Source organism: Halichoerus grypus, chromosome 9 (genome assembly GCF_964656455.1).
Source record: "Halichoerus grypus chromosome 9, mHalGry1.hap1.1, whole genome shotgun sequence".
NCBI classification, from domain to species: Eukaryota; Metazoa; Chordata; class Mammalia; order Carnivora; family Phocidae; genus Halichoerus; species Halichoerus grypus.
The window spans coordinates 160,897-447,294 of record NC_135720.1 but is presented as its reverse complement, the minus strand read 5'-3'; the positions used below and the strand labels follow the sequence as shown (position 1 = coordinate 447,294).

The window sequence follows — 286,398 nt, the reverse complement described above, 5'->3', positions numbered from 1 at the left end:
TAAACCCTTTATGTGTGTTGTTAGATTTACAACTAAACAGTTCATGCTTTGGTGCTCTTACAAGTGGTATTCTTATTTTAATTTCATTTCCATTACTGACTGCATTATAGATTAGGATTGATTTTTGTATATTGATCTTGTATTTTACAAACTTGCTAAGCTCACAGTTAGTTCTAGGAGATTACTGTGGGTGTGTCCTTCGGGGCTCGTACGCGGACAATCTTGCTGTCTGTGCACACTTTAGTTCTTCTGCCAACCTGTACACCTGTGGCTGTGCGTGCTTCCAGCGTGAGGCTGACAAGGAGAAAGGAGAGTAGAGCCCTCCCCTTCTTCCCCGGCTTGGGCTGGAAACATCGGTCTTTGACCATGAAGCATGAAGTCAGCCGGAGGGTTTCCTGTAGCTGCCTGTTAGGAAGATGAGGAAGTCCCTACTGGTCCCGGTTCACTGGGAGTTTTTATCATGAGTGGACGTTAAATGCCAGAATCTTTTCCTGCATCAGCTGACGTGATGCAGACTGAATATGATGGGTTCTGCGGGTCCACCACCCCCGCACCCCAGCAGTAAGCTCCGCTTGGTGGTGCACACACCACAAGTCTCATTCACCATCCCGCTGCTATTCCTGAGCCTGTGTTCATGAGGACACTGATCTCTGGTTTCTAACGCTGCCTTGTTTGGGCTTCCTGTCCAGGTAATGGTGGCCTTACAAAAGGTGAGTGATTTCCCTTCCTCTTCTGTTTTCTGGAAGATATTTTGTAGAATCGGTGTTATGATTCCTATAATGGTTTGGTAGAATTTGCCAATGAAATCATCTGGGTCTGGAGTTGGTGGAGCTCCGCTCATTATCCCTCTCGTGTCTTCAGTTCCGTTTCGACATCCCTCGTTTGTCCCTGATATTGGAGATGTTTTCTCTCTTTGTCTTTGCTTCTGTTCTTCTGTCAACATTGCAAGAGCTTCGATCAATTAATCATTTCAAAGGACCAGCTTTCAGGGTCATTGGTTTTTCTAAATTATCTTTATGTTTTCAGTCTCATTTCTGTTCCTATGTTAATTCCTTGGGTTTATTTTGCTCTTTTTTCTGATTTGTTAGATTTAAGGCTTAGATTATTGTTTTGAGTCCTTTTTTTCTTTTATGACGTGAGCATTTATGTATACTTTCTCCTCTGAGCATTGGCTGCAACTCATAAAGTTTGAGATAATATAGGTTCATTTTCTTACAGTTTTCTAAGTATTTTATAATTTCTAATATTTTCTAATTTCTCTTGAGACTTCCTCTTTGAGCCAAGGATTATTTAGAAGTGTTCTGTTTGATTTTGAAGTATTTAGGGATTGTCACGTTCTCTCTTTGTTTTGACTTCTAGTTTAATACTCTTAAGTTCAGAGAACACGTGTCATTTCAACTCTGTTCAATGTCTTACAGGGTTTTTTTGAAGATTTATTTATTTATTTGAGAGAGAGTGTATGTGTGTGGGGGGGAAGGGCAGAGGGAGAGAGAGAATCTCAGTCAGACTCCACGCTCGGCACAGAACCCTACGTGGCGCTCCATCTCACGCCCCTGAGGTCACAACCTGAGCCGAAACCAAGAATTGGACGCTTAACTGACAGCACGGGCCAGGCGCCCCCTGGGTTTGTTTTGACCCGGGATATGGCCTCTCTTGGTTGATGTCCTGCCAGCACTCAGATATAGCGTGAATTCTGTTGCTCAGTGGTGCTCGGTCAACGCCGATTAGATCCGGTTGGCGGGCGTTGCTGCTCTGTTCTCAGATTTTCTGTCCACTATCAATTTTTGGGCCGAGAGTGCTGAGGTCTGACTGCAAATGCAGATTTGTGTGCGTCTCTTTTCAGTTCTGTCAGTTTTCACTTCACGTGTTTTGAGCCTGTATTTGGAAACACACTCAGGATCGTCGTGTCTTCCTAGTGAATTGGGTTTTTTGTTATTATGTGATTTTCCTCTTTGTCTCTGGAAATTGTCTTTGCTCGGAAGCCTGTGCTGTCTGATGGTAGCGCGGCCACACCAGCGTTCTCTAACCACCCACCGTCCTCCCTGAAGGGAGCTTCCTCTTCCTAAAGGTCATTTAACTGATGTGTTTAGATTACTAACGTTTAATAGGATTATTGATACGTTTGGATTCAGACCTACCAGTTTGTCATTGTTTTCTGTTTCTTTTCTCTGTTTCCCGTCCTCTGCTGCCACTTTGCTGCCTTCCTGAACTCTAGTTTGATCGGCTGTGTTGTTTTCGCTCTGGCTGTTTGACTGGTGTTAGCGGTTGCTCTAGGAATTACAACGTACACACCTAGCTTTCCACCGTCCACTCAGGATGAATATTTTGCCGTTGCCGGTGGTGCGTGGCGATCCTGCCGCCACACGTCTCCCTCACTCGTGCCGAGTGCCAAGTGCACCTACACACCGTGAGGACCCCAGGGGCTTGTCAATGTTTGCTTTCACAAAACATATTTCAAAGAACTCCGGAGGAGGAGAGGAATGTAGTAGGTGCCCAGGCGCTCCGCATTTCTTCAGGGCTAGGGTCCCGACTTCCTTCTGGAACATCTCCCTTCTGTCCAAAGTAACTCCCTGAGCAAACGCACCTGAGTTTTCCTTCATGGGGATAGACTCTCTTTCCCCTTCGTTCCTGTAGGACCAGAGCTCTGTGTGGGGGTCCTCTCCTTTCAGCGCTCGGAAGATGCTCATCTGCTTCCCCTTCCGTCTCGGGCTTCCTGCTGAGAGACCACAGTGTCGACAGCTCGTCCCTGATGCTTTTCTCTGGCTAACTTCTGGGGCTCTTGTCTGCAGTTTGCAGAAAACTAAATTATGACGTGTCTTCGCGTGGATTTCTTTGAGTTTACCTTCTTTGGAGTTCACTCATCCTCTTGAATGTGTAGATTTGTGTCTCTTGCCAGATTTGGGGAGTTTTCGGTCAGTACAGCCGGCAGGATCCTAACATGACCAGTTCCTGCGTCCTGATACACACCCAGTTCCCACAGTGCAGTCAAACATTAATCTGGGTGCAGCTGGGCAGCGATTTTGAGATGGAATTAAGGCCCAAATCAACTCACTTTAAGAAAGGAAGATTATCCTGGATGAGCTTGACCTAGTCAAGTGAGCCCTTAGGGAGGAAGTGGGCTCTTCCTGGAGGCAGGACAGGCTTTGATGCAAGGCTGCTGCCCATGGCTGACTCCGAACACGGGCGGGGCCGGACTACGGCCGCCTCCCCCCACGGACACAGACCCAGCAGGCGCCTCGAGGGGAGGGGGACCGTGGAGTGCGGCTGCCTGCCACCACCACTCAAGAGCCTCAGCTGTTATCAGTCCCATGCAGGGAAGAGTTCCATCTTGTTTTGTTCAAGCTGATGTGCTTTTCGTTCTCAAGTGTCCACAAGGTTCTTCTGTGCATCTTCTGTCTCTTTCCCGAGAGACATTTATTCATAAGGGTTCATCCTCACTTGGAGAATTTCCCTAACAGCTACTCGGGAGTCTTTCTCAGATAATCTCAACATCTCTGTTGGAGCTTTGGGGTCCGTTGACTGTCCTTCCCCATGAGTAGTTGTGATTTTCCTGTTGTTCATGTGCCGAGTACTTTTTGAATATTCTGCCATTAGACTCAAGCCTTTCTTTCAGTCCTGCAGCAGGAGATCCAACCAGCTGGATTCCAGCTGCAAGTTCCAACCAGACTTCTGTGGTTTGTCGCTCCAGGGTCAGCTCGGTGCTGACCAGACCTGCCCCATGTGCACCCCACACTGGCCAGGTGGAGGTCACGTGCCCTCCTGAGACCTCAGCCCTCCAGCCAGAGAGGAGAGTCTCATCCCCAAGCACTGGGCCCTTTGGGCTCTCCCTGCTGCTGCAGCCTCATGGGGCAGCTCGGGGCCAAGGCACAGAACACAGAAAAACAAGGAAAAAGAGAAAAATGGGGCTCCCCCACTCCAAGTGGGCACTGGGGCCCCTTCTCCTAGAGCTCCTCCTGTGTTTACTCCATCTGCTCCATACCCACTAGGCTTGAGGCTACCTTCAGTGAAGCCAGGGACATTGGAGGGCAAGAAGGCAAACTCACTACCAGCTAAGTGACACTTTGGGCTCTGGTCTCCCCCGGGCTGTCTGCCATGACTCACTGTTCGGAGCCCCGGGGATGCTCCATGCCCCTGTCAAGGTGTCAGGGTGAGATGCAATCCCTCCACCTTCCCACGTGCAGGTTTGAAAACTGGATTTGGGTGGAATTGTATTATTTTCTCATTGAGTGCCTTTATTTCCAGTTCTGGTCAGCCTGTAAGTGGAGAGACTCCAAAGGTTTCAGCTTAGTTTCTCTGTCTCTTGGGCAGTAAATAAACATTCACGTGTGTTGAAGAACAATTCTTTCTTTAACAAAACCCTGATAAATCCTTTTTAAGAAAAAATCCATTTAATGTGAATAATCCCAGCCTAATCTATTTTACACATTTAGACATCTAAGTAAAAGAAGGCTGAGATGATCATCTTCCTCTGCAGTGAAGTAGGTCTTTCTGGCAGAGACAAAGTCGATTTCATGCACAGTTTTAGCTTGTGCATGGACATCCTATTAGGCAAAGGGGTACCCCAACAGTCTATAACAGAGGTCAGAAAACTATAGCGTCTGACCAAATTGGCCAGCAGCCTGTTTTTGTAAATAAAATATGATCAGAACTCACATTCTGGACAATGGCTGTTCTCAGCTACAACGGCAGAGTTGAGTAGTTACAACAGAGTTGGATGGCTTGCAAAACCTAAAATATTTCGTCTCTACCCCGTTACAGATAAAAATTTGCCAACTCCTGGCCTACAGAGTATAAAAAAGGTAAACAGAATTCTCCTATCCAGGATATAAATATCTGATAAGCGTAGCACCTGCTCTTATTACCACACCCAAGGCAGACATTGCTAATCCATCTCTGCTCTCTTTCCTGGGGAGCAATATCCTCCCTCAGAATCCTGAATTCAGCACTCCAGGTAGTTCCAGTATGTGGTTTAAAATTAACACATGAGATGAAAACCAGTTGCCATGTCTCTTCTAGGCTGTGGTTGAAAGGGGCCCCATGCGGGACTCAGAGGCCTCCCCTCAAGTCAGTGCTGGAAATGCATTGAGGCACCTTCCTTGTCGGACGCCCACACCTGGCTTCGTGGGGATTTTCTCCTACCAGGCCCCGTGAAGCCAGCCCTCAGGCCCACCACATGCACCGGTGCAGACAGGCCCCAGAGCACAGGCCCGCTGCACCATCACCTGGCCGCTGGTGAAACCTGCTCAAGGCCAAGGACTTGGGAGAGCTGGCGCCAAGCCTGTGACCCCGAGGTCGCTCTGCGGCTTCACTCCACACCCACCCGCCGCCTGAGCAAGAAGTGGACACTGGCTTCCCACCCAAACCAGAAGCGGCAGGCACGGTAGCTGCTCCCCTCTCCTCACCTCTGTGCTATGAGGACACCAGCCCAACAAGGCCCACATGCAGATTAAGTACTTCTGTCAAAATTGTGATAAAGTCTGCGTATCGGACCCTTTGTTTTCCTGTTTTTCTAGATCAGGGGTCTGCAGACTTTCTCTGTGGAAAGCTGGACAGTGAACGTGTCAGGCCATGCGGCCCCCAGCGCAGCATAGGCAGCCGTCGAAAGTAGGCAAATGAGGGGTTTGGCGGGGTTCCGGTCAGACTTGCAGAAAGAGGCCCTAAGCGGAACTAGGGCCCGGGGCTACCGGGTGCGGAGCCCTGACACAGAGATGGCTTCTGTCCCCGAATCTCATGCCGTGCTTCCCTCCTGACACAACGCTGAGGCCGTCCCTTCTGGCCTGACCAGGTGGGGTCTGCGGCGCCCCGACGTGCACGTTGGACAGAAGGGCACCTGCCTGAGGCCTGGATGGGAATGTGGCCTGTTACCTCCACACCCGGACCGGGAACCCGGGCCCCTGAGTTCAGAGTGGTATCGAGGACAGCGTCAGCAAATAAAAGCACCTGAGGAAATTCAGATCGATGAGAACTGCATTTCTGGTCCTGCAGGACCTGTCAGAACACAAAACTGAGCCTCTTCTCTTCCCTGGGGCATCATCGCATCCGGTCTCTGCCCAAACCCTGCAGCACCAGCGGTGAGCTGCCCCTCTTCTCTCTCGTTATTGCTGTGCGGGGCAGCGTGGGCCCCTGACACGCTTGCACGGCTCTTGGCAGGCCACCGAGAAAGCCTGGCATCTTCTAACTCACCGCCTCAAGTTCAGGTCCTCCCTCTTCTGGGGGATCTGGCTGGCTCAGTCCGTAGAGCACGTGACTCCTGATCTCGGAGTCATGAGCTCAAGTCCCACATTGGGCACAGAGCTTACTCTAAAACAAACAATAATAAAAGTCAGGGTCTCCCTCCTCAATACAGCCTTCCCCGTAGGAGCCCAGCCCCCTCGGTCTGTGGGCTTGTGCACTGTGCGTGCTCTGCCCCTTGAGGCAGGATGCTCCGGCCCTTATCGGCCTACTCCCTCAGCAAGGGCGAGGACCTCGTCTGTCACTCCTGGTTTTATCCCCAATGCATGCAGAACACCAGACACAAAGGGGGCACGCAGCACACTCACGGACTTAACTGATTCATCCATTACCTGGTTCCCCTTGTCGGACTGTGCTCGCCACATGGAAGGACCGCTGTCTTGCACAGTTTGAGCATTGTTGACCATCCAGCTGCCACAAAGGTGCTCCATCCACCACCTGGCCCCTCCAGTACAGCATGGACACAGACCCCTGGGCCCTCCCTACCTCATTCTAACAAGATCCCCAGGTGACCCACGTGCTCCTTCTAGTCTGAGAAACACTGTCTGCAGGGAGCTTCCCCGGCAAACGTGGGGCTGATGTTGACTTACTCTCCATACGGGCAGTAGCACTGAGCACAAGCAAGGAGCACGGTGAGTATCCATCACGTTGGCAATGACTTTCCACACTGCTTGATGCTTGGCCATCAGCGGCTCCCAGTGCAGGACCAGGTCCAGGCACCCCCGGGTTCCCAGCAGGAAAGACCACAGTCCTTGCTGAAACTGGGATTCCACGTTGCTTAACCCTTGAGAAAGTGCACAACCTCTTGAGGTCAGGGTGTCGGACCTCCAACCTCTATGCCCCTCGAGCTCTGGGTGGGTGTGTCCCAAGGAGGAAGGCCTGGCATCCTTGGCCGGTGCTCTTGGACACTCCTTCCCAATGGTCACTTTGTACCCGAAATTCCTCCCAGATCTGCTGACCTGGATGATGCTGAGCTAACAATGAGCCCCCAGCCAACAGATACACTTAACTGCTACTCTCGCTTGCATCTTATTTTGGAACAAGCTCCCTTTTTAAAAGTTCTCCTGAAATTTATTGGACTGTTTTCTAGCTTAGCCGAATGATATTGTTAACCAAGACTGTGGTTGAGAAATCATATGATGAAACCAGGGTAATTAATCTTCAACCAGGCGAGGGAGCCTCAGGAAGAAAAATGACATCCCATCGGGCATCCTCACCCCTGGGACATTTTATTCTAGGTGATTATTCTTGCGCCCCCTGACCTGACCTAAGACCTGTTGTTGAGGAGCAATAGGAAACCAGTGGGCCATAAAAAATGCACAAGTCCAGTCCTGAGCCCCTTCCTGCATCCTAAAAATACAGCCAATTCCTGCAGCAGCTATTTTGGAATGAGACAACAAACTGCTTCCTCAAGATGAAAAGTCCCCGATGCACCATAAACAGGATCTCAGACCCATCCTCTGGTCAGACTGGAGGTCAAGGCCCGCAGGGACCCTGACCAACCATGAGAGGACAAGTGGAGGCAGGGGGAGAAGTGGCGTTTCTGGTTTAAGTAGTTTATTTTGTTTTTAAATTCAAACTAACTCAGAAAATGTGGGGATGAAGAAATACATACAGATGGGAAAGGAGAACTCGAGATTGATGTCCTGGCAGGACCCCATCTGGAAGCCCACAAGCCCCTTCCTCACTGCCTCTCCCCTGTGAACAAAGACCTCACTCTCAGTGCCTGGTCCTGGCTTATTCTGACCCAGAAAGCCCGTTTGCTAGGAAACAGAGGCGGGGCACGGAGAATGCCAGCCTCAGACGTGTGCTCCTCACAAGAGATCTCCTGAGGGCTGAGGCCAGGGCTCCCAAGCCCTGCCTTCCTATGTTTCCACCAGACATGGCCACTGAGCCACAGATGAATCTCTCCTCTGATAACATTCCGGGGCCCCTGGGGTACGGCTCTACCTCTACTGGCCTCTGCAAGAGGGAGAGAGAGAACCGCCCAGCCCAGGTCTCTCTGCCTTGGTTCTTCCAACCACAAGCATGTGCATCTGCGGGGACAGTAGACTGAGCCCCATGGGTCATAGCCACACTTTCCGTCGCCCCCATGGGTCCCACCGCAAAGTTGGTTCACTTTTCCATGTTCCTGTCCTGCTAGCAAAAGAGGCAAAATGGTGATCTTGGCCCCCAGATTCCCTGTGCACACAGAGAGCTCCTATTGGCCCCCAGGCCACCAGCTAGCGGGAGGACTTCCTGCATCCTTACTGTGGATTCTGGGCCGTCCTCCAACCCCAAACAAGTCAGGCCTCCCTTCTGGCTTCTCTCCTCTGAACCCAGTGTATTTCAAGAAATTCCTTGGTCCCCTTGTTCATTGCTACCCCCTGACCAGCCCTCTCTCCAACCCCAGGATTGGGGCATGTGAATATCATCATCCAGATTGGATGAAGGCACAACCTTCCACTCTGGGTGTGATTTGTCTAAGACAGGGATCCTTCTAGGAAAAAGGCTATGTACATAGATGTTCACTGCAGCGCTATAATAGTAATGATTTTTTAAAAAGAAAAACATCTTAAATGTTACACAGGAGGTTGGCAATGCACTTATCATTGTGAAAATTCAGAATAGTAGGAATCAAAGTTGAATTTTCCAGAGAAGATAAAAAGTGGCTCTGTCCCATCTGAAAGAATGGGACAGATAGCGTTGGTCCTACACTCCAGTCAGGCCAAGCAAGGCCGCATCGCCGTGTAACTCATGTTCACGGGATATGATACAAAGGGCACTTCCTGGTGGTCCTCCCTCCAGTTCTTGACCCCAGTCCAACTGTGAGAAACACATCAAACACAAATTTAGGAACATTCTACAAAATCCCTGACCAGTACTCCTCAAAATTGTGAAGGTCATAAAAAACAAAACCAAGGAGAGATTGACAAATTGCCACAGCCAAGAGGGGCCTAAGGGGACACGGCAACAGTGCCACGTGGCCAGTCCCTGGACGAGATCCAGGAGCAGAACAAGGACATTAGGGAAAAACACGTGGAATCCCAACAAAGTTACTGTGTTAACAGTAACACACCAAGGGGAGAGTCTTGATTTTGACAAATGGGCTGTGGAAATGTACGAATATCAAGAGCAGGGGAAGCTGGGTGAGAGTTCAGGGAAACTTACCACCTTTGCAACATTTCTATAAATCTAAACTGACTCAAAATTAAGTTTATTTTTTTCAATGGCATTAGCCTTATCAATAGCAATACTAGATGTATAAATTTTATATCAAGCAAACTACCAATGACATATGAGGCTGAAATGAAGACATTTTTAGCATGCAAGGAATCAAATATTGATCTTCCTGTGCACTCTTTCTTGGTGCACAAGTGAAGGACAGAGATATGGAGGAACAAATCCAGAAGGAGACAAGCATGGACCCAGGAATTGGAATGCTCACTCAGGCTGAAGAAAGCCCCAGCTCAGGGTTCTGCACCAGCAGCAGGCACAAGTCGACAGATGTGTGTTTGCTTTGTGGAAGAATTATCGCCAGGCCTCTGACAGATTTGCAGGAGTACTTGGAGAAACCATAATGCTCAGTACAGAGAGATCTAAGGAAATAGAATTGTGCCTTAATCATTAATCCCAAGAAAGCTAAAGAACTAAAAGATTACAAGCAATGTGGTAATAGTACACTACTTGGCTCTGCAGTAAAAAAAAAAAAAAAAAAAATCAATTAAGCTGGTTACTTACTGGTTACTGTTTTGATGGTTGGTGCCTTGTTCTGATGGTTGGTACCTGTTCTGATGGATGGTACTTGTTCTGATGGTTGGTACCTGATCTGATGGTTGGTACTTGTTCTGATGGTTGGTACCTGTTCTGATGGATGGTACTTGTTCTGATGGTTGGTACCTGATCTGATGGTTGGTACTTGTTCTGATGGTTGGTACCTGTTCTGATGGATGGTACTTGTTCTGATGGTTGGTACCTGTTCTGATGGATGGTACTTGTTCTGATGGTTGGTACCTGATCTGATGGTTGGTACTTGTTCTGATGGTTGGTACCTGTTCTGATGGATGGTACCTGTTCTGATGGTTGGTGTCCTGTTCTGATGGATGGTACCTGTTCTGATGGTTGGTGTCCTGTTCTGATGGATGGTACTTGTTCTGATGGTTGGTACCTGATCTGATGGTTGGTACCTGATCTGATGGATGGTACTTGTTCTGATGGTTGGTACCTGATCTGATGGTTGGTATCTGATCTGATGGTTGGTACCTGATCTGATGGTTGGTATCTGATCTGATGTTTGGCATCTGATCTGATGGTTGGTGCCTATTCTGATGTTTTTTTAACCTGGTCAGTCAGGCAATAGCAGTGGAAACTGCATTTTATATGGTGGGAAAAATTGCACAACTCCCTCACAGTGAACTCAGAGGCTTAAGTTCCCTAACTTTTCCTGTCCTCTGCCTTCTTCTGTTACCTGCCTCACCACCAGTTCCCTGCCTCACCTTCTGTTCCCTAACTGCTGCGGTTTCTTCACTCTCCATCTGTTCCCTCCTGTCTCCTGCTATGCCTCAGCTTGTTCTGCTACCACTGCCTTCCCCTCCAGTCCCCTAGCTTCACCTCCTGGGCCCTACCTTCTCCTCCTGTCTCCCCAACTTCTCCTTCAGTTCCCCCACCTTCTGTGGCTCCTTAAGTTCTCCTGCTGTCCCTACCATTTCCTCCCACTCCTACCTTCTCCACCTGTCTCCCTCCCTTCTCCTCCTGTCCCTCCTTCTCCTCCTGTTCTCTACCTTCTCCACCTGTCTTTACCTTCTCCTCCAGGTCCCTACCTTCTCCTCCAGGTCCCTAACTTCTCCTCCTTGTCCCTACCTTCTCCTCCAGGTCCCTACCTTCTCCTCCTTGTCCCTACCTTCTCCTCCTTGTCCCTACCTTCTCCTCCAGGTCCCTAACTTCTCCTCCTTGTCCCTACCTTCTCCTCCAGGTCCCTAACTTCTCCTCCTTGTCCCTACCTTCTCCTCCTTGTCCCTACCTTCTCCTCCAGGTCCCTAACTTCTCCTCCTTGTCCCTACCTTCTCCTCCAGGTCCCTACCTTCTCTTCCTGTTAACTACTTTCTCTTTTATAAAACCACCAACTCCTCCTACCTTTCCCCTTAGCTGATGGCTATTTCCCCTGTGCTGAGGAATAATGCCTGGCATAGAGCATCCTGCAAGTGTCCAGCTGGCCCTTATTGGACAGAACAACAGGTATGAAGGGGGGAGGGAACAGGGAGGAAAATTAGAACTCTCTTTTTGTCCTGTTCTTCTTTAACTTCTGGTCGTCAGGAAACAAAGACGTCCACCAGTATCCTCATTCTTGCTACCATAGGTCTCTTTTTGTCCATTTAATTCTGTTTTTCTTAGCACTCGCCTTTCCTGCATTCCTGACATGGGCACTTGCAGTCCATTTTTTATCCATGTTTTCAGTTATCACACTCTGGTAACACTGGTGAGTATGCATGAGTCCCCTGAGGAAAGTGGGAGGGGTACTGTCTTTTTACGGAAGCCCCATCTTTTCTCCCCTTGTATCTCAGTCATCTGGTCAGCCCGCCCACACTGATCTGAGGCCCGCACAGGATTAGGGAAGCCCACCTTCTTTCCTGTTCAGAGACTGAAGTCACCTGCAGCCCCAGGAAGGAGGCACATGTACTAGCGAGCCTCTTGCCTGCACAATTGCAGAAACCTCCAGGTGGGCTTCTACTTCTATCCTGAATTCCCACTGCAGGGGGAGGAGGGCACATGGAGAGCAGAGGTGCCTTCCAGATGTGTGAGGCATGTGCCCCACTGAGTGGACTAGAACAATGGGGTGGCTTGCTCTATTTTAAAAATGTACCAATGGCAAACAGGGCCCATCAGCAGCTCCCAGAAACCAGATGCTCTGCTTAGGAAGCAATGAAAAGGAAGGAAACTACGTGGAAGTGCCAGTCAGAGGACCATGAGCCTCCCCGAGGGATAGGATGGATTTAAGCTGTCACCGCCCACCTGCACAGTGAGGTCGCCTCTGCCCTGTGCAGGCTGTGAGGGTCCCTGCCTGTCCTCTTTACAGGGAGGCCCCAAAGTTAATGGCGACGCCTCCTGAGAGGGGAGGTTCCCACTGGCCTATGAAGCCCGGCCACCGCCAGCATGGGTGGCCTGATATTGAGTGAGTCCTGCCAGCCAGCAGTGTAGACCAGATAAAACCATGGCGATGTTCACCGTCCACGGGCAATACTGAAGACAGCCAGGCACCCTTCCGTGCCTCTGGATGCAGCAAAGGGGAAAACAGCACACTGTTAAGAAAAAGGCGGTCTGTCCTTTCAGACTCTGGCTGGGATGTCACACAGGTCTTACTTCTCCCAGGAGAGGACAGCCTTGGAGCACGAGGCGGCCGTGGTCCTGCCACCTCCTCTTCAAGCGTCTGCAGGAGCACATCCACCCTGAGCCAGGGGCTTTCAGCATGGAGGGCTCCCTCTCCTGCCGGGCCTTCTGGGCCCAAGCATGGGGAGAAGCTGGCGGGGAGGGGCTGGTATGCAGCTGTTGGATGAGAAGGAAAAGGCAACACCACAGAACTCCAGAATGTTCTGTGACATCACCCACATAATCTCCCCTGACTCCGCAGTGACGGGCCTTCCGGTGGGGCGGTGACCAAGTGCTGTCCCCTGCTGGGAGGGGAAGCTCAGGTGACTCACCACCCACCTCCCGGAGCCGCCCATGCAGAGACAGCTCACAGTGACGGAGGTGTGGGGGTCGGCCTAGCGGACAGGGGCGCCACGGCAGAGAAGGAAGTGTCCCTCACGGTATTCGACGGCCCGTGGACGCCGCTTGGACACTTCGTAAAGGGGAGCGCGTGCAGAGGAGGCAAGGCAGAAGGATGCCGACTTCCTGGCGGCGAAGGGGTGCGCCACGGGGCTCCATCCAGGGCGAGCAGCCCTCGCCTCCTCCCACGCCTCAGCCTCGCCTCACCCCAAGCGGCCAGGGATGAATGACTTTCAAGAAAATGGACTTCTGGCCAGGCCAAAATTGTGAAATGAGAAGAACCCTGGAAGTTTATTTTTTTAAAGAGGAAATGTTTGTACACTTTTCTAAAAAAAAAAAAAAAATGTGTGCAATGAATTCCCCTAAGGCAGCGCCACTTCCTGCGGGAGCCGCCGTGAGGGGCGGGAAACTGGCAGCCTCGCCCTGGGGAATGAATTGCCCAACTGCCTCCTGCAAGGTTAAAACAGGCAGGATTCGTGGGGAGCCTGGAGAAGACTACTGCTGAGCAGGCCGGGGACGGCTTTCCAGACTCCAAGCTGTTTCCAGAGCTTGAGGCTGCGTGCCCAGAGGAGGGATGCGCGGTGCCCAGAGGAGGGATGCGCGGTGCCCAGAGGAGGGATGCGCGGCGTCCAGCGGCACGGACCCCGGCTGCAGCTGCGTGTTTAGCAATCCCGGCGGAGAGCATGGGACAGCATGCAGAAGAAGAATTTTGGGGGCTTGTATATTTTTGTTTCTTATCCCTGGGGCAGAGAAACGAGGGTGAGGGAAGGCACTTTCCCCCCTGAAGCAGCCTCGGGGCCGTCATGAGCCTCCAGCCGGGAGCCAGCAGACACAGGCTCTGCCCGGGCCCTGCCCTGGGCCTGGGCTCTGCTTGCAGCTGAGCCAGACAAAGTCAGCTCTTCTCCCTGCTCGCCCTGGTGGCCTGGGGGCTCTTCATTCTCAGCTGAGAAGTAGGCGCTTTGTTCATGCAATGGAACTGTTTTGATAAAAACTTTTTAAAAAGCTAAATTGCCCCTCAAGTTGCAGTGTGCACCCTACCTAGACACCCGCCACCAATGCTGTGAGGGCAAGCATCTGGGGTGGTTGGATTGGGACGATGAGAGTTGGCGCCCATTCACAGCAGGGATGCCTGCATGGCTGTCGGGCTGCAGCGACCCCCGAGTGTCCCCATGCGCAGCCTGGCTCAGTGACAGGGGAGGGCTGTTGACCTGAGGGTATTCCCGTCATGCACCTGACACCAGGGCTCAGCCCCTGCAGCTGACCTCACTCTCCCTCAGTCCCACAGCCTCCTTCGGTCCCTACTTCCTAGTACCTCTTTGCCTGTGGGGCACAAGTGGTGGACATTCGGGTCAGTGCCAGTCTGCAGATTCCTGACCAGCATCTCTGCCTCCCCAGTCACATGCCACAGGCCCCGCGTGTCCACTCCGGGCGTTTGCCACGAGCCCCCAGCCAGCTCAGGACGGATGGCAGGGGTGGTTGAGGGGCCAACTGTCACCTCTCCCTGGGCCTTCAACCTGTTTTATTTTTACATTTTTAATCGAGATATAATTTACAGACAGTGAGCCGTGGGAAGCACAAAGGTATAACATGAGGGCTTGTGGGCCGGCCAAAGCGGGGGGACTGGAGGGCGGGCAGGTGGGGAAGGCCCAGCAAACGAGACTTCCCTTAGAAGCTACTTCAGATGGATTAAACGCCAGTCACCACCAGTGCTTTGGAGCCAAGAGTGTCCACTCCCTGCCCGTCATCTGCTTGCTACGATGGGCTTAGGTTCTGTCTCTGGCCTATTTCTGGAGGCCAAACCTCAGGCAACTTGGGGAGAGACCTTGGGGAAGCAACAGAACGTGGGGCAGGGGTGACCATAGCAGGAACCGTCAGGCCTGGCAGGCTGATCGCGTGGCGAAGCAGAGCGAGCCCCGGGCTCCCCAGAAGCAGGAGGTCCAACCGTCAGGCCAGGGCTCTGTGGTGTCAGCATTTCCTGCTGCCTGCTCTTTATAAATTAGCTTTCCCTTCCCAAGCCAGGCAGACCGTCTGGAGCTGGGAAGAGCCTGTCCATTCAGCCGGTGCCCACAGTGGTCAGAGGGCTCTTGGAGCCGGTGTCTGTGGCCCCAGTAGGAGCACCATATGGTCCTTCTTCCTGGGACACAGTCCTCCTTCCCGGGACACAGTCCTCCTTCCCCGGGCCAGCCCAGCACCGTCCCTCTGGACGTCAGCCCAGCCAACAATGCACAGGGAGCCTCAGCCAGCCAGGTGTTCACAGGCTCCTGGTTTAAAGGATCAGAAGTTGGGGATGGGGCTGGCAAGGGTGCGACCAATTACCTGCCATTACCCATCAGCTAAAACAGCAAACAAGCCAGGCCAGGTGCTCAGGCTAAGCCATATTGAGAGACGTCACTTCTGCAGGATGAAACTCAGTGTTGTTCTTCAGCCTCCAAACTGTCCCCTGGCCCCTGTGTTGTGCCTGGGTGTGGGGAGTGAGCCCCTCCCTGGCCCTCCCAGCCCTACCCGGGCTCCCTCCTGCTTCAGAGGACTAGGCCCCACTAGCCTGGCAGGAGTCGGGCACTGTGACTCGATCCTGTTGTGTTTTGTCTGTGAACGGCTTCACCATTAAGAAAGTAAAGGGCCTCAGTCCAGTGGCACGGATTCCTGACACATTCAGTGTTCTAATTATCCAGGATGAATCAGCAGCTCTGCTCGGCGGGCACCTGAAGGGCCTGGCCGCCAGCCCACAGCCACAGAACTGCAGAAGGAAGGAGCCCCACGTGACCCTGCCCCAAAGATGCCCCTCTGTCCCCCTTATTTGTATCCTTGGGGGCTGCAGGGGTGAGGGTAGCTAGCCATGAGATTTTCATTTGAAGCTCAGGTTCTGGAAAGAAATATAATTCCCAGAAAATCAGGCCTCTGAGGCAATTTTCACCGTGACCATGAATCACCTAGGACGGCTCGCCTACAGGAACGGAACAGGAAGGTCATTATAGGGTACCTCTGCAAAAAAGGGGCCCCGGGTAACCCCCATGATCTCCTCCATCTTTGCTGTTCCTCCCTTTCCCGCCTCTTGTCTCCAGTTTACTCACTAATCCACAAGCAAACCCAGAGAGAAGGAAGCTGGGGTCTCTGTTGCAGGAGCGAGGCCAGGGATGCCGGGCACGCTGCTGGGGTCCGGTCTTCCTCATCCTCCGCCGAGGCACCTGCGTGCATGCTCATCAGCTGTGACTGTGATCACGGGCACGCCATGTGTCCCCGCTGCCTGCCTGGCACCTCTTACACCCCACTCTCCCATGTCCCGGGGGGTCACGGTGGGAAGCCCCCACCCCTACTCACTCGGAGCCCCGTTGGTTTTCTCTTTTTATTCCACAGGCCTACATGCCAGCCCCTCTGGGGGTGTCAGCTGAGAGGGACACGCCATGGCCCCACTACGTCCTACCATCTCTCACGTCATCCTTGTCTGTGCTCTGCGGTCCACATTTCTCTGTGTGTGCTCCAAGGGCCTTTCCGCCTCCCCCCGTCAAAACCCTGCTGAACCACCATTCTCCACAGCGCTGCTTCCAACTCCACCGTCCCCCTCCTGTGGCCTCACAGCCTCTGGCCCGTGCTCTACTCTGTGTGCGTTAGGAATCACACACCCGGGTCAGCACCCCTCCAGGGCTGAGACACCCACACTTCCTTTGCATGCAAGCCAGGCTTTTAAGGAGGGTGGCGATCGTTTCCAGCCTTCTTAGGGCTGGTGCCTGACTCCCTGTGGCATGCGGAATGCTCACACCCTGAGCATGCGGAGTGTCCCTGGATGGGGGTCTGCTCATGAGGGTCTCGCCCATCCTTCCTCAGGCCCCTGGTTGCAGATCCTTCTGGGGCCATGTGAAGTTTCTTGCCAAACCAGGACCTCACAAGGGGAAGCAAGACCTTCTTAGCTTTCATTGTCCTGAAAATGGGGGCGGGGGAGGACCTGTTCTGACCACTGCTGGGACTTCCTGAAAGCCCCTATCTCAGCTCCAGCTGGGCCATGGGCCCCTAGGCAGGAGCCTTCAACTTTCCCATCCTGGCGCTGAGCAGAAAGCCTGGAGCACACTGAGGGCTCGAGCCCCTGTGAGCATGGGAACAACAGAGGTCCCAGTCCCATCAACTGTATGTATGGCTTTGGGAAGTCACTGAGACTCTTTGGGTCAATGTCCTCTCTGCAAATTAAAGAGGTAGACTAATTAGTCATTTTCCTAACTTTCTTTGGTCATAGAGATCTTTATTTATTCATTAAAGATCATACCCAACTGGAACCACTAATGAATCATTGAACATTATATCAAAAAGTAATGATGTACTATATATTAGTTAATTGAATTTAAATTTAAAAAAATTTTTTAAAAAGTGTTGTTAGTCTCACAGGGTGCAGGGTTTCTTTTATATATATATAATTTTATATTTTTTATAAATATATATATATATATTAGATTTTACTCAAATTCAAGCTAGTTAACATATAGTGTATTATCAGTTTCAGGGTAGAATTTAGTGATCCATCAGCTGCATATGACACCCAGTGCTCATTCCATCACGTGCCCTCCTTCCTGCCATCACCCAGTTACCCCATCCCCCCACCCCCTCCCCTCCAGCAGCCCTCAGTTTGTTCCCTAGAGTTAATAGTCTCTTAAGGTTTGTCTTGCTCTCTGATTTTGTCTTATTTTATTTTTCCTTCCCTTCCCTCAAGTTCATCAGTGCACAAGCTGTGCTGAGCTCACTTTCCTTCCTAAAAGCAGGTCTGACTGGGGCCTGCTGATCGCTGGGGGTTGCAGTGGAAGCAGGAATTGCCTCCTGTCTGCTCTTCAAGTGGTCGTACCCCGAGGCTTCAGAGGTGCTTGCTGCTTCCGTTTGCCCTCCTCCTGGTGGCCAGCACATTTCATTCCTCTGAATTTCCCATGTGAATGGTCCGGAGATATCATGGGGCCCAGGACTGTGCTTCTGAGTCCACGGAGGAAGCTTCTGGATGAGCCAGAAAGAGCGAGACAAAGACAGTGGTTCAGCTCTGCAGCTTTATATGGGTCCTGTGGTGACCGAAACTGCTGTGGAGAGGTGGGCAGCCATTTTGGGAATGGAAGGGCTTATGACCACAACTTCCGGATTCAGATGGCTAATTCAGAGGGTGGGGGGCTGACTGACAAACCCACTGAAGTATGAGATCCAGTCCTAATAAGATAAAGGATCAGGGACACAGTGTCTGGCCATTTAGGATATTGAAATAAAAGCCTCTTACAGGGAAGTAATTATGTGCTTAGGACAGACTCTTAAACCCAGAGAATGAGAAACCAAATTGCAGCCGCCATAAAGCAAGCGCTAACTTGGCTCCAACTTTTAAGAACTTAGGTATTCGTTTTAGAAGAAGAATCTTCCACCGATGTTCCTATAGGAAGTCCAGGCATCCCTGTGGGATGGCTGACAGGCTGTTGTTCTCAACTAGGGTGAGACATGATGGCAGAGGTCATGTCCTGAAAAGTTCACAGACGGAACTCCCCCAGTGTCCCTAGCCATGTGGACCTTCCCTGAAGGAGGCAGGCCCAGGAGGGTGTTTGGTCAGATGAACCCAGACGCCCACCATTGGGCTGAACCTCTAATGCTTTGTCTCCTCCGCTATACTCAAGGACAGGACGTGAGGAAGAATTTCCCGAGGGGCTTCTCTGCTCTGCGCCTCACCTGCCGGCAGTCTTCCTGCCCCGCACAACCAAACCCGGACGGACGCTACCGGTGTCCTCAGGAGAAGCTGGGAGATCGTCCCTCTTTCAGAGCCTGTGCAGAACCCATCGGTGGTGCAGTCCGAAAAGGACTGAGTGATACAGAGCAGGATCTAACACGCAGTGTGATAGCAAAGGGGCCTCTCTGAACTCTGAGGGTCCCCAAAACAAGGGTGTCACATTTGGGGCCAAGGAGGGGGGCATTCTTCTGCAACGAGAAGCAGGATCCAAGATATGGAAGAGAAGACAAAAGCTGGGAGACAGACACGTCGGAGGTAAAGGGGCACTGCTGAGTTCTGCCCCACGACCTACTTTATGCCACGTTGGCCCTTCAGAGACAGGGTTGAGTCATTTTTGTCTGAATCAGGTGGTCATTTCTGATTAAAATCAAATTCTGTTGTATGCGATCCGTCAGTTCATACATGAAAAGGATCAAGGAGGTCAGTAATTTGACTTAATTTTTCAAATTAAAAATGAGTTAGGGCCTTTATAATCTCTCTTCTGAGCCATTTCAAACATCCTAATTGTCCCCCCGCACCCCTCCAGTGCCCACCGTTGCCAGCACGGGGCCCCTGCCCCCTGATCCTCACAGTTCCCCACGGCCACAGCGGACTTTGTCCAACTTCTGGTTGATAAAGCAGCTGCTCTCGGACTTTGGTGTGAATCAGAATCAGCCAGAGAATGTGTAAAAACCGCAGATGTGAGATCCCACCTCCCCAGCGACCACATGTCATGTAAGTGTAAGTGTATTAATTCCTATTGCTGCTGTAATAAATTATCACACTGAGGTGGCTTAACACAACACCAGCTGTTCATCCTACAGCTCCACAGGCCACCAGTCTGAAAGGGTCTCACTGGCCAGCAAGTAAGGTGCTGGCAAGACTGGTTCCTTGTGGAGGCTCCAGGGAGAATCCACACCTTCCCCAGCCTCCTTGGCCTGTGGCCCCTTCCCTCATCTTCAAAGAGCATCACTCCGACAGCCACTCCTCCTTTTTCTTAGACTGCCCCCTCTCTCTTCCACTTATGAAGACCCTCATGACTGCATTAAGGACCACCTGGAAGATCTAAGATAAGCTCCCCATCGCAGGATCCTTGATTTGACTACAACCGAAAAGTCCCTTGTGCTATGTAAGGTGACATTCACAGGCCCAGGGACTGGTGCATGGAAATCTTTGGAGGCCTCCAACAGGCTCCCAAAGCTTGAAAGCTGCTAGATTGTGAGATCCACCCAAACTTACTCCCAGGATGGGGAAGTTTCCCCATCCCAGCCCCAGCACCCAGCCCACAGCTCTCATGCTCCTGCACGGGCTGAGCCCTTCCCAGCCTCAGGCCTTAGGAATGCATCCCCCAGTGTCTACCTGAAGAACTCCTATTTAACCTGCAAGGCTCCACTCAAAGTGGCCCTTTCTCAGTGACATCTTCCAGTTTTCTTTGGAATTGCTACCATGTTATTAAAAAATGAAACAATTCTGTACCAATTATTAAGTTGCCCCTTCCCTGAGCCCGTACTGGTACCCACATCAGTCTCCCCACTGGACCCTAGGGCCCCCAAGGATCCAAAAACCACAGAATTAACCCCTGCAGCAGAGCCCACCCCAGGGTCGTATCCAAAGTCTGCTCTGATGGGAAGTTGTTAAACACAGAGCCTCCCCATCTTCTCCTGCCACACTGCGGGACTGTGACCCTGGACCACCTTGCTGGCTCATCTGGCTGTCCCTGGGGCAGGCCTCCCAGACGTTCCACATCCTGGCACACACGGAGAGCCTGGACACTGGTAGAGTCCCTCTAGGTGAGTGCGTAACACTAATTACAGTTGAAGTACAGACGGTCCAGGAAACCAGGCCCTACACAGCCTGCTGAGGACTGCAGGGGGCTAACTCAAGTCCTCCTCTGAGGCTGGCAGATTAACACCCCTAGGCATCCACGTCCCAATCCCCAGAACCTGGCAAGGGCAATTCAGGTTGCTAGTCTCCTGGCCCTGAGATGAAAGAGTGAGCTGGATTATCCAGGTGGGCCCAATGTGATAAGGTCCTTAAAGGTGGAAGAGGGGGCAGGAGAGGAAGCCAGGGTGGTGTATGTAAAAAGGACCCAATCTGCTGTTGCCAGCTGTAGGGATGGAGGACGGCACCACGAGCCAAGGACTGTGCATGCCTCTTGAAGCTGAAAAGGCCGCGACAATGAACATGAACACGGGTTCTCCCGGGGGGCCTCCAAATACCCCAGGGGCAGCAGCATAAGGCCCCCCAGAGAGGAAGGAGATGCTTTAGGAAAAAATTAAAAGGTTTCACACTAACTAAATTTAAGAGAGAAATAGCTCAGAGCCTATAAAAGTGGGTTTTTTCTTAGAAAATTAGAAGTTTATTTATTTATATTGTATCAAATGTAAAAAAGACTAATTATCAATAATAATAATAATAATAATAATAATCCACATTTGGGTCCAGATTTAGAGTTTGCAAAGCACCTTGACATATACCATATTATATGGGCCTCAAAACAATCCTCTCAAAAGTGGGTGTTACATGGGTGTGCGGCCAAGCGCAGTCAGGCACCCGCTGGAGCCGCCCAGCTACAAGCACAGCTCACAGGCAGTGCATCTCTGACTTTGTGCCATGACTACATCTTGGAGCTTGTAGACAAATATTAGAAGAATCATCTTTAATCTTGAAAGACAGAGATTACTTTCAAAATTAAACTCAGTTCATTCTTTAAAACTCAGGAACAACAGCAGTAAGAATGTAAGTAATGCCCCAAAACTGTATTTTTTTAAAAGATTTTATTTATTTATTTATTTGAGAGATAGAGCACAAGCTGGGGGGGCGGGGAGCGGGGAAGGGCAGAGGAAGAAGCAGGCTCCCTCCTCAGCAGGGAGCCTGTGGGACTCGATCCCAGGACCCCGGGATCATGACCTGAGCCGAAGGTCAACCAACTGAGCCACCCAGGCATCCCTCCCCAAAACTGTTTTATATTGCTTTACCTGAGTGGACACGCAGAAAAGCCTATAAGCAGAATAACTGGGAGAAAACACATGGGGAATGGTCTCTAAACAATGGGGACGGGGGAACGACTAGAAGGTCACCTGACAGCAGCCCTTCCTCTAACCCTGCTCCAACCAAGTTCATTAAATCAGCAAAAACCATGGTCTGGACATTCTCTCCCTCAGAGCAACACAAAGATCTCGGCAGCAGTGGGATAATGTGTCCCGTTGCACCTGCCCTGCATCACCTGCTCTTTAATTGGGAAGCCCCAGCGTCCAAGGCCTGTGGTAGTGCCCCCACCGCCCAGCCCCCTTTCATTAGTGTGCACTCTTAATTGATTAAATGGATGATTGATTATCAGGCTTGAGCCATTTGTTTTCCAGATCCTCGTTTGCTTGGAATGGAAAGTGATGCTTAACCTTCGTTAGGAGCGCAGCAGGCATCCATCACTGCCCACTGCCCATGCAGACGTGAAGGGAGGGGCCGCTGCAGGTGCAGGCGCCAACACCATTTGTCACCAGCCTCCCCTCCAGCAGGTGCGTGCCCTCCATCCATTTTTCTGTTTTGATGTGGGCGTCCCCAGCAGGCTGCTGCCAGATGCTGCTTCCACGGGACACACTGCTCCCAACATTCAACAAAAAGCCACTCAGATCCCCATCTTCTGGCACCTCGCTGAGTTCCCCTCCCAAACACACCAATGGTCCAGGGCCATGGCCTAAGCTGAGCTACAGCCCCCTTAGGGAAGAGGCCACAGTGACAGGATGAGGGGACATCACCTTCAGGACACAGGGAAGGATGTCCATCTCCCCCATCCTTCCCGACTTTCCCTTTCCCTTTCTCTAAAGGATAAAATCAAGTAAGCCAGCATTGGGGCTGGTCCTCCAGCAAGAGGCTCAGGAGCTGCAGCCTGAGGGCCCAGAGGGGCCCTGCACAGCGGGTGAGGTCTGCACATGCGGCTTACCCAATTTTCCCTGACCTGGAATTCAGGTGTCACCTACATACTGTCTACATTGACTTGAGTGTCAGGTACGATGTCTGCTGACTCTATACAAATCTTCAGTGAAGGAGAAAGTCTTTTTTTTTTTATTTAAATTCAATTAGCCAACATATAGTAAATCATTAGTTTCAAATGTAGAGTTCAGTAATTCATCAGTTGCACATAACGCCCAGTGCTCATTACATCAAGTGCCCTCCTTAGTGCCCGTCATAGAGTTACCCCATCCCCCCACCCACCTTCCCTCCAGCAACCCTCCGTGTATTTCCTAGAGTTAAGAGTCTTTTGTGGTTTGTCTCCCTCTCTGATTTCTTCCCATTCAGTTTTCCCTCCCTTCCCCTATGATCTTCTGTGCCGTTTCTTATATTCCACATATGAGTGAAACCATATAATTGTCTTTCTCTGCTTGACTTATTTCGCTCAGCATAATACCCTCCAGTTCCATCCAGATTGATGTAAATGGTAGGTATTCATTCCTTCTGATGGCTGAGTAATATCCCACTGTGTATATGTATATGTATATATATATGATGGGAATGCTGTAACATGATGGGAACACTGTCCATGGTGGGAACACTGTCCATGGTGGGAACACTGTCCATGGTGGGAACACTGTATCATGATGGGAAAGCTGTAACATGATGGAAACACTGTAACATGATGGGAACACTGTCCATGGTGGGAACACTGTATCATGATGGGAAAGCTGTAACATGATGGAAACACTGTAACATGATGGGAACACTGTCCATGGTGGGAACACTGTCCCATGATGGGAACACTGTATCATGATGGAAACACTACATCATGATGGAAACACTGCATCATGATGGGAACACTGTCCCATGGTGGGAACACTGTATCATGAGGGAAATACTGTAACATGAAGGGACCCCTTCCCATGGTGGGAACACTGTAACATGATGGGAAAACTGTCCCATGGTGGGAACACATGACAGTAACATGGTATCATGAGGGGAACACTGTAACATGGTGGGAACCCTGTACTCTAACGATTAAACTGCCCCATCATGAGGCCTGGTAACAGCTGCACCAAAGAGCAGGAAAGTGAGGAACACAGCTGACACAGATCGATCTCAACCTGGATATGAAAAAGCATGTGGAGAAATGAGAATGAACTTGGCCAACCCAGCTGCATGGAGGCCCTTCATGTAGTCCAGCTGGGCCTGGGAGTTGGGCATAAAATCAGTGAAGCAGGGAGTCCTATGTGACTGTCACATGCGTGCCTTAGCCACAGAGCCAAAACTTCACTCACCCATCCCTGAAGTTGACAGGGGCTTCTCGTAGGTGTGGGTCTACAGGGGAGGGTTTCTGGCATCTTTCTTACTTCATCCACAAATTTCCAGTTTGTCTTTCTTTAAAGTTAAGCAAGGATTGGAAGTCAAATGTGAAGCATGTATATTTTTATCATTTTTCCCTCAATCTTTTAACAGGTGTCTTACCCATGGCAAATTTAGAAGCAATGTTTTTAGCAACTTTATCAAATCTTTCCACAACATTTAACTCAATCTTCAAAAAGACATCAGTTCTTTCTTTTTTTCAGACTTCACTGATTTGCATGCCACTTAAATAAATTACATAATTACAATAACAGTCATAAACAGATTTAGGACCGAACACACTAGCTTTGGTCACAGTAAATGGGGCCAGCAGTGGTCACGGAGCCAGGCCTTGCAGAAGGTGTGTCATAGGCCAGGAAATATCACAACTAACTAAATCACCAATTCAGGCTGAGAAGTACATGTTTACCTTTGCTATATGATGATTAATGATCAAACTAGAGTTTGGGGACTTTAGGGTTTTCCTAAAAGTGAAAAATAAACCAGAAGCCTCCAGCTTTCTAAAACCCTTCAAGAGAATTCACATGTTTTTACTTTATTTGGGTGGATTTTTTCAACTGAAAACCTTTCTCAATTTATATACATGTGTGTATGTATAATGCATGTGTGACATGTTCTTATGTGTAACTGACATGTGGGGGAGTAAGCCCGGCCACAGTCAACTTGCTCACTGGACACAGTACTTGTTAGCATCTCGGGGTGCCTGCAGCTTCACTGACATGCCCGTGGCCTATGGATTGTGCTCAGAAGATGCTCCATGGCAGCAGAAGCTGGCTGCCTCCCACCCCCACCTTCGCCCACCCAGCCCACAGTGCCCACTGGCAGAGCAACTCTCAGAAACCTAGCAGCCTTTCAAAAGAGTTTCCCAGTCTACAACGCATGCCCATCTAGATGCTGAGTTGAGGATCCGTCAACATCCAAAGAAGAAGCACCTACAGGAAGCAAAATATCTCCAGTCTAAGCAAATACGACTCTCGCTAGTGCCAGCCACACACTGTTACTGGTCCTCCCAGAAACAGCACGATTTTCCAAATCCCCTCCAGGTCCTGCTCTCAGGCTCCTGGGCCAGTGCTCCAGATTGGAAGCCATGCTGAGGGCACGGGCGATGGGTTCGTTCAGCACCAGCCCTGCAACTAGGGGCCCTCAGACCCACACTCCTGAGGGTCTGCATCCTGCCACACTCACTGTGATCTTCCTGGGGCCTCGATGAAAAGAGTCCAGCTTGCATGCCACTCCTCCAGGAATGGTTTTGTATCTGGATTTTTGTATTACCAGAATTTTCCAGGACAAACTGATCAGGAGAACCATTGTGTTGGTGGCCCTCCCAGCATGGCAGCTCAGGTGGGGGAGACAAGATACACTGGGAAATCCTGGGATGTTCCCTGCTCCCAAAGTTGGACACATAGATTCCCCAGTCCCCCTTGCAGTGAGAGGACAGACTTGCCGAAGAACAGGCAGCCCTCAGCCTGGTCAGGAAGGGGCAGGGAGTCTGCCCCGGTGTGGGTCCTCATTAGCCCCCTGTGGAGAGCCAACCAAGCAGCAGGTCAGCCTCCTACTGCCTGACCCCTGCCTCCGCTCATTCTTCCACAGATTAATTCCCCAAGCTGACAAATTACAGTGCCCGGTGTGCCCAGGGTCACTCAGTCACACTGGGTTCTGGTCAGTGTCAACCAGGGCTTTACCCAAGGGTTGGGGGAAAGTGATGGAGGAGAAGGCATCCAAACACACATGTGTGAGCTCAACCCAGAGAGGGGGGCTGCTCAGGCAGAGCATTCTCAAGAACCTGCCAACAGCAGAATAGGGCCAGGCGGGGTTGGAGTGATGCGAAAGCCACTTTGCACCAGACTTTTTAGGATGTTTGAATATGCAGGAGGTCCTCCACGAAGAAACATATAGGCTATGGAAGCTCTGTTTCAGGACGAGGGTGCTGTCACCCAGAATAATGTCTTGCATTTGTATAATATTTTGCAAAAACATCTTTTACATACACCCATCACTTACCCTCTCAAACTGCAGGATAGTAGGAGAGCAGAAATTACTATCCCTGTTTCTCAAATGGAAAAGCTGAGGCATGGCGTTCAGAGTCACCTCCAGCTCCAGGCTGAGGGCAAATTTCATCCTGTTGGGCAGCCCTGGCCTGCCTGTCAGATGTTGCAGTTCCTAAGACTCACTGTGTGCCAGGGTATTTGTGACTAAAAGAAGGATGTACCAATTAGGTAAGAACAGCAAATCAACTGAAGTGTTTTTACCGAGACTTTCTACCTGCAAAGAATGGTCTAAGTAGCGAGTGACAGGTGGAGAGTGTGAAGTGGGCCACCTCCCAGAGCCCTCTCTAGCCAGGAGGTAAGAAGCAGGCCCTGAGAAATATGCACGGCCCCTGTGGGGGAGGGTCCAGGAACCAGCAGACTGCCACTCCGGGAAGGACTCTGAACACCAACTCTGGAGCAAGGTGACTGCCGTCCTGGGCCGAGGCCACAGCACCAGGCCCCTTCCATGGCCTCATTCCACTTCCCCGCATCTCAGCCTGCAGCCCCTGCTCCTGCCAGAGGAACAAAACCATGGAAAAATGAGGAAAGGCTCATCTCCACGTGGGGCAGGCCCTCACAGGAGGAGGGCAGCCCCTGGGCCCCTCGTCCCCATCCATTCATCTATCTCATCCATTCTCTATCCCTGGCCTTGGTGCACAGTGACAGAGTACCACTGGGCCCCAAGGGTTGGGGTGCAGGTCATCTGGGGCGTAGTCCTGGGCATCAAGGTTTCAAACCTTCCCCATGATTGTAAGGGGCCGCCCAGCAGAGACACCAACCCAGACAGGCCGTGGGACCCGCCCACCAGTGACCGCAGACACTCCCAGGGATAACGTTAGATCCCTACATGTCAACGGACCACACACCACACTCGGTACTTTAAATGCACAGAAGGGGTTCATATAATCCTCATGACAACCCTGTGAAGGCACTATTAATAGCCCAATCACAGATAAAAACACTGAGGCCCAGGAGGGTAGGGGCTTGCTTGAGGCCGTTCAGCAGTGAACAGTGCAGACAAGTTGAACTTTGGCTCTCTTTCACCCTGAGCCGGGCTCCTCCCTTTGGGCTACATATTCTCCCCAAGTAACTGGTGAGACCGACCCCGTCGTCGCAAACCTCTCTCCAATCACTTCGTTCTGTACTCATTCTTTCTAACAGGGAAATTGTGGCTTTGCAAATTCTGACCTCAATGTCTACTTCTCATGACTGTAACAATTATAGCTATAGTCCATGAGTATTACACACGTGTGTAAACACATACGTACACATACAGACGTACATCTAGGTCTATGTATACTTCTGCTATCGTAAGTCGTAAAACGTGCCTCTCCAGGCAACAAAAAGATCAGGTCAGCACAGACATGTCTCAGTGGTGCTTTTAAGACCATGAATTGATTCTGCTGCCCGGATACCCAGTCGCGAGGCATTCCCGAGTCTCAGAACACGAACGCACAAACGCCCAGCTGTCTGAAGCCTAAATCTGCTCTCCCCCGAAAGGGTGGCATTAGACATCTTCTCGTTTTACATACTTTCATTTTTGTAACAACATCCCTTCTGTCAAAGCTGCTGTAGGTGGGTGTTGACATGGCAAAGGATGAGAGCACACATGAGGATCAGCCAAAACTGCCTCGCTCTGGTCTCCCATCTTCCACATTTTCAAGGGGTGATCATCTCACACCCTGTCCCGAGTCCACCCACACCAGGGTGAGGCCAGGCCCTCACCACTGACCTGCCTCGATGGGCCCCTCCTCTTTCCAAGGGCAGGACGTGGCCTCAGGCTTTTGTTCTCCGCCTGCGATGACGCACACCTTTGTTTTCCGGGTTAGAGGGAAAAGCTGCCCGGCTGGGGCTGCAGGTGTCCTGTCGAGGTCACGGAGCAACCGCGGCGGCTACGGGGTCTCCAGGGAGAAAATGGGAAACGCTGACTCTCCAGTGTTGCCTGGGTGCTGCATGTCCTTCGCGTCCAGCGAAAACCCTCACGGCAGGTTGGCTCTCTTGCTGCACCCAGGGACATGACGGCCGAGGTCCAGCATCCACTTAGAAGCACCCCCGTTATTCAGAAAGCGTCCCCTCATGTCATCTCCTAATCCAGGACAGGGAAACTCAACTTCCAAGCACCACATTCCTGGGGCTTTTAAAAACAAAGTCGGCTGGGAAGCCGAGGGCCGGGCCGAGGGAAGGCCCACAGTCGGGGATGCGCAGCAGGGGTGCGGGGCGGCTGGGCCTCCTGGTGCAGTCAGGACGATCCTCCATGGGCCCTGAACGCTGGCGCGCACATCCTCCGCCCAGACTGGGGCCGTGGGTGCCCCGGGCCCTGGGAGCCGCCGAGCTGAGTGTGAATGTCTCATCAGGCAGGAGGAGGGGAGAAATGTGCTTCCAAAGAGAAGCAACGGCGGGTCGGGGGCCAACAGCAATGCCGGGGAGCAGCTTCCAGCAGTTACGTAAGCACAGAAGACAGCAGCGGGGTGGCTTAGTCAATGCCCAAGGAGGAACGATTGGGTAAAATCTGAGATAACATTTAGAGATGCTTTATCTTTACTCTCAAAGGGCCTTCAATTTTAGATATTTCTTTCCAACAGTGTAGGAAGGCAATTTCCTGCTCTTTTAGGAGAAAGAGAAACCGAAAATAAACAGAAATGAGTTTCCAACCACAGCGGTGCTGGGCTCTTTTACTTCAGGGAAGACATTTAAACCACAGACTCGTATTCCTTTGTTCAGAGTGAGTGGGGAAGCTTCCTGATGCCCGTGAGCCCAACAGGGAGGCACAGAGCTCCTTCAGAGCCTGGGGCCCCAGGGTTCCGGCCCCTGGTGGGTACTGCCCTGCTCGGAGGCAGGTTGGTGGCCCGCCAAGGGAGGGGTCGACCTCAGGCTTCTTCCTACAGGGGTCCACAGGGTGAGCGCTCAGAAGCCCAGGCTGGAGTGGGGCAGGACCCATCCACCTGCTCCCCAGCCCTCTCCTTCGGCCCCAAAGTCCTCACTCCTCTTTAGTTATCACAGGGAACTCAGCTGCTGATAAGCTAAGAGAGCAAATAAAGGCATTTAGAAAATCCTCTAAGAGGCATTTCTGACATGACATTCTGTCTGTGCCGCTCGTCCTCGGAGCAGACTCTGCTCGTGCCCCCACCCCAGACATGGAAGCAGGAGCAGAGCCTTGAGTCTAAAAGTGAAAGATGAAGAAAGTTTAAAAATACCTTTCTTTACGCATCTAAAGTGCTCAGAACAACCAGTGTTCAATATTTCTACTTATTTCTTCTAAAAAAAAATAAAGGCTGTGTGTTTCTGTGGCCAGCTTCTCTCCCTGTGGGTCTCCTCAACGTGGGTGCCCTGCAGGTGGGGCGAGCAATATTTCCTAAGCACACCCCCACACACCTGAATACCCTTGCCAGAACTGGGGTTCCACAAAACTCTCTTTGGGAAATGGGCCCAATTCCTGTGAGGAATTCTGCCACCTGGCCCTGCTGCTCAAGGAGAAACCAGGACACTTTTCAGATGGCAACCCCAGTGAGAGCTCCTTCCTTCCTAATCTGCCCTGAGGTCAGGGATGTTTGGGGGAAAGTGCTAGCAGATTTTTATTGAAGCTTTTAATTGACCGAATGGGCAGATCTCCCTTCACTAGACTGTCGGCCAAAATCCACACTGAAGAACAGGACCCTCCTGCTCCCATGCCACCCGCTTCACCAAGGCCAGAGCCCGACAAGGGTCTGCTCCAGGGCGGACAGCTCCATCACAAGCCAGCCAGACGAGGAGGGAGCGTCCCCCGCGGGGACTTTGGGGTGTGGATCTCCAAGGATGTGGCAGCTTTGTGGCCACTCTGACTCAGCATCCCCTGGTGCGAGGGCAGCTTTCATTCTGAGGCTCCCACAGCCGCTCAGGAGCCGTCCAGCCGGAGGAGACAGGCCAGGGCCCTCCTCACAGCACCTCCTGGCTTTAGCCACAGTGTAAACAGTGCACAAGTCCAGGTTGTGGCCTTCTGTAGCCAAGAGAAATCACAGCAATATTTTCCTTGTTTAGATATTATAAAGAGTGGCCCATACAGGAATAACACCTAGATAAATAGGAGATTAAATATGAGTACATAACCATGTTATTTTTCCAAATTCTAGAGTATTTTTTACCCTGTGAACTCTCCTTCTCCAACCTCTTCACTTTCCATAAGAAATTGTTAAATGAACTAAAACTTTTAGGAAGTAGATTCACTCACAGGGTCTCTGGGTCCTCACACTAGGGTGTGGATGCAGGTGTAGATGCTCGCAGTGTCCCTGGGTCCTCACACTAGGGTGTGGATGCAGGTGTAGACGCTCACAGTGTCCCTGGGTCCTCACACTAGGGTGTGGATGCAGGTGTAGACGCTCACAGTGTCCCTGGGTCCTCACACTAGGGTGTGGATGCAGGTGTAGACGCTCACAGTGTCCCTGGGTCCTCACACTAGGGTGTGGATGCAGGTGTAGACGCTCACAGTGTCTCTGGGTCCTCACACTAGGGTGTGGATGCAGGTGTAGACGCTCACAGTGTCCCTGGGTCCTCACACTAGGGTGTGGATGCAGGTGTAGACGCTCACAGTGTCTCTGGGTCCTCACACTAGGGTGTGGATGCAGGTGTAGACGCTCACAGGGTCCCTGGGTCCTCACACTAGGGTGTGGATGCAGGTGTAGACGCTCACAGTGTCCCTGGGTCCTTACACTCGGGTGTGGATGCAGGTGTAGACGCTCACAGTGTCTCTGGGTCCTTACACTCGGGTGTGGATGCAGGTGTAGACGCTCACAGGGTCTCTGGGTCCTCACACTAGGGTGTGGATGCAGGTGTAGACGCTCACAGTGTCCCTGGGTCCTCACACTAGGGTGTGGATGCAGGTGTAGACGCTCACAGGGTCCCTGGGTCCTCACACTAGGGTGTGGATGCAGGTGTAGACGCTCACAGGGTCTCTGGGTCCTCACACTAGGGTGTGGATGCAGGTGTAGACGCTCACAGTGTCCCTGGGTCCTCACACTAGGGTGTGGATGCAGGTGTAGACGCTCGCAGGGTCTCTGGGTCCTCACACTAGGGTGTGGATGCAGGTGTAGACGCTCGCAGTGTCCCTGGGTCCTCACACTAGGGTGTGGATGCAGGTGTAGACGCTCACAGTGTCCCTGGGTCCTCACACTAGGGTGTGGATGCAGGTGTAGACGCTCACAGTGTCCCTGGGTCCTCACACTAGGGTGTGGATGCAGGTGTAGACGCTCACAGGGTCTCTGGGTCCTCACACTAGGGTGTGGATGCAGGTGTAGACGCTCACAGGGTCTCTGGGTCCTCACACTAGGGTGTGGATGCAGGTGTAGACGCTCACAGTGTCTCTGGGTCCTCACACTCGGGTGTGGATGCAGGTGTAGACGCTCACAGTGTCTCTGGGTCCTTACACTCGGGTGTGGATGCAGGTGTAGACGCTCACAGTGTCTCTGGGTCCTCACACTAGGGTGTGGATGCAGGTGTAGACGCTCACAGGGTCTCTGGGTCCTTACACCCAGGTGTGGATGCAGGTGTAGATGCTCCCAGGGTCTCTGGGTCCTTACACTAGGGTGTGGATGCAGGTGTAGACGCTCACAGGGTCTCTGGGTCCTCACACTAGGGTGTGGATGCAGGTGTAGACGCTCGCAGTGTCCCTGGGTCCTCACACTAGGGTGTGGATGCAGGTGTAGACGCTCACAGGGTCTCTGGGTCCTCACACTAGGGTGTGGATGCAGGTGTAGACGCTCACAGGGTCTCTGGGTCCTCACACTAGGGTGTGGATGCAGGTGTAGACGCTCACAGGGTCTCTGGGTCCTCACACTAGGGTGTGGATGCAGGTGTAGACGCTCACAGGGTCTCTGGGTCCTTACACCCAGGTGTGGATGCAGGTGTAGATGCTCCCAGGGTCTCTGGGCCCTCCCACCCAGGTGTGGATGCGGGTGTAGAAACAGTGTTGCCTGCACTCACAGGTATGGTGGAGCCCTGTGTTGGACCCCAGTGAGCATCAGGACACACAGCTTGGGGTCTCTGTGTCCTCCTGGCGTGGCCCTTGTTTCGGCTGCACAGTTTCGGTTCGGCTGGGAGTGGAGCCTGCTGACAGCCCACATTTTGCAAGAAAGGAAGGGATCTGGTTTCTCTTGTGCTGCAGCCAGGCTTGCAGGAGCCCTGGGGGTACCTGCAGGTAATCACCAGCCCTCAGGACCGGGGGGGGGGGAAGCGGCGGGAACAGAGGCTGGGCTGGCTCCTGCTCATCCCTCTCCTCTCCCTTCAGGGACCACTCACATCGTCGATGCAAGTTTAGTGGGTGACAAGGGTATCGGAGCCCTGGGCTCTCCCACTGGACACGTGAACCCCGGTCCTGCTCCGTGTGGAGCCCTGGGAAGAAGGAAGCACCTGGTGCAAGGTCGTAGCCTGCGTTGTGCCCCCCGCCCGAGGGGCCCGTGATGTACTGACCCTGTGTCCTGTCCTGTCCGGCACTCCCCCAAGGATGGGACCACTCTTCTGTCTGCCTTGGTTTGAAGGACAGCAGTTGACCCTTAAAATGAAACCATCCTTTCTTCCTGATGACGCAAAGCTCCTGCGTGTTTCTTTGGCGAGTTCTGCTCTCTCATGAAATATTCATCGCCACGAAGCATCCCTCCCTGGAACGTGGCCCCGTCTCCACCACCGCAGAGATGAGACATCAGGAAGGGGATGGAGTAGAGGCTGTTGCATTATTCGTGTAAATGGGGGCCAGGGTCCTCATGTCCCTTCGTGCACAGGCGGCCAGATGAGTCATGGTTGCCATGAATACCTTAAGGAGGTCTTCTAGGTGTTGGGGGATGGACTGCGGCTGTAACACAGTCCACACCGTCACCATGATGGTTCCCTGGGTACCAGGGAGGGAGGGCCGCTTGGGGGCCAGGGCCAGAGGAAGAGGAGGGCCTGGCCTTGGGCACAGCACCAATGCGGGTCCAGCTCCAGGTCCAGGAGCAGAACCCGGGTGTGGGGTCATTGTCTTGGTGAGACAGGCAAATAGCCAAGCCTCTGGTTTCGTCATGCTGGTGTCTCCCAGCTGGCCCCGGAAAGCCAACTGTAAATGCTTTAACAACCAGTGCTTAGAGCAGAGAGGGAAAGGCTAGGGGCACCACCATTAAAGCCAGCCCCGCCCTGAAGTCCAGAAGCCTGGTAGAAGAAGTCCCCATCCACCCCCTGCTTCCCACCTCACTCTTTCAGGCTCTTCTCGTTTTCTGTTTCAGCTGGAGGGAAAACACTACCCCCACACCAGCTGTGGGCAGGCAGGCCCATCACTTCCCGCTCGGGCTGCAGAAGCCTTGGCCCGAAGGCCCTGTGATGGCTTCTCCCGACCTCAGAGCTGTCCTGGACCAGGGCCTTCCACCTACCCTTCACCTTAAGTTCAACCCAAACTCCGGTGCGGGCGAGAGGTGAGCCAGGTGGAAGCCCAGGCAGGTCCGAGCTAGCCGCCTGTGAAGAGACGGCACCATCCGGTGCGGAGCCGGAGGTCACAGCGCACCTGAGAACACTGTCTTGCATGGGTTTCATTAACATTTCTTAAACGTGGGGAATTGGTGAGCCTTTGAAGCATGATAATTAAATCACGGGGGCCTCGTCTGCACACACGTGTCTGGGAACGTGGCCCACCCTTTGTTAGTGTCCACATCCCCAGGAGCCAACACCGACCGGGTGCCCGGCACCCCCCACCGCCCGCGCTGGGGGCCAGAGCCCGGACCACAGTGTCCAGAGCAGGACCGGTCCCAGGCCTTCTCCTTGGGTGTCTTCACATTGTCCTCCTCTCAGCCCAGAACCCCCCTTCCCATAAGGACAAGAGTCACTGCACTCAGGCCCACCCTGCTCCCTGCTCTCATCTTAACGAACGACATCTGCAGGGACCGTGTTTCAAATAAGGTCACGTGCTGGAGTACTGGGGGTTAGGAACTTTGGGGAGACACACCTCAGCCCATGGCAGACCCCCTGTTCATTCACCAGCTGCTGGATGACCCACACTCTGCAAGTGGAGGAGCAGGGCTTGGATCATTTCCACACACTAGCAACCCCGACACCCCAGCCCCAGGAGTGCCCACACACCCCCAAATGGAATGAGCGGCCACCCCAAATGTCTCCCTCATTAGGGCTGTGGGAGTTGGCTCTTCCTCTGGCCTCAGACCGCTGGAGGGTCCGGCTTCTGTCAGCCGTGGGCTGCACGGCGAGGAGCTGGCAAAACATGTCCACATGTGTCCCCAGGAGCCCTCGGGGACACCACGTGGGGAGCATGTGGGCAACACTCAGTCTTTGTCCTGGGTCCCCCAGGTGCCTGCCGCCCACCCCTGCCTTGCTCAGGCCACCATTACTGTCCAGCCCCAGCTGGGACATCACCTCCGTTTGACTCCTGCGTTCACTTCTCAGTTTGTTTGCCATTCCTTGGGGCTGAGTGCCGTTTCCTCAAAGAACCACAGGACGGGGACCAGGAGACATGCTGGGGAAGGCAGCGTGCATCTCAGGATGCAGGCAGCCAGTCCCTGCAGAGGGGCCCCGCACCCACTCCCTTGGGGAGCACCAACCAGGCGTCCTGCCAGGTGCTGGGGACCAGCCCTGCTTTGCTGGGCTCACTGTCTTCCCTGGAAGAGAAGCCAATAAACAGATGCACAGTCAGGTGACGGATGATCAGTGCCGTAGAGAAAAATAAGGTGGGAAAGTTGGTTGGGGTGAGGCTTTTCCATGTGGGAGACACCGGAGGGGGGTGTGAATGAAGTGAGGGCCGGCGGTCAAGTGTAGGGGAAACAGGAGAGGAGCAGGGATTCTGAGGTCCTGCAGGGAGAGCAGGTAAGAGCCCCCGGTCAGGCAGGAGATAGGCCTAGAGCTCTCGGGCGCCGCCCACGAGTGTTGGGACCCACATTTCAGGTGAACCCCTCCAGCTGCCACATGAGAGGACCACGGGACATGTGGTGTCTGGTCAGCTGATCCTCCAGGGGCCCAGAAGAAATCGGATGCATTTGTACCTGTGGGCGGGCTAGAGGCTTGTGCCCGAGACAAACGCACTGACGTGGCCTGAGGCTTTCTGTGTGAGCGGCTCCGACTACCAGCCTGAGGAAGATTATAGGAGAAGCAGTGTGAATTGGACGAGCTCAGTGTGGGCAGGCGGTCCCTCAGACGCCCAAGTGAGATACTGGGGGCTGGGGGTGGGCTTCCTGGGCTGGAGCTGTGCATTTGATGAGTTTGGTGGTCATCAGGCCTTGGGGGCCATGCTGACGGAGACCCCTGTGGGGATGACCCCGAATAAGGAGGCGGAGACGTCTGAGGACCAGCCGGTGGGTGAGATGGGTCCTCCGGGTGGGGCGGCGAGCCAGGGCCACTGACGGGCAGAGTGCTGGCGGCGGGGGGGGCAGTGGCCAAGAGCGGGAGAGCCACGGCGTCTCATTTTAGGGGGGAGGGCCGTCACATGCCCCCCACCATGAAAGGCCGGCAAGTTCTCTCTCTGGGGAGGTGTCCTGTTCTCTGTGCTTCGTCTGCAAGCATAGACATATTACTGCCTTTGTACTTAGAAAACAGCAGTTGCTAAAACAGGCCTACATGACTTGCTCACTCACCCACCCACGCTCCCAGCAGGCCGAGCCCCACCGGCTCCCTGGTTCCTACCCCCCGACTGTGCCCTCACCTCTTCGGATATAAGGGGTCTCCCCGGCCAGGACCCAACGTGGTGGTTTGGAGGTTTGGGCGGGAAGTTTGATCTCGACAAAGACTGGGATCTCTGCCTTTGGGAGGCCAGGTCACAGAGGGAGACAGGGCAGACCTTTTGTTCCCAGACAAACCCAGTGAGTGGTTGGATATTGCTCAGATGCCTGAGCAACTCCTCACAAACCCCAGGAATTCCTGGGCACCTTTGATTTCAGTGGGTTCCCTGAGCAGAGGCAGGTGTCCTGCTGGGTGCCGTACAAACCCCACGCACGTCAGGACCAGGCCGAGTCGTGCCCTCAGGCTCCTCAGGGGCACACTGGTCAAAGGAGCTGTCCTCGTGGTCCAGATGCCACCAAAGGTCCATTCGAGGATCTCTGGAGGCCACAGGATACCACATGGCCACTCAGCTGGGGAACAGTGCACCTCCCTCTCGGCCTCCTGCCTGTCGGTTGCATTACCAAGAAGGGGAAAGAGCCGTAGATGAACACTTCTTCATTATGTGAATGTTTCTTTTGGCCGAAGAGGGGAAAGCGGCAGCACCCTTTTTGGGCCGCTGCCCTCACCTCTGGACGCGACAACCCCACCACCACCCTCAACACGGAAGTGGAGACCAGATGTGCGTTTCATCGGCCCCTTCTTCCTTTAGCTTGACCAGAGTTCTGAATTTAAAATCCCTGGCTATTTGCAAATGACACTACAGATAAAGGGCTGGTATCCAAGATCTATAAAGAACTTCTCAAACTCAACACCCAAAATACAAATAATCAAGTCAAAAGTGGGCAGAAGATATGAAAAGACACTTCTCTGAAGAAGACATACAAATGGCTAACAGACACATGAAAAAATGTTCATCGTCATTAGCCATCAGGGAAATCCAAATCAAAACCACATTGAGATAACACCTTACACCAGTTAGAATGGCAAAAATGGACAGGGAAAGAAACAACAAATGTTGGAGAGGTTGTGGAGAAAGGGGAACCCTCTTACACTGTTGGTGGGAATGCACGTTGGTACAGCCACTTTGGAAAACAGTGTGGAGGTTCCTCAAAAATTTAAAAATAGAGCTACCCTATGACCCAGCAATTGCATTGCTGGGTATTTACCCCAAAGACACAGATGTAGTGAAAAGAAGGGCCGTATGCACCCCAATGTTCATAGCAGCAATGCCCGCAATAACCAAACTGTGGAAAGAGCCGAGATGCCCTTCAACAGATGAATGGATAAAGAAGATGTGGTCCATATATACAATGGAATATTACTCAGCCATCAAAAAGGATGAATACCCAACTTTTACATCAACATGGATGGGACTGGAGGAGACTATGCTAAGTGAAATAAATGAAAGCAGAGAAAGTCAATTATCATATGGTTTCACTTATTTGTGGAACATAAGGAATAGCATGGAGGACATTAGGAGAAGGAAGGGAAAAATGGGCGGGGGGAATCGGAGGAAGAGATGAACCACGAGAGACTATGGACTCTGAGAAACAAATAGGGTTTTAGAGGGGAGGGGGGATTGGTTAGCCTGGTGATGGGTATTAAGGAGGGCACGTACTGCATGGAGCACTGGGTGTTATACGAAAATAATGGATCGTGGATCACCACATCAAAAACCAATGATATATTGTATGGTGACTAACATAACATAATAAAATTAAAAAAATAAATAGAATAAAATAAAAATAAAATAAAATCCCTAGCTAATGGTAACAATGCAGAGCAAACCAAGTATTTAGCTGGCTTGATTGTTTTAAATTCTGTGCAGACAATGGCCCCAGGCTGCCCCAAGGGGTCCCCACGCATCCCAAGATGGGCAGACTCCAGGGTGGAAGGGCCTCTGGTCCAGCAAGAACATTTCTCACAAAGCCCAAAGCTTTGGACAGGCCACCAACTCTCACTCTAACACATTCCTCTGAGCAGTCTGCTCTTGCAGATGCTGGGGTCCCCTGTTGGGACCACGGCACAGCCCAGTCCTTCCTCTGGCCAAACTCATGTGGTCCCTGGGCAGGTCCAGAGCCCCGCGGCTGGTCGGTGCAGGGGAGAGGCCCAGACCCTGCTGTGGGTCTGAACAGGCTGCAGGGCCTCGCCAGCTCCGAGCCCCAGGGAGTAATGGCAGAGGCTCCCCCCCATCTGGACACCACCCAGTGAACCTCCTGCCCAAACCTCCACCTGTTTCCCTAGCAACCCACCCTGAGACGTCATTCAATTTGCAAAACATCAGGTCAAAACAGAAGTTTTAGAATTTGTTATAAAAATAAAAAATAAAAATCTTGACTTATCAGAACATTCAAAGAATCCTGAGAGCATACCGCTGCGTGGGCAGAGATGTTCGGCCACCCTTCCCGGGGAGGGGTCTAGGCCACAGCAGAGTCTCAGGCTGGGACACAGCGGGTGCCCATGGCCCCACAGCCTCCCTGACAGGGCAGCCTGTGGGCCCCACAGTCAAGCCGAGGGCCATCCGGCACCTGCTGCCAGGCGGCACCAGTGAGTTCCAGGACACTCCCTTTGGCCTGGGGGACAGAGGACACATGAGTCGGAGGCCAGGACCCCATGTCGGCAGCACATGCATCATAGCTCCTTTGTGTCCGGGCTCACGTGGCACAGCAGCTGGCGGTCCGACCCAAAGCCCGGTGGGCTGACCAGCAGGGCGGGATTCTGCCAGGGTCACAGCGGGCCAGACCCCTGGGTGAAGCTGAGCCTGTGAGGGCCTCAGACCTGCTTTTGCTCTGCCAATCGGGAGAGCAGGAGCGAGAAGAGATGCTCATCTCTTACACGCCTGCCAGACGAGGACTAGAGTCATCCCACCACTGGGCTCCAGGCATGAGGAGCAGGTGTCTGTGGGCAGGGACAGCTGCCCCCGGGCTGGCAGGATGCCCAGCCAGGGCCAGAGTTCAGCTGCCCCCCAAGCTGGAAGGCTGAGGGACACGGGCCATGGGGCAAGAGGGCTCTGAGTCAGCCCGTAGCCCCCAGGGCAGTGGACAGCAGGGCGAGCCTGAGGGAATTCCACGCAAGTGGGCAGGGATCCCCCAGCCTCTGGGCAGCTCCAGCCCCCCTGCCGGCGCCCAGCCTCCACTCAGAGGGGCTTAGGACACGCGAGAGCCATTCTCGCCGCGGGATGCTCCTGCCACCTCCTGAGGCTCCTGCAGGTGGCCACAGGTGCCCGGGGGTGACAAGGACTTGGGACACTGAGCCCTCTCCTCACCACTGATGCCGGTGCCACCGGAAGCATATCCGATTTGCTGAAGAGAACCAGCCTATAGCTCGGGGAGGACAGAACCCCCAGGCCAATGGTAGACGGTGGTGTTTCCAGGAGGCCTCAGGATCCTGTCTGGCCCTCCCAGAGGAGAACTGCCATTGAAACCATGACGGTTCCAATGAAATCATTTTTCCTCGTCCTGCCACACTGCAGGTGCAGCCTTCAGGGCTGGGGGGGGCATGCTTTGCAGACAGCCATTACACTCATCAAAGGGGCTGCACAGACCTAATTACAGAGCTTGACAATGAAGGCTGTGAATGCGTTTGCCTATGATGGGGATGGACATGACGTTGAGATCCCAATCCATCCCCACAACGCAGGGCAGTTTCCAAGGTCACCTCCTGGTCTCCTTCCCCTCCTCGCCTCAGCAGTGGGGCAGGACCACACAGTGCACAGTCTAAACTCAGATGGCCACATGGTCCCTGCGTACAACACCCACTTCATATGAAAGGGGTGAAGTTTTCAGGTTCAAGAGAGAGAAAATAAGCCCTGATACTTCCCTGATAGAGACCCTACCATCTGGAACACAGTGAAAAATCTGGGAGCTCATAGAGTCAAGGCAAATAGCTAAGCTGACAGAAATCCCACTTCTCCAAATGGCACAAAAGTCACCCCTGAGAGCCTTGTAGCCCCTCTCTAAAGGAGCACCCGGAAGCTGAGGGACAAAACAGCCTCACACTGAACCTGGTGGAGGCCATGAGGGTACCACCCAGGCCTCCTGCTACAGAGACGGAGTGGACAGGACCCAGGGGGCCTGCCGTAAAGACAGAATGGATGGGACCCAAGCCCCTGATGCAGAGATGGAGTGGACAGGGCCCAGGCCTCCTGCTGCAGAGACAGAGTGGATGGGGCCCAGGCCTCCTGCTGCAGAGATGGAGTGGACAGGACCCAGGCCTCCTGCTGCAGAGACAGAATGGTTGGGACCCAGGCCTCCTGCTGCAGAGATGGAGTAGATGGGGCCCAGGCCTCCCGCTGCAGAGACAGAATGGTTGGGACCCAGGCCTCCTGCTGCAGAGATGGAGTGGACAGGGCCCAGGGGTCCTGTTGTAAAGATGGAATGGACGGGACCCAAGCCCCTGCTGCAGAGACAGAATGGACGGGACCCAGGCCTCCTGCTGCAGAGACAGAATGGACGGGACCCAGGCCTCCTGCTGCAGAGACAGAATGGTTGGGACCCAGGCCTCCTGCTGCAGAGATGGAGTAGATGGGGCCCAGGCCTCCCGCTGCAGAGACAGAATGGTTGGGACCCAGGCCTCCTGCTGCAGAGATGGAGTGGACAGGGCCCAGCGGTCCTGTTGTAAAGATGGAATGGACGGGACCCAAGCCCCTGCTGCAGAGACAGAATGGACGGGACCCAGGCCTCCTGCTGCAGAGACAGAATGGACGGGACCCAGGCCTCCTGCTGCAGAGACAGAATGGACGGGACCCAAGCCCCTGCTGCAGAGACGGAGTAGATGGGGCCCAGGCCTCCTGCTGCAGAGACAGAATGGACAGGACCCAGGCCTCCTGCTGCAGAGACAGAGTGGACGGGACCCAGGCCTCCTGCTGCAGAGACAGAATGGACAGGACCCAGGCCTCCTGCTGCAGAGACAGAATGGACGGGACCCAGGCCTCCTGCTGCAGAGACAGAACGGACGGGACCCAGGCCTCCTGCTGCAGAGACAGAACGGACGGGACCCAGGCCTCCTGCTGCAGAGACAGAACGGACGGGACCCAGGCCTCCTGCTGCAGAGACAGAATGGACGGGACCCAGGCCTCCTGCTGCAGAGACAGAACGGACGGGACCCAAGCCCCTGCTGCAGAGACGGAGTGCCTCAGTGCGTCCTTCCTCTCTCCTTTGCCCGGGTGCATCCACACTGTACAGACTGCCCAGGACTGCGTTGGTGCACTCAGAACTGGAGCCTGTGTCCTGGGAGGACCTGGCATCAGGCTAGGAAGGTCAGAGCAGCTACTGGCATCGAGTTCCAGAGACTTGAATCGTCACAAAGGACGAAGCTGTACCATCCAAGGTTCTCTGAAGAAGCAACACTGGCATAGTGCATGTGTGTACATACAGAGAGGTTTATTTTAAAGATTTGGCTGACGCCGTTGTTGGGGCTGACAAGTCTGAATTTTGCAGAACGGGCCAGCAGGCTGGAAGCCCAGGCAGGATTTCTATGTTGCAGTCTGGAAGTAGAATTGCTTCTTTCCCAGGAAAATTCTGTCTTTTTCTTCTCAGACCTTCAACTGCTTGGATGCGGCTCACCCACTTTATGCAGGGTCATCTACTTTACTCAAAGTGGACTGATTCAGATGTGAATCTCATCCAAATAATACCTTCATAGCGACCCCTAGACTGGGGTTTGAGTGAACACTGGGGACTCTGGCCCAGCCTGGTGGACACTGTAATCTGACCACTCTTGGAACCATAAGTCACCTAGTCAGGTGGGGCAGCTGACATTGCCAGAGGCCGTTCTGGAAGTCTGTTCCTTCTATACATCCCATTGGGAAGCAGTGAAGATACTGGACCGTGGTCCCATGAAGAGTCAGGTGTCACAGGGACAGACTTCGTGTGTCCCTTCCAGGCTTGCAGCTCCCGCAAAGGTTTTTCAGACGTCCACAGTGGAGGCCTTGGTCATGGTGCCCTTGTGGAAGGAATGGGGTCAGAACTTACCTGCAGCACAGCACAAAGAAAGGTCAAGATGTCAGGGTAAGCTGGAGATGCCCAGGGGAAGCAGCACCAGGGGAGGCTCCCATCATCTTTCGGTCCCCCAGCCACCACGTTCTGGGAACTTCTAGCCCCAAGTCCCCACGGCTCCCTGGGTATTACTGCAGCTGAGAAATACTCTTGGCCCCAGAAGGGTTGGGACATCAGTCCCTTGCAGGTCACCAGCTCTGATATCCAGGACAAGTGCCGATGCCACATGACTCCTCTGGAGAGGAGCATTTCTAGCACAAGCCTTCCAAACCTGCACCTGATCATGTCCCTCCCTGGTGGGTCTCCTCTGGGGCTTCCTGGTAATTACTCTTGGAATGAAATCCATGACTGTAAACCTGAGTGAGATGGAAACCCTCTGTTGCCTTCCTCCAAGACGTCTGAGCCCCCGCTCCTGGCCCACTCGGCTCCAGGCAGCCACGCAGTCTCTCCATCCTGCAGACCCCAGGGCCTTCCCCACCAGGCCCCTCGCCCCCTCCCCCGACCCTGGAGGGCTGGATCCTCTCTTCCTCCCAGCCTCACCAAGCAGGCTGCCTCCTCAGGTGTCCCTGACCACTGGCCAGACAACCCCACCTGTTTGTTTCTTATTAGAATTATCCTTCTTAGATGTGGGGCCCTCTGTGTTGTTGCTTCCTCAGCAAGACACCCCAGGGCCCAGGCTGGATCTGTAGATGCTCAGAGAACAGTGAGCACCGAGCTCAAGGCTCCTGGGGTGCCCCGGGGACCCGTACCCAAGCAGCCTTCCACATCACACCCCTCCCTGGCTTCTCTCTCATGCTGACCCAGGCCTACGAGCCCTCCCACAGCCAGCACACACCCAGGAGCTCACGTCTTCCCAGCAGGCAGTGGGAAGAACGCCAGGCGGGCATGAGGACAGCGGGCATGAGGACAGCAGGCCCTGGACCCGTCAGCAGGTCACCGGGCTGCTCTGGGCCTGCTGTTCTGTCCCGTTTCTTCTCTCCTGAGGGTAGTGAGATTGCACGGAGGGACCGATCTTCAAAGCCCCTCCAGTTCAGGATTGTAGGTCCTTAGGCTTTGTTAGCCACGGTCTTTGAAGGAATGCAAACCCTTTCGATGACTGCACAGCCGAAGTCTGGAAACAGGCAAGCATGGCACCTTCTTCTATGACCCGTTTAGGCTGTCTCAGGCAACAGGATGGCTTCCTACAAAGTGCCCTCATTCAAGAGTGACTGGTGTAGCTAGGAAGCCACCACCATGGTGGGCCTGAGCACTTGTCATGTTTCAGCCTGGCAGAGAAACTGCTGGTGTCCGCGCCCAGCGCAGCCCTATGGGATTGCTGTGGTCAGGAATGAGCGCGGGCACAGTGCTGTCTGAGCAGGTGGGAGGCAGGCTGCTAAGGAACACACGGCCCATGTCCTCATAGTGTTTGTAAAGTTAGCACTTCTTGCAAGAAACCTTCGCTCTCCAGCAGCCCCCCGAGAGTCCCGCGGCCCCGTCAGCACCCAGTGTGGAACTCTGGGCCCGGCTGTCCTCCTCGGGGCAGGCCGAGAGTCTGCCTTGCTCTTCACGGTGACCCTGACCACCGGTACACCAGCACACTAAGGCATGGGACGGACTCAATAAGCGTTTGTTTAGTGAGTGAATAGAGGCAAATATTAGCCTCTTAAATACTAATCTTCCAACTTAGATTTAACAGCTGAGTGAAAGGTAGTGCCTGAGATGACATGTTATGAGTAAGTCCAAGCCTCTCCCAGGTGTGTCTTGCTCATTTACTAAACAAATATTTGTGCTTGGCACTGGTTAAAATGTTGGCATGCTATTCCACTGAATCATGCATTATCATTTTTAAACTATTTTTATTAAGTCCATTAAGCAAACGAGACTGCCAGAATTATTAAATTAAAATGTGTAATACACAGTTAAGTAAAATATTAAGAAACATAAAACCTAGGCAGGATCCCTCACAAATATTCACCTATCATCAGTCATTCTTCAGTGGATCTTTATTTTCTTCCAAAGGAAGACCGTCATTCAAGAAGAGAATTTTACAGACAATTTATATAACATAAATATATAAATTTACATCCTGAAGACATACATAAATTAGCAAATAATTAGTCTCTTTATCAATGCTTCTAAGAACCACTTCCTTCGGAATAGACAGAATTAGCCCTATAGGAAAGCCATTTTAAAAGAAGACGTGCCCCTATTTATAGACTATAACTTATTAATTCTGTTTCAAAGAATAGAAATGCTTCCAATTTTAAGTTTGTAAGCCAAGTATACACCGAAGCCCTTCCTCATCTGTACATGGGACCCAGAAATGACAGGAAAAGACACAGCAGACGTGAGGCTTGGCTCCCCCGGAGGTGAGGGGCAGGAGGAAACCCAGGAGCTCGAACTAAAGACTCAGCTGCTGCCCCACAGCGGTCAGGGGACAGCCACACAGAAGTGGGGAGCGTGGGGCAGGGGTGCCTGAGGGAACCCCGCAGGAGGACCCGCCTGCCCGGCTCCTGCAGAGAGCTGCTCTCGCCCAGGCATACAGGACAGTGACTGGGCCAGAGAAAGGTAGGGGCTCACACCTGGAAACCAGCAGCCCAGCCACCTCACCCGCCAGACTCACCTGGAACTCGAGTCCTGGAAGAGGCCTTCCCCACCGTCCCTGAGCAGACTTTGCACAGAATCGTTGTCTGGAAGGGAACATTTGCACAGATGAGCTCCCTTGGAGAGCGTTCAGACACTCCGTGAGGAGGACCACAGGGGGCATTTGCTGCCTGCAAGCACGGAGCTCCGCGACAGGCGGCAGGGCGCTGGCCGTCAGCACCGGGCGACATCCCCGAGCCCTGGCCGGCGCACACGGCACGTGCGAATCACGAGGGAGAGCGATGAAAAAGAACCCGGTGGAAATATTGGAAATTAAGAATAGAAGTGTTGAGATTTAAAGACTCGTTTACATTTTGAATTTTAGATTGGACATAATGGAAGTGAATAAATGAGCTGTAAAAATAGAGTGAGGGACAGTGTAAACATTAAAACACATGAAAGGGAGATGAGACACATGTTCACTCAGGCCTTTGAAGAAGAAAATGGGGAAATTACAGAGAAGTTGGTATGTGAAGAAGTAATTCCTCAGAATTTCCCAACAATTACGAAACATTAGTCCGCAGCTCCTATCATGTGCCGAGCAGCGTACCTTGGCAGCTCACCCCGCAGACACATCGTAGAGAGACAGAAGAACATCAAAGGAAGAGAAATTCTCAAAACTACAGAAAAAAAACACCAACAGTTTTTATCAGCATCCCTGGATGCATGAAGAAAAGTGGAGTAATACTTTCAAAGTGCTGAAGGAAGAGAGTGTTGAACCTAGAATGCTGTGTCCGGCCAAGCGACCATCCAGGGAAGGTGAAGAAAAAGGAACTTTCGGGAAAACTGGCAGTCAGGGAGGCTCTTCTCTCCTGAACCACCAGACGACACACACAAACAAGAGGGAAAACAAGTCCACGAGAAGCAGTGAAATACGAAAAGTAGGGTTAACAAATAAATTAATAAAACGTATCATTGCCTAAATGTGTATTGTCCTTAAGGACTTTTAAAATAAGTTTAAAATAAACTAAGATGATTTTTAAAACTTTTAAAACAGTCATCTGAAACAAGCCTCCAGGCAGTGAGACAGGGAAGGACCAGACAGACAGGCACAGAGGGAATGAAGATTACATTAATGCTCTGTTTTCTCTTGCAGAATTTAGATACTTACCTGTTTAGACAGTCTTAGAAAGAAAGAAATTTATGTATTTGTCTTAATAATATAAAGATAAAAACTAAAAAAAAAATAGAAATACACCGTGTGACTTTAAAACCCATAGAAGAAAACCACTAAAAAGAAAACTGGATCAATTTACAAAATAAAGGGGGAGGAGCACCAGTAGAAGAAAACAGTACATAAAACACATTGTGGGTAGAAGATATATAGTAAGAGGGCAGAATTAAGTTCCTGAAATCACAAAACTGCACACTGGATCAACCAATGAAGAGACATTCCTCATTATAAAGAAGAAAAATCGATCCAGATACAAGGGACCCTTGAACAACGTGGGGTTGGGGGCACCTGCATGTCACTTCTGACCCCCAAGACTGAGCCAGTCCAAGCCTCCTGCCCACTGGGAGCCGCACCCCTACCAGAAGCAGTCGGCTGACATGTATGTTGTGTGTCACGTGTCCTAAAGGCTGTATTCTCACGACAAAGTCAGCTGGAGAGAAGAAAATGGTGTTAAGAAACTCATAAGGAAGAGATAATACATTTACAGCACTCTGCCGTATTTACTCAAAAAGCCTGCTTGCAAACAGACCCGTAAGGTTCAAACCCATGTTGGTCAAGGATCACCCCATATGCTTTTTATAAGAAACAAACTTCAAACAAAAGAGAAAAATTGAAAATAAAGAAATGGGAAAATACACTGAGTGAGAATATTACCAAAATGGAATCAGGGCAGCAGTACTGATATTAGGCAAAATAGATTCTAAGGTGAAAACATTAAAAAGTACAAAAAGGAATACTTCTCAAAGACTGAAGGAAGATACACCAAGAAGATATCAATTACAAGCCTGTCGGAACATAGTATTACAATGCATAAAGCAGAACCTCATTAGTCGCTAGGAGCACCCTGACACATTCCCACTCACGGGCAGGACGTTGTGGGGGGGGGGGTGGGGGGTCCATAGACTTCCCTCAGAAACCGGAAAAGCAAACAGAGAAGTTTTAAGTAACAATGTGGTAGCTTTGAATAACTTGACTGATTAGCTAATCAATAATAAATAGATGCATACATAGAGAGATACAGAGCATGATGCTCCCAGAAAACAGACAATAAAGATCCTCTTGAGTACACATAAAACACTTACAATATTTAGCACACTTGGGTCACAGGAGCTCTGTGACAAATTTCAAACAATCCATATCGTAAATACCATGTTCTCTGGCCTCTGTGCATTAACACTGACAACAACAAAGAAGACACCTATAAAGGCTGTTCATCTGGAAATGCAGGACCATGGATCAGAGCAGACTCCACAGTAAAATCGTAAGTATTTGTAAGTATGCCAGGAGATCCCCACAGGCCCAGGTCCCGTCCTCAGTGTCCTGCAGGCTGGGCTCCCCAGATGCTGACCCCAAGCCAGGTTTGGAGCGTAAGGTATTTACTTGGGATCAGTATGTGTGGAGGGGAGGACATCGGTGGCAGTGCAGGGTGAGCTAAGCCCAGCCAGGCCCACAGCCACTCAGCAGCCGTGGCCTACATGGGCTGCCACCGGCCCAACCACGCTGTCAGGGCCGTCATGCTCGTGGGCTGCCACGAAGGCAAAGCCTGAAATGACGGACAGCCAGACCCTGCTTGCTGGGCCAGGTCACCAGCCCTTCCCTGAGGGTTCTGCAAGCCCAGCAGAGGGTGAGGCGGCGTGCATGAACCCTGCGACCAGAGCCTGGGGGGCCAGGAAGGTGCCTGAGCAGGGGGCACAGGCCCTCTGGCCCTGCCATCGCACTGACTCCTCTCTCAGCCAGGTCGGTGGCCTCCCGGGGAGTTCTTCCTCATCACAGACAGAGACAAAGATTCAGGCCTGGGGCTTACAGACGATTCGGCACGAGATGCCGACACCCCTGAGAGGAGATAGCCACATGCCCTCACCACACAGAGGGCTCTGGAGGAAACCTTCCCAGGGCTTGAACTTTGGGTCAGTCATGTCAGGCTGCGAGAGCAGACAAAGAGGAACGTGCATGGGCTAGGTCAGAAGCAGAGATGAGCAGGAGGAGAGGTCCCCCTGGTTCTTCCTCTTGGGGTCCAGCTCTCCTCACAACTGCTGAGTCCAGGCCCAGCACCAGATGTTTGGTTGTGAACCACAGAGACAGTGTCACACAGAATCAGCCTCCCTGGGACCTCCCCAGGTCGCACTGCTCCCCCAGCACTGGGCAGGCTTGGTTTCTCAGGCTGATGGCAGTGACCCCGATCTCCACCTTCCCTTCTAGATGCCATTCTTCAGCAACTGTGTAGGGGCTACAATATGTGCCTCATCCAATAATACCAGTTAGCGAGGCAGCTCCTCTCACTGGACCTGACGGAGACACCGAGAAATACGTATTGCTTTTCTAGATTGGAAAGCACCGTCCAGGTCCTCAGTACTCAAAACAGAGCCAGGTGACATGTCTGTGCTGAAGAGGGTGTCGTTTATTACGTTCACGGCCCCAAGAACCTGCCACTGTATCCTTATAAAACCTCCTTTGGATGTTCTGGTAACTGTCCACAAGTTACTGTCGTCGTATCTTTAAAAGTTACTCAGGTGCCAAGTGTTGCCGAGGATGTAGAGAAACTGAAGCTGCCATCCAGCTCTGGGGGAGTGTACATTGGTAGCACATCTTGGAACTCCGGGATGGTGCCCCCAAGAACTGAACAGTGGTAGGCAGCTCCCTGATGATCTAGCAATGCCACCTTGAGATGCACACGCACCATTTGTTCACAAAGCAGCATGCACAGGAACGTCCCTAGGAAGGCTAAGTCCGTAGCCCCAAACTGGAAACCACACAGAAGCTCATCATCATTAGTAGGGGGATAATTTGGGGTATATCTTTAGCAATAAGGATATATAATAGCATGTGCCAACAAGCATAAATCTTACAAATGTAATGATGAGGAAAAGAAATCAAACATACAACATAAATACTGTCTGATTTTAATCATATATTTCATAATCATAATTTTTCAAAATCAGGAAATCTAATCTAAAGGTAAGAAGGTAGAGGGAAGGACTGGAGAAGGAACAGCCTCCTGAAAACTGGGTGCTGGTGACCCTGGTATGCTTGTTTGGTAGAACTGCACAGCGTCATGCACTTAAGATTTGTATACTTCACTCTTAAAAACAAAAGTTTTTTTTTCTTAAAGTTGCTCCACTTTCTCTATCCTTATTTCATTTCTATATTTCTCTTCATGCCCTAAAAATGTGGCTACATGTGCCTCTCACCCATCTTAGTGTTCAGTCACAGCAGGTAAGCACCTCTGCACAGTTCTCTTTGTATTTTTCAGGCCAGAGGACATTGTGCTCTCAGGATCCTCATAGAGATCTTTTGATATGATAAAAGCAATGATGGTGATGGTGATGATGGTGATGATGATGGTGATGATGATGATGGTGATGATGGTGATGGTGATGATGATGGTGATAATGATGGTGATGATAATGGTGATGATAATGGTGATGATGATGATAACGGTGATGATGGTGATGATGATGGTAATGATGGTGACAATCATGACGGTGATGATGATGGTGACGATGATGTTGGTGATGGAGGTGATGATGGTGATGATGGTGGTGGTGATGGTGATGGAGGTGATGATGGTGATGATAGTGATGATGATGGTGGTGATGATGATGGTGGCGGAGGTGATGATGATGATGGAGGTGATGATGGTGATGATGATGGGGATGATGATGGTGATGATGGTGGTGATGGTGATGATGATGATGGTGGTGATGGTGATGATGATGGTGGTGATGACATTTATCTCAGAGCATGTAACAAAAAAAAATGAATGATATTAATGTTTCAATTATTAGATGAAAGATATAATTAAAATCCAAAATATTGGCATTTTATGTCATGTTCCCGGTCCCAGCTAGATTTCTGAATTATAATTCATATAAGTGATGCACAATAAACTATGGCACCCTTTTGGAAACCACAGCACACTCTTCCTACCACCAACTACTTCCGTTCATAGCAGCTACCAAAGATTGGAAAGGATTTTAGATGGTGGAACACCTCCTATTGCCTTCTTTTTATAAATACACGAGAACCTTTCCCTGGGGATGTCTCTGTCCAACACAGACAAACATACACCCACTTCAACAGCCGAGGAACGCCACCCTCATTTCCATTTCCCATTTGGTTTCCAGAGGACGGGGAAAGAAAGGAGAGGACAAGACCAGAGTGACAGCCCCAAAGGCCACACTCCTGCCAGCACTTCCTGAGCCAGAGCAACAGGCTGCCTTGTGCGACTGGGCTCATTTACATGGGGAAGTGAGGCAGGTTTTGTCTGCAGTAAACACAGAGGAGAAAAACCAGAGCCAGACAGCAATGCCACGGCTACAGGGACCCCCTGCTGGAGCCCCGTGAAGGGTCGCGGATTCCAGGACGAGGGACAGGATCTGCCTCCCCCTCCCTGAGAGACTGGGGGTTTTCATGACTCTGGGTGAACTTTCGCATTTAGTGTTTTTTTGTCTTCGTCTGTGGCAGAGGTGTAACCAAAAGCTCGAGCATGTGGCAAACAGGAAGAGACTTATTCTCATTTCCAGAACTTATTGCAGCTGGGACAATGGGCAAGTTACTCGCCTTTTTTAGGTCTTTGTCTTCACATATTAATCAATAAAAGTTAGATAATTAACTTTTTTTTCAATACTCATGAAGTAACTAAGGGATGTTTATGATGTATCTGTGAATTTTCGGAAGTTTAGGAAATATAATTATTATTACTCAGGAGAATACATGTATCACACTTTTAAAAGAGACATCAGGTGGTATCTCAGTGTGGTTTTGATTTGGATTTCCCTGATGGCTAATGATGATGAACATTTTTTCATGTGTCTGTTAGCCATTTGTATGTCTTCTTCAGAGAAGTGTCTGTTCATCTCTTCTGCCCACTTTTTGACTTGATTATTTGTTTTTTGGGTGTTGAGTTTGAGAAGTTCTTTATAGATCTTGGATACCAGTCCTTTATCTGTAGTGTCCTTTGCAAATATCTTCTCCCATTCTGTGGGTTGCCTCTTTGTTTTGTTGACTGTTTCCTTTGCTGTGCAGAAGCTTTTTATCTTGATGAAGTCCCAAAAGTTCATTTTTGCTTTTGTTTCACTAGCTTTTGGAGATGTATCTTGAAAGAAGTTGCTGTGGCCGATGTCAAAGAGGTTACTGCCTATGTTCTCTAGGATTTTGATGGATTCCTGTCTCACATTGAGGTCTTTCATCCACTTGGAGTTTATCTTTGTGAATGGTGTTAGAGAATGGTTGAGTTTCATTCTTCTGCATGTGGCTGTCCAATTTTCCCAGCACCATTTATTGAAGAGACTGTCTTTTTTCCATTGCATGTTTTTTCCTGCTTTGTCAAAGATTATTTGACCATAGAGTTGAAGGTCCATATCTGGGTTCTCTATTCTGTTCCATTGGTCTGTATGTCTGTTTTTGTGCCAGTACCATGCTGTCTTGGCGATCACTGCTTTGTAATATAGCTTGAAATCGGGCAACGTGATGCCCCCAGCTTTGTTTTACTTTTTCAACATCTCCTTGGCGATTCGGGGAAACCACACTGAGATACCACCTTACACCAGTTAGAATGGCAAAAATGGACAGGGAAAGAAACAACAAATGTTGGAGAGGTTGTGGAGAAAGGGGAACCCTCTTACACTATTGGTGGGAATGCAAGTTGGTACAGCCACTTTGGAAAACAGTGTGGAGGTGCCTCAAAAATTTAAAAATAGAGCTACCCTATGACCCAGCAATTGCACTGCTGGGTATTTACCCCAAAGACACAGATGTAGTGAAAAGAAGGGCCATATGCTCCCCAATGTTCATAGCAGCAATGTCCGCAATAGCCAAACTGTGGAAAGAGCCGAGATGCCCTTCAACAGATGAATGGATAAAGAAGATGTGGTCCATATATACAATGGAATATTACTCAGCCATCAGAAAAGATGAATACCCAACTTTTACATCAACATGGATGGGACTGGAGGAGATTATGCTAAGTGAAATAAGTCAAGCAGAGAAAGTTAATTATCATATGGTTTCACTTATTTGTGGAACATAAGGAATAACATGGAGGACATTAGGAGAAGGAAAAATGGGCGGGGGGAATTGGAAGGAGAGATGAACCATGAGAGACTATGGACCTGAGAAACAAACAGGGTTTTGGGGGGGGGGGGAAGGGGGATTGGTTAGCCCGGTGATGGGTATTAAGGAGGGCATGTACTGCATGGAGCACTGGGTGTTATATGAAAACAATAGATCGTGGATCACTACATCAAAAACTAATGATGTATTGTATGGTGACTAACATAACATAATAAAATTAAAAACTACCAAAAAATAAAAAATAAAAAAAAATAAAAGAGACATCAGTCAGTCATCTGAACACTTCCTCTAGGAAGCCTTTGCTGATTTGCACTCCTCCCTCCCTGCAGGCTGAGTTCACACCTCCTCCCCATCCTCGGTGGGACACCATGCTGAAATGGCACTTAATCACACATGCTTCTGTCCATGTAGTCACCATCCAAGCGTGCCCAGCTCAGTATCTCCAGCATTTCACATTGCGCTACAACACAACAGGTGCTTAGTAAATGTTGGCAGAATTGAGGATTTTCTAGAAAATGTTGCATTTCTAACAGCCCTCTCTGAGCTCTCTTTTGCATAAAACAAATTACACCGTAATTTTGTGCCCCCAGAAATACCAATCCACCTGTGTAGAATTCAGATCAGATGATGTCTCAATAAAGTCTAAAGAATCTTGTTAAACATCTCCTTAGTCACCAGCAGGCAGGACTTAGCCACTAAGATCAGTGGGACCTATTGTTCTTCTCCCAGGCTGGATGACTTCACTTGCCATGTAGGCACTTCTCCTGTTTTGTTCCTCTTACTATCACACTAATGCACTGATTCCAAGAAGCTTGGGACCACTGACTAACCCTCATCCACCCAGACCTCTATGTGCCATTACCCTTTCCTCGGGAAAATGGCAGCAACAAACCAAAGCTTCTGGAGAGACAAGAAGAACTTGGGGAAGCACTGAACCAGGAGTCCAAGATCTGACTGCCATCACTCACATTGGTGTCAGACCACACGTGTGGTCTTCTGAGCAGAGTGGCTTCTCCAGGACTCAGTGAGGAGTATGAGGAGTAGCACTTGCCATGGAGATGGGCCACACCATGCACTAAAGACACTTTCAAGGTTGCATTTACTCTTCACAAGGACAACAGCATGCCATGACACATCTGGACCATTGGAGTGGACTTTCCAATGCATTTGGAACATAAACTGACCTGCTCAGAACTCCAAGGCCAGGAGACCAAACTAACCCTACTCAGTTTGGGGAGTAGGGACGAGGTGATACATGTGAAGGGGTAGAACATCATTCTGAGTTTCCACACTGAAAGGGTTTGCCACTTGCCCTTTATAACAAATCATGGCAATGGGGTTATGTTGCTCCAAAATATCTAACAGAAGATAGTCAACCAGTGTCACCTCTCTCCTATGGGATGTGGTGGATACAGGTTTCGTCATGGGAACAAGAGGAGGGTAAGAGGGTGGGGGCTTTACTTGACTCCTCCCTTCCTAGTGGAATATTTGAAGACAGCTCCTTGGCATCTGCCTCTAGTATCTGGGTCTCTAATATGACCCCCACAAAGAAGGGCCTCCCCCTGACAATCATGTTCCCAGGAGGGCAAATGTCCACTTCATCTACGAGCCTCCCCTGATCTTGATAGTAAGGAAACACGCATCCCCCAAATCTCATCCTGTTCTCTGGACCCTTCTCCCCACACTCTTTGTTGTTCTGTGTCTTATCTCCTCGGCTGTGAGCAACCTGAGCTCAAGGATTGGATATGATTTATCTTTACATTCCCTCCACTCAGCCCTTGCACACAGTAGGTGTTTAATGAGTAAGTACAGAGTAGAGTGGATGGATAGAGACCCCATATGTGACTTTTATATTAGGACCAACACCTAATGACCCTAATTTAGAATCCCTTCATGGTGAAGGTCCTCATGTGGGCATGGCCCACCAGGATCCCTGACAGCATTTCACACCCCCACACAGTAAATGGCACACCATCTTGGTTCACATGGATGGTATTGTCTCTGGCCCGTGCAGCAAGTACAGATTGGTTGGTCTTCCTGGGAGATGTGCTGAACAGGCGATACCCATTCTCTGGGTATCAGTAGTGAAACCCAGCTTTAAGGTGACAGGTGGAGATTAGGGGAACACAGGCAGCAGCCATGCAGCCTTGCAACCCCAGCCCTGTAGCCCCAGTGATGCACTGACCAGCTGCACCCACCCCATGATTGTACCTTACTGCTCCCTACACAGGTTCTCACCGACCTCAATCCTCTATGTCTCCATGGCCGTCCCACAGGATTGGGTTCTGCCACATTTCCCTTGCCCACCATGCGTTCCACCCACCTCTGCCCCCTTTTCATAGATACCCATCCTCTCTCCCTGTTTTCCCTGTCCCACATTCATAAGAGCCCCTCCCTGCTATCCTAAATACGTCCTTCTTTCAAAGCCCAAAACAGCTGGGTTTGGCTCTGAACGTGGTATCAAGTGGAGACATTTGGGGTCTGGTGATGAGGCCTTGTGCTGGCCCTGGCCATAGTCACAGGGCTGTGGGAGGCCCCTGCAACCAGCAGTTGCCTTCCATGGCATCAGGAGCCTGCATCACCCCAGAGGAGCTTGGGGCATAGTCCCTGCTAACCCATCACCCCAGAGGAGCTTGGGGCATAGTCCCTGCTAACCCTCCTCCCCTACCGTGCAGTGATGCAGGGGATGGCTCCCCTTGCAGAAATCCTCACCAGTAGCTTGGCTGTGGCTGATCAGACGTGCAGACCCAGCTCCCATTAGGAGAGGCCACTGCCACTGCAGCTGGGGACAGTGGGGCCCTGTGCATGGCAGAAACCCCACAGCAGTCTGGCTCCTGCCCTGTCAGCCTCTGCCCAGTCACACCCCTGGGGCAGGTTGTTTTTGAGCTACACCTGGAGCCCCAGGCAGTCAGGCATGGTGTCTGGGCAGAGACCTCACCACTCCTACCCTCCCCCACGCAAACACGCGTGTGTCTACATGAACCACTCCGCCCTGCACAGCCAGGAGCGGGGGATATCCTGAGTCCTAGCCAGCTCAGGACACCCTCCTACACCATGGGCCGGGAGCCCTGGTTATGGACTCCTCGGCTGCGGCCCCCAGCCAGTGGAGAGGGGAGCCGAGCTCACATACCGCAAAGCTGCAGGGCAGCCAGCGCAGGGCAAGGATTTCCTGGGGAGGAGGACTTTCCAGATTGAGGATGAGCCACAAAAGGCTGGGCCTGCCAGGACTACAGCCTGCAATGCAATTCCCTCGGGACCTCGAGCTGAACCCCAACCACATGCCCAAATATGAAAGGCCAGGCATTATCCGTTAAGCTGCCCGGCCTACTGGAAAATCTCTCCTGCGTTAATGCTGAGGAAAAACAAACCCAGCTTGCTCTGGGAGCCCGGCCAGCCCTGCACATACCGCGTGCTCCGTAGCGGGCAGGGCGGCAGCCACCCCGGCAGGCAATTTCAGGCTGGCAGCTGCCTTTACAAAGGATGCTGGGGGTGTGGGCTGCAGGTGATCTGAGCTCCTCCCAACCTGCAAAGACCCATGTACATACCCACACAGGTGACAGTGAGACCCGCGCCCTAGAGAAATGCCCTGACTCCTCCCCAGCCTGGCTGCCTCACACACAGCCCAGCCCTGAGACCAAAAGCCAGGAACCCTGGCTGCATCCCCGGCCTCTGTGAGCAAAAGCTCACGTCCATTTTCCACTCAATTCTGGCATGTTTGCGTGTACGCCATGTCCCAGCAGGTACCAGGTGCTGACTGTGATAGGAGTAGGTGTGGCCTTCGGGACTCTGGTTTGGAGGCAAAGAGCACGCAGGTAAGCAGGAAGCACTCTGGGGACCCAGAAGCAGGAGCAGGCTCCCTGCTGGGGAGGAGATGCATCCCTCTCTGCATGCCCCAGCGGAGGGGCAGCAGAAAATAGGGCAATAGTCACCTTTTTGGCCACCTTCAAGGTATGACTCTGACCTGCTCCTAGAGCTCACTCAAATGACCAGTCCTGGAACAAGGCAGGCTCATCCGATGCCTCGGTGAAAGTTTGCATCCAGAGTTCCCCAAGTTCATGATGGTTTATTTTAGATGAATTGGCAGGTGCTAGCCTGGAAGACAACAGGGAAACATAGCTCCATCGTTTCTGCTTAAGAAAAAATCCGGTGCACGCCAGATTCCCACACAAACTTCGGCCCAGGCCACTTGGGCCCCTCCCCATGCCCCAGTGGGGTGCAGGCTTTCCCCGTCCCTCCCCAGGGCTGTGTCCTAGTGTCTCAGAGGGTCCCCAGGCCTTGCTTTCTACCTGCTTGTCCACAGCCATCTTGGCCTCCGTAGCATGCTGCCCAGCGGCACCTCTCCCTGCCCCTTTATATGGGCATGCTGCTCACCTGCCTTTGCGGTCTGCCAAGTCCCTGCACACGGACTTTGGAGACTGGGGGCTCCACCTCAGACATGGTCCTCCCACAGTTGCACCAGGCCCCAGTTCTGCACGGCGTGGGGGTTGAAATGCTTTAGCCTTCGCCATGGTTTGCTGAGTTCCTAATAGATGCCAGACAAATGTATCACCTCTTTAATACAGATGTTACTGACGGCCTATTTTATCAACAAAGAATCTGAGACTTGAAGAGATTAGGTTACTTGTCCAGGGTTCCATGGCCGGAAAATGGTGGGGGATGAGCTTTTACCCAGGATGGTCTGAAAGCCAGGTGCCTACAATGAACCTCACCTCTAAGCAATGGTCCTGAAGAGACATGGGCCAGAGGCACCAACCTCAGTGCTGTGCTGGCCCCGGGGACGTTGGTCCTCTGTGTGCGCAGTGAGAATAAATCAGCTCATTCTCCAGAGTCAAGCAAGGATATATCAATTATTCTTTGGCCTTGGTCTGCAGCTGCAAATAAGAACGCCACAGAACTGCTCAAATCCCATGCCAGTGGGTCAGTGACAACTTCCCCTCAGAGGCTGCACTTCTGAAAGTCTGCCCATCTCCTCCACCCCCGCCCCCAGCCCAGGGCCCAGGTCCTGCTGACCCTTGACCCCAGGCTTCCTGGCACTCTGGGTCAGATCACACATTTGCTCTGCTCAGAGACCATGCTCCCCTTAGCTGCTCAAGGAATCGATTCAGCCTTGTTTCAGATGATGGTTGGTTTCCCTCTTGAGTAGTGGCAGGGGTGACACAGGTCCAGGCTCGGATGGGCCAACCACTATCTCTGGGGGGCCAGACCCAGCTAACAGGCTAAGGCAGTGCCGTCCCCCAGACCGCTGTGTCCAGGCAGAGCAGGACCCTGGCCGTGCTTGGGAGACGGGGATGTGTTTGAACCCCAGGGAGCAGGGCGGACCACACAAGGGGCTTCTCTGCCAGCAGGATTTCCACTCTGGTGGGGACCCTGAGGACGAAGCAGACCCAAGGCCAAGGCCAACCTGCAGGTACAGTGGAGTGCCCCAGCTGCCGTGGAATGGCTCACTGGGCTCAGGCTAGAGGAAGAGCTTCCACTGCTGCCTGTCTTGGGAGCGGAGCCCAGCACACCTCGAAGGCACCAGGAGGCCACATGGAAAGGCTAGTCTGCCCGAGCCTGCACCCGGCGGGCTGGTAGTTCCTTTATACCAACACTCACCCGATGCCACAGGACCCAGCTGATGATACCAAGCAGGTCAGCACAGATTGTTATGCCAGGTTTTAAAAAAAGTGTTTTGGAATTAGTTGTAATGGAACCCTCCCATGGACAAAGAAAACCTCCAGGTAAAGTGCCAGATAATTACAATTTTTGGAGAGGATCTCAACCATACTGAGTGAGAACAGCACCGTGCTGGACACCACGGTGCGGAACTGATGTTCAGTGAAAGCTCAGGGATCATCGATGCCATGTCAGACATCTGCCACCCGCGTGGAATCCATCCCCACTGTGCACAGTCCTGTGGCCGCATTCCTACTACACATGGGCCTCAGCCCCGGGTCTTCCTTCAACTCAGCCCCTGTTCGCTTGGAAGCCGACCCCAAGTGTCTGCATGGGTCTTCCTCCAGCCCCACAGCCCTGCCCACATTTCCACCCTAGGAGTCTAGCACCTTAGGCAACTTGGGGTGCAAAGGTGTGCATGGCTTTCTCTCTTTTCTGCCCAGGTCTCGGCCTCTACTTAGTGCCGGTCCAAGGGAGCAGGGACACTGCTGAGAGAGAAGACAGACCACAGAGAGTGTGTGTCCTGAAGGCGAACCATCGAAGTCAACTCGGAGTTGAGAATAAAGATTATGGGAAGCATAACTGGAACCTGCTAAGATGTAAAAAGATTCATTTTACTCCATTCTTTCCCATTTTAACTTGAAAATTACAGATGCAGTTCTGCAGAATTCAGTCCTCACTTGGACTCAGAGTCAAGGCTGAGTCCTCTTCTGTGCAGGGCACCCACGGCCTGGGTGTGTCCTGTGTCTTCACAAACGGACTGCATCTCCTGGAGGCAGACGCAATCATACAGACCCTCCAGCACACAGCTTTCCTGAGCACACCGTTAACACAGATCAGCTGTTTGTTGCTTTTCATTTTTAAAGAGAGAGAAAAATATAAAATCAACCAACAAGAATGTTTCACAAACCCTATGAGATTTCAATGAAATATCATGCAAAATGCTCCAATCGGGGGCCTTTTGCTAAATGCTACTTAGCAAGAAGGAAAATCATTTGTCATTTGTTCATTCTCAATCATTTCACATTCTATTTATTCCTACTCTTCCTCCTCATCCCCTACCCCAAACATTGCAAACCTATCTTTTTATTGTAGGCAAAGAGAAAAAAAAAAATACTACTTCATGACTTTTTTAAAAGTCCTTCTTGCATGGAAAACATCTTCTCAACCATGTTGCAAGCCTACGTGAAGTCATCCTGCTTATGCAGATCAACCTCCCCGTGCCTCACTGTGTCCCCACCCGAGACAGCCAGCTTCCCCAGTGATGTCCCCACTTGTTCCAAACACACGAGCCCATGACTCAAAAAGGGGCCTGTAGGGAGCACCCAAGGGCATGGATTAATTAAAGAGCAAGCCCCTGTGTGGTTTAACCCTAGGGGCACAGGGGAGGGTACCCACCAAACTATAAGAGTATGAATAAAGGTGGAGCCTTTCCAATGACACCAACTTCAGACATTTTCTAATCAAAAACCCCAGAAGCTGTTTCTGAGCAGCTGTACACTAGTGGGCACATGGCAGATTTGTGGGTCAGAGTGTGGAGCAGAGCAGCTGAGCTGTAGAACCAGGGTTCCAGGGGAGTGTGTGCCTTCATTTGGACTCAGCAATTATGGACACTGCAGTCTCCAGGATGTTAATATCAGTTTTGATGTAAGTGGCCATTAGGGACTGTGAACAGGTATATGGGGAAGAGCATCACCATCACAGAGCCCAGTGACCCGGGCGAGTCCAGGCCAGACATTTGCCCTGGACACTGAGGCCCTGGTGAGATGGGGTTGGGGTTAACACAGAGCCATACATGGAATCTGTTCCTTACATGCATTTGATGTATATGTACCTATGCTTAAGTTACTGAATGACCTATACATGACTTATCAATAGAATGATTTAGTCGTGGGGTGCTGGGGTGGCTCAATCAGTTAAGTGTCCAACTCTTGGTGTCAGCTCAGGTCTTGATCTCAGGGTCATGAGTTCAAGCCCTGCATTGGGCTTGAAAAAAAATGATTTAGTCATTTAGTCATATCAAAAATGATATTTGTCATTGTAGTCACAGAAGCTCTTCAAATGAAAATACTCCAAGTACCTCTGTTAGAGGCTTGGACCCATTCCAGTCTGGTATTGTGACTTACAGAAGGCAGTAGTCAGGTCTGAGCACATCCTCACAGAAAGACACTTTGGTAAGAATGCAGGGCATTCTCTGCTGTCTCATGCCTCTCAGAGAGAACAAATCATGAATGAAGAGGGAATGTCCTGACAGTCTAGAATCCTGGAAAAAGAGGAGAAAGAGGATGGAGAGGAAAAAGAGCTCAAAAAATAATAGTTGAAAACTTCTCAAATTTGGCAAGAGACATAAACCTATAGATTCTGAAGCTGAGCAAACTCAAGCAGGATAAATCCAAAGATCCTAAATCAAGGCAGACCATAACTAAAATTCTGAAAACTAAAGACAGAGAATAAAATCCTAAAAACAGCCAGAGAAAAAATGACATTCTGCCTTTAAGGGAAAAACAATACATGGAATAATGATGTAAAAATACATGGAATAACCATGTATTTCTCATCTGAAATCATGAAGGCCAGAAGAAAGTGACATGATATTTTACAAATGCTGAAATAACTGTCAGTTCAGAATCTTATATCCAGTGAAAATGCCCTTTAAGAATGAAGAAGAAATCAAGACATTCTCAGACAAAGGAAAACTGAGAGAATTCAGTAGACCTATCATAAAATAATGGCCGATGGATGTTCCCTAAACAGAATGGAAATAATAAAAGAAGGAATTTTTTAAGTAAAAATATAGCAAAGTTAATACAATAGACCTTTCATCTATTCTTTAGTTTTCTAAATTGTGTTTAACAGTTGAAGCAAAAATTATACCACTCTTTGATGTTGTTCTAAATGTAAATAAAGAAAATATTTTAAAATATTATATTTAAAAATAAATAAAATATTATAAACAAGGAAGAGTAAAAGGATATAAAATGGGAAAGATTTCTATACTTCACTTGCACTGGTAAGATGACAACACCAGTAGACTGTGATAAGTTACATGTATATAATGTAATACCAAAAGCAACCACTTAAAAAGTTATACAAAGAGATGCACTAATGAACACTAAACAGAATTCAAAACGGAATTTTAAAAATGTCCAAGTTAACCAAAGGAAGATCAAAAAATAGACAAATGAAAAGCAAAGAGAATAAAGAAGCAAAAAATAAGATTACAGACTTCAGCCCTAACATGTCAATAATTACATTAAACGTAAATGATCTAAATACACCAATTAAAAGACAGAGGTAGGCAGAGTGAATTAAAAACCATGACCCAAATATTTGCTGTCTACAAGAATCACTCATCAAATATAACATAAAAAGGTTGAAAACAAAAGGATGGAAAAATATATATCATACAAACATCAATCAAAGGAAAGCAGGAGTGGTTACATTAATATAAAGCAGATTTCAGAGCAAAGAAAATTACCAGACACAGAGAAAGACATAATATAATGATAAAAGTTCAATCTACCAAAAAGTTATAGCAATCCTAAATAGGTATGGACCAAATTATAAAACTGTAAAATATGTGAAGCAAAAACTGATACCCAGAAGAAGAATAGACAAATCTATAATTATACTTGGAGACTTTAACATCCCATTATCAACAATAGATAGAACAACCAAGCATAAAATTATCAAAAATAGAGAATAACTTAACAATACAATCAACCAACAGAATCTAACAGACATTTAGAGAGCACTCTACCCAACATTAACAGAATACACATTCTTTTCAAGTGCTTATGAATGTACACCAAGATTGACTACATCCTGAGCTATAAAACAAATTCAACAAAATAGAAATAAATGAAATTATTAAAAGGGTGTTTTCAACTACAATAGAATCAAACTAGAAATCAATAATAGAAAGATAATAATATTGCCAAACACTTGGAAACTAAACACTATACTTCTGGGTTTTTTGTTTTGTTTTGTTTTGTTTTGTTCTTTAGTCAAAGAGGAATTCTTGTAAAAATTTAAAAAATACATTGAACTGAAAGGAAAATACAGTATGTCAAATCTGTGGGGCACAGCTAAAGCAATGTTGAGAGGGAAATTTATAGCACAAAATGTATAGGTTAAAAAATAGAAAAGGTCACAAATAAATAATCTAAGCTCCCAGCTCAAGAAACTAGAAAAAGAAAACAAAATAAGCCCAAAGTAAGCTGAAAGAAGGAAATAAGCATAAGTCAATAAAATTGAAAACAAAAAATAAAGAAAAGAAATGAAAAACTGTTTTTTTGAAAAGGTCAATGAAATTGACAGACCTCTACCAAGATAGAAGACACAAATTGTCAATATCGTTAAAAAAACAGGGGATATCACTACAAACCCTGCAGACATCAAAAGGATAAGGAATACTATGAACAACTCTACACACATAAATTTGCCAACTTAGACAAAATGGACCAGTTCCTCCAAAAATGCAACCTACTACAATTTGCCCAATATAAAATAGATAATTTGAATAACACTTTAACTCTTAAGGATATTAAGTTTGTAATTTTAAAACTCCCCAAAGAAGAGTTTCCAGGCCAAATGGTTTCACTGAGGAATTCCACCAAATGTTTAAAGAAGAATTAACACCAATTCTACACAATCTCTTCTAGGAAATAGAAAAGAACACTTCCCAGTTGATTTAATGAAACCAGTGTTACCCTGATACCAAAACCAGTCAAAGAGAATATCAAAAAAGAAATGACAAACCAATATCATGATAATAAATGCAAAAATCCTTAACAAACATTAGCTTATAGATTTCCACAACATATAAAAAAAAAAGATAGCCAAGTGTGTTTTATTCACACCTGAATTGCAAAGCCAGTTCAATATTTAAAAATTAATCATGTAATCCACAACATGCGCAGACTAAACCCACATGACGATATAAGTTGATGCAGAAAATGCATTTGACAAAATTTAACACTCACTCATGATTTTTTTAATTTTATAAAAATAGGAGTAGAGTGGAATTTCCTGAACTAGATAAAGAATATTTATAAAATCCTACAGCTAACATCATGCTTAATATTAAAAACTGATGCTTTCCCCTAAGATTGGGAACAAGGCAAGAATGTCCGGTCTCACCACTCTTATTCAACATAGGGCTGGAAGTCTAACCAGTGCAATAAAGTAAGAAAAAGAAATAAAAGGCATACAGATATGAAAGGAAGAAATAAAATTGTTCCTATTTGCAGATGACATGATTGCCTATGCAGAAAATTCCAAGGAATCTACAAAAATAGACAAGCTTCTAGAATTATAAGTGAGTTCAACAAGGTTTAGGATACAAAATAAACATATCAAACTCAATCTTATTTCTTTTTTGATAGTAATGAACATATGGATACTAAATTTTAAACATAACATGTAAAATTGCTCAAAAACATGAAATTGGTATAAATCTAACAAAACACACATAGGATTTGTATGTGGAACTACAAAATACTGATGAAAGAAATCAGAGATGATCTAAAGAAATGGGGGGATACACTGTGTTCACAGTATAATTGTATTACTAATAATAAGATAATAAATGTAATAAAATAATAAAATAATAAAAATGTCAGTTCTTCCCAGATTGATAGTTTTAACACAATTCCTACCAAATCCTAAGACTTTTTAAATAAAGACAAGATTATTCAAAAACTTATAGAGAGACAAAGGAACTCACATAGCTAAAACAATTTTGAAAAAGAAGAAAATGAGAAGAATTCAGCTGCCTGATTCCAAAACTTACTATATCACTACAGTAATCAAGAATGTGTAATATTGGTACAGGGATAGACACATAGGTCAATGGAATAAAACAAACAAACAAACAAAAACATAAATAAACCCACATAAATATGTCCAACCAACTTTTGACAAAAGTGCAAAAACAATTCAATGCAGGAAAGATCACTCAACTAACGGTTCTAGAGAAATTGGATAGCCACAGGCAAAAACAAAAAACAAAAAACAAAAACCCTGACTTTAGTTTCACATCTCACACAAAATTTCATTCAAAATGGAGCACAGATTTAAATGTAAAACATAAAACTATAAAACTTAAAGAAAAAAATTGTAGAAAAAATCTCCAGATTCTAGACCAAAACTAAGAGTTCTTAGACTTGGCACCAAAAACATAATCCATAAAAGGAAAAATCAATATATTGGAATTCATTAAAATTAAACATTTTTTCTGTGAAAGACTTATTTAGAGGAAGAAAAGATAAGCCGCGAACTGAGAGAATATATTTATAAATTATATAGCCTACAAAGGACTAGTATCTAGAATATATAAAGAATTCTCAAACTCAACAGAAGAAAAATTAATGCAATTAGAAAATGGGCAAAGACATTAAGAGACATTTTACCAAAAAAACAAAAGAAAACAAACCATACAGATGGCAAAGGAATACATGAAAATATATTCAACATCACTAGCCACTAGGGAAATGCAAACTAAAACCACAATAAGATAACACTGCATATCTATCAGATGGCTAAAATAAAAAACTAGTGATAACACCAAATGCCAACAAGAATATGGAGAAACAAATGTAAAATGGTACAGTCACTCTGGAAAACAGTTCGGCAGATTCTTAAAAAGCAAAACATGCAGCTATCACACGACCCAGAAGTAATATTCTAGGGCACTTATCCCAGAGAAACGAAGACATATGCTCATGCAAAACTTGTACATGAATGTTTACAGCAGCTTTTTTCACACTAGCCCCAAACTGGAAACAAAGTAAATGTCCTTCAACTGGTGAAAGTTTCATCACACCGTAGCACATCTATACTGTGAAATATTCCTCAGATAGAAAAAGGAGCAAACTATAGATACAGGCAACAACTTGGACTAATCGCCAGAGAATTATGTTGACTGAAGAAATCCAGTCCCAAAAGGTTACATACTGCATCATTTCGTGTATATAACCCTCTTTAAATGACAACATTATGGAAATGGAGAACATATTAGTAGTTTCCAGGGGTTAAAGATGGAGTGGGAGCAGAAGGGAACAAGGCGAGGCTGTAAGGCTGCGTGAGGAACACTAATATGGGTGGAAATGCTCTGTATCTTGACTGCATCCAAGTAGAATCTTGGTTGTGTGACTGTTCTTCAAAATGTTACCATTGGGGAAAACTGGACAAAGGGCACACAGGTTTTCTCTCTGCATTAGTTCTTACAATTGCACTGTTGTCTCAATTACCTCCAAATTAAAAGTTTAATCTAAAAATAGTAATAACGCACAAATAAGAAAACTAACAAACATTTTAAAGGCCTTTGTAACTTAATTATCTAAGGGATTATCTAGGTTGGAAGTACTTCAAAAGATAAATGTCTCTCTCCATGCTCTCTCTTTATCACTTAAATAAGAAAGAAGTCCTGGTCAATAGAAGTGGTCAAGTGAAACTGAATCAAATTTTGAACAGCTACATGGAAAGGAAAAGAAGTCTCTGTCTGAATCCTCAATGCCACCCACATCCCACAGGTAGGAAGGGAAGATGATGAAAACATGAGTCAATAGTTAAGAATTCTCACCAGTCTGCACGTTCGAAGTGGACTGAGGAATAAAGTCAGCCCACAAAAAGGTCAAAGAAGTCTCTGAAAATAGAAGCTTTACCTATCCTTACAGCATCTGTGCAAGAGAACTCACCAGGGTGTGCCCCTCCCAGGGCCCACAGTGGATGGAGGGACCTCAGAGAGCCCAAGGCTTCCCCTGAGGCAATCAGATGTCAGGTAATGTGTAAAAGGTGCCGAGAAGAATCAGTGCACTTTCTGTCATACAGGCAGGATTTGTGTTAGCAAAGCCACTCTGGTTACCAGTAACAGAACCTTTACCCAGACTGTCCTTTGAAAACAAAGTAAATGGGTGGCTTTTGTGGCTAAAACTTCCAGGAAAGATACCGGGACAGAGCCTGCATAAATCCCTGAATCTAACAGGTAAAGAAAGGGACAGGTTCAGGCACATTGGTAGAAAAAACAAGCTGCTAACAAGGGGGAGATAGCAGCCTGGGTAAAGCACGTCAATTCCAGAGAAAAAGGGGCTGTAAGAACCATAAACTTCTGATGACAGGTGTGGCTCGAGACAAGTACGCCCAGCCACACTCTCCAGCGAGGCACGAGGCAGTGAAAACATTAAAGCAATATCACCCCCATTAGCCCTTCCAATAGGGATAAAAGGCACTAATAACAAAAAAATAACAAAACTCCAAAAAGGGAAAAAGGAAAAAACTGGGTCAGCTGTTTGAGTGTAGTGCCTGGAGTAAAGTCAAACTGGATCTAACCAAGGTTAGGTTACCAGTTGACTCTGACGGAGGAGAGGCAGGGGATCACAGGATGTGCGAGGAGCAATGGGTGTGCTGGGTGTGAATCCAGCTGAGGGCATAATGCATAGTGGGAAAGCATCTGAGCACAGGCCTCTGAGGCAGCCTGCCAAGGCTACTGCCCCAGGCACCGGGCGCTAAAAGATGGGAGGGAGATCAGAGAGGAGCTCTCTCTATAGAATGGGCCAGCAAAGATGGGCTGAGTAGGGACAGAAGGGCAGAGTCTGGGACAGAGGGAATGCAGTGGAAGGAAGCATGGGCACTTGGAAGAGTCAAACAAAGTTTGGTGTGACTAAAGTGCAGTGAATTTGGCTGTACTAATACTTTCAAGAACGAATAAAGAAAAAAAGGGGGCACACCGGAAAAATGGGTAAAAGTTATGAGTAAGATTTCACAGAAAAAGAAACACAGATGGCTAATAAACACATGAAGAATGTTTTAAACCTCATTAGTAACCAGGGAAATATAAATTAAAACACAATTATATATGAGTACACCCTAAATTGGCAAAAAAATAAATAAAAATCAGATAGAAACCAAGTCTTGTTGTGGATATGAATAGATGAGAACTCACACCCTGCTGGGAATTGAAAATTGATGCAAGAACGTTGGGAAACATTGATCATTCGTGGCGAAGCTGCAACATGCACAGCAATTTCACTTCTAGGTATAGAACTAAGGAATCTCTTTCTCTTAGCCTAGTCAAGCTGCTATGACAGAATCCATAGACTGGGGGCTTATAAACAGAAACTCATTCCTCCCAGCTCTGGACGCTGGAAGTCTAAGATGAAGGGGCCAGCAGATCCAGTGTCCTTACATAGTAGAGGGGCGAGAGAGCTCTCTGGAGTCCCAGTGTAAGGGCACTGATCCCATACATGGGGGTCCACCCTCATGACCTAATCACATCCCAAAGGCCCCTCCTCCTAATGCCCTTGCATTAGGGGTGAGTGGTTTGACGCATGAATTTGGAGGGACACAGACAGTCTATGGCACTCATGCCATGTGTACCAGAAGACCTGGGTGAAAATGTTCAGAGCAACATCGACGACATAGCAGAAGAACTGAAGTAGCCAATGTCTACCACCAGTGGGATGGGCACATGAGTTGTGGTATATTCGTGTCATCCATAGTCGTGCACCTCAGAAACTCCATGTCAGGTAAAAGAAACAAGTCACGAAAGAAACCACAGTGCAAGTCCACTTGTATGAAGCCCAAACACTTGCTGTAGGAAATATCATATTGTTCAGAGATGTAGAGCTACATACGTAGGTGGTAAAACTGTAAGAAAATCAAGGCAAACTTTATAACAATTCAGGGTAAGGATCACCTCCAGATGGAAGGGAGTGAAGTGTGTGTGGCCAGTTGGGAGCACATGGACATTTCAAACAGGTGAACAAGGTTCTTCTTCCAAAATTGAGTGGAGGGTACCTAGGTGTTCCTTTTATTAATGTTCTTTAAAATCTACTTCTATATTTCCTATACTTTTGTATATTTTTTTGTTTTTCTATCACTCTTGGAAGCATTTTTTACTCGTGTGACTTTACATAGTGTATCTCATGCAACACTCTATATCAAAAACAGCCTTTTCTTCACGATAGATGTTTTTGTGTGTGTGGTGAAGTACACATAACATTTACCATCTTAGCCATTTTTAAAAGTAGACTTTGGTTATATTACATACATTCTCATTGTCATGCAACCATGACCGTCATACATCCCCATTACTCTAAAAGAGTTTTACCTCTGAAAAAAGAATTTTTCATCTCGTAAAACTGGAAGTCTATACCCAGCCCCCAGAAACCACCAGTCTATTTTTTGTCTCTATGAATTTGATTACTCTGGGTGCTTCATATAAGCGCAATCATACAGTGCTTATCCTTTTGTGACTGGCTTATTTCATTTAGAATAATGACCTTAAAGCTCATCCATATTGTGGCATACTGCAGAATTTCCTTCCTTTTTAAGGCTAAGTAATATTTCATTGTATGTTTATACTATATTTTGCAATGCATTCATCCATCAACAGATAATTTGTTGCTTCCATGCTCTTGTGAATAATCCTGCTATGAACACAGGTGTACAAATATCTCTTTAAAATCCTTCTTTCAATTCTTTTGGGTAAATACCAAAAAGTGAAATTGCTGGATTGCATGGAAATTCTATTTTTAATTTTTTGAGGAACCTCCATACTGTTTTCCAGAGCAGCTGCACCATTTTACATCCCCACCAACAGTGCACAAGGGTTCCAATGTCTCCACATCCTCACCAACTCTTGCTATTTTCTGGTTTTTTATAATAGCCATTCTAAGGGATATGAGGTGGTATCTTGTGGTCTTGATTTGCATTTCCCTAATGATCAGCAATGTTGAGCATCTTTTCATGAGCTTGTTAGCCATCTGTGTGTCTTCTTTGGAGAAACATCTGTTCAGTCTTTTTTCCATTTTTGAATTGGTTTTGTTGTTGTTGAGTTGTAGGAATTCTTTCTCTATTCTGGTTATTAATCCCTAATCAGTTTTAGGACTTACAAATATTTTCTCCCATTTTATGAGTTACCTTTTTATATATAATTTGATAATGATGTATCTTGGTGGGTCTCTTTGAGTTCATCTTACTTAAACTTTGTTGAGCTTCTTAGATGTTTATATTCATGTATTCCATCAAATTTAGGAGGCTTTCATCCATTGTTTCTTCTAATATTTTCTCTGCCCCTTTCTCTTTTTTCTCCTTCTGGGACTCCCAGGTGCATATACTGGTCCACTTGATGATGCTCCACAGCTCCCTTAGAGCTGTTGGCTTTTCTTCAATCTTTTTTCTTTCTTCAGACTCCAGAATTTCCATTGTCTATCTTCAAGTGTGCTAATTCTTTCTTCTGCCTGCTCAAATCTGCCTTTGATCCCTTTAGTGAATTTTCCATTTCAGTTACTGTACTTTTTGGCTCCAGAATTTCTTTTTGGTTTCTTCTTAGGCATTCAACCCCTTTATTGACATTCCCATTTTATTCACACACCATTTTCTTGACTTTCTCCACATCTTCCTTTAGTTCTTTGACGATATTTAAAAGTTCTTTTAAAGTCTTTGTCTAAAACAAAAACTAAAAGTGTTCATAACCACTAAACCAGCCCTGTAAGAAATATTAAAGGGACCTCTTTGAGTGGAAAGGAGAGACCAAAAGTGACAGTGTGAAGGTAGGAAACACAAAAGCAGTAAAAATGAATATTTCTGTAAAAAATCAGTCAAGGAACTCACAAAATAAAAGGATGCAACATATACCTAAAATATGGAGAGGAGAGGAGTAAAGAATGGGTTCAAACTTAAACAGCCATCAACTTAATATAAACTGCTATTTACAGAAGAGGTTTGGTACAAACCTAATGGTAACCACAAATCAAAAACCACTAATAAATATGCAAATAATAAAGAGAAAGAAATCCAAATACATCACTAAAGAAAATCAGCAAACCATGAAAGAAAGACAAGAAAGAATCAGAGAAACCCTTTAGAAACAACCCCAACAAATAATAAAATGACAATAAATACATATATATCAATAATTACTTTGAATGTAAATGGACTAAAAGCTCCAGTCAAAAGATAGGGTGACAGAATGGATTTAAAAAACAAAACCCATCTATATGCTGCCTACAAGAGACTCATTTTAGACCTAAAATTGATTGAAAGTGAGGGGATGGAGAAACATCTGTCATGCAAATGGATGTCAAAAGAAATTTGGAGTAGGAATACTTATATCAGACAAAGTAGACTTCAAAACAAAGACTGGAACAAGGACAAAGAAGGACACTACATAATAACAAAGGGGACAATCAAACAAGAAGATATAACAATTGTAAATATTTATGCACCCAACATGGAAGAACCCAAATACATAAAACAATTAACAACAAACATACAGGAAATTAATTGATATGTTACAATCATAGTAGGGGACTTTAACACCCTCACTTACATCAATGGACAAATCATCTAAACAGAAAATCAACAAGGAAACAATGGCTTTGAATGACACATTGGACCAGATGGATTTAACTGATATATTCAGAGCATTCCATTCTAAAGCAGCAGAATGCACATTCTTTTTAAGTGCACAGGGAACATTCTCCAGAATAGACCACATATTAGGCCATAAAACAGGCCTCAACAAATTCAAGAAGACCAAAGTCATACCATGCACATTTTCTGACCACAACCCTATGAAACTTGAAGTCAACCACAAGAAAAAATCTGAAAAGACCGCAAATACATGGAGTTTAAATAACATGCTACTAAATAATGAATGGGCCAACCAGGAGATCAAAGAAGAAATTTAAAAAGCACATGGAAACAAGTGAAAATGAAAGCACAATGGTCCAAAATCTTTGAGATGCAACAAACGCAGTTCTAAGAAGGAAGTTTCTAGCAATTCAGGCCTACCTCAAGAGGCAAGAAAAGTCTCAAATAAACAACCTGACCTTGCACCTAAAGAATCTATAAAAAGAACAAGAAAGAAAACCTAAAACCATCAAAAAGAAGAAAATAATAAAGATTAGAGCAGAAATAAAAGATATAGAAACTAAAAAACAAAAAACAAGGGGTGCCTGGGTGGCTCAGTTGGTTAAGCATCTGCCTATGGCTCAGGTCATGATCCCAGGGCCCTGGGATCGTGCCCCACGTCAGGCTCCCTTCTCAGCCAGGGATCTGCTTCTCCCTCTCCCTCTGCGCCTCCCCCTGCTCCTGTTCACGCTCCCTCTCTCTCCTTCTCCTCTCTCTCTCTCAAATAAATAAGTAAATAAATAACAAAACAAACAAACCAAAAAGGAATAGAACAGATTAATGAAATCAGGAGCTGGTTCTTTGAAAAAAATCAGTAAAATTGACAAACCTTTAACCAGACTTATCAAGAAAAAAAGAGAAAGGACTAAAATAAATAAAATCACAAATGAGAGAGGAGAAAGAACAACCAACACCACAGAAATACAAACAATTATAAGAGAATATTATAAAAACTACATGCCAACAAATTGGACAACATAGAAGAAATGGATAAATTCCTAGAAACATATAAATTGAAAGAAGAGAAAATAGAAAATTTGAACAGACCGATAACTAGCAAAGAAATTGAATCAATAATCAAAAAACACCCAACAAACAAAAGTCCAGGACCAGACGGCTTCATAGATGAATTCTACCAAACATTTAAAGAAGAGTAAATACCCATTCTTCTCAAACTATTCCAAAAAATAGAAAAGGAAGGAAAACTTCCAAATTCATTCTATGAGGCCAGCAGTACCCTGATACAAAAGGCAGATGAAGACCCCACTAAAAAAGAGTTAGAGGCCAATATCCCTGATGAACATGGATTCAAAAATCCTTAACAAAATACTAGCAAACTAAATCGAATCCAATACATTAAAAAAATCATTCACCATGTTCAAGTGGGATTTATTCCTGGGTTGCAATGGTGGTTCAATATTCACAAACAAACCAATGTGATACATCAATCAATAAGACAAAGGATAAGAACCATATGATCATTTCAATAGGTACAGAAAAAGCATTTGACAAAGTACAATATCCATTTGTGATAAAAACTCTCAACAAAGTAGGTTTAGAGGGAACATACCTCAACATAATAAAGGCCATCTATGAAAAACCCACCACTAACATTATCCTTAATTGGGAAAAACTGAAAGCTTTTTCTCTAAAGTCAGGAACAAGACAAGGATGTCCACTCTCACCACTTATTCAACATAGTACTGGAAGTCCTACCCATAGCAATCAGACAACAAAAAGAAATAAAAGGCATCCAAACTGATAATGAAGAAGTAAAACTTTCACTACTTGCAGTTGACATGATTATATAGAAAAGCTGAAAGATTCTACCAAAATACTCCTAGAACTGATAAACAAATTCAGTAAAGTCTCAGGATACAAAGCCAATGTACAGAAATCCGTTACATTTTTATACACTAATAATGAAGCAGCAGAAAGAGAAGTTAAGAAGACAATCCCATTTACAATTGCACCAAAAACAATAACATACCTAGGAATAAACCTAACCAAAGGGGTGAAAACTGTGAAAAACTGTACTCTGAAAACTATAAAACACTGATGAAAGAAAGTGAAGAAGATACAAAGAAATGGAAAGACATTCCATGTTCACGGATTGGAAGAACAAAGATTGTTAAAATGTCTATACTATGCAGAGCAATCTACACATTAAATGCAATCACTATCAAAATACCACCAGCATTTTCACAGAATTAGAACAAATAATCCTAAATTTGTATGGAAACACAAAAGACCCCAAATAGTCAAAGCTATCTTGAAGAAGAAAAGCAAAGCTGGAGGCATCACAATTTCAGATTTCAAGCTGTATTACAAAGCTGTAGTAGTCGGAACAGTATGGTACTGGCACAAAAATAGACACATAGATCAATGGAACTGAATAGAAAACCCAGAAATAAACCTACAACCATAAACCTACAACTCATCTTCGACAAAGCAGGAAAGAATACCCAATGGGAAAAAGACTGCCTCTTTAACAAATGGTGTTGGGAAAAGTGGACAGTCACATGTAAAAGAAAGAAACTGGACTATTTTCTTTCACCATGCACAAGAATAAATTAAAAATGGGTTAAATGGGTGATGGCTAGAAGGGCACTTGCAATGAGCACTGGGTGGTCTATGCAAGTGATGAATCACTAAATTCTACTCCTGAAACTAACATTACACTCTATATTAACTAACTGGAATTTAAATAAAAACTTGGGAAAAATTAATTAATTTTAAAAATAAAAAATAATAATAAATTCAAAAAGGATTAACGACCCAAATGTGAGACCTGAAATCATACAAATCCTTGGAGAGAACACAGGCAGTAACCTCTCTGACATCAACCGTAGCAACTTCTTCCTAGAAACGTCTCCTGAGGTGAGGGAGACAGAGAGCAAAAATAAACTACTGGGACTTCATCAGAATAAAAAGCCTTTGCACAATGAAGGAAACAATCAACAAAACTAAAAGGCAACCTACAGAATGGGAGAAGGTGTTTGCAACAAAGGGTTAGTACCCAAAATATATAAAGAACCTATACAACTTCACACCCAAAAACCAAAAAAAATCTAGTTAAAATATGATAGAAGACATGAACAGACATTTCTCTAAAGAAGACATATGGATGGCCAACAGACACATGAAAAGATGCTCATCATTACTCATTATCAGGGGAATGCAAATCAAAACTACAAGGAGATAATGGCTTCACACCTGTTAGAATGGCTAAAATCAACAACACAAGAAACAAGAGGTATTGGTGAGCATGCAGAGAAAGGGGAACCCTCGTGCACTGTTGGTGGGAATGCAAACTGGGGCAGCCACTCTGGAAAACAGTATGGACATCCCTCAAAAAGTTAAATATAGAACTGCCCTATGATCCAGCAATTGCACTACTAGGTATTTATCCAAAGAATACAAAAACACTAATTCAAAGGTATACATGCACCTGAATATTTATAGCAGCAGTATCTACAATAGCCAAAATATGGAAACAGCCCAAGTGTGCCCATTTACTGATGAATGGATAAAGAGGAGACGGTAATGGAATATTACTCAGCCATAAAAAAGAATGAAATCTTGTCATTTGCAACAACATGGACGGAGCTAAAGACTATGATGCTAATTGAAATAAGTCAGTCAGAGAAAGACAAATACCATATGACTTCACTCATATGTGGAATTTAAGAAACAAAGTAAATGATCATAGGCGAAAAAAGAGAGAGAGAGGCAAACCAAGAAAGAGACTCTCAGCTATAGAGAACACACTGATGGTCACCAGAGGGGTGGTGGGCAGGGGCTGGGGGACACAGGTGATGGGGACGAAGGAGTGCACCTGTGATGGGCACAGGGTGTTGTACAGAAGTGTTGAATCACTGTATTGTACACCTGAAACTAATAAAACACTGCATGCTAAATAAATTAAGTCTTTGTCTAGTATATCTGTCATTAGAACTTTCTTCAGACAGTTTTCATTGATTTTTTTCCTCTGAATGAGCCATGCTTTCCTGTTTCTTTGTATACTTTTTGATTTTTTTTTAACATAGGACATTTGAATTTAATAATGTGCTAACTCTGGAAATCAGATTCTCCCCCTTCCCCAGAATTTGCTCTTTGTTTTTGTTTGTTTATTTTTATTTTGTTTTCTTGTAGGCTGTCTCTGTGCTGAGGATCAGCCTGAGGCATTAACTTAATGTCTTCCTATGGCATTATGACTGGTCTTCCCTGAGCCTTTCCACGGGCACGCATGGGTACTTTCTATTTTTCCCCCATATATGCAGTTGTTTTTTTAACGTCTTAGTCTTTGATGCCCAGCTTCCAAAAGAGGGAAAAGCAAAAAATCAAGGGGGAAATTGGGAGCTGGAGCTTCAAATCCCATTGTCACTTCAGCCAAAGGGAGATGGGTTTACAACAATGGGGGATGTGCCCCAACGTGGCTGCCCACCTTGGTGTCTGCCCCTGGGAACAGAGCACAGAGCTCCAACATTCGGAGGCCTGGGTCCTGCTGCCACCCAGGCCCCCACAGTCTGTGTGCACAGCCGTCTGCCAGGAGGCTGAGGGTGAGGGATGGGTAGCTGCCACTCTGCTAGGAGCTGACCGTGACCAAATTAACCACGATTCACTGCCCACGCCTCCACTTCCAGCCTTCCAGAGATTCCCGAGTCCCCAGACTGTCGCATCAGACAGACTCTGCTGGTGCACGTGTCGCGCAGGTGGGGAGATAGGTTCCTGGTGCCCCATTGCACCACCCTCCCAGAACCCTCTGGAAACACAGCCTTTTCATAAAATGATACTCACCCATATTTACAACTAGGATTCTTAGAGACCTCTTTTATATCTGTTCTTTCACAGAGAATATTAAATGCAGCACAGGTGATGAACACATTCTTTCACTGAAACAACACCGTTCGGAGGCAACAACATTCTATCCCTCTTAGAAAATGTTTTTATTGTTGCCACTCAATAGGTATATGTATTTTAAATTACAAGAGAAAACTATGAATAGCTGTGTATTGATAAATTTTAAGACCTCAATAAAATTGACGGTATTTTTATCAACATAGATTTTTGGAATCAAACCAAGATGGAATAGAAAGCTAAATGAAGCCGTAATCCTTAAAACAAGAGAGAAATTCAAACAAAAGTCCACCTTCATCAGAAGTTTCCACAGCTTTTATCATTCCCCTGTTTTCAACTAGAAAATTAGGTGCACAAATGGAAGCTGAGGAGGGCGACATCATCTTCCTGTGGGCTCTCCTGTCACACGGCGTGTGTGAGGGGAGCCTTCTGACCGGCGCTCTCCTGACCCTGGCCTCAGCCAGACCGTCCTGGGTAGGCCAACCCTGACTCAAGACGTGAGTGTGGGAGTCATTCTGTTCACAACCTAATGTTGTCCTGGGACACCTTTCACACCAAGGTGGCCACTGTGCTGATCACCTGGCCGAATTTCTGCAAACTGTGAGAAAGCCCCAGTCTGACTTTGGGGCCACAGTAGGAATGGCTCTGCGCTCCTGGCATCTGGACCCCGGAAGGCAAAGCACAGAACAGACTTCAGCTCCCAGGGAAGGGGCTTGTCCTGCCGACACGGACCACCCGAGGGCAGGATCTGAGTGACCAGACTCCAGCTCAGAGAGTCCCCTGCAGGGCTCCCACAGGCCCTTTGCGGAGTCACAGCTGGCAGGACCCACCCAGTGCTGAGCACAGGCCTGGCAGCGATGGGAACCTTCCTCCGAGATGCTGAAGTTTCTCCCCAGTGCACGAGACTCGGGTCACACACGCAGCGTGACTGTTAACAGTGGGCCTGGCTAAAGTGCAGAACAACCCAAGGTCCAGTTCCCTCAGAGCGACACTGACCCCACGACCCAGTCAGGCCGAGCTGCCAGTGCAGAGCTCGCCAACCCAGCCGCAACTTGCAGCCGTCCTGCAGCCCTGGGGTCTCCCGCAGCCCTGGGGGCTCCCGCAGCCGCTGGGGGCTCCCGCAGCCCTGGGGGCTCCTGCAGCCGCTGGGGGCTCCCGCAGCCGCTGGGGTCTCCCGCAGCCCTGGGGGCTCCTGCAGCCCTGGGGGCTCCCGCAGCCGCTGGGCTCTCCCGCAGCCCTGGGGGCTCCCGCAGCCGCTGGGGGCTCCCACAGCTCTGGGGGTTCCCGCAGCCCTGAGGGCTCCTGCAGCCGCTGGGGGCGGGTGCCCCACTGGATTTGTGCTGAGCCCTCGGAGCAGGGGGAGTCCGGACCAGCATCCCCTCGGCACCTGTCACGGCACAGCACAGGCCACCCTCTGCCACGCGACAGATGACTGGGGCAGCTGGTGTGGAGGGTGGAGCCCCTTCCCTCCCGCAGGTGCCTTCCCCCCACCCCCGCCTCTCACTGCCCCCTGTGAGTCCTCCCCGGCACGCCCCAACTGCCTTTGACGCGTGCAAGGCTTCCTCGAACACCTTCAACACACAGGACTCTGGAATGGGCCAAAAGGTTGCCCAGTCACCTGCAGTGCCCAGAAGCGTGGGGGGGTCCTCCGTCTGTGCCCGGCGGAAGTCTGTGGGCCTGAACTCAGAAAAGCCCTGCGTCCTACCGTGGAGAAAGGCAAAGAGCCTACAGGTGGGCATCCCCTGGCAGACAAGGCCAAACCAGCTCCCAAACTGTCTTCCGGTGGAAAACGAAATTGGGAGGAATGGTTTAAACTGTTTCTTTGCGCCCGTGCCCAGAGGCCGCCACTGGCCACACAGGACTATGCACGCACCCCTGGCACAGCCTGAGCCCCGTCCCAGCTTAGAGACCCTCCTGCAGGTCAGCATCTGCCCACAACACGGGCATCCCGTAACCCGGTAGAGCCCAGACAAGCTTCCCCCACCGCCCCTCCTCACGGGCAAGGGGCGCCCTCTAGGTTTGGGGCTGAGGGTGGGGTGCCAGGGACTGGCACGGGAAGCGACAGGCGTCTCCAGGACCGCAGCGCTGGGCGTGGTCCGGAGCAGACCCTGCGACGTCAATGGCAGCAACTTTCCCTTCAAGTCCCGAGGCCTGCGGAAAAGCCCAGCGTCGCCGGCATCCGTGGACTTGGTCGCATTCTTGGGTATAATCTCTTGCAGCTACAACATGCCAGTAGAGTTTTAACAATTACCTTCTTCTTATTGACCAAACTCTCCTGAGAACTGAGAAGGGACTGTTTCTCTTCCACTCTGATTTTTAAAAATTTGCTGTTGGCACGATGGTTAGGTTTCACGGCCCATAAAACCCAACGCCCAGAACCTGTCTAGCGTCCCTCAGATCACAAGGGGAAGCTGCGGAGGAACGAGCCCCAGACTCAGGCACGGGCTCGCGTGTGAGTGCATGTGAGCAGGTGTGCAAGCGTGCATGCCCGTGAGCACACGCGTGTGAGCACATGCACGTGCTCCGTCTACTTGGAAACCAAGTTGTGCCCTATTCTTCCTCCCCCTCAGCTGGCTGCGGCGAACGGACCCCCACCCACCCCCACTCCCCCCCACTCCCCTCCACCCCCACTCCCCACCACCACCCCCCACTGTCCCCCCCCCACCGCGGTCTGGGCTCTGCATCTGCCCCTCCCGCGTCGCCCCTGCGGGCGGCTGTAAAGTGGGCCGAGCCAGGAGGAAGACGCGCTGCTCGCGCGGCCCTGCACAGCGGGCGGAAGGTGCTTATCGTGGATTTTTGAACTTTAGAGATAAGCTGATGGGACTGGAGCCCGTGTGACAGCCTCCCTCCCAGCAGGGCTTCCCGTTCCTGGGTCGGAAGGAAAAGCCTCCTCCTGTGGGCCTGGGGCCGCTGCCCTGAGACCCTGCCCCACTCTGCAGGCAGGAGGCAGGCCGGGGGCCGGCGGCCTGCAGGGGCTCAGAGGTCCAGGTTTGGGCCCACGGAGCACAGTGTGCAGGGAAGAGGGAGGCTGCAGGAGCACGCAGGAGCACGGCCTGCTGAGCGCACGCCACGGCTCAGAAGGTGCGTCCCCCCCACCGCCCGGCGGCCCGGCTCTGGCACGCTGAGGGCAGGAGCCTGGCTTTCTGAGAGGAGAGTGAAGCGCAGGGACAAGGAGCCCCTCAAGCGGTGAGCACCCACCAGCAGAGTCAGAACGAGCGGCCCCGCGCTCTGAGACAGACATCCAGGATTAACAAGAGTCCAGCCAAAAACAAGTCACCGCCTATTTATCTGGCATCTGTGTGGGCCAGCTCTCTGCTAATAGGACAAGTTGGCGAGGAAGCCCCACTTCCGGGGACGAGGGCTCTTCCCGGAGAGTCTGGGAGTTGGGAGACGGACCCCAGATAACCTCTAGTGCATCTGGTGTCCCCTCTGAGGGTCAGGAGACGGTGCTCCCACCACGGATTTTCAGGTGGCCCCACAGACTTCGGACTCTACAAAGGTAGTGCCGGGTTTCCTTCCCGGACCCCTGTTCTCCGGTTTCACCCAGCAGGCCCCTTCTTGTGTCGGGTAGGAGAGCAGGTGCTGCTTTCTCCTGGGCACTCCATCCCCAAGTAGCTCCTAATCCGCCCGCCGGTCCCTGGTGACGGATCCAGTTCACCACTTCTGTAACAGGAGCTCAGTTGTTGCTGCCACTGGAATCAAACAGATCACTTTTTCCAGAGAAGACTGGGCCACACTGAAAACAAAGTAGAATAAACCCACAAAGCCGCCCCCACCCAGGGTGACATATCCTCCATTTGGGCTTCCTTTGGCTTTTGTTCATGGTAGGAATGTGGAAACATTGAAATTCAGTCTCTCCCCCGGAGACATGGGGTTTTGTTAATGTTTGGGAAAAATCGAGGCTGAGCATGGGGCAGCCCCAGCGATATGACACCCAAGACGTCCAATCTCCAACAGTCAGGAGGGGCCTCAGCGCCATCCCCCGTGTGGTGAGCACAGACCCCGGGTGTCCATCCGTGGCCATGGCGCCGGGTCACTGGCCCCTGCCCACGCCTCACGGGGCTGTGGGAATGGACGCAGTGCCCAGACCTGCAGGAGGGTCCTCTCCAGCCTGGCTGCAGTAACATCAGATGTATCTGTGCTGGAGGGCACAGGCTGGACGTCACCACGAGTGTGGTCATTATTCAAGGATGTGCAGTGTCACTCCCTTGGAGTGTAATCTCTGTACATGTCTGTGTTGTGTTTAAGGGCAGATTTGCACACTTTGAAGATCAACCCTGGGGAAGATGGGATAAGAGCTGCTTGTGAAAAATGAGAAGCATGACCAGGAAATGTGCCAAGTACGTGACCAGAGCCTCTCCAGGATGGAGAGGTCCTGGGTGCTCTGCAGGAGAGCAGAGATGATGCTGAGCAGGGTTTGCTAGCATGCCAAGGCAGGCAGTCTGTAGGATCATGGAGCACAGCATATGAGACCAGCCCAGCCCAGGCACCTGCCCCACCATCACTTTCCTCCAGGCTTATCATCTTAATTCTACCCAGAGGTTCTGTGCTAGAAAGCAATTTTAACTAAAATTTCGTTGCTCCCACCAAATCTTGAAGCCTATAATCGTAGGCAAAGAGCCCATAGTAATTCAGGGTTTGGATCTGGGTCCACAAGGAGCATCATGGTGGGTGGTGGTTCAGGGTTTGGATTATAGAGCCAGGCCATCTGGATGCAAATCCCAGATCCGCCACACACATCAGCTGGGTGACCTGAGAGAATTGATTTAAACTCCTCGGGCCTTGGCTATTCTTCAAAATGGATATATTAACAGTGTCTCCCTTGCAAAGTTGTCGTGAAGACCAAACGAGCCAAAATTTGCAACATGCCTGGAGGAGTGTCTGGGACCTTCAAGCACCTAGGAAGCAAACAGGACAAGGACTGGGTCCCTTGGATCTCCACTCATGAATACATGATAGTATGAGAGAGTCCTCACCTGGGAATGCATGATGGTGTGAGGAATCCTCACCTGGGAATGCATGCTGGTGTGAGAGAGTCCTCACCCAGGGGAATGCATGCTGGTGTGAGAGAGTCCTCACCCGGGAATGCATGATGGTGTGAGGAATCCTCACCTGGGAATGCATGCTGGTATGAGAGAGTCCTCACCTGGGAAAGTATGATGGTGTGGGAGAGTCCTCACCCGGGAATGCATGCTGGTGTGAGAGAGTCCTCACCCAGGAATGCATGCTGGTGTGAGGAATCCTCACCTGGGAATGCATGATGGTGTGAGGAATCCTCACCTGGGAATGCATGCTGGTGTGAGAGAGTCCTCACCCAGGAAAGCAGATGGTGGGAAATGCATGTGTACACGCAGAAGTCCCCCCGTGTGGGGAAGCCTCTGAGCGGACCTTTGCAGAGTGGTCTGAGGTGAGCTTCCAGAGTCCTAACACATTCCACAGGCTCAAGCAGCAATTTGAAGATTGCTTTGTGAGAAGCAGAAGTCGGTCATGCTGTTTCAGCTCAGACACAGGAGGTTCAGAGCTTTGTGACGGCATTACGCTGGGCGCACAGCGTGGCGAGCCCAGGAACAAGGATCAGATGCCCATCACAGGACCCAGCCCCCCTCACGGGCTCAGCGACGGCGCTGCTAGCGCAACATGGGCTGTGCCCTCCATTCAGAAGGAGCGAGTTCACCCCTTTGAGATGAGGAAGAATGAGGGGAGAGGTCCGGAAAAGATGTCCTGAGGATACGCTCATCCCCTCCTTGAGCTGTGGCCCCCGGGACCTCCAATGACAGTGTCCTTCACCATCGTCAGGGTAAGAACAGGGCCGAGGACATCACGGCGTCTGGGGCCCGTGTGCCTTCTCTCTTTCACTCAGTCACAGCAAAGCGTGCGGCTCCTACGCATCATGACACGAGTCACTATCAAACACTAGGAGTACATGGGCATCTTGTTCAAATCAGCTGGACACCACTGAATACCTACTACTTCCAGAGCGAGGTTCTGTGCTCCATGGAGGGTCATAAACACACACACACAGCATGACCTCTGCCCCGAGGTGCTCACACCCCAGTTAAGGAGGGAGAAGCATAGACAACCTTCCAGGCTCCGTGTAACCCAGGCAATAAGGGGGCAACTCAGGTCGAGGATGTCTGAGCTGGTCCTGAGGCTCAGGGCATTTCCAGCCGAGGAAAACCACAGAGTCATCTGACGCTGGTGGAGAAGACCGACGGACCCGGCCAGCGCAGGTGTGGACGTGCCTCCACAGGCTGGGATGGAAGAACCATCCAAAAAAGAGGGGGCCCAGACCAGAGGCTGGCTCAGAGCAGCTGTGACAGTGTCGGCCGGGCGTGCAGGGGGAGGCCCCGAGCTCAGGTGATTGCACGTGGAAGACAAGGAGCACAGGTGCAAAATGGGTCCAAAGTTTCTAATGCTATCGTCTCAGCACTATTCCCACGAGCTGGAATCCTCCTGAACTTCTGCTCTTTGTGGCTGCGACTTGGAATTAGCACCAGCTGTCAGGTGACGGTGCAGGGCTGTTCTTCCTACTTCAACATGAACCGACGTCGTCAGAAAGAGCGACTGACCCTCAGACTGAAAGCAGGCAGGGCGGGGATCCTGAGTCTGGTCCGCCCTGTGTCCGCCGCAGTCCCTCCCTGTCCTCACCTCGCCTCTCCCGACTACACCCCCAACGCACAGGATTTCAGAGGTGATCCTTCAGCGGGACGTATTTTCCCTCCTTGTCCGTGCCGCAGGAACGCGTGGGAGCACGCTCCCTCCTCCGTGAGCAGCACACGGAGACCCAGAGACCGCAAACTCCGTCCTCGAGCGCGTGCAAGCAGTGTGCAGAGCCCACACACGACCCAGCCAGGAGCAGGACAGTCAGCCACACTGGTGTCCTGCTGTGTGGACAGAAGTTCAAAAGGAAGGTCAAGCCCGCTGGGGAAGCTGATCTCACGAGGCTTGTCTGAGGACGCCCTCCGGGATTCGTCCGAGAAGGGGTGGAGGAGCAGACTCGCAGGTTTGCGCGGATGCGCGTGGCAGGACTGAGGGCACAGACTCCCAGGGGTGGGGGCGGGCCGCGGTCTTGCAGGTTGAGAAATTGTATCTGTGGGTTTTGACGCGCTAGCATCTAGGCAGGTCTTCTGTAGGACCTCAGGGTGGAGGGGAACAGGACGGTCCTAGAAACAGGGCCACGCCTGGAGAGACACCCAGAAGGCAGGAACCCAGGCACCAAAAAGACTCTGCACCTCGGGCGTTTCCTGTGTCAGCACGTGTGATTCACGTCACTCGGCACGAACGCTCCTCCCAGCGCCTTGCAAGACACAAAAAATACCTAAAAAGTAGTACACAGTATCTGTCCTTGGTGAGGCAGTCTATCCCCCAGCTCAGGGGCCTCTGATGAGGCTAAAATTTTAAGGTCAGTGTTAAATGTACGGTGCAGAGCTAAAGTAATACACCACCCAAATCTCTCTTGGCCAGTAGCGCCCACTACTCCTCAGGCAGAGGGCGAGCCCCGAGCACTGTCTCCCGAGCTCGTGTGAGCTGTTCCCTGTGCTCACAGCAGATCACCAGGGATGCCCCCGGCCCTGAGCCCGGCCGCTCCTCTCCTGCGTGCCCAAAGTCTTAAGGCCAATAATCAGAGCAGGTGGGATTCTGAGACTAGCTCTGTTCACCCGACCACACAGCTCTGTGCCGGAAGGGAGCCTGGCCCAGGGCATTGTGACCGAAGGAAGGATGAGCTCCATGAATAACAGCAAACGCAAAAGAAGGAGGGCCCGAAGCCCCAGCCCCAGGCAGCCGCCCTGAGGCACAGCCCCACGCCAGTCACTGCCGTTTCTGCCGGCTTGCCGGACTGTTGACCCTCAGTGAGGCGACAGGACCCCCGCCTCTTCCCTTCACCCTCCCTTGGAATGGAGATGCTCATGATGGCATGCCGGCCCCACCTTCTCCTCCAGCTCTCCCTCACGCGGCTCCTGAGCCCTCCGCACCCCCCTCCTGCCACCCCCAGCCCCCACCCAAGGCCCCGAACAGCCTGGGCCCCTTTCCTTGCCAGCCAGAGCTCCTGCTCCTCCCGCAGCATGAGCCTCGCACGCACCTCGGGAAGACGCCTCTGGCCTTCTGAGGGTCGAAGCAGCATGGGCATCTCTCGGAGCGTTTTCCAGTTTACTTTGCGTATTCTTAAGTGACCACTGGATTAGTCCCCCTCTCCCGGAAGACTATGAACTCCATTCAGTAGCGACTCTCCGGGTTCCCTGCACACAGGTAAGTATTTCATACACATCTGTGGGATGAGCAACGATCTGCAGCCGGGCCTGGACACTGGGAAGATGGCAGTTCCAGGAGGCAGGACGGTGGTCTTGACCTGACTAGTCAAGTCTGGGGTCACGGTCACCTTGGAGGCTGTGCAGGAACCCGTGAGCAGCCACAGACCAGACTTAGGGACGACAGGCTGAGGGGTCCCAGACCCCGCCCCATGAAGGCTTGGTGCCGGGAAGACAGAGGGTGTGTCCTGGGGCAGGAAGCAGCGGTGGCTCGGTGTGCAGAAGCCCAAGGTCAGCGAGACCAGGAGCCACCAAGAGATTCTGCCTCCATCATGTGGGGGCTCGATGCCAGGATTTCCATTTTGTTTCAAAAACAGATTTGTCGGGACCCCTGGCTAGCTCAGTCGGTAGAGCACACGACTCTGGATCTCAGGGTCGTGAGTTCCAGCCCCACGATGGGCAGAGACATTACTTTAAGCGAAATAGACTCGTCAATGGAAGCAAAGCTGGTGGAGTGCAGCTCTAGTCATAGATTTGTGTGTAGAGAAGTCCTTGCCCAGCTTGGAAAAGCACAGCCCTCGGATTCGTGGGGGCCGAGGGCGGGCCGCCGGGCAGGGCTGGCGCTCTAGACCATGCAGCCCGGAGAGATGCTGTGAGAACAAGAGGCCCCTTAACTCAGTGTTTCTCCCGGGTGCAGACTGAGAAGAAAGTCAAGATAGAGTTGGGATAGTGGAGAAGATTCTGGAACAAAGAGAAACAATGAACTCTGAGAGTCCTGCTCAAGTGTGACAGAAAACTCGCAGAAACTGGGCTTGTCCTTCGGATGTGAGGGCAGGCGAGGCCCGGCCAGACCCACCACCACCACTGCTCCTGTATTCCAGGAGTCGTCGTGTCGGACCTTTTACCTCAGGAACAGACAGGGGTCCGGTCGGTTGGCAGCTCCTGGGTGAGGACGGCGGCGGACAGCCACGTCTGGGGATGCACCAGCCTGACCTCCGGGGCGTCGTGCTCACAGGGCATGGCGGTACCTGGAACACACCGAGAACGGCGCCTCTTTAGAGCACGTGTGTGGGCTTGCTGGCGGCCGTCCACCCCGCGTCCCCAGGGGAGACCCGACCCCCAGCATCTTCATGTGACCCCACACAGGGCCCCCAGGGCGCCTACCCCCTGACATGCTCACACTGTCTCCCCAAGGCCAAGGCAGAGCTTGGGGACCAAAGTGAGGGGTGAAAATGAACTTTCAGGTAAGACGGAACCAGATTCTGTGTCTTACTAACCTGCTCATCTTTTCACGGTGCGGCCGATGGTCGGGCACCATCTCTAACATTTCTGATGGGGCAGGGCCCACGGGGTCTGTGCCAGGGAAAGGGGCCGGCTCCGGGGCAGCACAGCTCCTGGCAGGGTGGGGTGAGGGGGCCGGCACGTGGACGGGCAGGCCGCCGCTTGTCTCTCGGGTCACTGGGAGTTCTGCCGCCCGCGCTGACCGCCCCTGCCCTCCAGGCCCTGGGCGCAGGGTCGGCGCAGGTCCACGCACGCTTCTGGGTAGGCGTGCAGCCCCCTCCGATCGTCCCTCCTTCCCTCTGCCCTGCATTCCTGGCCCTTGCCCGCAGCCCCAAATTCCTGCCGTGCTGGAGGCAGGATGTTCTGTCAGCGAAGGTACACAGCTCAGGAATTCACTCTCACCTGGCCTGTCCCGGCCTGAGCCCGGGCCTGCGGGGCCTCGCACAAGACCCAGCTGCTCACCAGGCAGACGGCTTGGAGGCCGTGACTCAGGAGAGGGAAGCCCCTGGGTTACAGACTGTCAACCCCCAAACCCAGGGGGCCAGCTGGCCCCCCCTTCCTCTGAACATCAAATAAGGGAAATGGGCTCACTGCACTCCCCGCTTCTGAAGAGGAGTCAGCGCGCAGGTGCCGGAGGCCGCGATCTCCCGCAGGTTGAGCTCCGGGCTGGGTCTCCTCACCTCCAGGTGTGTGCGCCCGGAGCCGTGACCCTCCCACTGCCGCAGGGGCCTGAGGAATGCTGTCAGCCCACAGGAATGTTATCTGCTGGGAAGGGCCCAAGATTACACGAAGCAATCTCTAGCTGTGCAAAAACACTACCTCCAAAATCAACACCTTCACAAGGAACTGCAGCAAAGAGAGAGAAGTTGCCAAACGGCTTCTTAGAGCACAGGCCACCCCCTCCCCGGAGGCGCGGGGCCCTGCACCCTGACCTGCAGCCCAGCCCGAGAGCTTCCTGCCACGGCCAGCACTGGCATTTCCGGGGCTGGCCTGCACCAGGAGGGGACGGGCAGGCCGCCGGCCACGGGACCCGCGGGGCCTGTCCCCCTGTGTGCCTCCACCACTTGCAGCTGGGCAGGGGCCTCTGCTCTGCCTCGCTCACCCCACTGGGAACCTCGCTGAAGTTACACGGGTCGCAGATGCGGGTTTTTGTCTCCTTAAATGAATGGACTCAAGAAACATAGTTTTTTTTCTAAATTTAAGTCTTTTATCATGTTTTTACAAATGGGGGTGGGTCTCCTAGAACCCATTTCTCCCAATCAGCCACCATTTACCAGAAAATCGGGCACGCGATCACAAGATTTCAGCTTCAGTGGGTGCTCTTGTCAAACCACCCTTGGAGCTGCGCTTTCCAGAGGCGGGAGACGCCCACACAGCCGTCTGAGCCCACACCCTCATGTCACACAGGGGACGGCAGGAAGTGCTTTGTGACCTGCCCGGGTCACCAGGCTGCCGCTGGAGAGCCGGGACCGCGCCCGATGCCCCCGCTCCACTGGCCGCTGGGGACCCTTGGGCGGTGCTGCCTCTGTGTCCAGGACCCCCAGTGAGGGCTAACAGGGGGGATGAGCCATGGCCATGAAAATCGGATTCCAGTCCACCTCCCAAGCCTTCTCTCCGACTCCTAACGAGCTACGCTTGCCGCTGGAGCCTGCCGTCAGGGGTCCCCGCTCCCGGCACCCACACAGGGCAGCTGTGTGCCCTCGAGGGGCTGCGTGACTGCCAGACACGCCACGCGGGTCTCACGCCTCTGTGGACACGCCGAGCAGAGGGACGCAGGCGAGCGGCTCTTTCCCAAGGTGCCCTGTGGTTCCCACGACGCTTGTCAAGACCTGAAGTGGAGTCGGCAGTCTTCAGGCAGCACAGGTACGAATACAGATAAGGTTAAGATGTGTTTGGCAAACTCCTGAAAGATGAACTCAGCATGTTCAGTACGGGGTCCCTGGGGCTCTGTGGGACCACCTGCCCCCCGTCCGGCAGCGTGCCCCTGGCACCAGCACGCCCAGTAGTGGGCGCTCCGCAGCTTCAAGCCAAGGGCGCACAGCTCACGTTTCCCAAGCAGATCCCCGAGGAGGCTTCATTTTCTTTCAACTTGTAAGACCCTGTGTCCAAGTGGTCCTCACACGGGAGCTAGCACCCACGTGCCCTCTGCTCCATTCTCTCCTATCTGTGTATGAAGCAGAACAAAACTGCAGCCCAGTCGAGGGCCACCTGCCCTCTGGATGTGCCCAGGACCATCCTGATCTCAGCGCCCAAAGTCCCGCATGCTGGGGCGCTGCCTCACTCCCCACAAACAGGATGCTGGGCACCCTCTGACTGTCTAAAAGTAAGCAGCCCCTAGTCTTCCATCAAGCAGATTCTTACAAAACAAAGCATTTTTTTAAAATTCAAGTGAAGATTTTGGTGACAGGGGCGCCTGGTGGCTCAGTCCGTTAAGTGACCGACCCTTGGTTTCAGCTCAGGTCATGATCTCAGGGTCGTGGGATCGAGGCCCACATCGGGCTCCCTGCTCAGCACGGAGTCTGCTTGAGATTCTCTCTCTCTCTCTCCCGCTCTCTCTCTTTCTCTCAAATAAACAAATAAATCTTTAAAAAAAGAAAAGAAAATTTGGTGACAGAGGACAATGGTGAGAAACGTGTTCTGGATCTGTGATGGGGGGAGACAGGAAGCAGGGCCTAGAACCTTCTCTACAAGAGCTCTGGAGGTGTTGTCGTTTTTATTTACATACAATGTAGCACCGTATTTGCCAGGAGAGACAGTAGACGGTCCAGCAGGTCTCCCTGTCTCCCATCTCACAAGGACGTAACCTGGAAGGCGGAGGTGCGGCCGGTTCTGGGCCGGGCCGCCTGCTCTGCACAGTCCACGCCCCTCCTCGTGTCTTCGCTGCCCCACGGCCCTCCTCCCCAGAGCTCCAGCACAGGATTGAACCCCAGGACCGGAGGCACGGCCATCGGCCCGGGGCTGCTTCACACCCCACGTCGATGGGCCAGGAGAGGACCCGGCATCAGGCTGGAGTGTGCGTAGCCCACAGCACACAGGACAGGCCAGAATTCCCAGGGTTGCTGTGTGTTTCCAGACGGTGCTGGGCCAGCATGCTCTCGAGGAGGTGAGAGGAGATGCCTGCAGTCAGTTTTTAGGACAGGAGGATCTCAGCAAGGCCAGGTTCTCCTTACGGGAGCAGGGCCTTCTGGCCATGGGGCCAACGGCAGCCGGCACAGCCCTTTTCCCATCCCATTGCAGAAGCACTGGACCTGGCAGAGTCCCGGGAGGGGCTGGCCTGTACTCATTTCCACATCTGCTCCGATCTTAAGGAATGGAAAGGAGCGTGGGGAAATGTGCAAGCATGTGCATGCATGTGCAGCAAATATGTTTATGTACACACACACACACGCAAGGGCAACATGTGTCCAGGGCAGTGGAAGAATTCAAAAGAAGGCATGCAGATGGTCACAGCAAGTCAGGGTAAGAGGAAGGACGCATCATGGAAGAAAGAAGGACAAGCAGGGCTATGAAGGGGAGGACCAGAAAGTGTTCACAGGAAAGAGAGGAGAGAGCATGGCCAGGAACATGGTCACACAGGAGTGACCGGGAAAATTGGGGCGGAGGGAGCTGGGTCCCAGGGTGGGGGCAGAGGGGTGGGAACTCCTGCCCTGAACCGGCACGAGCGCTGAAAGATGAACTCAGCATGTTCAATACGGGGGCCCTGGGACTCCGTGGGCCCGCCATCCCCTCTGATGTGGCCAGCACGAGCGCCAGCGGACGTGGCCGAGTGGGGCCGCTGCCAACCGCCTCCAAGCACAGTCCCAGCACACGCAGGCGCGCACCCCAGACACACCCACTTCTCTTTTATTTCCAACACGTCGACTTCAAGCATTTACCAACACTCAGTGTCCAAGAAGCCACGCACTTAACAACTGGGAAGAATTAAAACATTCAGGGAGTTTGCTTTTCCAAAGTAGGTGAAACACTGGGGCTTGGCGAGCTGTTCCTTGTGCACAATTCACCCATCACCATGGTATAGAAATGGGCCTCAGTGTGCCAGCAACACTGCATAAAACCCCCAGTTGTACAGAAAAAACATAGTGGAGCAAACCTCCCATTTAGAAAATGCTTTCACGCCAGAGAAAGCAATAACGCACTAACAAATACCCATGGCCACACTTGTTCACAGAAGGAAAAAAGTCAGTAAAACTCGAATCAAGGATCATTGAGAGCAGAAGTAGATCAAGAAATGGAACAACACCAATCCAACTGGTAACTTAATCTTTCCACTCTGTCCTCACCACTCAGAGACCATTCCTGGTCAGTATCCACATCAGAGCAAGGGGATCTCTGTGTCCACACCAGGCTGAAGTAGTCTGTCTCTGGGTCTACACCACAGTGAGCTGGTCTCATTCTGGGTCTACACCACAGTAAGCTAGTTTCTCATCTGGGTCTACACCACAATGAGCTGGTCTCTCTCTAGGTCTACACCACAGTGAGCTGGTCTCATTCTGGGTCTACACCACAATAAGGTGGTCTCTCTCTGGGTCTACACTGCAGTGAGCTGGTCTCTCTCTGGGTCCACACCACAGTAAGCTAGTCTCTCATCTGGGTCTATGCCACAGTGAGCTGGTCTCTTTCTGAGTCTACACCACAGTGAGCTGGTCTCTCTCTGGGTCTATACCACAGTGAGATGTTCTCTCTCTGGGTCTACACCACAGTGAGATGGTCTCATTCTGGGTCTACACCACAGTGAGGTGGTCTCTCGCTGGGGCTACACCACAGTGAGCTGGTCTCTTTCTGGGTCTACACCACAGTAAGCTGGTCTCTCTCTGGGTCTACGCCACAGTGAGCTGGTCTCTCTCTGGGTCTACGCCACAGTGAGCTGGTCTCTCTCTGGGTCTACGCCACAGTGAGCTGAGCTCTTATCTGGGTCCACACCACAGTGAGCTGGTCTCTCTCTGGGGCTACACCACAGTGAGGTGGTCTCTCTCTGGGTCCACACCACAGTGAGCTGGTCGGTGAGGCAGGTGATCTTTCCAGAGAGGTGGCATCTGATGGAAAGCCATTGTCAGATGAGGCCTGAACTCGAGTTCTGCATTGGTGGTCCTGTCTGGCCACGAGAGCAGAGCAGTGACCTGGGGTGGTTCTGGGGCCCCTGGCTTTGTGCTGGCCAGCTCGAGTATGTGCGCACACGGCTCTGCTGACCCTAACATGGAGGGTGCTCCGGATGCCAAGATGTAAGTTCAGCTCCAGACGGGACCCTACCCCTACTTGTTAGGCTGCGTGGCTTTGCGGGCCACGGGGGCCGACGGGGGCTTTGCACGCAGCTGGAGCACATGGGGAAAGACCAGTCTCCGGGGCTATTCCTAGCTCCCACACCAATCGCACAGCTAGCCTGGGGCAGGCCCTCCTGCGGACGCAGCATCCGGGCCGACTCAGGGCTGCCCAGGGACCACAGCGCCTCTCAGCCTGCCAGTCGGCTGAGAAGCCCAAACCAACCAGTGCGTGTCTGCAGTCAATTACTTACATGCGGGTTACATTTACATACCTGGTATGTTCACAGAGACGGTCTGGAGCTCTGGGTCATGTAGGAGTGTTTCTGAGGGACAGAGACCAGCCATGTAGGGCACGTGCTCGGGAGGGAATAATCCCCAAACTCTGGGATGATGGCAAAGAGCTGCATTTGGATGTTACGTGAGTGTGTGTGTGTCTTCTTAGTGCAAGGTGGAGATCCCCCCTGAGGCTTGGCTCATAGCAGCGTCCTAACCTCACGGAAGGACTTCAGAGTCCCATGCCGGCTCCAAGCCGTCTGTGGCAGGGCCATCTGAGTCCCCAGCATGCCCTCTCCATCAAGTCCAGCCCAGGCATGTCTGCGAGCAGAAGCTTCCCACAAAGGGCGAAGTGGACACTTAGACTTGTTGTTTAAGTCCTTGTTATTTTTGTTTTTTTCCTGCACTTACGAGCTTCCCCGAGTAACTCTGACACAGGTCTTCTGAGGGACAGTTCAGAGAAGGGGCCCCGGTCCAGCTGGGGGAGGCAGAGCTGGGCTAGGAAGCCTGTGCTCCCCATCTCCCCTGGGAAGCTCTTTAAACACAGAATTCACGTTCGTCGGCCTGTCCCGGGGGTGTTGGAGGTGGCCCTGCCCCGTCCTCCCCAAGCCCACGGCTCAGTGAGTCAGGCAGCTCCCCGACCCAAACTCACATGCTCGCTGTCACGTGTGAAGAGCTACCTCAGTCAGAGAGTTAAAATAAGTCCTTGGGGGCGGGTGGAGACCATCACCCCCTAACCGTGAAGACATGGGCAATGGGGATACTACGTCAGTGCAAATACACAAATCATCTCAAGAAAATGTGGCAAGGGCCCCTAAAATCAAATCCCACGCACGAGAGTGAAATGTCGAGGCTGTCATGGTGAAAGTGACATGCGTCCGTGTGCGGTCACTGCGTCAGAGCCTCGTCCACTCAGCAAGTGCAGAGGCTGGACGCAGTCTGCCCCTCGATGCCAGCACTGCCAGCTGGTGGGCATTTCCACAGCCAGAGACAGAGAGCAGTTCAGAGAAAGAACCTCCCTGGGGCTGGCCTGTGGCTTCAGGAGCTCCGGGCGCAGCTCAAGGGCTCCAACACTGGGACTTGGCCACAGTGGGAACATCTCAAGTCAGACGCTGGGGAAAGACCGAGACCTTGTTGCACCGACCAGCCGGGTGCCGGCATGCCCCACAAATGACTGGTCCCTGCAATGCTGCAGGCACAGGGTCATTTCTGTCACCTGAACCCAGACATCTGCCCACCCAGAGCTACAACCTTCAGGAGCAGAGCCTCGGGGGCCCCAGCCCGGTGAGCTGCAGTGGAAACAGGTGAGCCCCGCGCACCTCACAGGGCAGAGCTCAGAAAAGCTGGCTCCTGAGGCAGGGAGAGGGTTATGCCACAAGGGGTGATGTGATGTCTCGGTGGACACGGGCTTGTTGGCAATGACCCTTCGGCCCAGCAACTCCTGTGCATTAACCCTTTCTGCACTTGACTTTGCTCCTTGATTGAAGCCCAGTGTCCGGCCATGAAGTTCTGTCCCACGTGTGTCCAGACTGTGTTCGGGCCGAGAGAAGAGCAATCGAGTTCCTCTTGGCCCCTCGGCTCCTTGCTGGCCCCTCTGGCGAGTGGAAGGTGCTTGGGAATCAAGAACTAAGAACAACTATGAGCTTGTCAGGTGCTCTACTCATCCGTGAGACAGGTGTCTGAACCTCAGCGACCCCTCCAGACCCAACATCCCATGACTCTCCCATGAGGTTTGGAGATTTTGCGGTGATTTTTATTACTGCGTGCTCCTTGCCTGTCTCTCCCCTGAAATAACCAGAATCCCACAGGGTCAGAAACGGCCAGAGTTCTGTCTCCCTCATCACAGCCTACGCATGAACAGACATCCCGAGCGGCTTCGATGAAAGTATCAGTCACTTCCCAGTGATTTTTCTACTTGGAATCACTTTCCTACAGAGGCGTCTTAAGTTCTAGATGGTCAAGCACCCAGATGTGCCACAGGGTTTGGAAAGCGTGCAGACAGGGGAGGCCCCGGGTCACCTGACACTAGCCCAGCAGGACGGTGAGTGCCACCCTTCCCACCAAGTTTGCTCATTCGCCACAGAAACTGGTGTCCTCCCGAGACGTGGGGACTCGTTCAGTTGTGTGGATGCTAAAATCACCTGGCCATGAACCAAGTCACAGGCCTCTGACGGGAGTGCTGGTGTAGGCGTCCCCGGACAGGAAGTCCTTCCTGCAGCCCGGGGAGAGCGTCAGAGCCCGAGGGTCTGTGTCGGGGCCACGCGGTTAGTCTGTGCGCCTTCCACCTGCCACGAGTAACAGGCTGGTTAATGGGAGAGGACCCTTGTGTGGAGAAAGCGCTGAGAACCATTATTACCCTGCTGTCACAGGAAGCAGTCTGAGGAACAAGTCCCTCAGACCTAGGAGGGCAGGGTCTCGGCCCCCACGCAGTGCATGTTGGTGTCACTATTTCTGTCACAATATCTGTCCGACAAAGTCATTGTGGGACTGCCCAGCCCGCTGACTCAGGACCTCCTTAGAGTTGTGACCCGAATGCACACACCTGAATCCCAAGGGCAGGAATCTGCCCTGGTGTCTGCCAGCTTTCAGCATTTCCTCCGTCCAAGCGCCCTGACTTTCTTTCAGCCCTGGGACGGTCTGGTTCCTCTGGGTCACCTCCTGTGCGGACACGGGCTCTCGCTCGGCTGCTGCCTCTTCCCGCCCGTCGGGGAGTAGCCAGGCATGGGATGTAGGTTTACACAGAGCACGAAAACCCTGGTGACTTTCAAAACACCACCTGTGGGGTCATGTCGAGACCCAGTCCACGGAGGGCCTATTTTGGCCAGGGAAGAGCAGGAGCATCAGGAAGCCTGCCAGAAGGACTGCGGGGTCCGCCCTGGTCGTGCAGTCAGACGTGGGGGGCGCGCGTGTCCCGGGGGGGCAGCACTGGGACGGAGTTGGTCGTTTTCGGTGGGGCACCAGGCTAAGGAACAGGCCAGCCTTGGGGAGGGCCGCCAGGAAACACAGCAGCCTCGCTGCGGGAAACGCAGTCTATCTCGTCAGCCACTGTGCATTTTCTGTGCTTTTCTCTTGTCGATGGGAGAACGCTTGGCCTTTGTGTTTACTCTGTCGTGCTGAAATAAATAGCAGCTTCACAGAAAAACCCACTCTCACAGCAATGTGGGCTATGGCACTAGAATGGGAGACAGGAACGTGTCGCTGCGGGTCAGTTCACCCTGGGTAGTGCTGAACGACAAGCCGACCTTAAAAATACTCCCCTTCCCACCAACAACAGAAGTATAACACGGGAACTTCAAACCTAGGGGCAGCCACATACACAGGACAGAAGAATTTACCAAGCTTTCCAGGGCTTGTTAGATTACTCATAAATCAAGCTGGCTTTCTGGTCTTTTAAAAAAGGACCAAATCATGAATGCACAGAAATACCTACATTTTAACCTCAGACTGTGCTCTGTCCTGCCCTGGTCCCCTCCACCCTGAGGTCTGTGTGGCTCAGCGCAGCCTCACAGACTGCCAGTCTTCCAGAACCTTCTGCCAGACCCCGGCCGCTCCAGGCCCCCCACTTTGCCTGCAGGGCTGCATGTCCGTGTGCACTGTGTGCCCATCTGTGGGCTCTCACTGTGTGCGTGACTGACGAAAACCCTTCCCACCAAACATAAAAATCCCACTGAAGTAATTGAGCTAAGTTTCCAGCAAAACTAGTCAAACCCTTCACTAAATCCCACTCATCCAGACTAGATTCTGTGATTAAATCTGGACTTTCAAAAGAGTCTCAGAGGAGATTTGAAATCTGTAAACTCATGGGATTTTATTTGAAGTGATGACAACTCCATTAAAATATTTAATCAATTAATAAAACATTCAACCAAAAATTGTGGCAATAAAAAAGCGTATTTGGGAGAAATAAGTAAGATTCCACCAAACACAGCAGCTTCAGAACGTGTGCAGAGTTTTGTTGCCTCTGTTTGCCGTATTTATCTTTTCTTTCCTCTTCCTTTTAAACACTGCCTGTTAGATGGATTTAAAACGCAACCAAGGCATTTTTTTTTTTTTTTTTTTTTGAATGAAAGGGGACCATTTTAGTTTGAAGAGCAGCGGCTTTAAAGCAGAAATTCCTCCCTGCTGGGCTCTGATCAGCTATTGATTAGGGGTTAGGGGAGGGTGGTTAACCTAAGTCACCAAGGCCAGATAATAGGCCTTCAGCCTAAAGGGCTGGACGGAGCACGTTTGTTATAGGAAGAGGGAAGCCGACCTTTTGTGGAAAACCAAAGGCTCTGGTCTCTCTTGAGGAAAAGAAATGTTAATTGAAAAATTCCTCAAATAGGTAAAGGCTCTGAAGTTGCTTTACATAAAAGGTGTGAAATCACAGAGGGCAGGACAGAGAAGACCCTGCCGTTGGTTCTCTCTCCAATGGTGCTGATTAGCTTCCCATTCACAGACGCCAGGGGCTGACAGGACGAGCCCTTTCAGCAAAAGGGACCAATGGTGGCTGGGCCTGCGTGCCTGGGGAAGTCTGGATTAACTGGCCCCTTGACAGGGAGAATTAAACCAAAGACGCTTCCCATTAGATGCAGAGAAATGAAACCTGATGATTCACGTACATAACCAGTGCATGGTCAGTCATCTTCTATCTCGTACGTCAACAACTTCAGAAAACTCACCCTGTTGCTTTCAGTGAAGTTTCTCAGACATTCCTTAACATCCCCGGACAGTGACTTCATCTCAGAACGTCTCTGCAATGCTGCCCCAGATAAGAGGTGCGCACCGAGTGTAGACAGAACTGAGAACCCACCTGCCGGGGCTGAGCTGGGGGCCCAGGGAGGCATGGGGGAGCCATCCCGGGGCAAAGCGGTGGTCCCGTCCTGGGGCCCTGCCCCTTCCTGCCATCCCCAAGGCATGGGGCACAGATGCTGCTGCCCCCAGAGCACCTCCTGGGCTCCCTTCCCTCCCTCCCTCTCTGACCGCTACACCATCCAGCCCTTGGCATTGGCCACGATACCAACCGACAAAGAGGCTGAAGCCTCCTGGAGGCCATGGGCATCGGTGCTGGCTGTCGGGACAGTCCAGGCATCCAGACCTAGGGGAATGACATGGGCACAGCCTGGCACAGGGTCAGGGAGCACGTCCAGAGCACGAAGGAGACGGGTTTCCCTGAAGATGGGGGACTTAACACCACATGTGGGAAACATCAGGGCCAACGTAAGAATGAGATGTCACGAGAGTTAGATTCTGGCTCTCAGCTATCAGTTATTATTAGAGACGTATGTATTGATCACTAACAGCATCTACAGCGCAGCTGCTGTGTCCTCTCCTCACCAGACAGCAGACGTTTTCTTAACATATAATGTCTACCCTGCTAAAACTGAATGAAATGCACATTTGTGAACTCTAATTTAAAACTCTTGCTTCTGACTAAGGAAGGAGAATCTCATTGAAACCAAGGTGTCTTCTGCTCCCTCCTTCCCACCTCCGGACTCTGGTAAGTGAAGCAGACGTAGATTAAAGGTGCCTGGTGGCCTCATTATCCCGGGGAGACAGACAGGAAGAGGTAAATAATATATCGGCTCAATCAGGGTGGAGGAAGCACCTTAGTGCCGAGCCCACCTCAGGTGGAAAACACCCCAGTTTTCACCAGAAGGAGGGCCTGTCATCTGGGATGGAAAAGGTCTGAGGGGGAAAGAATTGGCCTTGTCCAGCCCAAGGGGCTTGGTCTTACATCACGATGGCGCCCTAGATGTTCTTAGAACAGAGCAGAACCAAGTCCAGGCTGAGCCAGATTTGTCGGGGCTGGAGTTCCATCAGCCAAGGGTTAGCTTGTGGAGAGAGGAGCGGGGTTGCCCACTGAGACCCCCCGGACCTCACTCCTGACGGCTCGCAGAGCGTGTCCAGAGGCAGGACAACAGGCACCACGAGGAATCCACGCCGTGTCCTGGGAGACGGCTGAAGGGTGATGAGGTGCCCTAGCGGGCACTTGGCATTCCTGCTGCAGAATGGGAGCTGGCCTGCTGAGGGTGGCTTGGACCTGGGTGGGGAGCTGCCGGAAAGCCTTTCATTGCTGATAACTCATCGCCAGTGCCTCAGGGAGGTCTCACTCCGGGCTGCCCCTGTTGGCTCCCATCCACTCTCCAGGCCACAGTTGAGATGGCACCTTCTTCTTCAGTGGCACGTGCTCCGTGCCCACTGCTGTCCCCAAATGAGGTTTGGTGCTTTATGTAGCTCCTTATGGCCACTGACCCTGGCTTTCCTAGCCCAAGGACAGCCATAATTCTGCTCGATGAGGGAAGGCCGTGTCCACCTGGACCCGCGTCTCCAGGACCCACACGGCGCCTGCTCCACAGGAGCCTCCTGACCAATGACAGTGGGAGCATGAGGTCCCAAGTTGGGAGGGGCTCCAGACGGAGTTCCCCTCATGCACGCAGACATCCCAGCAGAAGCCACACCCCTTGATGGGATAACAAAGGAAACTGAGGCACCAGGACTGGTGTGCTGAGTCAGTCGTAGTGACATATAAACAATCAAGACAACCGAGAAGAACGTTCTTTGTAAACTCTGTGGTGCTGTGCATCCTTGTAAAGACGTCCTCCAGAAAGAGAAGGGGTGAAGCCCTTGCAGAAGAACATGCTTGTCTTCTGAGCTGAAGTATGTTTCTGGAGCGCCTGAGCACGTCTGTGGTTTCGTCTGCATGGACCCCTGCAGCAGCCCTGAGGACGGGGGAGGAGGCGCTGCATGCGGAGGCGTCCACGGGGCCCCTGAGGCGCAGAGAAATGGAACCCTGCTCCGGTCACAAAGCCGCATGGGAGGCTTCAGAAGGAATGACCCACAGAAGAAAGGCTACAAATTCCAAATATCAGAAACTCAGCCATAAAAACACCTATTTGTAATGGCAGAATATGTGTAAAACCATTAAAAAACCATGTTTAGAAGAAATTCTAACCCACACAAGCGGGACGTCTGGTGTCTGGGACCCACACACCTGGTATCCAACCAACTTTATCTCGAAATGGCTCTAACTTCCTGGGACGGTTTTTCCCTTTCAGCCAAAGAGCTTAATGCTTTGAAGACATGACCCCTTTGCCACGCTGATGAAAGGGACCAGCAGCTCTCCAGAAGCGGGCACTGGTGTTTGCCCAGATTGAAGAGTCTCATGCAAGCAAGAGAGCCCACGCTGGCCATCCCAGGGGCTGCATCAGCCAGCTCCCCTCCCACAGGCCGTGAAGGCGGGCCCCGTGGACCTGGAGGGGTGCTCACCATGTGGTCCTCAGCCCCAGAAGAGCCAGGAAGAGAGAAGAGAGCTCGGGAGAGCCCGAGGCCCTTCCTGAGAATCCTCTGCTGGGTTCTCATAACAGGCGAAGAGAAAACATCACTGGACCCCCACTCCGTCGAGGAGGAAGGGGCCCTGCATCAGGGAGGGTCACCGCACACACCTCCAGGACAAAGCGCCAGACGACGTGGCGCTCAGACCAGACAGTTGTGCACAGGCTGGCTGACCTGGAGACACGCTCCCGGCAGCCTGCGCTCCCCCGTCAGACGAGCGGGGCCTCGCAGACCGAGGGTCTCCAGCGTGCTCTGGAACCTTTCCAAAGTATCCACAATGAGTGTGTGTCGCCTTTATGAGCAGAAAGAAAAGGGGACTCTTTTTTTCATGTTCCTACATGTATCCCATTTTCTACCCCTGGAAAATTAGCCTAAGGAAATAAATTGAGCTCTAGCAAAGAAAATATTTTCAAAACAAGTTCATGCCAGCTTTATCCAGAAGAGTAAAGAGTTTTACCATTTCGAACATTCAAATAAACATTAAAAAGACAAAAATGTTTAAAAAGCAAACTGAGTAAAAGGAATGTTATGTAGAAATGATAATACTTCAAGGGTAGAGAAATGCTTCTGTCATAATATAAAGCAAAAAACATGAGATGAAATTATGTGTATAATCCATAAATCCCTAAAAACAGACAATAAATGTTGTGTGTGGAGAAAAGCCTGGAAGGACACACTAAGACATGACCTGTGGATGGTGAGCACAGATGATTTTGTTTTCTACTTGTGTCTCTTTCTAGATTTCCTGGAAGGATCAGCTATTGCTTTTGAATTTGAACATTTTATTTTCAAGTATGAAAATCACACCTGGATTTTTTTTCCTCAGGGAGAGAAACTTATTCTTTAAGGTCATAGACATCCGATTCCTGCTCTGCCTCGGCTGACCGGTGGGCGCCCAGCCAGACGCGGCCCTGAGAGCCGGCCCCAGACAGACGGGCCCGCCGCAGAGCACCGCTCACCACCGCACACCCGCCTCCACGGGGCTCCCGCGCCGGGTCGGAAACCAGCTCTGTGCCTGGGAAAGGAGCAGATGTGGCTTAAAATATCCCAACGCGGACGTTATGAAGGATGCTCCGAGCTGTGTGGGCCGCGTGCGTCGTGACCCTCGCAGGGTCTCTCAACTCCTTTCTGAAAGCACGTGAGACCCAGGGGTCATTGTTCCTACGGCACTTTGGTGAGTGGCCGCGTGGACTCCGACGACACGTCCGCTGGGACCCCGCGCACGGAGGTCGCCCGCAGCAGGCTGCGCGCCCTCCACAGGGGCCAGAAGGCGAAAGGTGGTGCGACATCCCAGCTCGCGCCGAAAAGGGAGCGAACATGCGCCTTGTAATGAAAACAACCCCCTCCGCACAATAGGATGATGGATAATGTATCAGACCAAACATAGGAGGCTTTTAAAATTTCACGTTTGGAATTGGCCAACATCAATTATTTAAGCACAAATTGAATTAACCAAATATTCAACATATGTTCTCTTTAAACTCTGCTAAATCTGACGCAACATCTGAAGGCGGACGGAGGGTCAGCCTGCTGACAGGGAGGCCCCAGGTGGGCAGCACGGCCCGCGCAGAGGCCTGAGCTCGCAGTTCCCCGAAGGAACGTATGATTGATGCCGCCTCGAAATGTATGCCTCTACCGGAGCCCGATCTCATCAGATCCTGCCGCCACCATCTGCTGTTTCTAATTCCTCTGCAATATCTGTATTTGCCGCCTCCCTCCAACAAAGGCGGGGGCGGGGAGGAAATGCTCCTGCTTGGGCGGCCGGCGGGAGCTGGTTGGCTGGCGGAGCCGCGGCCAGAAGGCATCTGTTGCTGGTAGGCCCGCAGCATCTGCTACTATTTCTCACTTTCCCCGCATGCTGTGGGGTACGGTTTCTCCCAAAGGTGGGCCGTCCGCACTCGCTGTCAATCCGTCATTGTCCGCCCCCCGTTCCCACGGCGCCGGCCTCGTTACCATGCTGCTGGCCTTTGCTGGCTGGTGTCTGTAATCCAAGATATTGTGTCATTGGGCAATGCCATTAACCCTTTTCCTACGCATCAGGACATTCAATTAAGCCCGGCAGGAGAAGCAGATTGAGAGGGAGGGCCGTCTGGTGGGGAGGGACCATCGCTAGGAAGCCAGAAAGTTTACCAGGACGACAATGACAGCAACCATCAGCACTGTCAGAATAGCCCTTGCTTTCAGAGAGGCAGAGATGCTCTTGGACAGGGGAGCGTTCCCTCTCTCACGGGTTTTTAACATAAAATGCTATCAAAGGATGCGTTGTTTTTCCCCGGTCCTTGATAGGGCTATTAAGCACTGTAATAAAATGTGTGCGTGAGGCTATTATTTATGTGTCTGATCTGTAAGCAGCTCTGCTAATGGGGTGCAGCCTGGCGGCCGGTTCTCAGAGCGCCCCAAGCTGTCATCTTCCCGTGTCCTTCTGTCAGACCCCGAGCAGGCGGCTCTTCTGCTGGGGCGACACACAGAGCCGTCCTTCCTCCCAGGAGCTGTTTCTGACTCAGTGCCGGGTCCCAGGGGAGCAGGCAGCAGGGAGGAAGGGGTGTGTGTGCCCACCGACCATGGAGCGCCTTCGCAGAGTCAGGAGGCCTCAGGAATCTTGCCTCGAGGCTCACAGCTGCGCCTCCCCCTGCCTCCACTCCTTGCGCCCTGGGGTGGGTGGGCCTGAGCTCACAGAGCTCAGTGCCCCAAACTCCCTACAGGGCACCCAGCAGCAGAGGGAGTCTCCGGCTCCAGCCTCCAAGGAGGTTTTGTTTTTAGACCAAGGGCCCCAAGGCCACATGCTCACTTTGCACATGACGTCCAGAGCACAGCCAAATTTGAAAAAGTAAGTACTGAGCAGGAAAAGATTTTCTTAAATGAAAACATTCTTGATGTCCCTAAGTATACCATATTGAGTATCCTCTCAGTAATCCTGGGCATTCCAAATTTGTAAATCTTCGGCAATTTGTAAAAAGAGGGGGACATTTATCGAATGCCTACTGTGTACTAATAGTAAATGAACAATGCATTTGTTTTCTGCTCCCGCCAAATCCAGAGATAACATGGCCACCCCACTTTACAGATGACAGATGCCTCCAGAGGCCCTTCCGACTGGCCTGGTGTGGGCTCCAGGGACAGCTGGGAGGGGTCCGAATCGCATCTGGCCTGGCTTATTCCCCAAAGCCCTCGATATCACAAAATATAAATTCACAAAATGCAGGGGGCTTGCAGCTTGGTTGATGGCAGGCAAAGCGTAGGACCCTGCCTGTTCCCGGACAAAGCGACGCAGGTGTTTTCGTGGTCTCAGGGTCAGACTCCGCAGGGCAGGAGCAAAGCCTGAGGGCTGGGGACCCGCCCCGGGGCCCGCTGCACAGCCCTGTCTGTGGGGGCCCATTCTGCAGGAGTGGTTTCTCCCTGGGGTCCGGGCCCGTGGGAGCCCAGCAAGGGTGAAAGGAGCTGTCCGCGTGGTGGGTGCGTCTATGCCCTCCTCAGCGGGAGCGTGGGAAACTAAATTTTACAAGTTTGGTTGTTTGCCTCCCAAACCAGCGTATGTGATCATCCACTATCTTGCTATTAATTAGAATGTGTCCAATCCCAATTAGTATTTCATGGCCACATAAAACACAAGATCAGTGCCCAGGCTCTCAGACAATTATGTTGCCACCTGCCCAGAAGGTTCTGGTCTCTGGGAAGGAGAATCCCCAGCTGCCTGCCGGTGCTCAGACGCTGTGCTTTCTGCACGCCATCTCTGTCCTTTCTTAGATGAAACCATGTGTCTGATGGACAGAAAAGAATGCAAAAGGAATGGCTTTCAGAGCAGAAAAGACCCCGTTTCGGGTGATGGCTTCTCTCTAGCTGGTGGAGCATGCACACGAGGCCTACCCACTCGGCACCTCAGGGCCCTTGCAGGGACTGCAGGGGAAAAAAACCAGAGCGATGACGTCGGGCTGCTGCCTCCCCAGTCCCGTGAACTGGCTACCTGAGTGATTCATGGGAATGGTGTCGTGACCACGTCAGGGGCTCACCTCCCGCCATATCAGGTAGCCTTCCGGTCAGCTGCCACCTTCATGAGCTGCAGAAAGAGGTAGGGGCTAAGGACAAGGGCTGCTGGGTCGTGGACACCGCCCACCCTCCCCACCGCCCACTGGAACTGCCGCCTGTAGGCCCGGGAGACACCCACAGTTACTCCACCTGCCGTCAGAACCCAGCCCCTCCCCTGTGTCCCCAAGCACCTGGGGGTGGCCCCAGACCAACCCTGGGCCCTCTCCCCGTCCTGTGAGACCCTATCTGCTCTGCTCAGCTCTCGGGGCTGCCGGCACTGTCCGTTGTAAGCGGTAAAAGGGCAGTAATCCCAGAGCTGCAGGTTCATCCTGGGGCCCTGCAGTATGGCTGCTGCTGACGGCGAGCTGCACCCACATTTACGGAGGGAGGGCGGGAATGTAGCCCACACCCTGCATTACAGAGAGGACACCACGATGATGCGAAGTGAAGGGACTAACCCAGGTGTGCCAAGGATAGGCCCATGTCGGCGGGCTCCAGGCCTCCCCAGGCCGCCCGCAGGTTCACCCCACGGAGGGAGCTTGGGAGTTTTAAGACACACACTAATGAGGGTAGGCGCCTGGCTCCCCCGGAGAGGAGCGAGGCAGCGGGAGGAGGGCAGCGCGGGGGAGGAGGGCAGACCCACTCGGCCGTGGCACAGGCTGTGAATCTGCACAGAGGGGGCCACGCACGGCTGCCTGATGCCATCTCCCCCCACCCCCGGAAGCAGCCTGCCTGTCTGCTGCGAGCTGTCACCTGCACCCCACCGTGGGTGGGACACCCCCGGGGCAGAAACTACGGCCCTCCAAATCAGGCCCCCAGCCTCTTGGAGAAGCACTCCCGGTGGCCACCTCCTAGGCCCCCAGAGCGCTGGGCAGGGAGGGGAGGAGGGCAGCGCAGGGAGGAGGGCAGCAAGGGGAAGAGGGCAGATGGGGAGGAGGGCAGCGAGGGGAGGAGGGCAGCGCAGGGAGGAGGGCAGTGAGGGGAGGAGGGCAGCGCAGGGAGGAGGGCAGTGAGGGGAGGAGGGCAGCGCAGGGAGGAGGGCAGCAAGGGGAAGAGGGCAGAGCAGGGAGGAGGTCAGCAGGGGGAGGAGGGCAGCAAGGGGAGGAGGGTAGCGCGGGGAGGAGGGCAGAGCAGGGAGGAGGTCAGCAGGGGGAGGAGGGCAGCGCAGGGAGGAGGGCAGCGCGGGGAGGAGGGCAGCAGGGGGAGGAGGGCAGAGCGGGGAGGAGGTCAGCAGGGGGAGGAGGGCAGCGAGGGGAGGAGGGTAGCGCGGGGAGGAGGGCAGAGCGGGGAGGAGGGCAGCGCGGGGAGGAGGGCAGCGCGGGGAGGAGGGCAGCGCGGGGAGGAGGGCAGCGCGGGGAGGAGGGTAGCGCGGGGAGGATGGCAGCGCAAGGAAGAGGGCAGGGCAGGGAGGAGAGCAGAGCAGGGAGGAGGGCCTGCAGGCCTGGGTCTAGATCTGCAGGAATATGTGAAGCAGGTGCCATCCTGTGGCTTTTGGATCTTTGGTCGGGTGACCTTGGGGAGGTGGTGCCTGCTGGGGTCATTCCTCCTCTGGCGCCAGGCCAGGCTCTGCAGGAACAGACATCCAGAGACCTGGGGAAAGATGCAGAGTCGCAGAAGGTGGTGGGGGAAGCGCAGCTGCTGGTCCTTTTGTGATCACATCCACTTAAACCCAAATAGAAGGGCGGGCTGAAGTCTTGTTCTCCTGTGAACACCGGCTGAACGCTCGGGTGGCACAGCTGCCCCGGGCGGGGGTGGGGGAGGGACAAGATCTCACCCCCAGTCGTGCAGAGGTGGGGGGCAGCAAATAGGGTAACCAAACACATGAAGAGCTAGCCAGGAGGGAGATTCACCTGCAGCCAGAGGGGAGGTCTCACCTGGAGCTGGGAGTCTCACCTGCAGTCAGAGGGGAGGTCTCACCTGGAGCTGAGAGTCTCACCTGCAGTCAGAGGGGAGGTCTCACCTGGAGCCAGAGGGGAGGTCTCACCTGGAGGCAGAGGGGAGGTCTCACCTGGAGCTGGGAGTCTCACCTGCAGTCAGAGGGGAGGTCTCACCTAGGGCTGGGGAAGGCGGTCTCAGCCACTCTGGGGGTTCCAATTCTCTGGCAGCTCTCTCAGCTCCTAAGACCCCTCCCATCAACCCCCTCCTACCCCCAGACCTACACACACACACTCTCCTCTTGTGCTTAGGTGGGAGTTTGGCATACGTCCTCCTCAAACCTGGACCCAGGTCCTCCCCTTGCAGAGCCTCCCACCCCATGCCTCCTCCTCGTCCCCACATTGTCACTCCTTCTTATCTTTAATTGCACAGATGTTCTTCTCCCTTCTCCAGGCCCCCCCGGAGGGGAAGGAGAGGAGATGAGGGTAAGGGGACGGGGTCGGAAGTGCAGGCAGGGAAGGGTCTATAATTTGCTGCTGGTCCTGACCCCACCACCCTGCCCTGCTCCGGCCACCAGCAGTCCTCAAAGTCAGGCCCGCACAGGTGACCATGGTGGGGAGACAGGGTCAGGTGCCCCAGCCCCTCAGGTGACGCTGCTCCCCTGGCCGTCCATCCCTGTGGGACACGCGTGTGGCTGGGGCCAGCAGCCTCTAAGGGGAGGTGAGGAGATGCCCAGAGCAGACAGGATAGACTTAAAATGCCTATTTACTACTGTTAGCCTAGCCACTCCCTGTCCTGCTAACAGATCAGAGTGAACCCATACCATACCCCCCTAGGCCCTGGGATGCAGTCCCTCCCCTCCTCCTGCTTCCTACCAGGTGCTAAACATGCGCAGTGGGACCCAGGGTGGGAAGTCCAGCACCCCCAGCACCCCTCTAATGCTGGAGCCTAGGGAAATACAAACCAAACCCCAAAACCCAGAACAAGACCGGTGCCTCTGACTTGAGCTCCATTTCTCACCTGAAAGACAGAATCTGACATTAAAATTGGGAGTGATTTAATCCTGGATGTTATCAGGAGGCTCTTGAAGAGGCAACTGGGTGGGGAAACCAAGGCAGAGGCCACGATGTTGACAGCCTCCCTGGGGAGCGCGACGCTCAGAGCCCCACCCGTGAACCTGGACAGAGTTAGTGAATATGGGCACGGCTCTCTTCTGAGATGCCTCTTTTATGGTGGAAGGGTGCTGCTGGTCCTCGCTCTTGGTGTTGGAACTGGTCTTCCCCTTTGCTTTTTGCTTTTTTCCTTGGAGGAGTCGCCTATAACGGATTTTTTAAGGAGGAATCCGTTCATCTTTGTTTTTCCAAGACCCTCTCAGTGATGGAGTGGCTTCTGCCCTCCGTGGGCTACACATGGAGCACATCCGAGCCGTCCAGGGAGGAGCACATCCCGCTGCTCGGGAAACTCCGGCAGCAACGGCAGTGAGCACCGCTCAGGTAGATGCGGGCCCCGCCCGACCTGAAAAACCAGTCACTCCACGGCCTGGCCAGTGGCACCAAGGAGCTGTTTCATTTTCCTTAAGGGTTGTTATAATTCATCTAAAGAAAAAATAATTTTTATTTACTTAACTTTTTGAAGTTCCTGTTGGACACACTTTACACACTTTTCATTCCAAAGGCTCAGAGATGGGCGGCAGGACACCAGGGCCCACGCGGTGGGGGCGGGTGGGGTGCGTCAGCGGCCCGACCTTCGGCCGTCCTGGGTCCTGTTTGTAGGGACAGCCTCGTTCATCCTCGGTGCACTCCAAGGGCTGTGACAGGAAATGAGGTTATGAAACAAATGTTGAAATGGAGAAACTGAGGCACGGAGATGGAATTTCTCAAGGCTGTGTGGAAATCATTTCACTGTTTGGAAGAAAGCCTTTAGCTCCCATGAGACCCCAGCGTTTTTATTTCTGTGTATGATTTTTTTTTTTAATTAAAAAAACCTCCTGGCGCCTCCATGACAACGGGGCCTGTGCTCTGACTCTGAGGAGAAGAGAACGTGTCTTCCCAACCAAGAGCTGTCCAGACTGTCCATGAACGGATTCAAGAGGCGGAAAGTCTACGGTAAAAAAGGAAAAGAAAAGAAGACCCTGGGTGCTCGGCACAGACATCCATCGTTAGCAAACGCAGACTCCGGGCAGACATTCAGGTGTGTGGTCCTCGTCTGCAAAGAGTTGGTGTTTGTCGAACTGCCCTCAATGATCGCTCTTGGGTTTCAAATACGGTGAAAGTACGTGGCACCTCGCACACTTCGAGCCCTCATTGTGGCGGTGCTAGTGCGTTCCCCCAGAGGAACCGGGGGTCTCAGCTGCAGGCCCTGGTGTTCATCTTCCCTTGGCCTCCAGATGCACAGGAAGTGGCCTTCTGTCACGTGGGTCATGGGGTGACAATGTGATGGAAGTGAGCGTGGGTAGAACGTGAAGAATGTGGCCTCTGATCTGCAGCCCTTTCCAGGTCCAAGCCCCAGTGGCCTTGTGTGCCAGACACACATCTGGGGGAAGAATGTCTGTTGTCCAACAGCTCTGGGGACAGGCTCTCCATTTTGGCCACATCCAAGAAAACCCCAAAAGTCCTGTGGTTCTTGTTCCTGCTAAGAGCACATGCCAAGTGATCCTTTTGAGCAAAAGGGGGAGTAAGTGAAAATCTCAAAGAGACTCAGGCTTCTGGAAGCTGGGGCAGTCTGCAGGCCCAGGAGAACCCGGACAGGCCCCCTGTCACTCTCTTCCCTGGAGAGGCACTAAGATGTTTCTGAGATGCTGTTTGGGAAGCCTTGGATGAAGTGCGGGATCCTCCATTAGTCCTATGGGTCTGAGCCATGTGTAAACTGTAAGGCCCTCCACAAGCTCATGGTACGACGCGTTACTAGTCAAGCCTCCTGGTGGCTGACGCGGGCAGGCCCACAGCTCCGCGGCCATGACAGATGTCCGTGCTTTGGTGGCCCTTTCTGGAGGAAACAGGTGTCTCCAGGGATAGGCCGTGTAAATGGTGGTCAGAGGCTCCTGTGTGAGAAAGGCCCCCACCTGCGGTGGCAGGAGAGCCAGGCCTCACAGCGTGGCCTCTGCCAACCAGCGCCGACTCCCGCAATTGTCTGACGGGACGGCATTTCCTCCAGGTCACCTTTGCACTTGGGAAGCTCCTGTTGAACAACCACTGGGCTTTCAGAGCTGACCTTGAGACCCTAGGAAAGCAAAAGTGAGCACCCACAGCTGAATCCCACCGATGTGGGGGATGTGTTCATTGTGGGAAAGCCAGGAGCAAGGCAGCTTCCTCACCCTCTTCCCTGAGCACCTTTATCTGCTTTGTCCTCGCGGTTCTTCCTTGGGAGGTATTTTCAGTAAGGGAAGGGGCAAGTGCACACCGCCGTCAGAAGCAGAGCCACGCTGGAATCCACTCGGGGTAGGCAGAGCTACCGCCCAGCCCTTCAGGTGATAAAAGCAGTTTGACAAACACACACACATTTTTAAGATGGCTTTTCTCCAGTCTTTGTCGACCACGGCAACTTCGACATCTTAATCATTAATCAGCTGCATCGATCAGGTTCAGCGTGTGCATCAGAATTTACACAGAGATTACCCCTTGACCCTAAACTGACTCATTTGCAGCCTGATTCTGCAGACCCAGGTGCATGGCTAGTGACAAGCTTAAGCTGTAACAAAAGACATTTTGGATAAACAGAAAGAAGGGAAACAAGTCAGCCGGGAAGTCCAGAGTTATCCATTTGCACACTCTTTTCAAAGACTTCTCTTGGACTAGAAAACGGGGTTTGCAAAGTCAGACCAGCTGGGGTTTGACGGGGACGGCCCAGGCCTCCCTCGCCCTGTTTTCCTGTGGTTCTGTGGTTACTAGGCGTATTCAACGGATGTGCAGGTCTTCTTGGTGTTAAGATTAGGGCAACACTGAAACCCTATTCCAAGCCTAGAGGAAATGACCTTCGTGGTGACTCTCAGCACAGCCTCCAAGCTCCGGAGTGGGCAGAGCGGCGCTCGGCCGTGGTTCCCATCCAGGTGTGGTATACACCCAGCTGGAGCTCAATGCACGTCCTCTCAGGCCAGGGGTCTGTGAAACCTGCAGCTCAGCACAGAGCCTACCAGCCTTTCCCCTGGACACAGGGTCCACAGCAGCTGCTCCAACCTGGGGAATGCGGTGGAAACAGGAGGCCAGTTTGCAAGTGAGCCCAGAACCCTGACACAGTGACAGAAAATCAGTCAAACCCTAAAATCCATCAAGATGTAAACATTTTTTCTTAAAGTTGACAAAGCAATTCACCAAGATAGTATTATGTACTCCTACGTCTTATTCTCATTGAAGGTTATGAAGATGCGGGGGAAATGTCAAGGTCAAATCTACATGCATGGTGGCCTTGTGAGTACAGTTAGGAACCAGGGACTCAGGTTCTCTGTGTGACACTAAGAAATGTCACTCTGCCCTCTAAAACCTCAGCCCAAAGACAGGATTTAAATTCTTCTTGGTTGAAATTTCCAAGAGAAAGTATAATCTCACCTGCCTGCTGCATCTGAATTCTTATGTAAGGAAACCACATAGCCATGAAACTGTCGGCTGTCGACCTGGGTTTCCAGCCATGAGCACGCGTGCGGGAGGGTGAGTTGGCGGCTCTGTAATTATCCCTGAGAAGCCATGAGAATCCGCCTGTCATTTGAAATAGAAGACAGGTACCACTGCGAGCCAGGTGGATCCAACGTCCGGCCAGGAGCCAGGATGATGCTTCTTGGGAAAGAAGTGTAGGTGTGAAGTGGCTTGCAGACACCTGCCCTTGTAGGCAGGGAGTGGGGCTGGGGGCAGGGGTAATGGGGCAAGTCTACAAAGCCACTCGCTGTTTTATTGAACATGACAACAGTCGTGGATTTTGGAAATCTGATGCAGGAAAAATGGGAGCGCTCAGAACCCAGAACACTGTCGGCAAACACCGCTGGAGGAGGGCCCAGTGGCCAGCAAGAGCAGGTCCTCGAAGCCCAGAGCAGGTGAATGTGCTCTATCCTGTGCCCATGGGCCCGGAGCAGGAGATGACCACGCAGCGTGCAAGGCTGAGTCTTTCCTGCACATTTCCCAAGGAAAAGCAGGGGGTTCACGTAGCTGTCCCAAGGCAGACCAGACCGCGTGTGCCAAGCTGCCCACGTGTACCGTGGCGAGTCTGCTAAATAGACCCATTGTGTTGGTGAGAGCACACACTCTTGAAACCACATTGATTTTCCTAAAACTTTCTCCAACTTGGTTCTTCTATACCTAAAATAGCAAAATGAATTTCTTTGAAAATACTTTGTGTCAAGCTTTTTAGCTTTTTACAAATTTACCACAGCCTTCCCCCAACCAAATTTCAGAAATACTAAGATTTGGCTTACACTTGTCCTTTAAGAGGAACCACTCGTGTACATGTGGGAGGACACAGACGGGGCAGGATGCCCCTCCACACCCCCCCCCCCACCCCAGAGAAGCTCAGCAGCCTGCAGGGCAGCTCTGGAAAACCCACGGCCCCCTCAGGTCCCTCTCCCCTTCCCAGGTGCCTGGACCCAGCCCTCTTTCTGGTCTGAAGACCAGCCTTCCCCGAACACTGACAGCCAGGAAGGAGTTTTGGGGAGACCACCTCTTCCCACAAAAGCAAGAACTATCCCTGCAACTCTATCCCTGCAACCCCATCAGAATAAATAATCTCTCAATGCACGATGATAGAAGGAGCAGTTACCTAGTAAGATTACACATTTGCATGGACTCGCCCAAAGGCGTTACCACTGAGCTTTCCCCAGACAGGTCTGTCAGTCCGTCAACAGTTAGGAAGCACCCACTATCTGCCACGCTGCAGTGAACCCTGGAGACTGAACCTAAAACTCAAGTAAAACAAGCCCCCCGCCCACCATGGCCAAGGAACCATCGCAGAGGGAGGCAGCCCCAGTGCTGGCCGTCCTGACCTTCCCTACAGCCTGCAGGGCAGGAACAAGACGGGGCCGTTTGGTGGCTGTGAACCAGCCTGCCACCGAGGACCGCACGGACCAGGGAAGGCGTCAAGCTTCTGGGGGTTTTGAAACTGGGCTTCTCATGCTTCTCAGTGTTTCCCCGCAGACCGCCCGCCTCAAAACCCCTTGGGGACGTGTGTAGGAGAAGGCACCGGGAAGGAGGCCAGCCCTGTAGCCTAGGCCCCCAAGAAGTGTTTGGGGTGCGGAGGCTTGGGCTCCAAGAGTGAGAGAAGCTGGGAGGGTCTCCCTGAGACCGGAAGTGAGGGTAGCCCTTCCAGGAAGGAACGGCCGGAGACGGGCTGCCCAGACCTCCAGGAAGCTCTTCACCTGCTCAGAATGTGGCTGGGCATGGCTGTCTGAAAGCTGGTGCCTGCCACCAAAGGCTGGGGCCGAGCATTCGGACGCCGCTCTGACCCCACAGCTCCAGGTCCCCACCAGGAGCAGAAGACCACACTCACTGAGGAGCAAGAACTGTATTTCAAGGGCTCTGGGCCTTGCTTTGCTACTCATCTTTGGGTTCCTTCTCTGTGTCTGTCTTTCTCTGTGCATCTCCCTGTCTCCGTCTCTGTCCTTGTGTCTCTCTCCTCGTATTCTACAACAGGGAAGACTTTGCCAGACCCTGGATTGGAGCACTGTCACCACTGATCAGCCATGTGTCTTGGGGTCATTTCTTATCCTCTATTCCCAGTTTTAGCTGTAAATTCCTACCTTCCTTGTAAGTTGGCTGTGAGGAGTGAGTCATTAGCATATTTAAAGAGTTTTGTTCAATAAATGTGACATTCGTGCTGATAATTACCACTTAGTGTATCTCCTTTATAGAGTAAGGTAAGAACTGAAGTTTCCCCATATTGCAGGAGCAATGCTCTTGGCATTCTGATGTTGGGAGACAGACAGAAGGGGCCTGGCGGGGTAGTTCCACGGAGCCCCTGAGATGCTGGCTTTAATTGTGAAGTTGATCAGGCCTTCCCCACACAGCTGACACCACTCTTCCAGAGCCTTCGGCTCTCTGCCAGAAATGAGCCCCGACTGCAGCTTGCACTGAGTCTGCAGAATGTCCCCTAAAAGTAAGACACAGACTCATGATATGGGAAAGTCGCTCCCTAGAAATAGATCAGCTGCTTCAGAGAGAAGCTTCTGATGCTCAAGTTAAGCCTGGGTCAGTGGCAGATGCCGAAAATATCTCCCCTTGTGTTGCTGTGAATCAGGCTGCTCCCTCCAAGAGCCCTGTCGCCACTCCCGTGTGTGTCCCCCCACACCCACCCTGACCCTCCCCTGGCTGGGGGCCCAGGCCCTGCGTCCAGGGCTGCCTCGGCATGCTCTGCAGCTTTGTGGAAGGCCCTCAGAATAGTGGCCAGAGTTAGGGGAAAGATAAAATGCAAGACAGCCAATTATAGTTGGATTTAAGATAAGCGATGAAATGTTTAGCCTAAGTTTGTCCCAAGAAGTATTTGGGACATACTTATAGCACAAAATTATTTGTAACTTACCCGAAATTCAAGTTTAACTGAGATCCTGTTCTTTCTGGCAATCATGTCTTAGAGGCCTTTATAAATAGATTCTCATCTACCGGGGGGTTCCACCTGGAGGGGGGTGGGTGTGATGATCTCACGGCCCTCGGGTCCGTAGGATACTGTGATCATTTACCTTTAGCAAACATTAACACTGCACAGTTGACAGAGAAAGGCAAAGCTCATGCCAAAAGAGTTCATTGTCTAAAGTGGAAAGACACAGACCAAAGCAAAACTCCAGGAAGCGGACAGTGCTGAGGACTGAATGAAACGTAGCCCATTAAACAGGCCCCACACCTGTGACCGTTAGGGGACGCACCTAAGGGGCCAGCTTGCTTCGGTGACACCCACTGTCCAGACGCCACGTGTATGGCACTTTCCAAATAAGAGAATTTGTCCACAGGCCTTGACGTGGCCACCTCCAGGAGTGGACAGGCCAGCACGTGGCCTTCCTGTCTCCTGAGCCCTCAGGGCACACAGGCCCTGCCTCCCGGCCAAGGCCGTCAGAGCACTACCCAGGCCGGCAAGTGTCCGCTGGAATCTGTCCCTCTTCTGTGGGGCTGGGCCGAGAGCGGGTGGGGGCCGTGTGCCCAGCGTGGGGCCGTAGGTCAGACCTCCCGCTCCCAGAGCCACGTGGAACGTGCCCGTGTCGGGTCAGTGCACCTGGGCGCTCTCCCACTGGACACAGGACACTGGGTCTCTGGAGCCCCCGTCCAAGGAGCAGGGAAGACCTTATTGCTCCATGTGATCCCACATGACAAGAAGGTGCTTCTGCGGGTGACGTTCCTGCGGCAGAACCAAGAGGACAGGCTCCCTTCGCGATCGGCGCCTCCCAGCACTCCCAGGCTCTGCGCACACGCTGTCTTGTTGAAGCTTGTGAGGCCAGAGACCGTCCGTCAGCAAGCGGGGCCCTGGGGGCTTGGGGACTTCTGAAAGTGACGATGAGCCAAACGTGGACTCTGCCTTCATTACCGATATCGATACGGAATTGTTTGTGGGAACGGTGATATCGGGAAGCCGCCTGGGTTCCGGTCCACGCCTTCCACCGTTCCTAGGGTGTCTCCTCCGGGATAATTAGTGGAGGAGGACAATTTAAGCAGAATGGTCATCATTTCCTGAGCAACGTTGCTCGGTTCAGAAACTACCCGTCACTGGCTTCCACACACACACCCCCTGAGTTTGCCGGCTGGCATTCCGTAGCATTCATTCCTGCGTGGCTTCTTCTCGTGGCTTCTGCTGCACTGAGCATGTGTGTTGTCCATGTGGGTGCTGTCTGAGAGCCGAGGCGCCCGCGGGGGGACTGTCTCACCCGCGGAGCAGGCACGGCGGGAGGGCAGGAGCGAAGGTTGTGAAGAGGTATTACAGCAACCCCAGGACAGCAAAAGGGTTTCTCACCAGCCAAGCCACTGGGAGAAGATAAGCTCGCCCCAAACAGAGAACGCGAATCCCAAGTGGGAGCCTCTCTGTGGTACCGAATGGAATTAACCGGAAGTCGGTGACCTGACACGTTGCTCCCAGGCCTCCTGAGAGAGGCAAGGCCTGGGTCTAGCTGGTCAGATGAGGACCACTAGCCGGGACCCCCGGGACCCCGGCACCCAGCCGGGCTTCCTACTGGAACACAGCCTCAGACTCAGCTCCCGGGGGACGCACCCCTGCTCCCTGGCAAGTAAATTGGAGAGAGTAACACCACCGATTACCCATAGGTCCCCTGACTGTGCACAGATGATATGATACAGCCCTCTGTGCGTTTAAACTTTCCGGAAGAAAGACAAAGTGCAAGCACAATCGGGAAATCTATTATGTTCTAGAATTGCTAGTCCCATTCACCAAAATTGTGCCACCCAAGGGGACACTGCTTTCAAAGAAGAGAAAGATTAGAAGCAGGAGTGACCCCTCCTGTCCTACTTCTCATAACCCTCCCTCCTCCCTCCTCCCCTTGCTTCCTCCTCCCCTTCCTCCTCTCCCTCCTTCCTCCCTCCTCCCCTCCTCCCCTCTCTCCCTCCTCCCCTCTCTCCTCCCCCTCCCCTTCCTTCCTCCTCCCCCTCCTCCCCTCCATCCTCCCTCTTCTCCCTTTACCCCTTCCTTCTCTTACATTTCTCTTCAGGTAGAAATGCGTGTGAGGTGTCACCACAGCGTCCACCCAGGTCCCTCACTGGTGTCACAGTCTTCTCTTTAAGGTCACCTTTAAACATCATGTTAGCTACAAGCAACTGACTATGATGTGCTTATTTGTGGTGACTTCATCCCACTGGAAACAAAAGTCTGGACTCTGTGCCGTCAGCTGCTCCCATCTGTCTGCATGTCCAGGGCACAGTTGGGCTTGGGGCCCCAGTGAGCATAAACCAGTAGATCTGGTTTACCACAATGTGGCAAAAATAAAACCTCGTGCCAATAAGTGACCAAATCAAAATAGCATTTCTTTTTTTGGTTCATTGCTGCCACACAAAGACCTATCTTCAGAATCAGCTGAGACATGTGCTTGGGAGAACTCCTGATGCGGGCCTCATCCAGCCCCCGAGGACCTACAGGGACAGGAGACAGCCCAGCACAGGCCATGCGGCATCAGCCAGTGCGTGGCCGTCCACCTTCCCAAAGACACCTGCTCTGAAAATGCCACACGGTCACTCCTGGCTCCCATGGATGAACCAATGCGCAGGTGTCTGAGTGAGGGTGGGCCCCAGTGCCAAGTCCTACAGAATACTCCAAGATGGGAGAGCTGATCCTCCAGTCAGGCACACGCATAAAAATGCACATGGCGGCCCAAGAGCAGACGGAATCACTGACAACGGACTGTGCCATATGGACTGGAACCCCAAGAGGCTCCCATTCGAGGGGAGAGGGCTTCTGCCTGGGATGTCAGCAAGCTTTCCTGCACGTTGGCTTACCGCTTGAGCCTTGAAAGAGATGAAATTTGACTCCATAGAAAGCTCTTCTCAATGGATAAAGTCCATTGTCATTACTGAGAATATGAAGACTGCTTCTACTTAGCACCTTTACATAACTTTACTTCACGGAACCTTCACAGCAACGCTATAAAGAAAGACCTATTATCCCCTTCCCCAGATGGGGAAACTAAGGCTCGGAGAATTTAAATAACCCAATCCAGGTGACCCAGCGAATGAGGTCTGCCTAGTTCCAGAGGCTCCCTCTCCGCCAGCCCAGTCTCCAGTCTGGCCACTGCGCTGCTGTCATTCAAAGTCTGCGTGCTTGTGGGTTCAAGCCCAAGACCTAAGAGAAATAAACACTAACTGCCGAGAGCCAGCCCTGCGTGAATATCACAAAACCAAAGCGGTTTCACGCTCCCGAGGCACCAGGCCCTGCTGTGGAAAACGGGCTGCCACCCAAGGAAATGCTCCATAGTTCCGTCCCAGCTCATCGTTCGTGGCCTGCGGCTGGGTTACCCACTTGCAAGGAAAATCTTAGGGAAAACACAAAACCATTTCTTCCGCTCTAAGCCCTGCATCGATTACTCCCTTTAAAAGCTAAACACCTGTTTCATGTTTATTTACTGTATTTTCTAATACACAGTTATTGTTGAAAATCTTTTAATTACAAAGCACAAAAATGAAATTAAATCCCTAGGCAATTTGTCTGAACCATGCGAAGTCCATACTTGGCCAAGAGCATTGGACCAATCATCAGATCTGAAGTTTCAGGAAAAAGATAATGAAATCCCAGAGTGGTGTGTGGGTGCAGTTTCCATCCTCCACAGGACCAATAAATAGTCAGTGAAAAGAGCATAAAGTACAAACCAGCCATGTCACCTTGGAAAAGACACTTACCTCGAGCAGTCTCAGGTTCCTGGAGCCTGGAATGAAAATACCCATCTCTTAGAACCCGATGAGCACAGAGCCGGAGATCTTATTATGCATATCATTATAAGCATACACACATAGATCTGCATTATGCATGTTCTTATGTGCAGGGCCTGGCACGCAGCTGGTTCTCGTAACCAGCAATGATTTCCATCAATCCAGCTTCGTCAGCGCTCTGGGGGCAGAAAGACTATTTGGGGAATTTCCATGAGTCCTTGGGTGACTTTGGGTAAGTTCCGGGTGCCTGAGGCTCACCTTCCTCACCTTTCTGAGGCTCCCCGGAGGGGGGGGCAGAAGAAAGAACAGAGGTCTCCTTCTCCTTGCCTCCCCCCACCCCAGGAGAGCGACACACCGCCAGTGCTTTGTAACCGCACCCTGAGCGACTCAGGAAGAGGGTGGCACAGGATCTGGGCTGCCTGAGTTGGTCATTGGAGAAGTGGGGAGTTGTCATGGGGACCCCAAGGTCTCACCCGGCCTACACAGATCAGCTGAACAAGGGTCCTTACTTTGGGCTGGATCGTATCAAATGAGATCGGTGCACTGGCCATCCAACACTCAACAGCTGCTCTCTTCGACACTTGAATATGCCTTTGATCAAAAAACAGTAAAACCTATCAAAGTAAAAGTAACACGCGCTCTTTGGGGAAAATAGAAGGGGTCTTTGGTGATGAAAAGATGGCGCATCACTGTTCTTGAGGGGTTCTGAGAGCCCTAGAGAGGCCAAAGGACCATAGCAACGTTAAAGCGGTTGCTTATTATGTAACAAGATCAAACACTTGCTAGGAAAACAACGAATATTCTACTAGATAAAGGTGGGAGAAAAGTCATAAGTCCTAATGAGAAAGTAGCCAAATTTGCTCAGAGTCAAATAGCATAATTAAAATAATTTCTTACCTATTACGTCATAGAACATCAGTCAGTTGTACTAAAACAGACCTTCTCCTCTGTCAGTGGGACTGAAATTGGTTCAGTTTTGGGGGGGAAGAGATTTGGCGTTTGGCAGTGTGTGTCAAGAACAAAATCGTGCTCACGCTCCTGGACTCAGTAACTAGTGTGGGTGGGAGGGCGAGGGTTTTGGCCACAATGTCCTTATGGTAGTGAGATTTTCCCAAATAAATGAAACGCTTCACGGAGTATTAAGCAGTGATGGTTTTGAAGACTATGGAGCAACACAGAAATTGCTAATTAATTTAATGTGGGTAAAAATAACAGATGTAGATTTATTTTTATAGGCTATGATTATAACTCTACAGGAAGTACGTGTAGGGAAAAGAGATGCAGGAAAGGACAGCAAATGCCATGAGTCCTCGGATTAAGAAGTTTTGTTTTTCCAAACTTTCTATAACATGGCTTAATTTAGAATTTAAAACTAAGACTACTTTTTACAACAAAGAAGAGTTTGGGTTTTTTCCCCTCTTGGTGGTGTTGAGAGATGACCCCACACCCAAACCACACAGGCTCCCGGGAGTGTCACAGGCCAGAGCCTCACACCCACCCGAGCACCAGGTAAGAACTCCAGGTGGATCCCCAGGTGGGGCTGCCCACAGGTGCACGGGGGAGCTCTCTCCACACACAGCTTCAGAGACACCAGAGACTCTCCCCTTTAGAATACCTCCTTTGGTCAAGGGCTGAAAATAATCAAGACTTTAAAGAACAAGGATAGAAAATAAAGGTTGCATGACACCAACATAATACGTAGCTAAAGCTGTAATAAAATTGATTCATTCTGACCCATTTTAAATGTAAAGGTTTATAATCTGGACTTACCTTGTTGGACCATTGTTCACACCCCCACTCTACCAAGTTTAATGTGTAAGTCAAAGCTGTATTTATCTGCTTACACATAACCGTTTTTCAAATTTATGTCATTCCATGAAACAACTCTTTTCAAAGTGACAACTACAAGCTTAAAATATGCAGTAACTCTTTCTGTACCTTCTTCTAAATATTCATTAACTCAAATCTTGAAAATAGGTCCTGGAAAATATTTTTCCCATGCTTACATCTCCCTCTACCTCCCCTATATGGACTTGAAGTCACTGATGTTACTGAGATTGAGATAAAACCTGCATACGTGACTTGTAGAAGGAAAAACGAGTCGAAATTGTAGCTGTTGCTGTCATCATGTGGGGCTTTGTCACCGTTGCTGGAGAGCCAACTCTACAGAACCATCCTGAGTGAGCCCAGGGAAGGAGTCCGCATGGAGTCAACGGGTACAAACGTGATACTCAGCTTGGGAAGGTGCACAGAGTTGGTGCATCCACCTTTCTCAAATTCTCAGGAATTGCGGTGAGGAAGGAATGGTGGCTGGCTTGTGTGAGGAGGAAGGCGGGCACGGCTCCAACTCTGCAGTTTTCCTCATCAAACTGTGTGAGTTGCAGCACGCCTCTCTCACAGGCAAGCATTTAGCGAACTTGAGGTGTTCATCAATGGAGTTCAAGGCCCTTGGGATCAAATTACGCAGTACGTTGCGACAAGAGCTGTTGCTGAGAAGCTCCAACTGAGCATCTTTCTCTGGTGGGTGCTGCACACCACACATGAAGAATCCGAGACCCAATGAGGGACAACAATGTGGCTGGGGGAGAACCCAGAACCTTCTCTGTGCACCAGCTCCCACACATGCACCTGTCCCCACAGATGGGGGTGCAGAGACGGGAGGCCAGGCCTAAAGCTCCCTTTCCTAAAAGAAGAAATCACTCCCTGTCTCCACAGTGTGGCCCTGCCTGATTGCTGTGAGCACTCAGGGCAGCAGAGCGTCATAACTTCAAAGAAGCTTCTATTTATTTTTTTAAAAATTGATTTATTTACTTCAGAGAGAGAGCGTGCACATGAGAGGGGGCGCCTGGAGGCAGAGGGAGACAAGTAGTCTCCCCGCCGAGCAGGGAGCACGATGCGGGGCTCGATCCAGGACCCTGGGATCATAACCTGAGCCGAAGGCAGCCGCTTAACCAACTGAGCCACCCAGGCGCCCCAGAAGCTTTTAATCAATAGTACATCACAATTTTGAAAGCTGTAACCCTTCCACATGTGCTGTGAGGACCAAATGACTTAAATGCCAAGTGCTCACCTGGCACCGTGAGCCCCAGTGGCCACCGGGATGGAATTCTGCCAAATGAGAGCAGGACATCGGCCACCCAATACACAACAGCATGAGAGCCTTCAGTCACATTAGTTTATCATCTGTAACCATAAATATCCCGTTGACATCTATTAAAAACACGGGAAAGGGGCGCCTGGGTGGCTCAGTCAGTTAAGTGTCCACCTCTCGATTTCGGCTCACGATCTCAGGGGCCTGCGATCAAGCCCCGCATCGGGCTCCCTGCGAAGCCCACTGTGGATTATCTCTCTTTCTCTCCCTCTGCCCCTCCGCCTGCTCACATGCCTTCTCTCTAAAATAAATACATAAATCTTTAAACACACACACAGGGGGCGCCTGGGTGGCTCAGTCGTTAAGCGTCTGCCTTCAGCTCAGGTCATGATCTCAGGGTCCTGGGATCGAGCCCCGCATTGGGCTCCCTGCTCCGCGGGAAGCCTGCTTCTCCCTCTCCCACTCCCCCTGCTTGTGTTCCCTCTCTCGCTGTGTCTCTCTCTGTCAAATAAATAAATTAAATCTTTAAAACACACACACACACACACACACACACAAGAAAAACACATACAGTGGACAGTTATAAAAGCTGAGTTTGAGCTCAAGAAAGCCCCCACCAGCTCTGTGACCTGAGCCCAGTCACTTAACCTCTCTGGGCCTCTGTTCTTCACATCTTGAGGGTTCCTTCCTGCTCTGACACTCCATTTTCTATTCTAGTCTCTATACTTAAATTATGAGGAAGAACTGGGATTTTTTTTTTCAGTCATCTGAAATAAATCATGCAACACATTCTCTCGCACATCCATGGAGCAACCTTTACTCCTTGGAACCTCATCGGGACATTTTCAGGGGACCTGCCCGCTGTCGAAGGAGAAACAGTGTGCTCACACCCACGGAGAGAGGTGGAGGCCGCTCACGTGGGCATCCCAAGGTCGGGGTGCCAGAGGCAATGTGGAGGGTCACTGGCTCACCCAGGCCCTTAAAGGAGGCGCGCAATGAGGAAGTCAGCCAGCGCTCCGCTGACGGCCAAAACCAGAGCAACATGGCTGTTTTCGTTTTCTGAGCAATGCCCAGTTTCCAAAGGTCGAAAGTATGGGGTTGGTGGCTTTGAACCACGCCCTCCCTGGAAATCAGGACTTTGAAACCTGGTCTGTGCAGAGATTTGTGTTTCTCTGAACTCTGTTTATCAAAGTGAATGCCGACTCTCTTCCTGTCCTGTGTTGACCCCAGGAAAGAGATTTTTTTTCACACATTTCCATGCCAAGACTTGTATTATCTACCCAGTTGGCTGTGTGTGCTTCGGTGGAGGGAGCCCCACGAGGAGCGGCCCACTGCCACAATCCCGAGAGGAGGAGTAACGGGCATATCGACCCTGCAGGGCCCAGAATCAGGAGGCCCGGTGAAATGGGCTGAGCATGGCAGGAACCCCGCGGACAGCAGGACTGGGCCTCAGCTCCCCCCATCTGTGGACGAGATGCTCTGCCCAGGGACTCCCCAGTCCCATGTGCTGGGGCGCACTGCGCTCTGAACACCAGCGGGCGAGGCCGCCCCTTACGACAGGTCTCCCAAGCTCGCGCACCATGACCGTGAGGCCTGGAGCGCCCGCGGCCAACCGACCCTGCTGGGAAAGGCTTCTCAGGGGAGACGGGGAGATACTCCAGTGGCCCCAGCTCTCAGAGGAGGGATCTCACCAGCCTGGAAACAAAGCATGCTCTGAAACTTCCCTTCTGAAACCAGCCCGTTCATTAGTATTCTTGGGAAAATGAGGCAAAGACTTGACAATTTCAGAGAACAAATTCACAATGCTAATTAATGCTTTTACTTGACATTATTTACTTCTTAAAAAATTAAAGCCCAAATCCCCAGAATACAGGTGGTTAGGAGGGAAGCAGAGGAGGAAGAAGGGGAGACCGGCTGCCGTCGGGAGTGGGGGTGACACTGCAGCCCAGGTGCAGGGACAAAGTTAGGTGGAGAGGCCCGAGTGTGACAGCCAGTTAGGTGGAGACAGCCCGCCATTGTCCTACCCGGGCCACCACACTGTGGCCGCGTCCATTCCTGCCGCAGAAGTTTGGGTTACAGGGCGCCTGGGTGGCTCAGTTGTTTAAGCGACTGCCTTCGGCTCAGGTCATGATCCTGGAGTCCCTGGATCGAGTCCCGCATCGGGCTCCCTGCTCAGCAAGGAGCCTGCTTCTCCCTCTGACCCTCCCCCCTCTCATGTGCTCTCTTCTCTCTCTCATTCTCTCTCAAATAAATAAATAAAATCTTTAAAAAAAAAAAAAAGAAGAAGTTTGGGTTACAGTCGCTTTGGTCAATACGATCACTTTCTTTTTGTTTTTCAAGGAGGTCAAAGGTTGGGAGCTGGGGGCTAAAGGGGCAGTGGAGTGGAGAGATGGGGCTCTGAGATGTGGTTTCTTGGAAAACACCCCCAGGAAAAAATACTTCTGTCACAAAATGTCAATGCTGACCAGATGTCACTGGATTTTCTTTTTTTTTTGCATGTGTCCCTTAACAGCTGACAAGAACATCAGCTCAAATTATTCACCACAAACACACACTTTCTGTTTGTCTCCAGATAAAGGGATTTAAAATCCTATTTGCCAGTAAGGGATGGTGAAACTGTTGGATGGACTTTTCTAGACCAAAGGAAAAGTAACTTTCTCTCCTCCCTGGTCCTGAGGGAGGGGCTCAGAGGCTCCATACCAGCTCCGAGCTCCCGCCTGGTGGTGTAGACAGACCCCTGGGCTAGCGCACTTGTGGGCAGGCCCTTCAGCAGACCACCCCGGGTAACAGGGATCACTGCTGCTGTCCATTCAGTCCTTTTTACTGATATAATTCTAATTTCCTTACAATTAAGAAGCCTCCCACAATTCCTACAGCTTCCATTAACACTTGGTGTGCAGTCAAGAACATTCTCTCACACGTCCACTCACATAGACAGTCCTGGAGTGTTCACTGGGTTCCACGCACAGCTCCCACAGCTCGTCTGTACAGAAATGCTGTTTCTACTTCACTTATACTCCCTGAGCACTTTAAACAAATGGGTTTTCAGAAAATACTCAAGAAAAATGCATAACAGATACGCTTTTTAAACAGTTACCTCATCGATGGTAATGAAAGCATCTATGGTAGCTGAATGGTGTCTTGCAAACCCAGAACCCAGGAGTGTGCCTTATTTGGAAATACGATCTTTGCAGATAATTAAGAATGGAGATGCGCTCATATGGAGTAGGGTGGGCCCTGAATCCAATGACTGGTGTCCTTGTAATCAGAGAGACCATGGGAGAAGAGGAGGCAGAGATGATGGTGGTGCAACCAGCAGCCCAGGGGTACCCAGGATTGTCACCACTATGGGGAGCTGGGACAGGCTGCCCTCAGAGCCCCCAGGAGGAACCCACCCTGCCCACAACCTTGGTCTTGGACATCTGGCCTCCAGAGCTGTGAGAGAACACGTTTCTGTTGCTTAAACCCACTCAGTTTGAGAGAATTTGTTTTGGCAGCTCTAGGAAACTCAGGCAATACCCAAGAAGCCTAGACACTTCCAGTTACTTCTAAGGGACGTGGCCACACCCAACATAAGAGCCTGCAAAACCCCTCGTCTTCTACGGTCCCATCCTGGATGCCCTCTGGCCGCCCCCCCCACCCCCATGGTGACCAGAGGGCCTGTTCTGAGCTCTGAGGACGCCCTCACCGCCTGCCTGAGTGGACAGCAGCAGGAGCCACAGCCCCACCCCAGAAAGGCTTGCCCTGGGGAGACGCCCTGGGGGGTGGACCTGGGCACTGGACAGGCCACGGAGCGAGAGGCCGCGTGACCACCCAGCGCCCTAAAATCACGTGTCCTCAGTAGCAGCCTAGGAGCTTGTGGCTCCAACCGATTGGAGAGCTTCCCATTTCACCCTGAGCTGAGAAACAGCAGAAACAGGCAAAGGACCAGACACAGGATCCTTCCACACAAGGAGGCCTGAGATTTTGTCCCAAGCTGAGGATTTGGCTGGTAGTTATTGTCTATGCATCATGGAGACCAATTTGTGCTGCTTTCGCTGGTGGAAAAACCCTCAGCAGAAAACAACCACCGAAAACCCCACCGGCTGTGATGAACGGGACTAGAGGGGTGCTCCTAGTGCTTGAAGGAGGGATTCTGGGGGAGGTGCTCCTAGGGCTTGAAGGAGGGATTCTGGGGGAGGGTGCTTCTAGTGCTTGAAGGAGAGATTCTGGGGGAAGGTTCTCCTAGTGCTTGAAGGAGGGATTATGGAGGGGGGTGCTCCTAGTGCTTGAATGAGAGGTTCTGGGGGAGGGTGCTCCTAGTGCTTGAAGGAGGGATTCTGGGGGGTGCTCCTAGTGCTTGAAGGAGAGATTCTGGGGAGGGTGCTCCTAGTGCTTGAAGGAGGTATACTGCCAGGGGAGTGCTCTAGTGCTTCAAGGACGGATTCTGGGGGGAGTGCTCCTAGTCCTTGAAGAGAGATTCTGGGGGAGGTGCTCCTAGGGCTTGAAGGAGAGATTCTGGGGTAGGTGCTCCTAGTGCTCGAAGGAGAGATTCTGGGGGAGGTGCTCCTAGTGCTTGAAGGAGAGATCTGGGGAAGGGTGCTCCTAGTGCTTGAAGGAGAGATTCTAGGGGGTGCTCCTAGTACTTGAAGGAGGGATTCTGGGGGGGTGCTCCTAGTGCTTGAAAGAGAGATTCTGGGGGGGTGTGCTCCTAGTGCTTGAAGGAGGGATTCTGGGGGGTGCTCCTAGTGCTTGAAGGAGGGATTCTGGGGGGTGCTCCTAGTGCTTGAAGGAGAGATTCTGGGGAGGGTGCTCCTAGTGCTTGAAGGAGGGATACTGCCAGGGGAGTGCTCTAGTGCTTCAAGGATGGATTCTGGGGGGAGTGCTCCTAGTGCTTGAAGGAGAGATTCTGGGGGAGTAATCCTAGTGCTTGAAAGAGGGATTCTAGGGGGGTGCTCCTAGTGCTTGAAGGAGAGATTCTGGGGAGGGTACTCCTAGTGCTTGAAGGAGGGATACTGCCAGGGGAGTGCTCTAGTGCTTCAAGGAGGGATTCTGGGGGGAGTACTCCTAGTGCTTGAAGGAGAGCTTCTGGGGGAGTGCTCCTAGTGCTTGAAAGAGGGATTCTACGGGGGGTTCTCCTAGTGCTTGAAGGAGAGATTCTGGGGGGGTGTGCTCCTAGTGATTGAAGGAGGGTTTCTGGGGCGGTGCTCCTAGTGCTTGAAGGAGAGATTCTGGGTGGAGTGCTCCTAGTGCTTGAAGGAGGGATTCTGAGGGGTGGTGCTCCTAGTGCTTGAAGGAGAGATTCAGGGGGGTGCTGCTCCTAGTGCTTGAAGGAGAGGCTCTGCGGGGGTGCTCCTAGTGCTTGAAGGAGAGATTCTGCGGGAGTGCTCCTAGTGTTTGAGGGAGGGATTCTGGGGGGTTGCTCCTAGTGCTTGAAGGGGAGATTCTGGGGGTGTGTGTTCCTAGTGATTGAAGGAGGGTTTCTGGGGGAGTGCTCCTAGTGCTCGAAGGAGAGGTTCTGGGGGAGGGTGCTTCTAGTGCTTGAAGGAGAGATTCTGCAGGAGTGCTCCTAGTGTTTGAGGGAGGGATTCTGAGGGGCTGCTCCTAGTGCTTGAAGGGGAGATTCTGGGGGGTTGCTCCTAGTGCTTGAAGGAGAGATTCTGGGGGCGGGTGCTCCTAGTGCTGAAGGAGAGATTCTGGGGTGGGTGCTCCTAGTGCTTGAAGGAGAGATTCTGGGGTAGGTGCTCCTAGTACTTGAAGGAGAGATTCTGGGGGCGGGTGCTCCTAGTGCTTGAAGCAGAGATTCTGGGGGCGGGTGCTCCTAGTGCTTGAAGCAGAGATTCTGGGGGTGCTCCTAGTGCTTGAAGGAGAGATTCTAGGGGCGGGTGCTCCTAGTGTTTGAAGGAGAGATTCTGGGGGGTGCTCATAGTGCTTGAAGGAGGGATTCTGGAGGTGGTACTCCTAGTGCTTGAAGGAGGGATTATGGAGGGGGGTGTTCCTAGTGCTTGAAGGAGGGATTCTGGGGGGGGGGTGCTCCGAGTGCTTGAAGGAGGGATTCTCGGCTCTTAACCTTAAACCCGTCTGTGACCACCCGTGCACCTTATGGCACTAAATGTGTTTTCTTCACACAGGTCCTGCCCCTGGAGACAGCGTGTGGGGGCATGGGGCATGGAGGAAAGGGGAGAGTCTGCAGTCATCAAACTGAAGAAATAGCTTCATTGATTTAAGTCACACATTTTTTTAGGTGCAAAAAACGGATGAAAATCAAGTGCAAATGCCTCACATTTTGTCAGTCCCAAGTCTGAGCGTCTGGCGCCCTCAGAGTCCTCTGATAACAAAGATCCCAGCTTGGTAAACACTGGAACCTTATTTTATATCTTGTGCAAGGAACAGGGGACACTTCACATCTGCCCTGGAGCCATAAATGTGCAACCAGGGCACCAGCATCGCGTTTGCTCTGCTGGTCCAGCACAAAGGAGCCCCTTCAGTGTGTGAGCTGGAGAACCCACCATCTGCCTGGGAAGCTTCAGGATACCGCCACTAGTCCCAGAGACAGACGCCCCACCGGTCACGCCAGGCACAGTGGGAAGCCAGTCAGGTGCCAAACTGCCCTGGGCAGGGCCACCCCCAGCACCTCCGTGGGTCCCCTGCCCAGCCATGTCGTCTGTGTGGCTGTCCCAACCTAGGTTTGTAGAAAAGTCCAGGATTCTTCTCAGAGAGATGCCAGTAGAGAACCAAATGCTATTTCAAAGCAACTGTGGAGGGTCAATAACTTCGATGTTTTTCCCTGACTTTTTACTTCCCCACTTCTGCTGCAGGCCTCATGATTCAGCTTAAAAATACTAAAACTGTGGCCGTAATAACAAAAAGCAAGAAACATTCCTTGAATATTTCAGAGCAAAATGCTTCTGAAAGCCCTTGGTTCCCCCACAGAAAACATTTAAAAGAAGAAGATTCATGAATCAGTAGCAGCTGCTCTCAGCACCTGTTATTTATTCCCATCATTAAAGTTCTCATGGCATTTTGGAAAGAACTGAACATTTTTCCTAGAGAAATACTCTGGGTTCTGGAGTACACAGTTGACTGCACCCAACTGTTGCTGGACACAAAGGGCCTATGAGGTGTTGAGTGGGGCCAGCCCCCCAAACCGCCAGAGACAGGCCACCTCCCATTAACCAGCCCCCCAAATCTCCGCATTACCCTGAAATGATCTCTTTGACCAGAGAAGTTTGTCATCCATGCCAATGACACCCTTCACCCAACCATTAACTTGGATGATGGTCCTTCAGAGGACTCTGGGATATGGAAAGAATGGCCATTTTTCTGCCAGTAACTTGCTCAGCAAGTATTGATAAGCACCCACCACATGAAGACCCTGGGCTCAGGGTGACCAGCGACATGAAGAGGCCACACACCATCTGGCAGCCCCATCACGGGCCAGGGAAGAAGGACAGGGCCCTGAGCAGCCATCAGAAAGAGACCTCTTGCCATACACAGACTCAAAGAACGTAACTTTCCCCTCAAACCTGTCCTTGGTCCAGAAGCCAACCTGGAGGAGTCGAGGCTTCCAGCTGGTCCTGCTTCCTGCCGGGTGGGCCCGTTGTGCGGGAAAATGCATAGCTGGCACAAATCATGTGTCTCTCGTGCTAATATGGAAGCTTCACCTCTGCAGTAGACCAAAGTAAGAAAGCAAAAGTGTAGGAGGTCACACATTTCCAGGGTCGTTGGATCCCGGGGACAAGCCAGGTTGTCGGTGCAGCAGAGAGGAGCCTGCTTTGAGCCTCAGCTGCTGGCGGGAAGTCCTGGAGTCACATACCTGAGCATCCTCATGGGTCACAGTGGTTCTGAGTGGGGCCTGGACCACCTGCGTCTCACAGCTACCTCATCCCTTTTGAACTCAGAGCCCTTGGTCTTTCCATCTGTCAAGTTCTTCACCCTCTTTGGCCTTATTAGTGAGCTCTGGGGAAGGGCTGTCAGTGTCATAGGTAAAGTCTGTGTCATTTCCAGGCAACCCAGTCCCAGGACCCAAGGTGCTCTGATGCTGGAAGGAAGACCTGGCTGAGGAGATTCACCTGAAATTGTTTGGAACCCATGGCACTGAGCTAGGCACACCTAACTGGGGATGGGCCGAGGGCCAGCAGCAGCCCCTCCCTTCTGATAATGCAACAAAAAAGCTCAGCATCACAATAAGAGAAACAAAGTTCCGAGCACCAAGAAATCCCCTCCTGAACCCACATCTTTGGCCTTATTTTCCATGCTTCTCCTTCCCCTCTTCCATGGTGTCAGAACCTACCAGATGCCAGACTTCAAGCTCTATTACAAAGCTGTCATCATCAAGACAGTATGGTACTGGCACAAAAACAGACACACAGATCAATGGAACAGAATAGAGAGCCCAGAAATGGACCCTCAACTCTATGGTCAACTAATCTTTGACAAAGCAGGAAAGAATGTCCAATGGAAAAAAGCAGTCTCTTCAATAAATGGTGTTGGGAAAACTGGACAGCCACATGCAGAAGAATGAAACTGGACCACTCTCTTACACCATACACAAAAATAGACCCAAAAATGGATGAAAGACATAAATGTGAGACAGGAATCCATCCAAATCCTAGAGGAGAACACAGGCAGCAACCTCTGTAATCTCGGCCACAGCAACTTCTTGCTGGACACGTCTCCAAAGGGAAACAAAAGCAAAAATGAACTTTTGGGACTTCATCAAGATAAAAATCTTCTGCACAGCAAAGGAAACAGTTGATAAAACTAAAAGACAACTGACAGAATGGGAGAAGATAATTGCAAATGGCATTACAGATAAAGGGCTGGTATCCACGATCTGTAAAGAACTTCTCGAACTCAACACAAAAAACAAATAATCCAGTCAACAAATGGGCAGAAGACATGAACAGACACTTCTCCAAAGAAGACATCCAAATGGCTAACAGACACATGAAAAAATGATCATCATCATTAGCTATCAGGGAAATTCAAATCAAAACCACAATGAGATACTACCTTACACCAGTTAGAATGGCAAAAATTAACAAGGCAGGAAACAACAAATGTTGGAGAGGTTGTGGAGAAAGGGGAACCCTCTTACACTGTTGGTGGGAATGCAAGCTGGTGCAGCCACTCTGGAAAACAGTATGGAGGTTCCTCAAAAAGTGGAAAATAGAGCTACCATACGATCCAGCAATTGCACTACTGGGTATTTACCCCAAAGATACAGATGTAGTGAAAGAAGGGGCACCTGCACCCCAATGTTCATAGCAACAATAGCCAAACTGTGGAAAGAGCCCAGATGTCCATCAACAGATGAATGGATAAAGAAGATGTGGTCCATATATACAATGGAATATTACTCAGCCATCTGAAAGGATGAATACCCACCATTTGCATCGACCTGGATGGTACTGGAGGGTATTATGCTAAGTGAAATAAGTCAATCAGAGAAAGACAATTATCATATGGTTTTATTCATATGTGGAACATAAGAAACAGTACAGAGGATCATAGGGGAAGAGAGGGAAAACTGGGACAAAATCGGAGAGGGAGACAAACCATATGAGACTCTTGACTCTGGGAAACAAACTAAGGGTTGCTGGAGGGGAGGGGGTGGGGGGATGGGGTAACTGGGTGACGGGCATTAAGGAGGGCATGTGATGTGATGAGCACCGGGTGTTACACTCAACTAATGAATCACTGGACACTATATCTGAAACTAATGATGTACTATATGTTGGCTAACTGAATTTAAATTTAAAAGAAAAAAGAAGCTACCAGATGACAGGCAGCAGATAGATAGCTCACCTGCAGAGAGCTCATGACCTAGGGGGAGCACCAGCTCTATGACATTGTGAAGGACATGGCCTCAGACCCCTGGTTGCACCTGAGCGGTTCAGGGCGGACTCCCAGAAGGGGTGAGTTAGCAGATGAAGGGGAGCCTCCTGGATGGCAGAGGGAGAGTCCTCATGGATAGGGCACAGGTGGGCACAGGACATGTGACAAGCACGCAGACCCAGTACAGGTCCCAGCCTCAGTTTCCCTGTTGACAAAATGGAAATCACGTCTCCCACTTAGAATCCAAGATTAGCACAGTACAGAGGCTCTGTGAAGTGAATCTCTGGTAACATGTTAGAAATAGTCTTGAAAAGATGTTTAAACAGGATTGCTGGTCACCAGGAAGCCACGTGGTATGGGGGAAAGTTCAGGAATGTCAACTGGAACTGGGTGAGATGCATCTCACGGGAGCTGCCTGCAGGGCAGCGCCCCCAGAACCCCTGGGAGCCTGCTCCCGGGGGGGCGTGGGAGGCTCTGCAGGAGAAGAGCAGGCCGGGCCCGGTGGGGCCACCTCGGGGACCGCCGCTGTGCAGAGTCTGCCCTGCAGAGGCCGCAGTGACAGGAGGAGTCTCCACACAGCCGCGCCCAGACACGGCCATGGACACCGGCCCGCTCACGGCTGGAGCACCTGCTCTTGAATCTTCTCTGTCTGGCGTAATACTGCTTTTACCTCCATGGAAGGTCTATAGCACGACATCAAAAGGTCATTTGTAGTAACAGGTTAATTGAATCATTGGAATCTGATAATTTGAGCCCTAAGGCCTGAAACCATATCATAAGGTTGAGTTTAGGCTCTGATTTAATTTTTATTTATTTATTTGAGAGAAAGAGCATGAGAGAGCGTGAGGCAGCAGCAGCACAGTGGGGTGGGGTGGGGGAGGGCAGGGGAGGGGCAGGGCGAGAGGCAGAGGGAGAAGCAGGCTCTCGGCTGAGCAGGGAGCCGGCTGTGGGGCTCGGTCCCAGGACCCCGGGATCATGACCTGAGCCGAAGGCAGACGCTTCACCGACGGAGCCCCCGGGTGCCCCAGGCTCTGATTGATTTTAAAGCCTTTTCAAATTAGTTGGACAATCGTTCAAACTTCACCTCAGTGTCAGGTGGAAGTAGCTTGAGCGCAGGTGTTTAGTTTGGGGTGAAGGGCCTCGAACGTGGGCTGTGACACTGCCGCATGGACTCAAGCGGCCTCCCGCGAGTCCTCAGGTCCCCACGTCTGTACACTCTGGTCTCACGTGCCGGCCCGCTTGCCCTGACCCCGCAGGTCCCCCTGGGCTGTGGGCAGCATCAGGGTCCCCTCGCTGTCTCCCTCCCGCCCCTGCATGACCAGGACTGTGGCTCACCTCTCCCTTCAGGAGGACGTGGCGAATGGACAGGCCTTGTCCCAGCTCCACTGGAAGCAAGTCTTGTAGTCCCCCCCCCGTCTATGTGGTGACAAGTGCCAGGGCTGTCCCCATCAGCACAGTCGGGGTCCACCGCTGCCGCCAGCCTCAGGGGGACAGCACGCGGGGAAACCGCATGTGTTTCTCTCCTCAGCCATGTTCCCTAAGTTCTCCTGTCGCTGCCTTGCCCCTGCCCCTCAGCTGAGGAGACCCCGCGCCCCCACCGGTGGAAGAGAGGGGCTTGAAGCCATGCAGGAGGGCTGCCACGAGCTCGTCCCACCGAGGCCGGCTGTCCACGGGGCCCTCTGCCGCATCTGCAGACCCAGAGCAGTACAGCGCCAAGGTGAGGGTGTGGCCTCTCAGCACCCTGGCCAGAACACGAGGAGCCCCAGGACTCGGGGTGAGCGGCCACAGCGCCATGCCCCCTGCTGACGCTGGTGCCCGAGGCCAGGTGTTCAGAGTTTGCACAGCTGCCGCAAGCCGCCGATCCGCGAGCACCGGTGCTCGGATTTAAATTGGGTTAAAGTGAACGTGAATCCAGGGAGAACATTTTCTCTCCGCCAGACAGTCTCTCCAAGCAGGTGTGTCTACACCTCAAACACAGGGGGGCACGGGGAGCAAGGACAGGGCTGGTGAGGGCCAGGCAGCATCGTGAGGAGAGATAATAGAATTGCTGCCTAGAAGTACTTCTGGTTTGTACGGAAGTAAATAACTTTGTATTTTTGCTCCAAGCCCGTCTTTCTCTCCCAACAACCAGGAAGGTGGTGGGTGGGAACAGGTACAAGGAACACAGTCCTTTGTGATCCTCATGGTGGACAGTCATAAAATGTCCCTCATTCCACACAAGCTGCCCCTGACCTCCCCAGCCCCGTCCTCCCTCCCCAGACTGATCCCAGCCCATCCCCACCCCCCTACACCCTGTTCTAGGTGTGGCTTCCCCAGACACCGGAAGGAGCAGGGGCGTCAGGGCCGTTCCCTGGATCCCTCTGGCAGAGGCCACCCCCTCACTGCTCCAACCTGTGCTCCGCACGGCGCCAGCACCCACCGGTGCCAGCCCCAGAGAGGAAGCAGCTGGCGCCGTCTGCATCTGTGGGGGCAGGATTCTCGGAGGCAAGACTGACAAAGCCTGAGAGACCCACGGAACACCAGGTACAGAGACCAGTGTCTGTGGGGACAGGGTCCGCGGGATGCCCCGTGCCACCCCACAGAGCAGAGCAAGAGAGAAGGACCGGTTCATGCAAGAGCAGAGGCAAAGCTCAGAGCACAGTGGAAAAGATCCCTTTGCTGTGAGCTTCTAGAACCTGTCACTACTGAAGTCAGCTAACTGGGGTGGGGACTCTCCCTGCGAAGGGCCCTTCTGGGGGTGATGGGCACGTTCTCTGTCTTCACTGTGGGGTGGGTCTCACGAGTGTACAAGTTTCTCAATACTTGTCCAACTGTAAGCTTCATAGGCGTGCATCTTACCATGTGTAAGTCATACCTCAAAGTTGTTTAAAAAAACAAAGATGCTTCAATTAAATAAATACATAATAATAAAGATGAAAGAACACCCGACATAGGGAAGTGTTGGCTATAAATACGCTCAAGGGATCTGTGGAAGGGACATTCCCACAGGAACAGCAGTCCTTCCAGAAGAAAGGGTCATCTGTCCACACTGGCCTGGCTGGGCCCCCATGGTGCCCGTGGCCTCTCTGCTCCTCCACAAAAGGAAATGATTGGACTCGCTCAGGCATGTCATGAACTCTAAATTAATGTCTGACACACAGTAGGTCCTCACTAATTGGCAGTGGGTAACTGGTGCAACGGAAAGAAGGCGAATCAACAGATAGAAAGGGCTTCAGCCACTGTTTAACAAACTAAAACAGAAATAACTTGGATACACTATTCATCAAATTGGTCAATAAATTTTAAAACCCTAATGCATATTGTTAGTGAAGAACAGCTGGTAGGGTTATAAATTTTTCTAGTGGGAATTTGTAAATAGATAACAAGGGTCTTTACAATGTTTATTCCCTTTGACAATATAATTCCCCTTCTAGAAATTTATCATAAAGAAAAAAATGAGACACGATCAATGATTTATGTAATGATGTTCAATAATATATTACTTAGACTGCCAAAATTTAGAAACAATCCAAATGTCTAAAAATAGGGGAAAGATCAAATTTATTAGGGTACAGCTGGGGAATAGAATTCAGTGGTCCTTCTCCAACTAAGATTTCTGCCAGCTACATTATAAATATTGGGGAGTTTGGTTTATTGGTTGGTTGGTTTGAATGACAAATGTTTAAAGGGAAGTTCCTTGGGCAAGGCTCCATTCAGTCCCTCAGACAGAAGACCCAGGGGTGTCAGGTGTCAAGAGACGAGATGTGGGAGAGCCTCACCCCAGCATAAACCTTCCGCCTGAGCGACCTGACTCCCACTCACACCTGTTGACCACAACTAATCATCTGGACATTCTACCCAAGCTTTGGGAAGCGGGACCCTCTGTGTACTCGTATGAGGGGAACAGAATGCTGGCAGGCACTCGCCATGTCCACCATCTTTCCTGGTGAGCTCCTAGGAATGACCTGGCGTCTTACTCAGCATTTATCCCCATTATCAGAACAGGGCACAACACAGAGCAGGTCTCGGTGAGTATGGGCTAAGGGAATCAGTGAATGGCAGACAAGGTTTCCAGGTAAAGGCAGAACAAGCAAAGGGGGCAGCCAGACATTTGACAAGCACGTTTCACTTTACCTTAGGATTTCAAGGTCAAATTACCCCAGTTATCAGGAAGCATTTTGTTACCCAGACTCATACTTTTCAAAAAGAAGGAGAAGGAAAGAAATTTGGGAAAAAACAAATAGTCCAAGAACGTACTTCTGACCCCATCTGCTCTCCAGGTGCATCACACACACACACACACACACACACACACCCCAGATGTCCTAAGGTACTTACCCAGTCTGCTTGTAACATCACAGAGGGAGAGGACGTGTGCTAATCCAAGTGCTTCCTCTGGCAAGCTGGTCAGGGCCACTCAGCTGAGCCCCGTCTGGAGGCCAAGGCCCGGCTCCCTTGGTCAGCAGCTTCAGAGGCCGGCCCCCCCCCCCCCCCCCCCGCAGCTCCTGTCCCCACACGCCGGAAGAGTCGGAGGCTACAGGAATTGCGGGCTGCAGGTCAGGAGAGGTGGCTCTCCAACAGCGGCACCCAGGCAGGGAGGGGCCTGCGGACCCAGCACGTCCCAGGCTGCCTGCTCCATGTTGGAGGGTCCCCACCTGCAGGAACCCCTCCTGGCTGTTGAAATGGAGCTGCTGGGAAGATCACCCAAAATAGCAGATGTAATAGAAACAGACCCTCGGCTCTTGGAATGAACCCTGTGACAGGAATGGAGGATGATGACCGTCCACACTCCACACCCATCAGTTTGCTAAAGGCAGCTTTTTCTCCCCAGGGACACATCAGTGCAGACATCTAGGAAACCTCAAGCTATCACGACTAACTCACGAAACAGTCCCCACCTTGCCACACGTGGGCATCAGAGAGTGAGTCCTGCTTTCTGCAGGGTCCTTGGCAGCACTTGGAACAGGGGGCGAGTTTATGCCCTTGGAACTGGGTGTGAGTCAAGAGAGAGGTCTGAAAATCTCAGCCCAAGACAAGTAGCTCCTCTGGGAAGACAGAATCGCTGAGACTGGAATGCTTTCCTGCCCTGAGAACATCGGACTGCCACCTCCACTTTCCATTCTGTGATGCTGATTGGACCCACCTTAAACACATTATCTCTCTCCGTTCCTCACAGTTCTGCCCCTGCCCAGCACCCCGCAAACCTGCCAGGTCAGGGCTGTGTAAACCAGGAGCTTCCTCCTCGGTTGGCATGGGCAATAGCCTCCCTTTCCTCCTGACTTTGAGGAACACAAAGCTGGCAGAAATTGTGGAGTCTTCTGGGAAGGCGAGGAGGGCACGCGCGTGGTAGCCGTCCACACATCCGTCCTCACATATACCCATATAGGTATGGAGGGGGACCATGAAACAGCACCAGGTAGGCCCAACGGCACATGTGAAGCCTCGGGACACCCCCACTGGTGCTTCTGTATGTGACCCAGTCTATCCTGACCCCTCGGGCCACCTGGGCTGTTACTTTGGAATAACCCCTGACAGGCAAGGTCTCCACTGGAGGGATTTCTCCATGGAAGGAAGTCAGTGGCAGGGCCAGATTCAGGCCTCTGAACCCCCTCCATCCTCAATGTCCCCCCCACTCCCAGCCAGCTTACTCTACGGGGTTAGCAGCGTATTCTGGAATCACAGAAGGAGCCGCCCAGTGTGAACATGAAGGAGCATGTGCCCTTAGGTAGAAATGCAGAAGGGACCATGGAGTTGGCAACCATTGAAGTCATGAGAATTCTTACTATTCTTACAACATTTCTGGAAGTCTAAAATTATGTCCCGATGAAAAGTTAGAGGGAAGAATTCTCAGGAAAAGCACATACACCTCACTTCCCTTGTTGGTCTCACTGAAGCCCCAGGGAGGCCGGAGGGCTGGCAGGGAGACCCTGGGCTGGGGTTGTGCGAGCCCTTCTTCCTGGGCAGTCACCACCCCACACCAGGGTTCTTCCCAGGACCAGGAAGCTGCTCTCCTAGCTGTAAGTGCATGGTTGTTCCTTCCTTCCTTGTTCCTGGCAGGGTGCTTGCAGACACGGCTGGGAGCCATGGGCCCATCAATGTCCATGTGTTTATACGGCTATTTGTGATCTATGTACCTGACTTCCTGCTGCAGAGCACATAAACCCTGAAGGCTGAGGGGCCATCTGTAAATGTCAAATTAGAGTGTTTGCTAAAGATTTTATTCATTTATTTGTGAGAGAGAGAGAGCGAGCACGAGCACACGGAGCAGCAGAGGCAGAGGGAGAAGCAGACTCCCTGCAGAGCAAGGAGCCTAATGCAGGGCTCCATCCCAGGACCCCAGAACCATGACCTGAGCCGAAGGCAGACGTTCACTGACTGAGTCACCCAGGAGCCCTGTAAATGTCAAATTAAAACATCAGTCTCAGAAGGGACTCAGGGAGCCTCATCAAGCAGAGCCTGGGAGCTCCAAAGCTTCTAGTCTTAAGATTTGCTCCTTAGGCGGGGCGCCTGGGTGGCTCAGTTGTTAAGCGTCTGCCTTCGGCTCAGGTCATGGTCTCAGGGTCCTGGGATCGAGCCCCACATTGGGCTCCCCGCTCAGCGGGAAGCCTGCTTCTCTCTCCCACTCCCCATGATTGTGTTCCCTCTCTCGCTGTGTCTCTATCAAATAAATAAATAAAATCTTTAAAAAAAAAAAAAAAAAAAAGATTTGCTCCTTAGGCATTTTACCTGCCCCAGAGGAAAGATGAAGGTATTCCCTGATTTTACAAGAAGGGTGGGGAGGGGATGGTGAGGTTATCTTTAGGTATTTTGAGATTCTTTTATGGAATGGGCTTCACAAGAATTCCAGCATATTCCATATTCTTGAAAGTAGATGAGCTCTTCAATTATCCACATCAGGTCACTTCTGAGAGTAGAAGGGAGGACTAACCATGACTCCAGGCCAGCAAATGTCAACGGGCACAAGGTCTCTGCTCTCGAACCACATCCTGACTCTGGACAGCAACGTTGGTGGCTCTTTCTGTGATTCCAGAATATGCTGCTAACCCCGTTGAGTAAGCTGGCTGGGAGTGGGGGGGACGTTGAGGATGGAGGGGGTTCAGAGGCCTGAATCTGGCCCTGCCACTGACTTCCTTCCATGGAGAAATCCCTCCAGTGGAGACCTTGCCTGTCAGGGGTTATTCCAAAGTAACAGCCCAGGTGGCCCGAGGGGTCAGGATAGACTGGGTCACATACAGAAGCACCAGTGGGGGTGTCCCGAGGCTTCACATGTGCCGTGGGGCCTACCTGGTGCTGTTTCGTGGTCCCCCTCATGGGTATATGTAAGGACGGATGTGTGGACGGCTACCACGCACGTGCCTGCCTCGCCTTCCCAGAAGACTCCACAATTTCCAACTCTACAGTAAGCACCAGCGACAGAAGCTTATCATCGTCACTGGACAGAGGCCAAGAGCAGGTCACTAACGTCCTCCCTTCAGGTAATTAGGCCAGGAAGTTCTGTTCCTCTGCCGGCTCCGCTCCAACCCCAGAAATAAGCCACCTGTCCCAACGTGGACTTGTCATCTTAGAGAGCTGACCCTGGGCACTGACCCTTTGGCACCACCAAAGCACCAGTGAGGGGGTCTATTAAATCTCTGACAATAAATAATGAATGAGCGAGGGTCTGGAGCCAGACTGCCCAGATATGAACATTGATCCTGCCACGTACAAACCTGAGCAAGTAACTTACCTCCACAACCCTCAGCTTCCTCAACTGTAAGAGGGAGTAACACCACCATCTCTGGAGAACAGCCCCAGGAGGAGGGGTTACCCTGGGGCTGGTAGTCAGCACTCAATAAAAAGCGGTTCTATCTTACTGCTATCTGTCCCCCCACCTCTGTTGAGTTAGAAGGCAACCAACTCTTCTGAATTGACTGGAAGTAACCCATAAACAAATGGATGAATAAGTATTATTCTGAGACAAAGAGCCTTTTCCATGGCAATACACAAGTGTCTCAGGGGTATTTGATCCCAAATGAGGCTTTGTTCCAGTCCTTTAAAGACAGAAGGCTCCGAAAGAAGGTGGCCAGCTCTGAGGCTCCTTGGCAGCCATCAAACGCGTGCCCGTGATATTCCCAGCGAGTTCAGGGGCCACACTCGGCCTCCCCCCGGCTGCCCTGACGATGGGCATGGATGGTTCTCAGAGGAGGGCAGAGGAGTGAGCAAAGCCGCTTTCCATCAACCCAGTGAAGCCAGGCAAAGATGTTAAAAATAGACGATAGGAAGCCATTTCTGTCCTCAGGGAGTGAGCCCAGGTCTGCTCCACGGAGCGCTGAGTAAATACACCTCTCGTTGTCATTCATAATATTTATTTTGGAAAAATATTTTAAAAAGGATTTTCTTCATTAACAAAACAGTAAAAAACTCAAATAACATTTGCACAATATTCCATAAATACATTTATATACAAAAAAATATAGTCACATAGACCCGAAGTGCCTTTGTACATATTTACCAAAAATTTAAATTATAAAAAATGAACATCACAAAATACTCAAGCTTTACAGATATCATGAAAAATATTTTTACAAGTCCAAAAAAATAACACACATTTTTTCCACCTAGAAAAAACACATTTTAGTATCAAAAAGGACGATAAAGGCAGTGTTTGTGATTCTAATTCAAGAAAAGACTGGCTCATCAGAATCCAAGATATACACTTCAGGCAGTGCATGCTTCTTATGCAGTAATTATGTCCATTCATTTAAATATATATTTTTTAAAAAGCAACTGTCCATAGTGCAATGGAAACATCCTAAAAGGCAGTGCAACAGGCCCCCTTGGACGCTGCCGAGCTGCAGCCCGCGCCGCGTCCCCGGCCGACCTCCGGGAGGGAACCGGCTCCATCCGAATCGGTTCTCAGCAGCAGTCCGTGGGTCTCCCTTTCCTCTTTCAAGCAGCATCCATTGGGGCATATATCCTTGGAATTTTATTTATTTTTAAGAGAAACGGGAATTTTGCCATATCACTTCCATTTTACACCTGGAGGGGCCCACGAGACAGAACGGGAAGTTAGTTCCCGGGAGAGGTCAGCATCCTCTGACTTCTCCACCCGCCTCCGTCCCGACCAGCCCCAGAGAGCCACAGTCCCTCGCACTGCACACTGACCTCAGTCGCTATGACACACTCATCCTTCTCCTCGGAGATGACATACACCGACTGGTACTTTGTGTCTTTTGAAGTAGAATACACAGAGTCCGGCCTCTTTCTTTCAGATGCTTCTCCACTAGAAGGAAAAGAAAAGAGAACCATGACAAGCTGTGAAAACAGTTCTGAAAATGACCAGCACCGGGTGAAAGGACGCCCGCGGGCCCTCCTGCCCAGCCCGCAGCACCCCGAGCGTCAGGCACCCTCCCAGGCGGGCCTTCCCACGCAGCCCCTCCCGGCCCACCGCACGCACCCCCTGAGCGTTGGGGCACTCTTCTCCTCCCCTGCAGAGCCCTGGGCCTGGCACTTGGTGTCCCGCTTGCTGTGAGGGTCCCTGACGGCGGCAGCAGCGTCACCCTTGAGGTCCTGCACCAGGTTATAATCCACAGCAGGGTAGCGGGCCTTGAGACCATTCTTATCAGCCCCGTGGTCCCCGTGGAAGTCGACTTTCTTGTTGGTGTTCTTGATCTGCGTGGTGCCAAGGACGCTAACGGAGATGTCCTTCTCACGTTGGCAGTTGGCCAGGTTGTTCATGGTCTCTGTCTCCCCACGGCAGGGCTCCGCAGGGGGCCGGTCCTTCTGCAGCCTGAGCCGCACACAGACCACCACGGCGGCGCAGCCCAGCAGCAGCATGAGGACCAGCACCACGCCGGCACAGACGGCCACCCAGGGGAAGGGCCCGGCCTGGCCCTCCACGTACTTCTCGGTGAGATCCACCACCACCGGGCCTGGGGGGGGCTCCGGCAGCAGGAACTGGCAGTTGGGGCCCCCGTAGCCCCGGGCACACTCACACAGGTAGCGCCGGTCCCTCTCGTGGCAGGTGGCCCCATTGTGGCAGGGCGCGTGCTCACACCTGCTGACGGGGGCACTGCAGTTCCTGCCTATGTAGCCCGGGGGACAGCTGCAGGAGTACTCATTCACACCGTCCCGGCAGGTGCCCCCATTGGCACACGGGGAGGAGGCACAATCGTCCACGTTGTCTTCACAGTGCCTCCCGGAGAAGCCAGCCTGGCAGCGGCACAGGTAAGCATCGCCAAGGTCCACACACTGTGCACCTGGAACACAGGACACATCTGTGTCTGCCCCTGCGTCACACCCCAGAGATGCAAGACAAGCCAGCCCGCCTGTGGCCTGAACGGGGTGGTCGCTACTTCAAACACAAGCCCGGGGGAGGCGTCTGGTCTAGCTCAAGAAACGGTGACTGGGACAGCTAGCATCTCTTGAGCAGTTACGTTTCGCCAGCACTGCGCACGATGTTTTGGCTGAATTACCGCACTCACCTTCACAACATCCCACAAAAGGCCCCATATGCCGATGAGGAAACGGAGCCTGAGTGAGGCTGATGTGCTTGCCCATGGCTCCACAGTTAGTGAGAAGAGCAGGGTTGAAAACAGAAAGAAAAAGGAAGAAAGGAGGGAGTGGGAGAGACCTCTGTCTTTCCAAAGCCAAGTCTGCTAAACCTCCACTACTCTGCCTCTAAAAATAAAGTGTCCGGTGTTTCTGTTGGTTCCATGGATAGAAACAAACGGGAGGCAAAGCTAGACCGCGCAGGACTGCCACGCCTTCCGTACGGCACGTGGAAAGCAAAGCTACAGTGATTCTCCTCCATCAATTTTCGTGGCCCAGCCTGTCTGGGGCCCAGCTTCGCTCCTCTACCCACTCACACAGTCGCAGGGGGCCCGTCAACAGACCACACTTCCGCACACACAGACACACCAGACGGCGATGTTTGGGTAACAGAGCCGAGCCGGGCTTCCCTCCAAAAACAGAGAGGCTGGGTTGCCATTGGAGCACGATGTACTGAGTTATGGCCCAGACTCGGGCACCTGAAGTGCTGTATGACCTTGACGAGTCATCTCACCTCTCGGCCTCAGGCTTTCCCCGCAGAATGTGAGAATCCACACTCCTGCCTGCCTTTCTTGCTCCCTGAGCATCTCCAGACTCAAGGGTAAAATTTCTGTGAAGAGTTTCTGACTGTTTAGTTGAAAGCCTCCATAAACTCAGGGTAGCTTGCAAAATGAAGCGCTTGGTTTGAAAGCAAACGCATGTGCTTTCTAATGCGTTCTTATCAGTGCTGACCACCTGACAAAGTCTCAGAGCGGACGGGGCTGCCCTCCTACCATTAGAACAGGGTGAAGAGCTGCAGGGATCCACCTTCTTCTCACAGTTGAAGCCAGAGAAGCCCACCGGGCAGCGACAGGTGTAGCCTCCCTCGGGGTTGTCTGAGCACCGCCCCCCGTTGAAGCAAGGGCCGTCGGCACACGCCATGGCGCTGAGCTCACAGATTCTGCCGTAGAAGCCAGGCGGGCAGGTGCAAGAGTAGCTATTCTCAAGATCCTGTGTCGTGGAGAAGAGAAAGAGCTCTCAAACATTGCTCCGAGAGGCCCACATCGTCCATATCAAACCCAGGCCCCCGTTCAGCAGGAGGGCCCACTGTGGCTGGACTCACCGTGCAGCTGCCTCCGTTCCTGCAGGGGCTGGTGCCACACTCATCGATCTCTGTCTCACAGTTGGCCCCTGAGTACCCAGGCCGGCAAGAGCAAGTGTAGCTGCCCTGGCCCGTGTTAGTGCAGGTGGCTCCGTTCCTGCAGGGCTTGTGATGTGTGCAGTAGTTCAGGTCTGCACAGGGCAGAGACAGGAGGGGAGGGCAAGTCCAGGGTTAAACTCAGAGTCCTCGATAAAGCCAGGGAAGCCCAGGGCTGCCAGATGGGGAGAGGGGCTCACCCTGGTTGCAGAAGAGGCCGCCCCAGCCCTCCTGGCAGTTACACTGCCAAGGCTGCTGACAGGTGCCGTGGAGACAGCCTGGGTACCGGATGCACTGGTCACAGTACCGGCTCTGCCAGCCCACTCTGCACCTAGGAAGACAGCAGGACAGTCAGGCGGACACTGGCATCCCCGGGCGCACAGTGACACACCACGGACTCACAAGACACTGTCTTCCAGCAGCAGCAGTGCTGCTGGCTCCCAAACGAGACAGAACGCTGGAGTCTCCCCGGGGGCTTTCCAACACACCAAAGCCTCAGAGGGTCTGACTTCTGGGTATGAGGGCCCTGGGACAGCCTTTTCAGGGGCTCCCCAGGTGGTCCTTATATGCCCAAACATTTGAGAGTCCCTGAAGTGGACTCATCTTCTAGGTCAGTTCCTCGCAAACTGCTATCCGTAAGTTCCCAAATCCCCTGAGGAGCTTAGGTGGCTGACACCCCACGACCCTACATGTTTCGATCCATATACTAAGGAGAAACCCCAGAATAACAGCTCCAACCCAGCCAGTCAGCTAGTCTGAGCAGCGCTATGCTACAAGTATTCTGGGTGTAAAAGGGAAAAAGCACTTTTGCACACTTACTTGCATTCCCCTGGCTTGTCACAAAACCCATGCTGCTCATCACATCCTGGCAAGCAGATTGCTGCAAGCAAAGAGAGCACAAAGGGTCAAGCCCCACCCCAAGTGGCTCCCCAACATCGCAGGGGTGGCTGCCACACGTGGGTGAGACAAACTTGTGCAGCTCAACTGGCAAACCCAGCCGAGTTCATCTCCATCTGCGGAGTACTGAAGGTGCTGCCCCGAAACTGTGGACTCAGCCCCGGGATGAGCATTCTTCTTAACACGGTGGCTCCAGGACAAAAGAGCACGGAAGCCCCCACCCCCACCCATCCCCTTTTCTTCTGAGAGGGTCAGAAGTCCTTCCCCTCCTCCTCCCCCACTTCCCAATTCTATGCACAAAGCTCCACCTCTTAATACCCAGAAAGTGTGTGTGTAGATAAGGGTGGACAGCTGGTATGCAGAGTACCAGGGCAAGACAGCTGCTCCATTGTCTCCGCTCCCCCGGCAGCTGCCCCAGTGCAACAATACCGCCTCCCCCGCCCCCTCGCGCCCCCACACCCCCGGCGTGTACACACGCGCGCGCGCGCACGCACACACACGCGCGCGCGCGCGCACACACACAGACACACACGCACACACAGACACACACACATACGCGCGCACACACACACACAAACGCGCGCGCGCGCGCCCCCGCGCGCCCTTTCCACCAATGGGAGCTGGCGTGCGTTCTGGCCGCCTATCCCCAGAGAGATCTAATCGATGGCACGCGCTAGCTGGGGGCGGGGAGAGACTCCAGTGTTTGAATAAGAAGGAAAAAGTTTAAGTTTATGGCTACCCCGCAGCGAAGAAGAGGAGGGAGGGGAGCACGGATGCAAGGCAGCAGGCAGGCCAGAGGTCCCCGCGGGGGTGGGGGCTGAGGTTGAGCTGGCTTCCTTCACTGGGTTGTGAAACTCATCAACAAGCTGCTCCGCAAGTTTGTAAGACCACAGAGCCCGCTCAGGCCCAGGCGGAGCTGAAAACAATGACGCTGAATGTGAAGACCTACCCTCACCCCAGACGCGGATCAAAACTGAGAAACTGCACCTCCCAGGCAAGTCCCTACCAAGAGGGACTGGAGGCTCACCTGCTACAGGGCAGGACAAGGAAAATTCCTAAGGGTTTCTGGGGAGTCCCAGGACCCACTCCACCCCTGACTAGAAGGAAACCTGATACCTAGGTGTGTGAAGCTTCAGCAGGCTGGAGAGAGGCCTACAAACCTGAACCGGGTCCAGGAGCCAGCAGAAACCTCGCAAGCCTCCTCCACTCTAGGGCCTGGCTTCCTGCAGCCTGGGCAGCCACCCTGCCTGCCTGGAGAATACCAAATAATGGGGCAGGCAGGGCCTATTTCATTTTTGTGAAGGTATTTCTCTGCCAGGCAGGGTGCTGTGTGAGCACCCACCCAAGCAGATGGGCACAGTGCCCAACACTGGCGGGTGGGCCCCTCCGCATGCAGCCCTGGCAGACCCAGGCCTCAACACACATTCTCTCCTGTCCACAGACCCCACGAGTGAAAATGTCAGTAACGGTGTGTGCATCACACAGAATATTTGCAAATATTAGAAGAGGCCAAGCACACCAACTCTGGAGAGAAAATGAAGCACTTTTCCAACAAGACACTGTCACAGCAAAGAGAACTCGTTTTTTAAAGCATGCCCCTACACACACAAACTCTCCTCTCTGTTCCTCCCTTCCTTCCTCCCCTCCCTCTCCCTCAGGCTTACTTCCTGACCCCTGGCCCTGTCTCCAAAATCCTCCCTGATTAAGAAAGGCAGCTTCCCATAGCGGAAGTTAAAATGTCTGAGTTGACCCCAGCCCTGCCACTGGCTAGCTGTGAGGTCTTAGCAAGTTTCTCCAGCTCTCTGGCCTCGGTTTCCCCACCAGAGCTGTACTGCAGCGCTGAAGTCCCAGGATCCCAGCAGCTCACAGAACACTCCCCCACTGCCCGGGAACTCCTGCCTGGAAGTGGGTCAGGGCAGGGAAGCAGGAACTCACGTTCAGTGCAATACTGGCCTTTCCAGCCAGGGTTGCAGACTTTCTCCCCTCTCTCCCCGCAGGTGAAGTGGCCAAAGGCATCATCTCGGGGCCGGCAGAAGACAGAGCAGCCCTCCCCGTAGTAATGCTCATCACACACAAAGCGGTAGGAGTACTTGAGGTCTGTTCGGCCACTGCTGTGCAGGTCCTGAGACCACTCCTCACCCACAGTCAGATGCCTCTGCGTGGCCAGGCGGCTGATGAGTCTTTCTGGGTTTTCTGTAGGAAGAGGATGCTCCCATTGGTTCCTACTAAGAACCCAGAGGCTGGGGACACTGGGGGAGCAGAACTGATGTGTAATGCAAGGGCAGGAGGCCAAAGATCCTCCATCCTGAACCTCATGCAGGACTTTGCAGAATGAAAGGTACGGGAGCTTGTTTCTGGTGGAGATAGGAAATCAAATACATACTAACTGGGGAGCAGTTAGTAGTTTGGGGGTTTTTGGTTTGTTTTTACCTGTTGTGAGGTCATCAGGAGAATCTGTGTGGAGAGCCTCAATGATCAGGGAAAAGGTGCCCTGGAAGAAAGGTTGGGGGAGACATAAGATAAAGCAGAAATGTTAAAAAACAAAACCCAAACTGAGGCAACTGGGGACAACCCAGTCATTAAGGGCCTCCTTGCAGATCTGGGTGTGCAGTGTGTCCAGAGGAAGGTCTCTGTACAACTCTTGCCTGTTTTCACTTTCCTTAAGGAAATGGAAGAACTTTTTACAGAGTGGTTTCCTGACGTGTTTTTTCAGCCTGTTAGTACAGGATATCACGTTTAAAAAAAAAAAAAGAAAGAAAGAAAGAAAAGAAAAGAAAAAAGGCTGCGCAGGAGCAAAGGGCCGGAGGGGGCTGTCGTCAGTCTTGGGGAGTGGGGGACTACACAGAGAGGGCTAGGGGTTGTCGGGCTAGCAGGCGAGCTCGACACCCAGCCCGTCTAGGGACAGGGAAACGAGCACTCGCCCACGTGAAGGGGCTCATCCGACTTGGGGGCTAGCTACCGAGGCCGGATCCCGGAACGTCCCAGGTCCTCAGCCTCACTGCGCACCGGATGTCACTCTTCTGCCGCCTGAGGGGCATTCCGGGCGTGGAGGCGAGGCTCCAGGCCTGGCCCCTTCTGCCGCCGCCCTGCAGACCACGGCGCCCACCTGCCCCGGCCGACCCCTCTGCAGACGCCTCCGGCGCCCCCGGACGGTGCGCGCCACCACCAGGCCTGCGCGGGGCCGAGCCACCGGCCGCTCCTCCCTCTCCTGCCCGCACCGCCCCCAGGTGCAGCGCTCACCGGCCAGGTGAAGCCGAAGGGGAAACGGATGGGGTTGCTGAAGGCGGGGTCGGCGCCGGCTCCGTCGGGCAGGCTGAAGGAGTCGACGCCCAGCACCGGCGTGACAGCGCTGCCGTAGGTGCAGGGCGGCTCGGGGGACACGCTGGCCTGGTAGTGCTTGAGGCACACGCGGAAGAAGGTCCTGCAGGCGCACGGCGGCGGCCCCGCGCCCCCGCGGCAGCAGTTGCGGTTTCCCAGCAGCCCCTTCTTGTTGACGAACTCCTGCAGCTTCAGCTCGAACACCCCGGAGCTCCAGACCTGGGGGGGGGGGGACGGGGACGTGAGGGCGCGCGGAGCCCGCGCTCCGGGGATCGCTTTCGGGTTGACAGCTTGCGTCGCGGGCCCTGCTCTCCACCGCTCTGCCCGCGCGCGGCCGGCGCCCCGGGTCCCCTCCGGGGTACCCCCACTGACAACCTACCTGACGGCAGGGCCCTGGAGACCCTACCTCACAACTTACCTGGCACAGCAGGGCTGACACAACGGCGAGGGCTACGGCGCACCGACGGCCCATGGTGCACCGCTGGACTCGCCCAATCTTCTGTGCCCCCCCTTTCTCGTCTTAAAACAGCAGGGAGTGCAAGGGGGTGGCCGTGCCCCAAGAAGCGTGGGCAGAAAAGCGCCGCCGCTTGGCCCCAGGCTGGGATAATCAGGACTTCTTTCTTCAAGACCTCGTCTCTCCTTCGGAGGCTGCGGTTCTGTAGATCCGCCCTTCGGTGGTGACGGTAACTCTGGGGATGCACGAGAAAAAAGGCTCCCTCGCAGAGATGACTAGTGGAGCGCAACTTTCGGTTTTCCTCCTCTTTCTTCCAATCCACGAGTAGGTAAGGGTCCCCTGCTTCCTGGTTTTGTCTCAAGCTTCTTGGAAGGAAAAAAAAAAGGGGGGGAGAGAGAAAGCGTCCAGATATTCAGCTTAATTCCCAAAGAGCTGCCGAGGCTTCCTCCGAGTCCGATTAGAAAGCCGCGGTCTGGAAATCCCACCGGCGAGGCGATAATCCCGGGGCCCCAGCGGAGCGCGCGCAGGGACGCCCGGCGGCGGCGGGTGTGCGCGGCGCGCCCTGCGGCTCGGGCCCTTGTCACTCGGCGGCGGCGGCGGCGGTCGTTCCGGGAGCGTCCTGAACTCGTGTCCCCTGCGCCCCCGCGGAGACACGCGTCTTTCCGAAGAACCCAGCCGGTGCCATCCACGTAAACAGCACGGGGTCCGAGCGCAGGGTGGCGGGTGGCGGGCGGAGGCGCTGCGCCACGGCTACGCGTCCTCTGCGCGCTCGGCCCGGCCGCTCTCCGCGGGTGCGCGCCGAGGTCTGCGCTCGCCGGCGCCGGCTGCCCTTATATCCAGCCGGCCGCCCGCATGGCTAATGAGATGCAAATGAGCAGCCCCCCAATCTGGCGAGAGCTGTCACAAAGGAGCCACTTTTCCAAACCCTCCTCTCAATGGATCGCCAAATGGTCAGTGAGCTGTAAAATGTGCAACCTCCTCCCCGCCCCCACACCTCCCCGCCCCCGGCCCTCCTCTGCCCCCGCCCCCAGCCCCCCGCCTTCCTCCGCACCACACAAAACGCGCTCATTTACATTCCTGCAAAATGTTCGCCGCAAGAATCCTCTCCGCTCGCTAGGCGGGGGCCACCGCCCCGGCCCCTTGGCTCTCCCGCCGGCCACAGGCTCGCAGAGGCCCGCGGGGACACGCGGGGACGCGCGGGGACGCGCGGGGGCGGCGCTGCGCCTCCAGCCCCGCCGAGTGCAGCCCGCCTGGAGCTGCCGGACGCGGCCTGGGAAACTCTCCGGGCTGCCGCGGCGTCCGCCCGCCGTCTCCCCGCGCGGGCCGTGTCCCGGGGTTTGGGGCGCCGGGGCAGCCCCTTCTCCAAGGCAGCCTCTTCCTCCGGAGGAGCCTCGGGGGGCGGGGGCCGGGGGCACGGTAGGAAAGGGGCGGGCGCGAGCAGAGGGCAGAGGGTGGCGAGCGCAGCGGCAGTTTTGGGAAGTTTGGGAAGGTGTGACACCGACAAACCCTCACCGGCCGAGGACCGCGACTCTGCGTGCGCGAGCGCAGAGCCCGCGTGCAGGGCAGGGCTGGGGGCGAGCGCGGCGCCCCCGGGCACCCCGGAGTCCCCGCGCCCACGGTGTCCCTGCATCGGTCCGAGGCCGCTGGTGGGGGCGGGGTCTGGGAAGCGATTCCCCCACCCCCACCCCCAGCAGGGAGATCCCGACGCCTCAGACTAGTCCCCCCCCCCACCCTACCCCGCATACACACACACACGTCCTTCCCGGAGTGATTCTCGGCCACCACCACCTTTCCTGGGTGTCCAGCCCCTCTCTCCTGGGTATTCCCCCCTCGGCCTCCCTCCGCTTGGTAAAAAGTGAGTTTGGTGTGTGTCGTTCGCGTGGCTGTCATTAAGGCACTCTGTTATTGTGCGAGGCTGAATCAGTGGCTCTTTGTGCGCTCAGCTGTATGGTAATGCAGACCGCACCTGCTCCCCGCACAATGCCGAGAGAAAGAGCTCCCCTCCGCGCGCGCCGCGGCCTCTACAACAATGTCCGGCACATGTTCTAAAGACCCTCCAGCCCGGCCCCCCCAACCCGAAATCTTTACACAACCATCACCTTATTAGGTTTTTACACGTCCATCAGACACTAGAACTTTTGTTTTCATTTTTTTAAAGGGAAATGAGTTTATTGGGAGGGCTGAGAACACACGTATCACACAATGAATTATCTAAATTGCTCTCATGCTTTTGGGCTCAATGCAGAATTAAGGTGGGGCATAGACTCCTACTCTGCCATCCAGCTTTATGCTGGGCACACTTCGAGGTCTCTTTCCCAACCCTGTCTGCTCTTCCTCAACCTCCCCCAACACCTATGGCAGCTTCATTAGGATGGAAGGTGTGACTGTTGGAGTAGATGTCACTCTGTGGCACAGCCCCAGGGTGCCTGGCCACAATGGCCTCGCTACAGGTGTGCTAAAGCCACCTTATTGGTGGGAGCTGGCACTGTCCTGGCAAAATGTGATTTTCATTGCAGCAGGTGTGGAGATCACACAGTATCATGTCATGCACAGGAAGAGGGAAAATGCCAAATAAAACCACTGTAAACAGCAACCTAAAAATCACTTGGTGAAGTCAACCATGGCCATCCCTCTGGCTGTTAGGCAACAAGAACCTTGAATCTTTGGCTCACATATACCTGTAGAGTTCCTGGATTGACAGATCTGTACACTTTAGGTTTTCCACTGCTGCCTCATAGAGAAGCAACGAGTTAGTCGAAAGTAATGTGCAGGGTGACGTGAGAAAGGCAGGCTTGGACTCCACCAGAACCCCCTACTGTTTGGTTCAGAGCAAATGGAGACTTCAAAGGTACTGCACCCCCAGGATGGTGGCAATCCCAGTGTGGCCACCCTTTGCGGACTTTGTAAGGATGTGCTACATCCCCACAGGGCTGGGTCAGCATGAATCCTAATTTAATCTTGCCACCTAGTGTCAGCATCCTTTTTTCACTACGTCCATGTTTCCTCTGAAAGCTAATTTCTGAGAACTTTGCTCTGTACAGCATAGAAGCTGGTGTGTGTGTGTGTGTGTGTGTGTGAGAGAGAGAGAGAGAGAGAGGGAGAGAGACGGAGAGAGAGGGAGAGAGATGGGGGGAGGTGAGAGGGTTCCAGGAGCAGAGGAGCCACAAAAGAAGAAAGGAATGTGAGCTCTAAATCCTCTGTGCCTCTGAGACCAAGAGTAGATTTCAGTAAGAAATGAAATTTCAGGAACCTTTTAATTAGAAAATGGAAGTGGGAAACAGTCTCATTTGAATGCCTGTTTAGAAAACTGGAAATAAAAAGTTCCACGCGTAAGGGCTTAAACCTTGGGGGGAAAAGACTTGCCCCAAATCTTTAACAAACCCCCCTCAGTATCAAGTATTTGTTAAATTGACGTGGCACAGATTTCTCGATTACAGCGGCAAAGCGGAACTGAAAGGCATCGTAAAATCCATCAGAATCCTGCCCAAAGCGTTCATTCTTTTCCAACTTAATTTATGCCACGCGATTCTGTATTGGGGAAATCAAGCAGAAAGCCCTTTTCTTCTCCTTCCTCCTCCTCCTGTTCTTTCCTCTTCTTTCTTCCTCCCCTCTTCTCTTCTCTCCTCCTCCTCCTCCTCCTCCTTCTCCTTCTCCTCTCCTTCTCCTCCTCCTCCTTCTCTCTCTCCCTCCCTCCCTCCCTCCCTCTCCCTCTCCCTCTGCCCCCACCTCATGCTGGTCCCTCTCCCCCTCTCCCTTTCAAAGCTGAGCTGACGGAGACTGTTTAACTTCTGCGTTTCTGTGGGGGCCTGTTGTAGTTTAACTCCTGCACACCAGTAGCTGAGATGAACAAAGGAGAGACTCGAGGTCCAACTATTCATCCTTTCTTTGCACTTTAATTTTCATTGATTGGGAAGACAAGGGGAGCCCTTAGGGATTCAGGCTGAAGGGGGATGACACGCCTTTAGACGCCATCAGCCCCCTAGCCAGCCATCTGCTCCGAACCAAATGGCGTTTTTTCACTCCCTAACTGCATGTCTCTATACTCCCGCAACGAAGCACTCTGAACCCCCTAAATGCAGGAGGGAGCTTAAGCTAGAGTATGTTAAAAGGCTTGCCTCCACGTTGGCCCTAGCAGCCAGATTCCCTCCTCCCTGCACACCATAAATCCTCACCTTGCTCATTAGGAAAAAGCAGGAAACTTTCTTTTAAATACTTTTTGATTTCTCAGCAAATTTACTGTACAAAGTGAGGCTCATTAGGGCTTAGAAGGCACCCAATCCATCAGACACAGGAGAGGACAGAGAGATTTGCCGCCTGGTGGTGGTGTTTTATTTTTGCCAGGCTTGCATAGCTCATAGCCTAAATAACCCCAGTGGCTAGGGTGGACTCAGGTTGTACGATCAGAACCATAGCCACAATAGGTACAGATCAGCTCTGTTTACTGGAGACCCTGATCGTTTTCCCCACTTTTATTAAGCCACTTGGGAATAAAAGCTCACAGCCTTCATTTCATAAATTTTATAAATTTAAATATGCACATCCTCAGTAGTGGTGTGACCAAATACTGGGGTCACCCAAACCTGATTCAATCCCCTTTGCCCAAAGAAAGGTTCTATTCTCAAGGTATGTGTGGGGTGGGGGTTGTGGGTAGAGGGAGGAGGGTCAGGGCAGATTGCAAAAAACAATGCCCAGAAGAGGCTGAAGACTCTAAGCTAGCCACAGGTTCAGTTTTCTGTGTAAACAAGTCTGGAGACTGGAGCGGTGTTTTTGTTTTCTTAGACCAACTGAATACTGTATACCCAACAGAGAGGTTCTCTAATTCCTAAGAAGAATTAAGGTCCTTGTTCTGAACAACAAAATAAAAAACTTCCAAGCAGCAAATCTGGTGTTGATCAAACATGCCAGGTTACCTGAAGAAGAAGGGGGGGGGGGGAGGAGGCCTAAAACATGTTTATTAATCAGTATCACATCCTCCGCCAATACATCCTAGCTACCACCCCTTCTCCATCAGTCACAGTTTGGGAATCTTTTTTTTTTTTTTTTTAATCATACAGTGCTATTACAGTACCATTGACTATATTCCCTGTCCTGTACCTCTCATCCCTCTGACTTACTCCACAACCTCCCACAACAGTTTGGGAATCCCAAAGTGGTTAAAATTGCAGGGGAATTGACCAGCTTGCTGTGAGTATAGGAAGCTCTTCCAGAGATCTACAGTAAACCTCTATCTGTATGGTGTAGCTATTATGGATATTTACTTCTTACTTCTTAAGCTATCTTGAGGACTGCATCCCAGAGATTCGTGAACATTTACAAGACACACACTGACCCCAATGTCTGCACAGATTTGTTTAGACTTGATGGAGTTATGTGTGGATCTCTCTAGTTGAAGATACATGCTGAGCTAAGCCACCATTCAGCAGGGAAAAAGAAGGGGGCGTGGGCGCAGAGCTGGCTTACATTTAGACACCGGAGGCTTCCCTGTTGCTGGGGAATAAACACCACACCTCAAACCCGGTGAGGCCCCATCCCATAGCCTCTTCTGACCTCCTTGGCGGCAGCCCCCTCAAAGCAGAGCTGGCCCCACAGACAGCCAGGACAGCAACTACGGGCCCCAGGTTCATGTGGGGCGGGGTGGGGGGAGTGGCGGGAGGACAGAGCCCAGCGGGAGAAGCAATGGCCCTGACAGTTTCTCCGAAAGCTTTCGCTTCTAAGCGCAGGCTGGGCCGCTGGAGACCCCAGGAGTGGGACGGTGGCCCGGTTTTCCCTGTGGGGCAGGGTCATGGCGTGTCATATAACCTTTCTTTTCTAATGGGGCCGGCGGCCGTGGCGCGGAAAGGAAGGAATGTCCCAACCCCACGTGGTTGGTTTGTTTCCTTTGGTTGTCGGGGTCCCGCGCACGGGGGACACCCCACCTCCGCGGGCGCGGGGGCGGCGGGTGGAGGCCGCAGGTCCGCAGCAAGTTGCAAAGGCATGTGCTGATTTGCATGAGAAAGGGCGAGTCGCGTGCTCAGCTGGCGGCCCCGGCGCAGATGACGGGTCCCCACCCCCCGCGCCGCTCCCCTCCCCCGCCCTGGGCCGCGGCCGCCGCTTCCCGAACCCGCGGATCATCTGCTCGGGCTGTCCCGCGCTCATCTCCATGACAAAGCGCGTGTTTACCTGGCCCAGCACCGGCGGGCACGCCTTTGTCCCGGATCGGATGACCGCGCAGCTGCTCCCGCCGCCGCGCGCCCGCCCCGAGTGGCCCCTCAGAACTTTGCAGCGATTGAGCGCGCCAGGACCGGGCGGGGGGCGTGGGGCCCGGGAGGGGCTGTGCCGGACGTTGGCGCAGTGCCGGAGGGCTTCCCAGAGGTGGTGGCGACGCCGGGCCTGGCGCTTGTTCCAAGCAGTGTCTGTGCGGGGTCGCAAGCGCCAGGCGGGCATGGACGTCACCCCCACCCCCACCCCGAGCCACTGGCAGGTGCGGCGCGAGGGGGCGCAGGGCCACCCCGCGGACCCAGGTCGACTTTGGGACGGTTCCACGCCAGCCGCGTCCCTGCAGCCGGGGAGGGGCCCTTGCGGCCACCCGAGGGTTGGCGGGGACCACGGGGTCTGCAGCGGGGCCTTGGCGCGCCCTTTGTGCACTCGCGGAGGGGTGCGGCCCTGGGATCCCAGACGCGGACGCCGGGAAGCGGGGCCAGGCCGGGAAGGCAGGCAGCTCCCTGTCACCTGCATTAATGCTCGGTCCCGGGCCCAGGCGTCCCACCTGGAAACTGCAGCCTAGGACTTTGCAGACAATGAGGAGGGGAAGAAAAGGCGTCGAGGGGCGCCTTTCGGCAGGGCCTTTCCCCAGGCCTTACTCTCCCAGGACGCGCCCCCGCCCGGGGAGGTCTCAGGCACCTGTCGCCTGGTCCCTGGGGCGGCCCGTCAATCACCCGGCCGGCGGGGGCAGGCTCTAAAACGGAGCCGCCCGGAAACGTGGCGCGGCCCTGGCCCTCGGCACCGAGCGTCGCCGCCGGACCCGCGCAGCCCGGGGCCGCGGCCGAGGAGCCCTGGGCGAGGCGCAGCTTTCGAGCACGCTGTCCTTCCCCGGCCTCCCCACCTCCCCTTTTCTGTGAGCATCTGCCCGGGGAAGAACAGATGTGGGCACCTGCGGTGACAGGCCGCATATGTTCCATCCTATTCACAGGCATTCAGACGTGGCCACAATGAGCAGCCTTTGTGCGCACAGTCACTAAATATATTAATCTGCACTCCCCAGAGCACCGGGCTGTTTAATTTTTCACTAGCAATAACATCTGATCTAATCCTTAAATCGGCTCCCAAAAGCCTGCCCTCCCGCCCTCCTTTTTTTTTTTTTCCTCTTTTTCCCCACCCCCTCTCCCGAAAAACGTGTGAAGCTATTCAACCTTCCACCTGTTGCCTGCTGAACTGGGCGTGGGTTCTCGCAACATCTGATGTTGGTTCGGGCAGGGGGTGGGGGGTGGGTGAGAGCGACTGTGTGGGGGACGCTGTTGGGCCACATGGGCATAGCTTGGGTATGTTTATCAGAAGGAAAATAAACACAAAGTGTGGAGTGTGGCTCCCCAAATGTTGTGCAAACAAAGAACGATAATTATTAAACAGCTTCCAACCCAACCCAGCATACCCACCCTTTCTGTGGAAGCGCCCTTAAAAATGTACATGAAGTCCCCATTTATCTTTTTGTTTATTAAACTCTAGTGGTTATTATAAACACCGGTCAATAGGCCACACAGCCAAAAGGTAACATAAATCTCAGATGTAAGACTTAGATTTTTTAAGCAATTTTGTTGCATGACTCTTTTATCTTAGCATCCCTTATTCTGTTTTGATTTGTTTTCTGCCACAATGAGTCCTTTAGTGCTATTGTGGGTGTCACAATGCAGACGGACATCAGGCTGTGAATGAAGACAGAGGCAGTTTAAACAGACCAGGCTCTTTCTTTCCTTCCCGTCCATTGTAATACGAATGGGCCTTCTGCACTCGGCTGCTAGGAGACCGGCTTTGCAAAGCCCTACTCCAGCAAATGGGCTGGAGAGAAAGGGACCCCAATAAACAGCCTAAGTATCGGAGAAAAAAAAGAGGGGACAAATTTAGGCAAATGTCTTTTCACCTTCATATCAGCACATTTCTTAATCTCAAAATGTAAGGCATGCTTTCTTGAGCTGCATTCCTTGCTTTTCAACAGTTTCCTCCCTGCGCACCATTAAATTATTAGTCCCTCCCCTGTGCCACCTCCCAGGAAACAGAATGGGGACAGCACTGGCGCTCCATCAAGGTTTGCTTTCAAAATACTATTTTCTTTTAGGAAAATAGGAACAGGGCGGTGGCTGTTTATCAATCATTATCACTAATAACTAATGAGTGCAAAGTGCTTTCAAAATGTATGCTGTTTGTTGCTGGTAGGTATGGAGGGGCATGATTGGTGAGTCTGGATTTTTTTAGGAATAGTAACAAACTTTTGCTTTCTCTTAATGGTTGTTGGAACTGTTCCTATTTACATTAGTAGGTTTATCGAGGCAAGAAATACAGCTGTTTTCAGGTTGTTAAGGGCCCAGTGTGTGTTAGGAATGACCCACCACCACCTTCATTTCTCAGTGGCTAGAACTAAGTCAAAGGCCACCACTGAACCAACCACAGTCAAGGCAAATGGGAAAACCGAGACTGGCTTATGGAAATCACTGTTCAGGGCTGGGGCCATAGTCAGACCCACTTGCCCAAAGCACATGGCCTTTACTCATTTATTCATTCATGCACTCACCTGTCTTAGGGGCTAGAGGTCCAAAGTCACATTAGACCTGCTTTCTGCCACTGTATGCGTTACACAGTGAACAGAGAAGTCTTTTATTTTCAGAAAGAGTTTGTATAGGATTAATATGTCTTCCCTAAATGTTTGATAGAATTCACCAGTGAGGCTGCATGGGTCAGGAGTTTTCTTTGTTGGAAGGTTTTTACCTGGAAATTCAATTTAACAAATAAATATATGGTTTAATAAATAATAGGGTTACTCAGATTTTCTCTTTTTTTTTAAGATTTTATTTATTTGACAGAGAGAGAGCACAGCAGGGGGAGCAGGGGAGGGAGAAGCAGGCTCCCCGCTGAACAAGAAGCCTGATGTGGGACTCAATCCCAGGACCCCGGGATCATGACCCCAGCCGAAGGCAGTCGCTTAACCCACTGAGCCACCCAGGCGTCCCTCAGATTTTCTATTTCTTCTTTGGTCAGCCTCAGTAATTTGTTTGGTTCAAGGAAGTTGTCCATCTTATCTAAAGTTGTTCCAATAGTCTCCTTTTAACCCTTCAGTGTAAGTAAAATCTGTGGTCCCATCTTCCATCGTTAGTATGGGTGATCTCCGTCTTCTCCTTTGTTGTGGTCAACATGGCTATCAGTTCACCCGTTTCATTGACCTCATCAAAGAACCAGGCTTTTGTCTCACTGATTTTCTTTGCTGATCTAGGCAGAAAATCAGGGCAGTCACCGGGCTTGTTTTCCTTCCTTCAGGAATCTCCATCCTCCACTTCCTGTTTCTACTGTCTGAAAATAGTAATTTCATATATTTTGTCTAGTTTTCTAGTTGTTTAAAGTGGAAGGACAAGTTCTGTAGGAATTACCCCTCCATGGGCAAGCTGAAACAGGATACTTCCAGCAGCAAGCAACAGGAAATCCTAATTCAACACTCCTACCTATAAGGAAAGGAAAGGGTATCTTCAAATAGAAGTAAGGGGAGTAGTCTCAGTGTTAGTTCATTTTTGGCTCAACCACACTGTCCGGGCACAAGGAGCCCTCCATCTTTCTGCTCCACTGTTTTCAGGTTGTTGGCCTAAATGCTGGTTAGCTCCCTTCCACAACTGCAGGAAAGCCGCTGGGGCCCAGAATTCACAAGTGAACATAACGATGACCAGCAGAGGAAGAGGCACATTTTCTTTCTGTATGCCATTTTTACCAGCAATAAAACACTTTGGTAATATTTGAGATGGATCAACCATGTAGAAGTCAGTATGCTGTTATGGTTGTGGCTTTTTTCTTTCCCAATTTTTGGATGGTGAATTATTATTCAAATAAAACCACATCAACCCGGGGCACCTGAGTGGCTCGGTCAGCTGGGCGTCTGTCTTCAGCTCGAGTCATGATCCCAGGGTCCTGGATCAAGCCCCGTATCAGGCTTCCTGCTCAGAGGGGAACCTGCTTCTCCCTCTCCCTCTGCTCCCCACTCGTGCTTGCTTTCTCTCTCTAGTGCTCTCTTTCTCTCTCTCTCTCAAATAAATAAAATCTTAAAAAAAAAAAACCCACATCAACCCATGTGGTTGTGGCATTCAAAGAAATTCAGTTCCGCATTCAAGTAAAATTAAAACTAACTCCAAATAAATTTTGAAGGCTATTTGTTACCAAGAGAAACCTGCCCTAGTCCCGTCCTTCCCAAACTCATTTCATGCTCCATGTTTCTTCTCTTTCTCACAGTTGATGTGAAGTCTTTCTCTTCAACATATTTACTCTCCCTTAATTCCCTTCTCCCTACTTTCAACCTATGGTTTCTTTTTTCTTCTTTCCTTTCCTATTTTTCTCTTTTACATAAATCTGCCATCCCATTTTTAGATTCTCCCCCAAACTGATGTCTGTTCTCTCTCCCTTTCTTTCTTTCCTTCCTTCCTTCTTTCTTTCTTTGAGAGAGGGGCAGAAGGGGCAGAGGGAGAGAGAGAATCCCAAGCAGGGAGCCTGACGCGGGGTTCCATCTCACATGACCCCGAGATAATGACCTGAGCCAAAACCAAGAGTCGGACGCATAAGTGAGCCACCCAGGTGCCCCTCAAGCTGATGTCTGATGTGTACAATAGGGCATGGGAAGCATTTATGTGTGGTGTCAAGCGGGAGGTGGGGAAAGGACGTGAATAATCACACACAACTTTTTTGCTTCTGTTACACTGATACCCATGTTCAACTTTTCTTCTAGTGCCTTGGGAAAGGGACCTGCAAAAGAATCTTTGGCTTCTCCTTTCTTTCACTGTTGTGCACTGTGGTTGTAAAAAAATTTTAAAAGCCTATAGAATTTAGACAGATTTGAGTTTGAGTAATAATTGTGCCACTTACTACCACTTGTACTAGTTACTTAACAAATTTTTAAAACTTGAAGTTAAAATTTTTTCCTTTTATCAAAGTAGTACAGATTTTTAAAATTCAAATGTTATTTCTAGATTTATTTTTTTAGATTTATTTTAAAAAATAGCAATTGCCCACACCAAGCATTCCCATTTTCAGTTCCTTCCTCTAACTTAACTCTTCACTATTTTTTTAAAAATGTACTCTCATATTTCTTTTTTTAAAAGATTTTATTTATTTATTTGACAGAGAGAGCGGTAGCAGGAGAGAGCACCAGCAGGGCTAGGGAAAGAGGGAGAAGCAGGCTTCCCACTGAGCGGGGAGCCTGTGGGACTTGATCCCAGGACCCCAGGATCATGACCTGAGCTGAAGGTGGATGCTTAACCAACTGAGTCACCCAGGCATCCCTACTCTTATATTTCTTAAAAAAGAGTCTCTAATGCTATGTCTGTCTTTTTCACTTGCATATATTGTCCATGGACTGCCCAGCTCTAGCGGATGAAGATTTAGCTCTTCCACCGGATTTCCTACACACACACTTTTATGAACATTTACCTCCCATTTTTTCAAAAAGTAATTAGAGTATCCATTTATATTAAATTACCATTCTGTATTTACCTTATTAAAACTATATAATTATTCATAGCTGAGGCATATGCTGTGATTACATTTTCTTTTTTGTACAGTTTTTTGTCTTTACTGGATTCAACAATTGCCTAATTTATTTGCTTGTTGACTTTTCTATGTACCTATTGCTTACCATCACCAAACTCCAAAGATCTTCTTTTAAAATATTCAGACAGGGGTGCCTGGGTGGCTCAGTCGTTAAGCGTTTGCCTTCGGCTCAGGTCATGATCCCAGGGTCCTGGGTTCGAGCCCCGCATTGGGCTCCCTGCTCTGCGGGAAGCCTGCTTCTCCCTCTCCCACTCCCCCTGCTTGTGTTCCCTCTCTCACTGTCTCTCTCTGTCAAATAAATAAATAAAATCTTAAAAAAATATATTAAAAAAAATAAAATAAAATATTCAGACACATCAGATATTCCATGGGGCTCATCTTCCAGGAATTATGTCTCTGGGAGGCCTCCTGCTCCAATTTAAATGGTCTCTAGCTAGGACTCCTCTCCTCTCTCCTCACTTGGATTCTCTGCTACCCAAGTCCTAAATATTCTTCTTTCTTGACTTCTTGGTTTTAGAGAGTATCCTTCAGCAGGTTTCTGAATAAAGTATTTGGTAGATAATATTTTTGAGCTGCATACCTCAATCTCTTTATTCTACCCTCATACTTAACTAATATTTTGATTGAGAGAATTCCACTTTAGAATTATTTTCTTCAGAATTTTGAAGTTAAATCTCCATTGAATTTCAGCTTCCTGGGATTCTGTTGAGAAGTCCCATGCCCTTCTGAATTCCAAAACTTTAAATGTGACCTTTTTATTTTTCCCTATGGAAATGTTTAAGATCTTTTCTTTAATCCTGGTGTCCTGAAATCTCATGATGTGCCTTCGTGTGGATCATTTTAGGTTCATTGTGCTGGGCATTTGGCAACACTTTTCTTTTTTTATTTCTTATTTTATTATTTATTTATTTATTTATTTATTTATTTATTATGTTCAATTAGCCAGCATATAGTACATCATTAGTTTTTGATATAGTGTTCAATGATTCATTAGTTGTGTAGAACACTCAGTGCTCATCACATGTGCCCTTCTTAATACCCATCACCCGGTTACCCCCTCCCACCACCCCACTCTCCTCTGAAACCCTCAGTTTGGTTCCCGGAGTCCACTGGCGCTCATCCCCACATGTGCCCTCCTTACTGCCCATCACCCAGTTACCCATCCCTGCACCCCCTCCCTTCTGTGACCCTCAATTTGATTCCCGGAGTCCACTGGCAAACTTTTCAATCTGAGAACATGTCTCTTAGGTCTGGGAAGTTTTCTTTAATTACTTCTTGAGTAATTTCTTCTTCATTTTCTCTGTTCTCTTTCTTGTGATTCCTATTTTTCACATGTCAAACTTTAATCTTCTAATTTTCTTATGTTTCATCTTTCTCGATGTCTTATTCTTTTTATTCTAATATCTGAGAGGTACCATCAGATTTATATTTTAACTTTAAACACTTTTTAAGTTTATCATTTCTTGTATAATTTTCAAGAGCTCTTATTTTTGGAATGTTCTTTTATATACCCCTCTCTGTTTCTCTGATGAATATATTATCTTCAGAGACTGCAGATCATGTTTTTAATATTTTTTTTTCCTAGTTTGTTTTCTCCTTTTTTTCTGTCTTCCTTAAATGTCTGTTGATCCTTAGTCATGTGTATCTATTTAGGAGGGAGGCAGAGATGCTTATCGAAAGCTCTATGAGGTAGATAAGACTGCCAAGTGGTGGGACTCAGCCAAGCAGTCAGGGAGGGCTTTTGTTTGGCCTGTTGCCCTCTGCCTCCTCAGTCTGGCTCGGCACAGCCTGTAAGTGGTGTCCCTGCCTGCCCCTTGCACCACCTCAGTTCCAACCTCCGTTTGTTTCCTAGGTGCTCCTTCTGCCTGCAAGACCTTCCTCTTCTAATTGTCTGAGATCCCACTTCCTTCCAGGCTCAGTTCATACGCTAGCTCCTTGCTGCCTTCTTCGTCCAATGCTATAGACTTTACACGACGTTTCACTTGTTTCCTAATATTTAATGTATGTTCATCTTTCTTCCCTACCGCCATGTGTGCTCCTTAAGATTAGAGACCACTTCACACCCTTCTTGGTGTGGTACCCAACCAGTAGTAGGTGCTGAGCACTGTTGACTTTACTCAAAAAAAAAAAAAAAAAAAAAAAAAAAGTCAACAGGAAAGGAGAGCCTTGTGTGCTGAGCAGAAAGACTCCTTCCCAAAACTATATATGTGCTGTCACTTCAATTTGGTAATGCTTTGGTTAAGTCTCTTTGGAAGAGACTCTGAAGAGAACACTATTTGGTCATTTTACTTCAACTGAAGCCTCTCGCTCCCTGGTGCTTACAGCAACTCTACTGAGATATGTTGTGTGTACAGACAGGTTTTGAGATGCAGCTTAAATAAACTGGTATTATTAGTAATTTTACTTTGTCAGTAATTTACTTAAAAATAGATCGGTTTAAAGGCTATTCTTCTGCCATCACACTTGGCTACCAGTGAGGGCAAAGGGTGTCGCGGCAGCTAGAGGACCAGGCGGTGGGTATAATCTGGACTGCCTGATATCTGAGCCTAAGGGTGCATGTCCTGAACGTGAACTTTACCGATCTAAAAGCAGTTTCAGAAATAAAGTCGATATGGTGGCTTACAAGCAGAGTCCAAGCTCGTTAACATGAGACGGAGACACTGCATGACCAGGTGCTCCCGCTCACCACCCAGTTTTATCTGCCACCACTTCCTCATGACTACATTACAGTCACCGAAATTTCTCCAAAGCCTCATGCTTTTGCACCTGTCCTTGCTCATCCCCACAACTCTCGCACACTCCATTCAGACTGTAAAACCTGCCCAGTAAAAAAACGTGGACTGGAGGGTAATTATGATCATCATCACAGCAGCAATACCAACAAATGGCCAAAATGTACGAAGTGCTTACTACGGGCCAAGCGCTCTGCTATAGCCTTTCTAAGCACTGCCTGGGAAGTCCCATTATTGTCCCAACTTCCCAGGTGAGGAAGCGGAGGGTACAGACCTTAAGAAACTTGCCCAGGGTCACACATCCCATTCCGTATTCCCACCACCTCTCCCCATGCCTCACATGGAAATGGGCACATTCAGAGATGGTAACGTTTGCTACCCCACTTCCATTTTAGGAAAGCTAACCCCAAGAAATCCGAAGAGGATTTTCGTCTACATGAAAAAAGCCATGACCGCACGAAGGCAGGTCTTCGCTTTGCACCGGTCCGACTTCGGGAAGGTTCCGCAGAGCGCTCTGCTTTCGGACAGCGCGGGAACCGCCCACGGCCTTCCGGGACAGCCGCGCTTCAGGCGAGCCTGACCCTCTCCCGAGCCGGCCGCGGCGCTCCCCTGGGCCTCCGAAAAACTGGCGCCAGGGGCTCCGGGTCACCGTCGGTCCCCACACGCCCGCAGGCGAACACGCCCGGGCCAGCCGACCTCAAGCCACCCTCCCGCCGCCAGCGCAGCACCACCGGGAAGGAGGGGAAAGAAGCTGCGCCCTGCCGACGCCCACGAGCGGCCGGGGGACCACGCGACCCCGACCTCGGAAGCACCGCGCGGTTTCCGAGGCAACGGGCGTGGCGCCTGCGCAGCTCGCTTCCCCGGCGCCTCGGGGCCCGGCCGCGCAGGCCCCGCCCCCCGCGCGGGGCGGTCCCGCGAGCGGAAGCGCTCGGAGCGGAAGCGGAAGTGCGCAGACGGCTGCGGCTGGGCCGAGGGTGGTGCGGGCGCGTCTCTGGCTGAGCTGGCGCATCTCTAGGTAGGGCCGGGCCTGGGGGACCAGCGCCGTCTGGGGCCGCTCTCGGCTTGCCGGGCTCGGCTCGGCTCGGCTCGCTGCGCTCGCGGGTCTGCGCCGTCGCGGCAGCCCCGGCCGTGAGCCCCGTCGCGGGTCCCTGGGCCCGGGTCCGAGCCCTCCGCGGCCCTGCCCGCTCGCAGCCCCGCCGCCCCGCTCCGGGTACCTGGGACACTCGCCGCCCACCGCCTTTCCCCTCCTGGCCCTCTCCGTCCCTGTCACCTCACTCCCTGGCCGCCGGACCCCTACAGCTCTGCGCCTTGCTTCCTCCTCTTTGGCGTCATCCTGACCCTCCGCTCCCCTCCAGAGATGTGTGCCGATTCTGGGGCCACTCTTCTCGGCTGCCCGGCCACACAGCTGGTGTGATCGTCCCCAGGGAGGCGTCCTCTGACCTCAGCACTCGCGGCTCAAAACTTGTGTGCCTTTCCCCCCAGCCATCTCTGGGCTGTCCTGAACTGGGGCTCCAGGGTCCTTGCAGAAAGGAGAAGACGGGGTTCGCTGGCGGCAAGGAACTTAGACCAGTGTAGGGGGAGCGGAGAGGTCAGGGAGGGTCCGGGAAGTTTCTGGGCAGGGGGGGGATTTGAGCAGAATTTTAGAGAAGCAGGAATTGGGAGGTGAAGGAAGGGCAAGAGGCTGTTCATTCCTGCAGAGGAAACCATGTTTGAGACCGTCTGAGGAAGTGGAGAAGAGACATATTGCTTAGAGATGGGAAATGGCAGGAAGCTATAGAGAATTTGGGGCAAGGAGGTGATCGGATCTTACCGTGAAGAGTGTCTGGCAGGTGTAGGATGATGGTGGGTCAGTCTGTCTGTAGGTCATGAGAAGAGGGCTTTTGCAATCCTGCAGGAAAGAAGTTTTAGAACTGGAAACCCGAATATGGTAGTGGAGAGAACTGAGAGGTGAGTTTGATGGGAAAGACAGGAGATGTTGGTATTTCTGATGACTTACAGATTTTTGGCTTGAGCATTTGAGGAAATGATTGAGAGTGAGAAAAGCTTGGAGAACAAGTCTGCAGCATCAGGTGCCTGACCGATCACGTATGACGTGTGTGGTTTGGTCTGCAGCAGTATTCCGCAGTTCCTCTGTGTGTCAGCCTTCTGTTTTCTCATGGCCTCACGTCTTACGTGCTCTTGGACCTGTCCCTGTGTAGACCTGGCTGCTGGGGGCTGCCGTCTCTGCACCAGCACGGCCTTCACCCATTCTCTGTGTTCTGGTTTCCTCAGCACCCATCTCTTGCCATCCCTAAGCTCTGCCATAGTGGTTTCCCCCGTCGTCTCAGAATGCCACTTGTGCTCCCCTTACTAGCTGTGTTCGTGACAGGCGCTGACAAGACCTTCACTGTGGCAAGCCCCTCGCTGCTCACCTCTCCGTACATACTGTTCCTCGACCATCTTGCCTCTCACTTCCTTCGTGTCATTTTCAGCTACCTAATCTTCCAGACATACGGAGATCTCTAATCACTTCTGGCCAGCTGTTTTCTCATCTGTAAAGGGACAAGACCGCAGTAGGTGACATCTGAGGGCACTTGTAGGTTTTCGTATTCTGAGGTTCTGCCCCATCCCTGAACCTTAATCTGGGTGTCATTTATGGGGTAGATTTACTGTAAAGCTAATGAAGATCAGGCGTCAGGGTCCCTCCCTCTCATGAACCCTTTCCAAGGCACTGGGAAATACCTCAGAGGTCTTGTGTTTATAATTTTGTATTTTTTAAAAAGAAGGATCTCAAATGTGTAGATTTGAGGCCTTACACAACTTGGATCCCTATGAAACTGGCCATTTATCTCATCCTGCTGTCTTGGTATTTGCACTCTTGTCCTTCAGACCTCCCCCTTCATGTGTGTGTTCATTATTGAGGCTTGGTGGGAAAATAGGAACGAGTGGAGCTGACCAAATTCCTGCTGTAACCTGGCTTTAGTTTGCCCTCAGGGAGGGAGATGCCACAGATTGGCATCTCAGTGCATTTGGCAGAACCTTTGCACCAGTGTATGTATTGATTTATTTCACTGCTGGATTCCCACCTCTTTCAAGAAAAGGTTAATGGTAAGAGGGAAAAGACCACTTAATTGAAGTCATAAAAGCAGCTCTTAATCGCCATAGAAGCTAGAGCTATACATTGGAAAATCAGAGGAATTCATTGCATGCTTTCTTTTATTAGTTTGAAAATGAGGCAACCCTAATGCTATCAGTTATTTTTATTAAAGCTTTATAACAGGTATAAATAACTTTATTTTAATTTGCTTTTAGGTGTCTGTTTCTTTGTAAGATGTTCTGTTGGAAAAATTTTCAGAGACTAAAAACATGTTATTTAAGGTTTAAGTTATTTATATAAAGATATTTTTAAAGGATTTTGTAGTAGTAGTTTAAAATCTACCAAACTGAGGGTAAATCATCATTTAAGTTTTACCAAAAAGGGAATCAGTGATCTACAAAGAGATTAAATGATTTGTCTTCAGTCACACAGTAAATCAGAGCCATTGCAAACCAAAAAAACGCGCTCCTGAGCACCCTTTTCCTTATAAACAAATATTACTCAATAAGTGGGAATCCATTGCTTTTATTATAGAATGTTTACCGTAGTGTGGACTAAATTATTGTATCCATCCTTCAGCATGCCTGTCTAGCTGCAGAGTCCCACATGTGCACTCGAAGTTCCAAGAGAGCGTGCGGCAGTATGCTGTTCCTGTTCGTGCTTTAGCCCAGAGGGTAGTAAGTTACTGTGAAGTCACTTATAATAAAACCACTGCCAACCAGGATAAGAGAAAAGTCTCTTTGAAACAGTGGAGTTTTCTGGATAGGTGAGTTTTGGGTTTTTGCCCATTAAGCACCAAAATCTCCCATCTAGGATGGCAGTCTTTCTAAAATATATTATTTCCCTGCTTTCTTAATAGAATGTGCAGGATGTAGCATAAACTTTCTTTAATGATCTCAAGTAAACATTGTAAACATAACTTGTTACGTTGTGATGTAAACGGGGTAGGACTTGTTGAGGCGCGGACAGCTGTTGCCCTGTTACTTGTTTGGAGTTTTTGTGTCTGTCAGGTTTAGTTTTCCTGTTCTTTTGCTTTCCCCTGGTCAGCTCTCGACGGTTCCAACTGCCGTTGGTATCCATGTGCCTGCCTCAGATGCCCTTTCTGTATTTTTCTCTACTGTGGACGTAGGAGCTCGTTGTTAGAACTGAATAGAAAAGAGTCCATAGATGATAAATAAGAGCCTGAAGAAGTCTCTTATGAATAAATTGTTTTAGCTTTAACTCATGAATTTACATTGGATTCTTACCCTGAATTCTGGATAAACGAAGCATAAATTTTACAGGCCTACGTGCATCTTTATCTATGTTCAGTGAGTGACACTGGTTTTCACATTATGTGTCATTGTCCTTTAAGGGGTTTTGTAGAGCCTCAGAGGGTTAGGGAAAGGCCCAGTGTTCTGGATTGCCCCTTCGATCCTGATGATTCTGTGAGTACCCTTCCGACTGGGAGAACCTTCAGGAAGAAGAGCTCTCTGGACTAAGGACACCCATCGGACAGTTGTGCAGTGAGTGGTCTTTCTAACACTGGAGGCAGCAGCAACCAGACTGCTCAGATGGAGCAGTTATGTGGGGGTGGGGCCTAGTGAAAGGTACATGCGCTTTGGAGGCAAGTGGGTTCAGATCTGGGCTTCACTGTTAGTGTGTATGACCTCAGGCAGGTGTTCTAACATAGCACACCCTACTGGCTGCTGCCCAGCACCAGCTCTTTGGCCTTCTTTGCTGGTGCATCATGGCATGCCTTTCATGAGTCTGAACAAACTGATCCTGGCCCAGTGGGACTAGAGATGGCTGCTGGTCGCCTTGTAGAGTAAGTGTACAATATCTTGCATTTTGACACATGGACACACTGCCAGACTTCCTTTTCTGACAGACCCTGTGCCTTTCACTCTCATTCTTAGGGCCCATTTCTTCGTCAGGGACTTTGTCTGGTTCATTGCTGTGTCCATAGCTGTTAGCACAGGGCCTGGAGCAATTTACTGAGCAAATATGGGAATTCAGAACTCTTGTCTTTGGTAGGTGTGTGGGAGCCAGAAGAGGGTCTCTACCTCCTTTGTCTTTGCAGTAGGAATTAGGACTCTGCATCCCTTAGGGTTCTTCCAAAACAGAGGTTTGGATGTTGGGCAGCAGAACAAGCAGTGCCAGCCAGAGCCCCTCATTCATCTCCAGTCTCACCTCTCCATCCTCTCTCCACAGAGTCAGGGCAGTGTTTCTAAGATGTATTTGCTTTAGAGCCTTGACCAGTATCTGATTCCCCCTGGGCTGAAGTCCAGATACATGTGCGTGGCAGACCCCTTCACTGTCTGGCCCTGTGTGCATCCTCATCTCCTCACTCTTCTTCCCTTAAATCGGGGTTCTAGCCATACTGAGAGTTGATGGGTTTTTTTTTTTTTTCCTGTGCTGTCCTCAAGCATTTATAATAAAATACCCATTTATAATATAAATAAAGTTGCAGGTTAAACTACTTAGTAGAACAGGTGTATTGTAAGCACCTTAGAAACATCCATTTACTGATAAAAAAGATATCTTACAGACTTTAAAAATCCTTATTCCTTGTGACTCTTGTGCCTCCCATCTGCCTGCCAACTCATCATCTCGCTCTGGCCGCACCTGTCCTTCCTGCCTTTTGTCAGGCTCGCTTCCACTGCCCTTACTCAGGACAGCCATTGTGGATCCTGGATCTGGGTTGGGTCTCCCTGCTGAGCATCCCCCCCTGCCACCCCCCTCCCCCAGCTACAGCTCTGCCCAAGTGATTATTGTGGGTTGAATGTTTTCCTGCTGGAGTGTGAGTTTCTAGAGGGCAGGGCCCTGTGTCTTGGTCATAGCTAGTGTCTGCTCTTGTGAATGACCTAAAGGTACTTGCTAAAGGAGTAAACCAGATTCATGTTTAAACACCTGGTATTGTTGAGGAGAACTGAGTATTAATGAATGGCAGCTACAAATGACATCCTGTTGAAGAGAAAAGGACCACCATGTGCTCGCTCTTTGACTCAGCAGTTTCATATCTAAGATTTGTCCCCAGGAAGTGCTCAGGATGTACTCAAAGATTTATATACAGAGATGTGATACACACTTATGGCACTGTGTATCCATTAAAAATAACACTGCAGGAGAAGGTTAACACAGTGATCTGGGAATATATTCGTGGTAAATTAAGACACAAAAGTAGATTACAGAAAGGACAAGAGTATCCCAATTTTTAAAAACAATGAATAATAAAAATTAGAAATATGTACTCTAAAATTGTAGTCCTTATCTTTGGAAGATGAGATTATAAGTAGTTTTTTTTTTTTTCCTTTGTGCTGTCTCTGAATTTTCTGCAAAGAGCATGGCTACTTTTTTTTTTTTTTTTTAATATTTTATTTATTTATTTGAGAGAGACAGAGATAGTGAGAGAGAGCTCGAGCAGGAAGGAGGGGGAGAAGCAGGCTTCCCGCGGAGCAGGGAGCCCGATGCGGGGCTCGATCCCAGGACCCCGGGATCATGACCCGAGCCGAAGGCAGAGGCTTAACCATCTGAGCCACCCAGGCGCCCCGAGCATGGCTACTTTTAGAGACAAATTTTTATAAATAAATACATTCCTGATACTAAAGTAAACTAGCTTGAAAAATCATAAATACAGTAAAACCTCACGAGAACTTGTATGGCTTTGTTTTAAATTTTGAAGTAATTTAAGAATTTTGACTGGTGCTGGGCTGACTTTACTAAACTTCAGGCAACTGATGGTATGTTTTATGAATAAATTTGTAATATAAATGAAATTGCATCACAGTTTATGAAGTAGGTCTTATAAACCTCTTTAGAGATATGAAAAATGAAGCTTATAGAATAAAGTAACTTGCTCAAAATTTTACTGCTATTAAGTGGAGGCTAGAATTTGAACTCACTAGAGCCTTTCCGTATATCGACTGTACTGTACTGCCTAGATTGTCACTTCTTCCTAGGACACAGCTAAGAGGGGTCATCCTACCAAGTACGGAGTGTCTACATCAGCCATGCACCAGTTTTCTGAATCTTGGCATCAGTGGCCATGGCCTGACTGTGTTCCGGAGGGTCCTCCAGAACATCCTGAGTCTGGACATCTATACCTAGACACACAATGTACATCATAATAGCTATAGGCTTCCCATTTCTCATTTGAATAAGCTTCTTAGAGATGCAGTGTTGAAGAAGAAATATACTGACACTTGCTAAAACAGTAAGGAAGACTTCACTTAAGACTGTTGCACGAGGGGAGAGAACTAGGGCTCAGCTTTGAACACAGCAGACACCTGGGGATTTGTAGCCTGCCAGCAGAGGGAGGAGGTCCTTGAGAACCAAGGGCATGAAGCCTTTGATCAGATCTTGAGGGTGACCATCTATCAAGGGTAGGGATTTTCTCCAGGCAGACCCAGCAGGACTCTTGCTGACACTGGACTCAGCCAGAATGTACATGGAAGCCCAAGGTTGAGGCCTAGTTGAGAGGAGGGCCCAGAGGAGCCTGATTGAAATCTGGTCCAGGAGAGCATCTTGTCAGTAGTTTAATGAGCCCTGGGTGGTGGTCCTCTGAGGCATGGAGACCAACCCAGGTGGCAGCCACTCTTAGCTTACTCATTCACCTGGTCTGTGCATTCATAAATACTCAGTAAACACTGAGCTAACATGTTCCCATATGCTGGTGTGGGGTAAGCATTCATTTCTTGGGAGTTTTTAGTCCCTGGTCTTGCCTTGCTGTGTGAAGGGGTCCCGTATGTTTCTGTTTGTAGGGGAGTTAGTGGGGAGGCAGGGGAGGAAGAGCAGGCCTCAGATGATCCACATCAAGCCACAGGAGGCCCTCCCTGAGGGCCCAGGCCCAGCCAGCGTGTTACCAGTGGAAGAAACATTATCTAAGACTTGGAAATGAAGCCAGGGAAAAGGACTGCATGTTTTTATGTTGTTACTGTCACATGGGCCATTGTTCAACAGAGTCACCCAAGGCTGTTCTGTCTTCCGACCAAATGTAGCTCTCTGACTTTGCTGGTTACTCTTGATTAGAGCCCAGACCCTGATGTTACATGTTAATATGTAGATTTTTTGTCTTGTAGAGATGCAAATTATTTCTGATAAAAATAAACCGAAAGGTTTTGATTTCGTTCCTTTGTAGGACTTCAACCTGCTTTGTCTCCAACTGAAAATAGCTTGTTTCAGTCAACTGCAGCTCTTCAAAGCCCTCTGAACTAGCTTCCCATCTTGGTGGCTCCCTCGTTCATTTATGTGTGCATGGGTTGTCTTTTAGCCTTTGAAAATTATGCTTTAATGCTGTCGGATGCTGGGTGTGCTTTAAGGTGGTCACTGCTGTTGCTACCGATTGTCCTGCAAACACTGCCCTCTGCACCCCCCCTTCCATCTGTGGGCTGTCCCTGAGTCCATTTGTCCCTGTGTCCAGAGGTACTCTGGCCCCTCCATCCGTGGCAGACAGGTTGATCTGTCTGCTGAGGCACGGCACTCTTCGTGTCTCTGTGTTCGTCAGTTGAAAGATTATGAATAAGGGAGCTTTTGGACTTCTCTTTCCTCCTTTTCTGGTAACCCAGGATGTTGGGATTGGTCCAGCTGTGTGGAAGGAAGCTTTTCCTAGGAGTGCGGCCCCTTCCAGTGTGACCCGCTCCAGCTGTACTTGTGTGCCTGCCGGCTCCTCCTCCGTAAACTTTCCTGCATCGAATGCTTTGTTTCCCAAACCAGTCTGTCAGCTACTTGCTCCCTGCTCTTTTCTTTGCCTGCAGTCGGAGTCTGTAAACTGGTTGATTCCTGGTTTCTCTTTATACACCTGCCCATCAGTGCCTTCACTTATTCATTCATTCACAAGTGCTTACTGGGCCCCTGCCATGCTGGACACAGTGCTGGGTACTGGGGCTATGACAGAGTGATGTCATTTGCCCTAAGGAGGCCCACATTAATGGGAGTGATTCCCAGATTCCATTTTGGGCAATAAGACTCCTCCCTAATGAGACATCTGTTTTCTTTCTAAGCAACAATTATCTAACTAATGAAAATTGTGTGTATATGTACATATATACATGTGTGTTTGCCATGATCTTTAAAACTACCTTTAAAGAATGAAAAACCTCAGTGGGGTTGACTCTTCAGCAGTGTGGAACTTAGGGGCACCGACCCCTTCGCATAGCCAGAAATCCACAAATAACTTGTGACCCCTCAAGAACTTAACTGATAGCCTGCTGTTGATGAGAAGCCTTGTTGATAATAGTCGATTAACACAGTTTGTGCATTACATGTATTATATACCGTATTCTTACAATAAAGTCAGCAGGAGAAAAGAAAACGTTATTAAAATCAGAAGGAGGAGATAATGCATGTACAGTACCGTACTATATTGACTGAAAAAAATCCACGTATAAGTGGACCCATGCAGTTCAAACCCATGTTGTTCAAGGGTTAACTGTATATGCTCTTAGCAATATTAAAAAAAACCTTAAAATTGTTCAGGAAAGGTAAAACCCACAGAACTTACTTTTTTAGGCATTTCGTGTACAGCACACTGAGTGCATTGAGGGGTGGGTGGCGGGAGCACTGGACGCCCCGAAGTGCTGCGGTACCGGAAGGCATCATCCAGTGTCACAAGTTCCCAGGTCTTCGCTTATCCAAATTTGTTTTTGTAAATGCCATAGAAGAGCACATTGTAACGTAGCATTCCTGAAGTAATTTGTGATTCAAAATGTGAGAAATTGGCAGTGTGAAAGAGGAAAAACCAGTACATGTTTAATTATAATAGTGAGCTTTTCACTGCTGGGTGGGAAAGGAGAAAAACATTTGAATAAAATCAAAGCAGAGGCTGAGCTTGACTTCTCCCAAAATAAAGAGGAGAGTGTTTTGAGCAACTCAGTGTTGTCACTTGCAGTTTTAGTAGAAAAATGCTTGAAACAAAAATCCCTTTCTGTTGGTGAGGGAAGGCAGCCAACCCAAACGTGGCAGAGCTGCTGCACAAACGCGAACCCACGTCTGTGTGGGAGCCGGGCCTGAGGGCCGGTTCCGCTCTGCTTCGGCTTTGTCTTCCCGTGTGTCTGCAGCCGGCCAGTGCCTCGCGAGGAGCTCCCACTGGCCACTGGTGGGCTTGGTGGGCGGGTGCCCCCAGGCACTGACGGTGCGCTCCGGCAGATGCCTAGCACCCCCCGGGGAACCTGGGAAAGCAGCGGAGTCTCGCCTCACCATGGAGAAAGAGTCCGAATCTGTAGGACTTGCCTTTGGTCTGTTCATCATCAGTCCACCCTGCAAGCCTGCTTCTTTCAAAGCTCGGCATAGAATAATGGCCTAGATGGAGCTGGTGAAGTCTGAGCACTGTTTTTTCAATCCACTCTGACCCACCCTTCTTTGTGCTCTTCCATTCTCTTTCCAAACCTGTGCCAAACTACTGTGTTGGAATCTCATGAGAAAAACTGGCTTCAGAAATACAACGTCACCTTAGTAAACATAGGATCCATACCCGGAGGCCCAGATAATCATGTTATGAAGTCCAGTTTCTGCTTCAAAAACTCACACCTTGGTAATGTTCCCAAGGTAAATCCTTTGCTAATGATAGCTCTGCAGTGGTTTGGGGTCTATGGATTTGTGTATTCCATTGTATTTAATAACTTAACAAGCAAGATTTTTCTAAAGTTCAACATAAATGTGTGAAATTTATGTCCACTCCATGTTTATGTATTTTCTTTTTTTTTTTTTTTTTAAAGATTTTATTTATTTATTTGAGAGAGAGAGAACGAGAGACAGAGAGCATGAGAGGGAGGAGGGTCAGAGGGAGAAGCAGACTTCCCGCTGAGCAGGGAGCCCGATGCGGGACTCGATCCCGGGACTCCAGGACCATGACCTGAGCCGAAGGCAGTCGCTTAACCAACTGAGCCACCCAGGCGTCCTGTTTATGTATTTTCAATATTAATGGCTTTTAAATAGATAACTTCAAATTTTTTAAGGGGCCAGTGTCCATTAACAGGCAGTAAGTTCTTAAAAGATAGTCCTCTGTAAGGGTACCTTTTCTCAACGTAGGAAATTATTTGCAGTTTGTTCATTTGTGAAATGGAGCTTACAGCTTTTTGCCTGTCAGAGTTGTTCTAAAGCCTGGAGATTCTGTGTCTTGAGTGCCCAGTGCTGTCTGGTGGGAAGCGCACGCACCGTGAGGCCAGAGTCCTCATTCATGGATGCGTGTCAGCAGCCGATGGCTGCCTCCCTCAGCCCCAAGCCTGGAGAGGCTTCGTTTGTTCTCCTAGAGCTGTCTGTGTAATAAGGACTTTTTGTTTGTTTTATCGATGGACGTGAAGCCCTGATGAGTCTTAAAGAAAACCAAAGTGAAAATAGTAGGCCGTTAAGATCAAAGACGTCATCATGGAATTTTTTCTGACCAATGACATCTAAAGTACTCTGCTTAGTTTTTTTTTCAGATTTTGAGTTCTGACTCTTTGAACTACCATGTTTCTGCATTTCAGAGTGGGCAGTTTTCCATTCAAAGTCAGTCAGTCACCAACTCAGATGTTACAGAAATTTGGCATTGTGAATATGTACTTTTCTTTTTGATACCTTTATTCAGGTGTACTTGATAGATAGTAAACTGTACTTTTTTACAGTGTATAGTTTGATAAGGGTTAGCATGTCTTCACCTGTCCAACCATTACCACAATTGAAGTAGTGAACATATCCATCACCCCAAAAGTTTCCATTGTATAAATCCCTCCCTCCTGCCTGCCCCACACCAGACCACCACTGCCTGCAATCTCCTGCTACCGATCAGCCCCACTCTCAGTGAATTAGAATTTCATACAAATGGGTCCTATGGTGTGTACACCTGTTTGGTCTGCCTTTTTTCACTCAGCAAAATTATTCTGAGAAACATGGATATTGTATGTACCTATATATGTTTTAGGTTTTCAAAATTAACTTCTGAGTTCCTAGATGGGAAATAATACTTCTTTGAAAACTGTTGTCCTATTTTTTAATTTGGTTGAGAAATCCCTTGAATAAGAGTCTTCATACAAATCTTAGCAGGTTGCTACACTGTGTGGCCCTCGTGAAGGTGGGCTCTGGTGACTCGTGCTTGGGTAAAGTGCTTCTTTGTCTTCAGTGAAAGCTCTTTAGGCTCCTAACCAGTATGTCATGTTCCATATCTTATTAGTGACTAGAGTGTTTTGCAACTAGAGAGTGAATATTAAATATTGTCTGTGTTTGCTTTAAAAGGTGTATATCCTGTGGTAATGCCATAATTACTAATTTATTTTCCTTTCCAGATCCTTTCCAGGAGTTCAGTTATGGGTGTAAGAGGTTTGCAGGGATTTGTGGGCAGTACCTGCCCACATATATGTACAGTAGTGAATTTCAAAGAACTGGCAGAACACCACCGAAACAAGCATCCTGGATGTACTCCTACCATTGTGGTTGACGCCATGTGTTGTCTCAGATACTGGTATACTCCTGAATCTTGGATCTGCGGTGGCCAGTGGCGGGAATACTTTTCTGCTTTGCGGGATTTTGTTAAGACTTTTACAGCTGTTGGCATCAAGTTGATATTCTTCTTTGATGGCATGGTGGAGCAGGATAAGAGAGGTGAATGGGTGAAACGAAGACTCAAGAACAATAGGGAGATCTCCAGGATTTTCCATTATATCAAGTCACACAAGGAGCAACCAGGCAGAAACATGTTCTTCATCCCATCTGGGCTGGCCATCTTTACACGATTTGCTTTGAAGACCCTGGGTCAGGAAACCCTGTGTTCCTTACAGGAGGCCGACTATGAGGTGGCATCTTATGGCCTCCAGAATAACTGTCTTGGGATTCTTGGAGAAGACACTGACTACTTAATTTATGATACTTGTCCCTACTTTTCAATTGGTGATCTCTGCCTGGAGAGTCTCAATACTGTCATGCTCTGTAGAGAGAAGCTCTGTGAGAGTCTGGATATCAGCCTGGCAGACCTTCCTCTTCTGGCCTGCCTGCTTGGCAATGACATAATCCCAGAGGGCATGTTTGAAAGCTTTCGGTACAAATGCTTATCTTCCTATACCTCTGTAAAGGAGAACTTTGACAAAAAGGGTAACATTATCTTAGCTGTAGCAGACCATATATCTAAAGTTCTTCACTTACATCAGGGTGAGAAAAAGCTAGAAGAGATGTTACCTTTGGGACCAAACAAAGCTCTTTTTTATAAGGGTGTGGCATCATATCTTTTGCCAGGACAGATATCTCCATGGTTTTTCCAAAAACCCAAGGGTTTAATAACTTTGGACAAGCAGGTGGTATCCATGAGTTCAGACCCTGAATCCAAGCAAGAAGTTCCCATGTGTACAGACCTTGAATCCAAGCAAGGAGTTCCCATGTGTACAGACCCTGAATCCAAGCAAGAAGTTCCCGTGTGTGCAGACCCTGAATCCAAGCAAGGAGTTCCTGTGTGTACAGACCCTGAATCCAAGCAAGGAGTTCCCGTGTGTACAGACCCTGAATCCAAGCAAGGAGTTCCCGTGTGTACAAACCCTGAATCCAAGCAAGGAGTTCTCGTGTGTACAGACCCTGAATCCAAGCAGGGAGTTCCCGTGTGTACAGACCCTGAATCCAAGCAAGGAGTTCCCGTGTGTACAAACCCTGAATCCAAGCAAGGAATTCCCATGTGTACAGATCCTGAATCCAAACAAGGAGTTCCCATTTGTATAGATCCGGAATCCAAGCAAGGAATTCCCATGCGTACAGACCCTGAATCCAAGCAAGGAGTTCCCATGTGTATAGATCCTGAATCCAAGCAAGGAGTTCCCGTGTGTATAGATCCTGAATCCAAGCAAGGAGTTCCCATTTGTATAGACCCTGAATCCAAGCAAGGAGTTCACTCTAAATCTAAGCAAGAAGTTCCCATATGTACACACACTGAAATCAAGCAAAAGTTACCTCTAGGGGCAGATCCCGAATTTGAGCTAGAAGCACCCATGTGTACAGACCCTGCAATTAAACAACAAGACCTCATGAATATGGAGCCTGAAGTCAAACAAGTAACCATGGTTTCAGACCCCGAAATCTTAAAGGTACGTAGATGTGCCCAGCCAAATCTGGGTGTCATGATTGGGAAAATATATCAATCAGTTACTCACTTCTTGTTGTAGTTCAGGCACTGTGGGGGACACACAACAGGATCCTAGCAGTGTAGTTGAGAAGTATGACATATGCACTGGAAGCTCACATTATAAAGTAGGCTTGATATGGGTGCATGCATGTCATAAAAGAGAGCTCTAGGAGTTTGAAGGAGAGTGATCGCTGTGGGTTAAATACAGAGAGACGCTCCTGAAGAGGTAGAAGTAGAGCCAGACCTTCATGGGAGCTGAAATTTATAACAAATAGACAAATACCTGTTGCCTTGGGGCACAAGGTAGAACAGTAGGCTGGAGTACGGGGTCTGAGGGGAGATAACAGGGAGAGAGGTTGGAAAACGTGGAGTCTAGCCAGACTGTGAAGATTATTATATGCCCCATCAGGAGCTGGGACTTAATTCTGAAAGTGACAGAGAGTCCTTGAGGGTTTTATGGAGGGCTATTTAACCACCTGTTACGTGTGAGGTTCTGTGCTAGGTGGGTTACACGTTATCTCTTACCCACAAACCTTCTGTTGTTCCTGACGGTGTCCCCATCTTCCATCCAGTTACACAAGTTACAAACCTGGGAATTCTCTCTCTGTCTTGTTACTCATACCTATCCAGTTAGTCTCCCCACCCTAGTGTAAGCTGCCTCTTTTCTGGATTACCCAGTAACTCTAACAATTCTTCTGTTTGCCCTTTCCAACCCACTTACCATGCTACATGCAGAAATAAAGCCCTTTATTTGCATTCATAACTCTTCAAAGAGTAGAAACAGTAACCCTGAGTAGACTACAGCCTGCCAGCACCTCACCACCTCTCCAGTTGGCCAGTCCCTGGTCTGTCGTGGCCCTCCTGGAAACCTCCCCTGCCCCTGTGCTGGTCTGTTCTGTAGAGCTGGGTGGCCACCCACCCAGATGGCCCCCGGCCGTGCACCGTGTGGCTCCTGCCGTGGTGCCCACCTCCCTGGGATTCCGTGCTTGTGACAGTGCTGTGAGGCCAGGGTCTTGTTCGTTTTTCTCACTGCTCGGCCCCTTTGCCTGTCACACTGTGTCTCACAGTAGCTGCTCACGAAGTCTTGAAGGCGGTGTTCCCTTTCTCTGATATCTTTAGGGCCTCTCCTTTAGTGACATCTTCCCTCCTTCCTGTACAACTACATGGGTTGTCCTGTCTTGAAAAGTCTCTCACCTCTTTCTCTATTACATATATTGTAGCAGATACGCTAATTTACTAACATAAAAAATTATAGTCCAAAGTAGGATGTGATACATACATTAAGAGAGTTACAGGTGAGAAAGTATTAAGGGGTTAAAATTATCCTACCTGGAAGTGTCCTTAAGTGCTTCATAGAAGGAAAAGAATGTGGGTTAGAAATCGGAGGAAGGGCAGAATCAGAGCTCCAGGTGGAAGTGTGGTCAGACAGTAGGAAAGAAGGATGGGGCAGGGGAGGCCACGTCTCAGCAGAGGACTAGACATCGCCTGAACAGACTCAAAGTCAGGAAAATGAACAGAGAAGAGCTAAATCTAACTTTGCTTAAATTTATTTGGTTTTATTATGAGGTTGGATGTAGGAATGCTAGTTTAATATAGACCATGCAGAGATGATTCTCCACTAGTGACCAGAGGGTATTATTCACATTATTTCCCTTAATCATCACACAGTTCTGATCCTAGATGTGCTTGCCTCCATCACTGCATGAGGACATGGGTGTGAAAAGGCTAAATGACATTGTCTGCAATCACACAGCTGGTACTGGCAGAGCCCGGGTTTGAACCCAGGCCTCTGACTGCAAGTTTGACCCTTTTTGAGATGACATCTACGTTCCCTGATGACACGTGGAGGGGTGAGACAGTCATGGTCGGTAGCCTAGAAGCGTGAGCATGGAGGAATTTGTCAGGAAGCCACCCTGCTCCTAGACTTAGGCCTGGCTTCCAAGGTGGCACGTGATGTAGGCCTTGGAGCCACTCCAACAGTTTGCCTGAAGGACAGGACAGGGAAAGGCACACAGGTGGAGGAAGGGCAGAGCAAAAGGAGAGCATGCGGGGTGCCTCACGGCCTAGAGGAGGGCAGGGTCTGCTTTTCAGCTGGCCCAGGACTCCAGTCGAGCACGAGGCAGCATCACCCACCGGCATGCACAGTACCACTCTGGGCCCTCTGCTTTTTCTGTTTTGACCTGGCCCCCGCTGTTTCCCAACTCACACCCATTTCCCGTTTGTGTATGGCCTTGCACATGTCCTCTCTGGGCTTGGGCTCTTCACAAACCCTGACTTGCATTCGCCACACCAATAGGACCCGTCCTTGGCCTTTGCTCTTTTACTGGACACCCTGGTCATCTCACCCAATTTCCTGCAAAGAGAGTTCCGACAGATTGGGTGACAAAGGGCAGCATGTGTATCATGAAAGAATTTAGGACTTAGTTTTTATACACATTGAGAAGGTATTAGATATCTTTAAGCAGGGGTGTGATGTGATCAGGTATTTGTTTTTTGAAACATTGGTTATACTGCAGAGAATGGACTAATGTGGCTGTTGCAGAAACCAAGGTGGAAGACAGAAGAGCTAGAATTAGGACAATGGCAAAGGGGAGGAAGAAACACTGAAAAGTAAGTCTTGCTATGGAGGTAGGGGTCCTCCTGTGCTCTGGGATGGGTGTTGCCATGACTTAAGGATGGGCGAGGAGAGGTTTGACACAGAGGATAGCTAGGGAAGACCATCTGTTGCTTAGAAAACAGGCCTCAATTCCATTACTCGGCAGGAGACAGACATCTGGAAGTCATCCGACTGTACGTGGTAATGGAAACCCTCCAAGGAGAGGATTGAGCCCTCTGAAAACATGCCCCGAGAGAGGGCTGGTCAGACAGGGAGGGGAATGAGGAGCGGTGACCCCAGCAGAAACCCAAGGAGGCAGGTTTCAAGAATGAGAGGAGCAATAGTGAGGACCGTCAGGTGCTGCAGAGTAAAGTAGAATTGGGGCTAGGTGGCTGTTAGGAGGGTTTCGTGGCCTGAGAGAGCCACTGTCGCACAGGGGCCTGGTGGAGGTCAGATGGCCAGGGTTTGAGGAGTACCTTGGAGGCAAAGGCTGGAGCTGGGGAGTGCTTACTCCCTCAGGAAGTTCAGCAGTGGAAGAGCCTTGGATGGGGAAAAGGGGAGGAGAGTGGTGGGAGGCCTGCCTGCAGGGGAAGTTGGGCCATTGTGGAAGGACAGATCACATATTGTCCACACTACGACTCTCCCATTGTTTGGACTTCATGATATCTTTGAAAACAATTGCGTGAAGTCCCTTCGGTTCCCCTTACATTTTCCCTCAAAATTTGTTTGCAGTGGAGTCTTCTAGCCCTATCAAATAGGTAACCCCAGTTCCAACGTGTATGTATTTCAGCCCCACACAGTCCCCTAGAAACCCTTAGGTAGAAGGCTGTAGCGCACAGCCGTTATCCTGGGCACATACCACAGCCAGATATCTATGTTTTCTCCATAACAGAGTATTTTGGAAAATCGGTTAAATATTAAGTGTAAATTACTTGGTTCCATAATGTTGGATAAACTGAATTATTATGTTAGAATTTTAGATTAGGTGAATATGTTAAGGTTTTTCCAAGTGTAGAGTGCTATATAGATATATAGTTAAGAGCAGAGGTAAAAGGTACTTATTAAATGATTCTGATCCAATTAGTGAATTAAAATTCTAATTGTAGAGAACTTATCTGAAAAACCCTGTATGCACCCAGAAAACACCTCAAATTCTGTACAGTTGCCAAAATTGAAGATTTCTTGGTAGGGTGAATATAATTTATTACAACTTTCTAGATAGATTTGTCAAAATACCATCTCTCTTGAAATGAAAAAGACTCAGAAATGGAAGAGGGAATAGGAAAATAAGTCAGAAGCTGTTCTGCCTCACAAGGATCATAAAAAACATAACTATGATGTTTCTGATGGATTCAGTATCAAAAGGGGCACATAGAGAAATAGTTCACTTTCCAATGATCTTCCATTAGAGTATCAAATAACAGTCCTTTAAAAAATATTTTTTAACCTTACTGACCTTAAAGTTGCTAGCTTGTCTGCCATCCTGGTTTCAAGACATTTCAGCAAGGAGATAGACATTTTATAGCATGTGTAGGCTCATGACAGTGGCGACACCGGGGACCATGCGCTGCGTGCCAGGCCTCATGTGCAGAGTTCTCGTTAACCGTTGCGTTGACCCATTTAATCTTCAGGATAGTTCTGTGAGGTTGGCACTTTTATTAAACCTACTTTATATCTGAAGAAAGGGAGAAATAGAAAGAATAAGACTCAATTCTGCAAAAATGAATCAAAATAACTAGAACTACTTAAAAGTATATATAAATAGAACACCGATTCACAGAGTTTTTGACATTCCAGGTTGTCCTAACACCACATTTTTTTTTATTTTTACAGATGAGAAAACTGAAGTTTATTTATTTTTTATGTGCATGTTATTTTATTTTTTAAATTTTATTATGTTAGTCACCGTACATCACATCATTAGTTTTTGATGTAGTGATGCATGATTCATTGTTTTCGTATAACACCCAGTGCTCCATGCAGTATGTGCCCTCCTTAATACCCATCACCGGGCTAACCCATCCTCCCACCCCCCTCTAAAACCCTCAGTTTGTTTCTCAGAGTCCATAGTCTCTCATGGTTCATCTCCCCCTCTGACTCCCCCCCCCTTCATTTTTCCCTTCCTTCTCCTAATGTCCTCCATGCTATTCCTAATGTTCTACAAATAAGTGAAACCATATGATAATTGACTTTCTCTGCTTGACTTATTTCACTTAGCATCATCTCCTCCAGCCCCATCCATGTTGATGTAAAAGTTGGGTATTCATCCTTTCTGATGGCTGAGTAATATTCCGTTGTATATATGGACCACATCTTCTTTATCCATTCCTCTGTTGAAGGGCATCTCGGCTCTTTCCACAGTTTGGCTATTGCGGACATTGCTGCTATGAACATTGGGGAGCATATGGCCCTTCTTTTCACTACATCTGTGTCTTTGGGGTAAATACCCAGCAGTGCAATTGCTGAGTCATAGGGTAGCTCTATTTTTAATTTTTTGAGGCACTTCCACACTGTTTTCCAAAGTGGTTGTACCAACTTGCATTCCCACCAACAGTAACACCACCTTTTAAATGCCTTTTGTGGCAGACTGTTTGGATTGAATTTTGAGTAGTAATCTGGGTAAATCACTTCCTACACTAATAAGAATGTTCTTCACAGAAAAAATAAAACCTGTATGTAGGTTATTATAGGCCTCTGATCTTAGCTTTTTTTTTTTTTTTTTTTAAGATTTTATGTATTTATTTGAAAGAGAGAGCATGAAGCAGGCAGAGGGAGAGGGAGAAGCAGACTCCCCGCCGAGCAGGAAGCCCGATGCACAGGGCTTGATCCCAGAACCCCGGAGATCATGACCTGAGCCGAAGGCAGAGGCTTAACTGAGCCACCCAGGTGCCGCTTAGCTCCTTTTTTTAAGGAGAAAGTGGAATGCAGCCCTGTGTCTCATCACCGACCTTGTGCTGACATTGCTGGTTGCGAGGCAGAAACGGCGTGTGTAGCACGTGTATTTTGCTCAGTAAGGAATTACTGAACAGGTGAATGTGACGCAGATTCTGATCCCAGGGAAGTTTAGTTGACTAGGGGAGATCAGACAAGATAACTAGGGTAAATGTGGGATGAGCCCCATTCGGCGAGGGGAGGTGAGTTCTGGTCCTAACGAGAGAGGAGCTTATGAAGTGGGAGGGTAGGAAGGCCCTGAGGGGGTACATTTCCTGGAGCCCAAGTGAAGATGGAGAAGGATCGAGTGTTTCTGAGGAACAGTGAAGGTACTGTTGTGACTGGTTTCTGTGAGGTGGTTTGGTATCATGGGAAGAGCACATTGGGGCCTTGAATGTTAGGGTGAAGATTGTGGTAGCCATTCAGATGCTTTGAGGAGGGCAGTGACTGGACCTGTTTCTAAGAAGACAGGATGTTGATGCTGTGGAGGGTGGGTTGGAGAGGGGAGAAGTGGGCTGGGTTCAGTCAGAGTCTTTCATAGTGATGCTTATCATCAGGTAGACAAAATTCTGAGATGCCACAGAAGTCGGTGTGGTAAGTCTGGTAGGCGGTTGGAGATTGGAGGTGCAGGAGTAATTGACAGTTTGGAGCCTAGAAGTGCCAAGGAGAGAAGACAATGCCAGCCCAATGTCATGAGTTTGAGGGACCATCACTCCATTTTTGAGTGCCTAAAAACACTGGCATGGGATAAAAAGGCTTGGTTTTTTCTTGAAGGTTACTGTTTTGTTTTTGAGGAGAAAGCAGTTGTATTTGAATTTTGCACAGGTTGCTCGAGCGCATCACGTCCAGGCAGAGAGCTACCTGGTGTACAACATCATGAGCAGCGGGGAGATCGAATGCAGTAACACGCTGGAGGACGCCCTCGACCAAGCTCTGCCCAGCCAGGCTTTCGTTTACCGCCCGGTGCGGCAGCGCGTTTACTCCCTCTTACTGGGGGACGGCAGAGGTGAGCTTGTTGGTCTCTCTTAGCAGCAGTGCTATTTGGAGTTGGATTCTGAGAAACAGACCAAATGAAGTAGAATGCATTCTTTCAGGACACGGATACAATTAAAAAGGGTTTTGTTTCTCTGTAAAATCTGTAATTGAGAATACCACTCACATCTGTACAACATTAAGGGTAAACGCCATGGGACATCTCTATCTAATTAGCAAACAGTTGATCAGTATTCATTAAAAGAAGAGTGCATTGTTTTTATAAAATGTTATACTTTTATTCCTTAAAAGGATTTGTGTTTTCTGAAAAATGTGAAAACCCTTTCCTCCTGCAGGAGTGTAGGGTATGTTTATTATTAGAAGACAATGTCTACTTATTCTTCTTCCAAATGTGATTTTCATAAAATAATTCCATAAAATCTAGTACATCATATTTTGAAGTATAAACAAAATTTTCCTTTAGAGCATTTGTATTTAGGTTTTTCCCATCTATATTTTCCTTGTGCAATAACAGCAAGCATGTAGGGAGAGGACTGTCAGTGGTCAGAGCAGGAAAGTTGGGGGGCCTTCATCACCCGTTGGAAAATTAATTAGGCCCTGCTGCTCTCTTTTCGGGGGAGTTGGGGGGCATTGGGAGTGGAGAAGAGCATTTCATAGTAGAGACTAGTGACGTTTCACACATGTAGTTACCTCTTAGGTGAGGTCCTGCTCACCTGCGACTGGCGTCCTGGGACACTGGTCTGACTTGAGAGTGCTTTAATGAGAAACAGGCCTGCACACACTGTGATTGGGACCGGAGACAGAAGCAGTAAGATCCCGATGAAAGGGTGTCTGTGGTCCTTTTGCCTAAAGTCCATTATTTCTGGACGTACCAATATTGGTATTAAGATCACTCTATTATTCCAGAAAGTAAGCATTACATAACCTACAGGTGGTGATAGAATCCTCCGATTAAAATGCTGTCATGATCTTTGCTTTGGCAGGGTGTGGAGTGGCAAGGTTCTTTGAATCCAGTTTTTATTAGATTCTCGGCATATACTGCCTTTTCCCACATGTGCTGTCGGAATCCAGAGGCTTATGTGCCCTAAGGAAGACACGAGAAAGACGTTTACACTAATTGGGAAACAGAAACAAAAGAACCTATGGAATAAACTTTGGGACCAGATAGTATTTAAATAATTTTTTTCTATTTCTTTTTCTTATGTGGTTCTCCCTCCATATTCTTTCTTAACACAAGTGATTTCACGTTGATTCTAATGATTAAAAAAAAGACATCTTAATCATGAAAAAAATTTCACATTGTATAGTATTTGCCTGGAATTGTTTTTATTTTTTGTTTTTTAAATTTTTTTTAAAGATTTTATTTATTTGAGAGAGAGAGAGAGAGCATGAGTGGGGGCAGGGGAGAGGGAGAAGCAGGCTCCCCACTGAGCAAGGAGCCCCATGTGGGATTCGATCGCAGGACCCCAGGATCACGAACTGAGCTAAAGGCAGACACTTCACCAACTGAGCCACCCAGGCGCCCCTGCCTGGAATTGTTTTTAGAGTAGCTTATTAAATGAAGTCCAAATATATGAATTTTACCAACTTAAATTTTATACTTTGTTAATGCAAATTATTTACAGCCATATTGGTAACTTGATTACTTAACCACAATAACAGGAATAATTACTCAAATTGAACTTGTCTTCACAATTGATCTTTACTCTCTTCTTTTTCCATTTTTTGGCTTTCTCCATGAAGTTTACATTTTTAGGATGTGAACGTAAAATGCTGCTGTTGCTGGTTTACTTGTGGTGGTGGTAATGAGGCATATTTGCGTTGGCTTGCTTGGCTTAGCTTATGATCTGTGTGTCCTTGAAAATGATGTTCTAACGTGGCAGCGGGGTTGACAGGGCTGTTCAAGTCTTCTCCCCGTTTCCTTTTGACTTGTAATTAGTTCTTGAGAGAAGTGTGTTAAGTCTGCAGGTGCTCTTGTGGATGTTTTTATTTATTCCCTCAGTTCTGTTAGTTTTTGCTTCAGATATTTTTGAAGTTCCACTGTTAGGTGCATATACATTGAGAATTGTTCTGTTTCTTAATGAATTGACCCTTTTAACATTATGAAATTTCCCTTTAAAAAAAAAATCTGGTGGTAGTCCTCGTCTTGAGGTGGGCTTTGTCTGACACCGACGTGTGCACTCCAGTTTTCTTAGGATTAGTGTTTGCATTGTGTGTCTTTTTTCTGTCCTTTTACTTTTAACTATTTCTTTATACTTAATGTACATCTCTTTTAAGCAGCGTATCCAGTTTGACCATCTTTCTTTTATTTTTTTCTTTTATTTAATTATTTAATTATTTTTCCCAAGCCCCCAGTGTGCAGCTTGAACTTACTACCCTGAGATCGAGACCTGAGCTGAGATCAAGAGTCGTAGACTCTTAACCAGCTGAGCCACCGAGGCGCCCCTGATAATCTTTCTTTTAATTAGTCTTTAGATCACTTACATTCAATGTAATTATTGACATGATTGGGTTTAAGTCTTTCATTTTGCCCTTTGCTCTGTTTTTTTCCCTTATTTTCTCCTTTTCTGACTTCTTTTGGACTAACTGAATAATTCTTAGTATTTTGTTTTATGTCCTCTTTTGGATTATTAGATTAACCTGTGTTGTTTTTTTTTAGTGGTTCCTTGAGGGTTAATAATGTACATCTTTAAGTTACCACAATTTGCCTTCAAATAGTATTATAACCACATTGTGTGTGATGCATTGTAGCTGCGAACTTTCATTTTCCCATCATTTTTGCTATTGTTGTGTATTTTTTAAATTTTTAATTTTGAAGGAATTACACAGTCATGGGAGTTGCAAAAACAGTCCATAGGCTTTCCTGTACCCTTGCCCCAGGCCCCCGCACAAATGATGTTTTGGGTAATAAAGTACAGTGTCAGAGCCATAAATTAACATCAGTGCAGTTTTATTAACTAGATTACGGCTCTTAATCAGCTTCATCATTTTCTACATTCACTCATTTATTTATGTGTGTGTGTATAGTTTTATGTATTCTATTCGATGTCAAGATACAGAATTGGTCCATCCCTACGAAGGAGCTCTCTCATGCTGCCCCTTTGTGTCCTGCCCTCCGGCCCTGTCCCCTGTTCCCTACTAGTTTGTCCTCGATCTCTGTACCTTGGTTTTTGCAAAAATGTTACATACATGTTTGGTCATGTCAAGAATGTTACATATGTGTAATCTTTTGATATTATGCATATGTTTTAAATCCCATAATATGATTCTTATTTTTACTTTAAACCTGGGGCTGGCAAACTTTTTCTGCGAAGGGCCAGATGATAACAAATATTTTAGGCTTTGAGGGCCCCTATAGTCTGTGTAACAAGCACACTCTCCTGCTGCAGTGTAGACACGTCTGTGTCTGTCACAGGAGCGAGGCTGTGTCTCAGTAAAGCCTGATTTCCTTTTCCCATGTCACAATTCCCATGAATTTTATATAATCTTCCTGTGTCACAGAATATTCTTTTGATAATTTTCTAATCATTTAAAATAACGTGAAAAGCATTATAGCTTTCAGATTGTATATCACAAGCAAGTGAAACATGGCCCATTGGCTGTCATTTTCCAACCATTAATTTAACTAGTCAGCTGCCTTTTAGAGGAGTTTACAAATGAGAAGTCTTTGAAGTGCACCATTGCTGGTGCTCTCCATTTCTTTGTGTAGATCCAATTGTCCTTTGGTATCACCTTTCTTCATTTAGAGAACTTGCTTTTACGTTTCTTATGGTGCTCATTTTATTTCCTGATTTTTTTTCCCTGAAAATATCTTTATTTCAGAAGTGTAATTTTGCTGTATATAGAATTTTAGGTATTTTTATTTTTTGTTCAGCACCGTCAAGATGTTGTTATGTTGTCTCTAGCTTGTATTGGCTGTCACGTGGTGACCGTGGTCCTTCTTACTGTTGTTCCCCATCCGTAACAAGTGTTTTTTCCCTCCGGCTGTCCATAAGGTTTTTCTCTTGCGCACTGGTTTTTAGTAATTTGTCTAAGCTGAGCTTTGGAGTGATATACTCAGTGTTTATTCTGCTTGGGATTCCTGAGCTTCTTGGACCAATGAATTTATATTTCCTATCAAATTTGGGGAAAAAGTGAATTTTATTTCATCAAACATTGTCTCCTCTCTCTATTGCTTTCCCCTCTCACTCTGGGCCTCCCAGTTCCATGCTTGATTTATTGCTCATGGTGCCCATTATGCTCCCCGGCTTGCTTTTAAAAAAGCCTCTTTTCTCTGTGCTTCAGTTTGGATAGTTCCTGTTGCTCTTATTTCAACATCTAATCTGCTATTAACCTATCCAGTGAAATGTTCATTTCAGATATTGTGTTTTTCGGCTGTTTTTTTTTAATCTTCCATCCCCCACCCCCATCTTCATGTTTGCCTTTAAATCCTTAAATTTATGCATGGTACCTGTTTTCAAGTCCTTGTCCACTAATTCCATCAGCTCCATCATTTCTGGGCCTGTGTCTGTTGATTGACTTTTTCTCCTTGTAAGAGGGCCATGTGTTTCTGCTTATTATCCTTAAGTATTTCTGCTTATTTTCATGTCCACTGTGTTTTGATTGTAGCCTAGAAGATTTTAGATCTGTGAAGGGTATTGACTTGTGTTCTGTCAGGCACTTAAATTTACCAGATCCTTTCAGGGCTTGCCTTAAGCTTTATTAGGCTTGGTCTGAGAAGACTTGCACTCTAGAGCTGGAATGGCCCTGCTCCTGAGGCTTGGCCTTCCTGCGCTGTGCCCTGCGTGCTAGGTGTCTAACGAGGGTCTCTGCACGTTGGCTGGTAGGACTCTGATGTTGTGGAGCTCTGTAGGGTCAGCTGGTTGCTCGGCGGGGCTGGTCTATAGTTGTCCTGTCCAGCCTCCCTGAGTTTTGCCCTGGACACGTTAGAGCTCAGTCCTCAACTAGGACCTCAAGGGCACCTCTGTGCAGATTTTGGAAGCTCCTTTCTGCACAATGCCAGCTCTGGTGTTCTGTGCCACAGTCCCTTGACTGTTGTCACAGTCTTGATCTGCAGACTCTGTCTGCTTGTCTCAGAGACTTTCTTGTTCTGGTAGGGCTCTTGCTCCCTACGCTGCAGTCTGCATAGTGCCTCTGTCCAACTCAAGAATGCGGTGGCTACAGAAATTTGTCCAGAAATAGAGGTGTCAGTGGAAAGACTGGTCAGGCAGCTCTGCCCCCATCTTGGCCATCTCCCACCCTACTCCGCCCCTGCTCCAGCCCCTGCTCTCTGCCAACCCCCATGTGTGGGAGGCCCTTACACCGGGTTTGGCCTTTTTACATTCAAGTGGTCCCATTTACTTTGCTCTAGAAACTGTATCCATGTTGACAAATACAACTTTTGTTTTTTCTGGCTCAGGCCATTCTTCTGATCAATTCTATTTGTCCCTTATGAACTTAAAAACTAACTCCCCCAAACTAACTCCTTCCTCTGTATTTCTTCATCAAAAGTCAGTTCTTCTCTGAAAGAAGCATGTGCTTTTCATTCATAGCTTATCACAGTTTGTTTATGTGATTGATGTCTGTTGTCCCCACTGGCTGTCAGCTGAGCTAGCAGAGATTGGTCAGGTGGCATCAGCAGATTCTTGGTGTAAATTAGGTGATTGGTACATGTTTTGAGTATATGTTTAGAATATCAGCCTTTCAGTAGTATTTCCATTTAGCAAAGCATTCCTCAGGAAAGGGTAACTATAACAGTTGAATTGCAGACACAGGAGGAAGAGCGATGATCTGTCAAGTCCTGAGAGGTGAGCAGCCTTCTCCGAGCCCAGCCTGACTGACAAGTGGGAACAACTTGTTTAAAGTGAGGTTTTTTAGAACCAAAGGTGTCTTTAACTCCGCGGGTGTAGACCCTGAGCCCTAGAGCCAGGCTCTTACACTTGGACAGCTGCAGACACTGGAGGTCTGAGCCAGAAGGCGCCGGCACTGGACTGATCCACTGGTGCTTCAGAGCCCCTCGTGACGGGTGCACGTTGGAGCGCTCGTCTGCTGCTGTTGGAGTGGTTGGCTGGCAGCACTCCCACATGTATCTTGTCTAGAGGGGTGTGTGCTGTTTCGATGGCTGGGTGGTGTCACGGCCCAATGAGGGGAGAATCCCTCCAGTCATCCCCCCTCAGCCCACCTTGCCTTCACAACAGTTCTTCCTTTACTTCAGATCCTAACTCTGTCTCCTCATGAAAGTCTTAGCTTACTGTGTCACTGTGAAGCCTGGTACATTTTAGGGAATAGAAGAAAACTGGGAAGATGCCGAAGTTTATCCTGCTCTCCTCCTTTATGTCGGTGCAGTTAGCAGGGCTGGGGAAGAGCCGGTGCTCACAGGCGGCCGTCCGCAGCTGGGCCAGGTTGTGCTCTTGTCCTGCCATCCCGCCTGCCTGTTCCCTCAGTGACATTCTGGGAACCTCACACAGCTGGATGAGGCTGGTGGTCTTGTGATTGTGTGCGTCGCAGTCCAGTTGTGTGGCGCCTTCACAGAGTGCCTGCAGGCCATCAGCACATTAAAATCCTAGATACGCCCATAGAAAAACATACGTGTGAGGAGTTTTTTAATTTTTTTCAGGACTAACGCCACATATAAATACAGATTAAACCAGCCATATAAAAATATTACAGAACCATAAGGACAAATATTTTTCTTTAAAAGTCTGAGGGATGGTTTATTAAACTTAAAAATCCCAGCAACTGAGCGGTTGTAATTGACGACTTCTCACTCTCCCCTTGCCTGCCCTGAGCGCGTGCCCACAGACCCTGCCGGCCCCTCCAGGCCAAGTGAGAGTGGTCAGCGTAAGCTAGGTGGAGTTTTCGTGGGGGAGGGGCTGCAAGTGTGCACAGTTTCCCAACTTTGCTCCCGGGAAACATGTCTTCGTTACATATAGAAGATTGTACAGAGTGGATCGATGTGTCCGTCCTTTGGGAATAGCAGAAGACCAAGTTTGATTATGTCATTTTTCCGTTTTCCATATAAAATGTTACAGCTTGAAGGGAGTTAAACTAGCAAAGAACTTTTCTCAAGTTCCTTACTCCTTTGAATGTAGAGCCTAGCATCTTGAAAGTTTGAGAAAATCAGCCTTTTCTTTTAGGAATTGCCAAACTCCATTTTCCTCTTTTCTTTTTCTTGATTTTTAGGCATTTAAGATTATTTCATTCTAATTCAGACGAACCAAATTGTTGTAAACATTTCTGCTATAGTTTCCAAGTGCATGCTAGGTTAAAACCTTTGAAATTTTGTTTTTTCTATTTAGGCAGTTTTATTTTTAATTTTTTTTTTTTTAAAGATTTTATTTATCTGAGAGAGAGAATTAGAGAGAGAGCGGACAAGACGGGGGAGCAGGAGAAGGAGAAGCAGACTCCCAGCTGAGCAGGGAGCCCAATGCAGGACTCGATCCCAGGACTCCAGGATCGTGACCTGAGCCAAAGGCAGTCGCTTAACCAACTGAGCCACCCAGGAGCCCTATTTTTAATTTTTAATTGAAGTATAGTTGACATACAATATTATATTCATTTCAGGTGTACAACATGATGATTCGACATTTGTATAAATTACAAAACACTCAGCATATTAAGTATGGTTGCCATCTGTCACCATACAAATGTACTCCAGTGTTATTGACTACATTCCCTATGCTGTACTTTTATCTCCATGCCTTGGTTATTTTATGACTGGAAGTCGGTACCTCTTAATCCCCTTCCCCTATTTTCTTTTTCTTTTTTTTTTTTTTTAAAGATTTTATTTATTTGACAGAGAGAGAGACAGCCAGAGAGGGAACACAAGCAGGGGGAGTGGGAGAGGGAGAAGCAGGCTTCCCGTGGAGCAGGGAGCCCGATGCGGGGCTCGATCCCAGGACCCTGGGATCATGACCTGAGCCAAAGGCAGACGCTTAACGACTGAGCCACCCAGGCACCCCGCCTTCCCCTATTTTCATCCATTGTCCCACCCCCCTTGTCTCTGGCAACCAGCACTTTCTTCTTTGTATTTATGAGTATGTTTCTGTTTGTTCATTTGTTTTGTTTTTTAGATTCCGCATGTAAGTGAAAATATATGGTATTTGTCTGGCTTATTTCACTTAGCGTAAGACCCTCGAGGTCCATCCATGTTGTTGCAAAATTTCATTCTTTTTTATGGCTGACTGATATTCCTGTGTGTGTGTGTGTGTGTCAGCTCTTTATCCATCCATCAGTCGATGGACACTTGGGCTGTTTCCATATCTTGGCTATTGTAAATAATGCTGCACCGAACATAGGGGTGCATGTATCTTTTCAAATTTTTGTTTTCATTTTTTTCATGTAAATGCCCAGAAATGTTCATGTGGTAGTTCTATTTTTAATTTTGTGAGGAACCTCCATGCTGTTTTCCATGGTGGCTGTACCAGCTTGCATTCCCACCAGCAGTGCACGAGGGTTCCCCTTTCTCCATATCCTCCCAACAGCTGTTGTTTTGTGTGTTGTTAATTTTAGCCATTCTGACAGGTGTGAGGTGGTATCTCACTGTGGTTTTGATTTGCATGTCCCTGATGCTGAGTGATGTTGAGCATCTTCAGTGTCTGTTGGCCATCTGGGTGTCTTCTTTGGAGAAATGTCTGTTCAGGTCCTGTGCCCATTTTTTGATCAGATTGCTTGTTTTTTTTTGGTGTTGAGTTGTAAAAGTTCTTTATATATTTTGGATACTAATCCCTTATTGGATATGTCATTTGCAAATATCTTCTTCCATTCACTAGGTTACCTTTTGGTTTTTTGATGATTTCCTTCGCTGGGCAGAAGCTTTTTGTTTATTTATTTAAAGATTTATTCATTTATTTATTTGAGAGAGAGAGCAAGAGCGAGAGAGAGCATGAGCGGGGGGAGGGGCAGAGGGAGAAGCAGACTCCTTGCTGAGCAGGGAGCCTAATGTGGGGCTCGATCCTGGGACCCCAGGATCATGACCTGAGCTGAAGGCAGGAGCTTTGACCATCAGAGCCACCCAGGTGCCCCGGGCAGAAGCTTTTTAGTTTGATGACGTCCCAGTAGTTTATTTTTGCTTCTTTTGCCTTTGCTTTTGTTGCCTCAGGAGATAAATCCAAAAACAATATTGCTCAGACCAATGTCCAAGAGTTTATTGCCTCTGTTTTCTTTAAGGAGTTTTATAGAAAAACTTCTGAAATTATGTGGTACCCCAGAGAATAGGCCAAACTCTAGGATTTTTCAGCAATATCTGTTTAAGAGGATCTCAGGTAACACTTTGCAGCTAGCTCTGGGTTTTGAAGGACTGGGAAGTTTGTGTCTGTAGGAGTGGTAATTTGGATTAAAAGTGAAAATGCTGCCATCTGAATATTTGGATTTGGAAAAGTCATTATCCAGACTATGAAACTTATTCTTTGTAAATGTTCACATGTTTCCTAGCCACTGTGCACTGCCCTTTTACCCTCCCGTGGCAGAGGAAGGAAGTGAGGGCACACCGAGGGTACCCCTGATGCCCAGCAGCTCACAAGGGGGAGGGCAGAGTGCCAGAGAACCTGCAGACCCTGCATATTGACCTAGCACCTTTACCTGCCCTGCACCTCCGAGAAAATACTCAATCTTTCATATCTCTGTCATTTCCTGCATCCTTACCCATAAGTTCAGATAAAATTCCATTTAGGGAGTAAAAATTCCAGTCAGCAGGTCTGTTTTACCTTTCATCCTCTGGCTAGTTAGTTGATTTCTTATGTGATAAAAATTACAGGTTTTCATATTCAAGCCTCTGTTGGTCAGTAGCTATTAGGTACTGCATTTTAAGCAGCAGGTGCACTCTTGTTCTGTGACTGTGTTGTGTGGTCCTTGAAACTCATTGGAATTAAGTCAGTCACCTTAAAAGCAAAAGCTTTTGTTCTTTTGTTAATTAGGAGAAACTGTAGTTAATATGGACTTAACCCTCACTGGTCTAAATTATGGAGAAAAGAAGGAATTTGCTATCTGTGCTGATGTAAATTTTGGAGAAGGGGGAAGTTCGTGTCCGTGCTAGTCTTCAGCCCGGTGTGTCCCTTGCGCAGAAGCGGGGTTTGTAGATCCTGGTGAGCTGGTCTCAGTGGGCAGCTCTTTCTTCCTAGGTTGTAGCTGAATAACTGACTAGTGCGTGGCATTGCGTTTGGAATATTTGTCCAAAAACTGACTGCTCTAGGTCTTCGTAGGAAATCTACCCGGTATTGTCTAATAAATGGTAGCGGTGCCTTCTTCTTCACACTATTCAGAACTAAAGCTCTGAGAAGTCAACCCCAGGCCCCGGGGTGTAGAGGTTTAGAACAGTTTCAGTTGAAAAATGGTATAAAATGCGGTTTTGTAAATGTGTCAGTGATTTCCTAAGGAGGCAGCTGGCCGACTGGTGGAGAGCTCTCATCCGTGAGATACCGAACCTAGTGAGGTCTGTCTTTGGGCAGGAGAGAATGCTCTCCTTTCAGAAACAGCAACTTGAAACACCATTCACCCAGTTGACTGTTGTTTAGCGTAATGAATACCTAGGCCAAGAGGATTACATAGAGAGCGGTGGTGGTGGTTGTTTTTAACAACTATAAGAATACTTCTCAGAATTTTCTATTTTTTTTCTTTTTTTGTGTTTGAAATTTAGGTGAAGTTGAATGTGTTCATTAAACTTGGAGTTAACAGGTGTCTGCCCTGGACCTCATGCTAGGGACTGAGACTGTGAAGAGGTCTCAGTGATCCTGCTGTCTTTACTCTGTGAAGAGGTCTCAGTTCTGGTACCAGGAACTCAGTCAGGCGGGCAGTGAGGGGAGCGGGTGAGCGTGTGCGGTGCTGCAGTAGACAGCACAGGAGCCCGGGCACGGAGAGAAGCGGGCCTGGAGTGCGTGCAGGGAAGGGGGTCTGGACCGAGGAGGTGAGAAGAGGCATGGTGAGTTTGAGGATGCGAAGTACTCCAGCCGAGGAGCAGGGCGGGAGCCAGAGCCGGCTTCCCCGGGGACCCAGCCCGACAGCGCACATCCTGGGGACTGGCGAGGCGAGACTCAGGGGCCCTGCAGTCACTGTGTGCAGGTCTAGGAGAGGGTGTGGGGCAAGCAGCGTGCAGTGGGGTGGGAGCGGGGAGCTCGGCGTGCTCCCAGGTCTGCGCTCTGACGCTGGCACAGTGGGCTGCTGTTGCGGGCTCTGAAGTTAGGACCAGCAGCCTGGTCAGGTTTTCATTGTAAAACAGCAAAAACCCAAAAGCTCGTATTTACATGGAAAATGCCTTGGATGGGGTGAGTCTGAAGATGGTCTAAGCAGGGCTGGGCCCGTGTCGGGTAGGAAGCCAGGTCGCAGAGGGCCGGGGGGTGGTCTTGAGTGCCCTGGGGGAGGGGAGGCAGGAGGTTTGGGTGCTAGAGAGACAGCAGCCTGGTGACCCCAAGCTAGGTGAGCATGTTGAGTAAGAAAGCCACCTTCCACCTTTGCTCACTGAGTAGATAGAATGGAAGAGAAACTGAATTTTTTAATAGCAATTAACAATCCAACATACAGAAATGCCTTTGTTCTAGATTATTCCTACTAGCTTTTTGAATTGTCTAATGTAATAATAGTCTTGATAGTTACACAAAACAGTGAATTAAAGACTGGAAAGGACTGTCCTACTCTCAGTTTTCCCTAAATGTTGTGTGGAGCATTGTGAGAGCCCAGGAGGAAGGACGTTGTAGGAACCATCTAGGTGGTGATCTCTGCCCCCCATTATTGTTTACTGACCCGGGTTATCCTGCCATCTCCCCCATCCCAGAGGTTAGTGCTCTTGTTGAAGTGAGATCAGAGGATAGGGATCGGACTGTTGGATGCCTGAGGTTCCTCTTAGTGACCTTGGATGTGAGAACTCATCTGTATTCACCAACTTGAAATTGGCCCCCAGTGGAGCTGGGTCTGTTACCATGTTAGCCTGGTGATGAATGTTGGTAGTCATGCGCATCTATTGATCCTGCTGTCTTTACTCAGATGGCACCAGCACCTGCCCCACTGTCAAGGAGTGGTTTGTGTACTCTGGGAACCCACTGAGGCACCCGGACCTCGTCAGGCCTCTGCAGATGAACATTCCAGGTACAGATGGTTTTGGTTTAAATAAATCACTCATTTGTTCACCATATGATACAAGTCCAATAAATGGATCCATTGTGGAAACATATTTTTTCAGAACTGCACATATACTAATTTTCATGTCAACCCTGGGCCCACAAGGAGTGTACCTGTCTGTTAACGTTCTGAAACAGCAGAGGAATGGGCCTTTGTTCCACCGGTGGACCCTGGGCCAGTCTGCTTTCTGCTCTGCCTCACTCCGCCTGGGCTCCTATTCAAGGTCTACATCAGGGCAAGGCATGCCAAGAGGAGTACGGCTGTGGGCCCAAGCCCATTGCCGCCTGACCCCAGGGCCCAGTGCCTGGGCTTCGCTTAGTAAATATCTGCCAAATCAACAGGGTTGGATTCTTGATATTCTGCTTGAGTCAGTTCTCCTTCCTACTACTGAGAGTATGTTTTGATGAACTGGAAAGGGAAGATAAAGGAAAGTTATTTCAGCTGGAAAAATAAGTTTTTTCTTCATGAGTGTTACCTTAAAACCTATAAGGGGAGGGAACAAAAAACAAAGTTCACCTAAAAATTAGCTGAAGTCCTTTGTTCCTGCGAGTTCTTAGTATCTGAAAAAAGTCAAGAATTTGAGTGGGGGGTAGTGTTGTACATAAAGGCAGGTTAAAGATGAGGAGGGTGGTAAGGGTTTATTTTTAGTGTTCCTTGCCATTGTTTCAGAGGACAAATATTCTTCTAAAACTTTGATATTCCATTTTTGTATGCGTTAAATTCTCTCGTGCCACTGTTGTTCCCATCATGCAAGTCTGCAGTTTACCAAATAAGGATGTGAGCACTGCAAAATAATTTTCTTAAAAATGGAATTCTATTGGGAGAGAAGGTGAGGAAAGTTACTATAGGGAATATTTCCTTATTCTCTCAGCCAGTGATATATTCAAACCTAAAAAGGTATTTATCAAAAAAAATGAAGATGAATTAACATCTGTTTATACAGCAAGAGATATTTTTAAAGGATAGCCAAAATAATTTGTCAGAAATGTTTTATTATATATGTGATTTCCAACTTATTGTATCTTTCCAAAAATAATATGAAGAGGGATTATTATAGTTTTCTTCATGGTTTGAATTAAAGAGACTATTTGGCTCTTCATCATCATATTATGAGTTAGTTTTAAAGGCCACTCCTTGAAATGTTTTCATAAACTCTGGCAGCCATATCATGATCACAGAGACTACTTCTGGGGCTTAAGCAAGCCTCCTCCTTGGCACTGCCGGACCCACAAAGGTTCTGTAGGTGTGGCTGCACATCAGGGCCGGGCTCCAGAAGAGCTTGCATGCAGGGCTTCCATTGCTGGAAAACTCGAGTGGGATCCTGAGCTTTTGGTGCCGATAATTTGCATGAATGACTCTTTGTTTGTGCTTATGTTAATAAGGATATGAAAATGACAAGATTTTAATATTTAAATACTTTTCTGTATCCATGAGGAAAAATGCCAGATGGTTTTTCAACTAAAATGGAGACAGACCATCCCGTTTGTGTCACGGGCATTTTCCATTGCTCAGGCAGCGTGTGTTGAAAACCGTGGCGTCCTCTGACGCCTGCCGTCCGTACGCCTGTCTCAGGAAACCTGGCGCGCGCAGGTGCCTCGGCCCAGGTGCGAAAGGCCCTTGTTGCATCATGGGATCCGTTGTTCCCAGGTGAGGCCAGCGGTCTTGTCAGTAGAAGGGGCGTCGCCTCAGGACACAAGTCTGATTTTCTTGTTCTCCTGAGAGAGTTTCAAGCAGGTTGATTTCATAAATGGCGTGTTTTCAGTGAGTCTCCTGATAGAGTGGCCAGAGTGTTCTTTTTAAAAAAGGCTTTCTTCTAACAGCACATGTGATTTAGCTTGCTTTCTTAAATAGTAGAAATGTAGAAACAGAAATCACAGATATTTTTTCACAAAATGGAAAGGAAACGCAGGGGAGCAGAAAAATTACAGAGATTACCTAAAAATTAGGAGGGAGAAAGAATTAAAATTGACCAGGCAAGGAGCAGAAAAGTAAACTTCCATTACTGGTGTATTTTATCACATCCCTGTCCCCTCTGTGTTCCCATCTGTGGGTGTGCACGCAGCTTATAGACACACATTCAGATGTGCACACATGTGAGCTGTAAGCTGCGTTCATGTGTCTCATCTGTGTTACATGGGTACTGTTACATCTCTCACCTCACCAGTATCCTGAGATGTGATGTTTTTGACGATGCAAGAAGGGTGTACCTTAAAATTGGGCTTCCTTTCCCCAGACACAGCGCTTGAAGGGCCCTCGGGTTGTGCACATTCGTGCTTATTTACTCTCAGCACACATAGAGCCCCTTTCTTCCTCCTTCCTCACTTACTGGTGCTCTGCCTGTTGTGGAGTGAGTCTTGGACCAAACCACAGGCAGGCATTTGGAATAGCGTCTTCTCCCCCAGAGTTGGAGATTCTTCTTCAGACGGAACAGAAGTGGTTTTTCCTCTCCTCAGTGTCAGTTTTTTTGTCATCATAAGCATACCCTCGTTTCAGAGACCTAGGACAGCTAATTAGCCGTATGCATCAGTACGTAAATGTGGTATTTCTCAGCTTTATGAGGGTGTTTGACTCACCAAAGTCTTGCAGGTCGTCTTAGAAGACTGTCTTACAGCCTGAAGTGAGACGAAGGGATACCTTTCCTGAAAAGAGGGTGCCATGTTTGACTCAGGCCTCATTTGCTGGGGCTGTTGTGGTGGAGCTTTCTTCTGTGTGCTCTTGACGGTCTGTGTGCGGATGTGTACACACGTGTACAGGTCTAGAAAGTCTTGTCGGATCCTAGCAGTTTCTGTGGTGGTAAATCCAAGTCCCCAACTGCTGCCCAGGTGCGCGAACGCACACGTGGTGACGAGATGATGATGTGACCGCCCGCCTCCTGACCCACCCACCTGACATCATGGGTCAAGAGAAATGGCTTCAAAACCTCAATGCCGGTTTTCTTTCCATTTGTAAAAATAATCTGAAGATTTTTCAAATAACTGTGTTACAAATACACATTTGAGTCACAAGCCAACAGTTGAATTTCACTTTTTAGAGCCACATTCACTGTATTTTGAATGCATTAGGTAGGAGTGGCATAACAGTGTCATTTTGCAAGCATGAAATGAGACATTTCATCCCTGTACACTTAGAGCTTAATATATCGAGATACCAATGCATTCTACTCTGTTTATAACTGAATGAAAATTTTTTTTTTTTTTTTTTTTTTGCTTATTATAAATAGGCTCTTGAAGTTTACCCAGCCAGAGTGAAGATTCAGTTTGCAAGCGTGGAGTTGTCAGGGTTTTTAATCTTGTTTTCTTTTGGCCAGGAATGCTCTACTAAACAAGAGAATGCTAAGTAAAATATTCATTTAAATCAAACTTATGAACTAAAGCTTTCACAGGTAAACTTGAGACATAAGATATATGCACGTTAATTTTGAGAACTCTTCACCAGTCACGTCCTGACAATGGACACAAGCCAGACAGGTGTATGGTTTTTCTTACCCCAGCAGTGTGCAAGGGAAATAATCATCAGATAACTCTAAAACCCAACTATTGAAATAATGTATTTCCATATAAAAAGCATACAGAATTGCTATGGTCTTTATTCATTCACTTCTGTTTATTGCTGCAAAAACACAAACAGAAACATTACTTTATTGCTTTGTTACTCATGAGGTGCATACAGCAACCCTCTGCCAGGGGTGGATCCTCCAGGTATCTCTTGAGAAGGTCTTTGAAGTTGTCATTCACAGAAGTGACTTCCTTCCCTGCCCCTCTGCTCCTCCATCTGTGGGCTCAGGTCCCCCAGAAGGATCCTAGGCTTTCCTGTCCATCTGTTCACACAAAATCTTTTACCAAGTTATGTAATTAGGTTTTTGAAGCCGATGTGTTTTAGATGTGATGCTAGTTGGTGACCTAGAGATGAGATCGATTGTTTAGGTCTGTGGCTCTTTGAAACATCTCAGCTGCCCCTGGAGCTCTGGGGGAAGTATAGGGGCCATCCTTTCTGGCACAGTCTTATTTATCCCCAGGAGCAAGGTGTGTGTGTGTGTTTGTGTGGTGGAGAGAGAAACTCTGAGCTGATCTGCCTTCCAATTCTGATCAGAATAGGTTTCTTTTCTTTATTTTTAATTTTTCTTAAAGATTTCTTTATTTCACAGACAGAGCACAAGCAGGGGAGGGGGAGAGGGAGACGCAGACTCCCTGCTGAGCAGGGAGCCCGAAGTGGGACTCGATCCCAGGACCCTGGGATCATGACCTGAGCTGAAGGCAGACGCTTAACCGACTGAGCCACCCAGGCACCCCAAAATAGGTTTCTTTTGAACTGAAATTACTAACGGTGTCCTTGGTGTTAGGTAGGCTCAGCCCTCCTGGGTTATTAACACATTTGAAAACCACTTCATCTAGGGGTACCTGGGTGGCTCAGTCGTTAAGCGTCTGCCTTTGGCTCAGGTCATGATCCAAGGGTCCTGGGATCGAGCCCCGCATCGGGCTCCCTGCTCTGAGGGAAGCTTCTCCCTCTCCCACTCCCCCTGCTTGTGTTCCCTCTCTCACTGTGTCTCTCTCTGTCAAATAAATAAATAAAATCTTAAAAAAATAAAAACCACTTTGTCTAGAGTGAGTTTACCAGTGGAAGAGAACTAATCTAAATGATCCTTCAAAGAAATTCACACCTTCTGGCTTAAGATGATGAAATCTATCAACTGAGAAGTAAATCTCTGTGGACGGTACTTAGGAAGAGAACCATCCTTATAATTAAGGCCATTATGTAGGATCGTCAGAGGGTCTCTGTGCAGCCTAGCAAGTACTACGTGGGACAGAAAATGACAGCAACCTGAGAATATGTTGTCTTGTATTGAAGGCAGAAATCCTGTTTCTGGAGAAGGCTGCAGACGTGTCTTGTCTCCTATGGTAATACGGGTGCTCAGTACTGAGTTCTTGACTAAATAAATTATTGATTGAATTTAGGATTAAAATTCTCTGATTAAATTAGAGATTTTTGAGGATGTGGTTTTTCAAACCGGTGGTTTTCTGTAATCTATTTTATCATTAGCCCTCAAGAACCAATTTATTATTGGCGAGTTATTCTTTTCTTGTCTGTGTAAATGATTTCTTAGCTGTTTTGTGGAAGAATATTGAGTGGTATTCAAACTCTGCCCGTGTCCGAGCCGCCTGGAGAGCGCGTTACAGCGGATTGCTGCCCCCTGACCCCCGGAGTTCGATTCGTAGGCCTGGGGTGCGGCCTGAGAATTCGCAATTCTTTTTTCTTCTTTTTCTAAGATTTATTTAATTATTTTAGAGAGAGTGCACACAAATGAGCGCAAATGGGGGAGGGGTAGAGGGAGAGAATATTCAGCTAGACGCCCCTGCTGAGCACGGAGCCCAACGTGGGGCTCAGTGCAGGGCTCAGTCCCACACCCCATGAAATCACAACCTGGGCTGAAACCCTAGAGTCGGATGTCCAACGACTGAGCCACCCAGGCGCTCCAAGAATTTGCAATTCTAACAAATTCCCAGATGATACCAAGGCTGGGAGTGATGGCCACCAGCATGTCACTGTTCAGGATATCTCGTGTTTGTTGCTGCCACCGTACTTGACTCTCAGTATATCTCATGAATCTCATTCTTTTTGTATTAAACTCTTCCCCTGTAAGCAAATGAAATGCAAGGTACAATCTTTCCACTGTCCGTCCCACACACTCTAATGGGGACTTGGCCTCTCAGCTGTGTGCATAGATGTTGTATATGCATTGAAAAAAGGACTAGAAGCTATATTTTAAAATATGGCTATATGTGGGTGGTGGGGTTATAAATGTTTTTATTTTCTTATGCCTTTTTTTCCTTAGTTTTTTACAATGCATGACTTTTAGAGTTAGAAAAACTGTTTGTCAACTACTTGAGTATATTTGAAATAACTGTGATAATGGGACATTCATCACTTACCTTCAATCAGGGCTTGGCAGCCGTCTATATCTTAGGCTTTGGGGGCATCGTGATCTCTGCTGCAGCGGCCCAGAGGGCGGGCCACAGACCACACAAGTGAGCGTGCTGCCGTTGTGCTGACACTTTATTTAGGGACGTTGAAACTGGCATTTCACATACTTTTCTCACATTGTGAAATACTATTTTTCTTGTGATTTTTTTTTCAGTCATTTAAACATGTGAAAACCATTCTTAGTTTATAGGCCTACAGAAACAGGCAGTGAGCTGGATTCGGCCCATGGGCTACAGTTTCCTGACCCTACAAGATGATTATTTTTCTGAAAATATGTGTTTCTAAGAAGTCATGGCTGACCCTTGTGAAGATCTTGGAATGATATCTCCATCTTATTAACTGGTGCCATAGATTTGTTTTTTGCCAGTTGTCTTCACTATTTTCTTTCTTTCAAGAGAAAAATGATTTTTTTTTCCTCTCCAAAATAAATAATGAAAAAATCTTTTGAAGGAGGAAACACTTCAGCCGTTTCAGAAATGCAAGTGACTTTTGCTGTGTTGTTTCACTTTCAGTGGTGGGAGATACATGGTCAAGAATATTAAATGATACTGTGAGAAATGGGAAAAAAAAGGAAAAAAGAGGAGAGCTTCTTCTTTGAGTCCTTTAATTCTGATACCATTTGGTTACTGGGTTTTGTTTCCATAGTAGACACGTGGGACATTCGGACCTCTGCCGTCCTGGCTCTTGAGGCGTGGTGTTGTAGCTTCTTGACCCTGCAGAAATCACAGCTGCCGCCTGTAGTGGGACCTGGCTTGTCCCAGGACTGGCCTGTGTCTGCGGGTGCCAGCAGGATCCCCCACTTTTCCTCCAGACTCCCGGGGCCATGTGTTGTGATTTAAGGAAATGAGGAAGGGTTGTTTTTTGGTTTTTTTAACTTTAATAATTTAAATGTATATATAAAACATAGAAATGAAACACTAGAAATTACATTTTAGGAATTTCTTTTGTTTGACAGTTTTAGGGACATGCTGTCCAAAGCACGGGGCCCAGAGTTGCCCTGCATCCAAGCCTCTAGGTTGTGCAGGGCAGACTCCTGGGCATCATACCTGGTAAAGCAGGCTTTCTGCATGCAGAACCCAGGAAAGTGCATTTTTTATAGTCTCTGCTGTGGACTCTTTTTACACTGAAGTTTAAAAACTGCTGGTCTAGGGGAATAAGAGACTGGTCTAAGGGAATAAGAGAGCCAGCTAACAGGGTAGGTTGGTGGTCTTTGCAGCAGCATTCCACTGTGGCTGTGTTCTTTCCCACACTCAGAGACAGGACCTTCTAAACATACTCTGAAAAGCATTCTTAACAATGGCAGGATGCAGCAGAGGTAGGAAAAAAGCCCTAGTTTCCCTCAAAACATAGTCCTTAAAAAAAAGAATGTTCTCAATGAAGTACATATATACTGACCTTTGAGGGTTTGTTTCTTTTAACCAGGTAGGTTTGTTCATGTTTACTTTCTAGTCCTGTACACCTTAAAGCCCAAGGGTGTCAGAAAGAGAAGAGGTTAGTGTCTTTTATTCTTTTATTGTATTTCTATAAGAAGCATGTTATAACTTGCTGGTACAAAGAATAATGGTAAATGGACGTTTTTTTTTTTAACCAGGGGGAACACCTAATTTGAAATTACTGTGGCTGAACCAAGAGCCAGGAATACAAGGCCGGCGCTTGGATGCCCTCCTAGGCTGTTTCGACCTTTCCTCCTCGAGAGAAGAGCTGCAGGCGGTCGAGAACCCCTTTAAAGCGTTGTGCTGCCTCTTGATCTACCTCTTTGTGCAGGTAACCTCCACTCCTCGTTCTCGGTGCTGCGCTGGCTCCTCGCTCCTGCCCCTGCCTGTTGTGAGGTGGGGCGTGCTGGGGTCTGGCCGTGGCCTGTCCCCGTGTCATGCTGTCCAATGCCTGCCCCATGAGCACGAGTCCCTTGCAGCCGTGTTCCCTGTCGGCACACGTGTAAGTGCCTGTGCGTGTCAGACGTAGAGGCTCGCACTGCACGCCAGTGTAGTGGAGGCGTGGGACGCCGTGCGGGCTTGCTTCTGCTTTCCCAGCACTCTGAACCGTGGAGTGCCTCCCCTGGTGCTGTTACTGTCCAGGAGGCTGCTCCTGTCGGGGGCCCCGTGTCGTGGTGAGAAGGCCTGGTGCTCCTGGCCGACGCCTTCCGACGCCACCGCTCTCGTGACGTTTACTGAGACTTCCCTTCACGTCCCAGTCTAGGACAAGGTAGTGGGTGCCTCCTGGGGTTATTGGGGTGTCGCACTGTGGAAAATACGAAACGTGCTTCGCCCAGTAAAACGTCTGCTAAGGTCATCATCGTCACGGCCTGTGTCTTCCTTGCCCGACTAAACCAGGGGTTGGAGGCCTCACGTGGGGAATGCAGTGCTAGGCCCTGATCGGTGTCCCTCAACAAGTTAGGCAGTTTCTGTTTCATTAGTTTTACACTTAGGTTATGTGTGAAAATTATAAAAGCCCGTGAAAGTATTTGTCTTTTTAACAGGTGCCCGTGTGCAGGGTCATGTTTGGAAACCTCAGCGAAAGAAGGGCCAAATCACTCCCTCTTCCAGCCCCTTTCCTCCCACTTCCTTTCCTTGGCTGTATTATTTTTAAATGCTTTTGTCTCACATTTGTCACAATGACAATAAAAAAAAAAGTCCTTTGCAATCACGTCTCTATTTTTTTAGCCCATCTAGACCTCCTGTCCTCTCGACACCTTTGAGCTGTCTTGCCTTGTGCTGTGGCCTCTGTATGTGGTAGATCTGGGGACTTGTTTGGCATAAGCATCAGATTTTCATTTGCCTGGAATAGAGAGTTAGGTGACTGTTTCTCAGACCTGAATTCACTTTATGAATTATTGATTGTCTTTAAGAAACTCACTCTTATCGTGGAATTACATTTCAAGGGAGCTTTATACTGATTCGTCTTTTCCTTTTCTAAATTGTTCTTTTCTTTTGGCTCTGCCAGTTTATAGCTAGTTCTGCATTTTGCATTTTGTAAAAATGTGGTATAGCTAAATAACTCTTAGAGATTTTATTGCTTCATTATTGGTTTCACAAGCACCGGTGTAAACTTTAGTTTTTGCTTTACTATTTTGAGTAGAACATTTTGTTATTGGTACCAGACTTAGCAATATAATTGAATAGAGGATGGATTTTTAAGTGTAAAACTGCCTTTCTTTTGATACCATTTACTAAATATGCAAACATGTATCAGTTAATGTTTTCTGTCCAGTGTTCATTAGTCTCCAGGTGGCCGAGATAGGGCCATCATGGGGATTGGGAGTGGTGAATAACCAAGAGCTGAGGTTTCTCCTCCAGAAAAATAAGTGTGTTTTCTTCTGAATACTGTCTGCGTGCATATGAACAGTCACTCCTTGGACACACATCTTGAATTACTCTTTCCAGTAAGAGGGTTGTTGAACCTGTTGACAGTCGCTCATCACAGCTCTGTGCTTGCCACTTGGGCAGGTGACTGTCAGTTACGAAAATCCGTGTCCAGACCACAGAACAGCAGCTTTCCATCTCCAGTATCTCTATACACCTGAAGCAAGACAAGCGTCAGGAGGAAAATTTCTACCTTCACCTTCTTTCTGATAACACTAATGATTACCTTTCAGTAAAAATCTCTTTAGTGTGAGTCAGCATGAGGCAGACATATGATGTTGGTTTGACTTAAAGAGCATATTTAAATTGGAGCTTTTTGAAACCGAAAAACAGTGAATTAACACATCAGTGGCATCTCTGAGATTAAGAAGGAACTGCAATATTATTCACAGGGTTAATATTCTTTTAGGGTTTCATAAGTAAAAAGATAAATTTATAAAAATATTATACTTTTCTGTGGTTAAGCTTAAGTTAGATGTTTTGTTGTGCGACGTGGGGTTTAGAACCTGTGGAGAAACGAAATGCTCTCATAACCTCCAAGTCAACAACAACAACACTTTTTACTGAAGGCTTATCTGAGAACATTCTCTGGAAGGGTGAGTTTATGTCATAGCAAGCGTACATAGTTTTTACAATCTCTAGTTGAGCAAATGCTTTAAATAGTAATATCTGTTCTGTGAAACCCTAAAAAAGCACCCTCTGTGGTGGTTTAGATCTGTTAACTGCGGAGGTGGGTTACCTGTGAAAGCAACGGTACGTGAGATCGTTCTCTTTTCTCGTAAGTTGCTGTTTTAAAATCAGCCTTCTTCAAAAGTTGCTAATGGCAAGAAGTAGAATTACGTTGCAACAAACCGAGTCTAAATGGAGAGAGATGGGGCTTATGGAATAAAAAAAACGTGTTCTCTGCTTGGTCTTGCTTCTGTAGACTGGGGTCTTTTTTCTTGGTCATGAGTACTACACATCTGTGGACTTTTTTGGTATTCCCTGAAATAGTTACAGCTGTCGTTTATACAAAGGCAGTAAGCACTTCAGAATGGAGCAGGGCAGGGTAGTGACGGGGTTGGTGCCTTCCGCGGGGTGGAGGTGACGCACACCGGAAGTACTTGATTTTCCAGGAGAGGTCAGCGGGTCCTGGCCATGGAGAGCAGGAGTCCCCAGTGAACTGTCTTTCTGGTTTATGGTGGGGTCATTTTTATTAGGAGTAAACATTAGCCACTTTTATCACGGAGGAAGAATCAAAATTCTTACTCACAGGTTTGTGGTTGTCATCCTGATTTTTTCCCTTCAAGCCTTTACTTGCCACAGAACGTATTCCTCTATAGAAAGAAGTTCTCGTATTCTTATGATGGCAGTGGAAACACTGAGCAAGGGAACTGCAGTGCTTTTCTCTGGCTGGCAGAATTTGGTGGCTGAGCTGGAAAAGTCACCACCCCCTAACCTGGGAGAGGTGGTCCCCGAGAGCAGCCCGCTCTCCATGGTGCTCCCAGGCCCTGTCCTCATTCCCATCATTTTCTCGAGACCCAGAGTTTCCCCATCTGCCTCTCCAAATCCCTGCCCTCCTTGTTCTTGCTCACATTTTGGTTGGACCCCTTGATTCCACAGAAGATCGGAGGGTCTCATATGTGGGGGTCCTGAGATACGAGTATCAGGTTTCATCAGGGCTGGCGAAGGTGGAAGTTTATCCCAGCCTGGATCACCCCAGCTCACGGGGCAAACCCCTAAGTTACCAGCTGTGGGAATTGGTGCCCAAAACAGTCACCTGTGTTGCTCTAAGACTCAGGCCTGGTTGTGGCTCATGGCCCCTCCCAAGCATTGGCCAGGATGCGGAGAAAGGGGAAGCTTCCCCCCTTGCTGCAGAGTGACCAGGGCCCTGTCCAGCTTGGCCCTGGGCATCATGGACTGTGGGCTCTGGGCAAAGAGGCCCCACTAACCTCCGCCTCTGCCTCGTCTGCCGCCCCCAGTGCGCGCCTGTCTTTAGTCATTGAATCCACGTGCAGAGTGTCGGAATTTTTCCCAGAGCTGATGCTGCTTCTCTCTCCCTCCCTCCCTTTCAGGTGGACACTCTTTGCCTGGAGGATCTGCATGCTTTTATTGCTCAGGCCTTGTGCCTCCAAGGAAAGTCAACTGTGCAGCTGGTAGACTTACAGGTACTGGCCTGACTGATTGATTGTCACAGTTCTGGAGACCCCTGCCTGCCCAGCCATTTCTTCTGTTGGTTTTTTTAAGTTTTGGTTGGTGTTTCACAGAAAAGGTAAGAAGGCATCTTTAATCAAGGTGTTTTTATGATGCTGTGGTGTAGCTTCATCTCTCACAGTGGAGCCCAGGGTCCTGCCAGGTTAGTGAAGTTCAAGCAGAGCTGTGTACAGATGGCATCCCGCGTTCCGTGGAAGTGGGCCCTCTAGACCTCGGTCTCAGCTGGGTCACATGCTCACAAGAGCTGCCTCATTCCAGTGCTGAGAAATGTGTCGTTCTTAATCCTGTCTCAGTATTATAGTCACATGAGGACAGGAGTCGGTGTGATCCCTTATAAGCCTTGCTAACTTTAGGAAAACAGGACGCCTTTTTCTGGTGTTCATGATTTTGGCCCATACATATCCTGTCTTGCCTGTTTTGTCCGTGGGCCTGGCCTCCCAGACGTCGGTGACTGCTCTTAGGGGCTGGGCCACATCCCACCCGCCCTGTGTCCTCTCCCAGTGCCTTGCTTGCGGAGTGTTTAGTAAATGGAGATCATGCGCCCGTGTTGCTTTTATTCAGATGTTGCCACTCACGGGCGTTTTATTCCTTTAATTTCACGAACGAGCCGTTGGCAGCTGAGCCTGGTTCCTCTCCTCTTTGGCCACACCCTGTTGGGTCCCATAGCTGTTTCGTAGAGGAAAACCCGAGGTCAGGTCAGTTGTTGGTGGAAACTGAAGACTTTGCTTTATAAATGCCATTGGATAATGATGAGTTTTATCTGCAGATTCTAGTTAATTGAATTAGTTTTCACTTGTCTTTTTAGTGAAAAAAAAAAACTAATAAATTTCATTTATGAACAACTTTTAATCTAATCTCAGAACTCTTCCGTACCACGTTTACTCCATGAACTAATCCTCGTAGGAGCCCAGTTCAATACAGTGCAGGCTCTGTGTGTGTGTGTGTGTGTGTGTGTGTGTGTGTGTGAGCGGTTTCGTTACGTTACAGTCAAGAAAGTTATTTTTAGAGGTGGATTTTTTCCTCCTTTTGGCAAGACACACTTTTAAAAAGTGAATTTTGGGTTATTACTAGGTTGATGCTAATTCTTTTTTTATTGAGGTATAATTGACACACATTATATAAGTTTCAGGTGCTCAACATAATGATTCAATATTTGTATATATTGTGAAATGATCACCACAGCAAGTCTAGTTAGTATCTGTCAGCACCCATAGTTACAGAATTTTTTTCTTGTGATGAGAACTTTTAAGATTTCTGCTCTTAGCAGCTTTCAGGTATGCAACCCAGTATTATTAACCGTGGTCTCCACGACGTACATCACATCCCGTGGCTTATTAATGTTATCACTGGACGTCTGTACCTTCTGAGTCCTTCACCCATTTTAGTCACCCCTTATCTCCAGTGACCACCAACCCGTACAGTATTTGTCTTTCTTTCTCTGACTTATTTCACTTGGCATAATGCCCTCAAGGTCCATCCACGTTACCACAAATGGCAAGATTTCACTTTCTTTTTTTTATGCCTGAATAATACTGCATTGTGTAGATATGTCACATCTTTTTAATGTATTCATCAGTTGATGGACTCTTTTGTGAGTAATGCTGCCTCAAACATGGGCTGCACATACCTCACAAGATAGTGATTTAACTTCCTTCAGATATATCCCCAGAAGTTGGATTGCTGGATTATAGGGTAGCTCCATTTTTAGTTTTTTGAGGACCCTCCATACTATTTTCCAGAGTAGCTGCGCCAGCTTGCATTCCTACCAGCAGTGCAAGAGGGTTCCCCTTTCTCCGCATCCTGGCCAATACTTATCTTTTGCCTGATGATGGCCCTCCTAAATAAGTGTGGGAAATTAGTTGACCATATATGCATGGGTTTACTTTTGAGCTCTCTATTCTGTTCCATTGATTTTCGTGTCTGTGTTTATGCTAATGCTATACTGTTTTGATTACAGTAGCTTTGTAATATAAATTGAAATCGGGGAGCTGACGCCTCCAGCTCTGTTCTTTCTCAGGTCTGCTCTGGCTATTCAGAGCCTTTTGTGGTTCCATACACATTTTAGGGTTGTTTGTTCTATTTCTATGAAAAGTGCCGTAAGAATTTTTATAGAGATCGCATTGAAGCTGTATATTGCTTTGGATAGTATGGACATTTTAACAATATTTGTTCTTCCAACCCATGAGCATGGAATATCTTTCATTTGTGTTTTGTGTCATCTTCACTTTCTTTCATCAGTGTTTTATAATTTTCAGAGTGCAGGTCTTTCACGTCCCTGGTTAAATTTATTCCTACCTATCTTATTCTTTTTGATGCAATTGTAAATGAGATTATTGTCTTAATTGCTCAGATAGTTCCTTATTAGTGTACAGAAATGCAACAGATTGGGACACCTGGGTGGCTCAGTTGGTTAAGCATCTGCCTTCAGCTTGGGTCCTGATCTCAGGGTCCTGGGATCAAGTCCCACATCAGGGTCCCTGCTCAGCTTCTCCCTCTGCTGCCATCCCCTGCTTGTGCTCTGTCTCTCTGACAAACAAAGAAAATCTTTAATAATAATAATAATAATAATAATAATAAAAAACCTTAAAAAAGAAATGCAACAGATTTTATGTATTGATGTATCCTGCAACTTTATTGAATTCATTTATTAGTTCTGACCATTTTTTGGTAGAGTTTTAAGGGTTTTCTATGTATAGTATCATGTCATTTGAAGATAGTGGCAGTTTTACTTCTTCCTTTCAGTTTGGATGCCTTTTATTTCTTTTCCTTGCCTGATTGCTGTGGCTAGGACTTCCAGTCCTGTGTTGGATAAAAGTGGTGAGAGTGGACATCCTTGTCTTGTTCCTGGCCTTAGGGAGAAAGCTCTCAGCTTTTCACCATTGGGGATGTTAGCTGATTGCATTGAGTATGAACAACTGAGTATGAACAACACAATTTTTAAAAAGTGAATTTTCAGTTATTAGTAGGTTAATCAAATTCTTACTACTAGATTATAGCCCGAGCTGCATGGCCTCCCCCTCGGCCTGCTGTCATGCTACCATGGGCCCATCTGTCCCTTGACCCTCACCTGCCTTCCTCTCTCCAGTCCTAGTAAAACTAAGTAGACAAACAGAAAGAGAAGGGGACTTAGAGGCCATGCTGTCTCCTGCCTCGTTGTACAGTGTGGACAGCAGAGCAAGCTGGAGTTCGGGGCTCTCTCACTTGGTAGCTGCATGACCTTGAACAAGTTCTTATGAACATACAGCAGAACATAACTTCTCTCTTTCATAAATATGAGGGGACGTCTTACATGCCTATTGCCAGGATGGAGTGTGGCACCGTGTGGGATGTTCTCTGTCTTCGTGGAAATCGAGTCCATGATCCCATCCCCACCGTGTCATTGGCAGAGCCAAAGTGGGATCGGCTCTTGACACCCAACCAGTGGTCTTTGCTGTGAGAAAGGCACTTTTCTGGGAGGAGGGGGCCTGAGGGAAAGCGTGAGGTAAAAGCAGACCCCAGCAGGAGCATGCCTTGTTGTGTGCTCTCGCTTAGGCCCCGTGCTTGCCAGTCTGCAGACCCCAGCAGAGCAGGTACCTTCCCCGGGGCTGAGCTTCTCCAGCCTGTACGAGCTGTTACTGACACTGGTTCCCTGGAAGGGCTGTAACTGGGCCGCTCGTGTTCTCCTCACCAGACCCCTGTGGAGAGAGTCCCGGGGAGGATGGGGGTTTTTACCAGTGGTGGGACTGAAAACAGATGCGATTTCAGAGGCCTCTTGGCTGTCCTGGTTGATTGGGTTGGTTGCGGAGATGCTGGGAGGCAGGGAGGGGAGGGGCAGGGTCCCCCCAGGGTCTCACTCCACTCCCGCTGCTGAGGAGCAGCTCGTCTGGGACTTAGCTGTGGCTTTGGTTCCAGACCCTTGTCTTCACCTGGTGTCCCTGCTCACTGGTGCTCGTGGGGAATTTTTAAAATGCCCAGCATTATTTTTCTTGTCCCAACAGCTCAAATACAGCTTTAAAATGGTAAACAGGTTTACATTTTTATTAAAAATCCAGGTGATTGGATTATAGATGTAAAGATTATATCCCATATTATATATACGCACATATTCATTTACAGACGTAGAAGTCTGCTATCTATGATAAAGAATACGAGAACTCTTAATCTGCAACAGTTCTGTAAGAAAAGAAAAATGAAGGGAAGCGGGATTACTTGTAACTAAGAAAAATACAAAGCTTGCTTTCATCACGCACAGAGGGCAGTCACACAGGTAACAGGGGACGCTGGCCGCCTCAGTGCTGGGAACATGTGCGAGGAGCTGAACCGTGCGCAGGGAGTAAGACTGTCTGTCTTCCTGGCTGGAGCCGTGTCCTCTCTGAAAGCTGGTGTGTGTTTGCTCTTTTCCTGTTCGTGTGTGTGACTGTCCGTAAGTGCGTGCTAGGGGACCCAGTCTGTTCATGGTGCTTTACGTAGCTCATGGGGTCCTTTGACACTTGGCTTGTGCAGCCCCTGTGAGAACACGCACAGAGAAGGGGATGCACACAGGATGAGGGTGGGAAAGTCCACTAAGCAGTGCGCTGAGTCACACAGCGAACAAGTAACCCATGAAGCTTGGGTTCTCGCATCTGTGGAATTTAAGACAAGGTTGCAAGGGTAGAGGGATAGTCGTGTGCCATGAGGTGTCCATGGCGTGTGGCAGGGGGAGCCCTGGGCGCCCGGATCCCCGGTTCCTGACGCGGGCATGCGTGTACTTGTCTAGGCATGTATAGGGTTAGCAGCAGCTTCCTCACTCACCCAGTGGTGTTTTGTCAGGCGCGGGTGCATGTCCAGAGCATTTTGCAAAGTCCTCTAGGAAATAAGAGGTATTGGGGTTGTCACCCTGCTACCACTGAGCCAAATAGGGTGCCCAGCAAGCAGACCGGTGCCTGCTCTCAGAACCTTTGTCTCCCCCCTGCCCCACCCCGCCCCGAGCAGGGCAGTTCCTTTACATCCCTCTTGGCGCTCTTTTTGGGCAGAGCCAAAGGAACCATCCTAGTCTCTTTGCTCATCAGTTTCTCTGCTGTGCTGGGTCCCCCCTCCTGGCTCTGACTCCAGCCTCCTTCCAGATGGAAGGCTCCCCATGTTTAGAGCATTCTGGATTTCTCTGAGGAGAGACTAGGGGAATCAAGGACTTGGGGAGCAGTGTCTGAGTGCCCTGGCAGCGTCTGCAGGACCACCTTCTCTGGTGCTCATCACCACTCATTGGAAAGTGCTTGGTCGTCTTTGATGGGGAGTAAAAGGAAAGAAATATGAGTTAATGGAAGGAAAACTCTATTATGAAATCCAAGCTGTACCCCCTCAGAAAGTGGCGTGTTGTAAGCATCACATTTCATTGCCGCTGTGAGGACTTGTCAGGATCTACCGGACGCACGGTTCTTGGGGCACACTCGCTGTGGGGGTGTCGGCGTGCACCGTGAGTCAGACCTCGTACCAGCACCCCCGGCGCGGTGCGCACGCGGGGAGCACCCCCAGCACAGTGCGTGCGTGGGGAGCACGTTTTGGTGCCTGGTGGACAGGGAGTCTCAGTCGGGTGAGTTGTGCGCACGGTCCTGGAGTGTGAAGGTTAGTCAGTGTCCATGCCGGCAGCAGCTTCTGGTTGAACTGTCCCCCAGAGGCCTCAGGCAGGACCTGACTTTATTACGATCTTGCTTGTTCTGGGCACTCAGCTACCTGAGTGGCACCTCACTGGGACGATGGTTCCCACCAGCTGAACGTGGCACTCAGTGAGCTTCCATCATCGTGGCTCCTCCTCACCACACTCCTCGTCCCTTTCTTGCAGGGTCTCTGTTGTGTGAGTTAGAACAGCCACCCTTAACCTCCAAGACTCTAATAGTCTGTGAGTCTTCATGAACTCCTGGTGCAGCATGTAGGTTTTCAGCTTCCATACTTTAATCATTTAAGTTGTGAAATTGTAGAAATAATTTGGAAGATTTTACTTAAAATGGCTATACTGTTCCCAGCAGGTGCCAGTGCGACCCTTCGCCCTGGGGCTTCCCAGCGAGGCCTGTCTTCTCCACCTGGGCCTGGAGCCCACGCCCTCTGCCCTCGCTGGGGGTTTGCTGTGCTGATTGGCTCCTCCCTCTGTCCTGTCTTCATCTTCATCCTCTGACTTTAACTTGGTCTCTTTGACTGACTCTGTCCTCTAGTGGATAAAGTCAGGTGCCCCACTGGAAAACACCGAAAACCTGCGGTGAACATTTCCAGCCCGTCGCTTGCTGCAGGGTGGAGCTGCACGTTTGCTTGGTCTGCTCCCCGCCTCGCCTCCAGCCCCCCAGTAGAGTCGTGCCTACAGGGCACGAGGTCCCTGAAGCAAGGGTTAGGAAGCACTCGGCTGTCAGCCCCACTGGGCACCAGGTCTCGTGCTGCCTTCTCTCCTCCTTAGAGCCTGTGATGCACCGTTTATTTATCTTTGTTAAGAAGCAATACCTTTCACATTCTAGACTTCCTCCAGATGCACTTCCTGAGCCTCACTCTGGCATGCCAGCGTTGGTAGCTGGGGAGTGGAGCCCAGGGCAAGCTGTTGTGGTGGGGACCTCAATGGGAAAGCTGCATGTCCTGTGTGGGAGTTTCGTGATCTTCTTCCTCTGCTAGATGAAGGCCTCCCTGGACGGAGAGACGGTGCTTTTTTCCCGTTTGCTTTCCAGTGCCCGGCACCCTGCCGACATGACTAGAGCCTGCTTGATTCAGCAAAGTGGTTGTGCAGGTGCGGCCCTTGTGGGGAAGCCCCCTTTACAAAGCCTCCTCTGGCTCTGACATCTCCATGGAGCTCCCAGCAGAGCTGAAGAGTGGCTATGGCATGTGGTCTGCCCTGGGCTGTCCTCTTCAGGTAACTGGCGACTTACAACTTAACCGCTGTGGCTCATAGTCTCTGGTGGGTGAACCAGAGTCATGGAAGCCACAGCTCCTGTGCATATGTGGGCGTGGGTGGTTGTGGAATGGTTTGGGATTCACGTGATTAGCTCCTGGCTTGAAAAGCAAAGCTAGGACCCTACAACTTACAGCATCAAAGCAAGGAAGTAGAGGGTAGAGCAGGAATGGCAGAGAAGGAGGACGCAGGAGAGAGGGCTGCGTGTCCCTCCCGTTTCTGCCTCATCTGCTGGGAAGGCCAACACCACACCATTTCCTATCTCCCGCGGCTCCTACCTGGTGCCCGTTCATGTGGAATTGAATGCATACATTTGTTTTTGTGAAGCTCTTCACACTTTGCAGCCATTTGGATCTTCTGAGACCAAAATGTGATAAGCCAAAGCTAATGGGAGACTTCCATCTTGATGTTCACATCTGAATGTAGAGACAGGGATTCGGGTTGAACGTCAGAACTCGCCAATGGTGGCAAGCCAAAGAGATGTCCACACGCGTCTTCTTCCTGGCCTTCTAGACTGTTCTTCCTGCACGAGGTCTTCGTCACTCCTTCTTGGCTCATCTTGTATGGGAGAGATTTGTTTCTACAACTAAATTGTAGGCTCTGGAGGGCTGGGACTGTATCTTATTCTTGTTTGTAATCTCCAGCAGCTAGCTTAAAACAGTACCGAGTAAACGCTTGGTGAAGTGCCTCATGGCAGTGATAAAGGATTTTTGTGGAGCAGGTCTACAACTTGTGATTCTATCTATGCGTTTCTTGTATTTTAATATGAGGCCATGTCATCTTGCTGGAGCACTGTCTGATGTTTAACCAGTAGAATATGAATAAAGAAATACAGCATTTTAGCATTTCTGCAGGCAGTTTTCTGATTCTGAGTTGGATCTTGGACTTCATCCTTTGATCTGTTCCTTGTTCTCAAATAATGTCCATCTGAAAAAAGTTTGCAAGCAGTGTTTTAAATGATAGCAGGTGCCAGACCATGAACCCACGGAGGAAAGAATCCCCAAAGATGAGGCCTTGATGTGTCTGTTTATGAAACGCAGGCCTCCTCGGAGGGAGCCCAGGTCAGGGAGCTGCCGGTGGACCTGGGAGGGAGAGCAGGGTGGGCCAGGATTGCGGGGAAACAAGCACGCTCACCACCCCCATGAGAACCTCAGAGCATCCTCACTGTGTAGTTCCCGAGCACGTTCTTCTGTGGTCACCGTTTGTTGGAGTGACTTGTGACAGACTCAGCAGTACTGCCCCGAAGTAAAATGGTGACTGATAAATCCAAGGACCTGTTTCCAGCAAAGGAGCAGGAAATTTCTTGCTTTGGTAATGGTGATGATCCATCTCTGGGAAGAATGTAGCCTTAATCAGTTAAGGAAAAATAAGTAAATAAACAAAGTGTAGGTTCAGTGAAGTGCCACCATTTGGTGATATATTAAGAGCCCAGATTGTTAAGATAAAATAAAGCCTCTCCACGACTCTTAGGGAGTGGCACTAAATTACTTTTGTTGCGGAAGAGGTTCTGACCTACCGAAGGTAAGGTACGCTCACAGGATGAGACCTGCGGTCTGATGGGCTCATTGTGGGTGGTGGGAGCTGCCAGCACTCTCACACAAAGGGGCTGATGAGCCGCCACTCACCAGGCTTCTTACCAGAGTCAGCACTTGCCTTAAAACAGAGGGTTTTGTGGACTTGGAAAGGGGAGGATAAGAGTGGTGTCTTCCTGGCGGTGATCTGTGCTCCATGTGACGGGTGGTACGGGGCAGGGCATGGGGGACACAGGTGCACACAGCACCTGCATGGCTTCTGGCCACTGCACCTGTCGGGAAGCCCATTCACTGTTCCCAGAGAGGAATGTGGGTGCCTGGGTGGGGCTCTGAGAGCCAGGGTGCTTGCGGCTTCCACACGGAGCGCCTCGGCCTGGGACCGAAGCTGGAGTGCGAGCTTGCTGGAAAGTCAACAGCCAGGGTGAGGAGTATCCTCGAATTGCAGGGTTTTGAAAAAACATTTTACACACACAAGTAACTCATGAAACTGAGTCCATAAAATGAACAGTGTTGCCAGGCCTCTCCTCTTGGGGCGTGGTTGCTGTGGATGTGTGTCCGAGTACAGACCCCGGGTGAGCGAGCGCGAGACTCTGACTGTTCTTCTCACTTCCATCAGGAGAGTATCCAAAAGTTGGTCTATAAACCTGGACTAAGCCACTGTTAAGCTTGTTATTTTGACAATTCTGACTTTAAGCAGGAATTGTTTTTTAGGTTATAGAGAAGCTGTAAAGCTTACTGTATATTTAAATTTAAAATCAGTCTGTGCCATCGACTCTCCAGATCACGTCTTTATCCTGCCAGTGAAACTTGAAATGCACTCACTCTGCCAAAAGCTCGTGCCCAGCCTCAGCCAACTGCAGCCCTTAGGCCAGATCTGGCCCGTCACCTGTTTTTGAATGGCCTGGGAGCTCAGAACAAGGTCTACATTTTTAACTGGTTAGGAGAAAAATCAGAGAAGAGTCTCATTTCATAACATGTGGTAATGATATGAAATTCAGATTTCGGTGTCCAAAGTAAAGTTCACACCATGACAGCAGAGTCAAGAGCTGTGACAGACACTGTAAGGCCCCCCGAACCAGAAGTAAGTCCCTCTGGCCCTTTGCAGAAAAGCCTGCTGGCCCCTGGCTTAAATGAGCAGGCAAGTCTGCAGACTTTTCTGTGAGAAGAAAAGTCACTGGACAGTGCATCTCTTGAGGACGGAGACCATTCCACTGCTCTTTGTGCTGGGCCTAGAACACACTCGGAGGAGTAATGATGGTAATAATACCTTGCCAAAATAGGGTGGTTTGTGTTTGGTTTGTTTTCGTTTTTTTTTTTTTTTAGAGAAATTAGGAGGACTTCATAAATATTATACAGTTAATTTTTACACCATTCCTTTGCGGAAAACAAAAGTCCTATCTTGTTATGTTGTTAGAGAAATGAAGACAAAGATTGGTGTCTTGGCTTAGGCACCTTAAAGGGGCTGGTGAGGATGCACTCTGCTCTGGCGTCCAGCCCACCCGTGATGAAGTCTGGATTTGGGGTCTTGGTTGAGGGGGAGTCAGCGATGTGGCTTGTTCCTTGTTGGATCCTCTGTGTCGCCTGCTGGGTGCTGTATGAATGTCAAATGCTCGGTAAGTTTTAATACTGAAGATGATGTCGTCTGCTGGAGCCGGAAGGAATGGGACCTTGGAAGTGGTGCAGGCAGGCTCCAGCGACAGGCTCTGGTCCGAGGGTGGTTTGCCCGAGGTGAGGGCACCAGTGCGTGCCGCTTCCACGTTGAGAAAGCCAGAGCTCCGAGGATACCACATGTCGTCATGCTTCATACCGTCTCCCCAGACAGCCTCCCACGTGAATAGTAGGCAGCGCATGTGTAGAAGGCAATGTAGAAATCTTCCATTAAAAATCTTCAGTCAGTATTGCCCCTGCTGGTGAAGCATCACTTTCCAAATCAAACACTTTAAATTCTGGTGTAAAGTAAAGATGCTTCAAGGACATACTGAGATCACATTGTTATAGCACATCAAAATAAAGCCCACGGAACATGTTTTACTGCTTACACAGCCAGAGAAAAACAGCCAGAGAAATACAGCATTGTGTAAATGTGTGGTAAAAAAGATATTTAGAAAAATGCTTTTATAATTAGGCACTCGAAAAGTTAATGAATGAATAGTAGAAGTAGAATCTATTCAAACTTCTAGTAGACTTTTAAAGTTGATCTGTAAGCACAGAAGATGAGGACGGACTCCCCAGTTGATTAAGGGAGATAAACATGTCAAGGAAAACAGGTGGCAGACCTGGTCGGAGCCTCAGTCTTATCCGTGTGCACACATAGCACTTTGAAGTGCTCTTCCCCAGCGTCTGCAGGCAGAAGGTCATCGTGCGCCTGGGAGGAAGAGAGGATGCTCTCTGGGGCCCAGCTGCCCCTCCCAAATCTGGCAGCTGATGCCCATGTCACTTCCTGTGCCTGTGGCCCTGTGATCCTGGTTACACGCGTCACTGTGCGTCCCCGGTGCGAGGTTCGGAGGATATGAGCTCCAGTGAGCAGGCACATTTGTGGAGGAACAGGAGAGGGTTCTTGTGACACTGGAGAGTTGCAGGCCACCGCCTGACCCGGGCGCGACCCTGGTGCCTCTCCTGGGCTTCCGTCCCTTGCATTTAGCAGAGCCCTGAGGGAAGAAGTCCTCGGTGCCCGCAGCTACCCTCCAGGTTCTGGGAACAAGATTCAGTGAGGACACGTTGGTCTTGCTCAGGATAGCAGGTGGGATGCCTCGTGGAAGTTCTCAGGGGAGGTCTCTGACTCCAGAACGATCCCTGTGCCCTGCCAGATGCCCCACGGCTGACTTGCCTTTGAGGAAGAGAGCTGCATGAGTCACCTGCAGAGTTGAGGCACAGAGCATGGCAGGCCAGACCTGGGCCTCCGCCTCCTTTGTCAGTGACGCCGCCTGGTGCGCGGCCTTGCTTGTCTGCCCGTGTAGCGTCTGCCAACGCTGGCGGGCCCCAGCGGCAGTGAAATCGGGCGGCCTCGGTGTGGATCCTGGTTGCCGGCCATGGGTCTGCACAGATGCTCACGCCGGCAGCACCCAGAGGAGGCTCCTGTGTGCGTTCGGGTACCATTCACAGCTGTGGAGCCCAGATCGAAAAGCTGTGTGCAGAATTGGGCCTCAGTCCCCTTCCCTTTGTCCTCTGCTGTCCCCACTTCCTCCTGATCATGCTGTCACTGCACTTCTCCCTGTGACCCCTCCCTGGGACTTTGAAACTGGCCTCTGGCCTCCCCTCTGCAGGTCGCTTGCAGCCGGGGCAGAGGTGAAGGACTGACGCTCGGAGGTTTCACGCTGGGCCATGGCCTCACTGCCTCCTCTATAAGCCTTCCACAAAGGGATCCCTTTCCCCACTGGAAGGACCTGCACTTGCTCCCCGATATCCACACGTGGCAGTTACCTGCGTGCCACGGGACGCCTCACCAGTGTCACCGGATCTACTTCAGGGCCTGTCCCCTTCCTCTCTGTGAGCATCCCTTGTCTTCTGCTTAAGGATGCCTGTCCCCTCTCCTGGGGTTCGTGCTCCTCAGGACCGCACACTCGGCCTCACTCACACTTGTATCCTCTGGTACCTGCACTTCCTGGCAATTTAGCAGGTCCTCAGCTAGTGGTGTTTCCATGAATTGAAATATATCCGCAGTTACCTGAGGGTGGAAACAGAATCTTGCATTGTCAGTACTCAGATGTTGATTTGCTTAATACTTTCATCAGTCACTATATTTATGTTTAGGCTAGAGTGCTTGTAGAAGTATTTTGCCTTCATGAATAAGAATCTTCAAATAAAATTTATTTTTCTGTAGCAGAAACAAATCTCAGGACATAGTTTCCATCTGACTTTTCTTTTTCAAACTCCTATTCCACAGGTTGGCAGAAATGTACCTGGGGTTGAGGGGGATGGATGTCCCTGAGACGTCCTTGTCCCGCTGTCTGTACCCCTGGTCCCCTGCTGCTCCCACACCACCCACCCACAGGACATGGGTGTCAGGTAGAGCTCATGCACTGCTGGGGGTGCGGGGGCGGTCTGGGCCCCTCTTCTTTGTGACCCAGGGGTCCCGTCTCCTTGCTCTTGCGCCGACGCTTCATGCCTGTGGTAGATCGGAGCCTCTGACGTTCTCCCAGGGGCCAGACTTTGGAAAGTCAGAAGCCAGAACTTGATGATTTTACTCTGTTGCTCAAGTGTACTGATTGTGGGATGTCTTAGGTGAATTATGGCTAGTAGTTCAAATATTATGTCACTGTGTTTCTTGCAAAGATTAGTCTTTTATCATTCTTTTAAACCTGGTTCTTTCTGTCATTTACACTTGTGAGCAGAATTGTATAATCTCGTGGTGGTTGTGGGTCTGACGGGGTCGCCGCAGGGGCAGACGTGCTGCCACGATGTGCGATGATGTAGGAGGGGAGACGGGTGGCGGTTTGACTGAGCCCATCTCTGGAGCCGTAGGATGGTGTGGGATGCCCCGCGGGCTCCGTGGCTCAGTCTGGAGAAGGGACGGGGTGAGGAGAGTGGTCAGCGGTGTTCTTGCCCACGGCAGCAGGAGGCTGCGCGCCGCAGGACGCTCACGTGCTATGGGGTTCCCATAGTGGTTTCCTCAGGCACCTGAACGTGTTCCCGTCGGCACAGCTCTACACGCGGTTGTGCTTTCTCTCCTTTTCTCTGCTCTTGGGTCCCTTCTGTAAGCCATCAGAAAACACAGAGAAGTTGTTCTTCTTGTCTGCTGTGCGTGATGGTCAGTTCTGAACCTTAGGTGCGTGTCGGGGGGGCAGCACGTGAGAACGGTTGGCGCCGGGCCAGCCGGAGCTTCGAGCCCCAGACCTGCTGACACCCGCGCTCCTGGGAGAGCAGCACGGCCGCTCAGCGGGGTGGAGAGAGTATTTCTCTGCAGGTTGCGTCCAGGGTGCTGCCGCCAGCCAGACCCTGTGCACGAGAGCCCCGGGGCCCCGAGCACCTGCTGCCCTGCTACTCTATGCAGACGTCTGTCCACGTCCGAAGAGCACCTCTCACACAGTGATGGGACACGAACGTGGCCCTGGATGTGAATGTACCTGGTGTCTCAAGACAAGCACCGTGGAAGGGTTGGCCCTGCCGTTGTCCCCGGCACAGCGTTCATTCTTCCCACCCCTGCCCTGTGCGTTGGGGGAAGCATGCAGTCTCGACGTATCGTCATTTGTTGTTTACATGTAAACTCAACAACTATTTTTATTTTTTTTATTGAACCATAACTATAGTTTCAAGTGTATAGTCAACAGCTGTTTTCAAAGTCCCGCCGTGTGCACAGTGAGGGGCCTTGGTGACAGGTGTCACCACGCACAGTGACAAGCCTGACACACTGAACCTCCTCTGGGTTCTCAGAGGCTCCTGCGTGGGTCAGGCAGACCTGGCCGTGTTTCCAGGACCCGCCAACTGTCCCAACTCAGGAGGGCCGAGGAACAGCTGGGCGTGAGTGGATCCTGCACCTGCCTGTTGAGGTTCACGCAGTGCCCCTGAGGGTTACTTTGTACGATTCTGCCTCACTGCAACCAGGGGACCTTACCAGTGAGCATAGACCTCTGAAATCTGACCTCCAAACTTCCGTTTCTTGTTGTTTTGTTTACTAGTGCTCTCCTCACCCTGTTTGGGATTCCATGTGCTCATGGGACAGTCGCCCCGGTGAAGCCCTAGCTGAAGCTGAGTTTAAGTTGGCTCAAGGGCTGCAGCTTGCCAAGAATGGTAGTTTTTGTTCCATTTAAGTGCATTTTGCATAACTGCCAATAAGCCCCAGTTAATGGACCTTCATTGGCATAAGAGGAACACCATTCAGTTGAGCTGTTTACTGTTCAGTATTTCCTGTGAAGCTTTGGAACATTGGAACTGGTTTTTCCAGTTTCTGAGTCCCCATCAGATGCTTCATCACATGGGCAGGAATCTTGCAGGGCTCGGCTCTTCCCTGTCTTGATTCCAAAGCACCTGACTATTTCTAAAATATGGGTTGCTTGTCTTTGGTAAAGCTGCACCTGTTAGCCTCATGGAACTGGTCCGTGCTCACCGGTGACTCCGAGCCTGGAGCCAGACCCAGCCTTCTGCCATGCCAACTGGGGGTCCCCCGGGTGCCCCCTCAGTGCCACTTCTTTGGGGGAGAAGAACAGCTGCTATCGAATTTCTCTTGCTGGAAGATAATCTCAGAGCTTCAGCTGTCAGTCCTACAGCCTGTGAACATGCTCTGCTTTCCCCTGAACCCAGTTAGCATAAATTTGTGGTTTTCTCTGTTCACTGAGTGACAGGGGAATTGATCTTGGTCGTCAAGCTTCCACAAGCCCCAGTCTCTCCGCTCTGTTTTCCGAGTGTCTTCAGCCAGCCTGGTATAACCCTCTTCCTTAACAGACTTGTCAAGGAGGAAAGGTATGGTCTGTTCTCTGAAACCTTACATTATAATTAGAAAAGTAAAATCACAAGGCGGACATGGCTGAGAAATACTATTTTCTGTCTCCCGGACACAGAGAAGTGCAGGGCAAACACCACGGACATGCCAGGTGTCCCTGACGTGAGCACACTGCTAGGACTGCATGTGGTGGTCGCCCAGCCGCGTGAACTAGCCAAGGGTCTCAGGCCCCAGCACCAGCACTACCTGGACGTCCACGTGCTGTGTGCCCCGTGACCTCCCGGGGTTTTCTACCCTCACTTATATTTAGAGCCGGGAGGGCGGGGGGGGGGGGTGCCTGGGTGACTCCGTCAGTCGGACGTCCGACTCTTGATTTTGGCTCAGGTCGTGGTCTTCGGGTCATGAGATCGAGCCCTGTGTTGGGCTCCACGCTGAGTGTGGAGTCTGCTTGGGATTCTCTGTCTCCCTCTGCCCCTCCCTCCCTTCCAAAAAAAAAAAGAGAGAGAAAGCGTGCATGGTGGAGTTGGGGGGTGGGGGGAGAAGAAAGCCATGTTTAGGAAACTGAATTAATGGCCCCACAGTCTCTTGAACTAAAAGTTCCCTAAAGCACTGGCGATGTCAGTCCGTCCTGTGACCGCAGGACAGTATAACCGGGCTTGAGACCAGAGTCCTGCGTTGGTGGTTTCACCTGCTTTGGCGTGGTTACATGTTCACTTCTCCGGGTGGGGCAGTGAAGGGTGAGTTCCTTGGAAGCTGTGAGATGGGGCACAGCATGACCAATGCAGCTCACCTGAGCCTAAAGGAGGAAGTCAGTATATGGAGGAAGTGGGGTGAACCAGGGGGGCCCCCAGGGGCTCCGTTCCAACTACTCACTTTGCCCGAGGTGGGACGCATTTCCTCAGTGGCACCACCAGGACCTCACAGGTCCCAACTGTCACTGACAGGGCCACTGGGGACAGTGTTCGTAGCTGAGGTTTCGTTTTCACTTAAAAAAAATGCCCAACTCTGAGTTCAGCACATTCTAATGTCATTTAGGGCTGGTTATTTTTCAAGAGCAAACGTTCTGGTTCCCATCCCTCAGTGCATAGTGCCGTGTGTCTGGGCAGTGGGACCGAGTTGTCTCTGGGAGGAGCTCTGCCGATAGCACTGTTTTACCTTTCCTTTACTCTGTCCTTGCAGCACATCGTGACTTAATATTTTCAAGCAGTTAGAGAGCTTTGCTTTGGAAGGGCTTTTGGAGGACGTGAGTAGGTCATGTTCTGGTGTAAAGTCTATCTTTATTCCGTTATACTTCAGTTCCTTGAGGGCAGGACCTACACGTTCGCAGTGCACGTGCAACTCATGAGCACCCGGCGAGACCACTGAGCCCCGCAGAAGGTACACGATGGCTCACGGTCCCTTGGCTGGAACGGCGGACTCCCAACTTTGGCTCTTCCTGCAGCAGCTGCGGCACCTGGGCTGCTCCTGAGCTGCGGTTAAGCTGCTAGTGTGGAGCCTGTCCACTGCGTGGCCATTGCTGTGAGCAGTGTCCCGGCTTGGAGTTCGCTATTTCAGCATCACGCCAAACAGGAGCTCGCTGTGGAGCGCTCACCGCGTGCACACATATGGACAGCAGGGCCTAGATTCTAGATGGTTCTAGATAATTCTAGAATGGCAGCTGGCACAGCTGTCAGGAGTGTGCACTGGTCTTAACAGCGTGCGCCTCGGCCTGGGCGTACTGTGGCCTCCGGCGTGTGTGGACTCACAGCTTGCCCTGTGTCACACGGCACGTACACAGGAAGGCCGAGATTGTGTCCTTGTACATAAGCATCATGCTGTGACGTGGAGTCAACCCATTCCCCTAATAGAGACCCTCTGCCCATCCATTTGGAGGGCATCAGCGGTTGATGGAGAAGTAAATATACCGTACATGATGTTCTGGTATTTAAGCAGCAAACTCACTCATTCAGTAGCAATCAGAACGCTGACTCTGTCAGACCTGTCTTGGGGGCTCAGGGAAGGGAAGGAGGTGGTCCCAGGAGGGTGGGTTCAGCGGGAGTGTGACTGTGGTGAGCAGGCCTCCTGGGGTGGGAGGGCATTCCTCTCCCCTTCTCCTCCTCTAGGCATTTGCCCCTGGGCTGGATTTTGATGGAACCGAGGTGAGAATAGGGTAAGGACAGGAGTGCCTCAGAAGGGAGCAAAGACATTAGCTGGGTTAATTGTGCAGCTTAGAGACTGAAGAGGTGGCTCTGATCACAGCTGGGACTCCCCTGCATGTGTGCATGGGGGGGCTCTGGCAGCAGAGTGACAGGCAGCCCTCCGAGGGCCACATGTGCTGGTCCAAACAGGTCACGGGTGGGGACGGACTGGGTCTGGCAAGGGGCCTAGCACAAGGGTGCGGGGGCTGCCGCAGGAAGGTGAGACGTGTCCAGGAGGCAGGCTTGGTGGGGCTCAGGGAACCCCTTACAGGCTGAAGTGGAGGACCCAGGTGTGGGGATCCCATCTTCCTAGTTTGGGTGTCCGAGGTGAGACATAAAGAGCTCAGTTTGGGGAGGGTCCCGTGTGCGATGTGCGTCTGGACAGTGGGACCTACAAGCCGGAAGCTTGGGGAGAGTTGGCATTGGAGATGGATTTGGGAAACATGAGCCCATTGGGATTGTAGCAAAAGGAAGTCAGCTAGGAGTCCTGAGAACACCCTCATGAAGGATGGCAGAGAGCTTGGAGAAAAGACGGGTGCGCAGGGGGCAGAGCGCCCAAGCACGGGGCTCCGTCTGGAGAAAGGATGAGGACGTGCATGCTGGACTTGAACCTAGAGCAGCTTCTGAAGAGTAGGGGGGGCAGTGCTGAGGCCGGAGAGGGTGAGACACCCCTCCCGTCGGTGGGGCCTGGAGGGATGGGGAACGTGGGGAGGGAGAGGGACAGGGGCTGTTCAAAGGGGGACAGTGTGGCTGTGGGCACCCCAGGGAGGAGAAGGAAGTTCCCTCTTTCAGTACCGCCTGCTGTGTGCGCCGGCTCTCCGGGCTCACGTGGCATTTCCTGAGCCTTCACGCCAGAGGGCATGGCCCTTTCTGGGCAGCAGAGAAAGCCCTGAGAACAGAACAGTTAACCTCGAAAGTTGGAATCCAAAGGGAAGTGATATGTTCGAGAGATGAAATTATCTACACATCCAGCCCTTCAAGACGCTGACTTTATTTCTGGTTTATTGTGTTTTTCTTGGTTTAGAGTTTATTTTTAGCGCCTGATAATTAAAACTGTGCTAGCAGTTCCAAAAGTGCCCATGTCTGTTGGTGGGAGTACCCTCAATGAATACACTTTGCAAACGCTCCAGCAAAGACTGCGTGAGTATAAGGAAAGCAAGTGCCGGTCTCAGGGTTGTGGCCCGTCTATTTAAAGTGCTCACCTGCCACCACACGTGTTTATTTTTGTCATGCCCAGAATTGCTGCTGTACGTGGGATATAATTGTAAGGATTCTTGAAATGAGAGTGTATGAACTGGAACAGGAAAAAATACATCTTTATTTTCACCAACTTCTAACTGAAATTCATCCTTTCCTTTACAACAGAGTCCACAAATCCTAGTAATAATAGCAGCATCTGTGGCTGTGTCACCAGTAGGGATCGCGGAGGACCCGATGTCCCCTTACAGTTGGAGAGGTCTGTGCGTGTCCTTTCCTGTCATCCTTGTCTCCAGATTAGTTACTACACCCGCTGCTCTATTACTAAAGATATACAAAGAAGTGGGTAAATTCCTATGTCATAAATTTATGTTTTTTTTAAAACTGTACTTTGTTATAATTAATTCTTTTATAAGCCTATTATTTTATTGTATGTATTTAAGGTTATTCAGAGAAAGAATCCATAGGTTTCACCAGACTGCCAAAAATATTTATGATATGAAAATGTTGAGACCCCTGGCCGAGGAGACAAAGTGTGCTGGGGCTGCCTTCAGGAGTGGGAGACTGAGGTAGTCGGATGGATTTTCATGTTGAAAACAAAGAGAAAACCTAAAAAATATGTTTAAAAAAAAATAAGTCTGAAAGTATCAGATGGCTAAAAGGGTCGTAAAGAATTACCGAGTCAAGACTGTAGAAAACCGAAGTCCGGGAAGGTTAGCCGAGCATTGGGCACCACTTCTGCTCCAGCGTATTTGCCTGGTAAGAAAGGAGAAAACGTAATTGGCCACAGTCAGGAGTAGACAGGTGTCGCCACAGACCCTGCCAGGAGCACAAGGGTCAAGGGAACGCTCCAGGCAACTTTGCACATACACGAATTCAGCCACTTAGATGTAGTGGACTAGATCCCCCCAAAGCACAAGTGGCTGCAATCCACCCATTATCTAATAGACTTTAGACAGCTAGATAACCGTTAAGGAAGCTTCGTTCATAGTTTTTAAAACTCTCCAGAATACACCCGTAACCCAGTTGGTTTCCCTGGATCATTTATCAGCATTCAAAGAATTAATGCCAATTCTACGCATTATCTTCCAGAAAATATAAGAAGATGAGACCAGTATTACCCTGATACCAAAACCACATAAATGAATTACCAAAAAAAGAACATGTCAGGCCAGTGTCCCTCATGAACATAGATACAGAAATCCTTAACAAAATGTTAGCAGATCAAACCAAGCAGTATGTAAAAAGAAGTGTACACCATGACCAAGTGGGATTGTTCATTGCCGGGATGCATGGCTGATTCAGAATTCAAAAACCTGTGTGTGTAATTCTCTCATCGGCTAATGAGGAAAAATCACATGATCATATCAAGTATTCAGAAAAAGACATTTCACAAAATTCAGTACCCATTCGTGATAAAACCTCAAAGAATAGGAATAGAAGGGGCCTTCTCCAGCTTGATAAAGAATATCTCCAAAATCCCCTGCAGCTGACATCATGCATACCAGAGAAAGGCTGCATGCCTCCCCCAGAGGCGGGGACTAAGGCCAGGATATCTGCTTGCACCATCCCTCTCGAGAGCACGGAGCCAGCAGGTGTGGCCCGTGCACTGACGCAGGGAAAGGAACTAAAAGGCATGCAGATCACTGAGGGACAGAAAGACGGTCCCAGTTTGCAGATGACTGATTCTCTAGAATCACAGAGAATCCCAAGGAGTCCATCACAAAACTCCTAGAGCTAGTAAGGGTTCAGCAAGATCTCAGGCTGAAGATCAACATAAAAACAAAAAGACCACAATTGCATCTCTATATACTAAAGTTTAAAAGATAACGCCACTAAAATTGTTCCACAAAAATGAATTACCAAGGTATAACCTAACAGACAGGTATAGTATCTGTGTGCCGAGAATTACAAAGTCCTGGGGAAGGAAGTCAGAAGAAGCTTGAGTTCATGGACAGACAGACACACCGTGCTCACAGACTCCAAGTCTCTACACAGTGGAGAGGTCCCATCTCTCCAAACTGATGGACAATTCCTAGCAAAATCCCAGCACGGATTTTTGGTTGTTACTGATACGACAAGATTATTCTAAAATTTATATGGAAGAGCAGAAGTAGTCTAATATAGCCAAAACAGTTCTGAAAAGAAAGAATAGCATGGGAGGAATAATGCTTGTTTGTTAATACGGCTTGTCGTGGAACTACACTAAGCAAGGCTGTGGATTGGCCGAGGGTCGGGCACGCGCCGCTGGGACAGAGAGAGCCACACGGGTCCTGCCGCCCAGTTTTGATGAAGCACGGAAGTCTTGTCAGCGGGTGGTATGGAGCGGTTGCAGAATCGCAGACAGAGAAGGAGTCGTGACCTTAACCTCGCCATTCATGCAAAAGATTAACTTAAGTAGAACACCGAGCTAAACGCAAAATGTACCACTATAGAACTTTTGGGTAAAAAATAGAAAACTTTGGAATCTAGGGCTAGGTAAAGGGTTCTTAGGTTTCACATCAAAAGCATAATCCATAAAAGAAAAGAAAAAAAGTAGTAAGTTGGACTTCATCAAAATTAAAAACATTTGGTCTGTAAAAATGAGGAAACAACAAGCTACTGAATGGGAGAAAATATTTGCCAACACATGTCTGACAAAGGTCTTGTAAGTAGAAAATATAAGGAGTCTCAAAACTCAGTAGTAAAAACCAGACAGTCCACTTAAAAAGTGGGCAAAAGACGTAAATAGACATTTCACTGAGAAAGATGTTTGCCTGGCAAACAAGCATGTGGAAGGTTGTTCAGCGTTCATTAAAGCTGCGGTGAGGGGCCGGGTGCAGAACAGCCCAAACCGCACCCCGTGACAGCGGCAAGCCCCCTCGAGGGGAATGATACTTGCAGACCAGTCTCCTCCACGGCGGTGGGAACGCTTTGGCTAGGTGCGTCCGCTCCCTAGGAAGCTAAGCATGCACTTACCGCATGCCTCAACAGTCCCCCTCCTGGGCCTTTGTCCCACGGAAGTGAAGACTTCTGCTCACCCCAGACCTGGACGTGAGCGTTCCCAGCAGCTGCACGTGGGACAGCAGGAGCTGGGAGCAAGAACAAGGTCTTTAACTGGGCAAACGCTCACACCAGCTGGCCCGTCCACACTGTGGGGTGGGGCCAGCCGTGAGAGGGACGGCCCGACACACACAACAGCATGAGCACATCTCGGGGGGTTGTGCTGAATGAGGAAGCCGGTCCCCACTCGGCTACACTCTCAGAATGCCATGGTTGGAGAGAGGGAGGATGGGGCAGGGCAGGGCTCTGCACAAGGGAGGCTCCGTATCTGACGGTGGTGGTGGTGGTGGTTACCCAGATGGTGTGTGTGCCATCACACACATCCATGCATGTGGAAGGACCCGTCTCCTGGTCTTGATGCTGCGCTGTGGAGTGTAGGGTGTTAGCACCACGGGAGATGAGGGTGCATCTGTGGGACCTTCCATACAACCTTTGCAGCTTCCCGTGAATCTGTTGTCATTGCAAAATAAAAATCCTAAACCAACCATGTGCTGCCTACGAGACACACATCCAAGATGGAGGGACACCAAGACGCTGGAAGATGAGGACAAAGGTGAACTGTGCACTCACCCTAAGGAACTGGTGTGACTAGATGAGAAAAAGTGGACTTCGAGTGGGGATCCTTACTAGAGAGATGATGATGGTCAGCACCAGGTGCATGTCAATGACTCTCTAACTGGGTCAGTTTGCATGGGCAGCTTCAGAAATATTTGAAACGAAGATTGGCAGGATGGCAAAGAGAAACACTACAGTGGCAGATTTGAGAACAGGGCTCAGCACACAATGGCCCTGTGGGCCAAATCCAGCCCACAGTCTATTTTTGTACCGTCCTGCAAGCTAAGAATGGTTTTTATATTTTTAAAGTGTTGTTTCTAAAAAAGAAGAACATTCAGCAGCGACTGTACAAGGCCAGCAAAGCCTAGCATATTAACTGTCCTGCGTGGCTGAGTCGCTTAAGTGTCCGACTCTTGGTTTTGGCTCAGGTCATGGTGAGAGAAGTCAGCATGGAGACTGCTTGAGATTGTCCCTCACCCTCTGCCCTTCTCCCCACTCATTTGCTCGCTCACTCTCTGAAATAAAGAAAAATCTTTTTTAGAAGTGCCTGGTGGCTCAGTCATTAAGCGTCTGCCTTCGGCTCAGGTCATGATCCCGGGGTCCTGGAATCAAGCCCTGCATCGGGCTCCCTGCTCAGCGGGAAGCTTGCTTCTCCCTCTCCCACTCCCCCTGCTTGTGTTCCTTCTCTCGCTGTGTCTCTCTCTGTCAATTAAATAAATAAAATCTTAAAAAAAAAGAACTTTTTTAAAAAGAGAGAGATAATCAGAGGATATTAGGAACAACACTATACCAGTAAATTTGGATGGTTAGGTAAAATGAACATATTCCTTGAAAAACACAACGTAGTAAGACTTAAATGAGAAGATAGAGAATCTAAATGGTTCTAAATCTACTGAAGACATTGACTCTGAAGGAAAATGCAAATCCCGATGGCTCCTGGCCAACATCCCTAAACCTCAGGAAGAAGCAGCATCAGGGTTATTAATCCAGCTTGTCTTAACAAATCCAGCAAAATCTTGGTACCAAAGACATGAGAACACATGAAAATTAGAGGCCATTCTGTTTCATGAAAATAAATTCAAAACTTCCAGACAAAAACTAGCAGATTGAATCTGGCAATACATAAAATTGATAGAAAGTTGATTTAACATTTGAAAACCAGTGTGATTCACTATAACACGATAAGAAAAATCATATGTTTTTGTTAATGGGTGCAGAAAAACTATATGGTTAAATTCAGTACTTGTTCATGATAAAAACTCTCAGTAAACGCAGACTAGAAGGCAGCTTCCTTAATGTAGCAAAGATTAAAATCTACAGCAGAAATTATACTTAATGGTGAAATACTGAAAGATTTTCCTCTCTAGTGGGAGTGAGTCCAGGGTACCTTCTTTCAGCACTTCTGTTAAACCGGCAGCCTTGGCAAGAAGAACAGTCTGAGGAAAGAAATATAAGGTGTAGGGTTTAGAAGAAATAAAACTTACCATCATTGACAGATGGCATGATTGTATAAATGGACAATCATATCTACAGAGCACAGCCCTTAGAATTAGTAACCAGACTCAACAGGTGTAGATAAAAAGTCAGCATATACACACCCAAATGTATTCTATAAAACAATAGCAAGTAAAAATAACCCCGCAGTTTTTTTTATGTTTACACTAACAGCAAAGAAAGAACATGAAACAGCAAAAACAAAAATCTATACAGAATCTCTCCATTGACAGGCACGACATTTCTGAAAGAATCTAACTTAAAGAAGGCTCTCCATTTAAAGGTGTCCGTGATCCCCAGAGTCACGCAGAGAATCCCAGCATTCCCTGTGGAAAGCCCGTGCGTGGTGCGTGCGCTGGGACAGTGGGGACAGCCCTGCTGCTCACGGTGTGGCGAGCCTCACGAGGAGTGTCCCCGGAAGAAGCCGGAGACAGCAGTACACACACCGCCTGACTGGTTCCTGTAAATTCACAAGCATGTAAAACCAGCTACAGTTGGAGTGGCTGGAGCTTACTTTTCGGGGGCAGTGAGGGTGACAGGGAGGCAGCAGGGGCTTCTGTGATGCTAGCAGCATGTGCCTTGTGGTCTAAGTGGTGGTTGCGCGGTTTGTGAAAATTCACGTGGTACACATGGGATCCATGCTTTGGGGCTGGCATACCTCCTTTATAATTTACTTTAAAACAGACAGGTATAGAAGGGATGAACACAAGACATGAACAAGAATTGATTCCATTACAGAAAAATCTACCAAATTAGAGACGTGCCCCCAGCACGCGGAAACAATACGTCACATCTGTATCAGGGCACCTTTCCCACAGGCTGGTCTGACACCGAGTAGTCACCGTGGTCTGAGCGCTGGGGCGAGGGCCCACGCTGATGGGGCCGGGCTGGGGAGGCTCAGGGCTGCTGGAAGTCTGCAAGGAGGAGGTAGAGAAGATGGGACCTTCTAGAGTCAAGTTATCCCGTGGTGCACTGTCCAGACAGGAGGGCTGAGCCACACGTGACCCCGAGCCCTAAGACAGTGCAGTTCTAGACAGACAGCACGCGTGTAGTTGGGGAAGTGCAAGAGCTCGATGCACAGTGAGGTGGCGGAGAGTGCTGCAGGGCCGGAGGTGGGGCACGTAGCATGATGGGGAGCGGCCTGCCAGCACAGGCCTCACCTGCAGGGGCCTACAGAGCAGAAGGAGTGAGGACGTCCACTTCTCATTAATCAGCGTCCCCTCAGCCTCACAAACCTGTTCCGTGGTTGCCCTTTTTAGGACGGTATAAAAAGCTGTGCTGTACAACAAACACACTTTCATTAAACCTTAAGAGTGGGGCACCTGGGGGGCTCAGTCAGTGAAATGTCTGCCTTTGGCTCAGGTCATGATCCCAGGGTCCTGGGATCGAGCCCCACACCGGACTCCTTGCTCGGCGGGAGGCCTGCTTCTCCCTCTCCCACTCCCCCTGCTTGTGTTTCCTCTCTCGCTGTGTCTCTCTCTGTCAAATAAATAAATAAAATCTTTAAAAAAATAAATAAATAAAATAGCCACTATTTATTTTGAGCCGCGTTGGTCAACCAGACACCGAGAGATTCGGTGGACACGTGCTAGGTTATCCGTTCACGTGTGTGCAGTCAGCATGGGCCCCGCACCCCAGCAGCGGACGTGGCTCTGTCCATGCACAGTGAGAATGTGTGATGTCAGGGTAGATTTGACAACAAAAATAAATATATTTGTATGACTTAATTTGTAAAAAGTTATCCACTCATCAGCCCTGTGAGATAATTAATACTTTAATTAGAACAACTGAATGTGCTTTTTAAGAATACAGTGAGCTCATCAGTATCTCAGACGGTACTCTCTTGGCTTCTCTTCCTTTGCTTTGCTTTTAAAGAAGGTTTTTCCGAGTACACCCGAAGCAGATGAGCTTGCAGTATTTTCCTGGTGGACTGCAGCTTTGACACGTGAAGGGGCAGTTCTGAGTTGTACACACAGGCCTGGGCAGATGTCTGGGGTGTGCACAGTGGGTGTGCACATGAGCGTGCACACTCGTGATGCAGCTGCCCCTCGTGTCCCCGTGACCAGCGGGGCTCCCCACAGGGGCTGGTGGACACGGCACCAGGTGGCTGCCATGTAGCGCTGAGGTACAGCGTGTCTGCATCGCCATGTGCATGACTGCTCCTTTCCGTTCTCTGTCTGCACCCCACAGCCTGATTACATCGACCCCCGAGCTGTGCAGCTTGGCTCCCTCCTGGTCCGTGGCCTCACCACTCTGGTCCTGGTCAACAGCGCGTGCGGCTTCCCCTGGAGGATGAGCGACTTCATGCCCTGGAATGTATTTGACGGGAAGCTGTTTCATCAGAAGTACCTGCAGGCGGAGAAGGGGTATACCGTGGAGGCTCTCGTGGAACAAAATGTGAGTTCACGGTTTCTTCACATTCAGAAACAGTAGGTTTGAGGTCAGGTGCTCAAATGCATCCTAATGCTCAGAGTCCTTGGCCAGACATGAGTTACCTCTGTCCCAGCAAACATGCCTCCCAGAAACGTCCCAGTGGAGGACGGACATGTTCCCAGACTTTGAAATTTTACCCAGTTTACACTCACTGTTGATTACATGGTTGGAATTACTGCTCTTTTGATAGAGGGTTGCATTATTCCAGGAAGGCAGAAACATGGGTTGGGAGGCCGAAAGGTTCAGCATCAGCATATCCCATAGCTTCTCCCAAAATACCGCCATAGGGCTTGAGTCCCCAAACTCCTGCTGAGGGATGGCAGGGAGCACCCCACCCAGTCCACCGTGGCCCCCTCTTGAAGTGCTTTCTCTCCCTTACCCTTCTTGAATCAAGAAGGACTGTTTCCCCAGAGGTGCCTTTGCAGACATCAGACTAATTCAATAGGAACAATAGCCATGTATTTACTTGAAAGCATCCCGTGAAGGCTGCTGGTTTAGCTGGGGATGTTGGCTGTGCGATGTCCGGGCTCCATGATTCCTGGGAGGTTTCCAAGGAGGGCTCCCGCCAAGCTCACTTGGAGCACGTTATAATAGCTGCAAGGATGCGCGAGACCCTGCGGCCCGCAGAACAGTCACCATCCGTGAGGATAAAGCATCCCGAGCTTCACATCAGACAGAAAACATTTGGAGAGAAACAAAAACCAAACAAAAACCCAGGGTGTCCTTTGGGATTTAGGAGCAGCTAGTATTGTGTGCAGACAGCGGTAGTGTCATGAGGGAGCGTGTTGCTCAGATCGGGCTTGTCCCCATGTTCGGGAGTGGGGAAGGGTCAGAGCAGAGCAGACTGCAGTCACCACCTGCAAACCCCCAGTTGTGGCCCCGTGTCTGATGTTCCGGCCACGCACAGGGTGACCGCAGGTTCGGGCAGATGGGGCCACGTGTCAGCAGTAAATGAAGTGGGCCAGAGGGGCAGGTCCGCCCCTCGCCCTGCTGCTGCTGCTTCTGAGGTGTCACCACTTGAGGGGCTGAGGACCCAGATGACCAGCCCAGGTTTGTTTGGAAGGACTGTGTGGTCATGGCCCAGATGTCACCACAGAACTCGGAGACCTTTCGGAAGTGACTGTTTAACCTGCAGAAGACCAGAAGGGATGTAGCACTAGTGTTACTTCCCCGGGGACTCAGGAGAATGTCAGTTTTCTGAGAACCTCTTGTTAAGTTTCAGTGTTGAAGGCAACGCTCACCCAGTGTCCTTGGACACCGTGGCCACTGTTGTGTCTCCTGAGTGCGTGCACAGGCCTGCCACTGCTCACGCCGTCTGCTCTGTTTGCAGAGGTCCCGGCTGACCAAGTTCCATGCACTGAAGTCAGTCGTGTGCAAGGCATGCGTGAAGGAGAACAGACGCATCATTAGCAGGCAGCTTTGGCGCTCACACCAGCCAGGTGGGCATTGCGGGCCCCCACCCCTGCCGGGGCTGGCCTTACAGTGCAGGACTCCGGCAGTGGCCTGGGAGGTTGGGATACGACGCAGACTTACCACGCTTGCTGCTACCTAGCAGTTTCAGTTCTGGTCCCTTTAGGAAAGGTGTCTCCCAGAGGGCGCCCCTGCTCATCCCATGACGCAGAGCTCCCCCGTGGGCTCTCTTTCTTCTCGTAATAAAACTTAGCACAGAAAGAAAACAATTAAAAGGAAATAGAAATAACCTTTATTCTGTCAGGAGCACAAATGTGGACAGGTAATGCGTTTTTGCACTATTTTTCTGTGCTTTTATCTCATCGTGATGATCTCCTGTGCAATTGTGCATCCTGCTTGTCCATACTCCCCTCCGACAGTGGTGCGCATACACTTAATACTCCAGCTCAGAAGTGGCTTCCATTTTTTCCCATTTTATGTACATTATTTCCTTAAAACAGAGCACCATAGTTTACGAACTATAGGTCAACCTGCAGTCAAATCTAGATAAATGTTGCCAACTTGTTTTCTAAAAACCTTCACATCTATGCCTTCACCAGTGATGAGGAGCTTCTGTTGTGTTCACCAGTATGTTTTAACTAACGTGTGAGATGAAACAGTGTATCTTATTGACCGGATGATTCTTTATTAGGGAAGTTGGCTGTCTTAGAGATCAGCTGGTTGATGAGTTGAATTATTTCATGTCCTCCTTCGGTTAGGATCCATGCCTCTCACTATAGCAGCTCCATCTCTCTCCTTGGCAGAGTTAGAGAACTCCCCCTGATTCCTACCCCCCAGACTGTCTTCAGGGGCTCTGCTGGCCATTGGCCATGCAGATCTCATTCTGAGAGACAGTGAGGTCATTGTCAGGTGCCAGGTTTAGGGCCTGCCTGAAGGAGAGTCTGGGGGGTAGGAGAGGGGCTTCCTCCCTGCTTCCCAGGAGTCACAGACTCCCGCCTCATCCTGCCCTTTTGTCTACCCTTTAGTTTTCTCCTGCCAACTGAGGATAGGCAGGATTTGAGACCCCAAAGCAAGAGCTTATTCCTTGCAAAATAGATGTGCAGCATTCTGCCTTTGTTGCCTCTGCCCAAACTGGTTGGCGGTCTGTCCTGCATGCCCAGTGCCTCGGGTTCCTGAGCAGAAGCTGCAGGCAGCAGAATGTAGGCTGCTTTCAGCTGGCAGGAGCTTAGTCAGACTTTCTCATGTTAAATTCTAGTTGAGACAAGGGGTAGAAGGTGTCAGAGCTCAGGAATTTCAGAGAGGAAACTTCAGGGTGGTTAAGTGTGTGGAGAATCGAGAGGAGGGCACACCATGGTCTGGCTCTCAGAGTCCCGGGACCGCTGCTCACCCAGAGCCCAAGCGCTGGTGGTCTGCAGAGTCGGGCCCTTGCCCTCGGGAGGCAGGGTCAGTCAGAACTGACTACCAAGGGCCCTGCTCTGGCCCAGCGTCTGCCAGGCTGCTCGTCTGTTCCCCTTCCTCTGGGGGAACATGTTTAAATTCAGACGTCCACCCTCCCATCCCAGCTGTGGCCCCTCAGTCCACATTTTTCATGGGCTTTCCCTGTGATTTAAGGAAACCGAAGCTCAAGAACTGTGGACCTGGTGCCGCCTTGCTACTCTCTTAGATGTAATGTGTCACTTGGGGTTAGGCATGTGGTAGCCTCCTAACGTGCTGATCCCGTGTCCCCACAGGCAGGTGGGGGAGGCAGGGATCTGGCTCCCACAGGACGAGCTCTGGGCACAGCCGGGCAGGCCAAGGACAGCACTGGAGGGACCAGGGACCAGGTAAGAGGCCGGCGGCCATGGACTGCTCACGATGGTGTTGTCTTGGCATCGTGCTTCTGCTGATAATCTAATTTCATTGCTGAGTGAAGTAGAGACAGAGAATTTCCAAGCTCCGTGCTGGTCTATCTCTGCTCCTTGCCACTTTGTTTTCTGTCAATTCATTCATCTGTTCAAGACCCTATTTTTTATAATTTACTCAAAGAAAGGCTCTTGTAAAGGTTTCATGCAATGCATCCCTCTAATGAAGAAAGAGCATTTTGATATGTTCTGGGATTGGCTTGTATACGTAAGACCCTTTTGGGTGATCAAGGAAATAAAATGAATTCTTTACTTCTTGGGTGTGTAGTACAGATATCTGGTTTTCATGCATAAAGCTGAATTTAATACATAGTAATTTACATTTTAAATACAGAGAAAACCTCAGCAGTATTTAAATTCAAAATTCCTTAGTTTTCAAAGCCCAACTGTAGAGACTTTTGTATTACTTAAATTTACAATTTTATCCTTGCAAATACAAACCTTTAATTTAATTTAGTTTTTTGCAAGCTCTGAAATGTGTGGAGATTTCACAGAGTCCTCACATTATTACCCTAAAGCACAGTGAGTCTCTCTCATTAAGCAGAGCTGTGTGTCTCGGTCGGCCTGTGTGGTGGCCACTGCATCTCACCACTTGGGGTGTTGCTGAGGGGAATCTGAGCCTTCCCGGTCGGTTGCCTCTTGTTCTGGCAGAAATCTGGGGGTCCACTCTAATGCTCAACCCTGGGGGACAGAGAAGAGCTCTGTAAGATTTACAGCTGCTGTAGGTGTCCCCACAGAGGCCACCTAGCCAGTCCTGACACCCACTGTCACCTGAAGCTCCTCGACGGTCAACCCAGGGGGCGGAACAGCGTTCCCCCCCCCCCCCCGCCACCTTGTCCAGGATAGGCACGCGGTGACTCCACCCAGATCTGAGTGTTGGTGCTAGCTCAGCCTAAGTTAGCTGAGGGCGAATCCCTTCCCCATCACCTCAAGCATTTTTGAGATTGCTTTTAATGTAGAAGGAGCTGCGGTTTATTGAACTAAACTGCAAACAGGGAACCCAGAGGCCACAAGAGGGTTTGTCAGCTTACCTCGAATCAGACTGCGACAGCCATTGCTGTGGACTCGCGTCCACACAGTGAGTGGGTATCTCAGAGGGCAGCCCTCGGGGTGCCTAAGGGAGGGGCATGCGCAGAAGGCAGGGCCCCAGCGAGCCGTGTGTGGCTGGAAGGGTCAGTGGGAGGGAGGCTCATGGGAGGTAAAGTTGGGCAGACAGCAAAGGAGCAGACCTTCCAGGGCCTCACAGCATTGGTCAGAGCCCTGGAGTTCACTCCAAACAAGATACGCCATGTATCCGTTCTGAGTAGGTATTCCCGTAGTCACCAGCCCGCGCCGTAGAGCTCAGAGCCCGCACACCTTCAATACAAAGCTCCTATTTTGTAATACTAACAGGGTTTGAATTTAGGTACCAATACTGTGTTTGAAATATAAGCGTGTGATGGGCTGGGAGCAGAGTGGGGTCCCAGCCCTGTGTGTCTGGATATCCCATCCCAGGTATGTTTAAGTAGCAGGACCCTGGGTACCTGTCACCCTTGAAGCTGCGGTGTCAGACGCCTGCAACCCTGGCCCCTCTAGGTGAGGGTTAGAAGGCACCCACCTAGCTCAGGAAGGCAGGGCGAGGGAAGGATGCTGGACACCTGCGACCCTGGCCCCTCTAGGTGAGGGTTAGAAGGCACCCACCTAGCTCAGGAAGGCAGGGCGAGGGAAGGATGCTGGACACCTTTCAGGCAGCCTGGCATGACGGGGCGTGCACAGTCCTCCCTGCGTTTCCTCTGAGCAGATGACAAAGTCTTCCCAGCGTCCCTGCTGTCGCTGGTGTGGGAAGTGGTGACATTCCTCTTAATCCCTCTGGCCTGGGCTTGTCTCCTTTTCTTCCTGCTGGGTCTCAGGAATTCAGGAAACCTGAGACAATACAAAGTCAGGGTGAGGAGGGCTGCAGGTTAAGCCCGGCAACGGGTGGGAGAGAGACCACGAGTCTCCGGGGAGATGAGCACATCACCTGTGGCCCGTGGCTGGGACGTGTGCCTGTGGTGGAGCATGCAGCCGACACGTACGCGTGCATGCCTCCCCTTAGACGCTCCGTGGACTGTGCTCCCTGCCGCCTTTGGTGTCCTGCCAGCTCTGAGTCCTGGGTTCCAGTCAAGCCAGGTGCAGTGGCCCCGCTGGGTCCTTGAATTCGAGCCTGTCAGAGCAGTGAGTGTTGGAAGTGTCTTCATATATCTGCTCTTTCCCGGAGGAAGCTTGCTGCAGTGGGTTCTCACAGGCAGGACCCACTGCTCACCAGTGACCTGACCTGAGCAGATGACAGAGCCTCCAGGCGTTCCCCCATGCACATGACCACCCGGAATTTCAGGGAACGTTTGGAACGCTTAGGATGTTTGTCAGACCGGGTGCGAGGCCTAGAGAAGCATGTCTTCCCTCTTCTGTTCTGGTTATGTAGAAGCAAGGAGACCATAACAGGTGCAGCAGCCAGAGCCTGACGCTTTCCCAGGTGTCCTGGTTTGCAGGAAATCCCTCCTCTGGGGATAGGACCACGGTGGTCACACGGAAGACGGGACGGTGGTGCAGGAGGGCTCGGGGCTGAAACCCGTGCCCTGCGAGACCTCAGGTCAAAGGCAAAATTGCAGTGGTGAGTGCTGAGTTCGGATCAGGTTTCAGAATTTGGGGTGGGGATGCAGGCTTCGGGAGCAGTCGCTGGTGTCGTCAGGTGCATGTGGCGGCAGATGGCAGTTAGGCCGTAGCGGGCACCGCAGAACGCACAGACTTGCGGAACCACTTGTCAACCACCTGCACTAATGTAACATCATGTCAGCTGCACTCAAAAAATTAAAAGAAAAAAAAAAAGAATTTGGGTGTGGAGGTGCAAGAAATTAAAAGTCTCCGGCAAGACCGTAGTTAAGCAAGGACAGTATGTGTCATTTGCGTTTTGTCTCACATGGAGAAATGTTCACAAAAGTTTCATTGGCGGTACCAATATGTTATCTAATTTCAGATATCTCTGTATGAGATACATGTTCACACACACATAGAATCTTTTATTAGAACTGGAACATTGTTTAAGGTCAGGTAACCCACTTTTTCAGTTTCATCACTGTGATAGAATTACATCATTTTTACTTGGCCCACACACGTTTGCGGGCTTATGTCCACCTTTGAACTCCTATTTTAGTATTTTTTAGAGATATGTAAGTAGTCTAAGTAGAAAGTTGTCAATACTTCCTGGACAGAGTTAACAGACAAAATTCTTTGTTCAAGTCAAACTAAAAATGCCTCAGAATGAGTGTATTGAATCACTGTGAGACAGTCGGTGAGGAGGGAGGAGAGGAAGAGGGAGGAGGAGGAGGAGCAGCGGCGGGCGCGGCCGCCCCTGTGAGCCTGGCCCACGCGGGCCAGGCAGGGAAAGGCCAGAGGCACCAGCCTCCCTGTGAAGCGTGTGCTTCCTGGCCTGTGAACTGGGGAGGGGACCCAGGACCAGCAGAGGTGACAACCTCCCTGCCTCCCTGGGGCCGGGAACTTCAAAGCCTCTACGGTGAGAACATCTTAACCTCCTCCTTGCTGTTGGTGAGAAATGATGTGTTAAATTCCCCAGTCAGTAGCAAATCACATTTGCCTGTGATTTCTTCAGATTTTCACTTGTCGGTGGTAATTCTGTAGGAGGCCTGGGCTGTTGTAAAACTGTCTCTGATCATCTGTGGTAACCAGGTGGGGCCTGGAAACCTCGCTGTGGCCTTGCTGTGACCCTCTCCCACCACCCAGCCCTTGGCCAGAGCCCCTGCCAGCCTCCCACTTGCCGGAGCGGCTGGGCCACAAAGGCTGCCCTCGGCGGGAGAGGCGTGGGCATCAGTCAAGCAGAAGCACAGAAAGCTTTGTAGGAAAAGTGTTATTTTCTGAATGTGAAAACAACCACCTATTTTACTGGCAGGTTGGCTCTCTTCTGGTCCTCGCCCAACATTCCCTGTGTAGCGGAAGGTGAAAAGTGGCCAGCTACACGGGGACGGGGGGCTCTGCACTCAGCTGTAGAAAGAGCCACACGTTGCTTTCTCCGTCCTCGGCCAAGTGTCCTCCGTGAGCCATCTGCACATGCGGATGCATTCCCCAGTGCCGCTGGCAGCAGGGGCTGTCTGGATACCATGCAGGTGGTTGGAGCTGGCATTTGGAGGAGCAGTTGGGACACTGCTTCCTTCTATCAGCAGAGCCACCTCTTAATTAATTGCTTCCTACTCTAATGGAATAATTGTGCAACAAACTTCTAGTGACAGTGGCCACAACAGAAAAGAGAGTGAAGTGCTGTCCTCCAAATACAACTCAGCATGTTGTTTTTATACGTACTTAGAAATGTGCAGTTTTTTCTCTTTGAATTTTAGAGAAATGTAATTAACTTAGTTTTGGTTTTCATATCTCTTTGGTGCAGGAAATAGACAGTATGAGCCTGACCATTGGAGAAGATACTCATCCTCTTCTGGGTAAGTGCACCACTTACGTTCTCAGAATAAATCAGTTTTATCAAAGATGGAAGTAAAGCATCTGTCTTTATAACAAATCTTTCATATCAGTTGCTAAACTTTAAAAGAATTCAGATGTTGAATCCTGACATGGGGCTAAGTTAACTTGGTTTGCAGATAAATTTGCTTCTTCTCGAAAAAATGTGGAGAGAAGGAGACGGGGAGTCCGGCCTGAAAGCCCTGGGATGCCCTTGAGACTGAAGCTCTCAGAACAGCATTGCAGTTGTCCTTGGGCAGAGAGTGGCCTGTGGGGTCTAGACCTAGTTTTTCATGGAAAGGAAAATCATCCTTTTTGGTGACTTCTCCCTCGTATCCTATAAAAAAGTGCTCTCTTGACTTATTTTTAGAGGTTGTGCCTGATTCTGTGGCCCCAAACAGTTGTTAACGTCTTCACCCTCATTTCTCCATCTGTGTCTATAAGGTGTGGTTGATTTTTTTTTTTTTTTTTTTTTTAGTGAGTTGGAATCTTACTATGTCCTGCTTTTTTAAAATTTAACACTAGATTGTAAAGATTGTAAGGACTGGAGACATGATGCCCTATGTACTCCAAGAATTGTTTCTAGTTCTAAATACAGAAAAAGAGGTAATAGCCTTCTCACCTTCCTGGCGGGCGAGCTGGCTCTGCGTCGAGGGCCTGGCCCTGCCTGGGAATCCTAAGTGTGTGGCCCACAGGTCTGTTCCTGCCAAATCCTCCTTTCCATTTCACTTTTGCCAGGCTCCAGCTCAGAGTTCCTGACAACAGTGCATGAGAGGCAGGCCTGGGTCCCAGCCGACAGAGACCAGGCATCAGACAGGAGGCCTGTAGGGGTGTGGGGGGAGGAGGCAGTCGTTCAGTGTCAGGAAGCTTAATTTATGATGCCACTAATGAGGGGTTCATTTTTTGCTCTTTCAGAGCACTGAATGGCTCTTGTTTTTTAAAAATGTTCTAGATACTCCAAGTTTCATGGAAGAATTCTCAGATAATTTAAGAATTGTAATTTCAAGGCCAAAATTGTACTGAACTCAACCTCTGGGGTATCGATAATGGAAAGAAATCTAGATTCAGAGGTTAGAAGACACACCCTGAGTTAGTGGCCTGTTCTGCACCACACGCTGTGGCTCTGGAGATTCCCAGCACTCTCAGATAATGCTCACACGTGCTCCCCAGAAGACATGGCCAGTTGTTGCTGTCTATAAAAACAAAATAAGCCCTAAGCATATTCACAGTCCAGTTTGCATATTGCACCTGATGAATTACCCAAACAGCTCAAGTATGCAGAGCTCCTGGCTTTGTCTGACCTTAAAATCCCATCTAGTATTTACCAAAACAGGAATACGGTCTCCAGGTGTTTTAATACTTGTAGGTTTTACATTTGAAACATCCTCACTACTTCCTGCAAGGCCTTCTGAAGAACATTTGCATATCTAGTTACTTTCCATGCAGCTCTTGTAGGACCTACAACCTCATTCCCCAGCTTTAGAAATAGATTTGTTTCATTCCACTTATGGTGTTTCCTGTCTGTTAACATTCTATTCCTTTCATTTCTGCTCATTTGAAACCACTGTTGCTTCTAGAAGTTTCATTTCTTTGCTGCTTATTTTTATAACTTTGAAATAAATTTCTCATCCCTTAGACGAAAAGAGTAGACCTCCATGAAAATTGTTTTCCCCCTATCTGAACTCTAACTTGTCAGTAAAATATTTGTAGTCGTTAGCAAGCTTAAGTAAGTCACTGAGTTTGTACAGTCTCTCTTATGTTTGAAAAGCCAATGCAGTAAGTTTCTGTAATCTTGTTGTGTAAGGTAGTTACCTCTGCAGCCTAGTCTTCTGATGAAATGTCCATGTATCAATTTAAAAATGAAAATAAAAATATATTTATCACTCATAATTAAATATTTCGTATTTCTTTGATTATTTGGAAGACATTTCATGATCTAATATATTGGGATCTTTGGGAAGAAAAAGGGTGTTGAATTTTGTCAAATGCTATTTCTGCATCGACTGGGATGGTCATAGGATTTTTTTATCCTTCATTCTGTTAATTTGTTGTGTCATGTTGATTGATCTGCGTATGTTGAACCATCTTTGCTTCCAGGGGATAAATACCACTAATCATGGTGTATGATGTTTTAATGTTCTGTTGAATTTGGTTTGCTAGTATTTTGTCAAGGATTTTTGCATCATTGTTCATCAGGGCTATTGGCCTGTAGTTTTCTTATAGTGTCCTTGTCTGGTTTTGATATGATGAGGGATTGCTGGCCTCCTAAAATGAGTTTGGAAGTGTTCCTTCTCCTTCAGTTTTTTGGGAAGAGTTTGAGAAGGATTGGCATTAATTCTTCTTAAAATGTTTGGTAGAATTCACCAGCGAAGCCATCTGGTCCTGGACTTTCATTTGTTGGGAGGTTTTTAATTACTGACTCAGTCTCCTTTCTCATTGATTGGTCTGTTCAGATTATGTGTCTCATTGTGATTCAGTCTTGGTAGGTTGTATGTCTCCAGGAATTTATCTATTTCTTCTAGGTTGTCCAGTTGTTGGCGTGTAAGTGTGTATAGCGGTCAGTTCTCTAGTATCAGTTTTAATTTCTTTCTTTCTTTGTAATTTGATTTGAGCCATCTGTCTTTTTTCTCTTGGGTAGTCTAGCTAAAGGTTTGTCAATTTTGTGTATCTTTTCAAAAAACCAATGTAGTTTCATTTATCTTTCTTTATTGTCTTTCTTGTCTCATTTATTATTTTTTTAATCTTTGTTATTTCCTTTCTGCTGTCTTTGGGCTTAGTATATTCTTTTTCTAGTTCCTTGAGCTGTAAAGTTAGGTTGTTTATTTGAGATGTTTCTTTCTTCTAATGTAGGCATTTATTGCTATAAACATTCCTCTTAGAACTGCTTTGGTTGCATCCTATTATTTTTGCATCCCATTAGGTTTTGTACGTTGTATTCTATTTTTGTTTGTATCAAGATACCTTTTGATTTCTTCCTTGACCTATTGGTTGTTCACAAATGTGTTGTTTAATTTCTACAGATTTGTGAATTTTCCACTTTTCTTCTTCTTATGGGTTTCAAGTTTCACACCATTGGGATCAGAAACTATACTTGATATAATTTCAATCTTGTTAAGTTAGGGGGGTGAGGGACAGAGAGAGGGGGAGAGAATCTTAAGCAGGCTCCACACCCAGCATGGAGCCCAGTGAGGGGCTCAATCTCACAACCCTCAGATCATGACCTGAGTCGAAATCAAGAGCTGGATCCTTAACCAACTGAGCCACCCAGGCACCCCTCAATCTTGTTAAATTTTTAAGACTTGTTTTATAACCTAATGTACGATCTATCCTGAGGAATATTCTTGTGTGCTTGAGAAGAGTGTGTATTCCTCTGTTATTATAGATGTCTGTCAGGTCCATCTGGTTTAAAGTGCAGTTCAAGTCCAGTGTGTCTTTATTGCTTTGTTGTTGAGATGATACACCCATTGTTGAAAGTGGGGTATTAGATTCTTCTGCTATTATTAGATTGCTATCCCTTCAGTTGTGTTAATATTTTCTTTATATGTTTACAAACTTTATCATCCTTTCATTATAAAAGCTGCCAACAAAGTAAGTATAAAAGGAGTATATCTCAAGAAATGCCACGTATGACCAACCCATAGCTAGCATCATATACAATGGTGAAATATTGACAGCTCTTTCTCTAAGATCAGGAGCAAGAGCAAGATGCCCACTCTCACTCCTTCTGTGCAGCATAGTACTGGAAATTCTAGCCATAGCAATTGGGCAAGAAAAAGAAATAAAAGGCATCCAAATTGAAAAGGAGGAAGTAAGATCTGTTTGATGACATGATCTCATATGTAGAAAATCCTAAAGACTCCATCAAAAAACTTTTAGGACTATTAAATGTATTCAGTAAAGTTGCAGGATACAAGCTCAAATTAAAAAAAAAAATCAGTTGCATTTCTATACACTAACAACAGACTATCCAAAAAAGTAATTAATAATTCTAATTATAGTAGCATTAAAAAGAATGAAATATTTGGAAATAAATTTAACCAAGGAGGTGAAAGATCTGTATAATGAAAACTATGAAACACTGATGAAAGAAATTGAAGACATAAATAAATGGAAAGATATATTGTAAAATGTTCATAGATTGGAAGAATCTTGTTAAAATATCCATACTACCCAAAGCAATCCACAGGCTCAGTACAATCCCTATCCAAATTTTAATGGCGTTTTTCACAGAAATGGGACAAACAATCCTAAAATTTGTATAGAACCACAAAATACCCCCAAAACCCAAAGCAATCTTGAGAAAGAACAACAAAGCTAAAGTTGTCACATTTCTTGACTTCAAACTGTATTACAAGGCTAAAGTAATCAAAATAATGTGGTACTTGCACAAAAATAGACTCATAGATCAATGGAACAGAATAGAGAGCCCAGAAATAAAACCTCATATGTATGGTCAATTAATTTTCAACAGGGGCTCCAAGAATACACAATGGAGAAAGGAACAGTCTCTTCAATAAATGATGTTGGGAAAACTGAATATCCACACGCATAAGAATGAAATTGGACCCTAAACTTACACAAAAATGGATTAAAGACTTCAACATAAGACCTAAAACTGTAAAACTCCCATAAGAAAATATAGGGAATAACCTCCTTGACATCAGTCTTGTAAGTGATGTTTTGGATGTGACACCAAAAGCACAGGCAACAAAAGCAAAAATATACAAGTGGGACTACATCAAAGTAAGAAGCTTCTGATAGCAAAGGAAACAGTGAACAAAATGAAAAGGCAACCTATAGAATGAGAGAAAATATTTTCAAACCATATATCTATCTGATAAGAGGTTAATATCTAAAATATAAAAGGAACTATTACAACTCAATAGTAAAAAAAAAAAAAAAAGAAACAAAAAACCAAATAACCCAATTGAAAAAGGAGCAAAGGAACTTGAATAGACATTTCTCCAAAGAAGGCTTACAGATGGCAAACAGGTACATGAAAGGGTGCTCAATATCACTAATCAGGGAAATGCAAATCAAAACCACAGTGATCCATACCTGTTAGAATGACCATCATCAAAAAGACAAGAGACAAGAAGCATTGATGAGGATGTGGAGAAAAAGGACCTCTTGTGCACCATTGATGGAATATAAATTGGTGCAGCCACTGTGGAAAACACTATGGCAGTTTCTCAAGAATTAAAAATGGAACTACCATATGGTCCAGCAGTCCTACTCTGGATATGTATACCTAATGAAAAGGAAATCAGTATCTCGAAGAAATACCCACACTCTAATGTTCATTGCAGCATTATTCACAGTAGCCAGTGTGGAAACAACCTAAGTGTCGTCAACAAATGAACAGATAAAGAAATTGTGGTACATATACACAAATAATATCCAGCCATAAAAAAGAAGGAAATCCTGCCACTTGTGACAGTGTGGATGATCTTAGAGGACGCTATGCTAAGTGAATCAAGCCAGACACAGAAAGACAAATATTTAATGATATCACTTATATGTGGAATCTGAAAAAGTCGAACTTTAGAGAAACAGTAGGACAGTAGCTGCCAGGGGCTCCAAGGTTGAGGAAATGGGGAAGTGTTGGTCAAAGTGTACAAATGTACAGTTATAAGGTGAATAAATTCTAGATATCTAATGTACAGCATGATAACTATGCTAAAAATAATGTATACTTGGAATTTGGTGAGAGAGTGGGTCTTGAGTGTTCTCACTACACACACACACACACACGGTAATTATGTTAAGTGATAGAAATGTTAGATTAATAGTGGTAATCATTACACAAGGTATAGTTATATCAAAACACCGTGCTCTACACCTTAAATATATTCAGGTCTTTATTTGTCAGTCATACCTCAATAAAACTGGTGAAAAAAAAAACAAAAGCAAAGATAAAGAGGGTGCCTGGGTGGCTCAGTCAGTTAAGTGTCTGCCTTCAACTCAGGTCATGATCCCAGGGTCCTGGGATTGAGCCCCACATCGGGTTCCGTGCTCGGCGGGGAGTCCACTTCTCCCTCTCCATCTGGCCATCCCCCCCCCCGTTTGTGCACTCTCTCTCTCTTGCTCTCTCAAAATAAATAAAATCTTTAAAGAAAGAAAAAGAGAGGAGTCTGGAATTGAGACGTGTATAAAACAGATGCATAAGCATCAGACTGACTTAACAGTGGTTGTCTTTGGGGTGGGGATGAAATTACAAGAGACTGGTCATTTCCTGCATTTCTGTCTTGTTAAGAAAGACAATTATTTGAATTGGAAAAAAAATTATTTGAGAGGGACCCAAAGACAGAAAATTTTTCTTTATTCAGCATTCTCTTGGCCAGAAGTCCTGTTGACTCCATATTCGGTGTATAGGATTGGAACTGCCTGCTTGTGCAGACTGAGAGCTGTGGAGTTGCTGGGGGTTGTCATGTTACCTTCTAACATGGGGTCACCATCTCCCCTGCTCCTCTCACCAGTCAGTTCCCACTGCGCACCAGAGTGCTGACCACTCCACTTCTCATTGTATGCAGATTTTCGGTCCTTTTAATTTTTACCATCTGTGGTCAAAAAAGAACAACAGTTTAAGTTAGTTTGCATTTCTCTGAGTATTAGTGGAGCTTATTTCTTTCATATACTTATTGGCCATTTGTAATTCTCTTTGTGAACTACTTATTTATATGCTTGGCTAAATTTTTCTTGGGTGATTTTTTATATTGATTTGGCCTTTTTTCATATTATGGGTATTAAATCTTTGATGTTCATCTATATGGCAGATATTTCCTCTTCCTGGCTTCCTCATTTTGGAATTCATTATTCACATAGAAACCTAGGCATCATCCTTGATGTTTCCATTTCCCCAAGTCCTGACAAACAGTCTGTTGGGAACAGCGATATGTGGAACCACAAAAGACCAAATCATATCTGGAATTCACACTCTTCTTAATATGTCCACTGCTGCCACCATAGTCCATGCCTCCATCGCCTCTCTCACTGTGACTTCTGAAGCTCCATATATATGGACAGTGAAGCCCCCTCTGCCTTCAGTAGCCTCTTCTCTGGCTGTCCCTTTACCTTGCTCTGGCAAACCTGGCAGTCCCATAATTTAGCTGTTGCTCCTGTACCTTCGTGTTCCTCATTCCTGCTTCCAGACTGTTCTAGTAGTAAGTAGAACTACCTAATGAACTATCCCAAGCCTTGGTGTTGTAAAACAAACATCTAGTATGCTCACAGACTCTCAGTCAGAGCAGACACAGCTTGTCTCTGCTCCATTGTGTCTGGGCCCCACCTGGGAGACCTGAAGTCATACGAAGTCCTATTCATTCACATTTCTGGCTTATGCTACCTCTTGGCCAGGGGCCTCAGTTTCTCTCCACATGAGCCTCTCCATTAGTCCACGGAGACTAGTTTGGGCTTCTTCCCAGCATGGTAGCTGGATACCCAAGAGCTAAACACCCAGGCCGAGGCCATGTCACTGTTTGTAACCTAGCCTCAGAAGTCATTCATCAGCTCTGCTGCCCTATTCTGTTCATCAAGGCAGCCAAAAGGGCCTGCCCAAATTCAGGTGAACATGAAGTATACTTTCCTCTTGACAGGGGAAGGGGGGGCCTCCACAAGAGCATAGGAGACTAAATGTATTGCTGTGGCCATTTTTTGGAAGGTACTAAAACTACAGACTTTAAATCTCCTGTCATCCAACCCTACCACCTACGCTGCCATTGTCCTTCAGATTCTTCAAGATTTTGGCTCCTGGCTCCCTGGCACTCTTCCCACCGTGTGTCTTATAATAATTTTTGGTGATTTCAATAGCCTGTAGGTAGTCCTTCCCTGATAACAATTCCTTGACCTGCCGTTTCAGCAATGTGGTCTTCCACCTTCACCTTATCATTCCCAGTAGCTCAACCACTCCATAACTTCAGTTTCAAACACACTCCAACCACACAGCTCGCTGTGTACAGATCCAGGTGATTCTTTGGTCAGATCAGAACCACCCAGTCCATTGGTCCAACTGCCCTTCATTGGGCCTCACACTTCTTACACACCCCTTCTTACTTGTCCTCCCATAACTGTTTATCTTCTATGGTCAGTAATCAAAATGACTTCCTTGTTTATACTCTTGACTGCTTTGCCTTTCTCATTTTACTGTGTTTATGTGGTAAAACCACAAACCCAGGTTAAATCCAATCCTCTGCATTTGGGATGTGGCTAGAGAAAGACCCACAGTCATGCTTACTAGTCCCAGCTTAAATTCATGCTCCCTGACCTCAGTGAACTCTTGGTCCTGCCCAGCGGTCGTCCTCCATTCTTTGCTGCTGTCCAGATGCTGCACACCCCCTCCATCCCTAGCCTTCCAGCACTTCCTCCTTATCCATAGTCACAGCTGACAGCTTTGCTTTCTGTACATTCCTTTAGCCACATTTGTTCTCCCCCAAGTATCTATGCACCATCTAGATTCCTAACCAAATACCAAGAGAATTGGACAAATCCATAATAGCAGAGGTAATATCTATTTTTTCACCTACTTATATGGACAGACTGACCATGCTTTTAGCCTGGGCCAGGCGCAGCTGTACTCAGCTCTCTCTCCATCATCTGCTCAGTGTCACTGCTGCAGAGCACAGCCCCCCTTACTGTTGAGCATCAGGTACGTTCTCCCACCTCACAGAACCGTCTCCAGAAATCACGTCATTTCTTTGCTTTCCTTTATAGAAAAATAATTTTGAGTCCAGAAACCCATAGTCAGCCAAATTAGCATTCTAGCATAAGAGGAAAAATGAACACATTTTCAGGAATCAGAAAATGTTGACTCACAGATCCTTTACAAAAGAAAATGGGTATGGTCTAGCAAAATGAGCACTTCACCTAACATGAATACATGAGCTGTAAGAAGCAGTGTTGAACAAAGAAATTAATAAAGTATCATTATTGCTAAACAGTTATTAACTGTAAGAAAACAAAAATGCGGAAACAATTGACTAAAATCCCAGATCATCACAAGGAAAGTGATGAGTGTTTCTGGGGAATAAGATAAAAAGAAAAGTAAAGACAAACTAAATTTCTTATCTTGCTTTAGAGAGGGGATAGAATTGTAATAAATCTTGATGTTTTTAGAAAAATATAAGTTTATGTGTGTGTAAAATGTAGGGATATGTGCTGGAAGAAGGTGGTGATTGATGGTTGGATGGATTAAGTAGGTGGATGGATGGATGGATGAATAGATGTTAGATACGTGAACGTCTATCATATCCTTTATGGACCTGGTGTCATAAATCAAAATAATAAGCAAAACGCAAGGAGAAATAGACCCAGTGATAGGGAGTATTAATTAACACGTATCTGTCAGAAATGAACCGATCAAATGGACCAGAAGTAGTGACATACATTTGAACAATCCTTTAACAAACTTATTCTGATAGAAATATACAGAACGGTATATGCCCTTTTGTTTATGTTATCTTACACAAATGGACAGTTCAAAAATCTAACCATGTGTTAGGCTCCAAAGTAAATCTCAACCAATTTAGTGAAAAGTAGAAATCATACATGCTGTATTTTCTGTACACAAGAAAATAACTAGAAATCAACAACAGAAAAATAAAAAGCAAAAATCTTTCCACTTGGAAATTAATCCATTATTCTAAATATTGAGGAAATCAAAATCACTTTCAGAAAGCATAATAACAGTACTATATTCAAAAAAATAATGGGAGGGCAGTTATGTCAGGGAAGACAGGGTATAGGAAGCACCAGGAATCTGTCTCTCCATCTAGACAACAATTCTACTGCCAGAAACTGTTTAAGGGAGCTATTTTGGAACAGTATGGAGCCTGAAGACTTGCAGCTTCCAGAAGATAGCTTGACTGGTAAGCTGTGGTTAATTCCCATCATTTTTGGCTGCCCATCCTCCAGCCCCATGGCAGACAGCCATGCACACATTCCTGGGGTACCTTGCTGGAGCCAGGGCGAACAATGAGGACCTTGTCCAAATATCAGGCTCTTGTGTAGTGGTTGCTGTTTTTGATTGCTGAGATTCAAGCATAGAGGCTGGCCACCATTGTTTCAACCTCCACTGGCTGAAGTGGCTTTCATAGCATTGAATGGGGCAACGCATGTGAGTGGGTACCCCCCCCAACTTCCTACTTTTGTGGGAGCCAGACACTTAAGAATCAGGACATTCAAACAACTGCACATGCAGGGGAATTTAAAAAGCCAATGCATGGCCGGGGAAAAATGGAGGCTCAGGAAAGGTGTGAGAAGACCTTAGGCTTTCCCCTCAGGCTGATCTCCAGCAGACACACAACTACAAACAGCAAACACTAGGAGATGGGGAGAATCTGATTTCCAGAGGTAGAACAGTATGATTCAATTTTTATGATGTCCAGTTTGCAACAACAACAACAAAAAATCACAAGGCATACAAAGAAATATGTAAGCATGGCCCACTCAGAAGGACAAAATAAGTGGACAAAAACTGTCCCTGAAGAAGCCTAGATGTCATATTTAATAGACAAGACTTAAAGATCCTCAAAGAGCTAAAAGAAGACACGGACAAAGGAAAACAAGGAACAAACTGAGAATATCAAGAGATATAAAGAAATAAAGATTACAGAAAGAACCAAGAAGGTATCTGAAGCTGAAAAGTATAATGACTGAAATGAAATCTTCTCTAGAGGGGTTCAAAAGCAGGTTTGAGCAGGCAGAGAAGGAATCTGTGAACTTGAAGATGGGGCAATTGAAGTTATTAAGCCTGAGAAAAAGAACGATGAATGAAGAAAAGTGAACAGAGTTTTAGGGACTTGTGTGGTACCAGCAAGCAAACTAGCATATGCACTGTGGGAGTCCCAGAATGAGAAGAAAGAGGTAAAAAAAGAATATTTGAAGGAATAATGGCTGAAAACTTGCCAAATTTGATGAAAGGCATGAACCTACAAATCCAGGAAACTCAGCAAACTAATTCGAATAAACTCAAACCACACCAAAAGGCATCATAATCAAACTGGTAAGGGCCAGAGACAAAGAGAGAATCTTGGAAGCAGCAAGAGAGAAGTAACTCATCAGATACAAGAGATCCTCAATAAGCTTTTCACCAGTTTCTCATCCAAAATCTCAGAGGCCAGAAGGCAGTGGGTTGATATACTCAAAGTGCTGAAAGGAAAAAACTGTCCACCAAAAATTCAATATCTGGCCAAACTGTTCTTCAAAAATGAGGGAGACAGTTTACGGATCACTCAGAGTCAGTGCTACAGGCCTGTACATTGCTCCTGTGACTTCCCTGCTGTCTGCCCCACTCGGCCCCACGATGCTGGTAGACCTCAGCAAGTGGTCCAGGCCTTTGAGCCTCACCATAGAGAGAGGCTGGCATGTCCACTACCCCCCAATGTGACACATGCTCTGCCTCCTTTAAAGAGCAGTACTGGAAAAAGCAATAGGGAGTCACTTTGTGGTTAAGGCATGGCCATCTAGATGAGCTGCAGGGCTGGGTGAGAGGTTGTCAGAAATCCCATGTCTGTGCCTGCTAAACTGGTCATTCTTCATCTGTGTAAGAAAAGCCAATCTGGAGTTGTGGAATGTTGTGTTAATTTTGCTGTTTGCTTATAGTTGAATAAAAATAAAAACATATGGATGAAAAAAAATGGGGAAATAAGGACATTCCCTGATAAATGTAAGCTAAGGTGAAGGAGGTCATTACCACAAGACCTGCCATGCAGGAAGTGCTGAATGGAGACCTTCAGGATGAAATGAAAAGACACTGGACCAAACTCCAAAGCCTTGTGAAGACAGAACAAGATGAATGCATGGGCAATTACAAAGCCAGGATTGTAATTTTGGTTTATTACTACACCTTTCATTTTCTACATGATGTAAAAGAAAAACATAAAAATTCAATTATTAATATATGTTACTGGGCGTACAGCTTATAAAAATGCAAATTGTGACTTAAGTCACAGGACAGTGTGGAGCTGTATCAGAGCAGAGTTTTGTTTTTTAAATTTTTTATTTAAATTCAATTTAATTAACATATAGTGTATTACTAGTTTCAGAGGTAGAATTCAGTGATTCATCAGTTGCACACAACACCCAGTGCTCCTTACAACAAGTGTCCTTCTTAATGCCCATCATCGAGTTACCCCATCCCCCCACCTCTCTCCCCTCCAGCAACCCTCAGTTTGTTTCCTATGGTTCCTATGTTTCTTATCGTTTGCCTCCTTCTCTGATTTCGTTTTATTTTTTTCCTCCCTTCCCCTATGTTCATCTGTTTTGTGTCTTAAATTCCACATATAAGTAAAATCATATGGTATTTGTCTTTCTGTGATTAACTTATTTCACTTCACATCATACCCTCTAGTTCCATCCGTGTCCTTGCAAATGGCAAGATTTTATTCTTTTTGATGGCTGAGCTATATTCCATTGTATATTTATAAACATTTTCTTCATCCATTCATCTGTCGATGGACAGCTTGGCTCCATATTTTGGCTCTTGTGGACATTGCTGCTATAAACATTGGGGTGCATGTGCCCCTTCCAATCACTGTGTTTGTATTCTTTAGATAAATACCTAGTGTGCAATTGTTGGGTCATAGGGTACCTATATTTTTAAACTTTTGAGGAACCTCAGAGCAGAGTTTTTGTATGCTATTGCAATTAAGTTATTGGTTAAACTCAACTTAGACTGTTAGAACTTTAAGGTGTTAGATGTAATCCCCACAGTAAACACAAAGATAATAGCTATAGATAATAGCTATAGACTATATATACACAGAGAAGGAAATGAGAAGAGCGTTAAAATGTGTCTCTACAAAACAAACAAAATCCAAAAAAAAAAAAAAAACACAGTTACACACAAAAGAAGGCAGTAATGGATGAAATAAAGGACAAAAAGCTCTAGAGCACATAGAAAACATAGCAAAGTAGCAGAAGTCCCTACTTATCAGTAATTACTTTAAATTTAAATTTATTAAACTCTCCAGTCAAAAGACAGAGATTGGCAGAACAGATTTTTTAAAAATCTGACATGTGCTCTCTATGAGAGATTCACTTTAGATCCACAGACACAAGTAAGTTGCACATGAAAGGAGATAAGCAATATGCCTGATAGAGTTCAAAGTAATGGTCATAAAGATGCTCACTGGAGGGGCACCCGGGTGGCTCAGTCGTTAAGCGTCTGCCTTCAGCTCAGGTCATGATCCCAGGGTCCTGGGATCGAGCCCCACATCGGGCTCTCTGCTCAGCTGGAAGCCTGCTTCTCCTTCTCCCACACCCCCTGCTTGTGTTCCCTCTCTCTCTGTCTCTCTGTCTCTCTCTCTCTGTCAAATAAATAAAAATCTTTAAAAAAAAAATGCTCACTGGACTGCAGAGAAGAGTGGATGAACTCTGTGAGAACTTCAGCAAAGAGATAGAAAATGTAAAAACATATCAGAGTTGAAGAATACTATAACTGAAATGAAAAACATAATAGAGGGAATCAGCTGTAGATTGGAAGATGGAGGAGAACAGATCAGCAATCTGGAAGACAAGGTGATAGAAGTTTTGAACAGAAAGAAAAAGGGATTTTTAAAAATGAGGATAGGTGAAGGGATCTCTTGGACAACATCAAGCAAATAAACATTTATATTATAGGGGTCCCAGAAGGAAAAGAGAGTGAGAAAGGGGCAGAAAAATTATTTAAAGAAATAATTTAAAACTTCCCTGGGGAAGGAAACAGACATCTAGGTTCAGGAATCATAGAGTTCCTAACAGGAGGCCCACACTACAACGCATAATAAGTAAAATGTCAAATATTAAAGATAAGGTAGAGAGAGTTTTAAAAGCAGCAAGAAAAAAAAGAGAAAAAAAATAAAAAAATAAAAAATAAAATAAAATAAAAGCAGCAAGAGAAGCAACTAGTTGCATACTAGGGAAACCCGATAAGACTGTCAGCTGATTTTTCAGCAGAAACTTTGCAGGCCAGAAGGGAGTGGCATGATCTGTTCAAAGTGCTGAGAGGGAAAAAAATGGCAGCCAAAAATCCTGTATCCAACAGGCTATCATTTAGAATAGAAGAAGAGATAGAGTTTCCCAGACAAACCAAAGTTAAAGGAGTCCATCACCACTAAACTGGCCTTACAAGAAATATTAAAGGGACTTCTTTAAGTGGAAAAGAAACGGCCATAATTAGAAGTGAGAAAATTATGAAAGGAAAGGGGACTCACAAAAATATGTGAAATATGACAACATATACATAAACCATGGAGGAGGAATAAAAATGAAGTTCTTTTAGAATGTGCTTGAATTTAAGTAACTATCAATGTAATATAGACTGCTGTATACTGAGGATGCTATATGTGAACCCTGTGGTAACTGCAAACCAAAAATTTATAATAGATACACAAAAAATAAGGATAAAAACAAGAATAACACTAAAACAGTAAAGTCATCAATCACAAGGAAAGAGAGCAAGAGAAGAAGGACCAGAGAACGCCTACAAAAACAACGTGAAAACAATTAACAAAATGGCAATGAGTACATACACATGTACACATAATTATATAAATGTAAATGGTCTAAATACTCCTATTAAAAGACACAAAGTGATGGAATGAATAAAATGGATAAAAATGAGACCCATCTATATGCTACCTACAAGAGGCTCACTTCTGATCTAAAGACACATGCAGACTGAAAATGAAGGGATGGATAAAGATATTCCATGAGAATGGAAGTGGGGAAAAAAAAAAAAACGTTGGGGTAGCAATACTTGGAAAAAATTGACTTTAAAACGAGGACTATAACAAGAAACGAAGGACATTACATAATGATAAAAGGATCAATCCAACAAGAGGATGTAACAGTTGAAAACGTGTATACAGCCAACATTGGAGCACCTAAATACATAAAGCAAATACTCACACATGAAGAGAGAAATTGACAGTAATTCAATAATGTAGGGGGCTTTAATACCCCACTTACATCATGGATAGATCATCCAGGCAGAAAATCAGTAAGGAAACATTTCTTTGAATGATACATTAGACCAGATGGACAGATAAATACAGAACATTTCATCTAAAAACAGCAAAATACACATTCTTTTCAGTGCACATGGAGCATTCTCCAGGATAGATCACATGTTAGGCTATAAGACAAGTCTCAATAAATTTTAAAAGATTAAAAATCATGTCAAGGGACGCCTGGGTGGCTCAGTCGGTTGGGCGTCTGCCTTCGGCTCAGGTCATGATCCCAAGGTCCTGGGATTGAGTCCCACATCAGGCTCCCTGCTCCGTGGGGAGCCTGCTTCTCCCCCTGCCTCTGCCTCTCTCTCTCTGTGTCTCTCATGAATAAATAGATAAAATCTTTAAAAATAAATAAATAAATAAATAAATAAATAAATAAAAATCATGTCAAGCATCCTTTCCAACCACAATGGTATGAAACTAGATATCAATTACAAGAAAAAAAAACTGGAAAAAAACACAAACATGTGGAGGTTAAACAACAGGCTACTGAACAACCAGTGGGTCAACAAAAAAATTAAAAAGGAAATAAAAAAATACATGGAGACAAATGAAAATGAAAACATAATGGTCCAATGTCTTTGGGATGTGGCAAAAGCAATTCTAAGAGGGGAATTTATAGCAATACAGGCCCACCTCAAGAAACATGGAAAATCAATGTAACCTAACACCTAAAGGAACTAGAAAAGGAAGAACAAAGCCCAAGCTTAGTAGAAGGTAAGAAGTAATAAAGATCAGGGTGGAAATGAATGAAATAGAGACCAAAAAAACCAACAACAAAACAGAAAAGATCAATGGAACTGAGAGCTGGTTCTTTGAAGAGATAACCTTTGGCCAGATTTATCAAGAAAAAGAGAGGACCCAAATAAACCCAGAAATGAAATAGAAGTAATGACTGACACCATGAAAATACAAAGGATTATAAGGGAATACTATAAAAAATTGTATGCCAACAAATCGGACAACTTAGAAGAAATGGTTACATTCCTAGAAACATAAATCTTCCACATTGAATCAGTAAGAAAGAAAATCTGAACAGACCAATTACTAGTAACAAAATTGAATCGGTAATCCGAAAAACTCCCATTAAACAAAAGTGCAGGACCAGGTGAATTCACAGATGAATTCTACCAATCATTTAAAGAAGAATTAATGCCTGTTCTTCTCAAACTATTCCAAAAAATAGAACAGGAAAGAGAGCTTTCAGCACATTTTATGCATCCAACATTACCCTTATAACAAAACCAGACAAAGATGTTACAAAAAAAACTACAGGCCAGTATTCCTGATGAACATAGCTGCAAAAATTCTCAACAAGATATTAGCAAACTGAATTCAACAATACATTAAAAGGATCATTAACCACAATCAAGTGGGATTTATTTCGGGAATGCAAGGATGGTTCAGTATCCACAAATCAGTAAATACAATGTACCACATTAACAAACAAAAAACAAAAATCATAGGATCATCTCACTAGATGCAGAAAAAAGCATTTGACAACATTCAACATCTGTTCATGATAAAAACTCAACAAAGTGAGTGTTTAGGAAACACTAACATAATAAAGGCCGTATGTGACAAATCCACTGCTAAAATATCATACTCAGTGGTGAAAAACAGCTTTTCTGCTAAGATCAAGAACAAGACAGGGATAGAAAAACAATAGGGAAAATCAATGAAATCTGGAGTTGGTTCTTTGAAAAGGTAGGAAAATTGAGAAACCTTTGGCTAGACAAAAAGAGAAGATAGAGAAATTCAAAAATGTAAGTGAGGACATTGTAACTGACTTGACAGAGATAAAAAGGATTGTAAGAGCATACTATGAAAAATTGTATGTCAGTCTAGAAGAAATGGGCAAATTCCTGAAACGTATTAATAACCTAAACTGACTCAAGAAAAGATAGAAAGTCTCAGTAGACTTATAGCGGGTAATGAGACTGAATCAGTAATCAGAAACCTCCAGCAAGAAAAGTCTTGGACCAGATTGCCTCTCTGTGGATTCTACCAAATATTTAAAGAAGAATTGACACCAGTCCTCCTCAAATTAAAAATAATAATAATAATAATAATAATAATAATTAAACCAAATACTTCTTAATTCATTCAGTGAGGCCAGAATTTCCCTGATACCAAAGCCAGATAAGAATATCACAAGAAAATTATAAACCAGTGTCTTGTGAGTGTAGATGCAAAAATCTTCAACAAAATATTAAAAAATTGAATCTGATATAATATTAAATGAATTATTCATAGAATCCAAGGGGGATCTATTCCAGGAATGAAAGTGTGATTCAACATTATTAGAACGAAGGGGGCAGTCACATGACCATCTCAATTGATGCAGTAAAGACATTTGACAAAATCCAACATTCTTTCATAATAAAAACTCTTAGAAGACTAGGGATAGAGGTAAAATTCCTCAACATGATAAAGGGTATTTATGAAAAACCCATAGCTAATATCATACTTAATGGTGAGAGATGAGAAGCTTTCCCCCTAAGATCAAGAAAAGATGCCCAGTTTCACCACTACTATTCAACATTGTACTGGCATTCTAGCTAGAGTGATTAGATAAGAATAAGAAGTAAAAGGCATCCAAATTGAAAAGGAAAATGTAAAGCTGTCTCTAGCCATTCATGTCATGATCCTATATGTAGAAAATCTCAAACACTCCACAGGAAAGCTACTAGAGCTAATAAATTCAGCAGAGCTTCAGAATTTAAGGTCAACAGACAAAAATCATCTGTGTTCTATATACCAGCAATGAGCAGTCAGAAAAGGAAATTAAGAAAGCAGTCCCATTCATAAGAGCATCTTGGTAAAATTTATTCCTATTTAAGGTGGTGGGGGGGGGGGGAGACTGGATATCCCATGCAAAAGAATGAAATTGGACCTTTACTTAACACCATATACCAAAATTGACTGAAAATGGGTTGAAGACCTAGACTCAAGGGCTGCAACTATAAAACTCTTTAAATAAAGTATTGAGAAAATCTTTATGGCATTGGATTTGGCAAAGTGCTCATGGATATGACACCAAAAGCATAGGAAACAGAAGAAAAAATCGATAAATTAGACTTCGTCAAAATTAAGAATTTTGGTACATTAAAGGATAATATCAAGAAAGTGAAAAGACAGGGTTATTAATAATAACCCCCACAACTTGACAACAAAGAGATAACATGGCTTGAATAGGTTTTTCTATAAAGAAGGTATGCATATGGCCAGGAAGCACATGAAAAGATGCTACACATCATTAGTCATCAGGGAAATGCAAGTCGAAACTACGAGGTACCACTTCACACCTACCAGGAAGACACAGCTATTCCACTCCTAGGTATATACCCCAAAGAATTAAAAGCAGGGATTCAGATATTTGTACACCAGTGTTCATAACATCATTATCCACAGCACTCAGCAGGTGAGAACAACCCCAGTGTCCATTGGCAAATAAATAGCTCCTTGCTGGACAGCCTCTGCAGACAGGCTGGCTGCATCCCTGAGGAAGTCAGTGAGGCGGGTCCTGGGAATGGCCTCAGGAGCGGCTGTCCCCATGGCCCAGCCTCTGTGCACCTGGCCTCAGTGAGAGCCCCCACTCAGAGGGCGGTGGGGAGCGCCACCCAAGCAGCCCACACCAGCAGCCTTCCTATTTCCACCGCACCCGGCCACCTGGAGGATGGCGACACGAAGCTGGTTCCTATCTTTCAGATCTGGAATTTTCCTCCAGTGATTTCTTCTGTGATATACTTCCTTCCATTCTCTCTGCTGTTACTTGTCGCAGAAGTTAGACACCATATTCCAGCCCTGTAATTGTCCTACATTTTCTCTCCTAGTATCTTTTTGTGGGAGATTTCATCAGCTTTGTCTCCCGTTCTTTCCGGTCTTTAATTTTGCTGTTTCTAAATTCTGAGAGGTCAGGATATCTCTTTTTTATAGCATACTCTTCATTGTTTTGTGATCGCAACATTTCTTTTGCATCCCAGGAAATTAATTATACCAGTAGCTTTATTTTGTTTTTTCCTTTCCTTCATAGACTCTTCTTCCAAGTTTCTCTATGTGTTTGTTTTGGTCCTTGTTTTTGTTTTAGATTTTTTTTTCCCTACATGGCTGGTAATTCTTGAGGGCAGATTGTGTTAATGAGTCAGGTATTGAAAAGGCCATTGGAAGCCTGTGCCCTGGGTGGGACTTTCAGCCATGGGATCCTTGGGGATCCTTGCTCTCCCAATCCGGGGAAGAGTCTTCCTGCTCTTCCTGGAGACACCGAGGGAATGACATGGTTAAGAAACTCTGGGGGAGCCCTGAGCGACCACTTGAAACTGGGGTGTGGAAGCAGTACACAAGGGCCCTGGAATGATCGAGTTCAGATTTCAGTGCCATTAACTTGGGTGGGAAATAGGAGGGGAGGAGAGCAAGTGTGGAGAAGCTTTAACTTTTGGGTACATTATGGTTGAGGTGCCATGCTGGCTGTGGCTCAGCTTCTGCCCTGTGGCCTGGGACAGAGCACCTGAGAGGTGACGTCACTCCCCCCGAGTCAGTGAGAGGGTGCATGCGTGCACACGCAGCGTCTCGCACCAGGCAAAGCCGCAGTGAGCACATGCCGCATGGCATCGGCAGCGGTGGGTGCTTGTCATCAGAGGAGTGCAAGCAGGAGCTGCAACGGGCAGGGCCAGCGTCTGTCAGCACATTGTAGGGACCCAGGCACAGACCCTGGGCACCAGCACCTACCACCTGTGAGAAAGGGGGATCTATGCAAGAGCCACTCGAGGGGTCTGGAGCGGCCGGTAACACAGTGCCCTGCATCCTGGGGAGGGGCGTTCAGAAGGAGGGCAGTGGGCAACTTCCAGAGTTGTCGAGGCAGGAATGACCCCCAGAATATGGAGGATGCTGGCCCTCAGGGCCACGGGAGTCAGCACGTAGTAAGCACTTGGTAGTGGCGTCAGGATGGGTATGAGTGCTTCTGGCTGCAACTGTGAGCTTTGGTTCTAACAACTAGGAAGTCAACAGCGATGGCCACCATTCTCCATTCAGTAAGGCTGTGTCCTCAACTCATTGTAGAATCAGGCAGGATACACATACGTGAAACACTGTCTCCTCTCCCAGACCCACAAGGAAGCTGTGTGCGGGCACGCACACCCCAGCCGCTCTGGCCAGGCCTGCCCTCCTCCCCGTGGGCTGGCTTACAGGATGCGCTTGGCAGGGAGGCTCATGCTCTCACTTCTGTTGCAGGTGGTCCAACTGATGCCCACCTGCTGGAACAGGACAGACCCTCATGGTCAGAGGAAGAATGGTTTTAAAGCGTGGACACTGAGCCTAAAGCTCTAAACCTCTAAACCTCTTGCTTCTCTCCAACCAAGACATAGGATAAGATAACACAGTATTTTACCCAGTCACAGCGCTCGATACAGGTGTGTGAGTGAGGTGAACTGGATGTGTTGTGTGTGAACTCCACTCCACTGTGCCATTTACGTTGGCACTGGAGCACAGTCGGCTTCTGGAAACCAGGCAGCCAGGCAAGGCTGAGGGCGTACAGGAAACCACCTTCCCCTGCCTAGATGCGTTGCTGCGGTTCCACCCCAAGCGCAGGGATCATCCCTGATTGCTGCCTGTAAACGTGTAGACCTGCGCAGAGAGAACGGAGAAGCCAGGAACACCTGCGTCAGCCCGGGCTGCAGCAGCTCCCGAGGAGGCAGAGCCTGGCACGGGGTTTGCGCGTCTTCGAGCGGCTGCCCTTGAGTCCCTCATGCTTGAGTTAAAAATGGGAGTTACAGCAAGTTATTTTCTGAGCAGTCCACCCAGGCCTGGGATGCGCAGGCCCGAGTGAAAGTTCACAGTGGTTCTCGGTGCTCACTGGCTCGGGAGTGCTGCATGGGTGAGTGGGAACGGTTTGGGGTTACCATTTTGTTCCAGGGAATATCTCGGGACCACCCATGTGTAAAGGACACGTGCAGGATCTGAGAACAAGTAGCACTTGGAGCCCAGTGACTCATGCAGGACTGGGACTCGGGCCCTTGTCAGTTGCTTGGTTCTGCACACAAAGGAACCTCAGCCACTGGACAGACAGTCTGATTGGGCTTATCCGCTCTCCTTTTGTGTTGTGATGCTGATCTGTACCACGAGTTTTTCTGCTATTGGAACGAGAAATGAAGACCCGCTTCTTTGCTCCTGTTTTTCATTTGGACCTGTCGTTAAAGTTCTACAGCTGGAAAAGCCTCAGGCACCCAGTGATGTCCAGCCAGGTTTCCGGTGGGCTGTGCACCAGCATCTTCACATCAGGGGTTTGCTGAGTTCAGGAGTTAGCAACTGTAAGTCTATGAACACTCTTGGAAAAAAAGTGGTAATTCCCGTGTCCGTCTGCTACTGTTATCCCAAAGCTATTTAAATATGTGCAAATGTGCGTTAGAGTCCTTATGCTCAGAGCTCTTTCTTAACACAGCTTTCATCCCAAGATGTCATATAAATAAATGAAACGAGATAATGAAACAAGTCGTGTTGTTTCCCCAGTCCCCACAGCTCCCGGTGCGCTGGCCAGCCCTATGCTCGGGAAGAGAGGTCCGTACGAGACGGGGGCCGGTCAGAATCCTCTTCTCAGGAGCTGCCCCACCAGCGTCCACAGGAGGGACAGATGCTGGGCGGAGGGCGGAGGGCAGAGGCCCTCCCCATCCCTGTCACCCTTGGTGAGAGCGCACCCCTTCCTTGAACTTGCAGAGCATCTGGTGTGGCTGAGCCCATGGTGGCGTCCGATGTGCCCCCCTGGCCCACCACTGGCCGCCTGCCAGGCATCTCCGTGAAGAGGGACTAGATTTCCAGAGGGACATCTGCCTTACCCGTGAATTTTTGCAGCAAGAATGACTTCGTGTATTATGTAGTTGAAAAGAAACAATGATGGCCAGTGACCACGGTGAGATCTCGGGTAAAGTGTGTATTTATAAAGTACTGAGCTCTTGGATTTTATGAGGCTCAGCACCCAAAGGGCTGGACATGTTCATTTTTTTACCCATCCTTTGAACTTTGTGTTTAAAATTTCAAGCTCTTTCGGGCACCTGCCACAACTTAGGAAGAAAAATAAGTCAGTAGCACCGCATTTCCTGACTGTCACAAAAAAGAAAAAAAAAAAACACAAAAGAAAAAAAAGCCTGTGTTGTGTGTGTGGTGAGCTCTCGTGTGCTGTTGGAGCCCAGCTGACCGCGTGTCGATTGTGTTCGTTTGTCCGTGGCCGTGCGGGAGCTGGGCTTGCAGGCTGGTGGAGGAGAGGGCTCGCCGCCGACCCTCACCCCTGTCCTCAGGAAGCTGCAGTTCCATGTGGGGAGAGGGGAGCCTGGCCTTTTCCCCCCCGGGAAGCCAGGAGCCCTGGTGTTTGTCATCTCCTGTGTGGTGCTGAGTGGGTGTCCCTGGGGCACGAGCTGCGTCCACACCATCAGCCTCCCTGTCACTGGAGTACAGGCTGACGTGTGCCTTTTCCTTGTTGGCTTCTGGCTTCTGTAGAGCCTTCAGGAGGAGCTCGGGGACTGGGGGCTGGCATTTCAGACTTGACCCTGAAATGTGGTCAAGCAGTAAGTTGTTCTCTTTTACCTCATCTTTTTTTTTTATTTTTATTTTTTTAAAGATTTTATTTATTTATTCATGAGAGACAGAGAGAGAGAGAGAGAGAGAGTCAGAGGGAGAAGCAGGCTCCCAAGGAGCAGGGAGCCTGATGCGGGACTCGATCCCAGGACCCTGAGATCATGACCTGAGCCGAAGGCAGATGCTTAACCATCTGAGCCACCCAGGCGCCCTCATCTTTTTTTTTTAAAGATTTTATTTATTTTAGCAAGCGAGAGAGAGAGAGAGAGCCCATGCACGAGGGTGCAAGAGAAGAGCCAGGGAGAGGAACAAGCAGATTCCCCACTGAGTGTGAAGCCCTTCATTGGGCTCGACCTCACGACCCTGAGATCGTGACCTGAGCTGAAACCAAGAGTCGGACGCTCAACTGACTGAGCCCCCCAGGCAACCCTCTTTTCCCTCCTCTTGAGCCAAGTGCACAAGAAGGTCCTAAATTATTAGAAAGGCTACTCATCCAAATCCCCTTCAGTCTCTGGTGATGCCTGAGGCCTTGGGCCTGTGTCCCTGTCCCCGCAGCGGCCATCCCCACTCGCAGCCATTGATGATCCAGGCAGCCTGTGGGCACAACGCTCTCCCCACCTGCTGACACAGCCCTGGTTTGCAAGCTCCGTGTGGTTCTGAAAACCACTGCAGGAATGTGATTTCTCTCATTATGGCGGCTTTATTAAATTGTTAGATAAAAACTAAAAAGTTAACTCTAACCTTCTCTATTTGGCTGCCATCTGAACTAAAAAAGACAAGAAACAGCCATTCGAAACAGATTGATCTTCACTTGTTTGTGATTTCCCCAGAAGCCCCTTTCAAAGGCCTGGGGAGGCTTAGGTTGGAGACCCTGTGGGACACCTGATGAGTCCTGACGATCCCTTGTGGTGCCCGCGACCAGGCCTGGGTGGGGCTGGCGTGTCCTCCCCCCACCCAGTGGCCCCTCAGCCAGGAGATAAAGCTGAGGGCAAGCATGACCCGGCCCGCAGGACCTCCAAGGGCACATTGGGCACTGCTTCACGCTAAGGCACAGACATCCATGTGCCCTTCATCCCAATTGGGGTGTCCCCATTGGGGGCCATCGAATCTTAATAGTTTTCAATGAAACCGAACAGAGTAATCCAGGGAAGGAACGTCGCTGGGAAGATTTGGGTGACTGTAGGTTTTCTCCCTGGCTGTTGGTGCACTTTGTCTTTTCATCGCATTTTGCATGAGACAAATTGAGTACCAGGAGCAGAACTGCCTGAGCTCTGCTGCGGATGCTCATTCAGCCTCTCGGTGTCTCAGCCTCCGATCTGTAAGTTCCTATAAAATGGTCTGAGTCACACACTCTCTTGTCTTGGTCCCTGTAAGCTTTAAAATACAGGAAAAGCAAATAGTTCTATTAAATTAAGCCACCAATCTGTTTATTGAACCGAATGCGTCAAGCCCTTTACGAACAATCTAAATCAAGATGAAAGCTGTCACGTGTGAGGGGACATTAGGAGAGTCTGAGCCACGGAAATAAGCTTGGAACCTTCTTGAGCTGATTCCACCCTCGAGTCCCAGATAGCGGAGCAGGTGACAAGCCACTGTGCTCTTGGAGACAACTGAGTCCGTGAGGAAGGGGGAAGCTGTTCCAAGGAAACAGAGTTGCGGCGGCTGAGGGGCATCTGGAAGGAGCAGTACCGGTTAGGGTTAAGTTTTATTTTGTTCTGAAAATGTTTCCCGAAGAGTCAGACTCTTATGTTGTCCTCACAAACCTTCTTCCCTCGCTTTTTTTTTTGCACATTTCCTTCTCGCAGTTTGACCTTCCTGAGTCTGAAAGCTGACTTGAGACGGTTTACCTCAGCTCTGGAGGTTCAGCCGGCAGCCCCCACGAGAGTGTTGGTGGCACATTATGGTGAGCGGGCTGTGGAACACGTGTTCCCAAGCCCGAGCGCGTAGATGTCTCCATAGTGACTTCTTGACCCATTTGGGTCATGAATGGTTCCCTTCACAGAGAGGCAGCGATCACTGTGCCACAATGGACTCTGCCAAATGCGTAAGGACAGAAATTAGTCGTGGAAACCATGGCTTTTTACCCAGAAGCCACATTACTCTTTCAGGAGCAGTTCGCACTCTTTCTGGTCTTAGATCCCTTCCCACTTAAAAATTATTGAGGATTCCTTTTTACTGTATTGAAAATTTTAAGTGAGACAAGTTTTAAATATGTATTTATTTAAAAATAACAGTATACCAACTACGGATTAACACTTTTTATTTAAAAAGCCCTTATTTCCCCCTGCAAAAAAACTAGAAGAGTAGCCTTGTATTACTTTTGCAGATCTGTTTAATGTCTGGTTTTATAAAAGACGGCCAGACCCTCAGGCGTGCCTCTGCGTTCGTCTGTCATGGCTGGAGTACAGAGGAAGACCCCTGCTCACAGGCCTTCAGACGGAAGGGACGGAGCTACTCCCAGAGATGTGCGGATGCTCTGTGTGCGCCTCACAGCTCAGCAAGTGCAGCGCCGGATCGGAAGGCTCGTCGAGCACGGGCATCTCCCTGCTCTTGGGTTCCCCTCCCTTGGTCTGTCTTGCACCATGGAAGGATTTTTCCCCCTGCACAGTTGTGGGACACGCTTTGGTCACTTGGGCAGCCCTGTTGTCCAGCGGAGCCATGCGGGTCTTGTAAACGCTCCTCGTGGGCGATCAGAGGTTAGCCGCGTTCATACCAGTGCAGATGTGTAAACTCTCTCGTGACAGACACGAGCTGAAAGTAGCGAGTAGGTCTGCAGACCCTGCCGCACTAAGGCCTCGCCTGTAAGTGGGGGAAGAGGACGCTGGCATCCTTTGTGCGCCGAGGTTACGGTGGAGGCAGAGATGCCTGATCCCAGGAACAGCCTTGGGAACCAGAAGGAAGGGGGGAATGGGCAGAGGTGCCCAGGAGCCTCGGGATGGCGTGGAGGAGGGTGGGGAGTCCCGCGCGTGCCAATGGTCGCTCTGTGGGGCTGCACTCCTGGCATGGCGTCTGCCTGAGGGACTGCTGTGTCCAGGTCCGGCCACCCAGAGTGTGCTCTGGAGTTGGGCGGCTGGGACAGGCCCACCCTAGCAGGGGGGGCAGAACGTGCTTAGCCGAAACTGAACGGAGGAAGGGTGGCACGTGCCGTGACCTGGCGGTCGGGCCACGAGGAGGGCAGCGCACAGGGAGGAGCGGAGGCAGGACCTGACCCTCGCGCCTCCGATGCCCACAGGGTCTGGGCTGGACTGCGCACTCCTGCGGTGTGGGAGAGGCCGTCCTCGCGACAGGAGGGGCAGGCTGGGAGGAGCCGGGTTGGAGGTGAACAGGCTGGTGGTCGCCACAGAGAGTCCCGTCGGTTCCCGAGCTCGCTCAGAAACCGGGCGGGCATCCGCTGCTGTGTCCGGATGCTGGGAAGACACTTGCCTTGAAAGCCTGCAGTCAGGGTGTCTGCCTCAGCCGCGCACGTTCCTGCGTCTGCTGCGGTGCGGCAGGGCTTTCGGTAAGTTATTACAGGTCTTGTCTACTCAGAACGTGGTTTTTGGGGTTGTGACACTGACTAGCAGTTTGGATTTGAGTCTGCAAGGCGTCCAGGTTCTATCGGGGCATCTCCCCTCCGTGCAGACGGCCTCTGCCAGGTGAGCGTCCCCCCTGCGGGACATGGTCAGAGCAGCCCAGGGCCCCCCAGGTGATGAGGGAATGGAAAGCACCAGAACCGAGAGCAAGGAGCGGGGGAAGAGCAGATGTCAAGTAGCAACGGGAGGAAGTCTCAGTTGTAAAAATCATAGAAATGAAAAATAAAATGAACTTTAATTTTTTTCTAAAAAGGCAGCCATCCTGTGATGTTTCCTTTACTTTCTTTGTTTTTCTCTTTGCCCTCATGGCTATGTTGGGGTGGAACATGCCACCATCCAAACTCAGACCTTTGATGGACCCTAAAAAGGGTCAAATTAAGATCCTAAAATGTGAGGGATTCAGAGGCAGTCGATTCAAAACCGTAGCCAACTTCAAACATTTATACAGATAAAAAAATTCATCTTTGAAGAAGCAGATCAGTGCTGATGACCTAATCCTAACTCCTGCTCACTGCATGTTTCGGGAGACCTCGCCCTCGGGCAGGGCTGAAAGCCGGGGTCCAGACCCGGTGATGGAGCCGCGGCCGTTCCCCTGGTGGTTGGGGGGCAGCGAGCACAGGGCCCAGTGCGCGGGGGCCCGCCTGCGTGACGCGTATGGGTTGCTGAGGACGGCGGGCCCACTGCAGCGCCCCTGGTGTGGGGTTAGCCTCCGCGTGGGACTGTGTGGGACTGCATGTGCACATGTGTGTGCGGGCAGATGGGCAGCAGGGGCTTGGGCTTCCAGGGTTCTGGGACACGCTCCAGCCGCCAGCACGGTGAGCCAGGGCTTCTCCTGCCTCATGGAGACACCTTCCCTCCCCACACACTACTGACTTCAAGCATTTTGTGTAAATCACTTTTACTAGCAGTTAATTTTGGTAAACCGGCTATTCTTTTTTTTTTTTTTTTTTACAAACTCTAATAACGAAAACAAACCAATAAAAAGCAAGAATATGCTTTTATTTTTTTTATTTTTTTTATTTTTTTAAAGATTTTATTTATTTTTTGACAGAGAGCGAGAGAGGGAACACAAGCAGGGGGAGTGGGAGAGGGAGAAGCAGACTTCCTGCGGGGCAGGGAGCCCGATGTGGGGCTCGATCCCAGGACCCTGGGATCATGACCTGAGCCGAAGGCAGACGCTTAATGACTGAGCCACCCAGGCGCCCCGCAAGAATATGCTTTTAAATTCAAGAGTTTACTAAATGTCATGTAGCTTAACAATATCGATGGGGCTTTCAGACACGGAAGTTGGCTCAAGGCCCCTGATTCCCTAACCCTGTTTTGAGCTCACTTGCACTCCCTCTGTCTCCGTCTCTCTGTCTCTCTCTCCCTCTGTGTCTTTCTCTGTCTCCCTCTCTGTGTCTGTGTCTCTGTCGCTCCAGGGACCATAGATTGCCTTGTCTTTACCTAAAATAAACTTGACCCTTGCGTTTCCTAGCCAGTTGTCCCCCAGACCTCCATTTCTCTCACCTCTGGCCTAAGCAGAGGGTTACATCCAGTGGGTGCCCAGGGGTGGCCTGGAGGAGCCGGGTTACAGGCTGGCCCCTGTCCCCCAAGTGGGCCCCTCTCGTACGAACCCGGCATGGCACAGAGCAGGGTGTCCTCAGGTAGCTGCCCCATCACGTGGGCCTGGTGCCCCAGTGTGAGTGCGAGTGGGCACGGCTGGGCCCAGAGCTCTGTGCAGATCCTGTCCTTGTCACAGGCCCCAGGCCCACCAGAGGCAGCTGTCGGGGCAACGGTGGGTCTGCCTCCTGCCACGCGGCCAGGGAGGAGAACCCGCGCATCAGAGCCAGACAGAAGAGGTCACCCCGTTGTGCTGCGGCACAGCTGATCGCCACGACGCTCTTGGGGACCCAGGGAAATACACGCAGGAGTCCATGCGTTGGCTTTGAAATGCTCTCAGCCCCAGAGCTCACTGTTTTCTGTGACCACGTGTGCATCACAGACCAGGTTGGGGTAGAGAGGAGGCCAAGGCCATGGCACTCCGTGTCCCCAGGGTCCCTCCCCTTCAGCCCGTGAGTGGAGGGTGCAGGGTGGGGTCGTCTGGCACCCGGGGGTCCTGTGCAGGCAGCGTCCCCAGGCTGCTCGGCATTCTCTTGGTCAGCACCAGCTCGTGCCGGCTGGCGTTCGCTCGGGAAAGTGAGCTAACTTTAAAGCTAGCTGAGAAGAAAAAACACAATTGGAGAATTAATCTTGTGCCAAGTAACCGTGATACGTTCCGAAGCCAGATAAGGGTGATGGATGGAAAGGCAGCCTCCTGGGGCCACACGTCCTGCAGGGTGAAGGGTGTCCGGCACAGAACCCGCCTCTCCTGCAGGTGACCTCTCCTCAGACGGCACTTGGGGACGGCAGGGCCCCGCGGCTCAGGCTGGAGGGGAGCAGCAGGGACCAGAGAGCCGCGCAGTTTCAGCCCCTGCCTGGCACAGCCCCTGCGCATCCTGCTAATTTGGAAAGAGCAGTGTGACTCTGGGAGGACAGGGAGCTGTAGGCCCCACGGCGGCGCTTCAAGAAGGCGGTCCCTCCCCCCATGACACTCGTTCGCTGCTGCACTGGGCTCCTGCCAGACACTGGGGCCATGGGGGGTGAGCTCCCCGAGGAGGCAGGGTCTGTCTTCATTTGGTCTCCCATGAAAACTGTCCGCAGAAGATATCAAGGAAGGCCTTCTGGCCGGAAAGAGGTAAATGCGCAGCCCATCAACCTGCGTCTCAGGCGGAAGCCATCACCTGGAAGTGCCTTGGCAAAGTGCTGCTGGCCTGGAAGTTACTCTCAAGCCGCAGAACAGCCTTCCTGGGGACAGCCATTGGCATTTCAGCGCCAGTTTTCGTTAATTTGTGTACACAGATTTTATCTGGTCTTTTAACTCCACCTGAAGCTTAGTGTTTAAAATGATACAGCCCTCAGCAGTCACAGGGTCACACCTTCTCGGGGACTCCTGGGAACCCCTTCAGTCGCTCGTCCGCTCGTTCACATTCACTGAACCACTGCTGTATGCCGGGTGCCAGGGGGCTGCAGCAAATGAGACTGCGCCACCCGCTGATCCCCCGCCAGCCCGAGAAGGCCGGCGTCTGGGAGGTGGGAGGGCGTCATGCAGGCGGGCGTCTTGTGGACGGCCCCTGGCTCGTCTCGGTGACGCGATGGCAAGCTCAGGCCCTGCACATTCGGGGCCGTGACAGTTGTTAGGAAACCAAAGACCAAATATGTTGTTGTTCTAGAACAAAAGAAAGGCTCCCTACCTGACTCTTGGGTCTTACGTGATTTATGTCAAGGACATTTATTCAGTGTTTCTTGAGCACCTAATAATGTATGCACTCGACTCATTCCACACCTGTAACAGTGTTTGATTTTATCGTTGCTGCAAATTCCAAAGTCCAAAAAAGAAGAAAGTTTGAGATAAAGGCATTCTGAGTTCTGAGCAGCAGAAAGACTATTAAATAATATTCTGAACATCGGCATTTCCCACCTTCACTTAGTTATTGTGCAACAAGCCAGGATAATGCCCTGAAACTTGGTCCTCCACCCCTCAGGGAGTAGAAGCAGCGTGGCATCTCCACAAGCCACAGACACAGCAGCCCTCTGTCCGTCCACACGGTCATCCAGACGACATGGATGGACAGTGGGGGGCACTCACCGTGTCCATTCCCCGGGCAGCCTCTGTGATGACCAAGTTCCAGGCCTGTGTCCTGCTTCCCTGGAGGGCTCCCAGGTGGGGGCGCTGCGGCTTGGAGGGTAGGGGGTGTTTGGCATTTGAGACTCAGCTATGAAATGAAAGAAGGGCTCTCCAAAGGCCACCTCCACATCCCGCAGCTCCACAAGCCCACCCTGCCAGGCCCTGAAGACCGAGACCAACGGAGGCGAGCAAAAAGATAAATCATCATCCACACACACCTTGGAGCCCTTAGTGCTTCCTGTAGAATCTTAGAAGACCCATCAGCCCGGGACATAGTTGACTCCAAATAAAACTTCAGTGTGACCATCCAGTTCTGTGGGTTTGGTTCTCAAAGCGCACGTGGAGAAAAGCTGTGTTCTGTATCTCCCCACCCGCACCATGGTGGCCCCAGAGTGCGGTCCACGCTTTATCACCCTGCAGTGCCGAGCTACTTCATAAAGTGACCATGGGTGCCTAAGGGGACAGGCCAGACGAGGTGGGCTCCCTGGGCTGCTGCACCTTCCAGGGCCCTGCAGACCACAGAGCACTAGTCTTCCGGGCTCAGTGGAGACCGAATCGCTACTAACCAGCTCCACCGAGGGCAGGACACCCCAGACAGCCCCTACCTGCTGTCCTGCCCACCGAAAACAGGCGAGGCCCCAGGGTCACGGGATGTCCCCGCCCGCTTGCCACCATGAACTGGATGCCACAGTCACTGGCTTCATCCGTAAAATGTACTCAGGCACACACGTTTCCTCGAAGACCCTTGCAGATCCGTGGAGAGACATGGCCTGTCCCCTTGCATGTTCCTCTGGTGCTGGCTTCCCCAGGAGTGATGCAGACATGGACGTCTCAACACAAGTAGCCTCAGAGAAAACACCCAGGGGGACCATGCCCTGGCTCCTCCGAGCTGTTCCACGTTGGTAAACCCAGAGAGCAGAGAGGAGGCCCTCCGCCCAACAGTGCAGGGTAGACACCTGGCAGGTGGCACTGGGGCAGCCTCCAAAGGAAGGCAGGCCTTTGTTTTTAAACAAATTGAGTTTGTCTCTCCCGATTTGTTATGGAAAGGACAACTATTGAGACCGGTTGGAGCACTTTCCAGCTGGCTGGGAGACTTCTGGAGTGTTTGGCCTAGAGGCCGTTGCGGAGGCAGCTCCAGGGGGCTCCCCGCAGGGCAGCTGAGGACTGGGGCCCATCAACCCAGGCAGACTCAGCTGAGGACATTCGCCGAAGGAACAGGCCCCGGAGAGCCGGATCCACGCTGGTGTTGAGCACCAGTGAGTAGTGAGTTAGTGAGACCTGGTGAACTAGGCGGACCCCGGCAGCCGGAACGGCCAAGAGCAGAGCTGTAGCTGGGCAGGTGGACGCTGCCCGACGCACGCTCGCTGCAGGTGGAGATGCTCCCGGCCTGCAGACCCTGCGGAAATGAGCCCGGGGTGCCCTGATTCAGGAGACTGTCCACAGGAGAAAGTGTGCCTGGCTCACCGGGTGGAGGCACAGCCCCAGGGCGGGACTCTCCTCCCAGGCCTGGCCACACACAGCCAGCCTGCCTTGCGTCCATGACCGTGAGGCCCCAGCCCACAACACCTGTTCTGCCCTGGCCGCTCGGCCGGCCTCAGGAAGCCCGGGCGTCTCCAGGATCTGCGGTCACACGGCCGGTCTGTTAGCCTTGGAGCCTGAGATTTAAACCTCACTTCAAGGGAGCAAACCAGATGCAGAGACTAAAATGAGGAGCTTGCTGCCCCAGAGTCTGATCACTGGCCAACAGGCGGCCGGTGACCATGAGTCCGAGAGTCACATTTCACCGCTCACCCCACCTCTCTGGGCCCTGTGTCTGCCCCCACCCCTGAAAATGCTCCAGACGTTTGATTTCTTCTGTAAAAGCCCCAGAAACCAAGGCGGGAGCTGCAGACGCCCCGGCGGCAGCAGGGCTGTTAATCAGGGTCCTCGAGGAGCGTCGCTGACGCCCCACCAGCCGCGGGCCCTGGCAGCCCGGCTTCGCCTGGTCAGGTGGAGCCCTGAGCTGCACCGCCCCGCGGCCCCGCGCCCTCCGCGGACAGCACAGCGCCAGCAAGAGGCAGAGGGGACGCGTCGCCCGCCCGAGAGCCCTGCCCACCCTCCATCTGTGCCCGTGTCAGGGCTTACGGAGCATATGCTGCCTGTTGCTCACTGACCATCTGCTCCCGAGCTGATGAAGTGTCCCCGTTACCGTGGCAACAGAGTCCTTGATTGGCGGCGGCACCGCAAACATTCCCTGCTCAGGTTTCTCTTTTATCTGTGCTCCGGAATGGTGCCGGGGGAGGGGCAGGGCGGACTGGGGGAGGGGGCGGGACGGAGGGGCAGGTTCCTCTACGCCTCCCTTTCTCCCTGCTCTCCTGCTGCCCCTGCAGCGCTCCCCCAGTGCTGGGCTGGCCTCCCCCTGCCCTGTGAGCAGGTGCAGTTGGGCGTTCAGCAGACAAATCTGGGGGGCTGGGTAGGTCTGCTGTCACAGCCCCGTAAGGACACTGACCCTGGGCCCAGGTGCTTTCCCTGTACCAGGAGGCTGCCCGGGCGTGCGGCTGGGGTCCTCTGCTTCCTGCTTGGGTGACCGTCCCCAAAGCAGGCAACGTCTCCACTGAAGCATCAGGCGCCTGCCAAGGGATGAGAGGTCTAGGGCAAGACAGAACTTTTGCTGAGTCCTGGGAATTGGACGCCGCAAAGTCAGATTCCACTTGTCCCTCTAGTTCTCAGTGCTGTAGCCCGTGTCAGTGGGAAGAGCCACCTCCCTGGTCAGGGCTGGGACCCTGGGCCTGCCTTCTCTTTGGGTCAGGACTGGGGGCACTGCGTGCCAGCACAGAGACGCCGTCGCATGTGGAGGCCGTGCCAGGCTCCGGAGCCCTCACAAGCAAGGGACCGTGCCACGTTCTGTGCCGAGAGAGCACGTCAGTCTCAGCCACAGATTCACGGGGAAGCCAGTGTTCTTGCGGGGTCGTGTGAGCTGAGGAGGAGCCACCTCTCGGAACACAGTGAGCCCATCACAGTGAAAGCTCATCAGGCCCACCCGAAACCTTTCCCGTCCCCAGAAGAATGAAGGCCCCGGACTGCCATGGCTCTCTCTGCCCCCAGGATTTCACGAATTCCCTTTAAGGGTTCATTTGTGGCTAATTTGAGAAAATGACCCCCCCTTCAATCACAGAGGCTGGTGTCACTGCCCTGGTCTTGGTGCCCCCCCGCACAGTCATTTTATCGGCATGGCCTCTCCTGAGCTCAGCAGTGGCCCTCGCCCCTCCCCACAGCAGCAGGCCCACCTGGGGTCACCTGTCCTCAACCTTAACTGGAGTCCCTCCTCCCAACCCCCCTCCAAAACCCCAATCACACCAACTTCTCTGAGGCCCCATCCATGAGCACGTGTGTGTGCATGTGTTTGTGTGTGCAGGTGTCCACGTGCGTGTCCGTGCGCACGTCTGTGGGTGTCATGTGCGTGTGTACCCATGTGCGTCCATGTGCACATGTGTCCATGTGGGTGTCATGTGCACGTATGTGTCTGTGTGCATTCTATGTGCACGAGTGTGTCCGTGTGGGTGTCCATGTGCACATGTGTGTCCGTGCAGGTGTCACGTGCATGTCTGTCCATGTGCATTCCATGTGCACGTGTGTCCATTTAGGTGTCATGTGCATTCCATGAGCAGTGCCCTCCTGGTGCTTGTCCAGCAGGCAGTCCCTCCTTGTCTTGTAGGAATCTGAGCTCCATAAAGCAGGCACTTTGTTGGTTTATTAAATTACATTTTACTTTGTCATTCATTATTGCAGCTTATGAGCATTAAATAATGTTTTATTTAAAATCTGGCCTCCAAACAACTTCAGAATTAACCAACAAACATGTGCTGGGCACCAAGTGGGTGCAAGAGCAAATCAAACTTGGAATTTTACCAAAAACAAAACTCTTACTATTAGTCTGTATTATCTCAACTGAAATTAAAATATAAATTTCTCCCTAAGTATCATTCATCTTCTCATTTACAACAGATGCACATGAAAGACCCATTTCCAGCTTACTTACAGTGGAAAATGCCGACTTCTGGCTGTACCACCTCCCTGTCTGCTCCAAACGTAGAAACAGAAAGCTTCCATCGTTTATTATTGAATCCGAATTGAAATTCAGCGTTCTGTTTCTTTCAGGTGTACAACATATTGGTTCAAGCTTCCAGTGTGTTTTAAGGAAGCAAGCATAACTTTGACAACAAAGAAATCAGTAAATAAACCATCAACTAATCTAATGTATAAATAGCACTGTGAAAATCCTAAATAAATTCTTAGCAAACATAATCTAGCGGTGTGTTAGAAGTATTATATACTGTGACAAGTGTTTTTTCCAGTGTAGCAGGAACGGCTCAATATCAGACCTATTGATATAAACCACCATTTAACAGAACAAAAGGGAAGAATATGATCATCTCCATAGATGCTGACAAAACGTTGGATGAATTCAACGTTCACTCTCTTTTTAAAATGTCCCTGATAAAATAGAAATCGATGAATATTTCTTTAACAGCATCAGTGATGTGTCCCAACCTGAAAGTTACGTGGTTGGCGAGCGCCGGGAACGCTCCCACTGACTTTGGTGTATTGAAGCCACGGAGAAGACAGACAACCCCGCGTACGCTTTGACATGGTGTCAGTGTGCCCGGCCCACACAACGTAGTCAAGTGGAAGTACAAAGATAAAGACAGAATTACGTAGATTATTTTATTGTGTGTCTGGCAAACCCTAGAGAAGCAACTGAAACAAATGTACAAAAATGTGAGAGAATGTGGCAAGGTGTATAAAATCAGAAATAAGAACCACTAGGAAATACCCTAGAAGGAAAGACTGCCTTTATAATCAACAAAAGACCCATCGTGGACGAGTGTGGTGAGGAGGAAACGTGGATGCTCCATAGCAAGAAAACTCGGCGGTGCCTCTGAGGGGCCTGGACAGTCAGGCGGCAGCCACATGCTCGACCAGGTGCTGTGTCAGAGGACACCCATCTCTGCAAAGCTGAGCTGCACAAAGAGTGCAATCCCATTTAAAGTGTTAACTCCTTTTTGGGGGGCACCTGGATGGCTCCGTCCGTGAAGCATCTGACTCTTGACTTCCACTCAGGTCATGATCTCGGGGTCGTGAGGGTGAGCCGTGCGTCGGGCTCCATGCTCAGCGTGGAGTCTGCTGGAGATTCTCTCCCTCTCCCCCGCACTTTGCCCCTCCCCCCCCCCGCTCACTCCCTCGCTCACTGTCTATCTAAAATAAATCTTTTAAAAAAATGTTAACTCGTTTTCTAAAACTCTAGACAGGCTAAATGTAAATTTGTGTGAGAAGAGAAACAAGAATAGGCAGGACAAACCTAAAAGAAGAAGTCATATCAGATATTAAAGCATCATGAAATTATAAAGTATATCCTACTGGCAAATGAGTAAGTAGGAAATCTAGACATGGACCCAAAATACATGCAAATTATTGGGTAAAAGCATTTAAATCATTGGGGAAACATAATTTTTCTATAATGATATTGAGATACGTGGCCAGATATCTAGGAAAACTATAAAGCTGACTTTACAAGTCATCAGATTGATGCCAGACGGGTCAAAGATTTAAATACAAATGAAAAGCAACAAAAGTGTGCTAAAGACGACATGAGAGAATCTGTTTCATGTATTGAAATACGGGAGCCCTGACTATAACACAAAACCCAGAAGCCGTAAACGTATATTAATAATAATTAATAATATTAATAGATGTGATTATGTAAGAGTAAAAAAGTTCTGCATGGAATAAAAACACCACCATAAGCCGATCAAAAGAATGATAAGCTGGAAAAAGTATCTGTAACTTGTATCCGAAACAGAGTAGTTTCCCTAATATTTAAATCGGTAAGAGACTGCTAACCCAATAAGGAAGAGGAGGTACAGGATATGATCAGAGAACTCGCCGAGCAGGAATTGTCAGTTGCTCTTAAACACGATGCCCAGTGCCACTCAGAACGGCCCAGCAACCATATCACCTACTGGGTGAGTGTGTCCAGCTTTTGGTGGTAATATAGAATCCATCCCTTCGCAAGGGAAGAAACAGAATTTTGATATCCATCAAAATTATAAATGCTTTGAACATTTGGGCTCGCAATTCGATTTCTATGACTTTATTCCGCAGATAGTCACACGTATGTGGAATGACACTTGTATGGTTGTTTATGGCGTTTCCATACACACCGGGAAGTTGACGTGCCCACCAACAGAGCACTAGTTCTAGAATTCTGCTGGGCCCACACGGCAGATACATGCTGCCAGGCACATGGCCTTCAGCCAGGATCCACGTCTTGCTGTTCACCGTTCTTCATTCATTCCTTTGTCTACAGCTACTATTGCTCATTAAGTACCAGTCATGTGCCCACCCTGCTGAACAGAACAGCACCACACACTCCCTCTGGACCTTGGAGCTCAACACAGGGGTCCTCAAACCTCCTCACCCCAAGATTCTGAGCCCCATGCACACTGTCGTTCTGTTAGGACCCAGGTATGAAGGGCTAGGCTGGGCTGGCCAGGCAAGGTCAAAGGACCAGGCTTGGGGCAGGTGTGGGTGAGCCCAGAGCTTTGTGAGCCCAGAGCCAGGGCCCCTCTCTGTGACAGCAGGACAAACCGAGGCAGGGTTGTCGAGCCAGAGACTCCATCAGGGCTGAGTGGGGGACCTTGGGGGCCCTGAGCAGCCCCACGGTGGGCAGTACCCAGAAGCGGCCCAAGGTCCCTCTGGCCTCACTTCCCAGTGGTCAGCAGAGGTCACTCCCCGAGAGGCGCCGGCGTCACCTCGAGGCACTGCTTGCCACGTGAGCAGAAAGGACTGGACCCCTGGAAACAAGGGCTCTTTTCCCTGGTTTTCCTGCGGAGCCCGAGCCTTGAGACACAGACGGCGGTGCTCGAGACAGAGCCTGCTCCTGGCTTTCCCTTCCCTCGTGCTGCTGAGCACTGCCAGGGGCCTCACGCTGCCCAGCGTCCGAGGTCGGAGGCCCAAGTGGGAGGTCTGGACATGTGGTCCTTGGGGCCCCAACCTCGGTGGCGGGCGAGCAGTCCTCACCACTGTGGAGCACAAGTCCCTTGGGTGCCCCCACTGCAGAGGGCAGTGGAGCAGGGCCACCAGCCCCTAACGTCCTGCTGCAACCTTGGCTGCGAGGGAGGACCCACCACGGCCGCAGGCTCCTGGACATGAGTTGGCCTTCGTGGGGTGCGGGGGAAGCCCCTGTTGGGCCACCTGCACGAGGCACGTGGAGCCCACCACCTAGCCCCAAAGGAAGCAAGGATGGCACTTGCGTACCCAGGCAGGGTCTGGTTTGTTCTTAACGGAAGTCAGCATCTGGGGCCCACGACGTGACGTCACTGCAGAGACAAAGCCGAGCTCTGCTCACAGACTCACTCTGGAAGCACCACCACCCCCTCCCAACAGGCCCCGAAGGAGGACAGAAAAATATAGTCCGAGGTCCCATCGGTTCTATTCGAAATGGCTCTTACAAGTTGTACTGAACTGTAATTAGCTTTCTCTGGTTTTATGGAAACAATCTCAGCCAACCACGGACAAGCTGCCTCTGGCCCAGAGGAGTGTGCGAATGGCAGGGATTATGGCAGAGTGGGGCTGCTGCCCTGGGAGAAGTGTCTCTTCCTTCTTTACTTCTCGGCACGGATCTGAGAGTGGGGCGGTTTGTCTCCCTGTGGATTAATACCCAGAGAGAACACTGCAATTCAGAAACAACGGCTTTATGTCCCTTTTTCGTATTTACAAAGTGAAAAACACTCAGTGCATTTCCTGGCAACTTGTTCAAGACCACTAAGCTCTCCGTGCATTGCATTAGGATTCAGACTCGGCTAAGGGAGCAGGACCCCCTCCTGGCAGTGGGCGGGGTCTGAGAGCATGTGAGCGTGAGGGAGAGCAAGAGTGGGAGCGAGATGCTGTGTGAAGTCGACGCGTTCTACCCCACGTGGAGCACGGTGCTCTGCCTTTCAACCCGAGAGGTGGCAGCTTATCCGCACCTTTCTGGAAACACATTCCACGGCATGAGGAAAGAATCAGTGGGTCGTGTGGGATGAGTTCACCCGGGAAAGATGTGGAAGTCAGACCTTTGTTGTAGAATGAACTCAACGTGAACACAGTCAAAGGTGCTAGAACTAGGGACGCAGTTCACAATGGGATTTCTGGTTCTGGGAGCCCCCCTGATGCAGAGTTGGGTATGTGGCTGGCACGTCCCCTCCCTGGGACTCGAGTCCCATCCCCGACACATGCAGGCCCCAGCTGGGCCCAGCCTGGCCGCAGAGGATGCACGGAGCAGGGCAGACCTTGTCTTGTTTTGCCTGGGGCCGGGGGCACAGAGCTGGAACCTGCCTCTGGTGACCAGGTTGGCGGGTGGCCCTCTCTTCACCCTCTCCCAGCCTGACCCCCTCTCTCCTGCAAAACCTGGCACACATTTCTTACTGTGTATTCTCCCAGACCTGAGAAGAACTCATGGCTTTACAAAGTGGCAGGTGAAGGAAACTGTCACAGCCTTTGTAATTTTGGAATATCTACAACATGCAGAAAACCACAATCTCTAAAATGAAGCACGTTTACTTTTTTTATCCCAGGTGCCTTGTTTCCACGGGGATAGCATAGTGTTCTGACTTAAAAATAAGCATTGGCTCAGAAGCTTCCACATGTGGCGGGGAGCTCCATCGTGTTGCTAGGTAGCTCTCTGCTGGGTGCCCCTCCCTGGCAGTGCCCAAGTGCCCCACCCAATTCTAGGTTTGCCCCCCGATATAGTTGTTCTGTTTTGGCTGTATGATCATGATTAGGATCCTTTTTAATTTCTGGGCTAAATGAAACAGATGCTTCTCAGTAAGTGTTTTTGGTAAACCCATGGAGGGTCTGCCCTGTGATCACGAGTGCGGAGTGTGCTCGTGGGGATGAGGAATGTTCCTGGGTGTCCCGGGCATGGGTGGAGAACAGCCCAGGCCACCCGTCCCAGCCTTTGCCTCCACCAGGCTGAGGGGGTTCTGCCCCCAAGGCCGACTGCCTCTGCGTCCTTCATGGGAGAGCCTGGGATCCCACGATCTGACCTGTCCATCCTTACCTCCCTCCAAGATGCACACGCATGTGTGCACACATGTGCGTCACACAGCCCCCACGTATGCATGCAGGCACACGCAGACACTTGCCCCAGGCCCACAGCTGGAAGCAGCTTCCTGGGTGCGTGGCTTCCCGCTGCTCTTGACCTGCTTCCCTCCTGTTGCTTCTTCTTTGAGCCCTTGGCCGAGGGATGGGGATGCTGCACTAATTCCCACCACTGCGTGTCCTCCTCCAGCTCCTGTCCGAAACTTTCCTCGCCAGTTGGTCCCTGCACCAGTAGGCTCCATGGCTCTAGCCCTGGTGCTGGACTCTGCCACCATCCAAGCATGGACCCTCTGGCCCAGGCCATCTAGCCGCCGATGCCCTCATGCTCTGGGCCCCCCAAACCTTGCACACCCATGTCCCCTATCCCTGCAAAGCCCTTGGCTCCAAGGCTGTTTCTGTGTTGGGTTGCTGGGAGGGAACCTGGTGAGACATGGCCTCACTGCCTCTACAGGGCGCCCCTGGCTGTGCCCCTGTCCAGGTCAGAACAGACACAGCTGTCAGGGCCCAAGGGTAGCCTTGGAAGTAGGTCCAGTCCCTGCACAGAGTGGGCCCTTCAGCCCAGTATGCCTGCCCACAGCACGATGCTGGCAAACACACTATGCTGTCACACTGTGTGGTGGAGACCACCACCTGCTTCTTTCCTAAGACCCTGTGTTCTCTCCTAGCTCCGCATGCCTCAGGGTGCGACAGGTCCCCGGGGGTACAGTGGGACATACACTGGGATTTTGCAACCGGTGGCTTGTGCGGATGACAGAGGAAGATGAAGAGCGTGTGAGTAAATGCAGCGCATCTCACACGCTGAGTGCAACAGACGCTGGGAGCGAGGACGATGAGGGAAGAGACTTTTAGAAGAGGGAAGAATGGAACCAACCAGGAGGGTTGGCAAGCAGAGCCTCGGGCTCCTGCCCCGAGCTCGAGGCCAGAGCACAGTGGCCCTGGAGTGCCTCCTGCAGGGGGCTGGGTGACATGGCCCCACTGCACAGGGACAGGTGGCCCCTCCACCTGGGGTCCCTTCTAGGCTTCGAGGCTCTGTGCGCCTGTGCGTGTGCCTGTGGATGTGCATGTGAGTGTGCATCTGTGCTGTGCGTGTGCTAGTGTGTGCATGTGTGTGTGCCTGTGCGTGTGCGAGTGTGCATATGTGCTGTGCGTGTGCTAGTGTGTGCATGTGCGAATGCCTGTGTGTGCATGTGAGTGTGCATCTGTGCTGTGCGTGTGCTAGTGTGTGCATGGGTGTGCCTGTGTGTATGCATGTGAGTGTGCATCTGTGCTGTGCGTGTGCTAGTGTGTGCATGGGTGTGTGTGCCTGAGTGTGCATCTGTGCTGTGCGAGTGCTAGTGTGTGCATGTGTGTGGGCATTGAGTGTGCATCTGTGCTGTGTGTGTGCCAGTGTGTGCATGTGCCTGTGGATGTGCATGTGAGTGTGCATCTGTGCTGTGTGTGCTAGTGGGTGTGTGCATGTGTGTGTGCCTGTGCATGTGCCTGTGTGTGCATGTGAGTGTGCATCTGTGCTGTGTGTGTGCTAGTATGCATGTGCATGTGTACGTGTATGTGTGTGCACATGTGGGCCTGTGTGTATGTGTCGTGTGTGTGCATGTGTGTGTGTCCCTGTGTGTGCACCTGTGCGTGTGCCTGTGAATCTGTACCTCTGTGTGCCTGTGTGTTAAGGTGTGTGTGCACGTGTGTGCCTGTGCGTGTGCACCTGTGTCTGCATGTGTGTGTGCCTGTGTGTATGTGTGGTGTCCATGTATCTGTGTGTGCATGAGTGTGCACCTATGTGTGTATGTGTGCATGCTTGTGTATGCACCTGTGTGTGTGCATGTGTGCCTGTGAATCTGTACCTGTGCATGCACCTGTGTGTGTGTGTGCCTGTGTGTACATCTGTGTGTGTACACCTGTGTGTGTGCATGTGTGTGTGCATGTGCGCCTGTGCGTGTACACCTGTGTGTGTGCATGTGCGCCTGTGCGTGTACACCTGTGTGTGTGCATGTGTGCCTGTGTGTGTACACCTGTGTGTGTGTGCATGTGTGTGTGCATGTGTGCCTGTATGTGTACACCTGTGTGCCTGTGTGTGCATGTGTGTGTGCACCTGTGTGTGTGTACATGTGTTCCTGTGTGTGTACACCTGTGTGTGTTTGCATTTGTGTGTGCATGTGTGCCTGTATGTGTACACCTGTGTGCCTGTGTGTGTGTGCCTGTGTGTGTACACGTGTGTGTGTGCATGTGTGCCTGTGTGTACACCTGTGTGTGTGCGTATGTGCCTGTGTGTGTACACCTGTGTGTGTGTGCGTGTGTGTGCGTGTGTGTGCATGTGTGCCTGTGTGTGTACACCTGTGTGCCTGTGTGTGCATGTGTGTGTGCATGTGTGTGTACACCTGTGTGTGTGCATGTGTGCCTTTGTGTACACCTGTGTGTGTGCGTGTGTGCCTGTGTGTGTACACCTGTGTGTGTGCGTGTGTGTGCATGTGTGCCTGTATGTGTACACCTGTGTGCCTGTGTGTGCATGTGTGTGTACACCTGTGTGTGTGTGTGCGTGTGTGCCTGTGTGTGTACACCTGTGTGTGTGTGCATGTGTGTGTGCATGTGTGCCTGTGTGTACACCTGTGTGCGTGTGCGTGTGTGCCTGTGTGTGTACACCTGTGTATGTGTGCCTGTGTGTGTACACCTGTGTGTGTGTGCGTGTGTGTCTGTGTGTACACCTGTGTGTGTGTGCTTGTGTGTGTGCATGTGTGCCTGTGTGTGTACACCTGTGTGTGTGCATGTGTGCCTGTGTGTGTACACCTGTGTGTGTGCATGTGTGCATGTGTGTACACCTGTGTGTGTGTGCGCATGTGTGTGTGCATGTGTGCCTGTGCGTGTACACCTGTGTGTGCGTGTGCGCCTGTGTTTGTACACCTGTGTGTGTGCGTGTGTGTGTGTGCATGTGTGCCTGTATGTGTACACCTGTGTGCCTGTGTGTGTACACCTGTGTGTGTGTGCATGTGCGCCTGTGTGTACACCTGTGTGTGTGCGTGTGTGTGTACATGTGTGCGTGTGTGTGTACACCTATGTGTGTGTGCGTGTGTGCATGTGTGCCTGTATGTGTACACCTGTGTGCCTGTGTGTGTGCGTTAATTAGACCTTTCAACAGCTGCTGCTGATACAAGTGTCCATTGGGCGCTTCTGCAGGCAGGTGTCGGGGAGCTGCCTGGCTGGCCACTGCTTTGCCCCCCTCTCCTCTCTTCCCCTCTGCTCAGCTCAGGCAGAGCCCAAACTCTCAGGGCCACTGTGGTCCTCCCCTCCACTGCAGGAGTCCCTGTGACTCTGGGGGATGCAAGGTCCCTGCCCTCTTCCAAGAGGGGGTGGGAGGACCGTGGGTCTGGAAGGAGGCAGAGGGGGTGTGGGGCTCTGCATGCGGCTGGTGCCCCTTATGCGGGCATCACCACCCAGCTCGGCTTGTCCTGAGCAGTATACAGGGCAGGGCAGGGCCGGGCACCCCTCCTCGCCTCCAGCCAGGGGCTCTGATGTCCTTCCCCTGGTGATGTCATCACTGCCCACCTATGGGCCCTTTGGGCACCAGCAACAGCTCCTTCACTTTTTTGTAAACAAGGAGCCCCACAAGGCTCTGGAAAGCGGATTCTCCTAAACCTGGGGGAAGGAGTGGGGGCTTTGGCCCCTGGGCAGTGAGCACAGGCTCAGCCAGAGCCATGCTGGAACTTGTCTTGCCCCCAGCTGACTGGAGGCAGAGATGCAGAGTTGAAGGAGAAAGCCACCAGACCAAGACCTGCCTGCACCAGCCCACTTGCTTTCTTCTAACAAGACTTGGTTGGTGTATTTTGCTTGAAACAGGGGTATTATTTGTGACCCAAACTTGGGTGCTTCACTGATTACTTAATTCAGCCCCCCTTTGGCCACATTTCCTTGAGCACTTCTAAAAGGGTTAAATAAAACACTCAGGACCCCGTGAGTGGATCTCAGACTTTGTGCAGAACCCACAGGTGCTGGGCCCTGCCCCAGGTTCGGGACCAGGTGGGCCTGAGAACCTGCATTTCTAACAAGCTCTAAAAGCTGCAGGTGCTGTGTCCAGGGACCCCACTGTGAGAAACCCAGACTACATCGCGATGATGGTGGGCTTCAATCTGAGAACTCATTAAAGGCACATGGGTCATCTCAGCCCAGTTTAAAGTCAGGGGGGCAGGAAGGCACCGGGTACCAGGTAGACCCAAACTGCCCAACCTGCCTCTGTGAGCATGCTACCTGGGGACCTGCACAGGAGGTCAGGTTCCTGCTGATGCTGGCCCCCATGAGCCACGGAGGTGTGGATGGCACAGCTGAGCATCTTGGGGGCCCTACCCTCCCTGATGTCAGCTACTCCCTCGGGAGCCTGCTCTAGGCTCCAAGGAGGGGAGTCAGGACCTTTGCCCATCCTGCTGGGCCTCTGGGAGAAACAGGTTCTCTTGGCTTCATCTGGCCTCAGAGGTTCGGGCAGCAGAGGGGTGTGCGCTGCGGATGGCTTCTCACTTGACTTCCCACCTTGGACAGCACTGGAGGCTCTGCAGGCCGAGGTGTCAGGGTGCTGCCCCAGCTCTGGGTCCCTCCTGGGGCTTTGAAGTGGCCGGGCCTGAGCCTCTGTTGGCAGGACATTAGCAGAGATGTGGGTGTAAGTCACACCTTTCCTCAATTGTTCCAGGATTGTGTGGGGCCTCTTCAAAGGGAAAGAGGCTTTGTTATTTGGGGAATCATAGGGCTGCATAAACTCAGAGGAAGGGGGAAGGGTTTGCAGCCAGGGCAGCTGTGTCCTGGGGCTTGGCCGGCCTGGCTGAGAAAGGTCAGCTGTGACCACCAGGCTCACAGACCTAAACCCAGGAGAGGGGCCTCGGCTCGGGCTCCCACGCCACGGGCCGGTCTGTGTGTCCAGCGGGGTTCCAGGCACCACTTGAGTCCAGTTGGGCAGTTCCCTAAAGGAATCTCTGCAAAGCTACTTTGACTTGCTGGGAAGTTGTGAGAGAACACGTTGCAGGGTCTCCAACCCCAGCAAAGGAGTCTGAGCTCCCAGGGCCCAGAGTTCCTTCAGCCTTTGCCTTGGGCTCACAAAGCCAGACCCAGCAGAGCCGTCCGTTCGTGACTCAGATTTTAACACACAATTACTGAGCACGGCTGTGAGGCTGCCTAAAGGAGTTGATTGAAGCAACCATGCCTTGTTGCCCCCTAAGAACTGGACGGGTTAAGGCTGGGGTGCCGCTTGCACGTGCTGGGATGGGAAACTGGGCATCCCCATCGTATGGGGCCTCTGCTCTGGCCTGGATCTTGGCTCCAAGTAGCCCCCATTGATGGGGCTGTGGTCCTGGCTGTATGATGAGGCTTGGCTGGGGTAGAATAAAGACTATCTTGGGGACCGTGCTCTGCAGGCCTGCCTTGCCCCCTGCTGCTGGTCTGGGAGCCAAAGCCGAGTCTGCTGGTGAAGGAGCATGAAGCCAGCTCTGGGCGTCCAGACAGTGACCACGGAGCATGGTGCCACGTACAACTCGATGTAGCCACACCGTCTTGTTGAATTGGCCCAGAGGGCCCCGGGGGTCTTTCTGAGGTGGCTGTTCTCGGCATCAGAGGCCAGTCTGGGCTCCCTCTGCATGTTGGCTGTGCCAGGCCTCAGCCCTGCCCTTCCTCCCTGCGCCCACTGCTGGGATCCCATCTGCTCACAGTGTGGCCTGTCAGGGCAACACCTCTGGCTGCTCACGAGGAACCCCACTCCCAGTTCCGTATGCACGTGAGGGAAGGGGGCACTCCTTGTGGGAGAGCCTGTGAGTCAGGGTCTCCACCATGGCCCGGCCCTCGGGGCCCCCCACACTCTGTAAGTGGCCAGCCCACCTGCGAGCCCCCCACAGAAATGTCCGTATGGGCTGCTAGTGCTTTGTTTCATCTGCCCCCCAGATGGCCTTGGACAGGAGGGCAGTGGCTGCCCTGGGGAGAGCATGCTGTCTAGGCTTCCCTGAGACCCACATGAACTCTCTGCTCAGCCATCCTTCCTGCTGGGCCTGGTTCTCTGACCTGCGTCTCCAAACCCTCCCGGTGTCACCATGAGCCCACGGGCCTTTCTAGAGTAGAGGAGGCCCCCAGCCCAGCTGCAAGCTCAGGCCTGTGCACCTCCAGGAGATGGCCTTCTACGCTTAGCTGCAAGGGATTTAAAAGCCTCAAAGCAATATGAGAAGTTCAGATGAAACCATCCTCCCTGACCAGTGTCCAGGCTGAGTAAATGTCTTTCAGCCCTTCTCCCTGCCCGTGTGTTTTGGAGCAAGTGACTGGGCCTACTTATTCCTCAATGCCAGGTCTCTGTGTGGGTGACTCTTGGAGCCCCAGGCCCTTGAAGGTCAGAATCCCATAGGCTTCTTGGGAAGGAAGCTGCCCACAGCAGCATTGTGACCCTCTGCCTGGCATCTGGGGTTTGCTGGGCTGGGTCCCCAACCCCCAACTCCTCAGTAGCCATGGAAAGACCTCCACCCAAACTTGAGGGGCAAGCACGGTAGCAACGAGATGGGAAGGGTTTGCCAGAGCTGAGCCTTAGAGCCTTTAGAACTATTTGAATATGGGGTGAGGCAGGTGTCAGCCTGGGGCTGAGGAACAGGGTCACCGGCACAGGAATAGAGGGCCCACAGGAGCTACTGGTATGGGGGGATCAGGTGGGTGGATATTCTAGGGGTGTTCTTATGGAGCTGGTGCAGGCAGTGGGAATGTCCGCCCAGAGCTCTGGGAAAGGCCTGAGCTATGGGAGTAGATTCACTCAGTCATATCCATTCATTGAATAAAATGGGCATTGAGTCCTACTATGTGCCAAACACAGAAAATAAAAAGTAATTTAGAAGAGGTTCCACCCCCCCCCCAGGACCTGGGGAAGCAAACACGTGCACAGATACATGTAAAGCTGAAAAGCAGCGTGGAAAAGGCTGAACCAGAGAAACATACCCAGAGAGCCTGCAGGAACTGGGATCTGTATCCCCTGGGACGGCCAGAAAAGTCACAGACTCCCCTGGACAGTGGGAGGTTGCCGTAACTCAGGTCTTGGGCACTGTTCAGAGTGGCCAGCAGGCAAGGCCCTGGGAGGGTGGGCCTTCAACAGGGGGTGCTGAAGACCGGGGATAAGCTCCGGGGGATGGGGAAATCAGCATGGGTTAGGGAGGCAGGGGAACATGCTGGAAGGACCCAGTGATGAACACTGTGTCTGCTCTACTAAGGACTCTAGACCTCTGGGGAATAGTGAGACTGATACGAATTTTTAAGTATGACAGTGACATGTCAGGCTTTTCTTATAGGATAACCTTGTTGGCAATGGTCTGGCCGGGCGAATGAGGTGACACAGTAGACAGAGGCTCTGTGGGGACAAATAAGAGAAACAAGATGCCCAGAGGAACTCACACTGAAAGCTTGAAAAGGAAGTTGCCAGAGACATTGGCCTGTGTACAACCCTGTGACCCAGAGCTGGGGTCCACGAGCTCTGCAAGGGCTCCCAAAAATACGTGAGACTCGGAAAAAAAGATTATTTGCTCCAAAATGTGAAGTTACAAAGTCAAATTAAGATTCAGATACTTATAATATTACACCCAGGAGCTCAAATCAACTCCATTCTTACATACTTCGTATTAATTCTATTTCATGCAGGTTACTGGCTCAGTTCGCCACATTTAGTAGGTTGTGGGCAGAGGTCTGGGAGCTGGTTCTGCCATTGGGCCACCCCACAAGGCGCAGACGGGGCGCCGCCCTTCTGCCTGCCCAGGTCCCTGCAGGAACGGCAGGCTCGGGGGGGCTGGGGGCGCACACTTGCTCCCTCTGTCTGGGGCACTCCCCTCCACGTGTTGGACCTCTGCTTGGGCAACACTCTTTCGGGCAAGCCTGTGGCCTGCGTCGGGGTGGGGACATTCCCTCTCCTCAGAGTGCTAGTCTCAGGCAGTAATTGTACACCCGTGTGTGGGTTATTTCATCAGTAATTAAATAATTGCCTGTCCCTCTCAGAAAGCCACATGTGGGCCAGGACATGGTTTTGCTCAGTATTATACCCCAGTACCCAACATGCTGCCTGGCGAGTAGTAAAAACTTGGTACGTGTTGAGTGATTCTATTAATTTTGTTCCCTGCTCCATGTTCAACATTTTTCCATGACCAACATATACCTATTGATCTTTTCACCATCCTATGAACATAAAATGTCATCTAACCTTTGGTTCCTTTACTTTCCCTGGAATGATCTCCATCCACTCCTTGGTCAATCCAAATCCTACCTGTGTCAAAAGGAATGCTTTAAGCTATAAGCAACTGACTCCTAGAACAATGGTGGCTTCAGCAACTAAACTATTTGTCTCATGGAATAAGAAATCTTGAGGTGGATACTCAGGGCCAGGTCACTGTTCACCAATACCAAGGCATTGGGTGAGCATCTCTGGGGTTCTCTTGGCCTCTCCTCATGGTCACAACATGGCTGCAGCAGCCCCAAATATCATATGCTCACACAAAGCACCCAAAGCCAGGAAAAAAAACCAAAACAGCGTGGGTATAAAAACGTCCAGCTAGTAGGAGTTAGCAAAGAAGAATCTTGGGAGGGGAGTAGCTCCTTTTTCCAGCCACCAGAGACCCCAAAGTCTCTGTTCATAACCAATAGAGTTACAGGATGTGTGTGGACCCAACCAAGGAGAAGGGAACAGTGAGGATGGAAGCACCAAGCCAGTTTCATGGGTAGCAAAGCTAAGACAGAAGTAAACTAAGGACCATCTTCACTATCTGGCAAAAGCAAGCAAAGTGGGACGTGGATCCTGAACCACATGTGAGCTACTGAACCTCAGAAACAGATGGGAAAAAGTGGCCTCACTAGCCGATCTGGAGGCTCCACCTGAAGAACAGACTGGACTGAGCGGTCTCCTGTCTTAGCAGCCCCAGCGCTCGCCTGTCCCCTCTCTCCTGTTAGGAGAGTCACCAGCCCAGCCAAGACCAGCAGAGGCCACAGTTGCTCCCGGACTCACATGCGATGCAGGAAGGTGGGCAGCTCCAGGCTCCTCTGAATAAGGCAGGAATCCAGGTGGTACATTCAGAGGGGAGACACCATGCAATGCTGCCATGGATGGAGGTTTGCAGGAAGTTTGTATCAGAGGTCTCCCTTGGGTGTAAAGGGGCTTCTTACCCAGGATATGAAGTGGTTCTCACCGTGCAGGCCCCTTTGTGCGGAGAGTACTGGCAGCACCTGGGCAATACACAGAGCTGTGAGGACAGGTGCACCTTCTCGCTGGCAGAGCTGGGAGGAGGCTCTCTCTGAGGTTTTGCCTCTGGGCCCCAGGCTTCAAGAGACCCTGGCTGGATAGAGCAGGAGCTGCAGATGGGGGCCAGAGAGGAAGGGAGCCAGCACTGTAGGAGTTTGGGGAATCAGGTCAGACAAAGGTGCACAGGTGCCCCTTCCTGCAAGACTGCTCACAAACACCACAGGGCACCTGTCATGCACCAGGGGCCGTGGAAGCACCAGGTGCAGTCTGAGTAGCCGCCAAGATCCCCTTCCTGGAGGCTCACTGCGTGGTGACAGCACTGGGCATTTCCCAGAAAAGAGAGCCATCATCAGAGGGGTCCTGAGTGTCCCTGCTCATCTGTGCCACTCCCTGGGAGTCTGGGCCTTCCCTCTTGCTCTTGTCATGTGCTGGGCCTAGAGCCGCAGAATACACCAGAACCTAGTCTTGTACCCAGCATCATGGAGGGGAGTGTGGCTTGCTCTCTCCACGTTACTCTTGCCCCAAAACCCTCCCAATTAGTGACATATTTGGAGACACTGTGTCCCAGAATGGTGGCGCTTTCCAGGGCTACTTGGAATTGCTTGTCCATAGCAGGATGCAGGGGAAGAAATGGAGGCTAATTTTCTCAAAAATGTCAGCCTCTGGATGGAGATGGAGAAAGAATGTTCTGTTCTCATACACACCATACAAGAAAAAAAGAAAGGGACAGCCAGGGAGACAGAGAAGCCCTCCCATTACCCCACCTCTTCCTGAGCTGAGGGTCAAGGACTTGGCATGCCCCCGGGCCTGGGAAGATCGTATGTCAATGTCCCTACCATATGTGCTTTGTAGAGCCCCAGAGAAACATTCACTTTGCCCTGATCCAAATTGGTAGCAGTCTGTTGTTGAAGCTAGCTTCTTTTCCCCCACCTGCTTTTGGGGAAAGAACAAGTTGGCATGGAAACACCGGAGTCCTAAATGCTTCCCAGGCTCCCGAGAGCCTCCCTAGGACTCAGAGCCCAAGGTGGATTGCAACTGTGAGTGGTTACCCAGAGGTTGGAAATCCAGGGAGAATGGAACCCTCGACCTACCCTGAGCACTCAGGGGCCGTGTGGTTGGCAGTGTTCATTGTGCTAAGCTTCTCAGACAAATAGCTATGAACTATACCAAACCATTAAACACATCAAATCCCTTATACCAGACGGCAAACAATGATGAGAAGCTGACAGTGTTCCTGCACAATTTAATTTGTGAAATTTGCATTTCATCAGAGAGTAAGGACTACCACCCACTCACCCACTGCTTTAACCACAAAATAGGAGGGGCCTGCACATCAGAGCCCTAGAGATGAGGGGCACTGGGGTGCGGCCAAATGCTAAGACCCAAAGCAAAAACCCCAGTATGCCTGAGAGTTCAAGAATGGGGACATTCAGGGGCGCCTGGGTGGCTCAGATGGTTAAGCGACTGCCTTCGGCTCAGGTCATGGTCCCAGAGTCCTGGGATCGAGTCCCACATCGGGCTCCTGGCTCAGCGGGGAGCCTGCTTCTCCCTCTGACCCTCTCCCCTCTCATGCTGTTTCTCTCTCTCTCTCTCTCTCTCAAATAAAAAAAAAAAAAGAAAAGAAAAGAAGAATGGGGACATTCAGGGATGACCTAAGAAATGCTAAAGTATTTTCTAAGAAAAGCAATGCGTGATGTGACATACATAATACCGAACACATAGTAGGTACTCAATAAATGTTCACAGAAGGACCGGAGGAATGATAGGGCATTTGCATATTTATGCAAGCTGCTGGGCCCATGGCTTCCCCAAAGCCCTTTCTTGTTCCTGTGCTCCCACCTCTGCTTTATGCCTGTCCAGGGCCTGCTCTCTTGATGTTCCCAAAGTGACCACAAGCAGCCAACACCTTCTCCCCTGGGGTAACTGGAAGACCGAGAAGATGGAAGGAGGGGCTTCTGGTGTTGCTAAAGTACCCCTAGGACTCCTGTCCACCTTTGATCAGCCAAAGCGCATCTCCTCCTCCTCCTCCTTCTGGTGTGCCCCCTGCAAGTCAGCACCTGCCTCACACCCACAAGCCTGAGGAGACAAAGTCTCCTCTTGGAGATGGGGACACTGCATGCAGTGGATTCATCTCGTCCAGAGGGTGGGCCCATTCCACTTTCCCACCGACCTTCATGTTCCTTTGTCATCACAGTGTTTGCATGAAGCAAGACGTTTGGGAGATCCAGGCCTGGCTCAGTGACCTGGGAGGAACCAGAGGAACTGTCTCGAGGTCTCAAAAGAAAGAAGAAATTTTGGGCAACAGATGCATCTGGAAAGTAAAAAACACAACAAGTAGATGTGGCCAAGATGTATGGGAGCATCAGGACTGAACCAGGAGGACACAGATGGTGGAAGGAGGAACCACAGAGGAGGTGAGACTCAGGACTCACTCTCAGGACGAGGACAGGTGGGAGTGGAGGGGAGGCCACATGAAGGGGAAGTGAGACTCAGGACTCACTGCCAGGGATGAGGACAAGTGGGAGTGGAAGGGAGGTCTACGGGAAGGGAAGGTGAGACTCGGGACTCACTGTCAGGAAGAGGACAGATGGGAGTGGAGGGGAGGCCACATGAAGGGGAGGTGAGACTCGAGACTCACTGTCAGGAGGAGGACAGGTGGGAGGGGAGGGGAAGCCACATGAAGGGGAGGTG

At 49.7% G+C, this 286,398-nt stretch overlaps 2 protein-coding genes and 2 long non-coding RNA genes across 15 annotated transcripts; 2 read left to right on the top strand and 2 right to left on the bottom strand.

The window, feature by feature from the left end:
• Positions 1-97,483: 97,483 nt before the first annotated feature.
• LOC144378918 (uncharacterized) lies at positions 97,484-101,313 on the bottom strand. Its single transcript, XR_013440869.1, has 4 exons — positions 101,045-101,313; positions 100,816-100,862; positions 100,455-100,566; positions 97,484-98,789 (listed from the first exon to the last, which is right to left on the bottom strand). It is a non-coding gene; the product is annotated as an uncharacterized LOC144378918 (long non-coding RNA).
• A 33,937-nt stretch (positions 101,314-135,250) lies between these two features.
• Positions 135,251-144,270, bottom strand: DLL1 (delta like canonical Notch ligand 1). 2 transcript variants are annotated; one of them, XM_078054439.1, is made up of 12 exons: positions 143,263-144,270; positions 142,767-143,063; positions 141,957-142,017; positions 141,462-141,719; positions 139,449-139,509; positions 138,830-138,960; positions 138,555-138,724; positions 138,226-138,442; positions 137,386-137,463; positions 136,359-137,160; positions 136,067-136,184; positions 135,251-135,940 (listed from the first exon to the last, which is right to left on the bottom strand). In XM_078054439.1, exons 1-12 carry the CDS (start codon positions 143,314-143,316, stop codon positions 135,935-135,937), a joined length of 2,253 nt encoding a protein of 750 aa, XP_077910565.1. In that variant the 5' UTR covers positions 143,317-144,270; the 3' UTR covers positions 135,251-135,934. The 2 variants fall into 2 exon arrangements, with proteins under 2 accessions (XP_077910565.1, XP_035960269.1); XM_036104376.2 differs by lacking the exon at positions 137,386-137,463 and having other exon boundaries at positions 143,263-144,267.
• Positions 144,271-158,682: 14,412 nt separating this feature from the next.
• On the top strand, positions 158,683-257,510 carry FAM120B (family with sequence similarity 120 member B). 11 transcript variants are annotated; one of them, XM_078054431.1, is made up of 11 exons: positions 158,683-158,814; positions 170,115-171,893; positions 178,284-178,464; positions 190,404-190,505; positions 198,109-198,281; positions 201,931-202,023; positions 227,513-227,719; positions 229,086-229,194; positions 230,896-230,988; positions 235,478-235,529; positions 240,017-241,361. In XM_078054431.1, the coding sequence occupies exons 2-11, from the start codon at positions 170,136-170,138 to the stop codon at positions 240,060-240,062; spliced, it is 2,814 nt and encodes a 937-aa protein (XP_077910557.1). In that variant the 5' UTR covers positions 158,683-158,814; positions 170,115-170,135; the 3' UTR covers positions 240,063-241,361. The 11 variants fall into 11 exon arrangements, 10 of the variants coding, with proteins under 10 accessions (XP_077910557.1, XP_077910563.1, XP_077910562.1 ...); XM_078054429.1 differs by lacking the exon at positions 158,683-158,814 and adding an exon at positions 161,212-168,399; XM_078054430.1 differs by lacking the exons at positions 158,683-158,814; positions 240,017-241,361 and adding exons at positions 161,214-168,399; positions 255,765-257,510.
• On the top strand, positions 220,500-224,371 carry LOC144379015 (uncharacterized). Its single transcript, XR_013440993.1, has 2 exons — positions 220,500-220,573; positions 221,324-224,371. It is a non-coding gene; the product is annotated as an uncharacterized LOC144379015 (long non-coding RNA).
• Positions 257,511-286,398: the final 28,888 nt, after the last annotated feature.

What these genes read in the sequence shown, in the direction of transcription:
- FAM120B (XM_078054429.1), top strand. Translation starts at nt 168,349, where the DNA reads ATGAAGTCCAGTTTCTGCTTCAAAAACTCACACCTTGGTAATGTTCCC. An exon ending in CAGACCCCGAAATCTTAAAG is followed by an intron (nt 171,894 to 178,283) that starts GTACGTAGATGT and finishes AATTTTGCACAG; the next exon opens with GTTGCTCGAGCGCATCACGT. An exon ending in CTGGAGGGACCAGGGACCAG is followed by an intron (nt 230,989 to 235,477) that starts GTAAGAGGCCGG and finishes TCTTTGGTGCAG; the next exon opens with GAAATAGACAGTATGAGCCT.
- DLL1 (XM_078054439.1), bottom strand. Translation starts at nt 143,316, where the DNA reads ATGGGCCGTCGGTGCGCCGTAGCCCTCGCCGTTGTGTCAGCCCTGCTG. An exon ending in CCTTCGGCTTCACCTGGCCG is followed by an intron (nt 142,018 to 142,766) that starts GTGAGCGCTGCA and finishes CCTTTCTTCCAG; the next exon opens with GGCACCTTTTCCCTGATCAT. An exon ending in AGGCCAGTATTGCACTGAAC is followed by an intron (nt 139,510 to 141,461) that starts GTGAGTTCCTGC and finishes CTTTGCTTGCAG; the next exon opens with CAATCTGCTTGCCAGGATGT.